At 41.1% G+C, this 269,677-nt stretch overlaps 2 protein-coding genes across 8 annotated transcripts; one reads left to right on the top strand and one right to left on the bottom strand.

Annotated features, from left to right (window-relative positions):
* Nucleotides 1-786: 786 nt before the first annotated feature.
* LOC119916266 (protein shisa-6-like) lies at nt 787-65,883 on the top strand. Of its 7 annotated transcripts, none has more exons than XM_038736222.1 (10): nt 787-865; nt 1,273-2,180; nt 4,042-4,202; nt 10,332-10,433; nt 44,010-44,048; nt 54,845-54,907; nt 56,087-56,107; nt 61,098-61,250; nt 63,477-63,580; nt 63,810-65,883. In XM_038736222.1, exons 2-10 carry the CDS (start codon nt 1,654-1,656, stop codon nt 64,656-64,658), a joined length of 2,019 nt encoding a protein of 672 aa, XP_038592150.1. In that variant the 5' UTR covers nt 787-865; nt 1,273-1,653; the 3' UTR covers nt 64,659-65,883. The 7 variants fall into 7 exon arrangements, with proteins under 7 accessions (XP_038592150.1, XP_038592151.1, XP_038592152.1 ...); XM_038736223.1 differs by having other exon boundaries at nt 63,480-63,580; XM_038736224.1 differs by lacking the exon at nt 56,087-56,107.
* A 10,426-nt stretch (nt 65,884-76,309) lies between these two features.
* Nucleotides 76,310-223,462, bottom strand: LOC119916354 (dynein heavy chain 9, axonemal-like). The gene is made up of 78 exons (XM_038736340.1): nt 222,372-223,462; nt 220,180-220,376; nt 219,931-220,089; nt 217,596-217,726; nt 217,218-217,429; nt 215,715-215,948; nt 212,973-213,140; nt 212,449-212,565; nt 212,172-212,322; nt 208,409-208,523; nt 208,136-208,204; nt 203,805-203,931; nt 203,114-203,260; nt 200,182-200,290; nt 196,677-196,918; nt 196,352-196,487; nt 194,985-195,181; nt 194,585-194,847; nt 194,188-194,349; nt 192,962-193,184; nt 192,572-192,738; nt 190,762-190,905; nt 190,452-190,611; nt 189,620-189,775; nt 188,638-188,770; nt 188,260-188,537; nt 187,795-187,925; nt 187,549-187,675; nt 186,896-187,048; nt 186,297-186,422; nt 184,545-184,784; nt 184,154-184,314; nt 176,928-177,084; nt 175,805-175,909; nt 170,931-171,088; nt 169,897-170,035; nt 167,909-168,196; nt 163,800-164,010; nt 163,575-163,702; nt 163,038-163,146; nt 162,656-162,803; nt 161,918-162,092; nt 160,903-161,076; nt 160,326-160,533; nt 158,802-158,967; nt 157,691-157,793; nt 155,248-155,487; nt 148,015-148,176; nt 146,902-147,098; nt 144,973-145,135; nt 144,522-144,645; nt 142,656-142,798; nt 138,625-138,786; nt 138,130-138,363; nt 130,588-130,668; nt 129,783-129,962; nt 128,981-129,211; nt 127,984-128,178; nt 126,748-126,867; nt 125,157-125,345; nt 124,042-124,277; nt 123,832-123,954; nt 121,755-121,959; nt 115,960-116,124; nt 114,050-114,190; nt 113,301-113,471; nt 113,002-113,124; nt 110,211-110,404; nt 108,563-108,711; nt 106,771-106,898; nt 101,011-101,238; nt 98,175-98,366; nt 97,828-98,019; nt 94,721-94,891; nt 88,376-88,558; nt 79,698-79,951; nt 79,478-79,613; nt 76,310-77,884 (listed from the first exon to the last, which is right to left on the bottom strand). The coding sequence occupies exons 1-78, from the start codon at nt 222,810-222,812 to the stop codon at nt 77,657-77,659; spliced, it is 13,485 nt and encodes a 4,494-aa protein (XP_038592268.1). The 5' UTR covers nt 222,813-223,462; the 3' UTR covers nt 76,310-77,656.
* Between the last annotated feature and the right edge of the window lie 46,215 nt (nt 223,463-269,677).

Consider the following 269,677-nt stretch of genomic DNA (forward strand, 5'->3'; position numbering starts at 1 on the left):
TGTAGCTGCTGATGTAAATACACTCTGGGTTTGTGCAATCAGTGCTCTCCAAGTGTCACCGAGAGCAGTTTTTCACCATAAGCAATCCCTATCTGTGGTGATTTGGTCCTCTTATCTTGTTAAAGGTGTGTTAATTAGTGAAAGTCTTTATTTGGAAAGGCCTAAAATTAAAGATAGATGGGTTTCATTGGTGACTATGGATAGTGATGGCAAGAATAATAGAAGGCATTTTTAACAAGGACAGAGCTGTGTAGGAGTGTGCTGTACAGCTTTGGTTCATTTCAGTGCAGCAGTGTTGAAACACACTTCAGTGGTAATTTAGCCCTATCAGTTCTCCATAATCCCCCAGGTGCCATGGCTTGGCTACAGACCAATGTGAACGACTTTATCTGAAATAATGAGTGTATTAACCGAGAGCACAGCCAATTACTCTTTTATTCCAGAAAACGATGCTTGTTTACAGGCATGTAGCTGCAACATGATAACACCCAGATGTGCAGGAGGTCGAGGAATAGTGAACGCAAATAAACATGCAGAGAGCGTTCTGCGGACAGAGGTCTGTGCAGCCATTTAATTTGGAGGTGTTAATGCCAATAACCAGGCTTGCTTTTTTGCTTGCTTGGAGGATTGGTGCAATTTACCGATACTTGGCTGAGTTCTGACGCCAGCACTGAAGTGATGTAAGACACGGAGGGAGGGAGAAAGCCGAGAAGGAGGAGAGAAGAAGCAGAGAGAGGAGAGAGAAAGAGAGCGAGAGAGAGAGAGAGAGAGAGAGAGAGAGAGACAGGGGTTCAGAGCGCTGATTTTCTCCTCACTTTCGGAGACCCAGACAGAGAGCAACTCCCCAGCGGGTATCCTTACTGAGGTAGGCTGGCTTTTCACACTCCCACCTTTTGAATATACGAAGAAAAATAAAATATATTGCCTTTATCTTTGAATTGTATTTGAAAACATTATCACAGACTGCCCCGTATCCATCTTCAGTTGAGTGCAGCTATGGCAGGGTGCTATTCTTCCCATAAAGAGAACATGTAGGCTACAATGCATTTGGAAGATAACAGTGCTGTGTGGGTGTCATGCTGCCAAGTTGAATGCGTCTGTGCAAACCGCAAGAATGAATGACTTCAAACTGGATTCAATTTTTTTCTGTCTAAAAAGTGTCCAGTTATTTGGACGTGTAGAAGCCTACTAATTAATTAGTGACGTGACTCTGACGTTGAGGATCATGCCTAATGAGCCTAATGAGCCCGTTTGGCTTATTTGTTTCTCCAGCCTAACTTTGACTTGAGCAGAACTGACTGAGTCTCCAGGACACAGCGACGCACCGCGGACCTGACGCGCCGCTTAGCCGAGGGTGAGCGCGCAGAGACCGGGCACCCATCAGCATCCCTCTCGTGCAGGATATGGTGCTCTCCTGCCACCGCTCCCCGACGTGTCGCAATGGGCTTTAGTCTGTCCACTGAATAGTAATAGCCGAGAATGCCCTTGACAACAGTCTACACAGTTGTATTCAGCATGACGGCGGCACAGGAGACTGAGCGAGCAGGGGAAGACTCGGTGGCGAAACTTACACAAGACTAAACCCTCGCATGTTTAACCAGAGTTTAAGTGTCTTTGCCAAAACATAAGATTTGAAGAGTTCTTCACACTACCATGGGGATACGGCACCTTTTGCTGCTGCTAATATACCTGGACCCGCTGAGCGTGCTGTGCGCCGCTACAGGGGGCAAAAAACCCAAGCAGGCACCGAGGAAGGCTCCCAAAGCCACTGCGATCCCCACGGGCGTCCCGCAGAAGACCCCGCAGCCGGCGCCCACCAGCAACCACGACACCTGCCTGGGCTACTACGACGTGAGCGGGCAGTATGACAAACTGTTCGAGTGCAACAACACGGACCACCGGTACTGCTGCGGGACGTGCTACCTGCGCTTCTGCTGCGAGTACAAGAAAGACCGGCTGGACCAGAAAGTCTGCAAGAACTACCAAACGCCGGTGTGGGTGCAGACGGCCGCCCCGTCCCCCATCCCGACCGGTGAAACGTACGATCCGAGCATGGATCAGACCAACACGGCTGTCTACATCACCTGTGGGATCATAGCCTTTATCATCGTGTTGGGAGTGTCGATCAAAGTTGCGTACGACAAAGCTACAGAGCCGCCTCAGGAAATGAATATACACAGGTGAGTGGGCAGAAGACTGTTTGAAATCACATATAATGTGAGAATGACTGTGTAGTTCAAATGTTCTCCCCTTAGTAAGAAAGAAAAAGAAAAACAGTCACATACTAAGAGCTCATCATTTGCATCGTTAGAATAGAATAGATTCCAGAATAGGACAGGACATAGGCCTGCCATAAATCAGACAGACATATTGACTCCTTTGTCAACAGGGGTCAAAGGTCAAGACTCGTGTCACAATAGTTACATCCTACTTTAGTGTTTTTTCCCCCTCTACCAGAAAATTAGTTAACAGATTGTTATATAAAGCCAAACTGATGGACATTTCACATCAGATTTAAAAGTGTAAGCCTAAACTAATTATAGAGGAGCTGAAAGACAGCTAATGAATTAACTAGTTAACTTAAGTGTGTTCATCTTTAATCACCTGTCAAGCCTACTTCCACCTGGTCAACCCATCCTGTCAGCCTCAGTTTTCTCGACCCACCATCCCTTTCCCTCCCCCTCATCCATTTACCTCCTTACCTCATACCCCTCCCTCTGTCCATCCCTATTCACATCCATTCACCCTCTCTTCCCTCCTTGCATCTCCTCTCATTCAATCCCGTGCATGCCCATTCCAGGTACTGTGTAATTGGCTCGGGTGACTCAACTCCAGAGACGGATCCCCCGCGCTGAGTCGCCTCCTCCGTGGCCTTCAATATATCCGTCCCAGAAAAGCCTAAACAGTCAACTCCCTCCCCCTTGTTCATTCCCTTCCTCACGCTCATTCATCCATCCTCAACATCCAATATTTCTCCATTTCATTAAACCTTAAAATATCACACTGTTGTGGCTTGGTCCTTGGCAACCAAGTCAAAGCGACCAGCAGTCAGACATCATTCTTCACAACCTACCTCCAATCCAACCCCCCCTCCACACACACACACACACACACACACACACACACACATTAGCACATGGCTGTCTGGTGTGTTCAGATGGGGATTTGACAAGAATGTTTAGCAGAGATGGGATACCATGGCCTAATCATCTCAGTTCCTCATTTGGCTCCTGCTTCCTCCCGGGGCTTCACCATATGAGAGTTATCATACATGAGTGGACCACATGTTGTAGACTGTACCCACATCACTGAACAAATGCTGACACACTTTATTTCCTCAAGATTGAATAGCTTTTCTTATTGGATGCATTATTCAACACTTGAGTAACCTTAAGACTGTGAATAATGGATAGTGTTAACGTTGGGGCTGTTCAAGGTCGTGTGACATGCATGCACCGCTGCACATTCAATAAGTAACGGGAAGAGGTGTGTGTGTGTGTGTGTGTGGGGGGGCAAAATATTCATTTAAAAGCAAAGGTTACGTTGGTGATACATTTGTCGTGTAAAAGCTTTGAGCTTCTGCATTGCTGCAAAAGTAATTTGATTTCCTTTTTCAAATGTGATGCCAGAAAAGCAAACAAACAGTTTCTGAACTTTCTTTCATCGTGATTGCTTCTCCCTCTCTTCCACTCTCCCCCCTCGAGGGCTCCATCCTTCCATATGCACCTGGTGCGGTCTGAAAAACATTCAAATTCAACCCAATTAGACGAGATACTCATGCATCCAATGTTTCTCTTGCAAATGAACATTCGTCATGTTCCCAGACGTTAAAAAAAAAAAAAAAAAAGACGAAACAGAGCAGCCCTGAATTACCCGTCTTACCACTGTCTTAACAATTAGCAGCCATTTGTGTAGAAAACAGACGCGCTATTACTTCATTTTTAACTCAGTTCAGCTGCACTGAGAGAGGAAAAGTGTACAAGAAGAGAAGCATCTTTTTGCTGCAGCATTAACGGTAGTTCTTGTTGCTTTTTTTTCCAGGGCCCTTGCAGACATCCTGAGGCAGCAGGGGCCCATCCCCATATCACAATATGACTGTGAGAATTTTGCAGCGATGAACGGCTCACCCAAAGACAACACACCAGTCAGAACCTCATCCAAGAACCACTACACCCCTGTTCACACCTCCAAATCCAACCACGGTAAGAGCTCTCCTCTCTCTCCACTCAATACTCAAAGCTTCACAAGCATCCACTAGATTGTGTGTCATGACTTTTATATAGCTTGAAGGCAGATTTCAGGTAGCCCATCACTCTCAGGGCGTCTGTGTAAAGCATTTGCGTTATATTCATTATTTCCGTGGAAAAATCTGTGTGCCCCTCCAAAGAGCACCCACTGTGCTCACCCTTTCAGCAGTGTAATCTCCAATGTTAACATCCAGTAATCATCCGATTTGAGCAAGAGAGTGCGAGGGAGAGGGTGACAGCGAAAAAAGAGGGGCCTGCTAGTGGAGATAATTACACGCTGGCAAGGTAGCGCGGCCCTGCAGTCTCTGACAGGCTGGAAGTGATGACCTCTCAGTCACTCAGTGGGTGAATCACACGCAGCACACACGGCGTGATTTAGCCCCACGATTCAGAGAACAGACAGGGAGCATAAATCGGTTATACGGGCAAAAGCTCTGCAGGAAAAACAGGAGTCCAGGGGAAGCCAGCCAACGCCGGCAGGTTCTTCGGCAAAGCAGGCGTTATCAGATCAAGACAGGCAAAGACACTCAGGGAGCGGGGCACAGATGGGAAATAATGACATATTAGAAACACAATGGAGTCGCTGAGGTGGAAAGAAAAAAGAAAGACGTGGAGCCTCGGTGTACAGGATAAGTAAAGAAATATTAGTCGATGTTGAGGTTTTTTTGACATTGGAATACTTCACACATTAGGTGTTGATTTTGCAGCCCTTAAAAATGATATGTGTGTAGTTAGTCAGCTACCTGACTTTTAGTGACTCCTTACCATACCCTGGTTCCCTGCAAACCCCAGATACCTTCTCGTTGACTGGGGAGACATATCTCCGGGCTCTTAGAAGGCCTCTGCTGATTATGACAGAACTGTAGCTGCATATCTGAAGTTCTGAAAGCCAAACATCACAGCACCTGATCCAATACATGTAGTTGTTACCGGTTGATTTGAGCTACAGGGCAGCACAATTTATTTTGTCTCTAAATAATAGATTGTGCGTACTTCCAGCTTTATTTGGGTTTACCGACTCTTGTGCATGTCATATAAACATGGCCTCTTTCTGCCACATCGCCATCTATCAAATCCTTACTGGGAACATTTTCTTGCAGCTCAGTGTTCATTGCGAGCAGTCTGCGTTCATTCACTTACTCTCCCCCGCTCAGTCGCAGCATCAGCCTATCACTAATGGTCACTAGCCGGCCATGCAGGGGCACGGCTGATACGTAGCTGCACGTGGCAGGCTGCCTTCAGTACGACCTTGCATGTATTTATACTCAGTAAAGGTCGGGCATCACTTTATCTGTCTATCTGACGCTCTGTTTGGCTGTGACTATTTTGCCTGCTTGCGCACAATCACTGCAACTCAGGCTGGCTCAGCTCAGTCTACCCGAGCCAAGCCCCCCCTCATAAGGGACCACAGCAGTCCTGACGGGGTTGGACATGAAAGGCAGTGACAGCCCGGGTGAAAGCGTGGTTAATGTGTGCATATAAATTGGGAGCTCCGCTTGATGCCCTAACAGGCTCCAAGGTGCTGTGGAGAGGGAGCCCTCTCGCTCTCACAGAAAATGCATATTCATGTGCGCCTAAATGGGCATTTGGCAGAGAGTGGGGAGGCAGGCCTCGGCTGGAGTCGTCGCTGCGAAGAATGGCACTTCACTTCCAGAGGCTTTTTGAGACGCTTTTAAATCAGGTGGAGAGGCCTCATAAAGCAAGTGGCTAAAGGGCCCACGAGGATCCTATCAACTTATGTCAAAAGTGGGAATAACTCCTTTGATCCTCAACATGAAATGATGCCCAGTTGCTCCCAGCAGTAATCACTTCCTTAGTGAAGTATATTTTTTCCCCATCCTTATAGTTTTGTTTAGGCTCAAATTCTAAAAATACGTGCTGATTTATTTTTTCACATTGCAGTTGTGTGGCGACACGGTACCCTTGGTGCACTGCAAAACTTCTCTGCATTTTTAGAACAACATATTCCTTTTAAAAAAACAGGGCCTACAGCAAAAACAGTACAGACAGCACAATATGATACCAGCGCATGTGCTACTATATTTATTCACATCCACTCTGCATTGTTATGGGGCTCAGATCCTCTTTTAGGTCGGGGTGTAAAAACAGAGCACCCCACAGCCACAACAAGGAGCAGACCTTGAAAGGGAGACGCAGATACCTTTACAGGAGTTCGCCTTTGGTTAAAGTAAACAATAACCGCTTCTCTGAGTAATGCAGATTGGCCCACAGCTCTCTTCACATGAAGTTGATTTATTTACCGCACACCACAGGCGAAGATTTGCCTCCGTTTTCGTTTTTTGAAAAGTGTTGCTTGGTTTCCTCTCTGACATTTTCTTAATGCGCCGAATGATGAAATATAGTTTTCAGGTAGTGCAGAGAGTAGCTGTTTTGTCTGTCTCAGTTTACTCAACTGAAACCAAAGAAAAAACAATTACTCCTATGTAGCAGTTCTGCAGGGGGAAAAAAAAGAATAGGCTAATTAGATTATGAGCTATGGGTCTATGGTTACTGCAGCAGAAAAATCTGAATAAGTTGAATGAGAAGAACGACTGTAGAGTGTATGCGTATGTGTATGAGGTTGAAAAGCCTTCAGCCAGTATGTTTTGTGTTTGAGCTCCTGTATTTGAGCAGTCAGTTCATTTTGTCTGAGATGAGCAACCTCCCAAACCTAAAGGTCAGCTGCTGTGGACAATGATAGAAGGTCGTGATGATAGAATAACATTTCCAGCCATTTAGCAGCTTTGACATGACCTTCAGACATTTGTGTGTGTGTGTGTGTGTGTGTGTGCGTGTGCTCTCTGAGAGTTACCCAAACAAGGAATTTTGCCTAAATAAAAAAACACTGATATAATTACTCTAATTATTCGCCAAAAGGCGCTTTTATAATCACACTCAGTAAGCCCACCTGCCCCAACCACGCACGCACGCACGCACGCACGCACAAAAAACCTCCCTCTTCTGCCTGAAACCTCCCTCCAATTAATCCTTAAAGTGTGCAGCTATAACATCTCCTCTGTGACCTTGCTGGCCCCCCATTGGTCAGATAATCATCACCCACGTGTTAAAAACAACATTTCTATGCTGACTGCATCAACATGTTTAATAGAAGCTTCCTCCTGAGGGCACCTGTGTTAAACCTCAGCATCCGAGAGACCCCACCTAATTGTCTAATGCCCTACATCTCATTATTGCCCCTTATTATACAGCTGAACCTTTGCCCCCCTGAGTGTATGTGTGTGTGTGTGTGATTGTAAAGAGGTTTCAGGTGTGGAGGCAGGGATCCATCAGCATCTCTTTCCAGTAGCAGTACCAGTTAATTATGGACCAGTGTGGATCAGGACTTACTGCACTGCACCATTAGTTTTGTGAGAGGGCTGGGGCAGGGTTACGAGAAAGGGGGCATGTATTTGCCAAGATGGCCTTTATAAAGCTCCAGCGTGTATCTCTCCACTAAGAGAGCACGAGCGGAACATAAAGATATCAAGATATGCGATGCCGAGCTCCAGCTGAACAACTTTATCGAGATGATGTACACAGCTCCATGTCCACTCCAGCAGTTCGGCATCTGATAGCGTTATAATCAGTATGCCATGTAAATTACCTCTGCCTGGCTGTGTTAAGGCTTAATCGACCTTGGAGGGGGATAACCTCCTCGATGAGAGAGCCACACAGAACCACATCCAGCTCAGTTCGTGATATAATTATCTTATTATTCACATTTTCCACTCTCGGAGGTAATTCAGAGGTGTAGGTGAAGAAGTCTGATTAAAAAAAGTATTACCATATGAATCCTTCACACGCGTCTGCTCCGGCGGCCGTTCATTTCCACGGCACGTCGTTGAGGTGAAAGTCACGATTTTATTTGTATCAAGGACGATAAATTCACAATGCGTAGCCTTCCCCCCTGCAGGCTGTACACGCTACCTCACCTTAATGAGCTGGGAATGGGTTCAAGGGTTGTCGCAGTGGGTCGTGGAGTGGCCTACCAATGACAAAGGTGACAAAGAGAGACAACAATAGCGTGTCTGTGTCACACACAGAATTGCTGGTATGATAGAAAGGGAAAATAACCTCAGCTCTACTCTATCTGCAGCCATGAAAGCAGCACAGGGAGAGGTGTGATTGAGTTCAAAGTGCATTGGTATGTGGGTGGTTGAAACATATTGCTTTTTTTTTTATGAGGATCATCACACTGCGTTTGCTTGTACGGTTCACTTTTCCACCATTTCCCATCTATCTGTGCCTGAGGGTCATTCTCCGTCTGTCATTTCATACCATGATAAAGACACAACTGGGCCCACTGAGAACATGATAGAAAAAAGCCTAAACACTATTTTCTTATCTTCAGCATGGGCCCTGGTGAACTTTATCATTTTATTTTAGCTTATATTGTAGCTGATCCCCCAGCCTTTGTGGCTTGTGACCACTTAAAGGTGAATTCTGGTGATTAGAGCTGAAATGATTAATTGAGAAAGTGATTAGTCAATTGACAATTTTTTGACAATTAGTTGTGAGGATTTGATGCTACTAGAGTAACTATCTTAAAGGTATTGAGGAATACTACTGCGTATGTGAAAAAGGATGTGTCTCCAGAGGGAGCTGTGTGAAATCTGAATTGCATCTGATTGCATCTGATAATTGAAAGTGATGTCGCCTGAGTCAGCATCGGTTGGAGCTGAAGACTGCAAGTTTGAAAATGAAAAGAATCTTTTGATGTGGAGTTAGAAAGAAGTGAGCTTACCAGACCTCTGTAGCCTGCTCCTCGTCTCTGCTGTACTGTAGGCTGGAGGCTACATTAGCCGCTGCTAGCATATTCTCTGAATCTCTGATTTAGCTGTTGCATTGTGGGTAATGGGTAATTCATCATTCGATAAATCAAGAAAATAACCGTGAAAATAATTGTTAGTTGCAGCTGTACAAGTGACTTGGTGTTACACTTCCATAAAGTTGAAAAAGAAAGCCTGAAGTTGTGTAAAACCTGCAAACCCTGCTTGGGCGGCTATTTGTCCTATTGTCCTTGTTACAACAAAGTAATTATTTTCCAGAACTTGATCTGTGTCCATGCAACATTTTTATTATTCAAGTCTCGGTAGCTTGTGAAAGTTAGATCATAGAGATTTGGGAAGCTGAGGACCACACGCTCAGCTTGTCCTCCGTGTTTTTATAATTGAGGTGAAGTTGACAAATGTCAAGGGAATCAAGTCCATCTGGTTTTCTCCAAGCTGCTGCTCCAGCACGTCGGAGGACAATGAAGTTGAACCTATCTCCAGACCACTTCCCCATGTCGCATCGCACCACCTTGAGTCTTGAGGTGCCGCTGTCATTTTCAGGGTTCAATTGACAATGAATGTGACCCTGTTGCATCTCCAATGTTTGACTCTGTATGTGTGATTGGGAGGTTAGTGACTAAAATGGCTCAAGCTCTAAAAGGGGGGATATTAGAATATTTTAGAAGGTGATGATGATGTGTTAGTCATAGTTCCTGGGTTATTTGAGGGTGCGTTTTGGTTGTTTTGAAATGGACTGTAGACTAGAAATGTTAATTAGGATTTTAGAATCTTCTTTTATTTTCATTTCTATTTAAATCACTTTTTTTTTTAAATCTATCTCATCTTTAACCCATTGTTATTGCTGCCTATCATGGCCTGGACCCTATGTAAAATGATCTGACGTTTAGCATAATGCAACATTCCCTGCCTGGTAAACGCTCAAGTCTTTCATCCTCCACATTCCCAGCGTGTAACACATCATTTCTGTTTTTAGCCTTGACGAACAGGCTGAGATAACCCTGATGACATCACTATGGGTTGTTTTTACATTAATCTCGTGACTCCTTGGGAGGGTCTCATCCCCCAGACTGGGAACCACTGTTTTAGCTGTTGCTAATGTTCCTAATGATGGACTGATTAGAATACTAACACTGTGTGTATATGTCTGCCCTGCTGATTGTGTTTGTGTGTATGTGTGTGTGCATGCATCCCCTGTGTGTTTCCACAAAATGTGGATGTATGTGAACGGTTACATGTTCCTGTGTGGTGGCCCTGCATGCCTGCCTCTGTGTGGTTGTGTGTGTGTGAACAGGTCTCCACTATGGAAAGGAGAGTGTCCGGAGCAGTGGAGGGGCTGATGTTCACAACTTCATCTCCTCTGGCTTTGTGACGCTGGGTCGAGGCCATCCGAAAGGTAACGTACCTTTTCTTTCTTTCTTTTCTTCTCTTTTCTTACACAGGAGATTGGATTAACTCCACTTATCTATGAACACCGTTCTGTTTACCTGCTGAATCCTAAAGCGACCCGCGTAATGTTCCACAACACTGGTGATCAACAACAATTCACCGAGGGAGGTGAAATGTTTCCAGATTCAATTTCCCTCTTAAAGCAATTCACGTGAACTTCTGCCTCCGCATTTTGCAATTAAATACAAGCAAACACACACTTACCCTTGCTGATGGGCGACAACTGGGTGGAGAAGGTGATTCCGAGCCCACACACACATCCACAACAGACACATATACATGCAGCCATTAGAGTTTTCCCAGGGGTAATACACTGATTAATATGCAGCCATGTTGGCTGAGCTCTTGTGATTTATTCCCATCTATGGCTCCATAAACTAGACCCTGTGTGTGTGTCTGAGTGTGTGTGTGTGTCTGTGTGTGTGTGTATGTTTGTCACCACACAGGGGTGGCGAGGCAAGCTCCTTTACCTGGTAGTGCCTTCAAATGCTTAAATGAATGTGTTTGTGCCAGAGCGGGACGTCTTGTAATGTTTCATGGTGGCTGACTGCTTTGGTAAAAATCTACATGATTAATTGTAATTTGGTTCCATGCTGCACATGTATTTTCACTCTTCCTCTTTGTTCTAAAAACCTGCTGATTTCTTACTCATCATCGTAATTACAGCAGCTGATGACCTGTCGTTGCTTTATTAATCCCAGTTCAGATTTATGCGTTGCTTGGCAGGCCTGTGTGGTTTTCCCAGCAGAAACTGCTCCTCTTTTACAAAGTATCATGGCTTTGTTTCCAAGTGCACAAAAAAAAACTGCAGGGGTACTGAAAGCTTCTCTCCACTTTCATTTTTAATGGCGATCCATCGTATTCATGTTTACAGGAATTAGCTGTTTTTCTCCTTGCTTTTTGCTTCATTTGTTTTCATCCCCAGAGGGGGTCCATTTCACAATGGTATTCATATGCAGCAAGATGAAAAAAACAAACTCTGCTGATATTATCTGTACCCCCGCCCCCCCTTACCCTGCATCTCTACCAGAGATGAGTGATGAGAAAAAATTAGGTTTTATGAATCCTGATTATTTTAAATAGATTTTTCCCTCTGTACAAATATCACAACAGCATCATTCCGGCACCTCCGGCTATATACTTGTAACAACAGCAGCGTGGGGTTTGGTTTAGCGTTCAGCAGCTGTGTAGTCAGATCTGTGTTTTCCTGCAGCAGGTAGCCTTTGATTCTCCTGCTGAAAAAACAAATGAAACGTGACAGATTGGGATCTTGGAAAGATCTGCTGACAAAAAAATAAATAAAAACAGAATATTGCAAAAAAAAAAACAACAACAAGTATGTGAAGCACATATAAGAACCTCACTTCTTCAACAGTATTCTTCTTTGCAACATCTTTGTTTGACTGTCTTGTGCCCGGAGGCAGGTCTTACTGTGGATTGACTCCTTGAAATCAATGAAATATTGGTCTGAAGTTTGATTTGGGTATTGTTGCTGCTTGGTATTATCTCTAGCATTTCACTAGTGTACAATCACTTCAGGGTGGTGGAGGGAAACGAACAGTTTAACCAAGCCTCCCCCGCTCTCTCATGGCCTTTTTTACAAGCACTCTTGTTATCAACAAAAGCAGAAATGCTTTAGGTACATAATATATCACTTCTCTCCTTGACTGATTGAAAGATATAAATTGCTCCTAACTAAAGTATATTCTGTGTTTTTGACTACACACAGTCATTTCTCTCCAGTTTAATGATTCACAAATAGTCAGTAAATCACTTGATCCCTCACTTGACCCGGCATTGAATTTATCCAAAATCTGTGGATGGATTTTATCATCCAGAGCGGTGAACCTGTGGGCCGATGTGAACTTGCAGTGATGAGATGGAGTCACGTTGAGGTTAACAGCAAGTAAACAGTCGTGCTGAATTTAAATCACACCGAGCTTCATTATTTTTGAAGAGGTTTGCACAGCTTGGTTTGCTCTGGCTGACAGTAACAATGCTGAGAAAAAAAAAATAGAATGCAAACAGAGATTCACTGGTCAGTCAGTGAAAAAGTGAGCGTGGAAACAGATGTTGCCTTTTTAACCACGTCTCAGTTGTTTTTTTAGTAGATATGTTTTTGCCACACTGACAGAACAAGGTGTAGGAGTCATGAGGCAGTCCTCTGGCTTGGGTAAGCATGGCGTCTCTTACGTTGGTTAATTATACAGGCGGAAAGTGTGTTTGGTTGTTAATTATATGCCAAGTTGTGTGTGTGTGTGTGTGTGTGTTGAAGCACAGCCCTTGGGGAGGACATGTGAGGTCAGAGCAGCTGGATGCTTCACATCTGTGAGGTGGTGTAAAAAACAACCCTGTGCTGAACTAAATGAGATCTGCCATGAGTGCAGGGGTGGGAAACCAACATCCAGCCTCTCAGACTGCAGTTCAAGTTAGTTTGTTGTAATCTACCTTTTTTTGTGTACTAACGTGCCCCTCAGCTTGCCCTGTGTAATTCTACTTCAGTTAGTAGTGTCCTTGGTTTCCCAAAATGCCTTTTAGCAACCTCTAGTGAAGGGTCATGAACTTGTTATTGCCATCTCTAGGGTATACAGAGTTTTAATCGTGTTCTAATTTCATAACACGTGCTAATTCTAAACAAGTTTTGAAATTTGAAGTGGTGTGTTTGGAGTGAAAACTTTGGAAATAAAACCAACCTTTTATTGTGAAGCAGCTGTAGGAAATGCAATGTCCATCCGTCCATCGTCAACCGCTTATCCCGCGTACAGGGTCGCGGGGGGCTGCAGCTGACATCGGGCGAAAGGCGGGGTACACCCTGAACACCCTTGCAGGAAATGCAATGTACCTGTCACAAAGAATCAGAACCAGAATCAGAATCAGAAAGAGCTTTATTGCCAAGTAGTATTTTATACGTACGTATTTTACACGTACGGGAATTTGCTGTGGTGATAAGGTGCTACACGCAGACAAACATACAGATGACATGAATAAATGTAGAAATATAAATATGGAATTAACAGAGGCAAGTATTAAAGAAGTAAAATAATACTGGCAGATATTTACATGTGCATTATTCCAGGTTTGTGTTGTGCAGACATATTGCAATGGAAGAGAATATTGTGAACATACATATATAAACTGACAATATAAAAATAAACAACAACAAAAATGAACAATTAACAACAAATATGTGCAATGTGCCAGGTTTGTGCATGATATGAGATGAAATAATATTTACATTTGTATTATTTTAAAGTGGGGAGTGTCAGTGGGGGACCCGGGCCTTGTTAATGAGGCTAGCTGCAGACGGGAAGAAGCTGTTTTTGTGGCAAAAGGTTTTGGTCCTGATTGACCGCAGCCAGAGGGGAGAGTCTAAAACAGTTTGTGTCCGGGTTGGGAGGGGTCAGCTGCAATCTTTCCTGCTCGGCTCTGAGTCCTGGAGTGATGGAAGATTGCAGCCAATCACCTTCTCTGCAGAGCGAATGATACGCTGCAGCCTGCCCTTCTCCCTGGCAGTGGCAGCAGCGTACCAGATGGTGATGGAGGAGGTGAGGATGGAGGAGGTGATGGCGGTGTAGAAGTGCACCATCATTGTCTTTGGCAGGCTGAACTTCTTCAGCTGCCACAGGAAGTACATCCTCTGCTGGGCCTTCTTGGTGAGGGAGGTGATGTTCAGCTCCCACTTGAGGTCCTGGGAGATGATGGTGCCCAGGAAGCGGAAGGAGTCCACAGTGGTGACTGTGGAGTCAGAGAGGATGATGGGGGAGGGTGGGGCTGTGCTCTTTCTAAAATCCACTGCCTCAGCGTTGAGCTCCTGACTGTTCTGGCTGCACCAGGTCACCAGATGGTCAATCTCCCACCTGTGGGTGGTGTCATCCACAAACTTCAGGAGTTTGACAGACTGGTGACTGGAGGTGCAGCTGGGGAGTCCAGGTGCTGGGGGATGTAGTGAAGGGCCATGTTTACTGCATCATCTACAGACCTGTTGGCTCTGTAGGCGAAATGCAGGGGGACCAGGAGTGGGTCTGTGATGGATTTACGGTGGGACAACACAAGGCGTTCAGAAGACTTCATCACCACAGAGGTCAGAGCGACGGGTCTGTAGTCGTTTAATCCTGTTTAGATTAGTGAAGCTTTGTTAGCAGTGTGGGATGACATAAAGAAAGAGAAAGAACAAATGAGTTGGTACATGAAGAGCTGCAGGTCACCTTCTGCACCGACGTACTGTCCCATGGAAAACCATTTGTGCCAGCACGGCTTGAATGGTCACGGTTGCTTGCAGCTTGATTTGCCATTTCAAGCTGCAAGCAACCTATTGAAAACAGCACAAGTATACGTGAGCAGTTATGCTTGATTTTTGAGTGTTGATCTTACAGTGCAATACCTACAGAACAGGAAAAGCTACACATATCTGCAAAACCTTAATGCAGCATCTCACGTCATCAGTATTTACTAAAGTAGTCCACTATATAACGTATCTGCAGTCTTGTCACCAGTGTGGTCCAAAGGACCAGAAAGATTTATTATGCCCTATGGTCAAATTATCCCACAATGCAGCATAAATACAAAGAAAGGTACATTTACATGAGTGAAAGTGACATCAGTGAGTAAAATTATTATGGATCTCTCTATCTCACACAATATATCGTCTCTCTATAGAAAAACTACTGTATACAGTGAGTACTTAATAGTGAATGACATGGTACTACTGGCTGAAACAAATTTCAGATGTTGATAAGACAGACAGGAAGATGCTGAGTAAAAAGAACAAAGAAAGAAATCGTTCTATCTGAAAAAACTTTATGAGACTGCGATGACAATCTGTTACTATACTATATAACTATAACAATGAATTTATATTAGACAGTAAACTTTGTACTAATAAAATGGAGTTACAACACTTGCCTACAGATGTTGTTTTTCTTGTTGAGAAAAAAGTTTCACAATAATAATCTCGTCGCTGGATTGCGTGGTGGTCTTTTGAGGCTGGAGAAAGCTGTCGCGATGAAAAAACATTCTTCTCCAGCAGTAGCTGCTTGTTAAGTTCAGCTGTTCTAAAAGGCTCATGTACTTATCACATGTAAAATACATTGTGTCACATACAAAAACAATACATGTTTTTTCTCATATGGAAAACCATGTCAGGTGTTTAATATGTGATCAAAATAATATGAGAGAGTCTTGAAGAAGGAGTCAACCACAGTAATGGCTGTAAATCAGCAGTCTCTGCTGTTGTAGCTTTCTGAATGAACTATCAGTTTGTGCTACACAGATACGGGTGAAGAGAGCTTCCATTTCATTCACTTGTGCATGGTGTCTTTGTAGTCCACTTCACACCAGCTTACAGACCAATCACGTCCCCTCATATGGAGTAGAGTGGTGTGTGACATTTTTTTTTGTCCCATCTGTCAAACCACCAGCAGACAAGCCCTTTTGTGCAAGAACATTTCTCATTGCTCATTTCGCAGTTTCATGAATCCGGAACCTTCTGCTACTATATGGAGTCAGGTTTAGTGTGATTGTGGGTGGCCATCTGTTCCCTGCATGATCTCCCTTTGCTCAAAGTCCTGGTTTTGTCCTAACACTGAGTGCCAGACGTACTGGCTGCAGATGTGGTTTTGATTTAGGATTTCAAAGTGAGTGCGTTATTTCAGTGTTTTCTTTCTTCTGGGGAAGATTTAATGGCACAAACACATGGGGTCATTTTGTTTGTAACTTTTCAAAATTCCCCCAAATTGTTTAACTCCTGCCTAGAGTTTCCCCAGAGTGACAATCTTTTAGTAATGCTAAACCTTATTTAGCATGCACAGCTGCTTACCTTGGTCCTGTCCCCTCAGCCATCTGTCCAGATCGATGCACCGCCTCACAGATTCCTTTGCTCCTGTGTGTTCTGTTGTCCTCTTGTCCAAAATTAGGAGGCAGCAAGGTTGAGGCTTCTGTCAAACTGAGCCAAACTAATGAGGATGCTCACTGATCTGTTGTGTGTGTGCTGCTGTCAGATGGGACTGCACTGATACACTGCCTTGGGTGTAAAAACTGCAGAACTCAGTTTGAAGCTTCAGAGTCGCCAGTAATTGTATAAAAGTTCTCTGGAAACATAATCTCAGAAGATAGATAAGAGGGAGCCGGAGCAACTTTGCTTTCCCTTGTTTGCCGGCAGTGGTGATGCAACGCTACACCACATCATCGCTTCTAGTCTACGCAGACTGAAGCCCGATCGCGGGCTTATATTAATTGTTCTTGTCACAGAAGAACTGCGGTGTACTTTTCTATTCACTCACTGTCACCGACTAAAACCCTGCACTGTAAATCACTGTCACATTGTCATACCGATTTCCCTGTGCTGGAGTGTGTTTAAGAATACAAAAAGCTCAGTGTGCAGGCGCTTCGGACTGAGAATCCCCGCCATTGATGTAGCTAGATTACAACTCTAACACCTTGATTGATTGGAAAGTTCTGCCTCAGACGGGAGAGTGGATTGACAGCCAGCATGCAAATATGATAGTGTATTAAAAATGCAGCTTGCCAGCTGTTATTGGTTGAATGCGTCCATTTTAATTATTTTTCCATATGTCAGTCTTGTTGATATGAAACGCAGCCAAGCCACAGCATCCGGAGAAGTGATTACTTCAGACAAAGCCTCCATCCTTGACTTAGTGTGTGCCATACTTCATTACCTTGCTAAGCCCAACTTTTAATTCTGCCCTGTGGAGGAAGTCAAATTGGTTTTCATGGCAGTAGGCAATTATTGTTTTTAGGAATATGATGTGTCTGCAATGGTGGATATGGTGATGTAGCAGCAGAATTAGCGGGGGATGTTATCACAGAACTTTTATTTACAGCACAATTTCAGCATATTAACAAGCGCAAGAGCCACTAATTGGTTTGCTCCTGACGTAGCAAGTTGTACTGTACAACAGCACAGTACTAAGAGACCATGGGGACTATCAACTGAAAAGACTTGAGGAAAGAAGGATCTAACAAAGCAAACAGCAATCATTTGGTTCTGCTGTTACTGCTGTTTGCCTCCTATTTGTCATTTTTGTTTACCTTTTGTGAAGATCTTGATGACAGGGTATAAAAAGCCCCTCTCGGAGTTTCAGTGCGTCCCTCTGATTGTGAAACAGTCATCTCCTGTTCTTCCGAATGAATCAGATGCCGTGGAACAACAAGCCCACAGGCAGTATCATCATTTCCAGTCCATGTAATCAGCACTCCAGGCTGATGAGGCAGAAGATGAAAACATCCGCCCGTGAAAACCTTTGGTGGTGTTTGAAGGTGCACAAGGAAAAACAAGCCCAGACGGTAACCGATTCAAACGGTGACCACGAAAAAGCTCCAATGCATTATCAGTACAGAGACGGAAAGTTAGGTCTCTGATGCAAAATGCACATTTCCCAGCAAATCAAGTGGTGTAAAGTCACTGACTCCAACCCTCTATTTATTCTGTCAGCTGCTACTGACTCAGTGATGCTTTGTGCATTTTACCAAGCTCTCTGTGAGGTGTTGTTTCAGTTTTTTAGCTGCATTATAGAGACTTTAAAAGCCTGTTTAACCTATTCTTTAGACTGACAAATATATATGAAGTAAAACCACAGTATACATAATAGTAAGTTGTATCAAAGCTGTTTATTATCTACTGTAACTGCATGCAAGAACATTGAAATGCAGCTACAATAGGGTCATATGAGATGAGTAAGGCTACGTTGTGCTTACTGTCCGCTTAAGGCGAGACACCACAGTCCAAAATTATGATTTTGCTTCAATCTGTCAATTTTAAAATTTATTATTACCATACTTTCTTAAAATGTACAAATCAATCTTCGAACAAAATGTTAATCTTTGTTAGCACTGCCCTTAGTGCCCTAAGTTCGACCGGTCTAAAACTCCCCATAGTGAATCGTACATTGTCTGAAAGGTCGTTTTCTAGAGCATAATCTAGAGTGTTCATGTGACAGTAGTGTCTATGCTAAGTGTGTTTTTATTGCATTAACGGACAGTGCATTATCTTTAACGGACGTTTTCTCAAAATTCCATGTTTCATGTACGCCAAATAATTTCCCTCGCCCTTCAGGGCAGTTAGATCATCATAATATTACACACTGAGTCTTAAGTCTTATAGCAAGACATTTAGAGGGTTTTTCTCTTATCATTCTCATTTTATGTAGCATTTTATCTGTGAACATGTAGAACAAAAGGTTCGTGTCGCACATAATAGTGGTATATTTTGAATAAATTCATGAAAAAACAATATTTTGATAAACCGTTCTGTAAATGTCTGGCCATTTGCTAAATTATCACAATGAAAAAAAAAAAATTCATCTGAGTCTTATCAATGTGCTGGAAAATGGATTTGTGTGAAATGCAAATGAGCACATATTCAACGAGGACATTCTTCATTTGCATATGAAAAATGAAATGAAATGAAAAATTGTAATTCAAAAAATGCTTTTATTTATGTATTCTTTCAGCTTGTTAAGTTTCATTGTGATATAAGTAAAGTTGGGAAATAAGCCTGTTTGACTGTGGTGTCTGGCCTTAAAGTTGCAATAATTAATATTTTTATACTGACAATGGAAAAAAAGAATTGATATGATGTGAAAGGGGTTGCTTGAAGTGACAAACCCACAGAGCCCATCTCTGCTGTTCCCATCAGCTCTGAAGAGGGATTCAGCTCATTGTTTTGGTTTTACAGCCCACTACCTTATATTTTAATTCACTCTCGCCGCTGTCATCTGCCCAGCACCAAACAGCAGAGAGACAAAGTGAGCACCTAGCTGGTGAATGTAGTGGAGCATTTAGCAGCTAAAGAGCCCCAAAATCACCTCAGGTTGAAATAATGAAACACAATTGGCTGTACAAGCTATTATTACACGGTTAGATCATCACTCTCTAAGAGTTTCAGTGTTATTTTATGAATTTTCATAGAAATCATTAAAATGGGCGCAATCACATTGACTGAAAAAGCACGTCTGTTGTCTTTTTACGGCATTGTGTTTGGGCTGTGCCGTCACTATCACATAATCCAGCATCATATTTTGAACAGCGTTGGTGGAACCTTTGTTAGGCCAGCAGCTAAAGACAATTCTGTGATACAGACTAATCTGTCAGCTGATTTATGTGTTGTGCTCTCTAGCAGCGTTGCCGTTACTGCGGTGGCAAATTCAAACACATTCATAACGACAGTGAAGAGAGGGATCTTTGTGTTAATCATAGTCAGTCAGCCATCGCCCCCTCCAACACAGAAATGCACTGTAGCCTCGGGGACTGTGGAAGTTTTCAGAATTCTGCAAATATACAAATGCGCTGCAAATACACACAACGACAACATAAGTGTTTCCAGAGGACACTAAAAAGTCTAAGACTGTGCACGTGAACTTTTGATGAGTGGTTGACCCTTCTGACCAGTTTGTGACTCATGAAGTGGAGTCCGTGTCATCCGTTCGTTGTGCTGTGATTTTGTTTTGTCCTGTTTCTCCACTTTGCACCTGCGCAGTCTAACGATAGTCGTTACAGTCGTTACAGTCGTTAGGGGAGTTTAGTCATTCTGTGTTGCGCTATGAGGAGACAATGAAGTTCTTTGATTTGACATGCTCAGGTCGTACAGCCTCATTTCATGAGTCACAAACTATAGCAACAACAAGCGTGTCCAAGCCATGTTGTGTGTATTTGCAGATTGTTTGAGTATTTGGTTGTGTTGTGTATATTTGCAGTGCTTTTGTGTATTTGGTTGTGTTGTGTATATTAGCAGTGCTTTTGTGTATTTGGTTGTGTTGTGTATATTTGCAGTGCTTTTGAGTATTTGGTTGTGTGTATTTGCAGATCGTTTGTGTATTTGGTAGTGTTGTGTGTATTTGCAGTGCTTTTGAGTATTTGGTTGTGTTGTGTATATTTGCAGTGCTTTTGAGTATTTGGTTGTGTGTATTTGGTTGTGTTGTGTGTATTTGCAGTGCTTTTGAGTATTTGGTTGTGTTGTGTATATTTGCAGTGCTTTTGAGTATTTGGTTGTGTGTATTTGGTTGTGTTGTGTGTATTTGCAGTGCTTTTGTGCATTTGGTTGTGTTGTGTATATTTGCAGTGCTTTTGTGTATTTGGTTGTGTGTATTTGGTTGTGTTGTGTGTATTTGCAGATCGTTTGTGTATTTGGTTGTGTTGTGTATATTTGCAGTGCTTTTGAGTATTTGGTTGTGTGTATTTGGTAGTGTTGTGTGTATTTGCAGTGCTTTTGTGTATTTGGTTGTGTTGTGTATATTTGCAGTGCTTTTGAGTATTTGGTTGTGTGTATTTGGTAGTGTTGTGTGTATTTGCAGTGCTTTTGTGTATTTGGTTGTGTGTATTTGCAGATTGTTTGTGTATTTGGTTGTGTTGTGTGTATTTGCAGATCGTTTGTGTATTTGGTTGTGTTGTGTGTATTTGCAGATCGTTTGTGTATTTGGTTGTGTTGTGTGTATTTGCAGATCGTTTGTGTATTTGGTAGTGTTGTGTGTATTTGCAGATGTTTTGTATTTGGTTGTGTTGTGTGTATTTGCAGTGCTTTTGTGTATTTGGTTGTGTTGTGTATTTGCAGATCGTTGTGTATTTGGTTGTGTTGTGTATATTTGCAGTGCTTTTGAGTATTTGGTTGTGTGTATTTGGTAGTGTTGTGTGTATTTGCAGTGCTTTTGTGTATTTGGTTGTGTGTATTTGCAGATTGTTTGTGTATTTGGTTGTGTTGTGTGTATTTGCAGATCGTTTGTGTATTTGGTTGTGTTGTGTGTATTTGCAGATCGTTTGTGTATTTGGTAGTGTTGTGTGTATTTGCAGATTGTTTGTGTATTTGGTTGTGTTGTGTGTATTTGCAGATCGTTTGTGTATTTGGTTGTGTTGTGTGTATTTGCAGATCGTTTGTGTATTTGGTTGTGTTGTGTGTATTTGCAGTGCTTTTGAGTATTTGGTTGTGTGTATTTGCAGTGTTTGTGTATTTGGTTGTGTTGTGTGTATTTGCAGTGTTTGTGTATTTGGTAGTGTTGTGTGTATTTGGTAGTGTTGTGTGTATTTGCAGTGTTTGTGTGTATTTGGTAGTGTTGTGTGTATTTGGTAGTGTTGTGTGTATTTGGTAGTGTTGTGTGTATTTGCAGTGTTTGTGTGTATTTGGTAGTGTTGTGTGTATTTGGTAGTGTTGTGTGTATTTGGTAGTGTTGTGTGTATTTGCAGTGTTTGTGTGTATTTGGTAGTGTTGTGTGTATTTGCAGTGTTTGTGTGTATTTGCAGTGTTTGTGTGTATTTGCAGTGTTTGTGTGTATTTGGTAGTGTTGTGTGTATTTGCAGTGTTTGTGTGTATTTGCAGTGTTTGTGTGTATTTGCAGTGTTTGTGTGTATTTGGTAGTGTTAGTCCACAGAGATGAAACCTTATGTACAGTAGAACTCCTGGCTTTCAAAGCATGAACAAATAGAGCTAATGTTCTCATGAATATCCATCATGTCACATTTTGTAATCTTTCTTTAGAAACAATCTCAGTTGATACCTTTGCATTGCGGATTGCAAAAACACGGCAGGTTTTCAACAAACCGTACCATATATACAATTTGCTATGATCACAGTAGCAAAATTTTACATTTCAGGGTCAATTGTGTTTCATTTGTTGTTTTGCTTCTGCACTGATTGGTATTTTAAAGTAGTCAAACTAGCAAGGCCACTGAAAAGTAGCCTCTGTTGATCACTTTACAGGTCATACCAGGCCCTCTATTGAAATTAATAATAATACGTCATTGTCTTAAAAGAAATTCTTCTTCTACCAAAGATTTCTTTTCTTCCCTGCTGTCAAAACTTCCTCTTTAAACACTTTGAAACCTGGTCCCACTTCAGGGAACAATCTGTACCCCCAAATCAGTTTAAGGGGCTGAAAATCCAGCCAGGCTGCTCACTTTTCGCTCAGTGCCTGGTTTTGATTGACAGCGTGCTCTTATCGGGCACAAGTGTACCTGCTCATATAAATTGATGGTCAGGTTCAAGGGAGGTGGCACGGCTGACCTGCTGGCTAAGCACTCTGCGGAATCACCAATAAGAAAGTCTTAATAAGGTCCTGGAGAGAGCAGGGCCGGGCCGTGGCACTCATTAGCAGGAAAGAGAGATCAAGACAGATTTCTCTTACGCACAATACGGAGAGATGACTGAACATCTTCATCCTTTGCCCTGTTTCTTGAGCTTCCGCTATTGACTATGCAGGAGATGCCAGGATAAAGACAGAGGTGTGCAAATGTATGTAAAAGCAGAAAAGAAGCTTTTTTTTATTTTTACTCAGGTAGGGGTTAACGGTGTTGGTAGGTAAAGTAAGAGTGTGAGACATGCCTGTTTTATCATTCACTTTGAGCTGAGCAGCAGGAGCAGAGAGCAGTGGAAAAGAAATTGTATAATAAAGAGTGACTAGCTGAACCTTTACAGCCACTCTACCTAATTGCGGTTTTTCTTCACCCTCATTTACACAAATCACTTGCAATCCTTGGTGTCCTTTAGCTGAGGACTGAATTAATGACTATCCCTGGGAATTGAGACATTAACACATGCGACAGACACCTTGTAGCATTTTCCAAAATACCACCAGAACTCAAATAGTTGAGGTCAGTGAATGACAAGCCACCCTACAATTCCTGACAAGACTCACGGGTATCCTGAGGAACAATAGCACTTCCAGATACACTGCAGTCAATTACAGTGATGTGAGATGCGGGGGCAGACAGAGGAAATGACAGTTGGGAGACAGCTCTCTTATCATTGTCCTTCTGTTGTGGCCACTTTGAAACAAGTGGAGCTATTTGTCTGGCAGCGAGGTATGCTGGAGGGAAGAGAAGAAGGCTTTTATCTCGGAGAGAGACGGGAGCAGGGAATATGCAAGAGACGTAGCGCAAACAGAATATCTGAGAGGTAAAAAGTGAGCGAGCTAAACAAGAAAAGGGATTTGGAGAACAGGAGTTTGGCAGGTAAAATGGCAGGAGAAGAGATAGAGAGTCCTCGCAGGCAGGCAGTCAGGGACAATGGGCCGACAAGGCTGCTGTGATGTTTGCTCGGGCACGGCAGCGTACTCTTAATGTGCAGCATCAATCAAGATGCTGCCCACCGCACAGCACGGCAACTTTTATCGCTGCTCATTAAAGTAAGTGCAGATATTTTTGCATCAGTTGGAATGCAAGGACTTTTTCATGCTAATTTCCCTCCTTTAGATTCGTTATTCATCATCTTTGATCAACGGGGTCCTGTGCACAAATAAGTGGAGTGAATCTGGAATCCGCCATGTGCTGAAGCATCACATCTGTGGATTGCTACCGCTGCTTTAGTTTATTTAGCAAGCTCAGGAGTTCTATATATGTTTAATGAAAGCGTATAATATATTAAACCCTCCTCCAGTTGTTTAACAAGGCTTTTCTTTAGAGTTGAATTAAAGAAGTGTGACATTAACTTCTTTTTACAATGGAGTATGTATCATCCTTTCAAGTGGAGAGCAAACGTATTATGGAAACCAAGGTTTGTGTCCTCCAACTGTTCCCCTGGGAGCGATTCCCTGATGAAGAGAACATTTAACAAATTTAAATCCACACCTTCTTTGCCCCCCCTTCACCCCGACTTCTGCAGGTTCCTCCAAGACTGATAAGATGATTTAAAATGGCATGGCCTCCTCTGAAATGAAATGAACTTGCGAACTTTGCCCCAAATATCCACCCTTGTGGACCATTTTGCCTTCCTCGCGAACACGATCGCAGATGAAAGGCGGTTGGCATGAGCACTTCAATTGTGCTTTGGGTCTGGTCCAGTCCTCCAAGCTTCTCTGCTCTGGTTTTTACCCCCCTTCTTCTTCTTCTTCTTCTAAATCACATCGTACGCAGTGGGAATTGAATGCAATGTTTAGTTTTCCTAGATTTTTTATGACCGAACGTGAGCAGTGAACACCGTCTCTCATTAGAGACACGGGCGCAGATCTGAGAGCTGTTAATCCACTGCTAAAAGGAATGTGTCGAGCCTTTGAATCAGACAGGCTTTTTCTTTCAACCTCCCCTGTTTAAGATGCTTCTCAGTCCTGACTGCATTTATTAAATTACTCAGTTTGGATTTTTGTTTCCTCTTAATATCTAACCTGGTAATCAGCTATAGTCCCCCCCCAGCTGAGAATCCAACATAACAAGCATAAAGGCAGAGGAGGGATAATGCGTGTTAAGTGCACAACACCACAGACTTACCAAATATTTAGCAAGAGAAGCACCAAAAAAATAGCGGGTTTATCATACTGAACAGCCATGTCCTTCACAGAGTCACAGCTGTTATGAAGAGTCATGTTAAGGGCGTTTTGAGGATACTTCTCCAAGTGTTTTATAAAGGCCCGGTAAAAGACGGATCTTGGCTCTGCCGCGCTGACCTCAAGCAGCTTTATACCCACCTCCCTGCAAGGCAAACTTCCGCTCTCATCTATAATCTATTATTCATAACGAAGAGGCAGAGACGAAGACTGGGGAAGGCAGATAACTTGGGCGCTTTTTCCTCCATCCACCCCCACCCCCATATTACTATTATCCAGAGGCCATTGTGTGGGAAAACAAATGGAATGATTGCCTTTTGTTGTATAGGAGGGGAGAATTTTGTATTCTGTGCAGAATTTGAATGTAGACTTGCTATTCAGAGCACACATGCTATGACTGCTAGTTGCATTGTGCAAATAATGATGCATGGGAGGGATCAAATTAAAATTTATCAGCCCTGGGTTGGGATCCATCTCCAAATCTATTTCCAGCAGATGAAAAATTGAAAAGGCAAAGAGGAACGCGTGTTTTCGAGTGCGGTGTTAATTTGCTCTGTCATTCTTTCTTTTCTTTTTTTTACAATTCAGACCAAATGTTAAGAGTCTGTAGGGAGTCTGTTAAGCTAGAGATGGTGTGTTTAATGTTGATTCCTTCTCAGCTAAGACATGCACATTTTAAATGCTTTATTTAAATCTATCAAGAGTTACACGTAGCCTAATCCATAACCATACATGCCCTAACCCCAAACTTAACCATGACAGTCTCCTTACCTGACCCAACCTAACCCTAGCCTCTATAGTCCAATATCTAGTACTTTACTTTAGGGGGACGAGCTTTTTTTATGGGAGTGCCCATAATGTAGCTGTTGGAACAGATTTTTATCCCCACAATGTGAGTAATACACATTGCACACATCCACATATTCACGTGTAAAATCACAGACATAGCTTTCAAATGCAAACACAACAACAACCCTGTTAAGCAGCCCTTATTGTAGAGGCTGATAAATGACTCCTGCTGTTGTGATAATCAGTAATCATTATCAATTTACAGTGGGCAATTGTTTACTAAGCACCTAAACAATTGGTTAATTTCGCATTCACAGATGATAAACCATTATGGGACACCTTTTGCTTGGTGCTCTCAGTGAATTAGCGCAGTGATAATCCAATTCACTGAACTGGGCAGACCAAACGTACATTTTTATTACTTCTGCGATATATCCACAACAAGCCAAGTCTCTCTGCCTCCCCATAAAGCAGGTGGTGTTTTCCTTGGCATAATTTTCACACTGTTCTCCACGCAACACGCAAGCTGGAGGGGTGAGGGATCAACGCCATGTTTGGCATTAGGCTCCAATCACGTGAGACATGAGAGACTAGACATGCTGAGAGGGGCTCTGTTGGGCTAATAAAGCTACTCCATGAGCTGTTCATTGAAGAGAGAAAGCGGAGCCATGTCTACATCTCGTAGCTGTCACTGACTCCATTCCCCCACTGCACATTATGCCACAGCATTCCCGGCCCTCTCTGACCAGAGCGGCAAATTGCCTCCACATTGTCAGCGGTGCAGGTTGTGTGAACTTTTCACACGGCGGGGCGCTTGAATTATCGCTTATAGAGGCCACAGGTATTCAATCTACACGCCAGACTGTGGCGTAATAGACAGGAGGGGCTGAGGTATTATAATTGAAAGGCCCTTCAATAGCCATAAATAATGAAGTTTCCCTAGGGGCCATTGGGGGTTGGGGAAGGGAGTGTGTCGGATGGAGGGAGGTGTTCTCACACATATCGAGCTGGCCCGTTAACCCCCCTCTGAGTGAGGCATGGAAGGAATATGATATGGGTGTGAAAACACAGGAGAGGTAGTCACTCACACAGCTTCATTATGAATCAACCGGAACAAGTCTATGACGTAACTATGGTATTACTGTTAGCCGAGGTGTTTACTGACATTATAATTTCAGGTATAAATAGACATGATAACAACATACCAGTGGTTTTGCATGTTAAAGCCCATATACTAGAAATCATATATACTTCACATGCCCACAAACCACTTAGTTGTGGTTAACATGGCTGACATATATTCAAAATTTGATCGTCCTTTTCAAAAAACTGGAATGACTTTTTTTGCAAACATTCCAGACAGCCATTAGTTTCCAAATACTGCGGAATTCATGTCTACTGTAATAGATGACACAAGTCAAGCAAAGTTTCAAAAGCCTGAAAACTCCATGCGGAAATGAATGGAAACCAATGGCTACTGTTCCAGGCAGCCACTGGTTAGGTATCAGACAGAGTGGCCATACTGCTGAACCCTGCTGCAGTTGTGTAATCACAGTGAGCATCAACAATAAATTTGTATCTATCTATCTATCTATCTATCTATCTATCTATCTATCTATCTATCTATCTATCTATCTACTATCTATCTATCTATAAATCTATAAAAAGGTAAATATCTAACTGTAGCTCCTATGTAGTGAACTGGTAATTCAGTGGTTTATGGCAGACAATGATCATCAGCAAGGTGCAAATAAACTTTTCTCTTCCTCCAAACTATTCCACATTCCTGCCATGAGAGTCACATGTCATTGCCTATAGTAGATGCACATAGTAATTGGCACACCCTTGAAGCGCTTTCAAATCAGGCAAAATTAGCAGCATGCTGCCGCTTCTGACAGATATGAGCTTTTCAATCCTCTTCCCAACTGAGTGGAGGAGTTTTCTGTGTCTTAATTACCTCACATTTGGCACAGTGCACTGCAGAGCTAGCGGGAGCCGCAGGGAGATGGGGACTCAGCTGAGACACTCAGACAGCGGTTGGTGACAGAAGCCAGGGGAGGATGCAGTGGAGAAAGGCTCCCAGCTAGCGTGCCTGGGATGACAGGAGAGGTGGTGGAGGGGGCTAGAGATCCCCGAGGAGGAGCAGAAGAAAGGAAGAGCTAGCTCAAGGGAGAATTCCCCTCAGGCACATATAGCAGAATTGAAACATCCATATGTCGGCGTGAAACAGAAGATATTCAGTGTGTCGATGCTCTCGGTCTCTCGCTCTGTCTTCCATTTGAGATATTGTACTGGCTGGTCTGTTTTAGTTTGCACACAACTTCATATCCCCCAGGAATGCTGATAGTAGTAGAGCAAGACAGGGGTGTTTCAGAAGCTCTAGACAGGGAATACAAAGTCATGGTGAGTGCGGTGATGGAGCTATGAAATATAGAACAGTTTTTATATTAAAGCTGCACTGCACTAGCCTTTGCATATAAATATATTCTTGCTGACTTCTTAGGTATTAGGTATTAGATAGGTATTGTGTTTATTTAAGTACTCCGTGACTCCGAGACTCCGTATGTTACATTTCTTAGTGTAAATTGTCACCTGCTGTGAGTTTTGACATTTGTCATCACATATGAAAGAAGCAGCTAACGCTAGATAGACACCCTTCTGTCTATAATTCTGGACAAACAATACTTTGCAGGCATTGGAATAACATACACGGGAAGTATAGTGGTAATCCGTGCTACCATTGGTAAGCTAGGCCGAGTGCGGAACTATGTGGACAATTTGTCGTTTGTAGGCATAGAGTATGACATTTTCCAGTTAGTAGCACACCGCAAAAGTTGACAATGTGTCTTCTAGACCGGCTTTTAGTTATTATCCAGCTGATGGCATGGGAAATGCCCACTGAGACATTTGTGGCTTAGACTCTGTTTCCACATATGTGTGTATGGTAAAGGTTTTACCCTGTCTTGAACGACTGAAAACTTTGCAGCTTTATATTATGCAAAAATAGCTGTAGTACACCATCATGGTTTATATTTTCTAACGTATGGGCAGCAGAAATCCTTTCAGCTTTTGTTGAGACACCAAAAGGCTCCAATCACTTGAGGGCACTTAAGTCTTATTTCAGAGTCTACATCAGTATTTACAATTAAATCATCTAATGGAATACTCCATTAAATTTAATAACTCCATTTAGGTAGAAACTTACAATAAAAGACTAATGTGCACGTCTTACGCCCAAGCAATATCCAGCCAGTGGTTTCTCTGAGTTGGGCGATAGAGAAAAAGCACAAAAGGACCCTGCAGAGAGAATTGGCTCCTGCAGCCATGGGCAATGAACCGCAGAGGCTGACAGCGAAGCACTCGATGCGTTAGTGTAAAAACTGTTCCTGTGCCCATGCTACAACACTCAAGCCCATGTTTGCTTGCTCAGTCTTTCATTATGATCAGCTGATTGTGGATAAACCATGCATGGAGACAGCAGCAACATGACGCTGATGTGAGATGTTGTGACACAGCCAAACATAGTTGTCCACATAAACAACGGACTCGTGGTGGATGTACGGAAGCAGCATCGTAGAGGCTCTTTTTGTTCTCCTGATGAGTCCACTGAGGCTTTATGTTCTTGCCTGTATAGTTTTGTCCATTTTAAACCACACAAAGTAGATCTGCCTCCAGTTCAATAGTGCTCCCTTCACTAAACTGTCTCTATTCCCTTGATGTGGCATTGATCTGTCTACTCAGAGCATTGTCTGTGCCAGCCTGACCAGCGCCATCAATATTGCATCAGTTTCAGTCCAAACAGCTCAGAACTCTTTTGCAGTCCATCTAGGTAGAGGTAATAAAATCATGCCTGTCTTCATTCCCTGGGCGAGGTCACATGACGGCTGATCTCGCCCTATAGCTTTATTTTGTACACCAGAGAACAGAATAATTCAGACACTTTCCTTAGGTGCCAAGAGGTGAGGTTAGGAAATGATACTCTTGGGCCATGCAAAAAGTGACTTTTACATTATTAATCACCTCAAACATTAATTAGTAATCTCCGGTAATTAGTATTTGGTCCTGTCATCACCCAGAATCAGCTGTTCCGAGAAAATTACATGTTTACAAGAGAGTGAGTCAATATTTGCTCGCTGGAAGTTAAATTGAATTATCTAAAAAATTACTTCTGAGCGCTCAAACCCACCTGAGCAGCATGGGGAGTTGATACCGTCCAGCTCTGTCCTCTGGAACACGGTTGGACCAGATTTTGGCCCAAATTTCACCTGACTTTTCATTGTTCCCTTCTCCATCTCCCTCATGACCACGATGGTTTATCTGGCAGACACAGCAGTCTAGGGAAGCATGTAGATATTAAATTAAACCAAGAGGAATCAGCCGCACAGCTGCCACAATGCCTTCTGGAATATAGTAAAACATGGAAAATGTGTCCAAAGTATCTACGGCGCTGGCGGCTCACTGACTTCAAGCCTTTTAGCTAGCTCATTACCCTTTTAGCTATAGCTGATTTTGCGCCCCTGGGGGCTGTATGGTTGTGCTGATGTTTTACTATCTTGCTTTTTAATTAATGGCCTGAAAAGATGTTCTCCGAATCCACAGTGTGTATTGTTGTGACACAGAATGGAATTTAATAGTGATTAATGCACAATTAGGGTCACATGGCAGACTTAATGTCTAAATTGGTTGTTTTGGTCGAGCAAAGGGACCAAGGGCACGGCCTATTTCTGAGGGCGTTGTGGCGGAGCTGGCTAACGACCTTGTCCAATGCAATAACCCAGGGCTGCCATCTTGGGCTCTATTTTAAGAGCACTAATTGAGGAAATGTAATTTTCCCGTCCACTTTAGAGAAGTCAATCCTCAGCCACACATTTGCATGGTTAAAGATCTTACGGATATATTTATTAAAAAAACAGGTCTTATATAAGTGTTCTTTGAAGAAACTTCCCCTAATCATTTAATAGGGCATCACTAATGTACTCTAATTTGTTTAATTGAATATGACTACGTAATTTGACTGTAGCAGATGCATTTGTGCAAAGAAAAACTATTTTACACAGTCATGTCCATCCAGAAATTGTGATAAAAGGAAATTAGAGCTGCAGTATCAGAATAGGTTTCTCTAATTGCACATTTTGTTATGCTGAGTTTGCAATTATGCTGTTTAGTTGAGAAGTTAAATTCCCCTCATTGTACCGTTTTATAATAAGTCACTCTTTATAAAGGGTTTATTAATGGTTAATAAATCTTTTACAAATACTTTAGAAAGCGGTTATGAGCCATTAAAGCCCCTGAAAACTTGGCATCAAGTATTTATTTAGAATAAATAAGCAGCAATCAAAGTTTTTTTTTAATCATTGAGGTATTAATTAAGCATTAATTAATTGTTTCAAGTCACATTCTTCAAACGATAAATCCTGATTAGTGATTAGACGTTCCAACCCACTTCAAACCAGTGAGAATTAAAAAAAAAACAGACAAAAAGAAAAACTTAAAACTCTTACCAAAAATGTTTGACTGACAAACACAGTTGAAGACTCACTGGTGAACATAGTAGAGCATTCAGCAGCTAAAGAGCCAGATATTTCCCTCAGGAGGTGGTGGAGACCAAAAACAGAGCGAAAAGAGGGTGAATATTGGACTGACATTCACCTATATAAATCCATATAAATGATAATGTTGCTTTGTAACTGCTGGGTAAGTAAACAAGCAACTGCAATATTATTAAAGGTGATTATTTGTCAATGTAAACTTGTTTCTGCTGCAGCAAGTGGTCAGAAAACCTCAGTTATTGGAGGTTTAATTAGAAAATGTCCAATAAAATGTCCTTTTGGTTGCCATTTATTTATTACTTTATTAATTACTTGACTGTTTCTGACTCACCAGTAAACCAAAGGTTGTTTTTATTAATAGTTTTAAACTAATTTATAAAGCAATAAGCTAAACTTGATAACCCTTTGTAATAGTTGACTTATTAGAAAGTGGTAGTGCCCAATCTTAAAATGATGCAAACACATAGCTCATGTTCCTTTCTTTTCCAATTACAATGGCTGTTTACATAGCTGACCTGTAGTGATATGTGATAGTTTAGAATTCACAACATCCCTGAGTGTAGAACGGTTATAAAATGCACCATCGCTGGGATTTCTTGCATGACCTAAATTAGGCAGTTGTTGTTTTCTAGCTTACACAAAACGATGAAAGCAAGCCATGCTAAACAATAAATCATGAGACCAAACCTTCTGAGCAGTGTGGAAACATTTATGTATTAAAAAAAAGCATGACTTATGTTGCTGTTATATAAAACAATATAACTGACCAGACAGTAACATTGCCATTAGCAAAAAAAAAAAAACATCTGTTAGCTTGTCACTTAGTGAGGCAGCATGAATGAACTGAAAGTTGGCAGTGTAGTTCCGGATTATGCTACATGGGTGACATGCTAATGACTTGACACTATATATCGTGTGTGTTAAATGTCATTTGTGTAACTTGATTTCTTGAAAAAGTGACAGCCTAAATCTCTTAAACAGGCTGGATGTTGCCTCAGTTAAAGGGTCAAGCTAGCATGTTGTCACTGTTGCTCTCTCTCTCTCCCTCATTGCCTGCAGAGGCTAGTCAAGGTCAGCACAAACATATTCCTCCCAAAATACCTTTGACAGGTAACACAATGACACCGAGGAGACAGAATGTGAGTGATAAGTCCTGCAGCCTCTTTCATAAATAGCACGACTGCTGTCCGTCCTTCATGACTTCCTTCCCCTGGCAGGCTGATTGATGAGAATGCACATAATCCATTATTTTGGTTCATTGATTGAGCCCGGCAATCAGAGATCAGTGTTGTGGCAGAGGTAACCGGACCCTCCTATGAGACCGCTCTGTCGCACAGGCGCAAGCGGAGGTGTCAGCTGCTGGCCTACTAATCACCCTATGCTGTGAGTAATGGCTATGAAAGCAATCACAGCGGAAATGCATCATCTCTACAGACCTCGATCTATCAACCTGACTCGCTCTCATTTGACTGAAACGCATGCCAATGTGAATTATGACGCTTTGTCAAAGGCAGAGGGAGCCCGTTGGCTCCGGAGCTGCAGAATGTAATAATTAAACTCACCCATAAAGACCCATTGTATTTCATCCATTGACATGTACGTGTTGCGCATTTCTGAAGCTGTTTCCCTGGGTAAACATTTCATGCTTGGCTCTGGTGCATAATTACAATGCTTCAACAGTTTATACAGAGTCACAATATACGAACAGTCATTTTCCACTTCAGTCATCTTTCAATTTGTTTCCCCACATGATATCAACAGAGTAATGGTGGAAGAAGAAAGAAATGCCTCGCTTGCACACCATCAAAAAACTACTTGTCAGAGAGTTTGATGTGTTTCGCCCCAAACAAAAGACACAAGCAGGCATCCTCGGCTAACCGATCCTTTTGACGGTTTGGTAACAAATCTGGGATATTTTAAGTTGTTTGTGTTGCAGTTTTGTAATTTCACACAGTGGGGAACATTTCCTCCCCAACCACAGGAGTCCCCGGTCCCATCACCTTGCAATCTGGAGGCTGGCCTCTTTCTGCCCTCTTCTCCAAAGTGCCTCTCCATTATGGAGTATGTTGTTAGTCTCAACAGGTGTGCAAAATATTTGCAAAAGGACCCCAGGATTTGCTAGTTCAGGAATAAACTGAAGTTAGAAGACAACATCAAGGCAGAGTTGGAGTGAAAACTGTAGAGGACACAGGCAGAGAAGCGCTAATGTGCCAATTTAGCAAAGCAAAATAACCAGCAATATCAAACGGGGTCCTTCACCCTAAAACAAATTTATACGATGATTTATGTTTTTGTACATCTAACGAGCACAATATTTGTCATTTTGAAACAAATTGCCCCTGCATCTCTGGAAATGAATTCTATAGATTTTCCTCTCGGCTCATTCTGGTTTTCTCTTAGCGAGGGTTATTACTTAATTAGATAGGGGGAGGGCTCTGTCAGATATCTCCCCTGCCTCAAACTGAGACTCGCCTTTCCTCAGTCACTCACATAGAATACAAAATAATACATGAATTAATTTCCAAAAAACCTGTTTATACCTGTTTTTCCTTGTTGTGGGGTGAGTCACTGTTTTTTTCAACATGGGATGTTTTACTGCTCATTAGAGAATACAGCAAACTTGATTTGAGTTGAACTCATTATAAGCGAAACTAAATATATAAAAGACGGATTCCCACAGCATTTCATGATCATGATGTTAATTCAGATGTGTGCGGACTGCTTTACCAGAACTTTACAGTCTTTATCCCATATAAGTGCTGTCTCTTTGCCACTGAACTGCGACTGGTGAAGGCCAATTTGTTATTGTATATACATAGAAATGTTTTCTGATCTGACGCCCCCTATTAGCAGGATGTCATTTTGGCTGACCCTCCAAATCGCTGTTGAATTTAAAAAAAACTTGTGACAGGTTAAGGTTTGGTTAGGTTTAGGCACAAATACAATTTGGTAATATTTAGAGAAACATGGTGGTCTGGATTGAAATGATTGCTTTGTTAAGGTTAAGAGACCTTTATCTTCATGGTTACAATAATAACTACTTAGTTAGGGAAATGAAATGACAGACTCTGTCCTTATTCTTTCTCGATAGTCTCAAGCTGTCATAGGTCTCTTAGTGTCCTCCCTCACTAGTCTCCTTCTTGCACCCTCACTCAGTTTTTGAGAACGGTCTGCTCTTGGCAGATTTACAGCTGTGCCACACTCTTTCCATTTCCTAATGATTGATTTTACTGGACTCCAAGGGATGTTCAGTGCCTTGGAAGTTTTCTTCTTTCTTTCTCCTGACTTGTGCCTTTCAATCATGAATAGTTTAGAGTGTTCTTAGTATTACTACAATACTACAATAATGCAATACTGTAGCAGAAAAAGCTGGACCTTCTAGCAACATCTCTATTTTTACCATAACAGGTAATCTCCATTTAATTAATGAGGCACCTGTGATGAATCAGGTGTGTTCTATTAAAGGGGCAAATACATATGCAAACATGCATTATGTTCTATTTGTAATATTTTCAGTCACTATGTAGACATAGACATGTTTTCACTTTGATATTGAAGTATATGTATTGATTGATCAGTATCAAACAAGATTCAGAGTCTACGGCCATTCTAGCAGCTAGAGTTTCTTTGAGCTAGATGCTAACATGTGCTCACAGTGACAATGCTAACAAGCTGATGTTATGCAGGTATAATTTTTACCAAGTTCACCATCTTAGTTTTTCACGTTTGCATGCTAACATTTGCTAATTAATCACAAAGTACAGCTGAAGCTGATGAGGATGCCATGCAGGTATTGTGACCTGATGACGGTGCTAGAGGAAAAGTTACGGAATCACCAACATAGTCTGTACCAAATTTTATAGCAAAAAAAATTTCACTCGAAAATATAAATTTGAACCTCGTGGTGGTGCTAGAACAAAGGTCAGGCCATTACTTTTAGTGATTGACATATTTCAGTGCCAACATTGTGGCCAACCGACTAACAGACAGAGAAAATGACATTACCATCCCTTGAGCTTGCTGCTAGTATGACTAAAAAATCACATTAAATCTACGCGGATTCAATGTTGTAAAACAATAAAACATGAAAACTTCAAAACATTTCATAAGCATATTTGTGGTGTGGTATGTCTGAATTGAAAGAGAAAAAAATGGCAAATGGAGAAAAGTATTTACTTCCTTGTGAGATCCAATCATGATGAAATATTAATATTCCAACATATAGACATCATCCCAAGTTACCCCACCACACATAGGTGCCTCCTGTCTGATCAGGCCACAAAATTAATCACAATTGCTGTGATCAGTGCAGCCAATGTGATAGTGGCACTTTTCTGAAATGTTAATAAAGCCATATTGACACTATTCTCGGCAGGAAGTGCGTAGCCTGTGGCTGCTCACTAAATCTCAATGACTTCATTAACTCATTACCATGAGTCACGGCGTGCAGTGCCAACAGCAATTTAAACACGACAGAAAAGAGCAGTGTCCTTGGGCCGCTTTTCTGCTCGCAAGACTGATACACTTTACTAGATTTAGCAGGATGATTGACACATCAATAGGTGCCGAGGTGGATTAAATGGACTCAATCAATATTCAGATTTGTCTCACTCTCACCTCGCTCCTGACGCGAATTGTGCACACCTTGTCAAGTGCTGTCGGCTTTTGTGCCTCAGGCGGTGTGGCAATGCTGCTGTTGAAGCAGCATACATCTTTTCTGTCACATCCTGGAATATGACACGCCTCAGAAGATTTTATTTGAATTTTTAATGCTTTTAAGCTTGTGGTAATTGAAAAATTACCAAAAGCTAAACAAAGTGGAAGTCGGTGAAAAAATCCTGGAAGGCATGAAAGGTCACTAAGATTTTCTCCACTACAAAGAAGACTGGTTAATATTCATCCCATTCTTTTGTCTTTTTATTCCTTATTCAACCAGGGGGCCAGAAGAGATGGAAAAATCGCAACTTTCAATGAATATGTCAGGGCTTTAATTCAACTCTCTCCTCTGTCTTTTGTAGAAACACATTTCTATTCATGAAGCCAATCCTCCGTAGTCATGACACTGCATACTTATGTTTCTTTTGTAAAACTCCAGCAAAATGGTAATTAAATTGCAACTGTGGGCTTCTGTCCCCTATGCAGACTTAAAGAAGCCTTTATCTTAGCAAATGACTGACAGTTGATTATGAAAAACCCAATGTCTCTTTTTTTCCTCCTGCATGAAGGCAGTCCACCCACACCTCCTGCTTTTGTGCGCACTATTGTTATGGCTCCATTGTTAATGAGTTTAGAATTAACTGGCTGTAATGACTGGAGACTGGAGCCCCTGCCGAGCCTGATTGTGCTGTTGAATGGGGAGCTGGAGGAGTAATGTATGGATGGATGTGCACACAGTGTGCAGGTATCTGTGTCTGTGTCGCCGGGAAAAAATACAAGTGCTGCCAGAACCAGGAGGGTCGTTTTTGGGACGGTCACACCTCAATGCTCGTTGCTGCTGTACAACCTGACATCAGGTGTCATCCTGTGGCCATTCATCTAGTTTAGGGGATTGCTTTTATTGTGATTTTTGATATCAGGCAGACATCAGCTGGTAAAGCTGTGGCCCCAGTCTGCTACGGGGCATTAGACTCTACCCAAACGAATCCATTACATTCTGAAATAGTGCTATTAGCTCATTCAGAGACATTTACTTGGCATAAAAACATTGTAGATGTGGGTACATTTCTTAAACAGTAGACTAATGTTTTCTTTCTGTGCCATGCTGGACAGTAACCCGGTAACGCGACTAGAAATCGAATCCACACGTCTACACCCACAAGACAACTCACTTTGAAACGCTGTTGTCATGTAAAAATAATATTTGTTAAAATGTGTGTCAGAAAACTAAAAATGAAATATTGTTGTGCTGCAGAGATGTCTTGACCTAAAAGTCATATTCTACAGACTAAAAAGATCAGATTTGTTTGGGACAGATCCTTGCAAAAATCTCACCATAATTCATTTAAACAGTAAGAGTGAACATTCCCTCCAATTTTGAAAATTAAATCACAATTGCAATATCAGTCAAGATAATTTTTTTTGTACATTCATTCAGCCTTAAGGCTCAACAATTAAAAACAGCAAAATCTGGTGAGCGGTGGGACAGAAACAGCCCGTACTTCTAAGTCTCAGTTCCAATTTAACCTCTACTGCTCTCTGCTATCACCTGCTCTGTGTTTTAATCCAGCCTAACAAAATAATTTAGTGGTTCCATTTAAATGTTTTCCTGTTTCTGTTATCAGGCGTCTGGGTTTGCTGCTCTTTAAACCGCAGTGTCTCCTTTCCTGTTCGTACCTGTGTTTAAATACAGAAGATGTGGCATGTGGGTGTGGTGGATTTCGTCCTAATCACACGTGCAGGGGTACTTTTATAAACTGAGTTTTTCCTCTGTCGTTTAAAAAAAATCTCTGCATACATGAAAACACAAAAACACGTTATTAAGCCGTCAAGAGCATGCCAAACCAACAGGCAGCGATATGACCCTAATCGTAAAGCCACATTGGCCAATTAGAGCCTAATAAAATTGTAAAGAAAGCAGGCAGTGGAGCACAATCTCACATCAAACACAGCAAATAATGGTGCGCACTCTGATGTCGCAAGGCAAAAACTGTGGTTTCACCGTCTACACGACAACACTGCAACCGGAGATTCTTAAAATTCTCACCCTGGCAGGAGTTTTCAAAAATATTCGGTTTCAGTGACCTGATTCTGCGTTTCCGTGTAGACGAACGGCCAAACTACAAACTTACAGTTTTGAAAATACCCGTGTCCGTGTAGAGGGCCTTAGAGTTGTTGGAAGGCAACTCTGATGGACCTGAGCTTAGTAATGAAAAGCAATGAAATGACTAAACGGATTACTGTAACTTACAATGACAAACAACAATGTCCATGTCAAATTATGTTGTATTCAAGGTTGGCCCGCTGCTGGGGCTACATCACTAGGCACTGCCTCAGGGTTGAAGCAGAGGTCACTGTGGCCTATCTATAACAAGTCAAGAAAGGCTAGCTGTCAGTGCTTAGCAAAAATAAATGTATTAAGTACACTGTAGTAGATGAGCAGGTCTTTTTCTATGTGCATCTTCTGTTTCTTCTTCTCTCCCCCACTGTCCCGCAGCATAATTCTTTATAATGAGCTTGTGGACAGGAGATGAGATATGATTCTTGGAATTAAAACAGCATTTTCTACTTTGATCATCCAGCAGTGTGTGAAGCACTGAAATAAGACTCTCCCCTTCTTTATCGAATCTTTGCTCTCACTCTCCCTCTCTTAATCTTTCCCTTGCTCGCTCGCCCTGCTCTATCTGAGCTTGGGGGATTGCTGTATGAGATGAAGAGTTAATGAAGAAAGCTTTTTTTCTCCCCTGCAAGAAGACCGGTAAGCTCTGGCAACTTTGTGCTCTGCTTTTGTTAATCGCGTCACGATCAGCTTTCATGCTTTACAATCCCAACCCCTGAACCAGTTGAGCATAAATATTTAACATAGTTACTTTCACGCCCCTGAGAAAATGTCTTACAGAATTGCATAAGCTGCTGCACAAATGAATCTGAACTATTATTTGCTCCTAAAGTTGGCAGATGAGCTCCCGTCTTTCTCCATGAAAACAATCCCAACGACATCATCCCCTTTTATTTCTTTTCACACCATCTTATTTTACATCACTTACAGGCAAAACAGCAGTCACACAGCTCCTCGCTCTCATGTGCACTCTCAAGTGGCCTTGTCTCTTACACTGCAAGTTAGTTGCAACATTGTCAAAAAGCCATTTAAAATGCTATCATCTAATATGGAGGCTGACGTGGGCTGGTGCTGGCAGCGTGGTTATGTAAGCAGCCTTCTCAGGGACTGATAGCAATCCAACACACCCAGCAGGGGAGCGGTGGTGTGTGTGTGTGTGTGTGTGTTGGGTGGGGGTGGGGTGAAACAAATCACACATTCAGTACGCTACATAATATTGCACCCAGTGTTTTGCCACAGGTATAGAGAGAGGCACTCTTTCGTGCCAATTGATTTGTTAATATGCTAATGCAGCGTGATTAGCGAAGCAAGAAACTGAGCGCGTCTTTGCTCAGTGAGGTGTTGATTGAAAGAAATCAACGACCGGGGTGGCAGATGAGAAGGAAATGCACATTTTGGAAACCAAAACTTTGAACTCTTTATTGTAATTACAGGCCAAAGTAGATACTTAAAGGATAGGTTCAGATTTTCCTTAATACATACACCCACATGTCATATCTAAATTGAAAGAGTATTCTCTATACAGGCCACAAAGGATACCACTATATCAAGGGCATGGAATTAGGAAGGAGATGGACACGTCTGAATACTATGGAATCGTCCCTAGCAGTAAAAAAAAAAAGATTTAAATATAACCGCTGTTGTGTGTCAGTGTCTTGTCAGTGTATTTGGTACAAACGGTTAACAGCCAGCCGCAAATGAGCAAATAACATAGACCAAAGACGCAACTGTAATCTACAAGTAATTTGACTTGTAAAAGGTCTGGGCTGCAGTGTGGCGCCTTTCCTCTGGCCGGTAGCTCTGTGTCACTGCTGTGTCTGCGTCCCTCTCGCTTGGAAACACCTTTGCTCTGTTTGAGAGTGTCTCACTGCTCCAGATGCTTCCCACTCAAGTGACTGTGAGCTGCACTTTATCTGAGGTGCTGAAGTTCACATGGCTGTGGATTTGTGGCAAGATTTCTGCCTGCTCAGAAGTGTTTTCAGTTAGTTTTGGTTTTCAAACTCCGACACTGAGCACTGAGCTTGTCTCATCCTGTCTCATCCTGTACAGTTCCAAATGAAAAAACAAAAAATTATTATAACCCATGATAACCTTCAATGACAATGTTACTTTTAGAGCACTACTTCTTTACTTATTGGCACTCAACGTTGGCATGTGGGGAGTGGAATCACCCAATATGGATGTAATTACTTTCTGACCATGTTCTCAGATCAGCCTGCGATCAGCTTGATTACTACTGAGAGAATTGATGCCCAAAACTATGAAAATAAGACCCAACCTGTAAATAATAATTACAACAGTTTAGGTTTCTTTCCTTTCAGATTGTGTAGCAGTAAAACAGTGAGGTATACTTCCTTCAAAGCTCAGATTTAACACATTTGTGTCTCTTGAAAACGGTTTCAGCTTCCAGGCTCACAAGCTGAATGCATCGGCACCATGAGCAAACATGGCACATTGCACACGCCACATTATGTGTTAATATGAAATGCAAGAGTATGTGAAGTCTTACAGTCATAAAAAAACATTTAGCTTTATTGCAACATACATCAGAGTATGGCAGCAGCTGCCCCTAAAGTCACTATTCCAATCATGTAGCTTTAACATCAATGAAATACCCATTACTATCAATGAACCCCACAGCTATGACTGTTAGATTAGGTTTGAGCCGAAATGTATTTACCTCAATGTATTGTGTAAATTATATACTGTTAAATAAAGACCAGAAATGGCCCAAATACCCTTAAACTGCACATCCAACAGACGAGTGTTGTAGTGAAGTTCTTCGGGCTGAATTTGCTTCTTGAAGACTCATGAAAAAAGTCCTCTTACCTTGGCTCTGAGTATATTGTGAACGCGTTTGTAGCTGAAATTTTAGCGGGCTGAGTCTACTTCATTGATTTCAGGAGCCGGACGGGGTAGGGGTGGCTGAAAATGCAGCGGAGCTCTTGTAGAACGAGTTACCTTGGGCTGAAAATCTGAACAAACATTGTTAAGTGCTGATGGTGGGCATGCTGGCAAGTAGATTTGCCCAGGGAGGGAGGTCTCCTCAGTGCACTGGCTGTTCTGCAGCTTTTCAGTTGCAGTTGTCTTCCCCCTCAGTGGTGCTGCACCGGAAAGTCAGGAATTTCCGACTGTTACAGCCAACATCACGTCTGCTGTCTATATGTTAGTGGAGCAGTTGACTGTAAAACACCGTCCTATTCCAATTAAGGAGCATAACCAGTGCTGTTTACTGTTGAGCTGCCACCTACACTTATGTCATTTGTAGCCCTGCTTATAAAGTCAAATTTTTATGAATTACATCCGACCACTCACTGTGGAAACCTTTTGATTTATCTCCTCTCCCTGCATTTCATGAAAATTATGCATCAAAATAACTGACTGCTTTACATGGTAACGCTGTAAATAAAACAATTGTTAGCTTGTGCAGCGGTGAAGGGAAATGCTGAATCTTCCTGTAGCACTCTTCAACCTTACACGTATCTGTTGACTAAAACACTGCACACATCATAAATATACTGCATAATGCTGAGTCAGGAGAACTGTAACTAATGCTTGGGCATCAAGGTTTCTTGTCACACTTTGGTTCTAAATAACCACGCAGGAACACTGAGACTGGTAAAAGAGTCTGAATCAGTTTGGTCTTCTGTAACTCATAAAGCAGGGTCACAAGCAGATCAATCACCTGCATTACCTCAACCAAAGCAAAGAAAATACATTCTGCAACTACTGAAGCTGAATATTTGATTTCCCTGAGCCCCAAACCTATAGAGTTCATTAAGTCCCACACTATTCCCAGGAATACGTCTGCATCAAACTCATTAACCCCCCTCATAGGGCATCAGATATGGACCAAACAAAGGATGCAAGAGATGACAGTGTGTCCTCCGGGGGAAACACTCCACAACCACCAATACGTCAGCCTTGCATTACATGTCTGATGGATTTATCAAGCCATCAATAAGATATTGACTGGAATAACACTCAAGGTCATCCTGTATAAATCTCCAGTAGCCTGCTTAACATGGTACAGTAAGAGGTTAATGTCACTGGTCTTTCTTGTTCCTCTAAGATGCTATGACTACAGATTGCACTGCCTCTTGAAGTCAAAACACCATAATAAAGCTAAAGGGGGGTTATCAAGAGATACAAATGTAGCCACAAATAGAATTTTATTTGAGATTTGTGTGCTCAAGGTCTATGACATGATAATTAAAATAAATTCCAGTATATTGCACAGTAGTGCCTTACCTCTTCAGCAGTCAATTCTAATGGATGTTTGCTCTAATTAGTTCGTCTATTCTTTACTAATGCAACCTCATTATTTATGTCAGCTACAGCTGTAAGTTGGTGTGTGTTCTTTCTATTCTTTGGTCGCTCACTGATTTCAATACATGTCGAGGATTAGATTTAACAGCCCTTTAATAATAACAAGAACCTTTTTTTGCCTTAGAGATAAAAGTCAGTGAGATAATAAATACTCACATTTGCACATCAAATATTCCACACAAAGTAATTATTTAAATGAATACTATAATTTAAAACATGTTTTTATATGGCAGTGAGGGTAAACGTAAACTTAAAAAAAAAAGAACACTCATTCATTCAGTATTCAGTATAAGCTTCTTTTTTTTTTTTTTTAGATAGAAAGGAGGTTATGTGTGCATTGTAGTTCCTTTAAAATGCTTCTCCAGGTGTTTCTGCCTCTGGATCTGTAGAGTCTGGATCTGTGGTTGCAGGTCACCTACCCCATGTTCCTGCTTGACACACGCTGCTACAATTAATATTATTATTAGTCCTATTATTATAATCATTACTATCTCTATCATTATGAGGACCACCATTACTATTATTTTACATCTCTATGTGGAACTTTCTACTGTGCCCCCCCCCCAGTTGAGGTAGATTTATTGCGAATGCTAATTTGATGCCTAATGTCAGTTACACAACAATATCTATCAAAAGATTGCTAACATTAACCAATATTAGCCATTATAGGTTACTGGTCACACCAAGGAAGGCTGTAGCAGCAAAACCAATGAAGAGTGTACTGAACTGAGTAAGGAGGTGTTTCATTGTTTACGAATTGAACTTTTTAATGGTAACAAAATACTCAAGACCACATGTTCAGGTTCTTAAAGTATTCTTGTTGTGATGGAGGGCTTTGAGGCTCTGAGAAGCAAACAGTGTGCACTACAGTGCAAAGAATATACCAGTGCAATGTTAATCTACACTGTGTGCCCTCACTCTGCTGGTGCTGATGTTATGTGTACACACATTAGTGCTGAGATGTGCTCTCTGCGTGTTTCTCTCACAGGGGATTTCATGTAACCACCCCTCCCTCCCTCACCCCACTGTTATCAGTAGACTGCTGTGGAAATATCATTGTATCTACAGCAGCACTCTTCTTATCATGAATGTGCTGCAAACTATAAAGGTTCATTTGGTCACTGGGTTTAAGGTCAAAGCTGGTGCGTATATCATCAAACCCGGTGCTGGGGAACACATCCCTGTAGCTGTGTGCTGCTGTGTGGGAGGCCGCGGCGATGAGAAGCTGATGGTAAATCGATAGTGATGGATCAAAGTGCCGCATGGCTGGAGCCCTGCGGTGTCAGGGTGCGGGGAACAACGGTGACTTTTTACACCTCCTCCCGTCTTCTCATTATCTTCTTCTCCTCCTTTCCTCCTACCTAGCCCACGATTCTCTCTTTTCATCTTTAAATTCCAACTCCTCTCTGTCTTCCCCCACACTGTGTGTGTGTGTGTATGTCTGTCTGAATGTGTGTGCGTGAGAGAGAGAGAGAGGTGACTTGATGCGTTGTGTCATGGTGTCAGGTGGCATCAGCCAGTAGTTGATGGGAAGATAAAATGTATCACTATCGATATCCGATCACTAAAATTGTTTCCAGCAGCCTTCTGCACTGCGTGTGTCTACAAATCTGTTGCTGTAACATGTGGGCAACATTTGACTCATAAAAGAGATGTTATTCATAAAATGAAGAAATTGGACTGCTTTATTGTCTAATGTTTGAGTTCAACTGGTGTTATGCATGTACAATTCCTGGTTGTTTAATGTGATTGTATTTTTCTTTTATATTACCATGCAAGTAGCACAATCTAATAAATAACCACTTGGTTCTGTTTTCTAGGAGAAAAACATTGGCCGGTCCGCTCCCAGAGTCACCATGGTAGGGATGGATGTTCTTTCTTTAAGGGTCAAAGTTGCCTCTAACCACTTCTTTAGGATTTCTGTATTTGTCTTATAAACTTGATAATGATTAATAGTGGTAATATGAAGTAACATCTGATCAGTGTTTGGAGGCAGCTTATACCTGGAGTGTTAATTGTAGTGCAGTGCCTTCCCATTGGCCGCTCTCTATCTATATGCCTAACCTGTGGATTTTCCCCTTGGCATTTAGCTCTCCTGTCTGTGTGATGACTACATGTGTTCAGTCTGGTCTATGTGTAATGGTTCTAGGGGTCTAACGGTACACAAAATTCAGTTTGGTTAAAAAAATGTCCATTAAGACAAGCGCAGCAGGTTTATGAGTTAGGTGAGACGGTCAATACCACTCTTGTGTGTTAAGTATATACCTGGAACCAGGAGACAATTAGCTTAGCTCAGCATTAAGACTGAAAGCAAGCGGAAACACCAAGCTTTGGCCTGTCTAAGGTTGAAACTGAAACTGAGAACTGAAGTTCACTAATTATATACATTGTACCTCTGTTTGTTTAATCTGTACACAAAGCAAAAATGTACAAATAACATAACGAGGAGTTACATTTAGTTACAATGAAGTAACCAAGCAAGTGCTAGGTGATGAACTGTCAAGAAATCATTACATTACATAACTCCTTCTATTTTTACACTCTTAGGTAGCACTGTGCTACTTTACAGGCACAACAAACTGACTGAAATGCACATGGTGAGGAATATTATGATGGGGCTGAAGCCCTGTAACAAATAACATGGTCTAGCTGATGGACAACAACTGTCTCACTGCCAAACCCTCGATGTGGGTCTCTCGCTATTTGGAATTTATGCAGTGGATGTACTAAAACGCAGCGCAAATTAGACAGTATTAAGATGATAGGGGATGAATACGTGTGCCGTTACACCCCATATCTTTTTTTTGTTCAAATTACTGGTGATGTGGGCTTGCTTCCAAAGAAACATTGTAAAGAGGAGATTTTGATTGCACTCCATTTTTTGTTTTCAACCAAGAAGTCCATTCTATGAGTAGAGTATGAGGGCCTAATTAATGAAAAAACTAACCAAACTAGGGCACACTGTATGTAAATAAGAATGTTCTGTACCTCTTGATGTTTGTTGCAGCTGGCCCACATTGTTTGTTTTTTTCCCATTGTGTTGTGCCTTAAAACCCAACCGGTCCCATTTCACTCTGTTCTAATTCCTGCCCTTTGAAATGTATGTTTTGAACTGTTTAACTGAAGCTTTTTCTATGTGTCGTCCACTTTACTGAAATGAATGTCCTAACCTCTATGGTGTGCGTGGTCTTCGACTCTGTCCGTCTCAGTGGAGAGGAGGGCTGGTCTATAAAGGCATGGATAAAGGCAGTTTTGATGATGTTACTTCTTTTATTTTAAGAAGACATCAGATAAATCTGTGCTTATCCTTGCTTAATATACGGACCCTCCTCTTCCTCCTCTACCTCTTCCTCGCCCTCCGCCTCCTCTCAAAGGAAGTCTGCTTTTCAACAGCCCGCAAATGGAGTCGGTTGGTATGTCAATCAACTGTTGAGAGAGTATTATTCCTACAATGAAAATGCCATGCTGTAACTATGTTTGATTTTCAGGAAAGATTATTACCTTTAAACCCAGTGAGTCACCTCAGCTTTGTAGTGAGAGAACAGAGTGGAACCAGATGGGCTCTGTAGGAACATCATGAAACACTACTTCAATAAAATGGATCTCTTATTGCCTTTTAGCACACAGGGTCACAATAGTCCACATTGGGTTCACTTTCTATCACATTTCAAAATGAACTGGATATGAAGTCCATCTCGACCTCCTGCCCTTCCCTATCCCTGCTGAGACTATCATGTCCCATTTGTCAAGCTGGAGAGGCAGTGACATGTCAAGTAACTACTTGGCCTTTGATGTCTTGGGGGTGATTGTGAGTTACGACATAAAGAGCGATACTTACTGCAATTTGTGGATAAAAACAGCCTGGACTGGGATTTTATTGCACTCGGAAGGACATAGGAACGTTGCAATCTGCAGCTCTGGTGACTCTTATTAATGGAGTTATCTGTGAATGCATAATGATGTCTGAATATTTCAGTGTAGCTATTAATTTCAACCAATTCAAAACACGTGTTAATTACTCGTTAGCACACATGAGATGTAGATTAACAGATAAGCACAGCCATTTAGTAATATACTGTATTTGACTTCAGGTATACAAATGGTTATAGTAGCAATACAAAACCATATAACCAGAATCTGAACTATATTTCTTAAATGTTATGCTCTAATATAGGGGCCTCTATTTTCACAGCTGTAAACCAGCAGATATACTGATATACTAAAGTGATCTGGTGCTATGAATGTCTTTTTTTAGGTTTCAGTACTTGTTGACAGTTCTTTTTCACTGCTTTCCCTTTTCCTGCAGTACTGCTGAATGTAATGCATCTTCTGACGCAGATCACGACACAGAAAAACAACTTTGCGATTAATGTAAAAGGTTTAGTGACTAACCCACAGATAATATTGGACTTATGTTTATCATATCACTAGAAACACAACTTCAAATTAATGGTAATGATGCGTTGTGAGTTTTCATCCAGCTGTTTTTATGCACATTCAAAAAACGTCGAGGTCGTAAAGTTGGTGTATTGATAAAAGCAAAGGAAACAGACTTACATGAAGCATGAGACTTCACTGAAGTTTCCGCTCCACTGGAGAGATGAAACATTTTACTTTGATGTGACAGATGCTCTTTTAATTACGTCATCTCATTGTGTCCTCTTCTTTGGCAATGCTTCAATGGCAACCAACTACAGAATTAGTGCCGCCACCTGCGCATAACTCCTAATATTCGCATAACAATAGTGGATGGAAACATCATTAACACACAGTTTCTTTTGCCAATTTTGCCAGGATCTTGACTCCTGTTTGTTGAATATGTAAACAGGTGTTTACCATGCTGTGTTTGCTAACACGTGCGTCACATCAACTTTATAAGAATATGTCAAACATGCATGATGTTCATGAGTTCCATATAACCAAAAATAAGAGAGAAAGTTTTACATAAGCAGTGATAAAGAGCCAAGTGTTCTTCCTCACAATTCTTTTAGGAGCTTTCAAAAAACATGATTTGCTTGTCTGAGAGCTGATGGATTTGGTGGTGGGGAACTGATATTTTACAGTTAAACTGCGATGAGGTTCTTGATATCAGTAGCTGAGATGGCCGGTGAAGGGACAATTCACATATAATGCGGAAATGACTTGAAAATCCTTTTGGGTCTTTTCAGTCTTGCAGAGGTCTGATGTTGGACCTATGTAGCATGTTTCACAGCACATTCAAATTTAGATTTTAACGTTTGCAGGTATTAACTCTTGAGTAGTATTTCATTTTATAGTATTGACACCTTTGGTACCAAGCAAGTCAATGCTATGCTACGGTAGTTTTGTACTACACTTACATATATTGCTTGTCAAACCAAGCGCTGTTTTTCAAATTAAAGAGTTGAAGACAGTATTGACAAAGCAGGTTGTACAATGTTTACAATGTAAATGCTGTTTCATGTCTGTTCATTAAGTTTAAGTTTCTGTGGTGGTGTTCTGTTTGTTGGTGTGGCAGCTATTGCTAATCATGCTAACCGCCCAGCCATTGCAAAAACTTTTTTGAACTAGCTATAGGTTAAATCATATCAAACCAAACCAGGTATTAATTACATTACTGCACTGCATCTTTTTACATTACAGTTTATTGATTTATCATTACTGTACACCTGCCTACATTTTAACTTCAGCACTATTTTATGTCTTGGATAGTTTTCTTTTTATACATACTATTTGAGCATTGTTGTAGGGAGCCTGAAAACTAAGAATTTAATTGTCAAGGGCTGCTTCAGCGTAATTGTTGTACATATGACAGTAAATAACTTGAAAATCAGACGTACTTAAAGATATAGGTTAAGACTTTTGTCAGTGTAAATCCATGTTTTTAGCGTCCAAACTCTGACTCACAGTAGCCATTCAGTTAAGAATGAGCAGTGGAAGCTAAAATTAGCAGAGCTAGAAGTGCCATAAATATAACTTATAAGCATTATCACCAGTGCTGCAATTGGGTCAGAGTTAAGCCTCCTGCTCTGAGAGTGAAATCAATGAGGAGGTGGGAACTTCTGCCAGGGGGCCTAAACCTTTGTCCCCTACTAACCGAGTGAAGTGGGGCTATTATGGCAGTTAACATTTAGCGATTAAATGTGAACACTCTTTGTCAGTTGTTAAATGTCAAGCCCACAGTGGCTTCCCTTTCCCCTGCTTCCTTTACTGCGAGAGGAGGGCTGGGAGGTGTTTGTAGCACCGGGCTGTCAACAGAGCCAGTAGGACAGAGACATCCGCATTCCTACCTGTCGCACACATTTTGGCACACATGCACACTTGCACTCTGTAACCCCACCACCACCACCTCCCCCTTCACCTCCTCTGGGCCTTTTATAACTCCAGGAGCTCCACTTGGCAGGACTAATGGGATGGCAGAGCTGTTGGTTTTAGAGAGGGATGTCATGAGGAGAGTGGAGCAGAGAGCTGAGGAGGGCTCTCTAATAGAACTGGGGTGGGTTGTGTGGAGTTGGAGAGTGGAGGGGAGGAAGGATTCTTCACTGGCTCATGTTGCTGTTTCTCTCCTCTTTTCATCCCACTGCCCCACCACATCCTCCTTTTTCATATGTTTCCTTCTCTTATCTGCTTTCTGTCTCAGTTTATCCCATGTCCATTGTATTTCTGTCTCCCCAGCACTTTACTTACAGACACAAAGCCTTTAGGGTTTCCATTAAGTTGTGCCTGTCTGTCTGTATTATGAGTGTGTTTTGAAGTCTGGGGGAAACACTCCACAACCACCAAAGTCTATGTCCACCACGATATCTCTACTTACAGTTTGCATTTTCAAAGCAACGAAAGGGTTTCCTGCTTTTATATGCGTAATCACATGCTTCAGGATATCATTTTTCACATCATTCATAAGATGTGAAGGAATGAATTGCCTCATGTTAAAAAGAAACGACACATTGGTGATACATTAAAGATAACGCCAACATAAAGTGTATTTAAAACGAAGTTCTTGTTGGAATGTTGACACTTTGGGCCCAGTTTGCACATTTTCACTTAGGGGTGTACTCATTTTTGTTGCCAGCGCTTTAGACATTAACGGCTGTGTGATGTGTTATTTTGAGGGGACCGCAAATTTACACTGTTATACAAGCTGTACACTCACTACTTTACATTGTAGTAAAGTGTCATCTCTTCAATGTTGTTCCATGAAAAGACATAATCAAATATTTACTAAAATGTGAGGGGTGTACTCACTTTCGTGAGATACTGTATATATACATCATATATACATCAATTGGTAACTATAAAACATTATTGTTATGGCACATAAACTATGGTTCAGGTTAAGAAAGATAGTGGTCATCTTGCATAAAAGTTGGATTCTCTACATATCCACGTACATACAGACACCCAATCCTTACGTCCCACCTTGCTCCATGAAGGGCACACTTTTTCCTGCATTGTATTCTTCAATTTGCCACATGTACATGATGCTTGTATGTGGCCCATTGCATTGATTTTAGGTTACTGCTTGGGTCTGACATTTGGGTGCTCACATCTGGAGGTTGCTAAGTTGTTCAAATACTCCGATGACCTTGTTTGTTTCGGTTCATTTGTTCCTTTTTAGTTCTAACAAAAATGACTGGTACTTATCCCAGAATTACTTCCCTGTTCATGGAAATACATACGATTGTGGCCAAACACACACACACACACACACACACACACACACAAACTCTATCCACAGAGAGCTGACTGGATAACATGACATGGTTGTTCAGTTGTTGGACAGAATGCGAATTCTTAGAAATCAATGTGCTGATGGTTTACAAGATACCTCTGAGCATGTAACCGCAATTTAATGTGTAAATGCTTATTTAACCTTGGCATGGGGTTCAAGGTGTTATGTGGTGGGCTCGGCATGCCTTCTCTTGCCTCCCCTGTGTGCCGTACGTGGATGTGAGATGTTTGGAAGTGTGATTTGAAACAAAATGCCATGCCAAATGTCAGATTACTGAGTCACTTGCGTGCCATCTGGATGCCGTTATGCAAACTCGGCAAGGAGGTATTCTCCGGAGATGGGTTAATATGAGTAATCTTGTCACTGAGGTGAGGGCCACTGTATCCAGAAGAAAGTATGTAAGATCAGGCTCTGCAGCCTATTGATCATAGATATGTGGTTAATTCAGACACCAAATCTGACTGACACCATCTGCCAAACACACAGCTGCGTCATCAACATACTGACAAAGAAACATCCATTTAGCAATTTAGATAGGGACCCTGTTTAACCCAACAATCTGGAGAGCTTGTCAATCATAAATAATCAACCCACTGTATGATTAGACAGCAGCACTGGCTTTGCATCCATTTTAATATGCCAATTTGAGGAGATGAATACTGATGGACAGCAGTGTATCCTGGGGGTCTCACCCTCCACTGTAAGCTCCCTTTATAGTTGACAAATAGTTTTCTGCAGCTGCTTCATGGTAACACATTGTGTGGAGGTTATTTTGCAATGTCAGCTCAAAGAGGTGAGGAGGGCGACGGTGTGAGGGGGTGATAAGCAGTCTCATGGCTCTGAGAGGTTGGGGTTGCTGGTTGTGCTGGGACTCTTCTTAAATACTGTTAATTGGTCTCCAGATTAAGAAGGGATCGCTGAACACGGCCGTGCAGGTTCTTAATGAGCTACAGTCTTTTGCTTCCTCTCAGATCTCTCCGGACTCCTCACTCCAGACTTTGAGTGGAAATCACCTGCTTGAGACGAAACTTCTTAGAGATAAAGAACATTGCATAGCATTGGTGAAAGACAGCGAGCTGTGCCGATTTTCAAGATCAAAATACTTTTTATTGATGAGCTCTGGGAGCATTCACTGGTCAGCGTGGCCAGTTCTGTGAGATTGTTTTTCTACTTGTGAAGGTTGTCTTTCTGTGCTTTCAGGGGAGCTATATGTTGTATTATTAGTGGATCAACTACTACATTTTCAGTGGCATGTCACAATTTGTATATTCTCATAATGTAGGACCTTCTATGTGTTTGATTCCCTTTAAACATAACAAGGTATAGCAGAATTGACTGAACCCACTCATTACTAATGTATTTAGCCCATTCTCATTCCCAATGCGTCAAATAGCTAGTACGCTTTGTCACGTCTTTTGGCGTATGGTACTAACGCACATGGCACCTTTTTGCATCAGAGTTCAACACACTGGGGGAGCACTTCAGCGCCATTGTTCAATACTAAAAGTACTACTATAAACAACATAAAAGTATGAGTAAGGAGGTGGTTGGGTGGGACAAAAAACGGACTTTCACCCAGGAGACGTGTTCGTTTCCCGTGTGAAAAAAACATTGATCCATTTAGTGATGTTACATAACTTACTTAAGTAGCATTACTTAACTTAGGTGCTTTAAGTCAAGTAACTAACGTAGTAATTTTAAGCCAAACCATGATCTTTTCCTAATCCTTACTAAGTACTTCTGGTGCCCAAACCTAATCAAACTGTAACATTTCAAAATTTGCAATGTTAAGTACTAGTTTTTTTCAAAAAGTCTAACCAGATGTTGCAGATTTATTCATACTTACTTGACTGTGGAGCCCTACACATACAAAAACAACGCTAAAAGGTACCCAGGGCGCTAAAAAGTGTCACCAAGGGGTCTTGACAAAGCGTCCATATGTGATGCCCTGGGATGAGAACGGTTTGGTATATACCTGTACATGGCTGGTGATGGACTGATGACACGGACAGGATTGCCTGTCTTTCAGTAAATACTGGCTGGACATGAAGGATAGACATTTTGATTGAATCACAGTGAGTGTTTTCAAAGCACATCAGGAAAAAATAAACCTGTCCAACTGCATTTATATAGAACTAATACGCAATATCAAATACTGTATGTTTTGTAGAAAACATGGTGCTGCCCAAAAATATGTTTCTGTCTGTATAACATAATTAACATTTGTATGGTTCTGTTTAGGCAACTCAAAGCACTTTGGTCAGTTTAGTGAAAGATCCTGGTCTTTGGTAAATGTCAAAAAAGTCAATGCTGACTTGAAACAAGAGATTAACTTTAAACTTTTAATATTTAACCAAACCAATTAGCTTTTTGTTATTAGCTGCAATGTGTTGCTAACATTAACAAAATGTCTTAGTAGCCTCACCCAACAGTAAACAATGTATGGGACACAGGATGGGGTTTAGATGGATGGTTCCATCTGGTGCTTTGTATGGCAAAACACGACTCTGCAGTATGAATGTCACAACTCATATTTCAGAAAAACTGCACCAGCAAACGTAATCCAGATGCAATTACATTTCCTCCAACTACTAGTATACAGTTTCAGAGACAGGGTTGAAAAAAAACTCCTTATGGTATGTTATGTTATGTTGCGTGGTTATGTAGAATCTTCCGACATGGCAGAGTTGTTAAATGAGTAATGACCTTCACAATTAATACAAATTCACAAAGATACTAAATTTTGTGAGAATAGGGTTGTAGTATAACAAAATTTCCAGCACTTTTAGAAATATATATTTTTTCTAATGGTAATGATATTCAATTTTTTTAAATCTGTGGCACCTCCTTTGGGTCGCAGGAACAGCATGTAAAAGATTTTACATCCCGGCTGCAGGTTAAATTACTCTTTTAACACAACAGATAGTAACTAAACAGACATATATTTATATTTGTCCTTGTTCCAGTGGCCCTCCTTGAATCATCTCTTCTGTGAGAATCACTGTTAAGAATTGATATGAAAAAAGAGAAAGCCAGTGGAAGGAACACACAGAAGACACATCCCATCCATCTCCATAGCTCGAGCAAATATTGAAACCCATGATGTGAAAGCGTCGGGCCTCCCTCTCCTCTTTCACTTCGGTGACAGATGTAAATGGACGTTTCAGCAGTTGGCTCTAATGCATTTTTAAACAGGCACAGCGGCAGACGGCAAATGAACGTGTTGCGACGGCAACACTCTACGACAGGGGCTCCATCTATCGCTGCCTCTTTCTCACATAGAAACATACAAACCCACACGTACACACACACACACACACACACACACACACACGGTCCTACACACTGCTGAGAATAGCTGTCATTCATCAACTTTCTCAGTACAATGGGCTCAGTAAAGGTCCCATATTTCAACTAAAGCACCTCCACACAGCGGTGCCCAGCCGAGCACTCTACCACTGCATCACATTCCCTGTCAGCCGCAAAAACTCCTGCACAGTAGGATGTTTGGGAGAAGCTGTAGTTTACTCTCTGAGTTGAAAATTAAAATGGCTGTTCTTTCCCAGATGACGACAAAGAAGACAGTTACTGCTGATTAGACCACACTCACGCACACAGAGAGCCAGAGAGAAAAGGGCAATGACCAGAGTCGGAGGACGAGTGTGTGTGAATGTGACCATGGCTGAGAAAGGACTGCAACTTGTGAAATCACGTATATGGACAAAACACTAGCACAAAACATGTTCACCAATCACATTCAAGCTAAAGAAAACACAATTGAATACAGGCATGCTTTTATACATAACACAATGAATGTGAGTTACATTATGACAATTTATTGAGGGTGTCTCGGCGACTCCATAAACTTGACGACCACACCCGAAATGCCACGGTTGAGCAATTTTAATGATGCTGAAAAATGAGATGGCAATGTTTATTTTAGTTTGACAAAAAAAAAAAAAAAAAAAAAAACTTAACTCAAGGTCAACCAGCTATTTCCTGAGCATTCAAAGCCATCTCACTGTCTTCATCAGCTAATGGAGTCTGCTCAGTCGGTTCAGTTGTCATCAAGGGACCTAAGTATGGAGTGGTCTGTATCTTTTGACTAGCTTCTGGCTTCATCTTCATAGTAATGATGGCAGAGGCTCGTGGGTATTTTAGTATTTAGACCCATCTGCCAAAAAGACATGATTTCTCAGAAATGAAATTGAAATACTTCTGACGGATGGTCATTGGAATCAGAATGCGCTCCTTTGGCCAAGTATGTGTACACTTACAAGGAATTTGTCTTGAATTAGTTATATAAGTAATAATTATAACTTAATGTAATTGCTTCTTTTTTATAAGTATATAAAAGAGAAGCAATTACAGAAAACTTGTGTTCTTGTGTTTGGTTGTTTTGGCATCATAACTTAAACCTAGAGCATTATGTGGGAGAATCTTCCGTGTTTCTATGTTGAGGAACATTGAAGATATGGAAAAAGAAAAAAACTGTTCTACTGTAGCCTCTGACTGTCTGGAGTTTGTTTGATGTAAATATGTTTTACAGGGAAACCCATGAGGTTACAGCAGACTCCACCGACTGTAGTTTCACTCATCCCACAATCTCTCTCATCTCTTTATGTCCATTCTCATAATTTGAGGAAATTAAAGGGATATTTCACCCACTAAATAAGTTTGCCAGCAATTGTAGAATAGTGATGTGCCATCGTATACATTATAAAATTTCATTTAAAATGCACACATTCTCTACATAAATCTGAATTTTGTGAATTAATTATAAAAAGCACATTTCAAAATGTCACAAAAAGACAACTCTAACAGCATTATAGTGAATTATCTCTTTAATTGTCTCTGTCACACTGCTGCCAGTCTTTTTTGGAGCTGATACAGAGCATTCCTCATGGACACTGAACAGGTCTTTCATTGCTTTTGTCATTGCAGGTACCCATCAGCACAACTATAACCATGTGGCTCTAGGTAGCCCTACACGCACACCTAAGAATGGTAAGACAAACTAGCGGGAGAGGGGAATATTCAAGTGAATTCACAGCTCAGTTCAGTGTTTGAGATGAAGCTTGAACCTCGGCATTAACTTGAATATAGTGCTTGAGACGACCCCATTGACATGGTCCTCTTTTCAATTTGCCCCACCACGAATCCATTCTGTTATTGAAAATTTGGCTTTTTTTTGGTGAAGATTGAATCATAGAAGTGTCACATCCCATAGTCATGAACAATTTTCTGTGAGCGGTATTAGGCCACTATCGCTGTCCCTCTCCTTTTTAAAGGGAATACAATTGGCGGAGGATCGACTTAATGTTCTGTCGAGGTCATTCCGCCCTCTGGTTGACAGAGCATGTGAAACCTGCGACGTTCCCTGCTGTTATACCAGGAGCAAAAGTTATCACCTTTAACATCACCATGAATCAGCTTTTATTACGGATTTCGTGCAGCAGTTTGTTCGAAAACTTCCTGCCAGCCGAGGCTGTCCCAGGGTCGCAGACTGGCAGATTATGAGTAGCGGTTGCATAATGACGCCAAGTGGAGGCTGGAGAGAGGAAAGACAGCAGAGATAAAAAGAAAGAAAGGAGGCCATAAGCTGAATATTCTGTGCCTTCTGTATTTATTCAATCACTCTGATCTTTCCATTTGATTAATATTCTGTTTGTTTCAGCCACAAATATAAAAAAAGACTTTGAGATTGCCCCTTCTTTATGGACAAAATTGACCATTTCTCTCTCTGTCTCTCTCCCACACACACACACTGATAAGCAGACTGTAATGCCTTGGAGATCTATGGAGAACATGAAAAATCCATTTCAACAACACAGCTAACTAACACAGAGACTTTGATCACAGGCCCCCAGAAAGGCTTCAAATTTCATCTCGCAGTGTATTTTCTAGATAAAACCCACTGCCATGACCCTCATAGCTGCCCATCACTGAAACAACCAGGAGATACAGCTGCAAATCACAAGCAGAAAATGCACAATCACACACACACACACACACACATGTTCAACACATGCCTCAGGAAGTGAAAGTTGATTTTATTTGAATATTTTTTTGAGGAGGGGATTTTCTGTACTAGTCATGCTGAATATGGAGTAGGCCTTTGTAGGCTCTGTCTTTCTCACCATCGACGTGTTTCTGAAATATTTGTTTTTCACTTGGGTTTGGTAGCTCACCGATCATTGAGACGTGGTAAGTCATACATTCATATGTTTAATTTGGTGTACAATGTCACTCATTACATTCCAGCACATATTTGTGTACACATACACCACAAACCAACCCCTGTGTTTGTGTTGTCCAGTCTTCCACTTAAATTGGTGTGTTTTCAGACCTGATTTAACTAGAAATCTTGATGTTTGTTTGAACCTGCCTTAAAAAGAAAATTGTCATGTGGGTCAGAAATGTCCCAGAATCTTAGTATATGAAAGTCAGTGATTGTTAATGAAGCTGTTGTGATAAAGTGTAATTTGTGTTATTCTATATATTTCTTATTTTTACTGTTGTCAGCAAATCAACAAAAAGACCAAAACCAACCATGTGTTAGGCCCGTTTCTCACTACATTCCCCAGTGGTTCCTACTATAGAGGTTAATCTTTGAAAAGAGGTTACAAATACAAATACAGTTTTTTTTTAAAGCTCAGTAATTTCCTAAAACAGATGAACACTAATTTTTAGCAAACACTACTCACTCAGGAGGAAATGTGCATTTTTGGGGGGCTACTTTTAGCCATGGATTAATTCAAATTTTATGCTCTAGTGAGTATTAATGACACCATGACTGTATCAATTAGCCTGGTTCCAGCCTGAAAAATAGTGACACAAAAATGGCAACAAGCACAGATGAAATATACTAAACAAAATTAAAAAACACGTTTTTGTCCCCATTCATCATGAGCTGAACTCAAAGATCTAAGACTTTCTCTATCTACACAAAAGGTCTATTTCTCTCAGATATTGTTCACAAATCTGTCAAAATCTGTGTTGGTTAGCACTTCTCCTTTGCCGAGATAATCCATCCACCTCACAGGTGTGGCATATCAAGATGCTGATCAGACATGGGTGTTACACAGGTGTGCCTTAGGCTGGCCACAATAAAAGGCCACTCGAAAATGTGCAGTTCCATCACACAGCACAATGCCACAGATGTCGCAAGTTTTGAGGGAGCGTGCAATTGGCATGCTGACTGCAGGAATGTCCACCAGAGCTGTTGTCCATGAATTGAATGTTCATTTTTCTACCATAAGCCGTCTCCAAAGGCGTTTCAGAAAATTTGGCAGTACATTACCCGGCCTCACAACCGCAGACCACGTGTAACCACACCAGCCCAGGACCTCCACATAGAGCATCTTCACCTCCAAGATCGTCTGAGACCAGCCACCCGGACAGCTGCTGCAACAGTCGGTTTGCATAACCAAAGAATTTCTACACAAACTGTCAGGAACCGTCTAAGGGAAGCTCATCTGCATGCTCCTTGTCCTCATCAGGGTCTCGACCTTATTGCAACTTCGCACAGCCATTGAAGAGAAGTGGACCAAAATTCCACAGGCCACAATCAACAACCTGATCAACTCTATGCAAAGGAGATGTGTTGCACTGCGTGAGGCAAATGGTGTTCACACCAGATACTGACTGGTTTCCAGACCCCCCCCGGACCCTCCCAATGCAGTGAAACTGCACATTTTCGAGTGGCCTTTTATTGTGCCAGCCTAAGGCACACCTGTGCAATAACCATGCTGTCTGATCAGCATCTTGATATGCCACACCTGTGAGGTGGACGGATTATCTCGGCAAAAGAGAAGTGCTCACTAACACTGATTTTGACAGATCTGGGAACAATTTTTGAGAGAAATAGGCCTTTTGTGTACATAGAGAAAGTCTTAGATCTTTGAGTTGAGCTCATGATGAATGGGGGCAAAAACAAGTGTTTCGTATATAATTTTGTTCAGTGTATATGCAGCTCTACATGTTATCAACCAAAAGAATAAAAAACTCTCAAATGGACATATTTCTTGTCAAGAAAAACGTGAACTGCATAATGCCAATTGCTATAGATATGTCAATACAAACCAAACTAAACTCCAAAATGTCAATTCAGTCAGGATAAGACAGGATGTGAGAATGACTTGAAAGAAACTATAGTGCCCATGTTCATCTTAATATAGGAAGATGTCACCAAGTACCAGGCTTTCACTAGAGGGGCAACACTCAGTAGGATCAGTTAATTGTTGTTTTTTGTCTTTTTAATGGAATTGTTGGCAATAAGAAAAAGAAAGAAAGAATATCACCAGACTTATCCTTTAAAAACACACCCTAAGATTTGCTAACACTATTTGAGTCAGGTCTGTGTGGTTGTACTGTCCATCGTGATGAAGCACTGAAATGTGTTTGCCATTAAGACAGCTAACAGCATGCCACAGTCTGAGTCGATTCTTCCCTTATTGATGCAGTGTGGCAGCCAGTCCACTCACAGATCGTTCACATCCTTCGAACCCCCTCCCTGCAGCTCCCTGGACCCCCTGCTGTCACTGGGCCCTGCTGCCGCTCTGCTGCTGCCCCTCTGTCCTACTCTCAGTCTTCCCTCCTCATTTTACCCTTTTCTTTCCTTCTTATATTTCAATCTCCTTTTTTACCCCCTTTAGATTCTCTTATCTCCTTCTTTTTTCTTTACTTGCCTTCTCTCCATCCTGCAGCAGTTACTAAAGCCCTATTTTTATCTGTCCATTGGAGGCTGGTCTGGAGCCGCACCCATGCCCACTGCTCTGCACTGCGTGACAGACTCACAGCCCACTGGGGAAAGTGAGATAGAGCAGGAGTGAGAAAGAAAATGAGAGAGAAGGGAATACTGAATGGACAAGAATGAATTAAGGAGCGAAGGAAAGTGGGTGGCAGCATGGTAGGACAGATAAGATTGACAGAGCAAGGAAGACGGCGGTGAATGGGACAGACTGCGGATGTTTGTGTGTGTATGTGTGAGAAAGAGAGATAAAGAGAAAGACGAGTGCGAGAATAAAAGAGAGCTTTGGTCCAGTCCCCCTCCCCCTTCCCGCCCCCGTGCGTATTCCTGGCATCATATCACGTCACATCAACAACAGCCTGTCCAGGCGCTGCTCCCAGCCCCGTCCCAGATCGCATCACAGCCCTGTCACGAGCAGGGTCACTCTCCAGCACACATCTGTTGTTTGGTGTGTTGTCTCGTTTTAATTTTTCTTTTTTGGACCACTGTTTCCTCCCTTCAAACCACCACGTCGTGTGTCAAGTCAGTCCTGTACCACACGCTCACTGAGTGCCTGCTGTGACCGTCTGTACTCCCCCATCACTGCCACCAGCAAGTTGGAGTTTTAGATATGCAACTGTTTCTCAAAGGCTGACGCACTCAGCTCATTGGCTGAGTAAAGCCAAGGCAAAGAAACTGTTTTCTTGAATAAGTGATGTTAAACTTCAAAGGCAAGAGCAAAGAGACTAAGAGACCTAGAGCTTGTGATACAAGCCTTAGACTGTATATGACGGCAACAACCAGCCAAGGGTTTTTAGAAATACTGAGGTCACGAGTCCAAATTCCCTAAGTGCCAAACATATATATATATATATATATATATAGAGAGAGAGAGAGAGAGAGAGAGAGAGAGAGAGAGAGAGATACTAGCAAACAAGTTTGTTAATATTAGCTTTTCACAGGTTATATATTATATATATCACTTTACTGATGAATTACATTTTCTGTAAATTTTTTATCTTTCTGGATTATGTGTCTAAATGCAGTTTCAAAGCCCTTTCCACAATGCCAGGATGTAATTCTGTTGGGGACATACTAAGTCCCTTTTTAATTTAATTTTTGGCCTAAAAACAGTCAAATTGAAGAATTTGACTCTAGGGTTGGATCCTGATAGCTAATTCCATTTTGGATACAGTTCCAGGCTAAAAAATCTCTTATTGAGTCTTTAGTTCTCCTCCTTCTGATTTATTAACAAAACACAGAGTACAAAGCATTCAGGTAGCAGACTTTTTATTTTAGCCAGCACTGACAGCCACTTTTGAATTTCCTATAACCTATTTGCCAAATTAACGCTCTGTTTGTTTCTTGGTTCTTCTGCTGCCTCACTTGACTGACAAGCTAATATTACTGTAAGGCAGTTGTGTCTTAAAAAACCACTGTACCTTACTCCAGAATAGTTCCATATACAGTATGGTGCTAAATCCAAAATGCTGCCTCGCATTCCCTCTCAGGTTGTCATGATTATCCATTCAGCCGCTTGGCTTGCTAGCGGTCTCCATTTTGCCTTAGCAAAAAGAACAGAAATAGCCTAGTTTATTGTATGTAACAAATCAGAGGGACAGTGCATTTTCATAATGCTTACAGCTGGAGTACAAAGCATGGACTGTTGCACTCATACAATGAGATATTTCGATTTGAACAGAATATAAAAATTTTAAATAAAAAGTGACTATCTGCTGTAGCTAATTAACATTAATGATGAAAGTAGCCAATTCCTCAAAAGACCAAAAGACTATTGTTCAGAAAATGAAGCACCACTCTCTAACATCGCTCCATGATTGCTAGTAGACTGTATGTTTTTGTACTTCAACATGATGAACAAAGTGGTGAGTTTACTCCAGTGAAACAATCTAACTGATAGTGTCAATTTCAGGAATCAGCTCCTCCAAATAACATATCAGCTTACTAGTGATGAAATGGAACATACAGTATTTAAAGTAACTTGTTAAAAAATGAAGACTGATAAAGTAAGATGCTATTGAATCATAATCCTAACTGACTGACTGATACCAAAATCAAGCCTTTAACTTGTCTGAAAAAATGACTTATTTACACCTCTCACTTCACAAATTATGTCTCCTGACAGAGCTCTGAATAAATTGAGGTATCAATATTTTTTTAAATTGTACCCCAAATTTACTCGCACAATAAAAACTGTGCTTCTGTACTTTATACCAGTGAGAATAATAAAGCTTTTTCAGAGCACCTCTGCCACCAGGACATATTTGTAAAACTAAAACTCCAGCCTGTCCACCAAGCTCAGTCTTCCCTCAGCAGGTGGTCTTCCGTGATGGTCTGATCCTGGCTAGCTTTTTGGGGGGAGGGGATAGGAGAAGCCAGCCTGCCCATTTTTTTTTTCTCTTCCCTCTTCTGTGTCTGTATATGTATGTATGTATGTGTCTCCAGAAAACAATCGGATAAGCGGCATCCTGACCTCGCAGACGGAGCCCTACGACCTGTCTTTCTCGCGCTCCTTCCAGAGCCTGTCACACCTGCCGCCCTCCTATGAGGTGGCCGTCAAAGCCGACCTCAACCGATTCTCCTCCCTGAAGAAACTCAGTAGGTCCAAGTTCACTGCACTAAAGCAAGAGTAGGCTCCCTGCCCTGATGCCCTGCATGATAAAAATACTGCTTTCCCGAATCCTGACTGGGACTTACTGAGTGGCTCCGAAGTGTTTCAGCTGTGAAAATGATTTGCTTGCTCTAATAAGGACATCAAACAGATTTTTGCAGCTCCCCATTGAGTGAACACTTTCGGTGGATATAGAGGGCCTTGAATCAGGATCAGAAAATACCCATTTCTCAATTCTGATCCTTCGTGAAATCAGCCTAGTCATCTCAAGAAACTATTAGTCATTGAAATTCCATGCTTCCATCTTCTCCACTTAAAGGCTACAGCCACTATTTCTCTTGGAGCGCATAAGTACATTAAGCGGCGTCTTGAGCCTGGCCCGGCCCCGGTATTGATTTAGTGGTGCTACGCTGGATTTCTGCTGCGTAATGAGTTCTCATCTCATGATATTCTCCGAGTGGAACGCAAATATTCCTTAAAGCTTGTGTAATTTCATCATGACTGCCCCACTTCACTGCTGGCTTGCAGTCAAAGTGAAGAATGGCGATCTACAACTCCTCCCGTCAGGGCTGACTCCACACTGGCTCCCATTCGTAGCTGCCAGGCACCAATTTAAACTAAATGGCAATTCGGGTTTGCCGGATGCATTGCTATTTACTGGTAAACAAAAACAAAAAAACATTACCGTCCTCTTGCTTGAAGAATGCTTTTGAGAATTTACATAATAGTTTTTGATAAGCGGTAAAACAAAAACAAATTAATTCTATTAGTCAAAGATAGTAGCTCACAAAAGAGACACAGTCTTAAAATGGAAAAATATCCTTAGGCAGTGTCCTTCAGTCTTCCCAACTTTCATTCTGCTTCCAAAGCAAATTATTTGTCGCAGCAAATAGCCAAAAGGCTCTGCAGTTTGCTTTTTTTGTTTGTTGCTCAACTGGTGTCTGCACACTGATAGATCATGTTGGATTGTGCTGGAAGGAAGATAGAGCAGCGTTTTCATTGTCGGGATAATAAAAGAGAAGAATGCAACTGCTTATTAATGCAAATTGGTATCAAACTGAAGAAAAGCATTTAGCCCATTGCAGCACAGGACAGTATATACATCACGAGTTATTCATTCACTCTATGGTAATATGGTTGATGAGTTTGCAATGCCCTGCCAAGATCTTGAAGGATATTATGCTTGAGAAAGGAGCATCTTGCTTTTATTATCTCTCATAATGAATCGATTTGCAGCGAGCACCCGTGGCTCGAGGCTAAAGAGGATTTTGGCTGAGTGTAATCTTGACAGGTGGTGTGAACACTCCTGCACCCATTATTGAAGGAGACAGTCTTATGCTCCAAGTCGTCTAGGAATTCTCCATAAGGTGGAGAGGTCTGCTCTCCATAATTGATTCCACCATATAAATGACATTAGTGTTCATCTCTGACTTAGTAGTTAAACATTCATGCAGGGGCTCAGAAGGAATGAAGAATTAGCGTATTTGTTAACAATGGACTTAAAAAAGTTTCTGTTTTTGAATGATTTACGCTGCATTTTGTCACTGAAAGTTTTTGTAAATGTGCGTCACTATGTGTGTGGTCATGTACTCAAAGTCTTTATGCATGGGTTTGTGTTGTGTGGCATGACGGTGATGCTGCAATCACTCCTACACTCTACTGTCTCTGGTAATGTATTACTCTCTTTTTGATCTGTTTCTAAATGCATGTTGCAGTTGTTTGTACACTTGAATAAGGATCGAACATCCACAAGGACATTAAAACACCTCTCAACGTGAAGTGATTGTGTAATAATTGTATTAGCTTTCCAGCATGTATATATGAGGTGCCTGCGTGCTTCCCTACACGCCTGTATGATATGACAATGTTTGTTTATAGACATTCACGTGACCTTTGAAAAGTTTGCCCCTACAGCCAGAGCTCTGTAGAATCCCAGATGAAGCCTGGGTGTGTAGATGAATGTGCCTAGCATGTAATACATTCTGATTCCTCTGTCTCTCTCTATTTTCTATTCCCCTCCATGAGCTTGGAAAGGTGAAACACAGACGGGTCCGCCAACACTTCTCTCCATTGTGTGCAATGTTCTCCAATCCCACTTTATCCGATTTCTCCCCTTGCATTCTAACGCCCACCCCTGTTTTCTCTCGCTTTAACTTCCTGTATCTCCTCTTCACCTCTTGCTTCTTCTTTTTTTATTCCCATCTCTTCTGCAGCAGATAAAGAAGTCGAAGACTACTACACTCGTAAGCGCCACCTGCCCGACCTGGCAGCAAGAGGCACTCTTCCCTTGCATGTTCTCAAAATCAGTCAAGACCAGGTGGGTACACAAGTGCTTGGTTTAAGTGTGCAGGCGTCTAAACAAGGTCATGTTCTTTGCTTTTTTATGCATCGATGAGGCAAAGCAATTGTGCTATCTCTGAGTCTCCAGATTTGAATTTGTTTGAAGCTATAGCTGGTGTTTCGCTTCTTTCTGCAGTGGTGGGTGGCTGAGCCTTTTACCCCTCAGCTTGTGAATAAACTCAGCTCATTCATCTTTTGCTCAACAGCACCGGGAACCGCAGCAGCAGCTCCAGAGCCAGCCCCCGCAGTCCTCCATCTCCCAGGCCCCTCCCCAGTCGCAGTCCTCACAGCAGCAGTCTCAGCAAAGGCAGAGGCCCCGTCGTGTCCAGAGGGCCATGTCCCAGGACCGTGTTCTGTCCCCGCAGAGGGCCCCGCAGCAGGAATACAGCACATCTTCTAATGGTATGTCCCCATACGGAGGCAGAATCCTCTCCGACGAACAGCTCCTGTCCGCCGAACGTCTTCGATCCCAGGAGCGCCTTCTCCCACAGGACCGCCACACCTCCCAAGATCGTCTGTACTCGAAGGACCGTATCTACTCCAAGGACAGACTCTTGTCGCAGGAACACCTCTACTCAAAAGACCGCCACTACTCTCAAGACCGCCTGTATTCCCAAGATCGCCTATATTCACAAGACCGCCTACTATCCCAGGATCCTCTGCTCTCGCCGGACAAGCTGATGATGTCGCTGAAGCGCGGCATGGTCAGCAGCATCTCCGGCGGGTTTCGTGGCAGCGATATGTCAATGTCGCGTGCCATCTCGCACACAGACGTGTTCATACCAACCACGCCTCTTATGGATCGCTATAAGATGACCAAAATGCACTCCCATCCCAGTGCCTCTAACAATGGCGGTGGCGGAGCACCGGGAGCGGCAGGCTCCGGGCACTCCAACACTTTAGGCATGAACCAGACAACATCTAAGAGGCAGGCGTTTGCCTCCAGACGGACTCATACTGTGGAACAGCTCCACTACATCCCACAGCACCACCAGCAGCAACAACAACAGCCACAGCACTACCGCACAGGCAGCAAGACTGAGGTGACTGTGTAGCGGCAGCCAGGACTACCTGAACTGCACAGGAGGAAGCACTGTTGTGTGCCAGGGGGGTGGGGTTGATTGACATATGTGGGTACACCGGCCTTCTGTTAGAGTAGGATGGTGGCTATTTCACTCTCTTTGACTGAGGTTGCAAAGTCAGAGATTCCTGGACCAAGAACATCCACTAGCTTACTGTGAGAGACCGGAAAAATGAGCTACACTGTACACTGCATACACGGGCCCAGCGAGATCTGAAGCCAGAGAGGGTCGTGGATGGGGGAGTTGTGATATTATCCAGCTAACTTGCCTACTCTATTATTTCCACTGTCTTGATTACCCTATTCATCCACAGGCTACGGCCTCATTCTGTGTATGTTTTAGTGAGAAAACACTGACTGTGTCTGTTCAAGCCTTTATCGGCCCCCTTTGTCCAACAATTCTATTCTGTGACCTTTTCTGGCAAATCTTAAAGGGCTTTGCATGGTTAAACACATAGACCAATTCCTCTGTGACTTCTGTCACGCAACACAAACACCACCACAGATGATGAACTAGGATGAGCCTGTAATAACTTTATAAATATATAAATAAATGAATAAAACAACCATTTGTACGCCCTGTCCTACTCATAGCTCTAGAGAATCTCAATGAGAGAAACTGAAATGGATGTTATTAGCACTTACATTTGGTGCCTCTGACAGATGTTCCATTTCTAAAAAACAAAGCGGTTTTGTGGGTTACAAAGCACAATCAATTAAAAAAAATATCTGTTCTGTTTTTGATTTTGTTTTTGAGTTTGAATAGTGATGGCTAGCTTGTTTTGTTCTTAAAGCAATGGCAGGTTTTTTTGCTTCCGGTAGACAATTGTAAATACGCTATTCTAGAAGCAGTATAATGGACAAGTCTGTACTGGATGGACTTTGTATTAGACTGTCTGTTTTCAATAGATTCTTAAAAAACAACTATAAATCATCACTGTTTCGTGAGTTCAGAATAGAAACCCACTTAACCAAGTATTTGACAGGATAAATTAATACTATACTGTGTGTGTCTTTGCAAAACTGTTTCTAGGACGAGAAGTGAATGAATGTGTTGTTGATAACAGATATATCACTGTTCATATTTGGATGTAGACTGTGTTCCATTGACATCGGAGGAGCTGAACATCATGGAAATGGATTATAATGCTTGTTACAGTAGGGTCAAATAAACCATCCATATTTTTCTAAACAGTCAATATTGTTCCTTGAGAGATGTTTGTGTGTTTGTTTCAAAAAAATTAAGTCATTCTCTATGGTTTGCAAAACAACACATATGAGTAAGTGTGTCATTGGTAAGATGGAATACACGTCAGCAACCATAGGCAACAAAAACTGCTTGATTAAGGTAAGGGAAACACTGTAATCACTGTTATCAGAAAACGTTCTTTGTAGGAGACAAGTTGATGCGTGTCAGTGGATTTCTAGGAACCACTCATTTGATAATTAGGAGGTAAAAAGTGACAATTTTGATAGTCAATTATTCTATTGATTATTGAAACAAACAATTCAGATTATGAATCACAAAATTACACAATGCTTCTTATTTATCTATCAGCTTTTAAATGAACCTTGAGGTTGTTTTTAGGCATGTGCTAATTAAAAGTCAATACAATCAAATGAATACTGCTTTCAAAAAAATACATCTTTTAATGAACGTTTGTGCTGCAGCAACAAAAAGTTCCACTGAAATCAAGTCCTTTCATGGACCAAACAGGTATATAGTCAGAAATAACAGTGTGTGTGCAGAGCTGTGTGAGGACTGGTCTGAACAGCTGATCTGACGGAGCAGTTTACACTGCGGTACTGCAACACACTGGGACAAAATGACAGTATATTTATACAAAGAAAAGAATAATTTAATGCATTACATTTCCCAAATTTACAAGAGGGGACCAAAAATGACTTTTGTAGTGGACAACATTTCACAAAGTGTATATAGTTTCCCCTAATTCAACAACTCACAAAACCTTTTTTTTAAGGGAGTCTGGGGTGGATTATGCATAGACAGGAGAAGCTGTTATTTTTTCTACATAATTTTTTTTAGGAAGTATGAAATGGTCCAGTGTTGTTTATTCCAGCTGGAATCGTGCCATGAGCGATGCATCGTTTATGATTGTAAAGCGGACACATCTGCAATGTGAACGGGACCGTTGTGTATCATAATTATTTGCTACTCTCAACGCCATTAACTTAAATTAAATGTGTAGAAAGCGTTACAGCTCATAACGTGAAGTAACATGGCTTTAAGGTTAAGCTAGCTTGCCAACATTACGCGCCTCCTCTTCAGATGCTCCAGCACCTGACACGCTCCCAGGCCAGGGAAGGTCAGCTTTGCAAATGCTGCAGTTCACAACCTTTTTGGCCGAGTGAAGAGTCAAACGCTCCCACACTTTAGAGGTTTAAGGTTGTGAAGGTGTTAATAATCGCTTAATTAATTGCTGATGTTTTCTAAAGTTTTATTACCTTTACCGTTCACTTCACTTCACTCCATTAAGCTGAGGATGTCGCAACGGCCCAATGACGTCATCAGCAAATTTATAATTAAATTTGTTGGTAACAAACTTAATAATCAATTATTGTCATCTACATTGATTATTTGTTGCAAGGCTTGGTTAAAACCCGGCTAAATTTGCCTGGTTTGGTTGAAATTAGTGTGATGCTCAAGAAACAATTGATGATATTTCAGTAATGTATTTGTGACCTGCTACACAATGAAATGAAGTACAGGATTACTTCAAGCAGAACTCTGAAGTAGAGCTTGCTTTCGCTGGTGTCAGCTGCTTCATGTAGCTTCACCAGCTGGTTGGCTACCAGCTGACTAGTAAGGCCCAGTTATGAATTATGTTCTATTTGCTGCAGAACTTTAAGCCTTAGTATAATTTCAAAGGGAAATATTAAAATATAGTAAATAGTTTACTGTCATTTGATCACCTGCTACTTAAAACATTTTGTTGCATTGTACAAACGGCACTCTACAAGTTGTCCAGAAGTAGTTTGAATCAGATGTTTCTTTGATTTCATCTAGACCTCTTCAGACAAGCGTATCAGAACATGCTTACTTGGCATGCTCCTTGATGCACCCTAGTTAAAGGGGCAGTCCAGAAATCTTCCATATAAAGCTCTAGTTTGTGTGTAAAATTACTAATCATTAGGAGTAGGGTGGTGCGATATTGACAAATAATGATATGTTATTGTTTTGGATTTTGTCAATAACTATAATTAGACGATATTTTCCATCCCTCAAAAATGGCAGTGGTTAGTTTGTGGTTTTTAACGGCAACCGATTTTCCACATAGCTTGCAGATTGATGTCTTCTGAGGCCCCATCCACACTACTGCGTTTTCGAATTAAAACGGAGACCTTTTGCTACGTTTCCAGACTAAAACGACTAAAACGAAGACCTAAAATGGAGAAGTTTGGAAACGCTGCTGATACCCGTTTTGCGTTTCAAAACTGCGGAGGGCATTTTAGTGAAGACAGGCCAAAACGGAGGACTTTAGAAACAATGATGCAGCCGCTCACGCTCGGCTCTCTGATTGGGTCTTGCAAATCAGAAACACAATGCAACTGACCGGGTCTTTGATATCGTATTTTTATTAAAATATTATGTACCATGCAAATAACACTTATCTGCCTACACTTGGACTGTGCATGTTGCAGTTTCCTTTGCGACAACTCCCAGTCTGTTTTCCGCCGCCACAATCTTGTGTTATATTTAGTAACAGTCCCAGCTCGTTATTGGTGCATGCAAAAAAAATTGGTCTGATGCTTTGTCTGTATTTATTTATTCTTTCGCCAAATCTTCTGTAACTACGGAATAGACCATTAGTGTTGTGTCATTCAAAGAACGATTCGTTCATTTGACCTAATCTTGTATGTGACTCAGGAGGAACGGGTTGTCTCACTGAGTAATTCATTCATTTTCACGCATGCGTGAATAGTCTTGGACTCTTAGGTTCGCTCCTTACACAGCAGCTGCATGGTCAGCACAGGAAACAGAATTGATTAGTTCAGGACTCATAACTGTGGGTCTCTGGGTTTGACACCTCGGCTACTGTGCAGCAGGAATGAACTAATCGTTCAGCGCTCACATGGATCCTCCTCAGAGTCTGTCTTCACTCAGCAGGCTGACTTACTCTCAGCACCAGGGAATGAGAGGCAAGTCTGTTGTCAGGTAACAGTCACTGGACTGACATATATCTAATATCTATTTTGATAATTTTGTGACATTTAATAAAGCATAACGTTATTACAGCGCAGTGATGTTGTGCTGAAGTTATAGTTTGAATACACCGTAACTTTAGTCCTGCTAGTGTTTACAGCTAACAGCTGATGAGAGTTGTTCTGGGTCTGCTTCAGAGCCCTGACAGGGTTCTACCGGGAGCTGAATTACCTCCGAGGTCGTCTCCTCTCCAAAACAAACCGACTCATTAAACCATTAAAACACAGCCACATAGCAGTGTTAGCGTTAGCCCTGTGGTTTGTTTACAGCTAACAGCTGATCCGGTCCGCCAGAGCACGCAACGTAACTTTTACTTTTTATTTATCGACAGAGCCGTGCTGATGTTTCACCGCTCCTCACTGGTGAACAACCTGCAGTGTTTCAGATTAAATTATTGAATTTGTTAAATTTTAATAAGTGTGTTTTATTCATCTAGTGTGTCAAGCTTATTACTTCAATATATTCCCTGTAAATCTGATGTTAATATATAGATTTTACTCCTGGATAGGCGTTAGGCTGCTGTATGAATGAGCACTTTAGAGATATAGGGATAGTAAATATAATTATATATATATGGCTGGTCTGGTAGTATACTCAGGAAAGATTGTGAAAATGGACGGATTTAGCCGGAGCAGTGGCTTAATCAAATATTGACAACATATTTCTGTGTTTTAACATGGTTTGAATTTGGTTGTGGCTCCATGGGGCTTTATAGAACCATGATAGAGAAAGCTATATAGATAGAGCTGAATTTTTGCAAGCAAGCCAGGCAGCCTTCTGTGTTTGAGAACTACGCTGTTTTTTTTTTAAATCGCCCACTAGAGGGCTGCAGCCTAGTTAAAATGAACGAAATGACACAAAAAAAGATCAGTTTTTCATTTTAATGAATGAGATTTGGTGACTCGAGTCTTTGAAAAGAGTGACTTTTCCCATCACTATAGACCATAGTCGTTTTAATGTAGACGGAGATCAACTCCAAAACGCAGGTTTTACTTTTTAGGGACTTAAAGATCCAAGTAATACTAAAGTACAGTCATGCTAGACAGCCAGTAAAAACAAGTGGAATGTTCAAAGTTGTCATGTTGACATTTAAGGTGTGTTGATATAGACACAACGTTGCCGATGGTAGCCTTATGAGCGGCACAGTGAATTAAGTGATTTTTACATAAACTAGTAAAGATGACAAGGTAGAAAAACATCCTTAAATTTTTTGGAACAGCTGAAAAGGTAAAAGGTTACATGATGTACCTGTTAAACAACAATAAAAACTTACTTGACACCAGGCCCACACCAACGCCCACTTCGGGCAAGTTAATGGATTGGATTTTACTTACGTTTCCTCAGAATGCAATGAAATTGTTCAGAACACTACTACACTACTACTTGCGTTCATTCACTAATTACAACCCACTACATCGCCTAGTCTAACACTGCTTAGCTAGATGCCGAACCTGATGAAACTATTCAGAAAGTCAGTCTAACACTTGATCGCGTGGTCAGTAATAGGTGACTAATGTATGTAAACTTGCCACTGTAGGAACGGTGGTTACATAACCTTCGAAATGCATGCACCCACATCATAGGTGCTTTCCGTTAGTTAAAGAAATATCACTTCACCTGTGGTCTGGAGGAACCTTCCAAAGTCTGACAAAATAGCTCCGGATGATATTATCAGGGTTTTTCTCAAATTGGCTACAGAAGCATACCATAAAGCCTGCATTAAAACAGTGGGTATTGCATTTTAAAAGCTTGGACATGGGCAAGGAGGGTCTACAGTATCGAGATGCATAATGAGAGGTGTAGTATTTTTAGAAATTCACCCATAGAGCCTTAAAATCAGGATATCTCTGCCTCCGCTGCTTTGATTTTGACCAGTCACTTTTAGTCTCTCTCGGGTAAGTCCCCCAACTTAATGGAAGTGCAATACTGAATTTAAGATTTCTGTAGCAGCATGAACATGTGATGCTACTTCCTGCTTTGCTGCTGAACAAAAAATAAGATGTCTTAAACAGTTTGAAAAATGTAATGTAATTATGTGTAATTTTTCTATTAAAGATAGCTACTAGTTTTAAATTCAATTACTTCTTCTTAACCTCTGGTTAGCGAGCTTGTGGTGTGTAAAAATTCCTTTTGTCCATGCCCACTGAGGTGTAACGCAGCCAATGAGATTTCTGCCTCCAGAGCAGCTCTGCCTCAGATTTTTTTTTTTTTGTATAATTACAACTCCAGTTTGCCAACTGTAAAGGTTTGCTTTTACAGAGGTGTGTGTCACACCTTATCTGACAGTACACACAGCCAGACCCACATCTTTAACTGACAGTGTCACCATGATGTATGGCACCAGTGTTCACTGGGGCAGTACTTCAGTTTGACATCTGAATTAATATGGTAGACTTGAATGCTGGTCAGTGCAATTTCAGACCTTCTTTAAATTCATGGCAATCCATGGGTGAGAACGACAATTCTCACAGCAAACAACGGCGCCTGCAATTGCCCTCCTCCACAAACACACACACAAAAAAAATCTGAATAAGTATAGGTTTCCAATTTACAGTGATCCTGTAGCCCATCAGCATTTAAATGAAAATATGAGTCTGCAATCAAAAAGAATCTATGGATGGGAGAGCCGCCGAAGCGGTAAGATGGCTACGACAAGCACTGCAACTCAAGAGGAGGGAAGAGGAGGAAACTGGCCAGGAACAGGGCTTTCCATAAAATAATCAGCAGCTTTCCACAGCTCACATGGCACACATTTCTTCAACAATGTATTTCATTACCTGTCTCTTCCACTTTTAATGCAAACATGAAGCGGGGGCAGAGGGCTTATTTTGTTGGTTAAAAATTTAGTTTGCACTCTCTGTACTTCTCCATTCATCCCTCGATTTTGCAGTCTAGGTGGTCTTGTCAGTGAGCTCCGTCAGAGAGATTGTCAGCTCTGGCATTGAAATAGAACGCAATCTTTCAGTTTTGATCCTCAGAAAGTTTGTCAGTCACATTCAGGGGATGTAGTTTTGACAAAGTAAAATGACTTCTCACTTCTAGCCTGCAAACTCCAGAAGGATGAAACGGGTGACAGGTCTGAAACCAAAATCTTTATCGTCGCAAGTTTTTTAATTAAAGCAGTTGTGGAAAGAACAGAACAGTGGCCCTTCAAGAGTTTAGGTGTAGCATTAAATAACAAATCCTGATGAAAATGGTAATCGCGCTTGCTCATTAAGCTAACTGCTTTGCCAGCATGGATGTAACGGAAGGCTGTTTTTGGATTAATGTTACTGCTGCATTTAGTTCATTTTATTGCTGTGGATGCTTAAGGTTTGCTAAATGTAACCACTTTAAAAGCTTAATCTAAAGCAATGCATGATATTCTATAAGATCATCATATGTTTGTAGCGTCATGTCCTGTGACATTTTCGAGCTAATCAAAGGGAGGGTTTAAATAAGTAGATTTAGAAAATATCATCGCCAAATTGGGAGATACATGGAAGGAAGGGTATGAAAAATTGTTATCTGAAAAGTATCTAGTAACTAAAGCTGTCACAAATCTAGTGCATTAAAAAGTACAATATTTACCTCTGAGATGTAGTGGAGTAGAAGTATAAAGTTGCATGAAATGGAAATATTCGAGTAAATTCCAAGTACTTCTTGTAGGTTCTTACGTAAAGCTACTTAGTTACATGTCGTCTATCCATCCATTTTCTACACGCTTATCTGGGTCTGGGTCACGTGGCAGCAGGCTGTAGTCCATACATTACTCTCCCCAGCAACGTTTTCTAGCTCCTTCTTGGGAGCCCAAGTGTAACTAGGAACATCTAGTTCTAACCCACCAGTAAATATTGAGCTTGGGAAGATTGCCTTAAGCACTTTGCACCTTATACATGGCTTCTGGGTTATAAATGAACTTCACACTGACAGTGAAACTTTGAATTTAGATTTTTTTATGGTTGCGTGCAACTGGCTGCTTTTTGTTGTGTGTCTTATCTCTGTTATTCCTGCTTTACTCAGGTCTCTCTTGCAAAAGAGATCTTGATCTCAATCAAGTTATCTGATTAAATAAACCAACATTTCAGGTGACAGCATCCAAAAAGAAGGGTTTACCAAAGTTTCAATTACTAGATGAGTATTCAAATGTGTAATACAGCAAGCAGGCTCTCTCATCAAGTACAGGTGTGTCTGTGATTGGTTCAGGTGAAGTGCTAAGGGAGATGGCCTGACATTTGCTTAAATTTGGATTTCTCAGACCTCATTACCACTTGGTTTAGAAAGAAACGTTTTTGTTTTTTTCTCAGAATAAATCATTTCTATGAAGACAACATGTTCCACAGCGATAGGAACACTCCTGCAAAGGCACGTTTTTTTTAAACAAAACTTTTCAATGCTGTGAGCACCTCAGGGTGACGGAAGAAATCTCAGATACACATGTATCTCTTTTCAAATTCTAAATTGGACAAATATGACAATAACTGCTTCTGTACTAGTCACAAACATTTCAGTGTGTGTTAGTACACAAGTGCCAACTTGAATGTGGATGGAGATAATCATTGCCATTATGAGTCACAGTAAGCTCCTAACATGCACACAGTAGGTGCTGTTGTTGTGACTAGTTTCTGCCTGACTGCTCTAAACGTGCCCCTAATCACTGTCCTCTCCCAGCTTATCTCGCTGCATGCAGGACCCAACCCCAGTTATTTGTGATAATCCACAGATTGTAGGCAGGCAACTAACAGACATTTGTTTTACGACAGATGCCAGATTCAGATAAACATTTAATTAGCAACTCATCAGCTCTGTCAAAGCTAATTACCCCAGTCTCTAGCCCTAGCCAAAAACTGCTCCTCTCACAGTTGGTCTGCACAGCAGCTGACTCTGCTGGCTGCCGTGGGACGCGAGGAGCCAGAGGCAGCGCCGAGCCGAGGCCCTCATCCTGTACCAGGATTGTGAACAGCTAATCCAGCCATTCTGCCACTGCCGACTCTTGTGGGTCAGAGCAGTAAGGAGAATGGTTTACACAGAATTACAGGCTGAGACAACGTTGTGCCATTTATCAGCAATTTACCCGCCTGTTGTGAAAATGACTACTTGCGAGGTGTCCTGGCAGCGCTTTTGGTTGCCACGACAGCACATTTCTCAGCACTCAGAAGGAGTGTGATGTGAATTTTGGGAGGCATGGTGAACACACTGTTTGGTTGACAAGTGATTTCTGGGAGGTGTAGTGCAAAAACAGCACAGAAGCGAGCGCTTAGCAGCAAAGACTCAGCAAAGACAGACAGGAAGAAGTGAGAGCAGTCTGTCTTCCACCAAATGGCCACAGAATAATAAGACTGCTCTCATGTTAGATGAGCACTGTGTAGGTTTATAAGTATGTAGAACATGTGAAGAGTGATATGGTGGCCAGCACACGGAGTCAGAAAACAAAGGTGGGAATTCAAGGCATCATCTCCATGGTAATTATTTTCTGTTGAGCCCTGCATTCACAACACATTTCACTGAAATTAGAAGTCTGCATACTTACATATTATACACACCAAGGCATCTCTAAAGCATTCACATTAGTAGCTTCTCTGCGCTGACCTGTAACCTAGCAACCACCTCTGACGTCTCACACAAGCAGATGATTAAAGGTACCTTCTTTTCCATTCTGAGCATGAACCCTTTGATAGATTTCCCCCCTTTCGACTCGAGCATTCTCTCCTCAGTAGCATGCCAGAACACTCACATTACCTACAAATATGAAACATGAGTCGCCACACTGCTTTATAGCCTTTCGAGACCAAGGGTCTGTTGCTGCCATAGTCTGCAAAGCCCCATCATTAACTGCTCTGGAGAGCTGTTATGCATCTGGCTTTTCATGTCACACCAGGACAGCGCTTTGGTCCACAGAGAAGCTCATATTCTGGTCCTGCAACACTCCATGAGCGTGAATAAACGACACACACGCTAAAGCGTTATATAACTATTTGAAGGACTGTTTGAACGTTGGCACACACATTCAAGTTCAGTTCAGGATTTATTATGATAACTTTGTCATCCTGACTTTCCATCTAGCACATCATCAGGTCTTAATTTTAATTTGTCCCATACCTGCAAAACTTTCAATTCATCAGTCTACTTTGTCTTTAGTGCTATTAACAAATGTTAGGATTCTAACACACTAAAGGTGCGTTCACACAGCCTTATTTTCCGGGATTATTACAGCAATATGCCGGCTCCCTGCGCTGTATGAAAGCTACAGAGCCGGAAAGGGTGGTCAGATTTGATCCACCTCTGAGCCGGGAATGTTGACAGTAACAGAGACAGAATGATGTCTGTGTGCAAAGCCACAGCCACAACAGGTGTGATGTTTCAACGCTGTTGTGTTACAAGTCACTGCCTTTCTTTTTTCACTGTCTAACCCGGAAAGCTGGAGCGCTATGTGGATTTGTGGATTATGCCACAATTTTTTGTTCCGTATGAACGAGTGAACGCTCTGTGTGAAAGCGGCTTCTCGAAGAGCCATGGCTGTAGACTTTTAGTCTTGCTTTACAGTAGGCCTCCAAACACTAGCTATCTACTGCTGATAAAATCTGCTATTGACACACGTCATTTCAGCCAGCCATCGGCCGAAAAGCCTGCTTTTTGTGTAAACTCTCAGACTTATCGTTTTACTAAACATTTTGAGTGGTGAATCTTCCACCGTGTGAATCTTCCACCGTAATCACTGAAAACTGCATATGTGCTAGAACAGAAAATACCTAGCAACAGTAACTAAGGGAGTCAGGTTAAGCAAAGGGTCAATTAGATGAGTTGGTAATACTTCAACACATTAGAACATTTTTGCAGCACCACTGCTGCACTACAGTCCAAACTATTTCTCTTATGCAAAGCCACACTACAGTTGCATGGGTACTGTGCACGTGTGCACAAGCAGAATCTATTTTCATAATGCCACCTAAATTTGTAATTTGGGAGTTATACATAATTTGCCTCACCCTGCATCACTGCTTTCCTCCTCCTACTTCCCCTCATCTGCTCCACCTTGTCACACCTCTCTGTCTCTGAGTGCATTGTTAGGGCTCTCCAATAACCAGATAAAGGAGACTCCGGGGAACCTGGGCTGAGACAGCAAGAGAACGAGGAAGAAAGACAGAGGGAGGGAGAGATTTTTAGTGTGTGCATGCGCATCTACTTGATGTGTTGCACTTTGTGCTTTGGAAAGGGGTGTTTAATCTCAAATGGGTAGGAAGGAAGAAGAAATGAGTGAAGTGCAAGAAGGAGGAGTGAGAGAGGGAGAGAGTTGGTCTAAAGACTTGGAAGAGAAGAGGCAGGACTGGAAACGGGAGATAGGGGAGTGACTGCATATTGGCACAAAAACAGTATATATTGTACAGTATGGGAAAATAAAACCAAATGCACAATCTGGAATGACAAGATAAAGCACCTTTTTTATGGAAGTTTTCTGGAAGAAAGTGAAAATCAATTTAAAATGATTTGCATACTTGATGTGTTATATAAAATGCGTACATAGTGTAGGTAGTTTGATTCAGCTAAAGTGTGTACAAATAGTTAAATTTATTCTAAGATATTCCCCATCCAATTACAGCTTTGTAACACCTCATCATAAAGTGATTCACAGATACATGATATTCCGAGAATGTCTCCTCAAACACATACAGATAATTAGCATTTTAATAACTTAGAAACAGTAGTTCAAAGAAAGTCTACAAACTTATCATGGGTGATTTTAACAGTCTTCAACTACTGTATCGAAGAAAGCTGCATTTAAACGCACTTCACATATTGGGATCCTTGAATGACAAAAAAAACTAATTCTGAAACAGCAGCACCAAGTCAGTACCTACCCAGGGAGAGAAGCAAAAGATCTTATGCTGGTTCTTTCTGTTTCTGAGACTATTTGGATTTTACTCTTGCGATGTGAGATGGCACTTCCTGTGGTTGAGTGGCGAGAGATTTCCTGCCACTGGACACCAGAAATTCATTTTGGCAAACAGAGAAAATCTTCAATATCTGAGGAGATCAGATCAGATCTTTTATAATGCAGAGATGTAGTTTTACCAGATTTTGCCCAGCCTGGCTTTAAAGGAAGACTATGTAATGTAGTAATAACGGCACATTGCATTTCCCTTCATTTTCCAAAGATTCTCTCGAGTCAGGTGGTATAAACACGATCATTAGGCGACCTAACTGAGAGTGGGTGGAATCGGTAGACCTTCCAGGGACCACCACAACCTACAACTGGCGGTAGCAATACTTCTAGCGAGCAAATCAGCTAGCATGTTTAGTTCCAGCTGACTGCTATTACATATCACAGTGGCTGAGTACAGCAATGTCTGTGAACGTTCTCACTAATCCAGGTCATAGTTATCCAAGGAAGGTTAAAGTCAAGGGCAAGTGGACTTGGTTGAAAATACTCAAAGACGTTCCATCCCTCATCCAAGAGACTTCTTCAGAACTGAATGTACTTCAGCAGAAATTGACTACTGAAAATGATATTTGTACTCCAGTGGTACTGAGCTGTGCCCGCTTTGATTTATGTGACATTTATATAGACAGACACTCTGAACAAAGATGGTGGAAGTCTATTGCTGGACAGTTATTTCGCATAACTCAACTTTTCATTACTAATAGGAAGACTGCATTATTTCTTCTTTCAAAAGTTACATTGTCTGGCTTTAAAATATTTGGTACAAATTGAATCTGACCCTTGATCCTGTTGGCACCATCACTTTTATAATACATCACTTGAACTCCTGCTAGATCTGTAGAAGCAAAGCCACTCCAGCTAAAGTCCACTTAGAGGGATTTTCTTTGGTCTTCAGGTTGAAGGTCCATACGTAGGTGGGTCCCCTCTGGCGGGTCTTATAGACAGGACACTGGTACACATTCCTGTTCTCCTGCTTGTCCACAGGAATGGCCCTGATGAAGATGACTGGGATGGTCGGGGTGAGCTCTTTCAGGCGGGCATCTACAATCATGCCGGTCTAAAAAGAGAGAGAGGGGGGGGTGATAAGATAGTCAAGCACAGACAGAAACATTTCACAGAGCTGAGGGAAGTTATACATTTGTTTGAGGTGCAGTGGAAACTTTGTCCAGACACTGCACTTGCCATTGAGACGTCTTTTAATAAATGCTCTTTTGTGGGAGAAACAGAATGGATATTTGACTAATCTTCCAGGTTGCTAAATACAATATTGTGCTACCCTTGAAAAGTGGTGAAAGTCAGCAGAGTTTGAGCTGAAGTCAAGCTGCCCTGCCTTAGAATACACATTCTATAAACACACTGAAACAGAGGGGTCTGTCTCATTAATTAATCCTCCTACACTTAGTGCCTGACAAACAGAAGTTTCACCATGCATGCACAGTGACTTTCAGGGATGAATGTAAATCCTGATGACTTTGAAAGCTCAGAGGACAAAACCCTAATTGCATCTGCATTTGCTGTAAAACTTTAAAGCGGTCTTAAATACCAATAACTTTGGTTTGTTTGGGTAAATACAAATGATGGGTATCTTAAAAGCAGGCTATGTAGGCTCAGTGAGATTCATTATGAATTAGTTTAATGACACTGTAAATACAATGTTACTACGGGTACAGATAAATATTTTTTATCACATAATTGCACGACATATTGAGAGAATAAAAAATGTCTTACAAAGCAAAGGAGTATTCATCACCATTAAGTGGTGTCCATCCATTAACACACAAGCTTCCCCTGTGTGATATCTGCATTTCTACAATATCATTCAGCACACAAGGTGTTTATCATAGACAGTATCTAGCTGTCTTTGAAGTCTGAAACCCCTCTGAATAAAATGTGAGGTTAATTAATATAGATGAGAAGGTTTATCATAAATCTTTGACTTTTATTGCTGCACAGAGCCGTGTCCAGATGGAGTGCTGCTTACTCTCCTATTCACTCTGCTGCTCCCAGCCAGCGGCACAGAACTGGCCTTGGGGCTCAGAGGAGGACACGAAGAAAGGAGGAGGTGGAGAGTGGAGGAATTGGTGAGGAGAAGCCGCCCGGTTCTGTCTGTCCGCCTGTCTATTTGCCTGCGTCTCCAACTTTAATGAAGAAAAAAGGAACCACTCCTCTAAAGGGCGATCTAAGTGTTCAAGTGCACACTCTGCACATTCCCTAATTAAGAAGTCTACAGGGATGCTCCTTGGAAGCTGGGCGCATATACAGTAGCTGTATGTATGTAGATAGATAGAGCCCTGGGAAGCTGAGTGATGCACTGTGCTCTGAAAGCTGAACGCAAGCAGGATGCAAAGCAGAAAAATAAGCCACAAAGGGAATGTTGAAGCCCTTCAGGGGGGAACTATCAAAGTTACTTTACTTGACTCAGTTTAAGATTCATTTTGAGTCAAGCTCACCTTATGTTTGCGTGTTAGTCTATCATCCATCATCAGAAGTGGTGTGTAAAGGAATATTTCTGTATAAGGTGCTTGTAAATCAAAATGTGCTGTTTTTGATTTTATATCTCCACTTCCCTGGAGACTAGATGTCAGAATCAGCTATTAGCTTCCTCAGTGACAGTCAGCAGAAGAAAGACATCAATGAATAACTCATGTACCTGTGTGTCCCAGCGTGCACCCTCCATGTACAGCCCGTGTATGTAGGCCCCTTCACGAGGCGGTAAACTGAAGTCCTCACGGTTCTTCTTGGTGACGTCACACTGCAGACACATGCGATCCAGAGGCCACTCGTTCCTGTCATCCAAACATATTAACTGTCACACCAAGGGGTTTTGATTACATTTTAACCCTTGAAATCTTAATGCAAACCAAACCTACCTTCGAGCCATAGCCTGCATGATGGCTGTGAGGAAGGACTGCGGGTTGAAGAAACCAGCCAGCCACACTGCAGAGGGTAAGGTGAAGTCTGTTGACCAGGCTTCCAGCTCCTTGATCCTGGCCAGCAGATCAGTGAACCACAGGGCCAGGCCAGACATGGAAGGGTAAGCCCTCTTGGTCCAGTTGTCAGGCACCATGTCCAGGAAAACAGCATTCTGAAGGTTCTCCATGTCACTGGTCATGGTTAACTCTCCCTGAATGGTGGGGGCCAGAAGGAACACTGAATGTCCAACCAAAATCATCCACTTTGCAGTCAAACATCATTATAAAAGCAATTTTCATGTTTTTTGCTAATATTTTTAATTAAAAAAATGTTACTTTAAGCCCTGATTACACCGGAAAGTGGTACAATGAATTTCATCCTCGCAAAAAAAACAATGCTAGCAGCTGGCAAAGTAGTGACTACTTGTACAGGGCTAGTTGATTAACTGCTGTACCAGGGGTCTGTACTACAAAGCAGGATTTGATGGTAGTGAGTTAACTTAAACTTAAAAAATTTGTGAACTTCCTCATATTGGAGTGGTGATGGGACAGTGGATAAGACACATGCCTTTGGTGTGAGAGACCTGGGTTCGCATCCACTGTGAAACATCAATGTGTCCCCGAGCAAGGCATTAAACCCCTAGTTGCTCCAGAGGCATGCAACCTCTGACATAAATAGCAAATTGTAAGTTGCTTTGGATAAAAGTGTCAGCAAATGACTAAATGTAAATATTATGTTGTGACAGAAATAGTATTGTATGGTTGGTTATATAGGAATGCACAAGGATTAGTATTGTTACTGAATCTTACTTTTTTATTTTTTTTAAGAGAAACAATGTATACTTGGAAGTTGCTAATTACTAACTGGTTGTCTTTTCATGATGCTCCTACCCATTTGCCTTCCAAAAAAGGACCACAATGGAAATAAGCCGTCTGGCTTTATTGTGTTTTTATCCTTCTGATGGTATCTGTAGCTGGGGCATCTCTTGTTGGAGGCGCCACTTTTATATTTACAATCAATAAAGAAGTTCAATCAATCAATCAATCAAGCAAGCTATCAACTGTTGGTTTAACCCTGGTTTACACAGTTACCCTTTTATGTGAATGCCCTTATGGCTGGATAGGGAAAGATAACTAGTGTTGTGTGACTGCTTAACATGATTTAGTATCTTTAGTAAAGCGAGATAATGAAAAGATATCCTAGATATGTTGAACTTGCTTTGCAGTATAGGCCCCTGGCGAACAACTATAATACAAGCCAGCCATGCAAGCTAGGACAAGGCTATGCTAGGACAAGGCTATGCTAGGACAAGGCTATGCTAGGACAAGGCTAAGCTACAAAAGTTTCTTAGGTCTTAGGTGCATATGGATTGAAACAAATTGTGGCAGTGTGGTATACTGGCAGGAGTGGTATACTGTACTCTGTAATGCCTCATGTATGTCAATAGGAAAAAGACATTATCTAGAAAACTAATGTGGTTTGCAGTCCAAAGTCTCTGACTGTTTTTGTGTTGTGCCATGGCTGCTGTCTGAATAAACATGTTACCCTTCTGGGTACTATTTTGCACATGGGAGAGCACAAGACATGTAATTAAAAAAGATCTGTATGCTGCAGCAGAAAAACAACATTAAACTTTATTTCTGCTATAATTTGAGTTTTCCAGTGTTTGCCATACTTTGATGAACAGGCTGCTTGGGGATATTAGAAAAGTCTGTTGTATAATTTGGCTTTTATCCTCTTTCTGATCATCTGGATAATAGATATTTTAATGATATGAGTTTTCTCAGTAATGACCCATGCTGCTTCTTTTGTCCTAGAAGTTCTTCCTTGGTTTGTGAATTTTAATTACAGGATGGAACCAGGAGTTCGACATGTCACTTCTAAAACGCCAGTAAGTGGACCTTTGAGTTGAGTTGAGACCTCCCGTTCAAGAGAGCTTGGATGCAAAGTTACATTTCCCAAGTTTGAACTCTGAAGGACGGTGTTGGCCTCATGTTTGTAGATAAGAAGACGTGTGTGTGCAGTACAAAAGTCTCTGACTCTTTCTGTGTTGTGTCATGGCTGCTGTCTGTATAAACATGTTACCCTTCTGGGTACTAACATTTTGCTCAAAGGAGAGCACAGAACATGTTCTTGAAAGATCCGTATGAAGTAGCAGAAGAAGAACATGCAGTCTAATTTCAGGCAGATGTAAACTTTATTTCTGCTATAATTTGAGCTTTCCAGTGTTTGCTGGACTTTCACGAACCGGCTGCTTGTTGATATTAGAAAAGTCTGTTGTACAACTTGGCTTTTATCCTCTGTCTGATCAGCTGGATAATAGATCATTTAATGGATGACTCTTCCTGCTGAGACACGCTGCCTCTTTTGTACAAAAAAGTTCTTTGTTGGTTTGTTGCTTCCTGTTTGTCTCAGCAGCAAAATATTGGAGGTGTCACCACCCAGCCACATAAGGTGTTGAGCGGTAACAAGCCCTCAGAAACTACTGATGCATATATAAATAGAGTGCATAGGTCAGGGCCATAAATCCGCACGCCATGACAGATAAGGAAACATGCTGTAAGATAGCCAGGGGTAGATTGGTAGTGAAGAGTAATGAGACAGCATCCAAGTGAAAACAGTGGTGTCCTTCACCTACTGATACCGGAGCTGATGTATTGCTGATGTATAGATACCCATATGTGACAGTCACAACAATTCTTTATTAGGGTGATGTGGTTCAGTAGATTTAGCGACATCTGTGCGTCAACCATAAACCTTTCACTTCCGCAGCATTAAAAATAATCCTGATCCATCAGTTCAGCCACAGCAACACACCATGGCACTATGAAGCTGCACCATCTCACCAAGGCTAACATTCTGATAGTTCCTATTTATTCCACTATAAAGACGAAATATGATTCCATTTGCTGGTACAATAGTACATGGCTTTTAAATCACTGAGCCGATTTATTGAGGCTTGTATTGTCGGGAGATCGAAGACTCATAACTTCTGACAAGCTTTTACACCCCCCCACCCTCCTTTTTCGTTTGTTGTTAACACACGCCTCAGTCAGGCTTGATACACAGAACGCAGACGTCTCATTCCTCTCTGCTTTTCTGTAAGCAAAATATCTGAGTCATTCTTAGGACTGGGCTTCTGACAAACAACAGAGGAAAAAGGTTTAGTTATGCAGCGCAGGAATACTAATGCAGCAACCCATCAACAGCAGCTGAGCCAATGTTGTGTGAATTACAGGTGTTTATAGGTATTTAGCTCTTAGCACCATCCCTGTGGTTCTCAGGATGGGATCTGTGGACACCTGAGGGTGATTTAGGTGGTTCCAGGGAGTCCCCAAACTAATGAGAAATAAGCTCCATTTGGACGGGATTAACATTACGGGGGGAGGTGGGGAACAAAGTATTCACTGTGCTCCTCAGAAATTACAGGATGTTGTACTTGATACTCGACATTAGTGTTGCAAATTACCTAAAACCAAGTGTCATGCAGGAAACCTGCAATGTTTGGGGGCCCCAATGATCTAGGACCCAGGTGTCTTTTACACAGGTATCGAGCTGAGATTAGGAGCACACTCTTAAAGGCAGTGCTCCTAATCACGTTTGTTACCTCTATCAAAGACACCCGTCCACAGAAACAAGCAATCAATCACCATGGCCAAGACCAAAGAGCTGTCCAAGGATGTCAGGGACAAGATTGTAGACCTACACAAAGCTGGAATGGGCTACAAGGCCATCGCCAAGCAGCTTGGTGAGAAGGTGACAACAGTTGCTGCGATAATTTGCAAATGGAAGAAACACAAAAGAACTGTCAGTCTCCCTCGGTCTGGGGCTCCATGCAAGATCTCACCTCGTTGAGTTGCAATGATCAGAAGCACAGTGAGGAATCAGCCCAGAATTACACAGGAGGATCTTGTCAATGATCTCAAGGCAGCTGGGACCATAGTCACAAAGACAACAATCGGTAACACACTACGCCATGAAGGACTGAAAACCTGCAGCGCCCGCAAGGTCCCCCTGCTCAAAAAAGCACAGGTACAAGCCCGTCTGAAGTTTGGCAATGAACATCTGAATGATTCAGAGAACAGGGTGAAAGTGTTGCGGTCAGATCAGACCAAAATCGAGCTCTTTTGCATCAACTCAACTCACCGTGTTTGGAGAAGGCGGAATGCTGCCTATGACCCCAAAAACACCATCCCCACCATCAAACATGGAGGTGGAAACATTATGCTTTGGGGGGGGGTTTCTGCTAAGGGGACAGGACGACTTCACCGTAACAAAGTGACGATGACAAAGGGACGAAGGACGGGGCCATGTACCGTCAAATCTTGGGGGAGAACTTTCTTTGCTCAGCCAGGGCATTGAAACTGGGTCGTGGATGGGAAATCCAGCAGGACAATGATCCAAAACACACGGCCAAGGCAACAAAGGAATGGCTCAAGAAGAAGCACATTAAGGTCCTGGAGTGGCCTAGCCAGTCTCCAGACCTTAATCCCATAGACAATCTGTGGAGGGAGCTGAAGGTTCGAGTTGCAAATGTCAGCCTTGAAACATTAATGACTTGAAGAGAAGATCTGCAAAGAGGAGCGGGACAACATCCCTCCTGAGATGTGTGCAAACCTGGTGGCTAACTACAAAAAACGTCTGACCTCTGTGATTGCCAACAATGGTTTTGCCACCAAGTACTAAGTCATGTTTTCCAGAGGGGTCAAATACTTTTTTCACTCATTAAAATGCAAATTAATTTATAACATTTTTGACATGCGTTTTTCGGGATTTTTGAACCTACCATTAAAATTATAGACTCATCTTTTCTTTGTCAGTGGGCAAACGTACAAACTCAGCAGGGGATCAAATAATTTTTCCCTCACTGTAACTATTATGACCATTGTATAATTTTGTGTAAGAATTTGTTAAAAAACATTAAAATAAAATACAACAATGGCTGAAGGTACATATATGTTTTACTACACATTTTTGTCAAGTTAGAGGTCAAATATTAAAGCTACTGTAATCAAATGTTTATCTTAAGAATGGATCTAATTTCTATGTATAATGTGAAAGGAGCTGCCTATAGTGACGAACACATACAGAATTATCACCTGTATCTGCAGTTCACCTCAGCTCTATGGAGCTCATTGTTTTTGGTTTGATAACCCCACTGTACACCACCTGCCAGGCACCAACCAGCAGACAGACCAAGTTAGCTGCTAGCTGGTGTACAGAGTAGAGCATTTAGTTGCTAAGGAGCGAGACTGTTTTTTATGTTGGTGGAGACCAAAATAGAGCCAAAGGCAAAATCATCAGTCAGACAACGTCTTCTAGTATCTTGAACCAAGTCCGGTTGCCCTTGATTTTAACCTTCCTTGGATAACTATGACTTTGATGACTGACAACCTTCACAGACAGGTCAATGTTGCTTATTTGGGAAATGAAGCAGCGCCTGTCCGACCTGCTTGACTCCTTGGACAGTCTGATGCAATCTTGAAGTAACCAATCGTCTCACCTGTCAGTCAGGCTCTTGTTTGTATCCAAATGCACGTACACCAGGCACCAAGTCTGAATAGGACCTCATTCTGTAAAACACTATGTACTTCACATGTTGGATGTACACAGGGCCGTTAATATGTGTCAGAGATATTGCAACCATAAATGGTCCAGAGTCGCCAGCTGCAGGCATGTGTGCGTTTTGACCAACAATACAATGATAACCCTGTAAGGTCACAGCAACATACGTTTTTATAACCTTAACAACATATCCAGTTTTCAAGTGACAGAGGACAGAATGGATCATCTTTCAGCCTGTTACACAGCCGTATGTATTTATCAAGAGCAGTAGTACACTGGTTAATATTTAACGTGCATCAGAGATGCTGTGAATCAAGGAGACTGTGTTTCACTTGTGCAGACTTGTGAGAGATCAACTTGTGTATCAGAGATCTGTGCATGGCGTGCCAAGGATACAGAACGGCCAAAGACTCCTGAGCTGCACACACAGCTGTTGTGTTCACTGTTGCTGGTTGATATGAACATCCGCATGAAGCAAGAGGACTTCAGTGAACACATCCAGTGTGTTTTGGAACTGGAAAACACTGAATACTAAGGTGAACAAACAGCTGACTTTCAGCTTTTTGAGGATCTGATGACATGTCTGGTCAAATACTGGTGGTATTATTATGAAATACTAATATATATAATACATATTGGTATATTTCATATATTGGATCATATATATTTCCCCTGCACTTGAACCAAGGAAAAAAGGAGAGTGAATATTGGACTTAACGTCAATCAGTGTCAGTGTTGTGTTTACAGCTTGTTCCACTGCCCCCAAATGGCCATAAATAAAATTTGATTTACTACACCTTTAAATACTACAAAAGGTTTTGTATTACTCAACTGAGACTATTCTGTTATCATAAAATCAAAAGCCTCGGTTAATAGAGAAAGTAATTATTATGGTTTTTCTATGGAAGAGCAAACAAAAACTCACACTGAGGTTAAAGAACCTCAACATGATTGTGACTGAGTGTTTTCATGCTCATAATGAGAAAGCAAAAATGATGATTAATGAACTAACTGGCTGTCACAGCTGATGATTGGTTACATAAACTTGTTGTTGTTATGTTCAGCAATGAAATGCCAGGGGTGGAAGAAGTACTCAGATCCTTCACTTAAGTAAATGTACTAATACAACAAGAATACTCCATTTAGTAAAAATCTAGTAAAAAGACAACTTAAGTAAAAGTAAATAAGTATTATCAGCTAAATTTACTATTATTTATTAATGACATTATTACTTATGCATTTTGTTTGTTGTATCTGGTGGAGGTGGAGTAAGATTTAACTACCTTATATAGAGTAGAGCTAGGTGGTTTATTCCAGTGGTTACCAAAAGTGGTTACCATTTCTCTAATCTTGCTTTTTTTTGTTTGAAAAGTTGGGAGAATTGAATCAATATTTGGCCTTGGGCAACATACTGAACCCCGAATTGCTGTTCCGCCAGTGTATGAATGTGTGTGAATGTTAGTTTCTGTTTGAGCACTAAGGCTCAGTGAATAAATGTTAGTTTCTGTTTGAGCACTTAGGCTCAGTGAATGAATGTGTGTGAATGGTGGATGTGTAAAAGTGTTCAAAAAGACTAAATAGGCGCTATACAAACACAGAGCATTTACATTTAAATATGTAGTGTCAAATAATGTAGTGGTACAATAATCCGCTCTGAATTATAGTTGGGGATGGGGATCGATACCCAGTTCTAAAAGGACCCAGTTCCAAAATTTCTTAAAACCCGAAAATCAATGAGGTCCGAGCTCATTGATACTGCTATCAAGACTAGCGGGTCCTATTATGTAACGTTATGTCTCGAGTGTCAAATCTGGTTTAAGTTGAAACACGATGGATAAAGCTGATGTTTTTTATTGATGGCACCGAAACGCGCCCGGGACTGCTCTGCTGCTCTCTGTCGGCTCCTACACACACACACACACACACACACACACACACACAGCGGCCAGCAGAGATTCACCGCGAAGAGTTATGAAGAAGTTAAGTTAGCTCCAAACTACTGGAGTTGCTGACAGCTACACTCGTTACTGTAAGTACGTGCAACAAAACCTTCACGACTAAAAAGACAATACTTTATCAATACTCCTGTCTGTAAGGTAAACACGTAGAAAGGGTTAATTTAAACATCTCTGTCCTCAGTATCTCATTCTGTATGTTTTATACAAGCACAGCTAACGCTAGCTTGGCTATTAGCCAAATGTTAAAAACAAGCTAAATAGAAAGCTGTCTGTCTGGAGCACAGACTGGTCTGTAGACTTAAATATTGGCACATTGTTGTAAACTCCGCTGCTGGCTGAGACAAACCAGCCGCTCCTCCTTCGACCAGGTAACGTTACCTGCAGGCAGTGAATAACAGCAGAGAGGAGGAGGAAGAGGAGGAACTGATACAGACTGAGTTTTTATTCTTTCTAAACGTCACTCAGGATTGTGGTGTCAGGTATGGAGTTTATATATTGTGACTTTGCTGTTGTAATCATTAATGTTGCTGCTCTAGAAACAACAGTGAGCTGTATTTAAAAAAAAAAAAAAAAAGTCTAATCCTTTAATATATTTTTTAAAAAACAGGCAGTTAATATGCATACAATATGTGTTTATTTATCACAAGTCATTTGTCATGTCAATTTTTAACAATGTTATTGCACATTGAATATTTTCCTCATACCGTGCAGGCCTACCTCATTGAGTCTGGCCTTATCAAATAATCAAATCACCAAATAATAGTAAAGTATCGATAGTGGTATCGATAAAGAATCGGATCATTAAGCAGTCTCAATAAGGGTATCAATATCAATAAAAATTAACCATTCCCATCCCTAATTATAGTGGAGAAGAAGTATCAAGTGCCATAAAATGGACTGAAAAAGTGTGCTTAGTTGCAGTCCGCCAGTGTAAAATGTACAGCATACAATTTGACAAAACTGAACAATAATTCATGTATATTTTTAGTCTGCACAGACTAGTTACAGATACAGCATGTAGCACAGAAGGAATTTGTGACTGATGATCACAATTGTCACCCTTATTATTCTGTGGCCTTTGACCCTCTCTGCTAGCATTACAGTCTCCTTACCTTGAGTCCCAGACTGAGCTCGCGGAGTGAGCGTCTGATCTCCTCGGTGAGGAGGTTCATGCGCTCACACTCCTGCAGCGCCACCACCTGGTAGGGAGTCCTCTCCTCCGCCTTCCCAAGCAGCTCGGCCATGTTGAACTCCTCCGGGAGCTTCTCCATGATCTCCTCCAGCGCTGCACGCACCTGATGGTGTGTGAAGGAATGGAGAAGTGTAAAAAATATTGTTTGATCCATCTGTTATAATTAAAGATACTCAGGACAAGAAGCACAAACGGGGAGAGAGTACTTGTTGAAATAAAAGACTAAGACATTGGGGTTCTCTGTGTCAGATAAACTCAGTATTGCTAATGCTGACAGCCTGAGAAACTGTTACAGTTTGAAACAGACAGTTACATAAATATTCATGAAGATATATTTTGCAAGGCAGCTCTTTGTTTTCAATAACAGTCTAACCCCTCCAGAAAATCAATGCTCACATCATATTTTTGTGGGTAAGTGATGAAAGCTAATGCCTGTGTCAACATTTTCCCAAGGCAACCAGCATTAGCGATCAATCAACGGATTAGGTGCCGAACAAAGGATATGAGGTCATCATATCTATGGATTTTTCAGTGTAAATATCTGATCTTGGTTTGGCAGCTACTGAGCACGCTGAATACAAAGTGAGCCTCGTTGGTAAGCTTTGTGTGGAGCTATCATCTCTTAGACAGGAGTGTCCAGGCTTCCGAGCCAGAAAGGTCACGCAACCAAATACATTGAGGAACGGGAACACACACACACACACACACACAGACAACATAAAACATGCATTTTCTAAGATGGTTGATTCTAGGGGGGCATTTAACAAAGTAACATTAAAAGATAAATTAGGCTTACTTCAGCAAATTAGGCTTATATTCAGGATTAGGGAATTTTCATAGGGGCCTTTCAGTTCAAGTCTGACCTAAGTTACCATGGAAATGTTTCCTTCCAGGGTAACTTGGTTTAGTGGCTTTTATGAAAAGGCTGTCTTGAATAAACATAAATAACTGATCCAGGATTAAGCTGTTTCATTAATCTAATCCGGATCTTATGGCTCTGTTCCTTGCTGGGAGCTGGCTCTTTCAGCTTTCAAACGGCTCTTCATTTAGTACCACTTCTGCTGGTCACTGCCTCAGTCTTAGTTGTTACAATAAATAAATAAATACACTGCTCAAAAAAATAAAGGGAACACTAAAATAACACATCCTAGATCTGAATGAATGAAATAATCTCATTAAATACTCCTTTCTTTACATAGTTGAATGTGCTGACAACAAAATTACACAAATATTATCAATGGAAATTTTTTAACCCATGGAGGTCTGGATTTGGAGTCACACTCAAAATCAAAGTGGAAAACCACACTACAGGCCGATCCAACTTTGATGTAATGTCCTTAAAACAAGTCAAAATGAGACTCAGTAGTGTGTGTGGCCTCCACGTGCCTGTATGACCTCCCTACAACGCCTGGGCATGCTCCTGATGAGGTGGCGGATGGTCTCCTGAGGGATCCCCTCACACCTGGACTAAAGCATCCGCCAACTCCTGGACAGTCTGTGGTGCAACGTGGCGTTGGTGGATGGAGCGAGACATGATGTCCCAGATGTGTTCAATTGGATTCAGGTCTGGGGAACGGGCGGGCCGGTCCATAGCATCAATGCCTTCCTCTTCCAGGAACTGCTGACACACTCCAGCCACATGAGGTCTAGCATTGTGTTGCATTAGGAGGAACCCAGGATCAACCGCACCAGCATATGGTCTCACAAGGGGTCTGAGGATCTCATCTCGGTACCTAATGGCAGTCAGGCTACCTCTGGCGAGCACATGGAGGGCTGTGCGGCCCCCCCAAAGAAATGTCACCCCACACCATTACTGACCCACCGCCAAACCGGTCATGCTGGAGGATGTTGCAGGCAGCAGAACGTTCTCCACAGCGTCTCCAGACTCTGTCACGTCTGTCACATGTGCTCAGTGTGAACCTGCTTTCATCTGTGAAGAGCACAGGGCGCCAGTGGTGAATTTGCCAATCTGGGTGTTCTCTGGCAAATGCCAAACGTCCTGCACGGTGTTGGGCTGTAAGCACAACCCCCACCTGTGGACGTCGGGCCCTCATATCACCCTCATGGAGTCTGTTTCTGACCGTTTGAGCAGACACATGCACATTTGTGGCCTGCTGGAGGTCATTTTGCAGGGCTCTGGCAGTGCTCCTCCCGCTCCTCCTTGCACAAAGGCGGAGGTAGCGGTCCTGCTGCTGGGTTGTTGCCCTCCTACGGCCTCCTCCACGTCTCCTGATGTACTGGCCTGTCTCCTGGTAGCGCCTCCGTGCTCTGGACACTACGCTGACAGACACAGCAAACCTTCTTGCCGCAGCTCGCATTGATGTGCCATCCTGGATGAGCTGCACTACCTGAGCCACTTGTGTGGGTTGTAGACTCCGTCTCATGCTACCACTAGAGTGAAAGCACCGCCAGCATTCAAAGGTGACCAAAACATCAGCCAGGAAGCATAGGAACTGAGAAGTGGTCTGTGGTCACCACCTGCAGAACCACTCCTTTATTGGGGTGTCTTGCTAATTACCTATAATTTCCACCTGTTGTCTATTCCATTTGCACACCAGCATGTGAAATTGATTGTCAGTCAGTGTTGCTTCCTAAGTGGACAGTTTGATTTCAGTGTGATTGACTTGGAGTAACATTGTGTTGTTTAAGTGTTCCCTTTATTTTTTAGAGCAGAGCAGAATTCTTCATCTGTAATACATTGAAATCGTCTCTCAGAGAGGAGTTGGCGGCCATCGTTGACACATCACTATTCTCCACGGCAAGAGCTCGGTCCCCCCACGCCTTGAATCATATTCGCAAAGATGCCCCTCCAAAGCTTCGTGGCCCAGGGCACAGTGCCCCAGGCTTCAGAGACAGCTGCAACATCTAACAGTGGGACGAGAGGCTAGTACACCTCAAAGGTTATTCCCTACTGTTTGTCGTCATTCCTCTTTGCCACTCGTCAATATGAGCACCATGACATTGAACATAATGATCCCAAAACTCCGTGTGGAGCCGGGACGTGTTCACACGCATGTTTTGTACCATACGCAGTTGTTGACAAAGGAAGGGGAGGGGGGCATGTTCACAGACATGTTGGCAAAACCTGTGCACAGCTTGTGCACAGCTTGTGCACAGGCAGTGACTGACACTGTCACACTGACACATCTGTCTCATGTACTACTGTCAGGATATAATGACAGTTTTAGCAAATATGCCAAAAGCTTATTTTTGTAAAAGTTGCCCACTGAACCTTTAAAGCAAAAATAGAATTGGCAGCATATGTAATATTTGACACAAACTGAGAATACACAAATGAGTGCTCTTAAATTTATTTGTATCATTGGTACTGAAAGATTTCTAAGCATTAATATTTTCCAGGAAGTTCTCTATCAGTTGGATTCTGCTACTTTGTTTGTACAAGTAACACAACATCCTCCATATGGTGGGAATATTTATTAAAAGCTTAAGATTGGCTATCTGCTCATCTGGTATTTACTGTAAAAGACTCTCTCATTTTACTCTCTCTCTCTTACTACGCCATTGGCAAAAATTGTTTATTGGGGTAAGGCTGCACTTCATCTAAAAGGACTTACGTTGAATCAGGAACGGTGCAGATACTTTAGACTGAAAATGTTAGGAGCTCAGATTTCAACTACACACTAAGTGCAGCAAACTGAATTACGTTCACAATGCAGCAGTACAGAGGAAGGCCTGAAGTGAAGCTAAACCTGAACGGTAGCTTGACCAGGACCAGGCTAGTGTGGAGGGATACATGCCAATGCTAACTTAGGTCAGACTTTAAACCTCCTTTGAACAGATTTTCCCAGAAATAAGGCTCGTTTCATGCTTTGCTTCATCTCAGACTACACCAGTAATACAGTCAATCTGCAAGCGAAACACAGTTTTCTCGCGACAGTTCCTCTTTACTGCTGCACTATGAACAACATATGAACAACAAGTAAATTTGCGGTCCATGTCCAATCATATTTGGACATGGACTACACTTACTGCATACTTAGATCCATAACCATTCTTAAATGGCCGCAGGTGGCTACCTGGACAGGGAAAAAAATGATTGCAGCAGAAAAAAAATTCTTTCATCTAGATGGTTCAGAACAGCTGTACGTGTTGTTAAACGATCCTCTATGTTTGTCAAACATTTCAGGGAATTCATCTTTCAGAGGAACGGATGATTATCACTCTGACTAGAATGTAACACACGAGAGGCTTTATCACCAGCAATTTACACTGCTTTTTCACTAAACAAAATGCAGTCATTTTAATACATGATTAAGAACCACCACATCTCTCACAAGCATAAAAGTAACCATGCACTTATTAAAAAAGAGAAATCAGGCTGATGGTGATAACATAACTCGGATTTTGCTGCTTGTTTCAAGCAACAATAAGCATAAATTACTTTTTAACAAAGCTAACACTTTGACAACCAAGATCCTTATTTATGATATTAAAAAAGTGACACTTAATCCATTGAGGGAGTGTGCAAGGCTGCACTCTCTCTGACAGGATATTTGTTTGAGCTTTTATACTCATATAAGCTTCATTTCAGAGCAGTACTGAACCAGAAAATGCACCAGAAAATGCCATCCCTGTAAAAATCACCCGGGGTGCTGTCAGAGGTCCCAAACAGTTGGCCTGCAATTTATTTTCAATTCAGTGTGCAGCAGCTACAGAAAATGTCACCTGTCGTCATCGTACATTTAAGATTTGGCGCTTTAGTGAGACAGTCGAATTCAAGAAAGGCCTTGGTTTACATTCGTGCTCAGGATATCGCCCATATATGAGGACTTGACTTTTCAAAACAGAATAACATATCAGAATCAACTTAAGTTTAAATGCCACCATTGTAACCCTCCCACCCCCAACCCAGAAATCCCACTGGCCTGCTTGTAGGTTCTGTCATAAGGAAACAAACATTTTAAGAAGCCTGTTCTCTTTCCTTCCATGAATACATGTTATGTAATATTTACACTGAGAATAAGTCACTTTTTATTACACCAGGCAAAAAACAAGAGCCACATGTATGCCTCTGACCTCAGCTTTTCTAAAATCCTACCCAGATCATTTAACATGAATCAAGAGCTGGAACAAGCCAATTCTCTACATGTGATACTGTGAGCCAGTGTGGAATAAGATAAAACAAAACTCAAACCTTAAGGCTGATAAGAAGGGAATAAGACAGGAAAATTGTATGTTAAGGGTCAAAAACCTGTTCAGGTGAAACCAACTAAACTAATCCATTGAATAATGATAGAGCACCAACAGACCACACAATGTGTTGTCAAGATGTCCCACAAAGCTTTGAATTTAGAAAGTTATGTATAAACTGACAAAGTAGAAGATTCATTTCTTAATTAATTAAGATAAATTAAGAGATTAGTCATGATAAAAAAAAACACTCCTGAAACAGCATTCAGATCCTAGAACAGCATAAAGAAAACAAATCAAAAAGTCAAAAAAACATACTGGAATCAGAGAATAACAACAACAAATCAGTTCAAGCCTTTCTAAGAGAACCTGGGTAGAATCAAACATATTTCCTATGGCCAAAAGTATTTCCCTGTTAGAGCTGAGACCATGAATCCATTATTAGTTAGATTAGTTAATTAACAGATAATGAATCAGGACTGGTTGCAGATTCTCAAATGTGAGGATTTCCTTCTTTTCTTTGTCATATGTGATCGTAAAAACTTCATATCTTTCATTGTTAGTTGGATAAAACAACTGACACCTGAATGCATCACCTCAGGCTGTGGGGAATTACAATGAGAATGTTTCACTGTTTTCTGAAATTTAATAGACAAAATGAAGAATTGATTATTTGAGGACATATGGCAGATTAAGTGATAATTAGTATAATAGTATTATAATTAGTAAGTCACAGCCCAATTCTTTGTCCACATACTTTAGTGGTGGTAGTGTTTTCCACTGGTTTTGTAAGGCTCCATAATTCCAACCAAGTGAAATCTTAATCCTAGAGCAGACAATGATATAGCATAGAGTGCATCCAACTCGGTCGCAACAGTTTCCTGTCCAAACATGGCAGTGCCTTTGTGCACAAAGCCAGCTTCATAAACAAATACATTCCCCAGTTTGATGTGGAAAAACTTAACTGGCCTACACAGAGCCCTGACCTGAACCCCATCCAAAACTAGCCCTGGCCGTATCTCCCAACATCAGTGAAGTCTCAGAAAGAGAGGAGGCTGTAACAGTATACATTCCTGCCTTGAACATGCTGTACAAAAGGGGGTTTCTTCTTTACCTTTTCCTCACGCGTTGTCCCACCTCCCTCACCGACTCCTCCGTCCCTGGGCTGCATCTCCAGCAACGTGCGGAAAAGCTTTTCCGAGGTTTGTGTGAGAAAGCCGATCTCAGCGTTGGGATGAAGGCCGTACAGGTAGGGCGACTCGGCAGGTAGGGTGTCGTCAATGTACTGGAGCAGGAGAAATCCATTTCAGAACCGTGTGGAACTCTTGTGACATCAGAAATCTTAACCCAGATTTTAATATTTACAGATTCCCGTTTGAACCTCAAAAGTTTGAAATTCTATGGGGCCCGAGCAAAAAAATTTATTTTTCACCCAAACAGCAAAATGTTTTCACAGTACCCCTAATTTACCCCTTATTTTATATTAACAGCATTAAGATTGGCAACTCCTATTAGTTCCTAACAGAAAACCAATACCAAAGTCTTTTTTTTCTCTCTCTCAGGTGTTTCTTCTAAAGTACTGCTGACAAAGGACAAGAATGGAAGCATATAAATGATGAGATATTTCTGTGGGAGATTCAAACACTCAGGATCAATTGACAGACTGTTAATGACCATAACAAGGGGAAAGAAATGTGGCATTTTCCATCTGCTGGTCCATAATGAATATCAGTATGCTTTTAAGTTTGTGCAGATGAAAGTGGAACCTCAACTGAGTAAGTCTGCTTTTTGTGGGGCACTTACATTAAATAAAAACAGCTCTTCTAATCATAATGTCCTGATGAAAGTTTTGATGGAAAATATATTGGCCTTTAATACAGAAACACTTTGTAGTCCGCTTGTTTGATCTCCTCTGTACTTGCTGGCTAACTTTGGCTGATTGCGTACACCTGCATATTGTTGAAAGAGGAGTAAAACTGCTGAGTCACCTCATCTTTGTGCCTATTCCATCCCTCTCCTCCTCACCCAAATTTACTGTTTGCTCCAGATGGTTGGGAGGGAGGTGATGGCCTAACAGACCCACGGGGACCCACAGGCCTTTACAGCCCCTGTTCTTCAGCCAACCCCTCAGCCCTCGGCTTGGCTGTGTGGTGACAGCCAAACGTAAAACGCTTCAGCCCGTCCCACCGGAGCCACTAAATGAGCCAGGATGTGCCCGTTGTGGAGCACCCAGACTGAGGGGAAATTAAATACAAGTCGTTCTTCCCACTCCTTGTTCCTCCCCAGGGACCTCACAAGGGAAATCTGGACTGGAAGAACACATTTTCTGAAACACTGTCAACATATAAATGTTGGCAGTTTTTCTTAAGGGACACCAGTGACGCTGGTTTCTGTCATAAAAATCCACCCCAAAAAACAACCACTTTATTCCAAACTGAATGGAGCACAATATGCTTGGCCTTTTTTATTTATCAATTTCTGAGAATGCTGAATAATATGTGAGCCTTTATAATGCGCTGCAGCAGTTGGCAAAACCTACCTCATTTCTAGAGTCACCCTGTCAATCAAAGATTGCCTTAAATGATAAATATTATGACAGACAAGGTGAGCTAGAGGTGAAGCAATACCTGACTAGTAGCTAATGTACGGTGTATGTTTATTCAAAGCATTTTAAATGTATAACCAGGGCAGCATGGGGGCTCAAGCTCCCATCAAGCAGGCATTGAGCATCTACAGCATTTATTTACATAAGGCTAAAGTGCTATTTATTCTCTCATTTTAGCTTTGTTGTGTTCTCCATCAACCCCTGAGGAAAATATGCATACCAGCTAGTAGCTTTGTCTGTCTGCTGTTTGGTGCTGTGGGGTTAGTGCACGGTGGGTGTTTCAGAGTTGATTTATTGCTGGAAACAGCTGCCAGGTGTGGCTTTAAACTAAAACATTGAAGTTGCGGCCCATTAAACCATAACAAGGAGCTGAAAGCTGAAACACTACATAAAACTGAAGGAAACTGTAGAGTTGGGTGATAATTGTCTGTGGGTCCATTACTAATAGCCGTGTTTCCATCAGTGTTTCCATGCGCATTTTGAAGTATCACATTAGAAAAAGTTGATGGAGGCGGCAAAATTCAAAAAAACTTCCACAATTTTTCAAAAAAGTTTTTACACTCCCTTTAGGTGTTTTTTTTTGTCTTTTTTGAAAAAGAGCTAATGCGCTTAGTGGGTGATGGAAACACCTTTTCCCATTAAGTTTTTACGTAGCGAATTAGCGATTTACTGATCAGATGTTTCTGCTGTCGGAGTCTTCCTGGATGTTCTTAAAAAGCACAGAGGCATGGCTGGAAGAAACTTGCCCACTTGAAACACATTTCTGAGGACCTCTCTCCATTTTTTCTCAGATCCATGGTCTTGTGAGGTCCATGTGATTGTTTTTGGTTTGCAACCTTATTACATGCTTAACATAAACTTCTGACGTTAATGCTTTGCGTTTATTTGCTTCAAACCGGCTGATGGAAACGTGCCTGATTCACATTTTCTTTGTTTGTCTTTTTTGGGACATTTCAAAAGTTTGCTTAAAATTCACACGACAGTTAGATGGAAACATGGCTTATGACCAAGTCCTTTCACATTTAACACAATTAACTTTTGTTAATGGATGGACGTAAGTACATCGCTGCTAGCACAAAATCTATTCTTTGAACCATTTCGTTGTGCACGTGTATCCATTTATTTGGTGACTCCTCTAGCTCTGACTTTCATGCCTTTCAACTTTCCCTGTTAGATGATTTCTTAATCTCAGTTTGCTAACATTCAAGTTTGCCAGTTAGATTTACTGGCAAACTCTTTCCCCTCACAGAGCAGCTCCACCTCAGAGAAATACTACAATCTGTTATGTCCCAAGGACCCATATGGAAGAATTTTATTGTTATTGATTTAGCATTGAAATGTAGAACTCTACCCACAGTGGAATAGAGATGAAAAAATAGGTTTAATTATGGTGACAGTTTTAGTAATATTAAACCACCATTAATGGCTGGAGGCCATATAGACACCCATGGAGTGTCACTGCTGTAATCTTAATATTTCCATGTATAGTAAATTTGGGTATGGATGAAATCACCCTTTTATCCTGCTTTTTTTCTTTTCTCTTGCATCCTTTTTGTTGCTGGAATTACTTTTATTAACCTAAAAGCTAGGAATGGCCACAGTCTTGTCTGCCTCACCTGATGGTAGCTGTTGTAGTCCATATTTCCTGGTAAGGGGAAGCCAGGCGCCAGGTACAGCTCTCCCTCCATCATTTCTGGCTTGATAAACTCCTCCAGGTAGGTCCGACACAGACGGCGGTCCCAGTCGTCTGTGATGTGACCCCCGTACATGATCTCACCGAACAAGTATCGCAGGTCATCATATGGCACCTTGGAATTAGAGACAGAGGGGATGTTGCTTTGCTAGAAGATGGCCTGTGGTGTTTAGCTAAGGTCACATGTGTTTTGATATCCAATTAAGATTACGAACGGTGGTTTTTGTAATCCTTTGCACAGGAATAAAAGAAAAACAGAAAGATCTCTACCTTAGGATTGGCCTCCAGGTAGTTGTAGAGGACGTTGATAGAAATGGTGAGGTCGCCGGTGTTAAAAGGGTACGATCTATTCCAGCCCTGAGGACCAAACTTCCTCCTCTCTGCCACCACAGCATGGAAGTAGCACAGGGAAAACAAAATGCTCTTAAACTCATTCTCCCGTGCACACATTTCTAGCGTGTCCTGGAAAACACAAACACACACAAAAAAGAGTGACACATTTAAAAGTCAGACACTCACACCCTCCTGAACTGTACGGCTGCATTAACTTAACCACGTTGGTATGTTACAGGTAAAAAGTTGTGTCAGGCAGTCCTGTGATCTGTTTTATTTTGTCAAATCCCTGGTGCTGCAGCAACAGACCGACAATGAGATGACTAGATAGCAATAAACCAGACGATGAGATTCCCTTTTAATTGTCACAACTTGTCAGGCGCTTTCAGCCTCCAACTGTCTCCTGGGCTCATTATTCCAGACAGGCAAATAAAAAACTGGACGTAAATGGCATTGTAATCTCTGGGGGGAGAGACAGTTAAATAAGCATGCCAATAACCCCTATGGAAATAGGAAGGCTAAATTCTCTTTATTCCAGCATGTGTCATGGTGAGTGCTGCGTGAAGGCCCTTTTACTTCCCCTGCTGCAGTGCCCTGGGGAGCTGACTCGTACGATACAGTGAAGCCCTGGCTACCACACACACACACACACACACATCCCCTTTTGGAGATTTAGTTAATATTCTGCACAGTACTCCTCTGCTCAACACAGCTGAAAGAGATGCATAGCCTCCCTATTCATGACCTGTGGACTGGAGAGAAATGACATGCAGTCAGACTGCAGAGAGAAAGACACGTCAACACACACATGCACTGGAAAACACCCCTCAATATACCTGAACAGACAGAGGTCAACAATTAGCAACAACATGATGCTGAATAACCTGAAAAGATAAACAGAATTAATCACTTTCAGCAAACATGGACGTGCAAATCCATGACAGCTTATTTAACAACAAGCGTTATCTCAGTGAAAACCATTTTACCAGACGTTAACTTTAGCCCGCCCAGATACCATCCTACAGGCTTCTGGGGATGGAAATAGGCAGTGGAACTGCACGCATCTCCCAGTGAAAAGGTCAAGACAAAAGAAACTTTTTCTGTCATTTCTCTGGCTTAGCACTGGCTTTAGCCAAGTGGGTGGGCTACTACAGAGAGTTAGCCTAACATTGATTAGTTTTCACTGAGTACACATGACTGGAATATTTTCCACATCTTTACCTCAGCGGATCTTCCTGTGGCTCTGAATAAAGCAGGGCTAACAAGCACGTTGCACTTATCAGCCAGATAGACATCGGCAAACTAAGGATTGTGGAAATGGACTGGGAGGAAGCCGAGCACTTACATAATGGTGCGAATGAAGATACATTGGCAGTGAAGCACTGAGGTAATCTAGGTAGGCTTAAATGAAGAGGAGAACCGCTAAGGTAGAGAAATGCCGGGGGAGGCCATTCCAGTGCACTGATCCATTCCAACTATTAGGGCTACAGAATGGCCAGGGATCATGCTATTGTCTGGCCACTCTCTGATAACAAAGCCAAAAAGTGGCAAATTGACTTTGTTGATCCTCACTTAATACCACTCCCTGCAGGATGTAACCACACAAACTTTTAACGTTAGCATGTGGTATGTTCACATCTGTCCTCCATGGGTCAGAGGCAATTCCAGGGTGAATGAAAGGTGACACTCCCCATCTGCTAGCTCCTACATTTCTGCAAATTGGCAACTTAATGAGAAATCTGGAGTGAAAATTGAAATGTGTTGTCTCAACTGCCGCTCATGGCAAACTGAATGAAAATGAGTCCTTCTGAGGAAGGTAGCACGTATCAACAGCAAGTGTCCCTCAACATCCTGTGAAGTGTGCATCTTCAGTGATGACCTACACAAGTGGGTATATTTCTAAAGATTTAGTTAATTAAATGATTTTACAACTGTCCAGCCTTCCATAACTTTCTATCAAATCTTGATTTCCCACCAAAGATTTCAACAGGAAATACTCACATTAAAGAAGTAATCATATCATTTGTTGGAACCTTCAAAATCAAAAATGCACATTTTATATAATTGGAATATAACAATGAAATATGGATTGATTTTTTGGTGTAATATTAAAGTTGTATCTGGTTGGGTTGAGGCTAGTTTTAGAAAATAGATTTCTTGTCCATGGGGGCAGCAGAGAAAGCTGTTAACACAACACTAATATTTTATCACCATATAAAGTTGTTTTATATTTAAGCAAACTTTTGCTTATTTTTATACATCTAGCAGACAATATTAGCATTCATTTGAAGTTGTACATCTGGCCACCCAATAAACCAATAGTCCAATATTAACTCTACTTGTAGCTCTCTTTTGTTCCCCATTAACTGCTAGGAAAAAGATGTGGCACTTTACTGCTAAAAACGCCAATATGGTCACTCGCTAACTCATTTTGTGCTGGGCAGATAGTGTACAGAGGGTCTATAAAAAGACAAAAGAAAATGCACAAAACAGCTGCATGCCACTGCTGGAAACAAGGTTGATAAAGCAAAACAATGGTCTGAAAGATGCTAAAAAACTGTAAGGGGAGCCTCAGAGTCGGCTGATCGAGTGTTGATATTAGCTTTTATTCATATACAGTAATGTTCAGTAGTTCAGTCCATAATAATGTATTTAGTATAAAATAGAAATACTGAAATAATGTAGCTCAACATAGTATATAAGTAAATGGTTTTAGTAATTTTCCAGTGCTGAAGAGTTTGCTATCATCATAACAGACCTCTGGGTGTATTACCTGGTTGAAGTTGTCCAGGGCCTTGTGCAGGTTGGCATGCATGCCAGTAGGAGGTTCGTTGGTGATCTTGATCGAGTTCTCCAAGATGCCCTGCGGGATGATATGGCCCTCTGGGGTGGAGGAAGACTCAGCACTGACAAACACCCGGAAGTTATCGTGGCTTCCCTCTGCATGCTGCTCCAGAAGTTTCTCTAAAGTACTCAGCCAGCGAGCCACTAAGTGGATATTCTACGGGGAGGGGAACAGGAATCGGGGTCAGCAGGTATAGGGTTGAAAAGACAAGTTGTTAGGCAAAATGAATTCTCCCCTGTGAGGGTAGAGAGTCTAATCTACAACCCAGATAATGTCTGTTGGATATCCGTGAAAGTCTGGGCTTTAATGGATAACACATAACAGCTTAATAAGTTACTTGATGCTGGAATTGCCCGTATAATTTCTGTTTGTAATGACAACTAGCAAAAAGGAGCAATTAAAATATTGCACATTCTCCTCTCTTCGCTTTGACTTTGATGTGGCACCAAATTAAATGGTACATGGCACTTGAAACCCACTTCCAGGTTGCTGACATTAAGCGACCATTCACTGGCCTAACTTCAGCTTGACTTTTCTGCATATTCATCTCACAGTGTGGCGCGGGCAGCGGAGCTGACATGTACTATCACACAAGCATGGATGAGCTCAATTTTCCATCTCAACTGTCCTGACACTTACAGGATATCCTGTGAATGATAAGGAGTCAGCCAAGCTGCCCCCCCCCCACCCCCACATCTCACCATGCAGCACTGCCCATTCCCTAAATCTAATTACAGCACTAATAACTCCAGTCATTAATTCATAAGCCTCTTTACTTTCTCATTTCCCTTTGCTCTCCATATTTAATCTTCCTTATGATGGCTGAAGCTAGCCCTCTTTCAGAATGGCGGGACATGACAGGGAGCGGAACGTCAATTTTTGGGGGAGTCATTGAGAAATAAGAGGAGAGCAAAGTTTTACATTCTGGGAGCGAGGCGTCCGTTGGGAGCTTGAAGCTGAGAAGGGGATAAGTGAGTTTGCCTCCTGATGCCGTAGAGAATAATGAATGGTATACAAATTAAAAGTCTAAATTCGAGCGCTTTTTCATCAAGCCAGAGTACAACCCTTCCTCTTGGCATGTAAATAGTTTGGCAATAAAGGGAGCCAAGAGAAGAAGTGAGAGACTGCCTCAGAACTTGTCACTGTAATGAAACCATTCATCCTCTGGCTGCAGGGGGAGAAGAGGGAGAGGAACAGGGAGAGAGAGAGAGAGAGAGACCAGGAGGCCGACAGACAAACAAACAAGACAGAGGAGCAGCCACTATTTTATGGCTTTTTAATTAACTTTCAGGTGCAACATTTTTTGTTCCCTCAATGTCTTGTTGATAAGGGCCTTCCAGCCCCTGTGATGACTGCGCTGATACTACATCAAAGAGTCACCTATTTACATAATAATATAAAAGTTGAATCTAAAACCCATTAGAAGACACCACTGGCAAGGTCTTTGATGCATTGCTATCAAACACAACCTGAGGGAAAGCACAATGGCACATCGAGCCGCCTGTCATGCACACATACGCTGGGTCGTACACAAGAAAAGATTAACACATGCAGGTGCACGCACACAGTCCCTCTCTTTCACACGTGCAAAAACACATTTGTCAAGGAACAGCGCTGAGGACGGCTGCACAGCTGGGCTCCAGCACTGAGGAGGCGGCCCTGCAGTGGAGACGCGGTCAGACTCCAGTCTGACGCAGGAACACAGCTAACAGGACTGAGGGACTAACAGGACTGCTGACAGACTGCCGAGTCTAAATTTAAAAATGTTCCGATTATATTCACAAATATGCAGGAGGCAGTGTGAGTGGCTTTGAGAATCTAAATTGTTAATTTATCTAGCACGGGGTGGGTTTGAGGCGATGACTGACAGGGGAGCGTCACCAGTCAGATTTATACAGTCACACGTGCCTCTGCCATAGTTGGTCGTAGATCTGGACCTGCATCCGTCCAGCGCAACACACCAGGCTCAGATCAAACTGTCAAAGTAGGTGGTGCTGATCAAATATGAATCAATATTCTGTCACTGCATTGCCTATTTCCAGTTCAAATGTTTTCAGAAAAACATTTTAGTGTACTGTTGGCTTGGGCAGTCTCTGATTTTTCATACCTTCTGACATTTCACCGGGATATACAGTATATGACAGTGTTTGACATTGTCTAGTCCAGTAGCTGTGTTGTTTACAGCTACTGGAAAAGTGAAGGGAGTTGTCGCATTGTGGCATTGAAAATGACGTCAGGCAGTTTCACTCGGCGTCACTTGCCTTACAGCACATCACCTCAACTCAGCATCTCTGTATCACTGTCACAGAAAGGGGTGTGTCTGTATTTGTGGCGGCGTTGAAAGTCATACCGTTGGGATTTCTATACAGTGAAACCTTCATACTGCCCAGAGTGCTCTTTAGCTCTAATTTGAGAATGTTTGTTTTCCTGCTTGAAAATGGCTGTATGGATGCACGCGTCACTCAGCACTATGTCACGCGTTTGCTTGCTCTGATTGGTTGTGGGTCTATCCAATTGCGTCCAAAGGCATTTTGGTTTGCTTAAAAATGCCCCGTTGAAATAGAAAATGAACTGAGAAGTTCCAGACTAATGTGCATTTGAAAATTAGTCTGGCAAAGCTGGGCTAAAATAACTGAGAACAGGACATTAGGAAATACAGTTGCAAAGTCCATTTTCAGCATAAAGATGTTTGATGATTGGCCTTTGGATCTTCTCCAAAGCTGGAATGGAAACTCTGTCATAAGATGTGCCGAGGCAAATGTGTGATTTGTGATATTGTGCATCATATTCATGCAGTTGTACAGTGCAGCCTTTATAACCTCACACTTCTCACTATCACTCTGCTAGTACACTCATGCCGATGCTGTTTGCTGCAGCAGCTGGCTCCACTGCCCTGACCTCCTCCTTATACGATATATTTTTGGTATGGTTTGGAATAGTTGTTTATGTATTTGTTTAAGGGGGATTAGTTCTTCTTCTTCTTAGTCCTTGAGCCTTTTCTACCAAATATAATGCCATAAATGTTTGATATAAATGGTCAGTTTCCTACACAGGTGTCTCTGATTTAACGTGTGTTTTTGGGTTGAGGTACATTGTAGATATCAATACAATAAAACTTTAAAACTGGAAATTACAGCAGGTGGGGAACTACTTTTGGAACCAGCTCCTCCTATTTTGCAACTCTGTTACATAGAGGATCCAAGGACGGTTAAAATCAAGGGCAACTGGGCTTGATAGAAGATACTTCAAGACGTTTCACCTCTCATCCAAGAGGCTTCTTCAGTTCTGACTGACTGGCAGGGAATCCCAGCCATTTAACCTCTGTGGGGTCCTTATTAAGGTAACGGATAGCGCTTGGTTCATTAGTGAGGCCAAATGTAAGTGTTTGTTCACTCTCCTGGGAAGAGTGAAACTCTATATAGTGTACATAAAAGATAATTGATAATAATCTTCACATGAATTACTTAAACAGGGCCACAATACTGATATTTGCAGTGTAACTGAAATTGTTCAGTTTAATACTTGCCATCCTTGTAGGTTAAGGTCATCTCTACATCAATAGTTAAAATGTATCTTGTCCAGCTCTCAATGTAAGGTTTCAAAAAGGGGGAATGCATGAATCATTTATGTTTCAAGACTACCAAAGCTATCTAGCCCTTCAATACAAAGTAAAGTGAATAGAGGACATTGAGGGAGAGCATTTTCATCAAATTGTCTCTCCTGCTTTCTCTTGTATCTGCACTTCATTCTGCCACTGGGTGCAAATAGGCATGGCTATAGCAGTGAACGTGCAAAGAGGATGGCAAGTTAAGGCCACTCGATTCCCACTGCCTGACCGATGTGGGATATTCAACTCCAATCTGCCCGATTGATTGCCTCTCCATCTCCCCCCATCCTCCCTCCCAATGGGCTGCTTTCAAAGTTTCTGCATCTCTGTCTCCCAGGCCCATCTGAGCAGGAGCTGATGTTCTGCAGTATAATTACCCGTCAGCGAAGGGGGAACCTGCCATTGACCTGGCCCTCCGCTGATGGAGCCCGGCTTGGCAGTGGGAGAGTAAAGGTGGACTGTGAGACGAGGGTGGGAGGGAAGGGGGGGCTGGATTGGTAGGTGGATAGCTGAGATGAGAAAGAGAGGAGGGGGCAGAGAGATGGGTTTGTCGAAAAGGTGGGAGGACGTGAGGATTGATAAGAGGGTAGGTGGTGTAAGAAAATGATAAGACTAAAGTATGAAAGCTACGTGGTGGAATGAGAGGGTGGGAAGAGGCGCAGAAGGGACAAGATGGAGAGTTATATCAGGAGAAGATACTGTTGGTAAAAACAGGAGAGACGAGAATATGATACGTCCCCTCCCCTCTGTTTTCCTCAGTGCCACAGGGGTGGCTCTCAGTGGGCACACAAACAGACAGCCGATGATAAAGCGAGTGGGAGGTTTGTTGCCAGGGGGACAAGGCCTTTTTAAGCCTATCGATCGGGATTCTTATGCAAAGGTAATTAAACAACTGCTTGTCTTTGCTATCCTGGGTCTGGAGCAGAGAGTGATGGCATCCCAATGTATTTTTTTTTTTTTTTTTTTTTGAATTTCTACCAGCTGTGTGAATTAAAAGAAATGGGTGTCCTGCAGTGCTCGGTCTGCGGTTCATATCTGTCGATACTTTCCATTAGAATTCCACCAAGGTTTCCACTTAAAATGCAAACGCCAGCCTTGCCCTCCAGATAAGAGGAGAACAGACACAGCAGCTGTAGATATTGTACTGTATAATGCAGCGGCCCTTTCAGTTTGAAAATTTCCAGAGAAAATTAAATTCACTTTTCCATGCAGACAAACCTGGGAGGAAAGCAAACATCCCATTGAGTATGCAATGAAAAACAATGAGATAATGCACCTCGTTCACAACATATAGCGATAAAGGAAATGCCACCTAAAACCACTCCTGAATAGAAAATCTTTGACACAAAATGAGCCTTATGTTCATTTTGCTAAATGCGTTCTAGATATACATGTTTGTTTTCATGAATGTCTGTGGCACTTTTTATTGCAACCTTCTTTTTTTTTGATTTGACACATTTTGTGTGATGTGGATAAGGGTTACCACAATTCAGTGAGAGTCAGACTGCTTTACCAATCGTACTGAAGTGTCATTTTATACATCTCATTTTAGAGTTCAGATACCTTAATCTATAGCTGCCTCTACCCAATATGAGTGTTGGTAGTTTTTTGTGACAACAAATCAGGTGGTGTGCCGGCTCATTATGAAGGTGAATTTATACGGTAATCTTTATAGCCCTAAGCGGCCATCGATTCAAACTTTTTTTTACTTCATTTTCCTGTGATTACGGGATAATTTTCTCGTGATCTCAAGATCAAAACAGTAGTTTAACACAGTGGTTTAATGGTAATTTCACTACGTGTATCAGTGTGACTGGTTAGCTCAGTTGGTAGAGCATAGGATTCATACTCTTGGAATTGTGGGTTTGATTTTTAAAAAAATCTTTTTCATTGTCCTCTTCAATAAAGTTCTTATGAAGAGACTGGCCATTGGTCCACATGAATTATCCCGTTATCACAGGAAAACGGAGTAAAATAAATATTTGAATGAATGGCTGCTTAGGGCTTCCGTAGCTATAATTAATACCACGGTGAGATATATTTTTGTGTGCCTGTAAGGTATGTATGTGTGTATACTGTACCTGTAATATGACCCAATGACCGTTCTTAGCTGCCAAATCGAGGGCTTGTTCAGCTATAACCTCCTGACCCTGACCCAGAGAAACATTGTGGAAGTTCTTGTTGTCAAATGTGTAACCCAGCTTCTTCCCTGAAAGAAAACACATAAAATTTCAAATTGTGTTTAGTTGAACCTATTGAGAGTAGAATGAGAAGATCAGTGCTCTTATTTTACTTAAAAAACCAGCAACATACTTACTACTGAACTGAAAGCTGTTTAAAATATCACCATAATATCATGGTGTTCTGGGTGGTGATGCAATCCCTATGTACTGATTGGAACGTTTATGATATTGACAAAAGTGAACAAGCTAAATATTACTGTACTGAACACATAGAGGTGACAGTGATAATGGTCTTCCCATCCAACTCGTTGTCAAAACATTAAAAAAAGTCACAGTGCGCATTTACCAACAAAATCAGCAGTAGGTCAAAGACTGAGCCTTGCTTGACCACCTTGAGGTTGCACCAATGAGATTTAACTCAAACAATAGAATTAATTCCATCTATTTCATTAAAACTCCAACCTGAAACCAAGCTGATAGTGTGGTTTTGTCTCAGGGATATTAGTCCCCCACCGAGCATACAAAATCACATCATCTATCTAATGAAAATCTAATTGAAGCCTAATTCTAATAGTCACAGCTATAATGGAAACGCACCTATTTGTGGTTCGGTGTAATGCGGCTGCTGCTACCCATCATCACCACAATCTCTCTACAGCAGCTGGTTACTTTAAGCTTTGTGATTGACTACGCTTAAAGTGAGGGTGTTGATAATCAATGATCACATCCCTTAAAGGCAGTTCCACTAAGAGTGCTCCCTCTTATCATATTAGGAGAGGATGGTGAATTTCACATAGGGCCGAAGGTCTGTCTACGGCAGCTCCATGGCTGACTTAACCACCTGCTGCTGCCTGGGATTAAATTCTTTCTAAAAACCAGGCATCTAAAATATTCACAAATACTAAATAAAAATAGATGCATTTGACTGTCATGTTGAAATGAATTACTTGTATGGACTCATTGGTTTAAGAGTTGAAAAAAAAAGACAAAAACTGTGAATTAAGCATGATGACAAATTACTTGAATACAAAAATAATGACATTTGAACATGTATGGAGACTCAGTAATAGCAGAAGCACTGTGGAAATATCTTTGTTCCAGTAAACTGATACAATCCTTGCAATCTGAATATTTCATAGAGCTGACGTCAAATACCCACAGACTGAATTATTTGGCAGCAGATTCAAAAGTGTCAGGCCGTGATGGTGCCCCGTTCCAGGTCAGTACAAAAGCTTTGACTTTCTGCATATTTGTGGTCAGAAATCAAAACAGCGCGTCCTGCTGCCATCCGCATTATTCATACAGGAATGTAAAGTAACTCTAAAAACCAATGACATTTACTTTCTGCTGGCCCTAATACACCAGTGGTGTCGTCTCATATATTCGTGACCTTTAGTATAATCCCTTCAATCTACCCAGAGCCTGTTGTGCATTGGCAGTGATGGCTGATACCACAACAGAGACACATAGCAGATGTGTTGGGGTGAGGGCTGTTCTGGCTGATAATCCTATGCAGTAGGAATCAAAGTGGAAATCATGCATGCAGGTATGCCTGTACCTGAAAATCCTGCATTATTCCCACACCAACAAAGAAATGACAGATAAATTGGCCAAATGCATGTTCTGATAAAAGTCCAGAACCCACTCAGAGTCTGAATTTCATTAAAGATAAAACAAGTGGGAGTATTACCATGTTTCTCCACATCCTTCAAAGGGTCAACTCCAGGAGAGAGGATGAAGAACATGGGCGTAGCCGGGCCCGACTCTTCAAAGGAGACGGCGAAGTCCAGTGATCTGCCAATCACATACTTGCTCCCCAGTTTCTCCTCTACAAAGTCTCTGCGGGGAGAGTATGACTCAGTTCTCCTCAACACATTTTTTATTATCTTTGACCGACAAGCTGAAAAACTTGAAGAGTGGGAATCTTCTGTAGTACAGTGCATTAGATAGACAGCTGCTTATAAAAAAAAAAAAAAAAAATTAACTCCAGTCACGGCTGTGTTGTCAGTGGCTCTTTTCAACCGCTCAGGATTAAATCCATTCGACCTTAAAACATCATGATTTTCTTACTGTTGTTCCAATAGACATGACATATTTTTTACATGTAAATCCTCGCTGGCAGAATATTTCAAGATCCAAAGCTCACATAAATTAAACTTTGATGGATGATTCAAAATTAATGCAATTTAAAACTTGATTTAAAATGCTTTAATGATTTTGTCAGCAATAGTATCAACAAATAGCTTCAGTTTTCTCAGATGCATATTACAAATATACTGGTGAATTACACAGAGGTCTACGTCTGAACTGAGCCAGCTTACTTAAAGCCAATATCTTACTATTTACACTAAGGGCAAAAGGGCTCTTCAGAATTTTGTCATCAAGTTTCCACCTGCTTAACATGTGATCTGACACATAAGACACATAAACATTTACAGCAATAGTGGAACACTACAATGTGCAAGAGGAGAGTCGAAGATGGAGACTGGCCAGAGCATCTTTAGGTTACATTTTGGAAGCCTTGCTAACTAGTAACATCAGCACCTGATTCATGTAAAGGCACCAGTTTAATTAACCAGAACTTCTTCTCAGATAGTCACACACACTTGCACACTGCATCCACCTTTATCTGACAAGTAGGCTGACAATCTCACATTCACACCCACCTCACGCACTTCAGGTGTGGAGGCGAGTAAGTAAGCAAGGCATGAACTTTCTCTCTCAAGCTCTCTTTTTTAAATTCTTACACAACACTTCGTGTTCACAACCTAGTAAAACACTATGAATCCCTTCTAGGAAAGGGTGTCTCAAAATGTCAGATAATTCCAGTCCAATAATTACAATACTCTCCATTTAGCTCCTGGCTCTTTAGCTGCTTAATGTTCCACTATATTTACCAGCTAGTCACTAACTTTGTCTTTTTTGTATGTTTGGTGCTGGGCAGGTAGTGTACAGCGGGTTTATCTATCAGAGCAGTTCAAATATAAAGTAAAATGAATGGGTAGCTCCAGCCATTGCTTTTGCTTTAATATTCAGATAAGATATCTGAGTAGAGATTACATGTTAACACGAGATGTTAATATGAGGTCCAAGTTACGATGTCATTCGTAGACAGCGGTTGAGGGCTTTTTCTACAGCCTTGTTTAATAATGAGGCTCATCGATTGGACCTGCAGAGCTGTGTAATGGCCACAACAGCAACAGTGACCACAAACGCCCTTTCAAATCAAACTGAAAGCCAAAGGTTAAGATGTTTAACTTTTACCCTTTCACCGAACAGCATAGGTCAGTAAGATCCTTTGCAGATCACAAAGAGCAAGCCATGAGTCCACTGCTCACCTGACGGCGTACGTCATGCGATCAGGCCTCAGGGCCCTCATCATGCACAGTCTCTGGAGTGAGCTTTTGTTCTTCCATTCCTGTGGGAATTTCTCTTTTTCTGGACACTCGGACTCCACAAACTTCTTCCAGCGTTTGGCCGAGCCCTCGATGTCTCGGTCCAGATTCCTGAACTCTTCCATGGAGCACAGGGACTGGTGGTCGGAAAAGGAAAAATGATTCATACAGAAATAAAGCTGCTGTATCTTTAAGCGCTACTACCCTGTGATCTGTCATGCACATTAAAGTTTTTGACAACTTCAGAAACGTTTCACAATACACAGCAAAAGCACTAACTTTATTTGCAAAAGTTGGTGGGGTAAAGGGACAAAAAAACAGAGGAGTGCTTATCTTTCCTTACGCCTATATAAATAATATTTATTCAAACGGAAATGCTGAGTAAACATGATCCCTTTCATAAAGGGATGGGGGGCTGGGGAGAACTGAATATGCATCCTTCGCAGAAGCAGCAGGGGCTTCATTGTGAGGCCCCAGCTGACAGACACCCTATCTGTGCTGTGGAGAACAGCACTGTCACGCAGTGCAGCCTCGAGCCGGTACGCTCCCTGATGAGGATACACGCACACACAGACACACACATGCAGTGTGTATGCTGTCTCCCGTACTGTATAAACTACGGGGAGGGTCCTGAGTACAAGGTGTCATAGAAACAAATGTTCATGTTAATCCATAAAATCTGCTTTTCTACAACCGCTCACCCTTGGGTATGAGGGGGTGAGGCAGAGTGAGGAAAAAGTGGCTCAGCACACACTTCCCCTAAGCTCAGTTTGTTTAATTACCACAGCCGGTTGGCAACCTCTCAGCCCTGGTGAGGGGAGAATACACTGGGTCTCATGGGATTCCTGCTAAGCTAATATCATCAAGAGGGCCAAACAATCAGAGGATCTTATCCTCCTTTAAAGCTTTCCAACTGATTACGTTTCCAACTGCGATAAGAAAATCGAGTGACAGAATTTGATTAGCAGGACCTTAAACATCCACAGTAGGTGGAGTGCAGTTGGGGAAAGGCCGTCTCCAACTCTCAGAGGGGTTTAGGTTAAGTTAATATTCCAGGCAGTACAGTTTGAAAAATTCATGAGCACAAGAGGCTAAAAAAACATGCTGCCGTTAGGGTTTAGTGTGCTGCTAAACTGATCTGACAAGAGAGGGAACCTCTGCTGGTTGATGTCCACGGGGCTGCGTTACCAGACGTCTGTTCTTTAAGAGGAACTAGGGGTATGCAGAGTTTGTTCTAGTGCCCTCTCAATGTTAAAACCCACCAGGGTCACAGAGCTAAGCCAGGCCCAAGAGGATCAGACGCTGTCAGAGTGGAGATTTGGGTGAAACAGAGAAAACTGACTTCAATTGCTGCCAACTCTTTAAGTGTGTTTTCACTTTTAATACAACTCCACACAGAGCAGCTAAGTGTTAAAATAACTTGAGGGAAATTGTGGATTCCAGTCATGCCTCGCATACATGACAGGCTGGAGGCAATACTTTTTTTTGTTTTTTTTTACTAGTGGAGACTATTTTTCAATATTTCAACATTGAAGGGCATCCAGGATGGGAGAGCTGATGTACAATTTAACACTCTTCATGCATCATTTTAATACATCTCTATGACTCTCAAGAGGAGAGTTCTGTCTTTATGAAAGGGAATACTATTTTGGGATGGTGTGAACATCTTTCATTGCACTTTTGTACAGATCTTGGCAAGAACGTTTTGTACAGATCTTTTTTGGAATTGGGATTTTACATTTACAGTCACAGCAGCATTTCAGTCAGCCTACTCATATAGAATGGAATATTATGTCAATGTAGAATAGGTGAGGCATTAATATTTCACACCTTGGCTCTGACCTCGTAACTCACCCAAAGGAAGCACAGGCTAGCTAGCATGCAACCAGGCAGCATGGGCTGCAACTGCCAAATCATTATCGATTAATCTAACACTTTTTTTATGGTTAACTGATTCATTTTTTGGTCAAAAAATGTTGAATTGAAAAAAATATCCAATATATATCAATATATATAGCGTCAAATAACTAGGCTTTGTCACTTTTTGTAAAAGCGTTGGCATTGGACCCCCCATTGACTGTTAGCATTTTTCCTTTATATTATCTACACAAAGTTAACTGACTCAATTATCAAAGTTTTTGTTCTTTCAATTGACTGCCAGAAAACTTCAGTTAATAGCTTTTTATACCCTTCAATCATGGTACTCACCCTGTCTACATCTCTCAAATGGGACAGGCCTTTAATTGCTTTACCATGCCGGTAAATCTGAATGAATTATGCCTTGGTGCTCACTGTTTCCATAAAATGAACTACACGTCTGAATTGTGGAGATCTGATGATGTGAAACATGTCCATATTGACAAAAGTTTAAACATTTATATTTGTATGTGTGATCTAAGCAGCTCAATTGGGCGACCCGGTGTGCTTTAAGAGGTTTTATACATCCAAAGATTACTTCTATAAAAACTAGACCAGGCGTCTAATTGAAACTAGACTTTAAATGAACTTTAAGTGAAGGTTTACGGGTATTCAATTAACAGACTAATTGTTTCAGCCCTAGCGCTAGTCACAGTAGCAGTTACCAGCCAGTGTCTAGCATCAGCTACTTTTGGTTTGACCATGACCTGAAAGAAATTTAATCTAGTGGTGCACCTTTGCATTTCACAAGAATTCAGCTCCTCTCCATTGTTATTATATTTGAGGAGATGCAAGAAAACTCTGCCTCTCTCTGTACCTTGATCCCTCCCCAGGAATGGTTGGATAGGAAATCCACTGGCGATGTTACACCTGGTAGGACAGAGTATCTCAGAAGGAAGTCCAGCTCTGCAGAGTTTATTTCTTTATTCATCAACAGGATCTGGGCACACAACAAACAGGAAGGACTTTGAAATGTTGTTCTTTCAGCACAATCCACATTTCCTTTCCACTTGATTAGCTCCAGAAAGGGCCGCTGGTCTCAGGAGCAATTGATTCAATGGCGAGCTTGTTCTCAAAACAAACCATGCAGAAGATGAAACCCGCTCCCCGTCCTACCTGGAAGGCGAGCTGAGCGATGTACGTGAGCTTGTCACACTCAAACAGGCCTCTGGTGGTGTACTGGAAGACGGAGGAGGTGATGCTGTCAATTAGGTTGGACACCCGCTGCTTCAGAGCCTCATCCGGCTCGGCCTTCAGAACCGCTTTCTGGAAGACCACACTGAACGCCTGGGGATGCGCAGGAGCGGGTACAACACTGTCTCAGTATTTGACATCAAGTGTTTTAAGTACCAAAGTAACAGTATTGATAAAAAAAAGTCACACAGATTCAACAAAATATAAACCAATATATCCAATCATATTGATCAGTAATTAGGAAATAAATGTCATTATGGTCTACTCTGTGTGTTCTACTGTCACACTTTGTTCTAATCTTGTGTGAAGAACACGTATTATATTTCATTTCATTCACAAGGTCAAAGGTATATGTACTCTGAATGCGTTTTCATTTGATTATGTTGGGAAATAACTTGGGCCAGGGCAGCTACCTGCAGAGTAGGAAGTGATTGCAAACCATATCTCAGGATGCCTCCTCTCAGCGCTCGCTGGCTGACAATATGAAAGACATTACGCTCTACATAACCACATTAGGGAGCCACAAACACAATAAAAGCAGGGCAAAGAGCATAAAACACCGTGAGCAAATGGAAGAAGGAAAGGAGGAACAGAGGAGTGAGTGTAAAGAGGGGTCTCGCTGAGGGCCCGTGAGGCGGGGAGGAAACACGGAGTGTCAATAGACAGCCTACCTTGAGAGAGAACTGGTACATGGGGTGGATTTTATTGAGGTCGTTCATTATAAAGTACAATAAGGAAGCCCGCGCTGCTGCTGGCCGGTAGTGCTCCCGAGCCTCATTGATTTTGGCCTCTGTCACCTTGGCTTCTTTTACCTACAGTAAAGATAGTGCAAACACAAACAGAATCACACTCACAGACACAAGCATACATCCGCACAGCTAGGCATACACTCAGGATTCATCAATCAGCTAATGATGAAATTGTGCTCCATCCAATAAAACACCCTCCAGTGAAGAGCAGAGCTATTCCAATTTCACGGTTCCAGCCAAAATGTTCTCACGCTGCGTGGAACACGACAATTATGTGCCCCTTTTTTTTTGGCAATTATGATTAAGAACGAACATCTGCAAAGGCAGCGCTCATCTCCGTGCTGACAGAAGGCACACTCTCACATCATCATACAGTACTTTCTAAGAAGTGCCCTGGAGTATCAGAAGCATCAGTAATTCTCTTCTAGCAGTGACAATGCAGTAAGGTGACATGATTTGATGTGCTGACCAAAAAAAGAGAAACAAAGCAAGGGAGGGAGGGAGAGGGGAATACTGCAGTGCTAAGATTACAGCCTGCAAATTACTAATAACCAAAGATATACTTACTGGGTACCTGCACATAGGTACAAGAGAAGGTATTATATGGTAGATGTCAGGGAGAAATGTCAGGTCCTCATTTCGAGGGATTAGAAGTAGTAGTAAATCAGTACCGTTGTATTACAAAGCGTACGGTCTAGACCTGCTCTATATGAAAAGTACCCTGAGTTTACTTTTGTTATGATTTGGCACTATCTAAATAAAATTTTATTGTAATGTGTGTATTCAGAGATTGGCCCATAAACTTAGGTTTGTGTTATTTTTTGCCAGTGAAGGAAAAAAAAGAAACACCAGCAAAACTGGATGTAGCCAAGATGTTAGCCAGGCTTAACTGTCTTCTATCAGAAGGCTCTAACTTTGGTTATAAAGCCACAGATGTTTTGTGAATGAATTATTTTACAACCCTTATACCCAGTCACTGCACTGTAATTACAGTTTATTTTCCCATGTTTTCCTATCTCCTTACCCGGCAATAATATTATTGTAACCCATAAATGTTTTGTAGGTACTCAATAAGGATAAGTCATTACCCCTTAGGGCAGTGGTCGGCAATAGGCCGCCCACGGGCCAATGCTGGCTCTCAGTCATGACAGCGAAAGTTACTCACATAATCACTTCCTCTTAAGTTCCTACAAAATAAAAGTGTAAGAATATCTTTGCATCAGTAGGCTACTTTATGTCATGTTTAATTGAGAGCTTTTGCTTTGAAAAGTTCTGAATGAAATTCAAAACAGTCTCTGGCTTGCTTCAGAAAACGTGAGATCGGATTCCCCTGAATGAGAAACAGTAGTTTCCTCTGCCTGTAGATACTGGGGAAATTAAAATAAGCTTGATGTGGACCAATCGCCGGGAGGCACACAGTCCTGCACATGCTTAATTCTGAACATTTAAAACGATCTCTTCATAATCAATTTGTTGAAAAGGGAGAATAATAATACTAGCAGCAAGGGGCGATGAACACAGAACCCTTCAAACAGGAGTCTTATGCACTACTGGCTGAGCTAAACAGGCACACATGATGGATTATAAATGATAAACTGACTATGTTCTGGCCTGTCATCTAATGACTTGAAATGACCCCCGCCTTAGGGCCTAAATAATTCTTCCCCAGTACTTATATATTTCCTTCAGAATACGTACCCAGCATGTATTATAATAATACCCATTTACTAATACCAATGTACTCAACAGTTACACTGTAATTGTAGGCTGTAATCTAACGTGTCAACAGGATGATAAAATGAAAAAGCTGCAAAGATGAAAAAGAACTGGACCTTTTCTTCAATCTCGGCGGCTGTGCGTTTGGTTGTCTCCAGGTTTTCCACCAGCTCTGTGTCACCCAGGAAGTTTCCTGAAGCTGAGGACAAACGGGACAGCAGGTTGTCCTCCAGGGTCTTCAAAGTGATCTTGAAGCCATTTTGCTGCTTCGTCAGGTCGGACTAATCAACACAGAAACACACAAAATAACCCCCTTCAGTTTGACAATTTGATTCCCACGTGATTTCTCAGATGCACCAGATTCTTGTTGTCAGGCTTTTTTTTCTGGCCACATCATCAAAATCTGAGGCGGTGGGAGATGTTCAAGGTGTGGGTCAATGTGAGGACACGAATACTGAAGGGCACCTCAAAGGCAGAACTAATCAATATGCTTTGCATGGGAGCACACCGGGCTGGATTAGCCAGCTTCCGTCTGGTTGCCGACATCAAACCTCTGCCGAGCGACCTAACCCTCAGTGTGATGAGACCGTCGATTCGAGCAAGAGGGGAAGGAGCTTTGATGGTGAACCACACACACACACACACACACACACACACACACACACACACACATCTTCTATGAATCGTTTACAAGAAATTATGTATTCAATTAAGAACCAATCTGGGAATGTGCACAGTGTCTCCTAATAAAGCTTGAACTCAAACAGTTTTCTGTCTTTGTTCTAGCTGAAAGAACAACAGCGCCTGAGAAAAAGTTTCACTTTCTCAAAGCCTGGCGTTTGAGATGTGTAGAGAGAACAAAGTCGATAGGGCACGGTTACTTCTCTTTATTGTTCCATCCTGTTTTGTCCTTCATTATAGTCTGTTGTAGCTCCTTCTTTCTGCTCAATAATGACTTTGCTTTATTGCATTTCCCCTTAATAGAAGCCTCTGCGACCTTTGAATTGTTTTAATTACAGGAGGGCGGCCTGTCGTGAGATTTGCCTACTCCAGTGTTGTCGGTGACTGATAATAGCTGAGGGTTTCTGAGTGGCGTGATCCCTGACAGACAGTGGTTCTAAATATCTGGCTGTGCTATTTCAGGGAGGCTGCTGGAGGGAGTGGGGGTGGAGCTGTTCCTCCTCCCTGTGCCAGAATGTTCCCATGACAAAAGTCATGCTTAGCTCAGATCACGCCGGGGAAGCAGATAGTTTAAGTGAGCAAACTGCTTAATTGCTCTCTTTAATACAGTTTTTCCTATTGCAGTGATGAGAGATATTTTACACCATTGTTAATACTAATTGAGCCTCTGCCTTGTTAAATCTTACGTGCTCTGAGTTTGACGTTATTACCCACTCTTGAGATGAAAAGTTCTTCTGCTGCCACAACTGCAAAGATGTGATTTGTGGCATTTTAAGGAAAGACCTGACATGCGTGCGCTTCGAGCAGTGAGAAAAAGTACAGAATGGGTTTGAGTGGTGGACATTTAACCCGGGGACATTTGCCTGTGTGAGTCAACTGTGACCTTCTACTTGTCCAGAGTCAGTGCTCTGGAGGGGAAAAGCTATCCACATTAAAACATTCCCAACTGGGTCCAGTAATGAGTCAGTTTTCAACGATTAGCTTTCCTCTAGCACATTGTACTTGTAATTACCCTTGCTTGGGAAAAACAAACAATTAACCAGTCAGCAGAACACCCTAATTGGGATTAAAATGAGATATTACATCTATCATTTTTTTTTTAGGCAAATGATTACTGAGTGCCACGGAGCAGCCCTGTTAAGGTAATTTGGGAAGTGGAGCATTTTAGTTCTCATTAACGGCGAAGGTCTGGGTAAGAATTGGGTCGGAGCAAACACACACAAGGATGTACACATGCACACTCAAACGCGCTGAGAGAGGTCCACAGGAGGTAGTTATTGTGGTAAAAGGTTGCAGACCGATCCCCATGCGCACCTTCCAAAAAGGCAACTTGACATTTTAAGCTCCTTAGCCCATCTTTGGCTCAGTTAAATGAGAGCTCTTTCACCCGGTAGTCATCTTACGGCTCAGTAGCAACGCTAACCTCATTAAAGATATAATGGCACTGAGTCACTCAGAGCATATAAACAGGTACAGCCAATTTGCACTTTGCTATCAGTCTGATGATTGTTATCAGTCCGGGGTTGTTTACTGACAACAAAAAGCCATTCAGCACTTCATTCTATGGGCCGTGTTTTGATAGGAAGGTGCTTGGAGTGTACACAGCAATCCTCCTCACCACCCACCTTCAACTTTCAGTGTTAATTAAAATGATAAGTGAGTTCCAGATCTTGTTTTTTTTTTTCTCTCACCCTCCGATCTCAGAGAAATGCTAATTAAACAAGCTTCATTAAATCACATTTCACTTCTTCTCCACTGGATTTTGCTGAAGGGACATGAGGCTTAAAATAACTGCGGCATTTTGACATTTTTCCCCCCTCTCTCCATTTTTTTAAAAACGCTGATTTGTCCGTGGACGAAAGCCTGCTGGTCTGAGTAAAGCACTTCCTAAAGAGGCCCAACTCAAAACAAGCACACCTCCAGAAAACCATCAAAATGCAAATAGCATTGTGTTAGAGTAAATCTGCCTGGCCCGTTAACAGAGTTCCCACATTATCTTCCGCTCTGATCTCTCAGAGACACCGCCGTCAGACAGACACATTCCGAACGGAGAGGGATTTATGATTTTCCTTTCCCTGCGACTAACTAAGAGTCACATTTAAGGAACAGTGGAAGTGTGTCAATGTGTTGTCTAATTGCTGTGGTACAGTGGCGCCAGTGGCCAATCCATTTGAAACAGCTGACATGAAAAGAGCAGATTGTCGATGAGACCAGCGTGAGGCATCATTAGGCGCTGGAGCTTTGATCAAGGGAATTTTCGCTTAATTACGAACATTTACATTCACACCGTGGAACATACTGTGGATATCGTAACTATATGCTGCTCATTATCCTCCAAAACCTGCTGTAGCGTAGGCTACACAATGTACCAAGCCGCCCATTAACGCTGACCAGCAACGGCAGCTTAAAGCTACAGCTGGTGAGGGCGCCGCTGATCAACAGAGTGGAACAGCGGCTCTCCCCTCCTCTCAGTCAAGGGTCCGGGGTCAACACAACAAAGACGCACAACATTTACATTAAAAAGTGCCTCCTATCTGCCTCTCCTTTGATTTTGGAGAGGCGGATGTGGATGTGTGAACATAAATGAGTTTGCCAAAGTGACAAGAAAAAGATGAAACTCCCTTGAGGATAACATCAAGACACAATTACACAATTCCTGCAGCTTGATGATAAATGGAGGAGTGTTTCAGGGACCGTACCCAGGGTGACTGTGACACAATGGTAAATTGTTAGTGCTTCAAAATGAGATTTTTTTGATTTAGGATTATTGGATTATTGCCTTTATGGGCAATTCTTCATGGATGCTAGTAACAATACATGACATTCGAACATAAATACTTCATCTTTTGCTGTTGTCTGTCATTATTGTTCCAGTTCATGAAAGCCTTTGGATTCTCTATTTAAAGCTCTTTGTTGGGTGGGGACAGTAAGTAACGTGTTTGTAACAAGAGGACAGGTATTTTAATTTTATAATTTTAGGGCTGCCCCCGACCAAGGATTTACATAGTCGAATCAGAATTGTCAGATCATGCCTGTAGTTGACAGATAGTTGAATCATGTGTGTTTATGCGTGGCGATTTCAAGCGGGGGGTGGGGGGATACACACCGCAGCTCCGCTTTGATCTTGAGAAGCTGCAGAGCTGCAGTCTCTATTATTCACTGTAACTCACACTGTACATTTCCAACTAAACGGAGGCTTATTGTTGACCAATTTCTCACTGCTTGCATGCCATTCACCAGCTGCGTGCATGCATGCGGCCGACAACTACACGTCGCAGTTCCTCGCGGTTCTATTTCAAGTACTATTTAAAAACAATAAAATATTTTTTCATCAATGGTGATAAATGATCCGAACGTCCCGCACCGGTGAAGCTGGAGCTCCGTCTCTTCAGCAAGTGTTCCTCTTTTGCTACTACACACACATACACGCTACACCTACACATACGCACTGACACGCCGACTGTGAGATTGACAGTTGAATCAGGCTCCGCCCATCAAAGCATCGAATCTTCGACTGTTCGAGGTCAGCCATACTAAATTTATCTCTAGAGCATTGCGTAGTTAAGCGTGATTTATACTCGACGGCGTAGCCCCGTACCCTACGCAGCATTTTGCTGGTCATTGTTTTGGTTTCTCAGCATGCAACTTGACTGCTTTGTTTCAGTCTTTCTGCTCTTACCAGCATTGTTTCCATCTGCAGGCAGCTGTACACGACCTGCTCAGCACCTAACAGCCGACAGGCAAAGTTAGTGAATAGCTGGTGAACGTACGAGGCGGCTAATACCTACAGTAGTACAGGAGTGAATATTGAATTGTTGCTGTGTTACATTGTATATATATATAAATAATTGCTTAAAAATGAAGACACTATTCATTTGCTTCCAATGGAGCTAAAGACAGTCTGTCAGAGAAAGGTTGACAAACTAAAGGAAAACGATTAAATGTAAATGACAAATGTAGATTATCTGCGATATAGAACGTCTATGACCTTATCCCAGAATATCGGATCAGCCTCACTCGCATGGAGGTGTTTTTGCTTTGAAAAGATGGATGTTGCTTAAATGACGTCGAGCTGCACACTATGTGGAAAATCAGTATGCCGTTAAAGACCCCGAACTAACCGCTGCATGGAATATCAAGAATATGAAAAGCTTGGGGCGTCAGCTGTCCACCAGAGGCCTGAACCAGCCAAGGTACCAGCACAGAAACACACTACGGTTCAGAAACCGAATCAAAGCCATTCCAACAACAGCAGCTCATGGCTATGCTGACAGATGAAATGGTTTACTCATGCACTGTTTGATCACCAAAGGAATAGAGAGAATGTCTTTTAGAAGACTACTGTCCCTCCCTCCAGTAGCGCTCAGAAACATTTGCAAAGCTGATTTTGGATTATTTTAAGTATTTTAAATGAAGAATTGTTTACGTACATGTTTACTAGCTAGTGGTCTTGTTGGTTCATTACCGCACAGCTATGTCTATGTGTGTCCTTACATGTGTGCATGAGAAAAACAATGTGAGATAAACAAACACAAAAGGGTCCCCGCTCATAGAAAAACAGCTCCATAGCATTACCAGAGGTCTAAAAGTCTTCTTTGGAATTTGGACAACAGTTAAGAAATTGTAAAGTGGTGCACAACTATTCAGTAATTGTAATACCAATGTGAATGTACATTTAACTTGTTCCGCGTACACATGCCACGTGAACACACATGCTTCCATGCGCACACAGTGACACACACGCACACACAGCCGTGCAGTGTCCCCTAAGTGAGGGACCCAAAGCCCCATAATTATCACAAGTCCACTTAGTTTGCCGTTAATCAAAGGCGGCAGCTGATTGTTTTGGAATCAAAGAGCCCGGTCCTGCAGCCTCTTGTGATGTTTAAAGACGATGTTTTCTTGCCGACATGCAGCGTTTAAGATGGATAATGACGTGCGAGAGTGCTACGCCCAGCTTCTGGAGGCCCCCGACTCCTCTGACTGTTTCCTTTAATTACACCTGCACAGAAGAGATGTTATGAGAGGAGCTCAAAAGAGTCCAACGTGGAACAGTTTGTTCTCTGATAGCACCTGAAGAGTATGACAGATACTGCTTTCATGTCTGCTCGGGTTCACTTCTACATTCCTGCGACATGAAAAGAGATCTGTCAAAAATTCCTTTTTGTTGTTCAATAGCTGTATCCGGAAGTGTTTCTCTCCGCCTCCACTGATATTCTGACTTCCTCACCTTCAGCTGTTCCAGGTCAGGTCTCTCCATGCTGACCACCGCGGCCAGCAGCTGGTCCTCCAGACCGTCTCTGGTCACTGTGAAATTTATCAAGGTGCACTGGGCCTGCAGCTCCGGCTGGTAATGAGGGCTGGCCAGCTTGGTGTGCAGGATGAGACGGAAAGTGGGGTTGTACTCGCATTCCTTGTCTCCGATCTTTATGTACCTGTTTGGATAAAAGGGGACCGAAAATCTTCTGATCATTAAGAGTCGCTGAATCATGTTACCAAAGCAGACACCAGTTGAGGGGATTCGTTAGTAACAATAACTCTTATATTCGGACAAATAAATTCGATGTCCTATATGTAGTACACTTCACAGTACAAGGCTGGTGTTATTCTATATTATTCTTGTTCTGACTTCCCTAACCTGTCTGTGGCTATGAGACCCAATACCACTGGTGCTTCCCAAAGACAAAACTGCTCAAAAATATATAGTTTCATTTAAAAAAAAAAAGGCTCAGTGATTTCCTATAATAGTTTTTAAGCATAAGTAAAGCACAGGTGGAAATTTTGCTGGGGACGCTTTTTAGTGGTGGATTAATACACATTTGGTGCTCTGATGAGTACTTATGACAGCAGGACAGTGTCTTATCCTTTCATTTTGCAACTCATGTTTTGCAGTACCGTCTCTTTAATTGTTTTTTAACATCTTATTTTGTCTCTATTAAAAGGTTAGTTTTTTTTTCATTACTTGAAGGGAAAAGGTATTTATTGACTTTGTTATAGCTTGGGGTAGTTGCTAATTTACTTTAAAGGGCTATTTCTCCAGCACCTGTATCTGAAATAGATGAAGACAGCTGTTACAACTAGGTTCCAACCTGTATTAGTTTTTGTAAAGTTGATAGTAGTAATAATAATTTTGATTGACGCTGCAATCTTCACATTTTGTGTCAGTTTCTAATGTTTTCTATAAGTTTAAATTTCAGAACATATAAGCTATCAATGTTTTTTTGCTGATAATGTTCCAATATGTACTAATGGAAAGTCAGTATTAGACCATCGTGACAATGAAACTTTTCACTCAAAGTAATGACAGTAATAACATTCTGCATTGCATATTTGTGTGAATGCATTTCGATCAATTATCAGTATTGATAACTTTAGGTCAGACCAAACCTTGGTTTTCTAATGGAGGGCCAATATAAGCACATATTTAACAAAAACTATTTACGTATTTGCTATAAAGTCACTACATGTCTCAGCCATGCAATATACTAGAGGTGGTTGTATAGATGTTTTAGATTACTTTTTATGAAAAAAAAGTGCAATTTAAATCCAGAGGGTTGAAGGTTTATGTAGTCATGCATTAAGCCACTGACCTTACTTTTATAGTCTTTTGTCCCTTAACATTACTTACCACATACTGCACAGTTGGAACGCACTACATACTCAATTAGACATTACACTTGGTATGAACAGTACGTGATTCCGAACACAGCACTAGTGTCTTGCTCTGTTTTCCCTGCTGCGTATTCTCCCGTCATTTCAGGTCCGGCCGCATCCTCCTTTAACCCTTTTCACACCACATCACCTGCTCCTACACACCTGTTTCTACTTTCCTTCTTTAGCCCTGAGGTATATACCATCTATACACCCATTTCCACTCATTCCTTGGCTGATGGTCTATTGTGCTTTTGCCTTAGCTTTCTAGCCTTTCCTCCTGCCTGACGGCTGGACCTCTACCCCTCAGCCTGACCCCAGTTTGGATAGGTTTACCTGTTTTGATCTGCCTTCCTGGTTTTGACTTGTGTGTGTTTTTTGACCATGAGTAAACATGATCCTTTACCTATCCCGCTCGTCACCGAGTCCTGCGTCTGAGTTCAAACCTATTTCTCTACTGAGCCAATTATAACATCACTTGTTCTCTTTTTCTACTGGCTTAATTTGATATTACACTCATAAGAAACTGAACAATGAGACAAGATTAAAAGCCCAGGGACTGCTACTACATAGAGTCAGAAGGTACCAAAAGTATGGTTCAATACCCAGCCCATCAAAATGTTAAGTAGTTTTTAAAAGGCTGAGGTGTTCTTTACCTGCCCTTCTTAATGGTTTCTCTGCCCAGCAAAGGTCCAAGAACAGGATCCAACGTTTCCTCCAGGTTCTCTATCAGAACCACATCACCTTCTGCCAGTGCTCTCTCTATGGCATCCAGGTACCTTTTCAGGGCAAAAGAGCAGAATCCCCGCTGTCAAAGCCTTCTCCAAAGAAAGACCATGTGCACACTTCACTGTAAAGCCTCCTACCCTCTCTGTCCGATGCGGATCACGCGTAGGTCTTCGCCGTATTTGGTTTTGATCCACTTGATGCCTTGCAGCTGGGGGTCCACCATGAGGGGCCAGCGCTGGCAGGAAGTGAGAATGGTGGCATTCTCAGTGGACATCCTGTCAGCGGGCAGCCCCTCGTTCTGCCACGCAGCAACGCCCGCGTCGTCCGTCAGCATGGTCAGAGGGTCCAGGTCAGGGGTCACTGGGATGGGAACCTTACAGATGAAATCATATTTTGTGATGTGGTAAAGTCTTAAAAGTGGAACCTAAAGTTTCTGCTAAGCTTCTGTATGTTATACAGAAGTATGGTTTCTTAATTAACCTTTTTTCTCCAGAAACAAATGGCAGTGTGAAGCTGGATTTATACTTGACACAAGCCGTTGTGGTCAAGTATGATTATGCAAGTGGGTTTTGCATGCTTTAATTGCTGTATCTACCCCACATTTATTGTGTTAACATTAGATCTTGTAAAACTAGCTTCATGTTGTATTCACTCTTAACAATCTCTGCCAGCACCTTGCACTGGCTTAAAGACAAACTGGTATCTTCCAACTTGAATTTTATGAGGTTATAATGGTTATGGTGACACTGTATTTGGAATGACATCACAAAAAAAAAGTTGTAACTGTGCATGTCAGACGATCAGAAATGTTACAAATAAGCTGAGGTAGCTGCACAGCCTAACCATGATTGTACATACCTATATTAGGTCAAAGTTGACCAGGACGCTGGGGATGTAAGCTCATGGATTTATTAAATGAGCTGATTATGGCGCTGCCGATTGTTCCCCAGTGGCCACTATTGGTACTGCAGCCAAAAACTTTTCCACACAGACCACCATTATAAAAGAAACTGTTGGCATGACACCAGTAATTACTTTTGTGAGTACAATGTTGTAATAACCTGCAGAAATGAAAAACAGGTGTTTTCTTTCCCCTCAGTAATCCCCACTGGCTCAGAAACTGAAAAAACACAAGCAGCACCCAGCTGCAGCATGGCCCAACACGTAGTTACATTTTTGAGGAAGGGAAGGTCAGCCATCACGTCTTAACGAACGTAAAGTATAAATTCCATTTTTTTCCAGGGCCACCCACCTCCAGCTGACTGAGATAAGGCCTCCAGGTGTTGTCCATGAGCTGGAGCCTGTAGCGTTTGGTGAAGTATCCCAGGTAGGAGATAAAGGCGGTGATGACGAGGACGTCCCCACACAGAGTCCTCTCCTGTTTCTTGAAGTTTTCTACGGCCTCAGCCCAGCGAACATTCTCTGACGCTAGACCTCCCACCTGAAACACAGGGGCCGAACGAGAGCATGTTGTTTTTTTACACTGAAACTTACATTACTACAGCGAATTCCCCACAGGCATCCTGTAAAATTAAATCTAAATTAATCTTCGGCTGCCTTTATCGATGCACAGCATCATGAATACCAGGAAATCTCCAGAACAACAACGCCTTGCTACTTTTAAGTCCTTTTTTATTAGGTTTTCATATCTTTTATCACCTCTCTGCTCATGTACCAACTCCTCTACTCTTTACAGCAGCAATCATACAATTTCCCTTCAGGGATCAATAAAGTTCACCTTAATATCTTCCAAACTTTGGAGGCCCCATACTTTGATAGACTGTAACTTCTCAACATAGATCACACTTTACACTTCGGCTAGTTGAAAGCATTTGTATTGATATTTGTGATTGACTAGCAGATCTTGTCCTTTTGTTGCTCCTGTCAGGCCTTTTGAAATCTTCCTCTGAATAATTTAGATTATCAGACTAACTGTGTCAACACTCATGGTTTTGTTGTGCTGCTGTCAGCAGGAGATTTACAAACCAGAAGATGATGGAGGGATTTGTGTATGTGTGTGTAAACATATGAATTGAGAACCTAAGAAAGAGACAGTTGTTTTGGGGTATATATGTGTATAAATACATGCTTGTGCATTAAGGGTGTGATGCAATCTGTATTTGATTATGTCACACAAAATATAAATTGTTAGAAGTTGTTAGAAATCACGATTCTGCTTCAGTTTCAATTGTTTCCTGCTTCTATTTATACTCCTCATTTCCATATTTATGTTTAACGGCTTTTCAATCAGTGAAGCATGATTTGAATTCGAACCCCATCTTGAAGAAGTAAACAAGACTAAGAGTCTACAGCCATGCTAGTTTTTTGAGACGGCCTCCCATCTTTCGGCTTGTCATTCTCCATCTAGCGTCAAGTCACGCAAGATGCCAGACGCCAGACGCCAATATCAGATCATGAGGTTTGTATATCAGCGAAGCTTTATCCTGCGCTGCACTATAAATCTGACGAAGACATTTGAAAGGTTACTGAGGATAAACCACGTTGAATGTCTGATTTTTCAAACTTCAAATGATGTACTGTGTTTTTAGCCTACATTTTGACACATTCTTCATGAAAACGTAACGCTGTTTTGGGTGCTAGCAAATCCTGTTTGCACTGTACAGACTCTGAGAAGAAGTGTCAGTTTTCTCTTCGAATCATGTGTTTATATTGGTTTACAGCATCTCAGAGAGAGACAGTCACACTAACAAATGTAGATAAAAGCTTGCGCACATCTGTATCTATGTGAATGAAGGAGCAAGTGGGACAGATGGGCAAGACAGTGAGTTTGTGTGTTAGTGGGTAGCTGGTGCTCTGCGTGACCCTGCTGTTGCCCTCCTCACCAGGCGGTTGGCCAGGGAAATGGTGCGCGCGGTTGATTCTGCTTCCTGCTGGCACTTGAGCTTGTCTGCAGTGGCTTTCTCAAACTTGGCCGTCAGCTTGGCCAGGTTTTCATTCAGGTGCTGATAGGCCACAAACACGCAGACAGACACACACACACACACACAGAGACAGAGAGAAATTGGCACTTGTTAAAATACAGCGTGGTCAGAGAGAATCTTCAAAGACAAAGAACAAAGATTGCTAAAGTCTCTTTATGAAAAAAAAACCTTGTGAAGCGTGTGAAAAGTTGGGTAAAACTTATCATTCCCTTCGCTATGGATTTATTTGGCATATGGAAGCAATTAGCACAAGGACAAACAGGATTAATCGGTGGAGAGGCACACAGGTTCAGTAGATTAGTTTGAGGATTGCTAATTCCCCTTGGCTCCGAACCCACACTCCGCTCAAGCGATCTGATTGAGGGCTGAAAAATGACAGCGAGAAGTCACGCTGGATCTTATTAAGAGTCGTCAGTCTGCACTCCGCAGGGTTTGATGTAAGCAGCCGACGCCGCCGCAGAGTCCCGAGCACTGCGCTCTGCTGGGGCTCTCTGGCGCTCTGATGTGCTGAATGTCAAACGCCACTGAGAAACAATTATTTACAGCAGCTTTTATCAATAGGGTTTTTAGGTTGATGGATTTGGTTTTAGATTAATGAACAGTAAAAGCCTTTAATAGCACTTACACCAGCTTTGTATTGATGAAATGCTGGTGGTATATCATTACTGGCAGAGCTCGTGTGTCAACTGTCACTCAAGCCTTGATAAAATAATTCATATCCTGAATTTTTGCTCCAGCTCATAGCCTCTGGTTGTTGTTGTTTTTATTTTATTTACGTAACATCAAATTCTTATTATACTGCATATCGTCTGGGTTTGATAAAGTTGATGATCCACACTGATGTCTCAGAAATCTTTTATAGCTTGGTGCTGAGATTTTTCAGTCTGTATTTTTTGTACAAAAGCCAGCCCGGCCTCTAAAGTTTTATGACACTCTTTAGTGAGTGCGTTTCTGTGTCAAAGAAAAGACTATAAAATAAAGAAAGGACTTCAAAAACATTAAGTCCTTTCTCTAATAAAATGGTAATACAATTTCATAGATATTATCCTCTGGATTTTAGATACTGAAATTGCCTTCTTTTAAAACAGCAAATAAACTTTTCTTTTCCTGTATCGTCAGTCCAATGCTATGGCTTACATTGATCTTGCTTTTGATGGCGGCGAGCTTCTCCTGTGCAGCAGCCAGCTCTGCGTTGGCCTTGCTCAGAGCCTGACGCTTGGGCTCCACCTCGCAGTAAACCTCATAGAACTTGACAATGTTCAAAACCCAAGAGCACAGGCCAGCTGCCGCGTTCGACTTGGAGGCCACCAGTTCTGGCTGGAACTCTGGATCCTGGAGAAGACCGAAAAGATGGACAAGCAAACAAATGCAAAATAAAACACTGATCAAATGCCATCAGGCCCTGATATCCTGTCATACAATACCAAAATGACCACATTCAGTTTCAGTTGCAAGGCCTATCTAAAGTTCGCCACCATGAGCTACTGGTTATACCATTAAGTGACACTGTAGCAGAAAAAGCCCCGGGTGCTTATGATTTAAACTTTTCATTTGTAAGAGGAGGGTTGTATTTCTTTTTTCAAAAGTTACATAGTCTATATTTAACACTTTTCAAAGGCAGCGTGCAATATTTGCATTTTGTAGGTTCTTACAAGCTCTGTGACAATGTGTTTTTGGCCAAATAACCCCCACCCCAGAAAAAACAAAACACAGTTAAACAGAACCTTAAACACAATGATTAAAGTCACATTATTTAGAAGTTAGAACTGTGGTTGATTAAAGTTCTTTTATAAGAAATATAAAATCACATTCCATTGTAGTCTGGAAACGGCATCTGCGTGATGTAAATTGTGAATTTAGAGTGAATTTCGGCTTTTTCTGCTGCAATACACCCGGTCTCCGCTCCATTGAACTCCATAATCAGGGCGGCTGTTAAATTTGTAATGCTTAATTAACTGGTTGATTTTCTATGGCTGTGTTTTGGACGCTCGGCAGCCATTATGTGCCACTGTCATTGTAGTCATGCCCCTGCTAAATTTCTGACTCATTAGTTGAACTTCCCAAGCGGCAGACATTGCACACTGTGCGCTGTTAGCGTTGACTTTAATGAATAAGGGCTAATTGAAACGCTCACCTGCAGGTAAGGCTGAATGGCTTTTAGGCAAGTGTCTGGGATGTTCTCCTTGTTGAAGTTTATCAGAGAGTCCAGGAACGAGTCCACTTTGGCCATCATCACCTTTGCGGCCTTCCAGCTGCGATCTTTTGGGACTTTGCCGCCGGGTGCCGACAGGACCATGACTGCAGCTGTGACGTTGGTCACCGCCGCCACCGGAGCGCCGAATGATTTCAACTCTGTCAGGTTGTTCTGAAGTAGGAGCGGCAGAGAGAATAATGGATGGGAAATGAAAAAAGAGCTATGATTTAATTGTGTTTGAACAACTGCATATCTCTGTGGTCTGCTGGGGGAAAAGAGAGAGAAAAAGGAAAGGATTAGAGTAAAGGAAGAAGAACCTGTGCTGACTTTGAGAAGACAACAGAGAATTCTAATTAGGGCATCTTTAGAGAGCTCTAAGCAGTGATTGAACTGTCTGTTCTGCTTGTTTGAACAGAGAGCACCTTTTAAACACAGAGGGTGTTTTTGAAAATCCCAGAGGCTGCTCAAAAACCTACACGGGATACGAGGATGAAGTAAAATGCCCACAGAACATAGGAAAGACATTATTTTAGCAAAGACTTGGCTAAATCCTGTGATTCAATAATCTTTTATACAGTTCAAGGCTTGTGTGGACATAACTTATTCCACTGAAGCTGGGCAAACTAAATCAAATAAAGAGAAGAGAACACAACCCCTCTTAAAAAAAGAAGAAAACTAAGAGGGAAGAGTATGACGGAGCAAATCTATAAGGCACAGCAAGGGCAGCAAGAGACTAACTGACCTTATTGAGAGTGTTAAGGGCATCCTGAGCAGCTAGGAGAGCTGGTTCAGCCTTGGCTAAGTCCTCCTCGCAGTCTCTCTGTTTGCCGCTGACGACTACAGCAATGGCCGCCACCTTTTGCTCTTCCTCATCAGCTATTGCTTTCTCTTTGGACACCTTCTCAGTTTCTATCCCAACCACCTGGGGACAGCACACAGAATTTCTTTCTGGATTAATGGTGCAAGTTCAGTTAGTCAGTAAGTGTAAAACATGACCACACAAACACGTCATCGAGTGTTAAGTTTAAAATGAAGACTGGAATTACAAGTGACTAAAATATGCATTGGGCAACTTCAAATGCTGACAAACTCCAAGTGGCAGCAAGTACCCAGAAAAACATTGTAGGGCATACTAATGTTTACCCCTCCGACCTATCTGAGATCGATCTATAACAGAAGATAACAGAAGATGAAAAAGATCAGAGGTTTAAGTCCAGCTCTCTCTGTATTTCTCACGCTGCAGTGAGCACTTTTTACACCCAACACCAGGATTCTATCTGTGGATTATCCAGTAAAGGGGACATTGGTGATGGAAGGACAAGCTGGTGCTAAATTCTTTAGATGCCATTTTTCATTTCTTTGAGTATCGCAAGCAAAATTCCATTCATCCCCATTGTATTGGGGTCACTGCACTTCATCCCGAGAACAGATTTCCCAAAACCTGGGTAAAGAAAATCAAAACTATCTGCTCCACTAGAGGACAGTAAGTGGGAAAATACAAACATTTAAAAATGATATTTTGTGCAGTGTGTCTTAAATGTTCTTGCCTGGATCAGCTTGTCAGCGTCCTCGTTCTTCTGCTTGAGTTCGACTTCTTGCGCAGCAAGCTTGGCCTTGAGGTCATCCACCTATCAGAAGATAAGACAGGGAGACCAAGAGGTCAGGGGGATGTGACTGGCTGATATTGCATTCTGGTCTAGTGAATATGATCTACAGTTCATTCATTCAGATCTCCAGTGTCTCCCAATTCAAATTCGATATATACTGTATGTATATATGTAAGCTTATGAATCTGCCCTCAGTTCAAACGTAAAGGTAACCTGTGGAGTTTTCTAATAAAGAAACAGCAGTAGTGGAAAATAAATTCACTTAAGTAAAATTTATTTTGTATTGTATTTGTATTTGATACAAATTGGGATGCCATTCGCTTAGCATAGAAATAGATTGGAAGCAGAGGGAACCACGTAGCCTGGTTCTGTCTAAACGGAGTCTACGTAACAGCTGTGTGATAGAAATCAGTAGTAGAAACACAACAGGGAGTTTTAAAAGCTGGAAAATACAAGTCAGAATTGCATTGGGCTATAGGTCATCATTGTTCTTTATAAAGTGGATGTAAGGGGAGGACGCCCAGATGAAAATAAAATTGGTCTGAAGTGTTTAGAAGCCGTGCTAGGAGTTTACCTAGTTCTACTTTTTATGCTAAGCTAGGCTAACCACTTCCTGTTACCACAGACTTAGAGGTTTATATCACTCTTCTCATCTCACTCTTGGAAAGAAAGCAATTTAGCACATTTCCCAACATGTTAACTATTCCTAAACGTTAAACAGGAATGCACACAAATCTGACAAACTTTGTCTAGTCTACATAAGATGGGAGGAAGAGAAGAACACATGCACCAATATGAGGGGAGTAGTCAGTAGAGCATAGGGGTGGGATGCTGACAATAATCTATTTTTGTCTCATTAAATAGTATAAGTAGCAATCAGTGTGTATATCATGGGCACTAATGAATCTATCGCTATCATCTAATTGAATCTCTCAGGCGGTTTTGAAGGACTGATCGTTTGTTTTGTTGTTTGTACCCTTGCTGGCTCTTATTAGTAATACAATCGCTGATCGAGCTCGATGGCAATTTAATTGAAACCTAAACATCTTCTCAGTTCTTCAAAGTAATAAAGAGGATTCTGTGGCTTAGGAAAGTCAGAAATATCCCCTTCACAAAGGGACTAAACCTTTGCGGATAACATTTCGTGCCCTGCAGGATTGTGCCACGGACCATGCATGTGACCTTTTAGCCATTACTAGAAAAAAAAACCTTATTCTGTCCAAGAAGATAAAGGGGCAGAAAAAGTGAATGGCATGCATCTCTGGACGAAAAAAGGCTTTGGGATCAAGAGCTGCTATCAGCACACACAAAAAACACACACACACACACACATAAAATGCACAGACCAAGGACGGTCATAAAGAGAAATTAAAGCTGTTACAAACTCCTCATAACTCCCCAACAAATAGGACTCTGCATTACCGTCCGACTCCATCAAAATGTTGCACTGGGGAAATAAAAACAGACTGTTTTTCATCCTTGTCTTTCAGCTAATTAACAAACAGGAACTCAGGCCGGGGGGAAGACGGCCCTTTCAGGTTGTGACGATTCCACGCATAAGATTCGGTCGAACGTTAGACGAGCACCAAGTGAGCTATCAACATGATGAATGGGGGGGGAGGGGGTGGTGGCAGGGAGGGGGGGGAGGGAGGAAGAAGGACAAACTAATTGGTGGGAGACATGGGTAAGATTCAATACATCTGAGCGGCTTCTGTGTTTATCTACTGCAGATGGAAATCCAAGAAAAAATAAAGCCAACAACACATCACTGTTCCTGTCTGTCTTTAGAAAACAACCCACTCCCTGCTTCTGTTAATGTAGATTACAACAATTCTTTCTTAAAGCCAGATTAGAATTGATACCAAAGCAAGAGACTTTACCATTCATCCACGGGTGGGATGGCTTATGGACTCGTGGTGACTAAGTATAGCTTCATTCATGCAACAAAGAGACATCTGGTAGTGTGTGTGTTTGGGAGGGGAGTATAATGTTTCCAGTTATTATCCTTTTAAAGGGAAACTTGTCATTTTTCTTTTTCCCAAAGCAAAGAGCTGTCAGCATGCAACTGATTTTGTTCAGAGATTAGGTTGGAATGATTACATTAACACCACTCTGGTCATTTGAGAAGTAACCTTCTAAATGCTACTACTACTTTAACTACTTGCACTACGACTAGTATCACAGTACTACTAATACTACTATCATTACAACTCCTACTAATATTTTATTTTATAATAATTATTTAACTGCAAGTACTTGTGTAGTGGTTGTAATTATTAGTAACTATGACTACTAGTATTACTGGTACTACTTCTATTACAACTCTATTAGTACAGCTGCTACTAATATTATTACAACTACTATTACTACCATTACTAGTTTTAATAATTACTTTAATATTACTAGTATTACCACTAGTACTACTACTACTGTTACAACTGCTACTACTATTGCTACTTGCCACTATTAAACTTGAAAGAAATAATGATTTGACATTTATCGTGGCAATAATTGATATTGTATGATATACATTTATTTATCGTGATAACATTTTTGGCTTTATCGCCAAGCCCTATGCTACTATTACCATTCCTACAGATACCATTACTGCTGCTGGTCCTAGTACTACTAAAATTAGTATTACAAATACTACTACTACTATTTCTGCGTACTGCTTACTGCAACAACTACTACCAACACTACTAGGCCTATGCTCATTTCTATAACTACTATTACTTTTATTAGTACTACAACTATTACTACTCATACTGCTACAATTACTAAAACTGCTACCACTATAACTACTAGTATTACTACTTGTACTACTGCTAAGTTGACCAAAGGTCTGAGGCACATGTTTCTGAGACAATGAGTGGGCGAGCACTGGAGTGTACTGTATCCACACACACACGACTACTCGAGACGACAGCAGCCACAGGTAGGACACTGTCACCGCAAAATTGAAGAGGAACCCCCCTCCCCCTACACACACACAAACGCATCTGTTGTCCTCCTTGTTTATCATGACCACAGCAGCCTCTGGCGAGCCATGGATTCACTTGCACAGAGTGTGTTAAATAACAGCACTTCTAGTAGAGCGGCCATCAGTGTGGGTGCACTAACAAACACAGGGTGCATTAATGATTTCTTGCTGCTTTAAAGGGTGTGCTCTCTAATTAGAAGATCCCTCAATTACCATACATATGTGTCTGCGTTGGCCTATTCCTTCAGTAAACGGCTGATGGGAAACAAAAGCACAGAACCCTCTGGGGCTTTAAACACATTGATGTCACCTATATGTATAGAGTGTTTATGCATGTGTGTAATTTTGTACAAATCGGTATGTGTGGGCGTTTATGCAAAGCAGTGGAGGAGCACGATATGTAAGTGAAGTTATGTATATATGTGTGTGTGTGTGTGTGTGTGTGTGTGTGTGTGTGTGTGGTTTTACATTCACTTGCACAGTGTAGTAGACACCCTGCTTCACACACACACACACACACATACACACCTTGTCTTGCATTATTCATATAGGTCTCTTCTGCAAAGGTGTGGAGACGGTAAACGTTTGGGCAAATGGATCCAGGTGTCGATATTAAAGATGGAAACATCAAATGATACATATAAACATTTCTCATGATAAGATAAAATAACGGACAAAAGATCAACCGGGTATTTTCTGCTTTATGTATGCATACCATTACCACTAACCACTACCATGATTACTACTACTAATACAACTAATTTACTACTACTTTATTACTAATAATAATACTACTACTACTACACTACAGTGACTATTACTGTTTATTATTCTCTTACAACTATTTCTATTACAGTACTATTACTATTATTATTACTATTCTTCTTATTTTACACCTAATACTAATATCACTACTAATGCTACTACTCTTGCTACTATTACTACTCCACCTACTACTATAATTTATACTACTTCAACTACTATATTACTAATGCTACTACTATTATTTCTACTACAACTACTACTACTACGACTGTAACTACTAATAATAATTTTCAAGTGTTTTCCAGTAAAGGGGAAATACATTACAATAACCTGATACCATAAAAGCAACAGCATAAAAGTAAAAAGACTAAATACAGAGAGATAATTGAGAAAAAAAGAGAATGTTACAATAGTTACGATAACATGGCAGAGGTGTGTTATACAAACAACAAGATCTCTTTTAGTCAGACACGACAGAGATTCTCTAAAAATTTAATTTGAGGGAGGACTTAAAAATAGTGGCAGCAGACTGAATACTTAATGGATGTTTGTTCCAAAGCTTTCGTGGCAGTACAGCAAAAACAAATCACCCCTGTGGAACAGCTAAAAGCTAACTTCACTGATTCACCGATGAAGTCCAGGGACCGGTCATGTAAACCTTTGTATGTAATTTGTGCATTTTTTAAATGGATTGCTAAAGAACCTCACTGCTAGTGCAAAGATGGTGAGACAGGATGATGTGAAGCATTCGGTCTTCATCAGCATCCTGGTTACAGCTCACGTGTTAAGGGAGGGACGCAAGGGATTAAAATAATACAGTAATAATATAATAGTAAAAACAATGTATGATTTTCTTGCTATTAAAGGACAATAATACTTCAATATGTAGAGATGTAGAAACAGCTAATATATATAATCTACATTTTTCATCCCAAAACAAGATGTCAAACATTAGATTACCAGCTGACTCTTACAGTGAAAATTGCAATTATTTTTCATTCTGGGCAAGTAATAGAAACCAATTTACACCTGGGCTGTCAGGTGAAGGGCATTCATTACCTGGTATGATAGGAAACCAGCAGTACTCAGGGTCCCAGCAACCCACTGTGGAACCACTGTGTGACTGAAACCAAGGAAACTTGAGTCTTATTCCCATTATTGTTTGCAATCAACTCCTTTGTTGAGGTTCGGGAAACATGGATGGCAATTACAACTCTAGTGAGTACACATGCTAATTATCAACCCAGAGTTTCACACATGAAAAGAAACTGGTGTGAAGCCAGTTGGGTTTGCCAGCAAGTGGATCCCTGTGCAGTTAGCAAAAATAGACAGGGCTAATGCATGTGTTTACTTTTGGTCAAACTCAAAGACAAGCTTCTGAAATGATTTATGTCAAATTGAAGGTCATTTGGCAAGCTTTAAGCTGCTTGCCCTGATATACGTACATTGTTTCAACGGAACCCCATTCCAAAAATCTCTACAACAGAGGAGGCTAGCGCAGAGTTATTACATATGTTTACAAATTATAAGATAACATTTAGTATTGAGCAAGAACCATCTGTCTGGCCATTTTAAAGGCCGTGTCTTTACCTTGTAGTCAGGAGCCCACATGAAGCCACTTGAAATGTGAAAGTACAATATACTGATTTTTTTTTGTTTCAGATAATTGTAAATTAAGTTTTGGACTTAGCTTTAAGGTTAATATACAATCTCCCTACATGCTCTTGAAAATAGAACATAGGTATGCCATGGTCAAACAATCTGACAAGAGGTCCAACTAGTATCTGTTTTGGAGCATTTTAAGGAACTTTAATTCATATGGGTTAAAAATGTGTAATCACCCTTCAAATATCTATTTCAGCCTCTTAAAGTTGAAATCGGATTTTAACCAGAAAAGCTACTAAATGGACCCTGTTGTCAGATAATAATCTGCTATGTCTGGGGTCATTGTATTTTTAAACCAACACATATGAGAAGTGCTGGAGAAAAAAAAGGAAATCCTACCATTTACAACCCCACTGCAAACTCCAGAGTTGCTACTAAATTAACCTTGTGGTGAGTTCATTTTGTCAACTGCTGTTTCCGGGGTCAAGGAGGAACTTTTAAGACCAGCCCTTCAACAGCTAATGAATGTCATGAGAATAATAAATAAATAAATAAGAAAGAACAATGCAATGGGTTGAGATGTTGTGTATGATAATGTTTTGGGAATGTTTTTGTATGAGACCTAGGGCAAAGAGAAATATATCGTCACCGGGGCTTAACACCCGGCAACCCGCCAAATGCGGGTGGATTTTGGCCGTGGCGGGTAACGCAGTCATTCCCACTAGCCACTTTGGCGTGTTGAAAAATTGTAGTCTTGTCAAAAGGCATATAACAACAAAACAAATTGCAATGTGACACTATGACACTACAACTCCCATGAGTACTACCAGCACATACTGTCTGCTCATTCAGTCAGGAGCACCGGGAGATTTCCCGTCGGACTGAGGGCTGTCTGGGCCTGCCGTTAATTATCAACTTAACCGGCGTCAGCGATGACAAAGTAAGCTTTTTAATAGCAGGAGAATCCACACAACAGGCATCCACTGAAAGACAATATAAAAGTTGAATCTGTCACAGGGCAGCCACAGTCCCTTAGACCTGTAGACCGTCGGCCTCCCGTCTGCCTTTAACCTGATGGTGTGCTCTCTACACCCACACGCGACTGGTGGCATGCACACACACATCAACACAGGGTTCAGTCAGTGAGTGAGTGAGTGTGCGTGGCTGAGCAGTGTGGAGAAAAAATGCACAGGAGAACGACAGAAAGCAAATAGGCAGAGCTGAGGCAGAGAAAAGTCGGTGCTGTAAAATGACAGAGATCTTCATGATTAAGGGACATGGTGGTGTTTATAAATGAAAATAACATAGACTACTAGCAGGGCTGCCCTCAAATTACATCATATCATCATATCACAACTATGTTTCCAGAGTTGGTTCTATGTTTTGATAAATGTTGTCATGCCATGTATGAAAGCAGAAGATGGGTCTGTAAGACCTGAATACTTGTTTTGTACCTCTAGTTACTCAGAGCTACTGCAGAGCTTCATGATGATTAACATAAATCCAGTCAGAGCTCTGAGGAAATGCAGATGCAAAACAAACAATCCAAAAGTGCACAAAAATGATATAGGCCTACATGAAATTTTTAATCCTATTGACTTAATAGTGGATTTTTTAATCTTTGCTCTTTGTTTCTAATGCACATCATTTTTCTACTCTGTGTTACAGTATTTAGCCTACTGCTATTATAAATAAATAGGATTTAAACAATGTTTCTGGTGATTTTCTTTGTTTTTATCTTTTCAATTAATCTTTTACACCCATGAAGCACCTTTATTACATACAATAAGAAGCTTCTCTGATGTGTAGCTGTACCTCTTTACACGAAACCTTTTCAGAGCTAATGATCATATTACTACAACGGACAGTCAGGACTGCAGAAAAGATCATCATCATAGTGAGTTCCAAATCCACCTACCTCAAGTCATAACTCCTGCACAAAATACTTATACTTATTTCTAAGTTACTTATTTCCAGCATCCTTTGCACTATGCTTCATCGCACTGTGTACCTGTGTACATGTGTACATGTATCCACGTATATGTACCTGTATATCACATCCTCCTCCGACTAGTGAGAAAAAAAGCCCTGATCGTCACAGGTTTTAAATGGGTGCTTGTGGTCAGTACCTGAGTGGAGGTGCTGTTGAGCTTCTGCAGGCCGTTCTCCAGCCGCTCCATCTTGGTGGTGAGGTCTTTACTCTTCTGGCCCAGCAGACTGCGATACAGTTTGATCTGCTCCAGGAAGGACTTGGGCGTGGTGTAATTGTAGCGCCGCTCGTTGGCCAGGTACTCCTTGGACGTCTGATTGACACTCATGTGGACGTATGCCATGAATTTACTGACTGACTCCTTCACTTGAGGCTGCGTGATAGCAAATCACAGAACTGGTTACTTCACATTAAAGGAACACGACTGTGCAGTTTTAGCTGGAAAACAACATTTCCTCAGGCTCAAGCTGTGAATTTAATTTTCGGCGTCTCCCGTCTGCTCTTGAAATTAATATCACGTTCGTTGTGTCACGGTGCCTGACATTTGAAATTATATTTTCAGTATGTGAACATCATTTCTGTGGGTGGCTTCATCCCTATGTGTATTGTATATTGAAGTATGAGCTGTTCTCACTTCAATATTCTCCACCTCCTGGAGGAACCTGAAGCTGACCGACTCCAGCGCCTCCTGTGGCCACTCGTGGAACCAGTCGATCGCTGTGCAGTTCACCACTGCTGGGAACTTCCTGCTCCGAACCCTCAGTTTACTACCCACTGGAGAGAAACACAGAGCCACCTGCAGTACAAGCACACACACAGACACACACCAAGGTCAAACAGAAGTGAGTGGGAAGTCTGTTACAGCAGCGAGATCATAGTCATTGTCTTTTTGTCTGAGTACAGCTAGAGTCACAGTCAGACTGAGAAAAGAAAGGCAGGGAATTCCTCCTCCAGCACTTCTTCATGGTCAAGAGCGGGAATGAAGAACTGTGAATTAATTCTTTGTAGCCACATCATTAAGCAAATAAAGCCTCCAGCAAGCATGTGAATTAAAAGAGTGTGTTGGGCTGTGGGCTACGTCAGACTGATTTTCACTGTTGGAGACTAACAGCTGGCTTGTTGAGAAGCTCAGCCAGATGCTCGATACCATTAGACTGAAGAAACAAACATGCAGAAGGCACACCCACAGACACTACTGATGATAATCAACTCTGGAGAAAGAGATAGCTGCATGCATATTTTACATTCCCTGTGACATTTGCTTTACACACTGCTTTCATCCAGAGGAACACTCCATTGAACAAGCCTTTTCTTTGTTTTTAAATTTGTTTTTGAATAAAAATGAGAAAACTCACGCTCACATTTATCGCTGGAATATTTATTAATTTATGACATTTCTCTCTGTACCACTGTCTGTATGATTGTCACGACTTCCTTGCCCTGAGGCCTGCAGTGACACTTGGTATGAGAGTGAGTGAGTTTGTTACTTTTTTCCTTTTGTGTAAAAAGGTGTGCTTGGTGGGTTTTGTTTTTGTTTGTCTGTTTGTGTTCTCTTTCTCTCTGTCTCCCTCTCGCTGTGTCTCTCTCCGTTCCCCTTTAGTGAGGAGCTGTGGGACCCCTAGGCCTGTCTCATTTCTCACTTTGTACCTCCTCAATCCTCTGGGTGCATTTTGAGAATTGAGATGTCCTTCAAGATGGAGTGCTGAGATCAATTTCGGGGTCACAGGAGGAGGATCGAGGAGGTGAGGAGTTACAAATTACTATCTACACTATCTTTGCTGGTTTGGCGCTTTCACTCACCTGCCTTCTCTCTGCAATCTGCACACCTGACCCGCATCCTGTGAGTCAGCTCCAGCTCATAAGCACTGACTTTACAACCAGTTCCAGCCAGATCGTTAAGTCAAACTCAGTATGTCTAGTGTCAACATCCAGCTCTGTGCCTGTTTTGAGAAATGGAATCTTACCGTTTTCCTGTTTGCTCTGTTGCCTGACAGCCCTCTAGCCTCTGCCTCTTCAGGTCTACCTGTAACCAGACGCTAGGGTTGGGCCGATAGACAATGCCATCGTCCATCTGCGATGGCTGATCACGACGTTGAGCCCGCATCGTGATTGTAAAACCCCCGCCCCCCCCCCCCAGCAAAAAAAATCTCAAATTTTCACATTATACCACCCTTTGAAAGCAGGTTTTAATGACCACGTACATTCTTATCATTGTTTTTAAGTAGCCAATGCTTTGCACCTGCCTCGGAATTCTCTTCGTCCCACACTCTGACACACTCACACACACCTACATGTCAGTCTGCTTTTTAGAAAAGAGAGCCCGACCAAATTATCGTTTTGCAGATATTATCGGCAGATATAACCTACTTGCAGATAAATCGGCATCGGCGTTAACAACAGCCGATTTATGACTAATAAAAAAGAAACAGAGAGTGGGATCCTTCCTTTATGTCATGAGTGTTGCGTAGTTTGCCTACCGGAGCTACGAAGAGTAGGGTGTGGTAGCTCTCACACCCAGTGTTCACAATGAGTTGGTCATTTGTCATACCAATTTAACGACTTAAATAATAATAAAAATAGCCCTCATCACTTCTCCTCTCCTGAAAACATTCATGACCAGACTTGCTAACTCTTTCTTTCTAATTCATTACTTCTAAATATTCTTTAAACATCACTTACAGCAGCTAACGCTGCACATTGCTAAATTAGCCACAAAGGTAATTCCATGTTTATCAGTGGAGGAGCGGTAAAATTAATGAGCAGTTAAACTATAATGTTTAACATATTCTAAATATATCTGCAAGCTGCTTCTCTGTAGTTACAGTCGGTGTGTCAGAAATGATTAAACCAGGTAAGGTAACATGTTAATAAACATGAGCTGAACAAGTATCTAACACAGCTTCCTGCCAAACAAAGTTATCTAGCTCCTCTTTCAAATGTGAAACATTAGAGTGAAATATCAAAGTTGCAGGTCGTCCTTGTAGACAGGTATGTAGTATTAAATTAATTCAACAGCAGCGTTTTCTCTGTGTCATAGACGGCATGTTTTAGAGCCAGCTGGTGGTTAGGAAATGGTTTCTCGTAGCTTTGAATAGAATTAACAGTGCTGATAAAGGTGATTAACTAGATGTGAATATACTACATAGTAGAAAGTAGTCATTGTGGCAGATTGATATATAAGGTAATAACTATTGCATGACAACAAATATATATATTTTTTTTTTCCATAGTAGGAGAGGCCTGTTTATCATTATTACTATAGCAATGACATGATATTTGATATATGGTATTATTATTATTATTATGTTAGTAGTAGTAGTACATAGGTATTTTTAATAGTTTCTTTTTTTGCTGGCCCCCACAATACACTAGTTACTTTAATGTTCATTAGTAGTAGTACTCTATAATTTAAAATAAATTAATATTATTTATAGTAATTTTATACACTTGACTTATTTATCAAAACTTTAACATATTTTGCTGTACTTTTGCTCAAAGTACTACTTCTAACAATAAAAATGTTTATTTTTATACTGCATTATGTCATGGTATCTTGGTATGTTCTCAACATAACAAATGTTAGGGGTTATCTTTGTTTATGTTGTGATTTTCTTAAAATAAGGGTAAATATCAGCATATTGGATTTTAAAATCCTCAAATATCGAAATCGGCATAAGACTTAAAAATTCCATACTGGTCACGCTCTAGTAAATGCAGTGTACAGATTCCTGAAAAATACCAATAAGTGGTGAGCAGTCAGAACAGGTTTTAGAGGCCTAAAGATGTGAAACTATGCAGTATTCCATGAGGAAAAAAGCAAAGATCTGAAAATAGTCCAAAAATCTTTTAAATATTTCTTAACCAGTCATTTTGCACTGGTCTAAACCAAATTCTATTCCGATGTCTGATTGTAATAATGATTTGATATTTTGTGTCAGGATTTAAACTGATGCTCAACATGCAGAGTCACATGCAGAGACACACCCTCAGCAAATTTCACGGAAATATTCTGAATCATATTACCAGCATTTTTGGGAAGGTGTCCTCTCCATCCAGACAGACAATTTGAGAAACAGAGAGCTAAATAGTTAGAAATCCACTCTTTACAAGCCCATGCCCATGGGATTGCCTTCCCCATTTATTCACTCTCCAACCCAGGGAGCTGGGAGCGATGCGGTGGTGGGGTGCTGCACACTGTTATAATGACAGGATAAGCAAAACCCTGGAATCCCTCTCTCCCCAGGGGAAACAAAGAGGCTACATGTTGGTGAAATTATCTGCAGCTAAACGGCGGCTTTTCTGCTCATGTTGGTGATTTATAATGACGTCCACTGCCTCTAGAAGCATTCAAGTTCATCTAAAAATGTCAGGAAAGAAAATTGTCTGGGGAAAGGCTTCATCATAAAGCCAGATGTTTATCCAAGTGTGTTTTTTTTCATTTTGGAATGGTAAATTAGAGTGTGAGGCGGCATGCTATTGCTATATTAAGAGATGATGGAGATCAAATACAGACGCAGTTCTATGAGAGAGATTAATGGCAAACTTCCCCCCTAAGGAGAACCACTGAGAACAACTTTTTCTTGATGATTAGCAGTGAAATGCAGAGTTACAAAGAACACAAACAACTCTTTGTCCTGCGCTTGTCTGACTATCTGACTGGTTCACCTTGAGCTGTCTGCGAACCCGGTCGATGAAGAACTTCCAGCAGTTTTCCCTTGTATCCATCACTCCCGAGCCACGGACCTCTGGCCTCAAGCTGCCAATGATGTTCTCCACCTCGTCGTCTGGGAACAGGTCAGGAATCTCTCCTTGAATGAATAAAATCACCCACATTACCACTGGGAAGCTGTCATTCTGTTGTTTTTTTTCTGTAAGAAACCTAAACTTGTACAAGAACTCTCTAGAACTTTCTTATCTTGTCAGGATCAGAACTGACGCTGAGACTCTAATATCAAATCTAGGTGTGTTAACAGAGGTGACGGCAGCAGGAGTTCACACAGAGTTCTGATGCTAATGCAGAGATCTGATTTAAGTCACAGTCTCACAGGGGCAAAGATGAGCAGCGTGAGGAATGTGTATATCGTCACATTTTATATACAGCACCTATATATACATATATATTTACATATATATATATATATACCCTGATTGAATTTCAGATTAAGATTATTTCAAAACCTTTTGAAAAGCATTTGATTGTGTGGCCCAGGTGCTCCAGGGATGTCTGCTCAGCACAAATGCCCCTCTCGTTAGCTCAAGACCTGCTATGGCGTAAAGCAAAAGATTATCATGTAACTGTAACCTAGCCCGATAACCTGACTTAAATGGCATTTTGTTTCACTCTATTATTCAGTCAGACATTTATTGAAGCTAACGTTTTCTTTGGGCAGGGGTGCTATCTGCCCCACCAGCGACACTGATGCTGCTGAAGCAGTTGCTAGGAGCAGTTAACTTAACGCCACAGTTGTGGCCAAATAAATCTTTGCAGTTTATAGTGTAACCAGGCATGACATTTAGCCTACGTGATCATAGCCAAAGCCTGTTTTTGTCGATGGAATATGTGTTTGGTAGGCCTGTGTCTAATATCCTTGTTTATATTTGGAAAACGAAATGAAGACTATAATTAACATGACTTACTGATTAGTTATATATAAAATAAAGACAAGATCTCTTTTGCAGTTATCCTTATGACTCCACATTATTTAACTTGCTGTGTACCAACCAATCCAGTCCTTTTTACCTGTTGAAATACCTTTAAATGGCCAATACAAACCATGTGATGCAGTATTCTACCTGCCAGAAAGTGACATATTGACTGAAAGGTAGATTCTGCCTCAAAATGACTCAGAAGAGTTATATTTGACAGATTATAAAACCAAAGTTGTCCCCCTTTTTTTTCATTTATAATAACATTCTATTTTTTAATGACATACTGTCTACTAAACCAAAAATGTCCGAATGTTTTTCATTTCAGAAATCTGGTTACACAGCAATATCTATAAAGTTTGCTAAAATTAGCCACTATAAGCTACTGGTCATACAACAACCAAGTTAAGCATTAGCAGCAAAACCAGAGTGTATTGAATTCATTAAGTGTACATTTTATTCCTTAAGAATTCAACTTGTTTATTTGTGAGACAAATTTTTAAGTTCATAGTCTTTAAATCTGAAATTGGAAGTTGTTGTTGTTGTTGTTGTTGAGTTGGCATATGCCATGCTTTTTAGTTCCATAGCCTATGACATTACATAGTACATGATTTTATGGCATAGTAACTGCCAAATGATTGCAATGCCAACATTAAATACATTTTATATTCATTGTTGATTGTGCTATAGGTTAGCACCCTTCAAATGTTTAGTATAAATCAAGATGTAAATCTCAGCCTTGCTTGCATTTCTTCACAATGATGTGTTGCAGCTGATGAGTAATGCTGCAGAAATAGCACCACAGTAATTTGTTGCTGTGGCAAAGCAAAGGCATTTCTCTCTTGCAAAACACGACACGCAGTAATTAGCGATGCCTGCTGTTACCCGATGCCAACAGATCGTTGACCAGAACGAGGAACTTCTCGTCTGCCACTTGGGCGTCAGTCATTAGGAGCACGGTGCCAATATTCTTCACGCCAGCTTTGATGTAGAGGGACGCCAGGTCACTCTGGGTGACAGGGAGAGAGAAAGAGATGGAGTGGGAGAGTGACACACATAATGAGATTGGGCTGTGAGAGGGCTAAAGCTTTGTTACTTTTTCAGTGATACATGCCTGAGACTTAAATCAATGTGAGGATACTGAGTGGATTACAAGTATCGTGTTTACATACTGTAGGGATTATGTCCACATTTCACTCAGATACACCTCCGCGTTTAAATTTAAACCTCACCTGGCTGTAAGAAACTTTTATAATACTTAATATGAGACTAATTGAGTTGTTTAGATGGATGTTTTGCAGTGTGGTATGTCTTTGCTGTGTAATCCTCCTCATACCTTGAGGTCAGCGATACTGTAGCCTTTTCTCAAGGTGATCTGGAAAACCTCCAGACTGGAGATGAAGGCAGCTAGTCGGGTCAGACTCTGCTTGCCGCTGCCGCCCACTCCGACCAGCAGCGCATTACCCCTTGGAGACTCCAGGATTCGGTTTATACGGCAGCTACATGTGGAGGTGCAGACAGTCGGGGGAGGGAAAGGTATGAGGGAGGAATCAGCGGAAGGGTGAGATTAAAAGGTAGGGGGAGGCAAGCTGGATAAAGACAATTTCTGACTCATAAGATAAACAGCAAAAGACAAACAAACAGGCAGCTTCTGTCTCCTCTCTCTGTTTTAATACTGTCCGTCAGTGCTCCTGAAACTCTTTATGCCTTCAGTAAAACAAAGGCATAGACGTGGAAATGTGTCTATGTTTCAAAATAATAAATTTCATTTGAATTTTTGTATCTTCATTTGATGTTGTTGCCAAAAGCAAAACACCAACACATTTCAACTGACATTTCAACTGCTGTCACTACCTAAAACTAATACTGAAATTTCATCACACACCTCAGCTTTCTCTAGCATTTCAACTTTCAACTTGAACCTCTTACTCTTCTGATGTCAGTTCACCTTCCTTCATCGCTTACACTCCAACTGACATCAGTCAACTTGGCATTTCAGTTGCTTTCATGGCTTACAAATCAACTGACAGTTCAAATGCTTTCAGCTCTTACTCTTCAAATGACAATTCCATTACTTTCACCACTTACTTTACGTTGCAAACACCTTAAACTTCTCTAGTGAGTCAACTGAAATTTTTGTTGCTTTCATCGTTTACAGTTCAGCTGACATTTCAACTTTCATCTTGCGGTTTAGCAGCAGAAAATTCCCCTGCAGCCCAAAAAGCATTTTCCCCATGGGCCACATTATAAAAGACACATGTGTAAAACTGCTGACAGGACACCACAAATTGCAAACAAGGTCAATTATGAATCCTTCTAATATGAATTTTTGATCCATGGAGGCTTTAAATTTGTAAAACTTTCCTCGAGCCGAGAAAAGCGATTTGAAAATCGGTTACATCATCACATTAAAAAGGCAGGTGAGGCCAGTTTGAGATACTACTGCGCATATATATTTAATGTTTTTCTTTCTTTCTTCATTTTAAAAAAAGGCTTAGTAATTTCCTAAAACACTCGGCAGATTTTAGCCAACATTACTCAGACAGGTTTAACTAGTGTCTTTATTGGGGACTATTTTCAGCTGTGGAATAATACACATTTAGAGCACTACAGCCCAAGACGATGTATGACAAATTGACTAAAAATAAACTACAGTGCAACAGTGTGGCTAACTGATTTGTTTCAGTATCAGTGTGGTCAATTATTTGCGTGTATCCTTCATAAACGTACAGAGATGAGAGGAAAAACTCTGAGCTGAAGACGAACACACAGTCAAAATCCCACAGATATGCTTGATGCTACGGTTGCTAGCTAGCTTAGAGCTAACATCTGTAAAGTGTGTTTTTGGGAGGAATGAACCCAAACCGTCTGAACATACCTTGAATTTTAGGAAACTGTGTCTAAGCTGATGCTTGTCTTGAATTTGAATATTGCACTAAGGTCATTCAACTTTAAACCTACTTAAGGATAATTAAAGAAAGAAACTGGATATTAGGGTTCAATGGGTTTTTTTTACATTTTGAGACTGAAGCAAAACCTAACCTCCCTTTTGCATTTTTGATAGGCTGTCGTGATGTTTGCTGCATGACTTTTTACTGATTTGCTTTTGACAGTCTGTTAAATTGAACTGCAAATCCTAAAATACCTGGGAAGCCAGTTGATTTCCTTGTCAGACAATAAAGGAACTGACAAAAACACTTTCTTTAATCTTACTATACTCCCCCCACACAGTCCCTGAGGTTCCAAAACTTCCAAAACCACTCACATGTGAGCCATGGCGTCCTCAAACAGCACCAAGTTTAGTGTGGCATTGACCTCATTGTAGCTGTCCAGCACCTCCAGCAGGGTTTTATTGAGGCTGCTCCAGGACTCTGCAGCCATGTACCTGGCCTCCCCCAGCCCACGGGCAAAGTGGCAGTAAAGGTTCATCTCCCTGGTCTGCTCCAGAGTCTCCTCCATGTCCTCAGGGAGGGACGCACACACACACACATATATTGCAGTGGTAAACATACAGACCCACACACTGCCCCTGTCAGCATAACATTAGTGTTAAGCTTAAACAGTCTGGACAGGGACACAGCTGAATATCACAGCTGCGCAGAGGGTGACCTAGTTCATTTTCACCCTGGCAACTGTTGGGCCCCCGAATATTTCACTGGAGAGATTTTGTGTGTCTCTTAGGGATGCTTGTTTTCTCTGCTAACTTCCACTGGCATAAAGCTGCAGTAGGTGTGATTTTTTTTTTTCCAAATTCATCTCTATATTTTGTTCCGGTGCACTCTTCATTGTCATAGTATCAAGTGCACTTCCTTACAGTGCAACGGTCTCTAAAGACTTTCTTGTTTGCGTGTAAAAATAGCAAGAAAACATGCTGCATATTGCTCTGTGGCACAGGGGCAAATTGTCCTAAGTTTACAGAGGGTGCCAATTTTCTAATATATTCTGGAGTGGGTGGTATTATTCTCTCTCCTTTCCCTTCTCTTTCTGTGGGTGTGTGTACACATATACTTGTCAGGTTCTTCATTGTGGCATGTCTAGTGTGCATGCGATAGAGCCAGAGAGGGTAGTGAGGGGAGCAGTGGACAGAAAACCATTAAAATGTTTTCCAATTTGCCGGGCTGACATCGCAGACCCTGACAGCCAGACCCCCATACCACACTGATTAATATTCTCTCCAACCCTCTCTTGGCACTTACCCCTCACACCCCGCCCCCAACATTCCTTTTTCTCCTCTCCTCTTTCTCCTCGCTGTGTTGGCCACTGATGTCCAGGTCCAGACACAGAGCAGGCAGGCTAATGATTTCCCCTCACCCCCCTCCCCCAAATCCTCCAGCCTCCTCTTCTTGTCTTCCTCCGCTGAACTTTGTAAAACTCTCACCTCGTAGAACTTTTTCACTGTGTCCGCCTGCAGCCTATCAAAGAACTGGAAGTCCTGCTCCTCCACCAGCTTGTCTCTGTAGACCCGGTTGGACTCGTGCAGGTAGATTTTCAGCAGGTCTGGGGGGGCTTTCAGACACTCGCCAGTGCAAAAGAGAATGCCCTGGGCAGAGAGAAAAGAGGGGAAGGCTTAGAGTTTTATTCCAGAGGCTGATTTGGCCCATTTACACCACAACAAGGAGGGAAATACAGCACAGTCACTGTGGGTAAATCAATAGATATTGAGTGGGCACGCTGTTAGTAGGTGTGTCAGAGAAACTCAGAAAATAATGGCAGTGCTTTTCTTTCATCTCACAGTCTCAGAAGTATTGCTGCATGTGGAGATATGTTCTGTGGGCAGGTGTTGGATGGAAGAATAATGAAAAATCAAGGACAGAGTCTGATGTGACTGTAATGCTTCCAAAGAGTGTTTATTTTCACAAGTCTAAGGATAGGGTTGAAATCCCATCCTATTTACTATACAGTGTATTATATTTGCTGGTGGCTATTTAATTTGAGTGTCTGAATTCTGTACACCCCATTGCTACAATGGAACGGAAAAAGGTGTCCATGCCGTGTACAGTACTTTCTGCTAACGATCCCACAATGCAATGCATTGCATTTCATAGATGCAAAATGTTTACTGCTCACAGAGTAAACTATGGAGTGTAATATAGAGAGTTGTAAATAAGTGAATGAGGGGGTGAATTCGGACCAGACTAAATCTGTTTCTCAAACTGCGTTCATGTCTTTACTTGCGTTCTTGTGGACTTGTGAAACGTCATCAGTCGCATCCAAAGGAATGTTCCAATTCAAAAGTCTGTACTAGCCAAGTACAGTCAAATACCCGGAGGTATTCTCGCTCCACACGTTTTACCGAGCCTGCATCGGTGGTGACTTGTGTGGACTTGAGATAGCCAAGTATCCCAGAATGCATTTCTTGCCAACAAGCGGAAATGGAAGAGGAGCAGACCCAAGTTATAATACTACTGTTATTGTGTCACGGAATGCAGTTTAAGAGATTTGTTTAAACTCCAAATGTGTGTTCGATTTCTCAAGACAGAGCTAATTTGAAAATTTGCTACAACGTTGTCAGAGACTTGAGGTCCCATCCGCTAACAGGTCCGGCCGTCATGAAGTCTACTGCTGTTCTAATTGCTTTATGACGGACTGCGTGCTCCCGTTCCGGGAAGTTTGTACCAAGTCCAAGCTTTAATGTACAGAAGTCTGAACTTGCCAAACTCAGTATTAAGGAACAGCCTAAGAGTCTACAGCCATGCTAGCAGCTCTGTGAGACTGAGCTTAATGCTAATGGGAGCTTGCTAACACCCCAACAATGACTATACTTACATGCTGATGTTCAGCAGGTCTTACAGTGGTCTCAAGCTGGTTCACAATGATCACCATTTTATTTTAGTGTGTTAGCATACTAACAAATTGGCACTGAATACAAACTGAAGCTAACAGGAATGTATATAATGGTCATATACAGCACATGGTCATAAACCGGTGTACTGGAAAAACTGAAATTGTTCAGCGCTAGACAACAATCGACAGTTCACCAAAGTTTGTACAATTCATCCTGAGGGGGACCTGAATGTCTGTACCAAACTTCAATATTAAACTATCAAAATATGAACTTCATGGTGGTGCTAGGGGAAAAGTCAGGTAATCTCCAAGTTAACAGGATTAATCCCCTGGGCATCACGAGTCTATGTACCAAATGTTGTGCCAATTAATTTGGGAGAATACTTTATAAGTGAAAATTTTGACCTGCTGGTAAGGCAAGGGATTAACCAAGTCCTTAAAATTCATCCTCTGGGCACCATGAATGCCTGTACCAAACGTTATGGTAATCTTTTCTTTAGTTGTTGAGACACTTTACCTAAAGGAAAAATGTCACCCTCATGGCGGTGCAAGAGGAAAAGCCAGGGCCGCACCATGGGAATCATTTGCATTCATCCTCTGGGGAACACGAATGTCTTCACAAAATGTCATGGCAATCCAACAGTATTTCAGTCTGGACCAAAGTGGTCCAAACTCCACGGAGCCACAGCTTGCAAATAGAAATGTATTTTCTGTTTGTAATTTATCCTCTGTTTAAAAAAAGTAGAAATTAAAACAGAAAATCATGACAATGAGCAGATGAGTGTTTAGTGGATGATTGATGATTAATGTGTCTCTAGAGGGGTCTGTGTGACGTGTTGGTTTTCCCACTGGGCAACACATGATGCAATCAGGCGGAACAAGGCACAATCTAGATGCCTCACATAACAGGTGCCGTATAGGATGAGGAAGGGGACAAAGTGGCGCCGAGGCACAGTTTGTTCCCCTCTGCGCACTGTCACCCAGGAGGCAGAGGCAAAGGCAAGCAGATGTTGTGTGTTTCCAGCCCCAGAACTTATTCTAATCAACAGAATCATCTCCGGGGGTAAAGCCAGCTGAATCTGATCTGCCTTCATATCTGAGCCCGCTGAATGTGACAATTGGCTGCTAAATCCACTGTGTAATGGTGCAGATGGGAGGTGTGCCTGTGTGTGTGTGAGTGTGTGGATATGTGCGTGGATGTGTGTACTGACGATTCAAACCTGAGCCAGAATTATCGCTGCGGCTCTACAAAAGTCAAGATGTTTTCCACAAATGTGAATGATTTAATCCTTTGACTTTTAATAGATCTGTCTTTTTCTACTGCATTTCATTGCTTAATGGTGTCAATAATGACACCTGCATTTATTGTGTAACATATAGCAACTCTATATGACTTGATTGTTGAAATCGCAGGCTTAGCTGTTGGTTGTATCAATCGAACAAACGGCAAGGTTCAAACTGAGAAGGAGAGAGAACTTTGTTTTCCTTCTATCCAGCCGACTTTGGCAGACTATCTCATCCTCTCTGTCCCTGATCTTTCATCGCTTTGTTCAACTGAGAGGAGAGGGATTAGAGAGTTCTGGGTCTGGGCATGTATCTGTCTGTTGGTCGGTCTGTCGCGCTGTCTGCAGCGGGCGTGCTTTCCTCATAGCCTGACAGCTGCTCTGAGACCCAAACAATGTTTCCCCTGCTAACAGATGCACCCAGCTGACTATCAATGGGATATCATGCAGACATATTGCGCAGTCAGTACAGTTCTCTCTCATGTACTCTCTTTCTTTTCTCTTTCCCTTGTCTCCGTCCTCCTCTTTCGCTCCGTCCATCTTTCTTCCATCTCCTCCCTCGCCTCTTGAGCTTCGAGGAGCTCATTTAGGCTGACGTGGGGAAGACAGGCCCTCGGATATGCCCGCTGGTCATGGCAGAAAACGTACACAGGCAAACAGAGTTCTTTGACAACGCTCCCAGTCGTTTGCCGAACTGTTTGTCTTGCCCTATAATTTGGCTACTGTACTTCAGTTATACCATAGTATGTCTAATTTAGCATCCACAAGGCGTAATGATCGGTCCAGTGGTTGGAGAATTTATTGAGACATGAAGGAGAAAGATTGCTTACTGTAAGAAAGTAAGTGGTAAGGGACAAAGTGGGAGAGGTAGGGAAGAGAAGGAAACTTGCTGGCATTACCTCCTATTTACTCTTCAACAAACAAAAAAACGTAACCTGAGAAGTTTGTCAGCAAATAACAGCGACAATACTCTCATAAAGATGCAACTTCGAGTGTCTGGACCCGCTTCTATTGTCACATTTAAAAACACCTTTGCGAGGAGTGCTGCAAGCTCACACAGAGTCTCTGAGCTCAGTTTTCTGGCTCATTAGAGTTGATCATAATGAGACGGTTGCCTTTGGCTACATCTCCAAGTTCCAAAGTTTTAAAAAAACAAAGTGAATCACAAAGAGACCCCCAATTATTTCAGCTGAGGCAAACATCTGAAACGTCAAGCCAGAAAACACTGAGTGACAACCATTTAGGCCTCATGCTCAAAATCAGAGGAAGCTTTTGTACTGCCTCGCCAAATACCTTCCCACTTCTGAAGGTGCAAAAGCACTGAGGTACGGTGGGGGAATTACAGCTGAGGCAGAGCTGTGAGCTTCTAGGCTGCTCACTTCTTTTCCGGCTGTCCTTCGTTGTTAGAGCCGGGAACTGTATAAGTTAGGCAGAGAAACTTCAAACAAGCTCCATGAGTCTTCTTCTGGCTTTCTTTCTATTTTCTTTATGGGTGGAGACAAAGCTTTGATACTGTTTCCTCTCTGTGGTTATTGGACGTCCAGTCAAGCTGTGCAGACCCCTTAACAAAACAAAGACTTTGACAAAACAGGCAGAATGGCCTCTTGAGATGGTGCGGCTTAACTACTGCTTCAAGGCAGTGATGTGTGTGTGATCAAGGGTTTGGAAGGTACCGTAATTCTTAGTGTCATCAGGGCTTGAGCTTTGGGGTGGTAATTATGCTTAATCTCAAAAGGCTCAGACCTGCTACAAATCATGATGGCTAAAATCCAGTACTCATACAGGAAGCTTAAAAACAACATCCTTCAAAGACACAGTGAAATGGCATCAATAAGGATTCAGAATGCATAAAACAACATCGCGGTCTAAACCCTCCTTCGATGGCAGAAAACGTTTGATATTTGACATTACCGCCTGCATTCTGCAGTGACTGGTCAAGTGTGCTGAGGTGAAAAGTAGACAGTCTGAACTTCTCTCTCATGCTGTCTTTTTTAACATTCTTCAAACAACTACTTCTGTCCCTTTATGTGTGTCCTATAGAGTGCGAATACCTTTAAAACCACAAATGTCAATGTCATGCTGCCGCTACAGGAAAGGTCAGGGGATCACCAAAGCCATTACGATTCAGAATTTGGGGGCCAATTCTTTTGCTTGTTGAGAAATTTCACTGGATAAGAGAAAACTTTGAGGTTTAACCGTAATATCTTAAACAACTGTTGGATGGATGGCAGACATTAATGTCACCGTCAGGATGAATTGGAATGAAGCTCTGGCAAAATTTCAGTCAGGAAGACCATTCTTTTGCATCCTTAGGCGGGTTGAAGAGGTAGAGCAGGTCACCCACTAAACTGAAGGTTGGCGATTAGATCCCTGACTCCTCCAGTCTGCATGTCTAAGTGTCCTCGGGCAAGATAATTAAACCCAAATTGCTCCTGAAGTCTGTGCCATCAGTGTATGCCCGTGTGTGAATGATAAGTTCCTCTCTGATGTGCAGTTGGCACCTTGCATGGCAGCCATCTATTTATCAATGTATGTGGACGGTGTGAATGTGACATGTAGTGTAAAGCGCTTTGAGTGGTCAGAAGACTACAAAGGCACTATACAAGTACAGTCCATTAACCATTTAGGCTGTAGTTTATTTCTCAAACCAGCCTACCATTCACTTCTCACGCATGCTCACTCATATTTCCAGCGACAAACCTTCATTGTTAGCCTGCTGTCTTTTTAAATATGATTTTCTCTCCGCCTTTAGTACGTTCCCGCTGCTAAATGTGCGCCCCGCTACCTTCCCGTTGCCGCCCAGTCATTGGAGATCCATCAGCTTCATCATTCCATCAACCTCTTCAGCCATCTGCCTCAGCAGAGTCATCACTCACTACCACTTGTGTCTGGACTCCATGCGGGAATTTATTCTTGCTGCTGCTCAGGACAGACGCCCCTCCATTACCAAAAGTCTCCCCGTAGAGTCTAAGCGCCAAAGACTTTCTGTCAAGACTTAATCATCGCACATAATCTGTTATGATAAACGTTATCTTTACTTCATTAACTTATCTCTACTGATTGAAATAACTTTGATCCCCACCATCCACTACTGTTACATCAATTACAATTTGGGTGGATCGAGATAAGCAGTTTGTGGTGCTTTTTCTCCAACTGGGTGCCCTTAAACCACTGCAGAAGGAGACACTGTAATGAGATGACGTAAATAAATGAACAAAAACGATTTATGGCATTTGTTTCATGTAGTAATCTGAGGAAGGTTACAGTCTCCTCATCGCTCCACACCGATCTGAAGTTTTTGTCTGCCACCATCTTTTGTGTACGTCATGTATCAATTGCACTTTGTTGTGTCTCGTTTTTATCCATGCACCAACTTTCCTACCTCAGCCAAAAGAAGGTTTTTCGGAGTGCCTTGCACAATGTTTTTTTATGCAAAATTGGAAAATGTGCATAAAAGCAGGTCAATAGAAACACAATTATTCATGCTACCATCAGTGAAACCACTTTAACACCTAAAATGTTACTCTAGCATCATTATTAGCTCAAATTCCAATATTGTTTATTAATATATACTTGTATTCTTATATAATTGTATATATTATACTATATTATAATATAGTAATGTAATATACCATATTATTATAATATTGTATGATCAAATATCTGCTAAATTTATGGATTTGTCATCAGGCTCAGCTGTATTTCATTTTTAGCGCTAATAAGCTAATTTTAGCATGCTAACACACTAAATAAAGACGGTAAACATTAGCATGTTAACACTGCCATCGCGACATTAGTTTAGTTGCATGTTCTGACTGTCTATCTGTGGTCAGTCCCAGCCTGCATATTTGACAAAGCAGTACACACAGTAATTTGATCCGTTGTAATATAAAAACATATTGATTAGTGCAGCTTTAAAATAGTGAATATGAAACAGTATATGACTAAACCTATATATTTTGTACGTCGTGTAATAACAGTATAGTAAGAACTCAGAGCTGCCGTTGGAAACTCCTAGATGGATTTTTGAAATATAGTTCCTATAGCTGAGTGGCTTAAAGCATTAATTATACAATGGAGTGTGTTAAATGAGAGAGCCTGCCCTCCATGAAACCGTGGAGGATTTTGACAGAAATATTGCCCCAAAAGCTTCTCCCTTGACAGCCTTCGCGCTCTGATATTATATTCATTTAAATACATTAAATCATCACTAACACCCGTGGAAGTGCAAATCCATTCTATTTTCTATTACACTTATTTCAGACTTATTTCTGGCTTTCAGACCCAGCTCGGAAATCAATAATAATTTAGATGAGAAATTAGTGACAGAAGCCTGGCTCTTTCCACGTGGGAAGCAGAGCCATAAAAACAGAGAGAATCAAGGCAAAATATATTATAATTTATATAACTCCTATAACGGAAAGGGTGGTGATATGAAAAAGCACACAACTTTTTTGATTTAACTTCTGACTTTCAACTGTGAAAATCTTAACCTGAGGTTGGTTTTCTAAAAGAATGTCAAAGTAGATGAATCCTTCTTTCACCTGAAATATGTTGGAGAGGTCGCGCAGGTTGAAGATGTAGTGGAACTTGACTGCGGTGGGGAGAAAGGTGGTGGCGATGCGCTGGTGCAGGGCCAGGGCTAACTGGACCAGGGTGGGGCAGCTCTTCTGCAGGGCGGCGCTGAAGCCCTCTCCTCTCAGGTGCTGGGACAGGATGGAGGTGTAGATGGTGCTCAAGGCCTCGGCTCCAGGGAATGACAGGGCAAAGACGGAGAAGTGCCGCTGTGGAGGGAGATCCAGCATAAACAAGGCAACGGTAAACATGTTGTTCCTCACTAATGATGCAGTCAATTATCTTCCAGACTAAAAGCAAGGGTCACATTGTGAGTGTTTGCAGCAGTGAGTAGAGAGGGACTGCCGCTCAGTTAAGTGTGCCTTTTAAATTCAAATATGATCATCTCTGAGTTTGACCTACTGTATAATTGTAAGTCACTCTCTTTCGGAATAAGTAGTCCTCCAAGTTAAGTCAAACTTAGATCAGTGAGTGTGTTATACTCCCAGTTATAAGTTGTATCCTGTCTTTGATCACACACTGTACATGTTATAGTTAACAATAATAATCTTATTCCACTCTCTAGAAAATCTACGGGCCCTGACGGGATCAGAAGCAAGACGATTTAGGTGTGTGCTGATCAGGTAACTATCTCTTCTCAGGTTGTTTCAGTGTTCAGTAGATACAGGCAAGAAACCTGACTTGTGGAAAAAATCTTGGGATTGTGACGGCCCCTAAAAGTAACTGATTAGCTGAAATTGCCATCTTATCCCTGACATCTTCTCTCTTAGTCCTTATCACTTTGCATGTCAGGGAGCAAGGTGTGGTTGAAGACGCGCTGCTTCTTGGTGGAATGGGTAGATTTTAACCCCTGTGTGCACCATTGACCAAATGTATTTCTGCTTTTGGATAATAAAGTAGAATTGGATTTGAATTTGATTTGAAAAACATGTCAAAAAATCATGTTTGAGAGTTTCTCTTCCTGTTCCAATATACCTTTATGACACATCTTTAACTTGGGGCTATATACTGTATATAAACGCATCATGTCAAGTGATTGGAATGATTTGTTAGCTTGTGAGTCGCCATACTAGCTGGCAGAGCGAAATTATGCGTCAGAGGTGTGTGTTTAAATATCAGTTGGCAAAACATTTCCAAAGATTTTTCTATCATGGATTTGATTTAACTTTTTCAGCATTTTTTGTGCTATAGTACAGTAGATCTTCTGTGGGATTGGACCAGACGGACAAGTCCCACGCACATCAGTGAGCCGTGGGCGCCCATGACTCTGTCACTGGTTCACTGTTTGTCCTTCCTTGGACCATTTTTGGTAGGTACTAACCGGTGCATTTGGGAAAGATCTTCAGAAAGAACCACTGGACTTATGGCCGAGTGGCATGGTTTGGGATTGAAATTTGTAGACAATAACAAAAATTCAAAGCTATGGCAGCGTTATCCTTTAAAAAGGCAGTTTATTGCCAAAACATAATCAAACCTAATCATGGGAATAGCAAATCACATAACAACACCCTGGCAACAAAGATATTTTTTTTATATATTTAGATATGAGGAGGTATAGAGACATATGCAGCCCATAATCTAATTTGTCATCGTTTTCTTTGTTTTTCTTTAATTTTGTATGGATGTAACACAGTGATCCAAAACCTGCAACAGGTGTTCCCACACTACAACAGCTCGGTTTCTTCTGAAGTAGCCCAGTGAGCTTATTCAGATATCTAAGGGCTCCTTCATGTTTCTGTAACCAAGATATTATACATATATTTAGATGACACGTATTAATCCAAAAACCTGATAATAACCAGGATGTATGTGAATTTAGTAAGTAATGTCTGAGCGATGACTTTGGAACACTGAATGAACACATGAAAAAAATATTGTGGCATCCACCTTTTACCACCGTCTTTTTCTTTCTTTTCTTTTTTCTGCTTAAAGGTTTTGATACATCAGATTGGTCTCAGATTTGGCACAAATACATGAGCAAACAAATAAACAAGCAAATAATGCGCCACCGCCTTCAGGCAAACCGGTCTAATTTCCTAAATGCGGAAACATAATGTTGAGACACGCCATCATTTATTTTCTGTTAAAGTTTCGTCTAAATCCAATCAACTGAGCATGGACGGCCACGCAAATGAATGAACAGGAAAATGAACAAACAAACAGGGGAAAAAAACATGAATGCAAACACGTTTTGCCAAAAAATTATAAAATGAATAAATAAATTAATGTAAAACAGAACATAATGTAACCTAATATTAAAATAGGAGTTAAATATAGAATATAGTTAAAGATAGATATAATAGTCTATGATAACATGTGTGCACATGTAACCCTAGCAGTGTGTTGCATAACCAGTGGAACACAATGCGCTGTGAGGACATGTTGTTTGTGTGTGTGTGGGTGTGTGTGTACCTGCAGTCGTGGATTGATGGTGAAGCTGCCAGCTGTGGGGTTCATGCAGGACACATACTGAACACTGTGGATTTCCTTCAAAAGCAGCTTATTACGGTCATACCTGGGAGTACACATGCACAAAAATGCAGGGAGAAAAAAATCATTATTTAACAGCCTCGCATGCACACAAACACACACACACGCCCTGGCTCTCTCTCGCACACACACATTTCCCCACGTTTTTGCCGATATGGACACCTCAGCTCCCACTTAAGCTGGCATGGCTCGGTAGCATCCTCCCTCCTCTCAATTTCATACCTGAAATCCTCCCAGCATATCTCTAATGGGCCGACCGTGTCTAAGCCAGTCAGCCTGTGTCTGACGCATTGGAACCATGTTCAGAATGGCCTCACTGTGTCAGAGAGATGAGCAACAAAATCCTTTTAAGAGGAATCATACAACCCTGCACTCACATTTGACTTCTGACACTCATAAAAGTTGTAGCACAGCGATACTGAGGCAGGGATCTGTCCGAATACTAAGATGTGTTTAAAGTAGAAAGGCTCTTCATCTGAATTATTATGGTATTACATCTATCAGCTGCTGGCACTCTATTATCTGAATTATCCTTTTCTATGTTAATACATGGAGAAATTCTCTGAAACTGTCCATCATGTAAGCAATTAAAGTGAGGAACGATCCCCTGCTGAGGGAGTATTTCCTGAAAATCACCTAGTGAAATGGTGTAATAACTACACCAAGACTTTTTTTTCACGAAATTTAAAAATGTCAAATTTATATTAAAACATATATCTAAACATTTTCATAAATAAATCATCATACCCAAAATGCACATGTGAGTGTATTGCAATCTCTTGAATATATATTATATATAATAATATTGTGTTCTAATTATGTTGTTCATGCCTTTAATATGGCTATAAAAAGGCTATTTTACGGGGGTTTTAAGGGTGTGGGTGGATTGGAGGTGCATCAATAGGTTTGGGAACCGCTGACTAGAACAACAAACTCTAGGCATAATGTCATCCTCTTTAAACAGCATAGGCATATTTGCTCATCATACATGCAGTATATATTGCATAGCTGCATGTTAATGATAGAGCATTACCAGTGGTTGTAGTCCATGTGTTGGCGTATGAGTGTGTGGGGTTGCACCGTGCCGTACGCATCCACCTCAGGCATATTCATGTCATCTATGAAGTAGATCAGTCTTTTGTTGCCTGGTGGTCCATAGTTGCGCCCTGCTTTCTTCTCAAGGGGCTTCTCCAACACCGCTGTGTAGGAGAGGAATGAGGGGAAATAAGCCTGCTACACAGAAGTTGGTTTATTATATCTTTTTAAGCCTTTAAATATTATGTAAGTGTCTAGGAGGGAAAAATTCACATAGACAAGGGGTCAAAAGTACACGTTTCTTTGTATTAAGGGTTCAGAAGCAAAAAAGCATAATTGAATGCTGTCTGAGGTGTTCCAATATAGAAAAGAATTCACTGCATTATAGTGTAGTTTTTATGGCATTATTCTAACAGCAAAATTGAAAATCTATTTTTCAACTTCTTTGACTAATTTGGAGTCAAATCGTGTTTATTTAAATTGTCCAAAATCAAAAGTTTATCTCAGAGAGCTTTACAGCTTGGTTCCAGACCTCTGACATGCCTTCAGCATCTCTGACATTCAAACTGAATTCTGCCAGTTGGAGAAACAGTCAACAAATTAGAGATTTTTAAGGGTGAATCAAAAATAGAGATATTCTCTTCCAACATTTTTAGCTAGCTATAGACAAACCGGTGAGGAATCTCTGTGTTATCTTTGATCAGGGTATGTTCTTTAACTCCATAACATAAAACAAACTTCATGTTTTTTTTAACCTACGTAACATTGCAAAAATCAGGAATGATTGACAAAAATGATGCAGAAAAACTAGTCCATGCATTTGTTACTTCCAGGCTGGATTATTTCAACTGCCTGAATAATTCCCTTAAGTCTCTCCAGTTGATTCAGAATGCTGCGGGCTGCCTCAGTTAAATACTGAACACTCCCTTAGTTATAGGCCTAGACTGCCGGAAGACTTTCCATGATCCACTCTCTCCTCCTCTTCCTTACATCGGTATTTATTTTCATCACATTAATGCATCTTCTTCCCTCTCCTGTAGTCTTGTGCTTTCTCATCTCTCTCCTTTGTCCTTCTGTTGCTTTTCTGCAGGTGTTTCTGGCTCTGAAGCTGTGGAGTCTGGATCTGTGGTTGCAGGCTTCCTGCTGCCTCCATGTTCCTGTTCGACACCCACTGCTAAAATTTTTATCACGGTCCTAATAATATTATTTTTGCTATCATTGTTATTACTATTATTATTACATTTGATATTTTTATCTCTCTCGACCCAACCGGTTGAGGCAGATAGCTGCCCACGTGGTTTTGCTCGAGCTTTTTGCCTTTTAAAACAAGTTTTTCCTTTTCCTTTCCTTGTCGCCAAGTGCTTGTTCATGGTGGGAACTGTTGGTTCTCTGTAAATAATATTACAAAGAGTACGGTCTAGGCCTGCTCTGTATGAAGAGTGCAATGTGTGAAAAGTGTTGGCAGTGTATTAATAAAATTGAAATGAATATTAAGTCTAACATAGAACTATGTGGTTCCTACCTTGGAGCATAGCAGACGTGGTGTAATAGTTAAACGGGACATTTTTAATCATGCATTTCTCTGCGTCCAACGATCCCAGTTTTTCCCCAACCAGAACAGACTTCCCTGTCCCAGCATTCCCGACCAGCATGACGGGCCGACGATGTTCCAGGAGCCGGTCCATGAAGTAACGAACTCGAATGGTCTCTGTAGTGTGGACCAGACATGCCTGCACATGGGAAAAAGTGGGTTTATTCGAGCTTTTAACTGAAAACCGCTGCCTTCTTCTGCTGGAAATCAGACTGACGAGAGCAGTGAGAGTGGGCCAAAACCAAAACAGTCAGCTGAAAGACGTTTAATAGTTCTGTAGAGCTGATAGGAATTTTCAAGCGTCACTGCAAGCAACTGTAGATTATACTATATGTATTGTAATTTGAGCTCTTGTTAATATAAAAATAGCGAGTAGTGCATCTTTTAACTATTAATCAATGTCAAAATTGTATGTTATCTAATTTAAGAATAAGTCCTGTAGATGAAATCTGTGTAATTCCACCAAAACTTGCGTTTAGCTTGAATACTCTAAAACAAGCCGTTGTACCTGAAGTGGTGTATCTGTATCCATCTCAAACTTGGGCACCATCTTGGACCAGGGTTCAAACTTCTTGCTTTCAGGGTCGATGTAGTAATCAAACACGGTGCCCTGGGATGGGAATTTGATGGTTTTGAACTCGGCCACCCACCACTTGCTGAACTCCACTCTGTAGTCGACCAGCTGCACTCACACAGAGAACACACGCAGAGACACAGAGGTTAGGCGGGCGGTCAATACTCTAAAATGACTTCCTCTCAGATTTTTCTCCCCCCATGCAGTAGCTATGGATCTGTGCGTTTGAATTGTACTGGTGTGAATACAAACCAGAGGACAAATAAATGGCGACAACATAGAGATACGGTCACAGCAGCTGAAGGGTAGAAAATGAGATATGGCAGGCCTATCTATCCATCTGTCCGATTCAGACAGTGAAGTAGCCTCATCACCTGCTGCCTGGCAGTTCCTCGCCTTCCTCTCTGCCTCCCCATCCCTTGGTACCTGTCTCCTCTATTCACTACCAACTCTCCAGTCAATAAAACCACTTAGCATTTAAATGCATCTGTGATGGGAAAATAAAGTGGAGTACATTTGTACCGAGGGGAGAGCAGTTTTATCCCATAACTTAGATGGACGCGCTTACTGTACGGCGCTAACTGGATTGCTTAGCAACTGCTTGCCACGGCTCTCCTGCTGATTTAAATTCAGCCAGCCTGTGTGTTGTTGAGCGGGAATAGAGTTCGCTTCATTTTCAGATGGAGATCTCTCCCTTTTCAAAAACCTGCCATTTCTTCAACTGAAAATAACTTTCAAATGACTTTTTATAAATAGAGACACAAAGTTGAGTTGCATAAGAGCCATCAGGGCTTGAATAGAACCAAGAAATACCCATAATGCAAGTGCAAAAACTCTTCCAGGAAGGAGGAAAAAAAACATTCAGCTGTTTTTGTTGTGTCATACTCTTTTCCGTCTTTATGCAACCACTTAAGTAAGCGTCTCCCATGCCCAGAGGCCCACGCAGTACCTGGTCCTGGAACATGGCTCCCCCAAAGGCCCAGACTGCAGCAAAGACAAAGTAGAGCTCATATAGTTCCTTTGCACAGTCTGGTGGGGTGTTTTCTGGAGTCAGCAGACACTCCAGCAAGTAGCACAGCATCTGGACCATGCTCTGCTCTGGGATAGGGATGATCTTCTTAAACCTGAGCAAAGACGGATAGATCATGTCACTGGATTCAAGCCTTACCACTGTTCTGTGTTTCTCATGTAGCATGTAAAACAACTCTTGTGCTGAAAGAAGAAAATAAGGTGTTAAATTGGGATTTCACCTAATGTAATTTTGAATTATGCCACACATTTTTTAACAGATTTAACCAAAAAAAAATACTTTCTTTTGACAAAACACAATTAATTTACATTTACTGTGAAAGCGGATGACAAATGTATCTATGAATATGTATCTGGCATTGTGCTACTGTACAGTGGTGCATTTTCTGGATTTTTGGCCACGCAATGAGGACATAATAATCCTCCTCTGTGTCTCCCTCCTCTGCTTCCTGTTTTTGTTGTCTGCTCCAGTAGCCGTGGTGATGGAGGTGTTGGAGGAGGCGAGTGGTCCTGCACAATAGAATGCGGGATAGCATCCAGTTCTTCTGAGTCAGTCCCCGTTTGCTTCGGCCCACTTTCGCACTGTCCCTGCCCATGTTATTTCACACCGCAACACCCTGCGTCAACTGGACATGATGTAACAATATCATTTCGTTACCTTGATCTGAGGGCATCCAGGCAAAAGGGGAGATACTTGTCAAACAGGATGGTCAGGTTGGCCTTCTCTGATTGGACCTCCCTCCTGTCGATCCAGCTGGTCACCGAAGGGTTCCAGCCGAGGTCTGCTGGGTTTATGTACAGGATGCCTGAAAAGGCGAAAAGGGAATACAACATATTTATGTCAAAGACGTTGTGGGTCCCCTTTGGATCCATCCCAGCCTGTTTACTGTATGTGCCATTTGAATTATACATGGCTGCACCTATTTAGCAGGTATTATGTTGTACCATGCAAAAGGACTTTTGAAAATAAATTCAAACTACAATACTGTTAATAGTAACTATGTAAAAGGAGGAGACAAAGAAAGGAAAGCAAGGACAACCTGCTCTGGATACAGTAGCAGGGGTAGCAGTGCGAAGGTGGCTGATCTCAAACACCAGCCTCATGGTGGGATTCAGAGGGATCCGTTCATTACTGGCCAGTGTCAGCACCTAACAGAAGGAGACAGCGTATTTACACACATTGTACATAGATAGGAATGAAAAAGACAGTGTATTTTGTGAATTGAATATATAAATATAATATAAATTGAATTGTGCCCTTTACAGAGTCTTAATCTGGATTATGTCACCTGCTTTCCACAGCTCTTTTCACTATTCTTAGCATTAAACACACACACACACACACACACCATTTATTCTCTCATCCTCAGAATACAAACAGTTTAATACTCTCGCATCAGTGATGAGTCAGCCAAATCGTCCTATTCATATCTGAATACTGACTTAGTAAACAACAAGACAGTGAAAATGTGTAACCTTAGTCATTTTGATACTGAATAAAAGACTCAGTCCACACATTTACACACACACACACACACACACACACACACACATACACACAGTGAACTCGCTCACACCTTGTTGTCGTCCATGACTGTGTTGAGTGACTCTATCCACATCGGGTCAATGTCTCCATCTAAAACAATCCACTTAGGTCCGTTGTGACTGATATTGGCCAGTTCACGCATAATATTGGAAAACAGGCCTGTGGGGAGAAGGAGTTGACATGTTGGATGTTTGACTCAGGTCATTCAACACTTTGTACTGATTAAACACTGTTTCTGTAGGACTGCAGTAAGCACCATCTTTCCACTCTCTGGTTGCCGGGTTGATGATGCCAAATAGCTCGTCATTGGTCACAGCCTTTGGATTCAGGTCTGCCCACACAGGTCTGCGCTTCATGTTCTGATAGGTCCGTTGGAGAGACCTCATCACCTGACTCTTTCCGGTGCCTGCGTTCCCGATCACAAACACAGAGTGACGCACCGCCAGCAGCTCCTCCAGCTGCACCACCTACCGCACACATCCAGAATGAAACATTTTTTATTATGCTTTGTTTACATCACATGAAGGACACTGATGACATGGTTTACAAATAAACCCTGACCCTTTTACGGGATAATACAGCATTTCATGGACCACTGCACTGTACCACTCAGGCTACTGCATCTCATAGTTAATATTCTGGTTTATGGTGAATGTAAAGTGATGCAGGAAGACGGGGTAGTGTGATGCACTGCAGTGCAGTGCAGCGCAGCAGTTTAGTACACTGTTCACAGACTACAATAAATGACAGCGGCGGTCTTCTAGAAGGACAGATATCTGCACCCTCATTATTCTCTGTTTGCACACTTAAAAGGCCACGCCACCTATTCTACACACGAAAATCAGATTACTTGTCATGGGTATTAGTAGGTAACAGTCTATGGACAGCAAAAGTGTTGAATATCACATAAATAAAACATACATTATGAAATATATAAATGCATGTAATATAATACAAATAATAAAACAAATGAGACGGCCAAACACATAACTGTCTCAGCCCTGTATGTCTTGATTGACAGACATACTAGTTTTACGCAAATTCTAAGTTGAGTGTGCTGTTGTTGTACACTATTCACCCACAATGCAATACACAAAGGGAATGGAAGGGCTACATACTGTATACCAATGATTGTCAAAGTGGGGTCATGGGTCCTTAAGAGGCTTGTAAGGGGTCCCCAACAAAAAGGGGAATGATTTATTTTCATTATAATTCTATCTATAAATAATACAGTGTCAGAATATATCACTGTTTTGGTCATGAGATACTGTCTGTTATATAACATCTAAAAGCAAAAATGCTATCCTATGGCAAACCCTGGTACATAATCTTATCAAATAGGGGTAAGTGCTCTAATTTGAGTCTGTTTAGGGGTCTTTGGCATAAAAAAGTTTGCTGCTGTAAACAACTAGTACGTAGTAAGGAATTGGGACATTGAGATAAAAACTGGCATTATGAAATAAAGTCAGTTACTGGGAAAATGCTGTTGTGAAATGGAAACATCTTTTGAAAAAAAATAGAATACCATAACATGACATGAAATATAAATGCAATTCTACACTGTAAAACATTATAGACACATTTAGTTTTTTCAACTTACTTCTTCTCTTTAACTCAAATAGCTCTGACAAGTTTCGGATTTTGAACTTTGAAGAAAGTTAAACTTGCATAAATTCATTGTGTTGATTATTTGAGACATTTGCCGTGTTGATTGAACTTGCGGATGTAAGTTATAAGTTGAAAAAAAGTTGAGTGTGTGGGGATGGGAGCTATAGAAAGAAAAATTGCCTAGGTGCTGCGTCTTTTGAGTTTGAGAGAAACATACACATCAACTAACTATTAGGGTTGAGCGAGTATTCAGTTGAAACGAGTTTCCGGTACAGATACTTTTTGTCAGTATGAGTCATCAGAGAAAAATGTGTCAGTATCTTTTGTTATAAACTATAAATTAAGGAACCTTTTTAAAAAAAATCAATTACTATCAACTACTACTACTATCAAAAATATTGCTGTTCTGTAAATAGTTTTCTAATAAATATAGCAACTTCTGATTAACCCACACCAATTTCAGGTTTAAATAACTTCCAGTTAGTCCTGCCCACATCCAGGTTAAGTCCCGCCCATTCCAAGAAGGGATACAGAAGATTTTATTTGTTGAACAGATACAGATAATGGTGTACTTGGATAACTCTACTAATTCACTGCAGATAAGTCATATATTCAAATTACAAGCAAAATATAGACACTTGTGGTCAATAAGACTAGTGCCAGAGTTCCTGATAATGGCCTTAGGGCCAATTTAGAAAGGAGGAGATAGGTGCTGGCTTGATAACTATTTTGAACTTTGACTGCAGTGTGCACAGAAGCTTGCGAAGTTGATGTTGATGTGAAAATTTGAAGAAAAAAATGGTGAGGTAAACTTAACTTGTGAATTTGTTAGTTGAAACAAAGGCAAGTTGAGTTAACTTGCACGTTCAAGGCAGCAGGTGAACTTGCATTTCCAAGTTAAATTAACTTGAAATGTCTTATATAGTTAGTTATCTTTACTTAAAAATGTGAGTTGTAGAATTGTATGTTGTTTGACAAGAGAAAGCAAGTTTCCTTGAATGGGACAATGTAATATAGAGAGTTGTTTTAACTCACAGTATCAAGTTCAAACAATAAATGATTATTAATTATACAAACTGTATGACGTAACATCATGAGTTCAAACAAAGCTTTTCTTTTCTTCTATTCTCACATTTGAACCACCAACAAAGATGACAATATAATATATATATATATATATGTAAATACTTCATAGTGAGTTTAGCTAAGTTTGAAAAACATATTGGATTTGGTTTATTCATACTATGACTCATTATTTATTCCATATTTATCACTTTGGGTCACCATATATTTTTAAGGCTCGAGAAAATAACCCTGATGATGTCATCGTCGTCATTAATTTGAGATTACAAATTTGTAACAGAAAGCCTGTGTTACAAACTGGAGTCTGAAAGACGAGATATCAAAGGACATCTCAGCTTCTACTGCTTCAAGTTTTCTTTTTCTCACCCCATGCTTCTGTAATATATTTATTTTTTATGCAATTGTATTAACCAAGTTTTATATGTTTTGGGTTTAAATACAATAGTGTCTTCTTCTATGAACAGAATTATCTTGAACCAAAACAAAAATATATAAACAGTGTACAAAAATAATGCTTCTTTGAACAGAAATTTTGGGGTGAGCAGTATTTCATGTTGGGGCACGCCCCTCAAAAGTCAAATAACTGTATTATAAATTAACAAACTGTGTAACCTTTTCTTTCAAATCAGAAATGTGAGGTAGCATCCCAGAATAACAGAGAGAAGAATAGCGAGAGAGATTTCCTCCCCACTTCCACACAAACATACAGATGGCGAGCTCAATCAATGCCATCGACTGGGCTCCTGGCGGCTCCTACACCCCATCCATTCAGCTAGAGCGCAGGCGGCTTTACACTCTCAGAGGCCCCGGCTGATTACTGCTTTGATGTGGGAAGGACTAATGCTAACACAGGCTAACGCTAAAGGTATGCAGCCTCTCGCAGCTCGCCTGCACTCCCCCCTCTTTGTCTGAAATCAAAAGGTTGGTCGCACAAACAAAGACAGTGAAAGTTCATGCTCTGGGGGTGGATGGTTGTTATTGACCGCTCCGCCATTCTCTCTCTCTCTCTCTCTCTCTCTCTCTCTCTCTCACGCTTGCTGTGTTTTCCCTCCTCTTTGTTTATTTCTGTGGCTGTCTCTCACAATGTCAGGGTTAAGTGGCATGGTGCAGCGCCAGCCTCCATTGATGGAGTGTTATTTTGTGGTTCCCGTGTTTATTTGACCTGAGGCAGATTGCACTTATTTCCCCTGGTCCTGCGTTCATCTGTCTCTGACATACAACGCCTTCTATAGTGCATGTGTGCATGTGTGTGTGTGTGAGTGTGTGTCTGTATAATGACTAGAATTAGGTCAGCAGCTTGGGCACCTGAACTCTCATCGCAGCCAACCGATGGCTTTCTGCAATATTTGCCCGATTCATCCAGATCCTGCAGACTTGTTTGACACTAATGTGTATTTCCCAGTGGAACATTATAACGGAAGGTAAATCGCTTTTGGGAAGAACGGAGATAAATTTAAATGAAAGTGCTACAACTGTGATATCTGTCTAAATTGGTAAAGATGAAACCCCCTTTGGGGGACTCGTGTTTCTCAGACAACTTGTGATTGTGTTTGCCTTCATCTGTGGCTTAGCAACACTTGTGACAAATTTTTTGAGTTGTAATCAAAACAGAGTCCAATAAACTGTCGCAGACAAACATGTCAGGAGCATACCGAGGAATCAGGTTTACCATACCTTGAGTACAAAATTGTCCTCGGCCTGTAACTTCAAGTCCAGAATGGACTCCTTCACGTGCTTCTCAAAATCCAGGTCTCTCTTCCTGGGGACTTCCAGAGCAGGAAACAGGTCTACTATCAGCCCCATGAACACAGGCATGTCATCTGTCACAATCTTGGGGATGTTAAAGTCTCTCAGAGCTCGCATCAGCACCTGGTCCTCTGCTCGGCTGGGGTCTCCTCTCTTCAGAGAGCCGGCCACCACCAGGACTGACTTGATGGCTCGGAGGCCCCAGTCATAGTGGTCCTTTGGTAAAGGCCAGATAGATGTCAGTAAGCAGGGGAGAATACACAGGCTTCTACTTTCAAAGCAATAAGCGGGCAGTAAGATATTAAAGGCTTGGCTAATTTGAAAATGGCATGCATGTCCTCAACATTGTGAGAGTTTATCTGTAATATTTAATTCACCCTCAGATCCATCAGCTTCCAGAAAAACTAATATTTCCCTCCAGGTGCTGAGAGAAATCTGAGGAGAAACTCCCGCTCCCTCATCTTAAAATACAAGGAAATGTTTCCACGGTGCCGTCTTAGTATCTTTTAAGTGTAAAGTATCAACAAGTACAGGCAGCAAATTAGTTTTCATAGGAGGTCTCCCATCTAGATACTAGCCAAGCTGAATCCTGCTTAACTTTTATCCACCATCTTATTTTATGTCTTCAAAGCTATTACATCCATGTCATGATTTTTACAGAAAGCTCAATATACTTCATATTCATAATGTAATTTACAACATCTACATAATTATCCTAAAGTAAGTTATTTCTCTGTTATGAATACTGCAATCGGCCTAGACATCAAAGTTGCATACTTGCCTGCACATGGAACATGACAATGCTATTGGGGCAGTTGACATATATATATATATATTTAGCTGGTAAATAAATAGCTAATCAGCAGTGAGTTTATGATAAGTTTCTACTACGATGTCAGTTGTATAGGGACTCTCAGTGTGTCTGTCCTGTCCAGTGGCTCTCCAGTTAACAAAGATCAGATGTGTCTGTCACAGGTGCTCGTGCAGTAGTTGAAGCTGAACGTTGTAGGCAGGATATTCATAACACAACCAGCTCAAACTGGAGAACACACACTGCCACAGCGTTACCAACCACCATCCCGCTGCCATGAAACTAGAGGCAACAATGATTTTGACAGCATAAAATATGTTTCACTGTACTCTTCTTAGTATGCTCTGGTGTCTACTCGCTGCGTAGTTGTTCTGCACAGGGCCAGGCAACAGAACCTATAACCTGCAATATTAAATCCACAATTATGAACTACTTGTTTAACTCCAGAAAGTACATCTCTGAATTTGCACTTTCTATTGATTTGCGGTTTGTGAATAACGCTTACAGAAGCAGTCTGTTCTTTATCATTTGACTTAATTGCTACTAAGTTGCTAATGTTGGGAAACTTGCTATGAAACTCTGCCAAACAACTCTGAAGTGTAATTAAGGTGATATTTAAAAAATGTCTGAAGAACTGGAGCTTCATAAAACAGCCATAAAAAGGAAGAAGTGTGCTATGACACTTAAATGGACCTGCGGTCATGGGAAATTCATCCAGAACTGAGGGCTCATTAAAACGCTTACCTAAGTCGAGGAGCTCCACTGTAACTACTAGTCAGCACTGTGGGAGATTTTATTGCTTTTTTAAATAATTAAGATAATGGCATGACATGTAAAACAGGACCAGAATAAAAAAGGATTAAAGAAACATTTTGATGGAATAACATCCAAACTCCCTGCAGCTTCTTATTCATATGCATGTAACACTTCACTCAGACAGTTAAGTTAGAAAGTCAGCTTCTGTGTGGTGCCTCTGAGTCATTCCTTTATCAAAAGCCTCAGATATAAAAAGAACATTGTGTCAGTTGTTCAGCTTTGAAGTGGAAATGGATCTGGCTTTTTCTAACCATATCAGATGTGTAACATCGAAGAAAGCAGATAGCACCTGTTTGGACAACAACTCTTTACAAAGCGTGTAGAGGGTGATAAATTTCCTAGCGAGAACCCGAGCATTAATAAAGCCCTCGGCCACCAGCATGATTTCACAGATCAGCTCGAAGTCTGGCACCACCATGGCACATGGTCTGTGGAAAAATGAGGGAAAAAGTATTAAAAGGAGCTCAGTTGTAGTTTATAATCACAATCCCGGGTAAATTATTGCTTTGTCATCTACAGTACATGCAGTTCATTCAATTTATGTGGCCATATTACCGAATTTGAGGAAGAGCGCACTCTACAGCAGAGCAACATAAGCTTTAATACAACTCGCAATCCATCACAATTAAATACATCACAACGCCCCAAAATGTTTTCAGCTACCTTTATTTAAGGTAGGTCTACCTTTTCAGAGCAGCTATTCACCTAGCATGCTCTCTCTCTCTCTCTACCCACTTGCCTTGGACCCTGCAACCTCGTGGAACCTGTATTAGGTGCAATGTGAATTGTGGCAATAGCTTCTCCTTGATCTACTGTGGCTTGGATTTTGCCTCATTTGTGTGCTACTTTGGAAAAAAACACCTGCCAAATGACTAACACACAACATATAGAAATCACCAGACTTTATGAGAGAAATATATTGTAGATTACCATAAATTACATTGGCTTATTTTCAAAAACAGGAATGTTTTGAGAATAAAATGAAGTTCAGTTAAAGGGAGTTTGGTTTGGTTCACTGAAATTACAAAAAACACACAGATCATTTAGGTTTGTCCAGGTTTTGAGGTTTCTGCCTCCCTCTCTATCCAATGGAGGTGGATGGAATTTTGTTTGTGGTGCTCACAGAATTGAAAATTACATTTAAAACATTGAAAGTTCCTAATATAACAATCCGCAGTTTTCCGTGGAACTAAAAAAGTCTGAAAAAGTCGTCCCTTTAAAAGTTAATTTTGTAATTTGGTATGTGACCTTTTAAGAGATTTAAGCATTTTTGGAATACTGTGGTTGGGAAAATGAAATTAAAAAATATGGAATTTGACCTACCTGAAGAGAGCCTTGAGGTTCTCAGGAAGCTCAGTCCTGCCAGCGTAGCCTGGATTCATTGTGATGAAGATGCCAACAGAGGGGCAAAGATTCACCTCCTCTCCCATAAAGTTAAATCTCTTCTTCTTATCTCGAATGGCATCCTGGATGCTTTTGACCTGCACATACAGAGGACAAAAACACAGTACAGAGTAGAAAGAATTGTCACTGTTAGTACTTGAATACTTTTTGCTACTAATCAAAAAATACAGTCACTTGAGAGTCTACAGTCATACTAGCCGTTCTGAAGGTCTGGACTTATAGGCTTAGTGGTTCTTTAAGTTAAATGATAATGCCAGCATGCTGATATGCGCACAATGACAACACTAACATGCTGGTGATTAGCAGGTATAATGTTTACCGTGTCTACCATCTTGGCATATTTTCTAATTTTCACTAAACAAAAAGTACAGCTGAGGCTGATGGGAATGTCATTAATTTTGCAGATATTAATTTAAAAACCAAAGTATTGGGGAAGGATTTACTTAAAAATGGCGCTAGAAGAAAAGAGATTCAGCATTAACATTGTTGGATTGTTTTTGTTTGTTTTTTAAATTAGAGTAAGAATATATGCTGCAGAACCAGAGAGAACATCTTCTTCCTTGTTAGAATCTGACAACTACATTGCGTTGTGCTAGCGGCTAACATAGCCTCACGCCTCCAGCCTGCAGCGAGGATGAATCCGCACCAACAGACTCTTTTCATTTTCAAACATGTAGTGTTCAGCTCCTTCCGGAGCCACAAAAGGCTTTATACAACATTGTTCGCAGTAATTCTCCCCAACACCTGGAAACAGCCTTTGACGTGTAAAATCAGTGCAGTTCTCCTTTAAGGGATCACCACAGTTGTTATAATTTATCCTGTGTAAACACATTTTGGGCAAATCTACCAGTTAGATGTAGAGATATTTCACAGGATAATGGAAAAGGATTTACCCTGACCATGGATGTCTGCACATAGTTTAATGGCCATCCATCCAATAGTTGTTCAAATATTTCAGTCTGAACTAAAGACATGGACTGACTGCCTTACCATGGCTAAAAATGGTCTTGGAGAAACTAAAGTACTGTATTGAAAAGTTTTAGAACATACCCAGTCCTAATCACTGTCAATTTGCACTCATCAAAGGTTCCTTTGTTAATATCACTAAGCAAAAACCAGAGGCAATTTGTAACATCCTGTCAAATTTTTATGCAGTTTGAATCTTTTTTTTTTAGGGGACGCAATTTCATCAATAATATGAGCATGCCATCAGCCAGGGTTTACTGGCTGGGTGAACTGCCAAGGCTCCGCTTGTCTACATTATGACTGAATGAGATATCAGAAATGAACTTTGTGTGCGTAAAACTCAGCCTGTAAGAGGCTTTATGAATTTAACATGCGTGTGGTAAAAGAGTGCAGTGAGTCGACAGCTGGAAAGAGGAGGAACATCTCTTCATGGATGAGTACTTGGCTACAGATCACTCAGTCATACTAATACAACCGGGAGAGGAGGGGGAAAGAAATGCAAAAACAAACAGTGCAGCTGCAGCACACACAAAAAAAGAACAAAAGTTTTCATGAGAACATCAGTGTGGCTTGTTTTTTATGTGAAATGACAGCGGCCCACCACTGCAAGCCTACAGGGATGCGAAGGGAAGTAAAACACATTTTTAAAAAGTTAGAGAAAAGACTCCGTTCTGAAAGGTGTAATCCAGTGGGGTCTGGCTCCACACTTTGCTGTCTCTTTGAATGTACAGACTGGAGCTAGCAGCTTCAATTTATTCACAGTCCAGGCCTGTGTTGGCTGTAACAGAGGCCGGACTTCACCAATTTATCTCCATGTTGTTATGTCTGGCGGCCTTCTGTTTGTCTCTGCTTTCCTTAATGTGGAACTGGTTGCGCCACCTGTGTTAGTTAGCCGAGTATGTCACTCTGCGATGCTAGCTGCTCCCACTTTAGGAGGATGGATTAGGTGTGTGTGCTATGGTGAGAGATGGCTCTGCATTGGCTCCACTGAAGCAGGCTGAGAGCTGGAGCAAGCTGCCAGCTGTCACAGCAGGAGTTTGACGCTCCTCTGTTCTCAAGGTCTACTTCTCCACGTGTAAGCCACCGTGATTTATTATTCATTACGCCACGCAACACCTATTCATTCTTCAGGCACTTTAATATTCTCTAAGTACTGTAGACCTCCACAGCTTACGGAGGAAGGCTGCTTGACTTTCATTGTTGCTTAAGAGAAAAGGAAGGAAGGGCAGAGGAGTGTCTAGCAATGAATAACGATCCTTTGAGGCGCTCCATTATCAATATGATTATGATCAGTGTCCTTATCAACTGTATACATTTTGCAGTGACAGTGTTGCACATGCAGGACAACATGAAGTATTTGAATACACCAGAGGGAAGAAACCACAGATGGAGGATCTGTTTGATCCGGGATAACAGAAAAAGTATAAGAAATGCTAACATCAGGTGAAACACACAGAATATGGCTGATATCTCATTCTTCAGAAGAGTCCTGTAATCGAACATCCAGCTACTGTAGGTCGCCCGGAGGATACACCACCCAGTGGGTAGACACTAGGAAGTTTTCTCTTTTTAACCTTATGTGTCACTACACATTTAGTGGAGACACTGTCGGACTGATCCATTCAGCTCCAAGATGTGAAATAAATCAAACCGCAGTACGAGTATGAGTTCTAAAACCTAAACAATAAGCTTTCATTTCATTTATTGAACAAATGTAAATGTACTCGAGTTAGACACAGGCAGTCCCTTTGCCCGATGTTATTAAGCATCCTAAAATAATTAACGTTTAAAGTTTAACCCCTTGACGCCGATTGTCATGAATTCGCATCACAACTATTCCTTTCAGACTGCAAGCCAAGATAGTGCATGAATTCCCCCAATGCCTGTTGGCGCATATTCGATACGTACCTAGGAACCTTTTGCAAGCCCTGGTTTCTTGTTTATGCCTGTTGTCGCTAATTTGCATCATACTTACACATACCTGAATTTATATCTTTTCTACGTTCTAAAGACAAATGAACAATCTTCACTTAATTTAACATCAGCTTGAAAGCAAATGAAAACACAAATAATTTTATTTATTTTTTGATCGTAAAAAAATTCAGGCGTTAAGGGGTTAAAGCTGATGAAGATGAAAACGTCTGAGTGACACCTTTCACATTATATAGTCATTTGATCCATTAATAATATGAAATATTGTCAAGTGCAGCTGTACAGGCGTGGTTCACACTAATTACAAACAACATTTTCACACTTGTCTTGGAGCCGGGACTGAAGACAGGTTTGGTTTTATCTGCCCACGTTTTGAGATATCTGTATTGAGATATCTGCCTCCACCCCAATTAGGGTCCGATACGGATATCGGATATCGGCCTGATACTGACTCAAATAGCTGGATCGTGAAGAAGAGGCCAATCTATGGGCCTAACTGTTCAGTTCAGTTACACGCATGCTACATGATGCGTCAGCTGTGCGCAGGTCGACCAATGTTTACGTCACGTCTGATGTTGCCTTACACATACAAGAATGATTTCCAGTATTTTCCTCACAGTGAGGAATACAGCTTATTCATTTTACCGGATCGGTACTCAGCATCGGCTGGTACCCAAAGCCCAGGTATTGGTATCAGGACTGAAAAAGTCGGATCAGCGCATCTCTAACCCCAATTCAAAGCAGAGATGAATTTGGCTCATGTTGCTAACAGGATCAGCTACTATTGCCAGATTTGCTACTTTTATTTGATTGTGCAGGTAACACGGTTTTTGGATGGCTTGTGATAATCTGTGCTCCTTTTTTCCACATTTATTCCCTTTTTTTCCTGCTTTGAACCAAATAAAAATGTATGGGTTACATTTCACTGAATCTGTCCCTTCTCTCATCTAATTAGACTGATTGAGACTGACAGGGCACTGAGCTTGCTTAACATGTAAGACCTGGTAACTGATGACAGACAAATGTCATGTCAGTTTATTGCAACAAAACTGACACTTTTTTTTTTTGTCATAGCTATGTAATTATAGTCAAATAAAAGCAAACTGGATAATGTTTGATGTTGCATTATCCAAAAGACTTTTGTCTTTGCAACCAAGCTGCTTTTGGGTTTGTTGTTTTTTTCATCATAGCCGACTTCAGACAACACAGTTATCTTTTAATACATATCTATGTGGGATGGACAAAAACCCCTATAGTACTTAAAAAAAAAAGTTTGGCCTACTTGGTGCCATGCTCTGATTTGCCTATTAGGTGAAAGGAGAGCTTGCTACTTCACTAAGATGATTAATTTAAAACAAAATAAGTCCAAATTACATACAAATAATTTTTTACATGTTGATATTTGCAAATCAATGATGTACTCTAAGCACCAACGCTGAGCAAATACTAATTCACCCAAATTAGTGCGGCACATCCTTTGAGTACTTGGAGTTTGTCCATTCAGAGTTGTTATAAGTTTTTGTGACCAGCACCACAGGCAAGCAAGGGAGGAGGTTTTCCATCCTAGACTCTCAAATCAGATCAGAGAAGGCTCTAATTATGAAGAAGCTCTGGGGTGCAGAGGTGCCAGCCTTGGTGGATTAGTCTTATAGCTGAAGCAATTTAAGTTTGCGATCGGTGATGAAGAGGCTATTTACTTCTGCAGTGCTGTTTTCAAGGGCTTATTTTCACCACAACTTGATTTAGATAGACCACTTCACAAATAAAATGATAACTCCCACATTCAGCTCTACCCGGCCAGGGTGAAAATACACACAAGTTGCCCTCACAAAGAAGTCTCGACCTAAAGGGGATTTTGGGAATACCTGTGGCAGAGGAACTAGACTTGTTCTTACCTGTACAGCCACCACAGACAGCACCTCCACTGAGATCCTGTTAAATTCGTCAAAGCAGCCCCATGCCCCCGTCTGAGCCAGGCCTTTGTAGATGTTCCCACAGGACTGGTGGACAGAGAGAGAGAGAGACAGATATTCAGATGGACACAGAGGGACAGGAAGTCAGTCATGAAGACTCACAGGTGGACCCCTGTCCGACTGACTCATAAAGCTTGTGGTGAGGGAGACACAGACGTATCGCCAGTTAGACAGAAGATATATGGAAAAACATTCATTGCCGTTATGACAGTGCAGGAACACGGCAGGCTGAGAGTAGGCGAGTAATAACAAGATGATACATAAACAAGGCCTCACACGAATAAAACAAGGCGTTAATGCCAAAAAGAGATAAGGCTAAAAAGGCTACCACCCACGTTTTAGTTTTCCCAACAACAACTAGAGAGCAGGTGAACAGCCCTCTGGAAAGCAGCTGGACCAGGATGAACGGGCAGCTGACTCTTCTCTCCAATTACAGGGCCAAGGAAACCTTCTCTGACGCAAACCGGAGCTGACTAGAGGATTGTGGGTGTGGGTGTGTGTGTGTGTGTGTGTGTGTGCATGGCTGAATATGAGTAACAGTGTCGGGCTCTGAAGCCAGTTTCTAGTGCATGCGTTCCTCCTCCTGGAGTATATTAGCACTTCTCGCTGACACCTTGCTGCGGTGTATATAGCCGGGGGTGCTGTACGCCTCGATACTGTAATGATGCCCCTGTGAAGCCGGATCACAAGATTATGTTTATGTCTCCCTTTGAGCCCTCTGTATGTATAAAATGTGTGTGTAAGAGTATACAAGAGTGCATAATAAAGCAAGGCGGTGGCTGGGCACAGAGAGGGCATTTTGACAAGGTTTAGAAAAGAAATGACAATCAGAGTTTAACACATTGGCTTTTCCTCCAAGAAGGGGGGCAAAGCAGGCAAATGGAAGATGAAAAGAACAATAGAGGAAAAGAGAAGTGCATAAAGGTGGGGTGACAACTTTAATGACAAATAAAAAACCATTTCGCTGACAAAGGCAAAGATGTAAAGAAACAGCTATGTGCGCAGGCTCAAATACAGATATGGATAAGCATGCATGCTTGCTCACCTTGTAGTCCATCTGCTCAGAGCAGTTAAATACGTAGACCATGATGCCGAGGGCTCTGCCCAAGTCTTTGGTAGTCTCAGTCTTCCCTGTGCCTGCGGGCCCTGCTGGAGCTCCACTCATGGTCAGGTGGAGGGACTGGGTCAGGGTGATGTAGCATCTAAATATAGTCAAGGTACACGTACATATGCGTCACTGATGAGCAACAAAAAATTGCTTTTGACTGATTCGACTGACTTTCATTTATTAGATTAGGACAAGGCCACTCCCTTTCATTCATTCACCCACAGTGAGGAGCTTGACAGCACACACTGGCACATTTTTACTTTTAAAAGTTTTAAGCATCTATGGCAACATGTTAGCTCAGCGGTTAGCACTGTAGGTAGGTGCAGTTCCTGGCACTGTCCTTTTTCAGTTTTCTCTTTACTATGGAGTCTAAAATTTATCCCCGGAATAAATGGAACTTTTTCATACAACCAGATAAATTCATTAAAAAAGAATCAAAGAATAATATATTTTTTTCAGTATTATTAAAGGATTGTCAATTTTAAATGAACTAATAACAGTAAAAGTTAAAATAATTTAACATTCATTATATACATCCAATAGTTAGATGAGAGGATCAATACCACCTCCATGTCTGTGTCTAAAGTATGAAGCAGGGAGCCAGTTAGCTTAGGTTAGCATACAAACTGGGAGCGGTTTGAAACAGCTAGCCTGGCTCTGTCAGAAGAAAACACACCTACAGTAACACCTCTAAAGCTCACAAATGAACATGTTGTATTTAGTTTCCTTAATCTTTAATTTTTCTTTTCGTGGCCAAAATAGCTGCAGGGAAATGAGGAGCATTTTAGCATGGAAGTGCCTCTGTGTCTGCACTTTGTCTACTTTATGTACAAAGACGGCTTCTCTAAACCATGCGTAAGTCCAGCTGTGAGGCAAAATATTTTTTAGAGTAAGTACAAATTAAGTTGAGTGCAAAATCTGTTAACACAAACCAGGCAGATGGTTCCATAAAGCTTCTTAATCGCTATATCGCTAAATACTTAAACGCTTGGGCTGACATTCAACAGGTGGAGAATCGATTGCCGAGGGTCGCCATAATGTCAACCAATTGGTCAGGAACAATTCTCCTGTGCCTTACCCACTGAAACTACATGTTGAAATGCAAGGATTTGCAAGTGGAATGAAAATACACTAATAAACAAATGCTCAAACAATTCTGTACGTTTGGCATTGTGGTTTTTCCTTCTTAAAGACAGTGGCCTTCCAAGAGGAATTATTGTTCTACTACTAAACTACCACATCATCAAATACATATGACAAAAACTTTCAATACTGGGGAATGGCTCCAGCAACCTACAAAGCTCTCCATCAAGCTGCCCCATTAAATGATCCAGATTGGCTCTTAATAAGTGCACCCCACAAAAAGGATCCATTTCTACAGCAGCATGACAAAGAATGCACGCAGCTCTAAACAGTACAAATTACAAATCCTGAGTTGACACAGTCGTATAACCAGCACTGACAATGTCTCGGTGTCGGCTCAGCCGTCATCGTACATAACCTCATTATATGATAATATAATCTGCTCCTGTGCTTTGATTATCACACAGGCTGATTAGCGACACCAGTGATTGCTTCTCCCGTAGAACCTGTCAAGACTAACAAACAGTCTGCCCATCTAGTATCAATAAAAAACAGCAGCATCCATGGACATGAACTGATGGAGACAATCAGGACTTTATTGATCAGGGCAATAAACACAACGGTTTGCCTTGAATATCAATACAGCAATGATTTTAATGAGCTGCTGGTTAATAGAAGATGTATATAAGGGGGAAATATTGGAAAGCATACTGAGAGACAGACGCTCGGAGAAGACAAATGATCCCATCTGTATACACTGTATCATCCGGATACCAGTGCCAACAGGCTTTATGGCTCTCCCCTGAAATATGGCCAAAAATCAGTCGTCTAGGAAGCATGATAAGGGTGTCCTGCATGGAATAGGTAAAGCCAGACAGAAGACAAGGGGGTGAAGCTAAACTGGGGGGCTTTGACAGGGTGACTTGTTTTATTAAAGTGTTTTTAAAAGAAACCACTATACAGTATATCAGTCTGTCTGTCTCGCTCATACTTCCTCCATTCCTCTTTCTGTCGGTCTCTGAGAGTGTGTGTGTGTGTGTGTGTGTGTGTGTGTGTGTGTGTGTGCTAGCTGGGTAAAATATTCCTGATGTTTTGCATAATGGTGCAGCTTTGGAGATCCTGTAGTAAGTATTGAGCGAATGCTAACATTGTGCCGATAATAGTCCTGCTGTTATAGATTAGCGAGCGTGATTCTTTTAGCCTAATTATACTGCTGCAGAAGGTGAACAGATCATACTGACTATAGTCAGCTTATGGTAAACAAGCCCATACAGGCCTGTATTCATTATAAATATTTTCACAGCAGCTGCACACATACGGCTTAACATTTCCTAGATTACTGCTGTAATTAAAATCCATTTAGATCATTTTTATGTTTTGACTTCGAACAATTAGATGGTTCACATTAGTGTTCAGGAAGAATTACAACATATTTGAGTATGGAAGTTCATTTACGACTGCTGGGTTCACAGCTTTCAAACACATCATCTTCATAAGCAAATGAAACTTGTTACACCGCAAACTGATAGGAATGCTTTTAGTTTGCAGATTTTTGGTCATAAACCCAAGTAGTAAAATTTTGACCTGATGACGGTGCTAGATGAACAGATATGATAAACCTACATACTAACTACAGTACCTCACAAAAGTGAGTCCACCCCTCACATTTTTGTAAATATTTGATATCTTTTCATGTGACAACACTGAACAAATGACACTTTTGCTACACTTGTATAACAGTGTAAATTTGATGTACCCTCAAAATAACATAACACAGCCATTTATGTATAGTGTAGCCATAAAGTGCAGGCATCAAAAGTGAGTACACCCCCGGTGTTTCCTCTAGGATTTTTTTCAGCAGCTGGGGCAGGACAAACAGCACAAATTTTATTTGTTTTCCAATGAAAAATATGTAATTTCACATCATATTGGGCCATTATTTTCACCATATCTCTGAACAAATAGTTGGAAAAGCTAGAGCAGATAATAAATAAACAACACCCAAAGATCAGCCTACTGGAGGAACCACAACCTTTAGATCTGGAGAAAGTGTTCTGGTTGGTTCTGTTGCTCCACAGTGATTTTACAGTGATGGCACAGCATGTTTTGGGCATCACCCCTAAGCCTTAACGGCAGGAAAACCCTGTTAATATGACTTCAGAATCATTATAGATAGACTGTTCATGTTTGCCTTTTGTGTCTTCATTTTACAGCTTCTGGCATTTATCTGTAGACATTAATATAAAAAATGAGAAACCTCCTCCCTTCTGAATCCAAATCCAAAAATAAATGTCTCCTCATTAGCTTCAAAGGACTAGTTTGCATCACTAATTAGCTTTAGCAGTCTGAAGGGGAGGGTAGATGTTAGCTAACTTAGCGCTAACCGGCTTCACTTTTCCAGCAGGTGGGAAACAACAGACTTTTCTTGGTCTTGAGAAGCTGACACACTGTAACAGACACTGTACATTTACTGCCAGAATATTTTCCTCCGCTCGCGGTCATTTTCTGCCGCTCGGACAATCAAACACTCGCTACGCACATCCTGATTCAGAGTTACACTGCTCTTATAACACCATCTGTCACGCATGTTCTGCATGAAACGGGGAGAGGAAGTGAGCCGAGCATTGAGTGCTGCCGTGCTCGCACAGTGTGCGAGTGAAAACATTTGTAGCACACAGTTTAATGATCGCGGGAAATTTTTGTAGCAGCGGTTGAGATTCAGGAGCGGCGCACCACATATAGGGGAAACACTGCACCCCTAAATGAACTCTCTGAGGATCACATTAATGGCTGTGTGGTGTGTCATTTTAAGGGGACAGCTAATTTACACTAAGACACAAGCTGTACACTCACTGTTCACAGTGAGGTTTGTCTAAATACCACAAGAGTTCTCCCAGTACTAACAGTCAGGGCTCACCTTGAATCCCAAATGTTAAAAACCACAAACCACACAAAGTCTGGGTGTAGTTATGGAATAAATGTTATCCTAGCCACTTACAAAATCCTATCTACTGTCACCTTCAAAATACAGCAAGACTTGCATAATGTCTTAGCAGGACAGCAGGAAAACTACTGTGATGGTGTCTTCACAGGTCTGTCTAAAAAAAATCAATCAGACAGCTGCAGCTGATTCAGAATGCTGCTGCCCGAGTCCTCACCAAGACCAAGAATTTAGATCAATCCAGTTCTCTGATATTTTTGCTGGGTGAACTGACACTTTAAAATCCTATATTCAGACATGCAGTGTCAAACTAAAGACGGGCCTTGTATTTTCAGCTACTCTGATGTTTGGATTGGTTTTCACTTTACAGCATCAAGATTTATTCTTCTCTTTCTGGCTCTATTACAAAAAAAACATGCTTTTAGCTATTTTCTCAAGTTGCGGATTAAAAGATTTGACATCCAGCCCCCTGGTCCATGGTCCATTGTTGAAATGAAAGCCAGTGGCAAACTGTGTGAGTCGCAGCAAGGGCATGCACCATATGGTGAAGTCTTGCTACACGGCCGCTGATCCGCCCATCAAAGCCCATTGTTTCTGTTTGTTCAGGCTTCAAAGGGAATACTGGTCAGTCTGGAAAACCACACAGTCAATCGCTGCAGTTTGCCAAGGGCTCTTGGAGGCAGGTATTCTTCTCTGTGTAGTTAAAACTTTATCAGGAATCCTGCAGAAACATGTGCATGTGTACAAACAAGCTGTTGGCATAGTGCCTGAGCTCTGTTCTAAAAGGTTCTCTTTGCGGTGGGTGTACATAATGATTCAAATGGAGATCATTAGAATGCATCAGATGGTTATTATTAGATAAGAAGCATGTATTGTGCATTTATTCTAGAGAGTATTTCAATTACAAGGGGAAAAAAACTATTTTCATCAACACATATGGATTTTTTAAAATGTAATTATAATCGTTTTTCAATAGGCTTCATGCAAACTGGCATGTTTATAAACCTGTACAGGACTACATGCTAGGTATTCTTGCTTTTCATTTAGCCTTTTTCGGGAGTGAATGAGTTGGTATTCTTTGGCCCATTGACGGTTCCCCAAACTGCAATTTTCCAACCATATCTTAGCAACTGTGGGTGGGCACAGCGGGCCCATCAAGCTTTGGATTTCTCCACCTTCTGAAGCTGTGTGAAAGGGACTACAGTATGAGAGATCCCCACATCCCCCCATTTAATGAGTTTAGAAGGTGCAAGAGCAAAAGTCTAAGTAATGGATTAAAGTGTTTATCTGCTCTAACATAAGATGCAGTCATTAGCATGTCTTACTTACTGTAGTACCATAACCCATTACTTCCAAGGCCAAGGTACACTTTATAAGCTAACTTTTGTTACTTTAAAAAAGCCCCAATCACAAATAAACCATCCACTGTATAGTATTTCTGTGTGGAAGTTGGTCCCATGCTACTACATCCCAGTTTAAGCGAACGTCAGCGGCTCTGTCCTGCTCTGCTTCGGATTTGGAGAAGTTCACACTCTAGCAACACAGCCAAACCCGCTATCCAAGATAGCGTTTCTCTGGCCAAACACATCAATTAGGCTTCATTCTACAAGCATTTTCTCTCTCTCTATCTCTAACAAGAAGTGAAACATACTGCTTGAAGATATAAACAATAAAGCATAAGTCCAAATGTGTCAGCTAAGGAGCCAAACATGGCTACGATAGAATGAAATAAGATACTGACTTTTCATTTCACATACTTTCATACTGATAATACTAGGACTGACCTGCAATACACCAACAATGTTGTTTCTTAATTTACATGTCCTCTGCATCAATTGGTGAGGATGCTAACTTTTAGTCTATTTTTTGACGTATAGCTTTAGCTATAGTCTTGTAGCACAATATCATGTATGTAGCAATCAAGTGCATATTTAAAGAGGTGGTATTAAGAGGTGGTATTATGCTTATGTAGGGGTTATACCAGAACAGGTTTACAAGGTTTAATTTAAAAAAAACAACAACATATTTTTGTCATACTGCTCATTGCTGCAGCTCCTCTTTTCACCCTGTGTTGAAGGCTTCGTTTTAGCTATGGAGTGATGCATCTTGTCTCTAAATGATCTTTGCTGGGAGTTGCATATGCGCAGTTCCTAGTTAAAGACTGCCAGCCAATCAGAAGCAGAGAAGGGCGGGTCAGTGAGAAGCCAGTAAACAGGGCTTCGGTTCAGCTGTACATGATGCTGACCAGCTTGACAACATGGAGTGGAGCAAGAATTCGGTGAGTGCTGAGTTATTAATCTGTAACAACTGTATCTTTCATCCATAAAGTTTTAACTGAGCTCTGTCTCTACATCACAACTTTTTGTACACTGACTGCCTGGAGGGAAGCTAGTGTTTGGAAGGGAGAGGAGGCGTGTGCTGCAGCACAGTGTTTTTCCACCAGTGTTTTTGAGGGCGTGTCGGACTAGTCGCTTAGCGAGCGTTGTATGAGCCGCATTTAGCTTTCATCCCTGTGACGTCACCGAAATGAAAGGGAAACGGCTGGACTACTAACGAGCTGTTTTCAGGCAGTTCAGAGCAGAGCTCAGAGCAGAGCTTTCTGTGGGAGATGGGAACTCCCTTTGGGGTGGACTTTGGTCTTTTTCACTTTGCAAACCTATTACATGCACAAAAAAGATATATAACTCAATAAAGGAGAGGGAAAAAGCCAAAAAGCATAAAACCACCTCTTTAAGACCCAAGTTAGGGAGGGTAAAATGAGTCAGCTGGAAACATTAAAAAGTCATTCATGTTTTCAACCAACAAATTAAGCTACCGTTAGCTTAGTTAGCTAGCTACAGCTGAAAAATATTGAGTAAAATCTTTCAGTAAAATTGAAGGGTGCCAGTTAGAACTGAGAACCCTGCTTTAGTCTACTTCTGTATGAAATCTCAACAACAGTATGCTAACAGTCAACTGAAATAGTTTCATCTATCACTCAGTTGACAAGCAATCATTCAATTCAATTTTATTTATATAGCGGCAATTCATAACAGAAGTCATCTCATTGCACTTTTCATAGAGCAGGTCTGGACCGTACTCAATCATGATGGTTTGTTTCGCAGTCTGAACAAAGACACCAAGAAAGACACGTGCGTACCTGTCTGTTAGAGGAGTGATAACTAATCGTGGCGTGTTGCCCAGGTATTCGTAGGAGTAGAGAAACTGGGCATCACAAATGTTAGCAAAACAATGTTTCTCCTTCTCATCCCAACGGTGTCTGAGCTGGGAGAGCCACACGAAGGCCTGAGAATTCTCCACCTTAAAAAAAAAGAAGAGTTGAACAGAGAGTGCCAAGGTTTGAGGTAAAGCTAGAAATAATCTGTGCTTTTCCACCCTCTAATTATGGTAATGACATACCTTGTTTGAATATATTGAGTGCATTACTCACTGGTAATAGCCTCTCAGAAAATACAGCAGCAACCACGTAGTCTGCATAAAAATTTAAACAGTACAGGTTCTTGGCCTGATTTCCACCGTGCCCCCCTCACCTTCTGAGCGATCATCTTGGCCACCACGTCTCTAGCGTGGACATCGATGGTGCAGATGGTCATCACCTTCTGCCGATCACCCGGTGTAAGCTGACCAATCAGCATGGAGATGAGGGTGTTGAGCTGGGACACCTGTTTCTTGTAGTACTCCTTCATGGCGTTGTCATAGCCCTCCTCCAGACGGGCGAACGCCATGCCGATGTCAGATGTCCACCAGATCTGAGTGCAGGTCAGCGCCACCTGAACCAGAGAAAATGAAAGGAATCACAGATTCTGTAAAAATACATAGTTGATAAGATTTATGTAGGTGGATCTTTGCGTTTGAGATTACTCAGATTCTCTCTGGTTGTTCATTTGTATCCACATTTAAAAAATGTATGAACTGAGCCACCTTAAAATTTGAATATGAATATGTATATGCCCATATGTTTCATGCATAAAACTGGCAAGGCTTTGCCTGTACAACTCCAAGTTTTATAGAAGATTATTCTTTATGTGGGGAAATTTTGATTGGCTGTTTATGCTGACCAGTGTGGAAAGTCAGCTTCAAAGATAAGTAGATGGGCTGAGCAGGTGTTTGTGGTCGGAGCCATTAATGGACATGGAATTTAAAAATCATTGCTGTTAGGCTATTCTTGTTTTTCCTCAGGAGATAAAATCTGAAATTCCTTTTCTACAGTCAAGCTAAATTTCAACTCTAAACAGTGTCCTCTTAATGTCTAGCTGTCATGATCCACGAGAGAAGCTCTGAGTTGAGGAAAACGTTGACAAGTTTATGTACGTGACCTTAATGTATTACTGTGCTCTCATAGCAATAAGCTTCATGAGGACCAGTGAATGCTTTATACATTTTTTTTTGCTTGAAGTGTTTGCTGGGGGTCTATATGACAATTCTCCTCTGAAAAGAAGGCGTGTCAAGCAAATGGATTTGCAAGAGAAACAAGGTAGGCTGTAGTGGGGAAAGATAAATGCATTTAATAAATTCTTGTGTATAACTAAAAATGGAAACATTTGGTGGTGTGGTGGTCAAAGCAAACATTTTGTAATGAAGATCCCTGCGTGATCGTTTATTTCTGAGCTAAGTGATGTGGTGGAGTTATCCTTCACTGGGAGAGTGTGGCCGGAGGGCAGAACCAGGATCAGTCCAGGTGCTGACTGTGTAATGAGCTGCTGCCTTAGTAAATCAGCCGCTGAATACATACTTACGTTTTCAACGCCAGTTTCTTAATAAATCTGGCCCTCAGCAGCAACATCTTTACACTTCTGATTTATAATTGATTCAGTGATGATAAATTACTTTTTTTTATAAATTGTTCATCTACTGTCAATAAAAGAATACTTCGCTTCGCTTTCTAAAAGATTAAACTTGGTCCTCTGTTGGTCACATAGGTTACTCCGTTGGCTGAAACTTTCTACCACTTTTAGACACCGAAATCAGCAATATCAGGCACATATTTTGCCATCAAATACTAACTTTCAGAAAATCATCAGCCTTTCAAAGTAGCGACAACCATTATCACAGACGCGCACAAATAACAGTGCACCGCTGTTCAAAATACTCGACAGAGTCTGGCTGCAAACTCTGTATGTAAAGCATTAGTGAGTGTGTGCACTGGACTGAAATATCCATGAGAGACATAGACATAATTATGGTACTAATCCATAAGATGTTTGAAATGGTGACTAATGGGAAAAATCCCCAAAGTGAGTGTCATTAGTTAAATATATACATTCATCACTGAGCCCGTTTACCTGAGCCGGGTAGTCAAACAGCCACTGCTCTCGGGGTTTGTCCTCATAGGCCATGACTGCCTCGGTCATCTCATATCGAACAGTGGAGCGCATGGTGTCCAGAACCCGGTTCAACCACATCTCCACCTTATACAAGCAAAACAAAGACAGGCCTATGAATACAAATGTAGAAAAACATTGCAATATGTGTCACATGAGCACCAACGGGCTCTCTTATCAATGGACCCTAATGAGGTCATTAATAAGCATTAGAGTGGAAGTGGAGTCAGGAAAATACTATGGGATGTAATGGGAAATTAATGGATTTATGGGCTTTGATATGCAAAACCCCAGGGGCAATGACAGACTCAATTTCATTGCCTCCTTTATTGTGGGTTGTGATATCTATATTTGATATGTATTTTCTTCCATTACAGTAAAGTGCAGGTAAGTGAATTTCTTCATCTATTACATTCATCTACAGACAGTGTTCAGATAGTGCCACTGTCAGCATTAAGTCTAATGATGATAATTAATGTCTTTATCATTCCGCTCGACCTACAGAAGTTATGGTGCCACAATTTCAGAGACATGAATAAAAGATTACGGGCGTATTTTACCTGACCAGTGCAGTCACAGGACTGATTAAAGGGGACATACTCCTCCTCTTTGCTGTACATGCCCAGACCAGTCTTAGAAGGATTCCCCTCTCCATCTGCTTCAAATTGCATCCTAGCCATGTTGTCAAACAGCTTAGACAGATGCTTCTGGACCTGAGCAAATAAACAGACACATTCAGCTCAGGCTCAATTCACACTCAGCTCACGGTCTGACCGGTGTTTTCTTAGCCGCGGCGCAAATAAATAATGTTTCATTACTGTTTTCTAGAATCATTTATAGAAGGGCAGGACCCATGTTCTGCAGAATGCCTGCTAACTTCCTCTTAGAGAGATTTAGTGGCAGGTTGTACTTAACAGTGATTTATTTCTCCAAGGTGGAAATGCATAAGACAATGTCCCGATGATGGAGGTAGGAGCAGGCTGCAAAACTACGAGCGACATTGCCCCTGAGTGGACACTGTGGGTACTGCAAAGTCAACAGCACCCAGCAAAAGAGCTAAATGGTGCAATTGAACAGAAAACTTTTATTAGAAAACTGTTAAAAAGTAACTTGTAGAAAGTGCTATTAATGATGCAAAGCATCTTTTCAGACTCTGAACTGACTGAAGCTTAAAATCCATTGGTGCCCCCATAGGCAAAATTAGTGGATCCACCTGGTGTGGGTTGGTCCCATTAGACAGGATGTCCAGTAGATCAGCTGAGGAGATGAAGTAAAATCTGGGGAAGGCCAGACGCTTGGTGTCCAGGTATTCTGCCAGAGCTTTTTCACATAGAGACAGCCTGTAGAGAAATACACAAAGCCAGTGTGTGTGTGTGCATCCATGTGTAAGAAGCATAAACCCTGCATGAGAGTGCCCCTGATAACAGACATAAGGAGTAGAAACAGAGAGATGTCTCACCTGCACTGGATGTCCTCCAGTTTACCAAACAGGCCTGGTTTATTGGTGGCCTCCACTACGTTGGGCGTTTGATGCACAGTGTTTGCCAGCTCTTTGAAATCACCATCAATCCCATCGAAGCGCCTGGAGTCCTGCAGAAGATTTCGTGAGGGAGCCCGGCCAGGGGATTTAGATTCCCAAAAGAGAGAGGCGAGAATCAGAGGTTTAATAGCAAACATCTGGCTTTAAGCACAGTCGGAACATCGTGGGAGCAATTAAAAAGTTGTGTAATCTCGCTCCTAAACTAGGAGTATGAGCAAATTAACGCATTCTTAATTAACAGTCATGCTATCTGGGTTCACATGGCAATGACAAGGGTGCAGGTTATGGCCTGTGTGCATATGAGCTTGTCAGTGATATATACCTATAGAGCTGTAATTAACTGTGTGTGTGCATGTATGTGATTCCATCTGTCCAGTGTGTAACCTCAGGCAGCTGTGAGCGGATGTCCTCTGAGCCAATAAAGATGCTTTCCAGGTGGGTCCATGTCCGCTGCACCTCGAACCAGATAGAGATGACAGAATCGGCTACAGACAGCTTGCTCTGCCATGACGACACTTCATCCAGGAAGTGGGCGATGTACTTGGACGATATGAGGTTCTGCAGCTGCACCTGGTTGTCTTCCAGCGTCTCGATCAGCTCCTCATCTGTGCGCAGCAGAGGCACCTGGGTCCGGTGGTGGGGCTCGTACTGGAACTGCATGCCTGGACGAGATCAACGCACTCTGTCAATAGTTGGTCAACTCTGGGTGGCAGGATTAGGAGTGCTACCGTTGTAGGACAGTGCGGTGTCCCGTTCCAGTACCTGTCCATGTGGAGTTGAGCTCAGAGAGGACTTTCTCCATTCCCATCTCTTTGACAGCCCTGTCGACAATCCCTCTCACCTCCTCTTCAAAGCAGTGCAGGTTCAGCTGCAGCAGGTCAGCTAGAGTGGTCTCCTGCTCACAGAGAACAACATTAGTACTTTACCCACAATTCATGTGTAAACTATATTATATAATAGTAATACTAATAGTAACATATTACTGTCGAGCACCGGTTGTGATTGCTGGTTTCAGATTAACAAGCACAAACAGTGTCATTAATGAGAAACCTGCCATTATAATCAAAACAGCAGGGCTGCAGTGAGAAAGGGTTCACACCTGCAGTTGCCATCCAACCCGAGTCACCTAAAAGCAGTAGGTACAGTTTTTCAGGAAAATATGTTATTGCATTTTTTTCTGACTAATGTTGCAATTTAAATTGCAATTATTTAATACTTATTAATTAATTATTGCAGCTGCTTTAACTGTCTCTCCCTGTAGTTCTGCTGTTCTTACTTTACTATAGGTGTCACAGGTTGGCAGGTATAAAACTGGCAACTAAACAGCTCTGTACTGTGGCGAATCTGCAACCCGCTAAATGTAAATCACTGACTTTATGTGTACATTGTAAGTTTAGTTATAATGCCAATTTAGTCTCTGTAATACGTTTTTGTACAAACTAAACAGCTGGAGCAGTACAAACAGTACAAACAAGCCCAGTGAGGATGCAAATGGAGCTGGGATCAAAAATAAGAAAATAATTGGAGAAAACTGCCTCGTGTGTATCACCTCTCGATGATCGCCCTTAAAATTATTGGCACGTTAGTAACAGCCCTGCCTGTTTTAGATATAAAAAATAAAAATGAGGGCTAACGTACAACTTGTAAATTCAAACCATAATACTGAAACAATCACCTAAAGAACAGAACTACAGTATATTGGCGTTGGTATTGGTATGTTGCTTATGATTAATAAATTGGAAACCTGGTCCATAGTGAAGCCGACTCCTGTAGCAGCCATCAGCTGATGCCAGTGCCTGGCTCGTATGGCTGGGTTTTGGAGCTCTGCCACGGCCCGGAGGGAGATGAGGAGGTTCTTTACCCTGCTGTCCAAACCTGTGAAAGCCTCCCACGCTCTAACCTATCAGAGACAAAGGCCAGGAATCAGTACAAAGGCCTGACAGAAACGGGGGAGATTGAAGGCGTTTCAGCTGTATTTATCCAAGTGAAGTTGCCATTCATGCATTTACACACATTTAGTGCTTCCCAGCCCTGCTCAAGGGCCTGTAACTCCGAGCTGCAGCTGAGAGTAAAGACAGAGGGAGGTTATTACTCTCCTTTCCCTAACAAACTACTTCCTCACCTTTGAGCACGACACTTAACTACCAGTTCATTCAGCCTCAATAACCGGGGGCAGATCTGAAATTGGCTGCTTAGCTTTTCACATTTAATGTAACAATAGAAAATGATTCTAGGATGAGGAGTACTTGATGTGTTTAGAAAATTACAATCAACTATCTTGGATAATGTTGCTTCTCTTAAAATAACCCCAAAAACTAATCTAGTTAGTTAAGGACACATTCCTATATTTGAAGTAACGCTCCATGCTAGCTTGCCAGACATGCTGCAGATAAACACACTGTTTAATTGATTACAGGTTTCCTGTTGTGTTTTTGGTTATGATGGGAAGATCACTGTTCGGGAGTGGGGTTTAGTGAACAGTCAATTGCAGTTGGAAGTTCCTCAGTCTGTCCTATCCACCTTTTTTCAACTTCCCACACACTCTCAACCTCAACATTAAATATCTATTCCCTCACCTCTTTGTCCAGCCCTCGTATATCTTTGGAGAAGCGTTTGCACTCCAGCTCCATCTCTTCCACATGGATATCTCTCCAGGGAGTCGTCCTCCATGCCGCCATGCTGGACTCCACCAGGGTGATCATGTCCCACAGCTCCTTCAGCAGGCCCACCTCGCGCCTTGGGGATGAAGGAGAGTGGGCAAAGGGAATTAAAGCAGCATGTAAATTGGAACTGTGGACGTGAAAGAGCATCTCTGCTATAACGGCTCATTAGTTTCGAATTTGGCACGGGCTCGTAGTATTTTCTCCTTCCAGCTTTGGGCTTTACCTGCATTGTCGGAGCTGCTTGTAATCGGGGACGGTGACCTCGAACAGGCTGGCAGACTCCACCAGGGAGGCCATCACCGCCTCCCGCTCCTGGATCTGCCTGTGGAACGCATCCAACATCTGGTAGGGGCTCTCGCTGTCAAACCTGGATGAGTCCACACAGGCCCCCGTCAAAACACACACACACACACACACACACACACACACACATTTGTACAAGCCCTGTATAAATCAGGTTGTGTTTAGGTAATGAAAGGCTGCAGTTTTGCCAAGCCTGACTTGGCTGCAGCAAAACCAGACCAGAGTCTCCAGCGCTAACTGCACACTGTGACAATTAACAATGACTTCCGTGACATTTATGAGAAAATAATCACCAGGTTATTAAGAGACCAATTACACACATAACTAATCTGGCAATTAGACATTATGATGAAGCATCTCCACCTATGAATTAATTATCATTATGTTAAGATTCAATTAGCCTTGTCGGATGTGAGAGCCTCGAGATAACACTTCTATTATATCAAGTGAGAAGGCAGAAAGGTGACATTCTTATCTTTTCAAAGGTGCTCACTGAACTCAGTCGCCAAGGAAACCATACAGTGAATTGTGTTGCCTTCACTGACTGACTCAAATCAAATGTTAGCACTTTATTATAACCTCTACCTATTTAGCTTTTATAATACTGCTTATAAATAAACACCTAATTGACACAAACACTCGATAATGTAGTTCTAAGCAGACATAAGGACGTTAAATGTTTATTAATGTTTTTGTCGACAACTATAACTCCTCCTGTGAGGCATTCATATCTGGTGAACTGGTCAATCATTCAGTTTCTGGAAACAAATAATGAATAATGAAAATATGTTTTGATATTATATAATAATTATAATCAATGATTTTTCTGATGAAGGCCATCAGTTGCGGTTTCACAAACTTTGTGAAAGTTATGACGGCGATAGGTTTACTTTACAGAAACATTTTGTAAAAGATTATTTTGTGCATCTCTGAATTCCTGCAGTAATGTACTGTAATACTACTCTCTGATCCTACTGGGACTAGTGTAAAAAAAATGGAGTGGCAGGGAAACCAGATTAAAAAATTAATATGATAATTGTTTAAATTCCATTGCAGTCGGTGTCATGCTAGTAGGCTGCGTTGTGAAACCACCGTTAGGGAAAGATGGTGGTCTTCATTAAATACTGAAAAAAGTGGCTTGACGCACACGAGGTGACCGTTTGTTTACTTATCAACATTTAAACGATGCCACAGTCTTTCCCTAAGCTTATCTGAAGTGCTTTTGTTGCCTGAACCCCTACCCATGTGCAACTCTCAAGTTCCAAATCCCAATTTCTGATGTCATACTCTTATTCTTTTTACCGCCCGACATCCACCCCGACCAACTCCCTACAAGATGCGTGCAATGAAGGAACAGTTTGCTCACTGGGAGTTCATAATCCAGGCAGCATTTATTATTTGTTTTGTTACCCCCAAAACAGATTTGGAAAAACAAAGTCCAAAAAATATTTTTCTTCATGGACATAAATATACTGAATTTGTTTATGTGTGCAATCATATATGAATAATTCTGATTACTTCTGTGTTATACTGTGTAATCAGTTACAGAATGTGTCATTTAAGGAGTTATAGTTGTTGACTAAGTAGCCTTAAATCTGCTTACAACTACACTATAGTGCATAATAAACCATGTTTTAAGTGTTTATATACTGCCTATAAATGATATATGGGGGCGTTAAAGTAAAGTGTTCCCAAAACAAACTCTTAGAGGCAAAAGAGATTTTTTCTACCTGAAAGGTCCGTTTTTGCGAAAGTGCTCCCTAAAAGTGTATTGCTCCACATCGAAAGTGGCACACTTTCGCCGCAGGCTGGCTACCTCGATGGCCTGCAGAGGCGCCACCCGCTGCTTGACCAACACCGCCTTCTTTCTCACATTGTTCCACTTTTCTGGCAACTCCTGCATATAGACAGATAGATAAACAGATAGATATATAGAGGGGGAGATAAAAGCAAGGCGGGAAGGAGTGACAGATGATGAATTGCCAGGAGGAAGAGGACAGAACAGGGATCGGCGATTGGAAGACACAAAGAAAAGTAAGAGAAATGGCTCTGTCTCAGCAGAAAGAAACAGAAGAAAGAATATGTGCTCGTAAAAATAATGTGAAGTGATCAGTCCTTACCTCCAACTGTTTGTAGACCACATCTGGCAGCTCCTGCTCATAGACCTTCAGCAGAGCAATGGTTTGTTGCAGGGGCTCAAACATGGCATCTGTGGTGTTTTGTCTTTCCTTAACAGCCAGCAGGTGACCCATAACCCCCACCAGACCACCATAGTCACCCTCTTCCACCTGCTGGCTCAGGCCATCCTCAGCCACACTGACAAACTCCTCCAAATCTGACAGACTGGGGATAGATGACAGTGATCATTAAAGGGACATTTGATGTGTAAAAGGTCAAGATCAGTAATGCATCATGGGGAGAACACGTTGGCATGTGAAACCAGATGTATGATGTCTTCTGTGGCTCTTGATGAAAATTAATTATGTAAACTAAACCATGATGGTGTCATCATGTGTTGTCTTAGCTTGGGGAGCACAAATGTTTAACATAAAACCGCAATACAAACTGGAGAAGACATTTGTTGTAAAAAATGAATTGCCCAGGCTATTATTTGTTTCACTTACTGAAGTCAGTCTGCATGTATTTGGTTAAGGCCTTTAATTCCTTTTACTCAAAACTCTTGCTCCGCAAAAATACAATCAAAGTGTTTGATTTAAACCAGTGCGATCATTACTTGTATAAAAATGTGGCTATCAAATAACATATCAACCACGCTAGTCAGCCACAAATGCTCTCCAAGCCAGTGGAACAGTTTATTCAAGAGACATGTATTTATACCTTCGACTCCTTTCTCACAACTGTTTACAACCAAGCCACTTCTGTGGAGCAGCTCATACATGTGGTCAACAACCGAAAACCACTTCTCCAAAGTTGAACTCAGCATGAAAGGTTAATGCAGAGTATCCACAGATTGCGGGGCTAGATTGGCGGCTGTTCCGCCAGTGTATGAATGAGTGTGAATGTTAGTTTCCGTTTGAGCACTTAGGCTCAGTGTATGAATGTGTATGACTGGTGAATGCAGATGTAGTGTAAAAGCGCTTTGAGTGGTCGAAAAGACTAGAAAGGTGCTATACAAATACGGAGCATTTACATTTCATTGAAATAAACTACGTTTGCAGTGCAATTCTGCCATTTTAATTGCTGCCGTGGCCAGGCCTGGCCAGTATTATTTAAATGTACACAGCAATATGTATCTAAAGTTTGCTAACATTAGCACAATAAGCGACTAAGTAAGACTAAATAAGGCTGTAGCAGAACCCACTGAGTGTATAAAATTGTACTTCACCTGTTAGTTACATGGTCAATGAGGTGCTGTTTGAACATGAAGCTCCACTTTTTGATGATGTTGAGCAAGGCACTCTTCATGCTACGGCCATCCACCCTCATCCACCCGTGGAACACACGCACCGGCTCCAGACCCTGCACCTCCTCGTAGATCTTCTCATACCTACAGTATGTATAGTAGTGTAAACAGATTTCAGTCAGGTAAAATAAGATAAATCTAACCCTAACGCGTGTGTAAGTGTTCTTTAACCTACACTTAATTTTCACCAAGAAAAAACAAACTGATTCTAAATCCTCAACCATCCCTTTATAGAGGAGGTGACCCTAAAAATAACCACAGATCGACATTTAGGAACACACACAAACATACTCTCACACTCCACTTGACCAATACCCACCCGTCCACCTGTTCTCTAAAGTTATTCAGTGTCGGTGGACTTTCTGAGACGCCGTCATCAGCATAAACCTCCGTGTCCTGGCTGGTGAGAACGTGGCCGTACAGAAGGAACTGGCGCATGAACTCCTTCCTGTCATCCACATACAGGTAGCTGTAGCGCTCCAGAGAGTTGCGAAACTCGCAGCACGTTGCCATGACACCTTGCACGCGTTCCATGAGGAGATGACGCATGTCTGCCAGATCAGCCATGTCCTCCATATCGGCCTGAGGGGAAAGGATCAGAAGCCAATCACAGCGTTGTGATAGTTTTCTTGAACATGTTGATGGGAGTGATCTGCATTTCAGATATTTCAGATGAAACAGAAGTTCTAGATGTTGGGAATGCATCAAATCATCAGTACCTGGTAGTGGGGAAAGGGGCTGTGCTGGGCGAGGCGTGGCACCAGTGAGGAGATTCTGAACACATCATTGATGAGGCTCTCCACCAGCTCAAAGAAACTGTCTCCTGCCCCAAACTCCAGAGATGGAGTGAACACCATGTCAGGAACCTTCAGGTCCAGCTGAGCCTCAAAGAGAGGAGCCACGGCAGCTCTCTGGTCTGGACCCAAAGGAAACAATTTGGAAACAGTTGAATCTGCCGTGTTACCAGGTTCAATTTAAAACTTTGTTCCACAAACGGAAAAAAACATAACACTGTCATCTCTGGAGAATGTCTGCACGTGGTTTATGGAGGGAGATAAAAAAAAAGAAGAATCAGGAGAAAGAGGAGTGGAATAAGAAGGCGGGAAGGGATGCAAATTGCATCTTCTTCTATTGCCTAACCACATTTCCTTGACCTTAATAGAAAATTTCATGAGGTCAAGTAACGATGCAAAGCAGAATCGGAGAATACTGGCTGGTTTGAAAATCTGCAATTCCTTGACAACTGAGCAAACTCCATATGGAGCTTGAACTCCAGATGGTGCGATATGATCAAAACCTCCAGGACAAGAGAATAAGTAAGTAGACAATGACAATTCTATTTTTGTTATCATTTGTTTCAGGGATTTTGTCAATAGATTTGTGCATGAAAACCCCCTTTTTGGACCCTTGCTGGTAATCTAGCATTTCTTTTTTTGAAATAATAATTCATATCAGATGGTTTTATGTTTTTCAGGCTCGACAAAATACACTAAGAAGGAAAGTACTGAAGGTTCATTCCTTAGCCTCTAGAGGATAGCTGTGCTGTTATCATAGCATCCCCTGAGGTGTTTCCAGGTCAGTTCACTCAGTTCAGAACCTTACTAATCATATAAGACAGTTCACATCCACACAAGGCGGAGAGGAAAAAAAGAAGGAAGTAGAAGTGAAAGAATGTGTAGAATAAGGGGGAGGAGACGAGGTGGACAGAGTATCAGTCTGGCAGCAATCCCAGTCCATCTAAACTGGTTGACAAAACTCATGCCAGCAAGCAAGTCCAGACCTACTTAATGTACACAGCCAAAACAGGCGGACACCAAGTTGACATCAAAACCCCTAGGGATTTTTTGCTTTGAAGCTGTCCAAGTCAGAGCTGGCTGGAGGATGATGTTTTTGGTTCGCTGTGGAATCAGGGTAGCAGGGCAGGATTTTGGATATTATATTTAGGATTAGGAGGGCAATATTCTGGCTTTGGGGCAACAATAGTAACACTGCTAACATCACTACAGCGCTATAAGTAGTAAGTGCGTGGGTTGTTTTTTTTTGTGATTACATTTTTATGTGCATCATTTGTCCTTGAAAGTCCTACCAGTGTTATCCAGGAAGAACTTGAGTGAGCGCTCAATGCTGTTGAAGAATCCATCTATGATCATGTCATCAATGTACTCCACGTAGGCCTTCCATTCTGCAGAGGTCTGCTCGGCTCTTAGCAGCTCCAGATTGCTCTAAGACGTTGCAAAGCGTGACAGTGATACTGAACCATCAATTCTACCATATTTGCAAATCACTGGAAACATTTCAAAGCAAATCAGGAACTGCTGACTTCATAATGACCTCGTAGAATGATGAAATGTGAGTGCAACTCAAAGCCAGTTTTGAATACGTCACACAACGAGGAAACCTTTTTTAACCACCTTGAGCAGGAAGTGGATCTTTTCCCCAGAGGACCGTATCAGACCGTAAAACCTGTCCAGCCTCTCAGCCCTGTCCTCCAGACTGAGCAGTGCGTCTTTCTTGCCCTCTTTCCTGTCAAACATGGGGCTGGCCCAGGACCTCATACAGCTCTGGATCTCCTCCACGTTGTCTTTGGCCCTCTGGAGTCGGCTCTCCAGGTCACAGACGGCGTCTCGCACCTCCTGGATACACTGCCAAATATCTAGAGGGTAATGGATAATAGAGGCGGTTAAGAGGTCAAGAGGACAGAAAATAGGTATAACCGGGTATAAATAAATGTTTTAGGTTCCAATATATATTTGATCCTATTTGGATTATTTTTCCATGTATTTTATTTGCAGCGCAAGCTTAGACAACAATATACTTGCATTAAATTAATAATGTGATTTAAATATGTCTGACAAGTGACTACCTCTGCATTAAAACAAACCTAACCTGGCCTGCAGCTATAATATCTTGTATAGTAGTATTTTGTATGGTATCCATATATGGATGGTGGCAGTGTGGATCTGTTGTGGCATGTAGGTTTGGGCAGGATTTAGACAATTTGATAAAGGCAACACTTTAGAGGTGTGGTTCATCTGCAAAATGTTATTGAAACGGTTTGCTGTAGCTCGTATCATGAATCAAAACTGCTGCCGACAGCTTCTTTATTTTTCCACCTATTAATGAACAAGAGAAAGAGTGTACAGCCACGCTGGCAGCTCTGTGGTGGTGCTTTGAGCAAGATTGTAATGTCTGCAAGCAGGGAATATTTATTACGTTCACCATCTTAGTTTAGCATGCTAGCATGCCGACATTTGCTAAGTATTGGAGTCACTGCGATTTGGACCTGAAGATGGTGCCAGTCTGCCAGATGAAGGTTAAGGGATCACTAAAGTGATTACTTTTCCTGAGGGGATCATGGATCCATCCAGTAATCTAGCAGATGAGACATTTTCAGTCAAAACCAATGACTGAAAAGTCAAGGAATCAAAAATGTCATTAGGATTCAACATCTGGGCCGTACATCTGATATTTGTTTAGATATTGCAGGATGGACCAATGTGGTAAAAAGGCAGAGTAAGTGAACTACAGATACACACAGGTCCACATTTCCATCTCTAGAATCCTAAAAATACCCAGACTGGCTCTGGATCCAGTTGACTGGCTAGGGCCATTTTTTCTTGAGCTAGACCAATAAAAGCAGTCAGGCTGATTTATCAGCTGTTATGAGCTTACCACCACACTTACCAAATATATCTGTGTTGCCAAACATGTCTGCTGATAAGTAACGGTGGGAATCACCAGAGGCCCCTAAATATGATATTATCATGATACCTATGTCACGATACGAGATTATTGCCGTAAAATGTCCTGCTCAGTACTTATCTTGATCACAATACCTAACAAAACAAAGGGGTCCTTGTGTTTATGGAAAAATGTTAATACGCGCCAATATATGATCATTAAACTCAGGCCTTATAATCCAATGTTGGTAGGTCTATAACTCTTAATTTAATTTGCATTTCAGGGTGTAGTCACAAAATAGGAGTCAGCGACTGCCAACTGTTTCAGTTGATATGACAACGAGGTGCATCAGCCCACCAAGAGTGTCCCCCTGCAGTCTGACTGCAAACTCCTCTCAGCATCAGATGTTTAGTGCACTATATAATGCAGCATTGAACATCAGGACTGTATAAAGTAAATTGGGTAAATGAATTACAAAAATGAAAAGTGATGTACTAATTAAGTATTAAAGTATTCAATACAAGGAGCACATGGATACAACATGCTTGTGAAAATGTTATTGGTTTTAACATAGAATGAATGCCATGTTTCCCTACACATGGGAAATTCACTTCAAATACATTTTTCACTGAATAATCTAGTGCTGCCAGGGCCAGAAGAAACAGGGCCTCAGAAAAAATGGCCAACATATGCACTTACCAAATAAATCTACAGAAGAAAAATCCTCACTAGCTTTCCAGAAGTCTCCAGAATGCACATATACACACACACACACACACAGGGCACGACATAAACTGCAGAGGGACTGTGAGTTTATCCCCACAGACAGTCGAGTGCATCGGCTTGTACCGTAAACACTCTTCTCATTTCTGCTACGTTCTACTGGGAATTCTGGAGTCGAAGAAACTGACAACATGCCTGCCAGCAGAGTGTCAAGCAAAGCTTATCAATGATTGAACACCTCTCCCACTGTTATTTTATATGTTTTTCAAAATGCAGAGCGTCTCTCTGTCATGTCTCAGAGCAGCATGCTCTGCCCCAGAAGTGACAAGGATGAAGGGAAACACCGTGAAGGAGGAACAAGAGAGGAACATTTTCTATAATAACCTGTCAATTTTCATACAAATAAATATCTGCTCGACTATTTAGTGCTATTTTTCTACATCATATAATCTACGATGATCTGGCAAATATATATACAGTGTATATTTGGATAGCTTTTTCATTTGCTGTTTTTTCCTAAACAAAAATCTCTGGTAAGCAGAGGAAAAGACATCACTTAGCTGGACTGATTCTCTAATTGGCGGCATAGGATTCAAGCTGTCAACAAATTACTTATTCACTCTATTCTGAGTGAGATGAGAAGATTAATATCAATCTCATGTCTGTGTGTTAAAGGATAAATTTTGTATTTTTCATCCTGGACCATGTTGTTGTGTCTATGTGACTAATTGAGACAACATTTGAAATTGGTCCAGTATTGAGCGAGCGCACTGCAGCTGGCAGCAGCTAAACAGGGCTACAACGTTATCCTTACGGGACATTGCGCCCTGTCAGAGTACGTCCACTAAAGTGCTTGTTTTTGCCACCGACAGGCTCAGATTGTCATTATAAATGTCTGAGAACACTGTGGATAGGAGCCCCAGAGAGAGAGACCTTTTTTAAAGATTAAGATCATTTCTGTATCACCAGAAACGTTCCTTCTATCGCTCTGATCAAAGAAACCATACTCCTTCTGTAGCACCTCTAAAGCTTTCACTTTTTTCCCCCCTCTTTTTACAGCCGAGTTTTCCCCTTGTTTCCAGTCCTTATGCTAAGCTGGGCTACGTGTCTGTATTTGACTCACAGGCATGAGATTGATATTGATTTTTTCATCTTACTCTTCATCTAGAAAGAAAGCAAATAAACATATTTCTTGTAATGTTCAACTATTTCTTATGCCCATGTTTTCATGACGAACTATTTCCTCAGAAGTTCCATTGACAACTTAGGTCAGTGTGAAGACACTTTGCTGTAATTTGGTGAGCATCACAAATTAAATTCCATTCATCACCACTGTACTGGGCTGGAGGTAGAAATCTCAGAAACAAATATCTAAAAACCTGGTCACTTAAACTATCTACATGGCTGAATGCCACTAGAGGTACGTGAAATTGAGTTTTTTTGTAATTTGGGCTAAATATGCCATTCCATTCTTCCCTGCTGTATATGGTAGTTATTAGTTTGTGTCCTGACCTTGGCTGTTCCAGTTCAGACTCTCCTCAGCCTTTTTGAGCTGAGCATCAATGTCCCTGAGCTGGCCCCGAACCAGAGGATGCTCCACGTCGAGCACAGAGTGCATCACCTGCCGCCAGACAGTGGGAGAGAGAAAAAAGAAACAGAGAAAGATGTAAGGTGACGTTCAGCTCATATTAAGTGTGTACAGAAATATCGTTTTTAATATGACTCCTGTGTGTCTTTGAAGCCTAGAGCATCAAGATTAAAGTCACTGTTAGCTGGATCGTTCCATGTTGCTGTGTACTTATTGGACTTGAACTTTTAGCTACCTGAAGTAATGAAATGCTGTATTTTTTAAATGCAATCGTCTGATTGAGGTAGCTGTGATACATGTGGTTGAGATTTGTAGGAGCTGTCCTCTGTGAGCTAATTGCATTAGTTATTGCTCTTACATTGTTTTATGCTGCAATATTGAAATTGCCCTTTTGCCCCCATTCCCACTTCCCATTAAGAACAACAATAACATTATGTGTTTGATAGCGTCAGTGGCAAAGAGAAGCATGTTTTATGTACTAATTCTTTCATTTAAGTCATAAAGTGGATGCACATCCCTCATTAGGGTAATTAGAAAATGAAATTCAAATGTTAGTCTTGTTTGTTAGCGCTCTACATGCACAGCAATCACTGTAGTTCACTTGAGTAGAATGCAACCGCTCCATACAGCCACGATAGCAGCTCCACGCGGCTGCAATGCTCTTTAAACGGAAAATGATACTGACGGATAGGAGAATGCTATTTGTCTCAGATTTGTATCAGAAGTGGAGGGAAAATGCAATATGTCCTGAAAGTGGTTAGTCAGTTAGTGTTGTAAGCCTGCCATAATAATTTCAGATATCTTGTATACAAATGTAAAAGTTGAGCTGTTTATTAGAGATATGAGCAAAAAGCTGATAACTCAAAGCAAGATGTCATAGAAAATATAATTTATCTTTTACAGTGTCTTGTTAAGAACCAAGATGTTGGACAATATTAAAACTGTGACATCATGGTTGCACTGGAGGAGACATCAGGCTATCCTCAAAATAATGATTCGTCATCCTCTGGCTACAACCAATGTCCGTACCAGATTTCTTGGTAATCCATCTAATACTTAGTTGGATTGACCAATGTAAGCATAGCTAAAAAGCTCCATACTGACATGCGGTGATGTCAAAAGGGGAGACTTTTGAGGAACTGCTACGACCAGCAACCCGAAGGTCACATAACGGACGGAGACAGCCGAAGACATTAGTTGCAAGCCTGTCTACTTGTTCTGTAAGAATACAATTGCTGATGAAACACAACAAATGTAACAGCTCGTTAATCAACCCGCAGTGATTCTTTATTCTTTCATCTCTATTCAGTTGTTGTGTATCATTATTACACAGATGTGTCCCTCAAATTAAATGTGTGGGTCTGTCGCCCAGCAAAAGACCTCCAGTAATGATGATGCACAGATTGTCTGGCTGGAGAAATATCACATAATGTTCTGACTACTGCTCAAGGACATGGTTGTCAAAATGGAAAAAACTTCATGTTCAATATTTGATTCCTTCTAACTACTACCTACAGTGTCACATTTTTAACAAAATGTTATAGAACAGCACTGTCAAATCCACAGCCAGTGCAGTCTACAGTTGGTGTAGGGGTTAAGTGTCTTGCTCAGGGACACAATGGTGGATGGGTCACAGTGGGGGATTGAACCTGGGACTCTCACACCAAAGGCATAGTATTATCCATTGCACCACTGCCAACCCCTACATTGCTTTAAATTTGTGACACACACATCCACAATTATATGCAGGTCATGTGACGATCTTCCAGTTCTGTCCGTCCTTCACGCTGTACATGCTATTATTAAACTGGTCAGATATTTGCTGAATTACGCACAAGGTGGTCCAGAGCAGCAGATTTCAATCTACACAATGTGACACATTCCTGCTTCTGGTCCAGACAGAATCAACGACAATGACCAAATAACAGCTGGAATTATTTTCTAATACTTAAATGCAGGTCAATATTGAAAATAAAAGATTTTGTTAATCAGTGTTTAACATATAACAAAATCAGGCTTCATATGAGCTGTGTTTCTAGCTGTGCACTGTGTTGCTCATGCACTCCCACGGAGGGGGCCCATTGGGTTGAGAGAGGCTCACTGCTCTGCCTCGCAGGGGGCTTTCAACAAGGCATTCGCTATGGTGAGCCAAGGTCATGATGACATCCACCTTCTCTATGAGTCCAGCACACGCATCAAAAACACTCACTTTATTGCCAGTAATATTTCTAATAGATTGACACATACAGTATGGCACTAAAGCTTTCATTTTTTATATGCTGCAGAGAAAATACACCATTGTTTCCAAGCAGAGGCAGTTTGGGCGAGCTAAGAAAATAATGGTGTCAAAAGTCAAACTGGAAAAATTTAGAAAGGAGGACTTTAAATTACAGACCACACAAAGGTAGAGCGCACGAAGGCATATAAACAAATTTAATTACAGAGCTTGATCAGTTGTTCCCTGGGATCAGCTGGGGTTCACATGTACTGAGTATCTGGATTTAAAATGAACTCATGTTGGATTTAATGGATACAGAGTTTCATTGAAAGGAACTCCACAGTGCATGTGAGGACCTGAGAAATATTGCCCAACCAGGGGTTTCTCAACCATTTAACACTGTAATCAGAGCTTGTGTAACCAATAGTGGTCAACTGACAGTAAACACGCAAGCGGATTAGCTTGCTAGCATTAGCTTGCTGGCATTAGTGTCAGCTCGACAACAGCTATCTGTCACATGACTCGCCTTGGGGGTCACAGCAGTACCTTGAGCATACCACTTGCTATGGTGAATGAGTAAGTGTGTAATTATCCTTTAATCCCGTGTCTTTGCTGCTTTTAGCCTAATCTAAACCAACCTTGTTGTATCGGCCCACAGCGAGCTCCAGGTTGGCGACATACTGCCACAGCTGCCCCCTGGTGGTGTAGATCTGCATTGCAGTTTCAGGGATGGCCACGGTTTGTCGGGCCTCCAAGTACTTCACTTCCCTCAGCACAGACGCCAGCTAGGAAGAGGTCGAAAGGGAAATTAGAGGCAATGTAAAACATGTCAAGACATTCACAACCAGACCATAAAATCAGAGTTTTGGTTTTTATTAGTACAGGCTGCCAGTGGTGTTTGCAAATATACAATATCTTTACAACAGCTTTCCCCAATTTCACAATAACAATATAAAAAACGTGAATATTCCATACTAGAGTTTTCCACTTTCCACTAAATCTCAGATTAATGAGATGTAGGTTAGCAATTCTTCAGAGCAGCATCACCCGCCATTACTGTCTTTAAGTGATGAAATTGAAATACTTTCCCATCTAAATAAAAAGATGAATTTAAAGAGAAAATACAACTTTACTGCATTTAAGGATTTAGACTTTCTTATGCAGCTGCCGGCACGTACATGACACTTACTGGAAGATATTTGATATATCACCAAACTACTAAATCACTCCTGTCCACATTTGTTCAAAGCAGAAGGATTGTAAGCAGTGACACATGTAGCAGCCTGTTTGTGATCAGTTTTTACTAGCATGTGGGCGCAATGTAAAAACCTGCGAGCTGAAGTTGACTGAGATCAGCTGAGTGGCTGGGTCTCTGCTGATTAATGGCAGGCTGAGGTTGTACTGAGAACTCTCGCCCACAGTCTCTGTCCATGTCTCATGCAGGCTGGTGGAGTATCTGGAATATCAAACACAAAGAACACAATCTGCAATCACCAACAAAAGTTATTATCACAGAAAAACAATTTGGACCTTTCCCGCCAGGGTAACATTGTTTCATATTCCTATTAAAACTGCTGAAGCTGTTATTTCACAAGGCCAAAGGCGTGACAATGGCTCACATTATGGAAATCAACTTAAGCAAAAAAAACAAACAAAAAAAACCCAAGCAGCTAAAAGGCATATGATTGAGCCATTTACCAATCCTCTGAGGTTGTAAACAGAATGAGAGGCGTGATTCGCTCAGATATCAAGAAGACAATAAGGGCAGCGGGAGACGGAGCAGTGAAGGAGGGTTAGATGTAGATGTGGGGGGTAATATGAGGATAAACGCTGATTCATCTGGCTGGGAACAGAGAATATGTCAGGGCTCTGTACAGCTATATCAATCTGTAAATAGCCACGATTATGATGAGAACTTCAGCGCACACTGTGTGCTCCTTATTGGATTTCTGCTGTGAGCTTCATTTCCTGATAGTGGCACCGCAGACGCAGAGGCAATCAAATTCCTTGGTCGCGGCCATAAATCACGCTGCATTTTGTCTGTGGGAGTAATGAGTGAGCATGCCCGTCCTGTTCCTGACTGGAATATGTATAATAATGGTGGCGTTCATCGGAGGCAGCGGCAATGATTATTACAGCATAACAAGTGCTCTAATTTCTGATGGGAGTAAATTGAGGGCAAAGAACTGGTGTTCATCATTCCATTACTCTGGGAGGGGGGGGGATAAAGTGAAGGAGTGATATGAATATGTGTGTGAAGCATAAAGAATGGGTGATTGTTGGGGCGTGTGTAACTCTATCTGTGTGTGCACACTGTGATGTGCAGCTCATTCACAAAATAGTTATTCACATACTTTTGGGTAGAGAGCTTTAATACCACTACACTTGTAAGGACACCTTTAGACTTTCACAGCGCATACCCAGTTTAATAATAATCTCTTAATACTAAACTTTAGAAGGAAAAAAAAGGGCTGCAACAAATGATAATTGTTATTATCGTGTAATCTGCCAATTTTCTCAATCAATCGATCGATTGTATGGTACATAAAATGTCTCAAAAAAGTGATGAATGGCCATCACAGTTTCCTCCAATGATTTTTTTCTCCAACTGCATTAACTGCCCAAAACCCATTCAGTGTACTATCATACAAAACACACAAAAGCAAAAAATTCTCATATTCAAGAACCAGAAACTACTGGATCTTTGTTATTTTTGATTGAAAAAACAATGACTCTATCAAAATAGTTTGATTAATTTTCTGTCACTCGACTAATTGATTAATTGACTAATCCTTTGTTATCCTCTATAACATGCTAATCTTATTTTTCTAAAAACAAAAGCATATGCCATCATACACTCGTTTTACACTCATCAAATCAATATTTTTTATATTGGCAATTAATAAAATGACTTTGCAGCTCTGTGAAACCTTTCAGCCTCTTTTTAGTTCCTCTTTTGTTTTTATGGCAGCAAATGTACATCTTAGCCCTACTTTCATTAACCCATGTAGTCAGGTTCAACATAAAGCTATGATAAACTGACTGTTCACAATGCCTAGAAGATTAAATTAGCAGCTAACTAGCTTGTGAAGAAAGTCAAACAGTGTTGTCAAAACAAAGAAATGCCACATATGATTCCATTATTCCATGCAGAGTGCAATCTAATATACATCGTTGTTTTAGCCAGTAATCTGTTGTTTATGGCATTTTTATTGATGAATTAAATAGAAAAAAACTTTGGGTTATGCTGTAGAGGAATGTGACGTGTGTTTAAGGGAGAGTGGAGTACAGTTTGAAAGTAATGTCATTCTTCTGCATTTTTATCTACAGTATAACAATATTTGACGCTAGCCAGTAATGGTTTTAGATTAAATCTGCTGTCATTTGAGATATATTGGCCTCTTGAGTGCAGGTATCTGCGATAGTGATCATCTTAAAAATGCCAGATACCGGGCCGACCGATTATTCACTCTATCACTAAGCCGTACCAACTGTATAAGGCATAATATGTCAGGGATGTGGGTTTGTCCACTTGTGGGGTTCTTCTGCCCCTAGCGCAATTAACGCACATGGTCCTTGTTGCTTGGTGTACTCTGTCTGTCACTGTACATCCGACATTTAGCTACTATTGTCTGTAAGCCACACAGCAAGAAGTGAAACAGAAAGCGGTCAATTAACAACAAACCTACAAATAATTTTCATCCAACTTGGCAGTCTCCCTCAGCTCTACTGAGCTTCAAAGCTTCTTTAACTCATCAGGGTTGTGTCAGGCAGTAGTTAACTACTTTTAGCTACTGCCTGGTGAAGAAGTTGGTGGAAATCAAAAACAGAGCTAAAAAGAGAGTGAATATTGGATTCACCTGGTAGCCAGAAACATGACTCCAAATGAATATAATTGCCACACTGTGTCTGCTGGATGTGTAAATAGCAACTGTTTGCTAACTAGTTAGCCACGTAGTCAACTTCATAAGGTGATAATGTTGTCTTTACAGCTTGTTGTGCCCCAAGTGACCAAAAAATTCAGTAGATCTTTTTTAAGGCAATCATTTTAACTTATCATAGGAGGAAAATAACAGGTGAAACAAATTTCAAAATTAATTCCATTAAGGGTCCCAGTAAGCCATGCCGGGGAGCTTGCATGCAAATAGCCCTGGAACTAGCTCATCTTAACAGAATGCACTCTATAATGTTACCAATTACATTGTTCCTGCTGTGACATGCCAAAATGCCTGCTGAGAAAAGGGTCTATTAATGCAGGTCTAAAGGCCATGTACGCCCACACAATTGTTCTTAAATTTGTGCGGCTGACTGTGCCTCTGCTCATGTGTCACATCTGGAACTACATGATGTCACCGAAATCACTCCCTATTTACTATATAGTGCACTATTCACGTAGTTGCTTGTTTGTTGTGTACACCTAGATTAAACAAATGCATGGTCCTGCAATTAATCCTTCCTTCATGAACGTGTTAATGTTCCATTTAATATCAATAAATAGAGAGGTGTTTCTTTTATTTAGCCTACACTCATTGATATAAATGGGGTCACCTCTCAGTATATCAATATAGTTCAACAGCATCACAAACTACGTCCTCCAAAATAATAATACAGTCGCTCTAAAACAGATTCAACAAAAAATGAAGGAAGGATTTATTGCAGAACTATTACTAGACTGCGTTAGTTTCATTTCTGTGTAACTAATACCTATTCACCTAACCCGGCAACTGAGTACATTTAGCCTATACCATGTTATTTCAGTGTTCAAAATGTGTGACCTATATTATGGGATCAAAAGTTCCTATAATGAAGTAAGTAAAAAGTAGTGCCTTTGGCATGTACAGTACTTATGCTAACAATCCCACAATGCAATGAATCACATTTTATAGATGCAAAAATTACAGTCAAGACTGCGTCTCTCAAGCACAATAAATATGAATAATAAAAAAGATCTGTATAATGATGGAAAATTATGATAATTCAAAAGTGTCCAAAACCTCAATTTACTAGTCATGATTCCTACATAACCCCAAAAATCAAGTTGTAGCCTTGTAGCAAACTGAAAAGAAGTTCATGGTATGGGTTTTTTTCTTGTCATTGCGTGAGGACAAAGTATAGAAATAGAAAATCTCTCTCTCTTTTTCTACATCTCTACAACTCAGTTTAATTCCATACAAACAGGACCCCCCCTCCCCAAAATGGGTTTCATCTTGCTGGTTTTGATGTTAGATGTGGTCTAACAGGCCATTTCTCACTTGGCATCAGTGGCCACTGTCAGTACATATGGGATTATGGGAGCCCTGTGAAATAATAATCTGCAGAGCAGCGCCACAGTAATGACAACATAAATCATGCCCAGAGCTGCATGTCTACATGCTATTCCACCGGGGCTGCTTCATAAATGTTACACACTCGACTAACAAAATCACAACTGTTCAATTTAAAAACAGCGCTGGTGCAAAATTACAGGGAAAAAACATTTCAGAGACTGAGCTAAAATCTGATTCAAGTTGACATGACATTTACAGTCCAATAAGTGGATATTCTTTTCTGTCAGTGTCTACTCTGTTTAACCTTCCTTTCTGTTTATTTTTATTCACTAATAAATACATCTAAATATGATGTCATATAGTGTAATACACTGAGATAAGATCCATACACACCTGTCCAGCAGTTGCATCATCTCCTCATACTTCTGGATGACCCTGGCCCCTTCTGCAGACTCCAGGCACCTGCAGAGAACATGAAATTTTACAGCCCATGCAAAGGTTATATCCAATATCTTTCCAGTGGCCAGTACTCCAAAAGATAACTTTTATGAGGCCTTTAAAACAGCTCACATAGCAATTAATTCACACTGAGGCCACTGGAAATGCATACCCACACCAAAATTAATTTTTTAATCTGCTCTGTTGGAGGCAAGAGAGCAGACTCACGGGTAGGATAGGTGTCTGAATTTGGAGAATGGGGTCTGGATGCGCTGCTGCAGCTCCTGGGCCCATCTCAAGCCGCCAGCTACTGCTGGCATATTCTTATTCACTGGAGTCCAACCTGAGGAGGTCAAGAATCATTTCTTACAGTTAAACAGAGAATTTCCACAAAGTCAGCGAACGATTGAGCTAAGAGCTGCACACATATGTTATTTCACACATAATTCACAAAGTGGGGGTGCACCAGAGTAGTCTACCAAGTCATTTCACAGAGATGCCATAAATATGACATGCAGCATTGCCTAAAACAAATTAGGGTAGGATTTCATGAAATCTTCTGTGTACAGGAAGCAATGGCGCCTCCGGGGGGGGGGGGCACGGCTACCCTAACAAAATGGCAAGGAGTAAATGCATAAAATGCTATATACTGATTATATTATGTAACTCTTGGTTTGAGATAAAAGGTGAATAGCAGCATACAAGTGTTCTCATTTTAGGCTCTGTCACTTTAAAAGGGTAACCTCTGACCCTGAGCTGTGAAAGACTATGATGTTTATTTTAGGAGAGGCCTCCGATTCGTCCATGTAGATGCCTGTCACGTTTTAAAAATTGTGACCGGTTAAGGGGCAGGACTAACAGGCAGAGCAGAGTGGAGTACACCGGTGTTGTGCCGAATGTTTGTGTTTTCTGTGGAGGCAGCAACAAGCTGCAGAAGAAAGAAAAGTCTAATTTAGTTAATGTACAGAGACAGTTAGTAGCCTGGCTAGTTTATAATAAGTTTGTCACACTGCTGCACAGTTTTGTGTATTGTACTGTGTGTGAGAGCTAATAGTCTGCCGATAGCAACAGGTTAGCACCATCGCTAACAGCAAGCTAACGTCGTACGAACACTGGAGGTCTGACAGCATCGTGTGTGACCGGCTGTTAACGTTATGCTTCGAGGGACACCGTCCTGTGCCTGTTTTCATCTACATCTTTCTGAAAGGATTGCAAAACGTGAGAACAGTCATCTGGACGATGCTGTGAAACTGGGCTCAACTTTAATTGCGCGCAACAGGCGCTCCATTGAGCAGCCCAACAAACACTGCGGGGCCACGACGAATCGGCGGACTGTCTGAAAAACTTCAGTTACCCAGAAGATTGCCCAGAGGAAAAAACGCCGTGCCGGCTTTCTCCTCACGTGAGGCCTTAGCTCTGGTGAGTGAAAGCAACTTTTCATCCTGACTCTGCTGCTGGTCCCTGCATGGGCAAAATGTTGTGCTGGATCGGTTGAGACCAGGCTACGGATTATGGTTATTATGATGTTGTCATATAGCCACTTATATACTGCCTTATTAAGATTATTAGGCCAATTTGCTGCTCGCTGCGCTGTATGAAAAGTACATAGCTGGGAATGGGATATATATTGGTGGACATTCTTTCCGTTTGGATTGCAGGATCTCTGTGGAAAGCGGCTATAGAAAGGCTCTGGATCCCTAAAACGTTGTCTGTGCGCGTCATTGACTTCATTGGTGTTAAGCTCACTGCTCTTTGCTTATGGCCCTGTAGGCTCATTTGTTCTGAACTTGGTTATGTCGGCTTAAATATTGCATTCTTAATTTAGGTTTGTGATAGTTGGACTGCAACTTGTGTCAATCCACTCCCCTCTCACTCACTCACTCATGTTAAGTGTTTTGTGGAGCCATGCTGTTTGTTGACATGTTAAAAAACACAGAAGCAAGAGGACAGTATTGTAGTTTTACTGGTATGTATGTTTTGAAATGGCTGAAATGGACCCTGGTCAAATCGGTTGTTAAAAAGTGGGATATTTCAAGAATAACTAATACTACTAACTAATATACTATTTGTAACAAGAATAACACCAAACTTAGTATGTTAACAAATAATTACACAACTCTATGCAGACACATATCGTATATTTCAATTTGAATTTAAAGAAAAATATTTATGCTCCATGATGTCTGTAATCTTGAGTAGGCTTGTTCCCAGTAAATGTTTTGTTCCTCCCCATCAGTGCACTCCTACAAATAAAAGCCGTATTTGTCTTTTTAAGGAAAATGTCAACTTGCCTATTTAAAAAACACATACTGATAACACATCAAACAGGGTTTTTATGGAATGTTAACTGAACTGGTTTTAGTCTACGGACATTAGACAATTTTAACTGTAAAATAAGAAACCAAGTATATCAGTCTCTGATTCCTTAACTCATATTTTTATGTAGTATTCAACTAGTCTATACACTGCATAATAGAACTCCTGAAATTCAGTTATGGCTTTTGGTTTAGTGTGCCACCCCAGGATTTTCAGTGGCCCCATCTGGTAACCCCTAGGAAAATTTTGTGGGAGCGCCCCTGACAGGAAGAGACAGGAAGTTTTGGTGTCACTAATGTACAGTATCCTTTGCTATAAAGCATCACATTATGCTGCATTAGTCAACATTCTATGTGATGGATGATCCACATTGTCTTACTAAATGCCCTGCACACCCGCACAGGTCTAGTCAAGTTGAAGTGGGGTGGAGATGTTTTAGGAATTACGAATGTCAGAAAAGTCAATGTACCAATGAGAACAATAACAGGGTATGTTGCCCCGCCCTCACAGACGCAAAACAACTAAAAGGACAGCGAGGGAGCGGTCTATCAAGTCTAATTACCCACCCACACAGTCCTGACAAGAGGTCTAATTAGACAGTGTTAGAGAAAACACACTGTGTGGGTGGACTATGGATGTGTAGGGGCTTTAAGGGTTTTAAATGACTTAAAAGTCTGCAAAATTTCAAAGATCTCTCTTGTTCTCTCTCGTTTTAAAATTAAGCCCACCCCAAATTTAATCTCTACAACAACCTTTGTGCTATTTCAAAGTGTCCTTGAGGCGTTGCTGCTGGGTATAGACACAGAAAGTCACATTCTCACTCAAACTTATTTCAAAAAGTATCAAAGTATTTGTGGGGGCAGTCTATGCATTTATTGGAGGGCTCACTGTAGAGATGTGACAGGGAATGAGGGGAGAGAGAAATGAGGAATGACATGAAACAAAGGTCCCAAGCTGGACCCAAACCGCAGACATTGTGGTTTGCGTTTAGGAATCTTAAACCACTGGGCCACCAGGCCGGCTCCTCTCACTGAAACTTAAAGGGTTGATTCACCTACTAAACATTTAACTACACCTCTAATTCTATCTAGTCACAAAGATATTTTTTATTTCCCCAGGTTTTAAGATTCAATGGAAGTGAATGGAAACAGCAACAGTAATCAGTTTTCTTTAGAACTACTTTCTACTAAATAAATTATTTGTGTCTGTGCCTGAAATAACTCCCTCGTCCAAAGCAGTAAATTCATCGCAGTAAGCTGAGATGTCAAACATTTGTTTGTTTGTTCATATTACGGGAATTTCTGAGGGCACTATATAGTTTATAAATTTGGCGGACTATAAATACGGTGCACTATAGTCAATAAGGAGTGATTTTGAACAAACCCCTAAGGAGTGGACTGTGTGTTTGTGGATTATTCACTGGGACACTGTTTCTGCAAAGACAGGCTGCTGCTGAATGTTATTAATGTCATTTTTAAGTGTTCAAAGGCACCATCTTAATTGGATTGAGGAGGAGTGATGGCTTTCTCAAAACTCGGACAAACAAAAACCAAAAACTATCTGCAGTGACAAAACATGTTATTAAATTAAATGAAAACATTAAATGAACCTGCAGAAGCTCATATATCTTTCTGTGAAGTGACTAAATAAAAAAAAGTATTGTGTTGACTCTCACCCAGGTGCTCTGCCGTTTGGATGTGCTTGCTGTAAAGGAGTTTACAGCAGTCCAGCTCTTTGTCAAACATGGAGACAAGGAGAGGGTATCTGTCCAGAGCATCAGTGGCCACTAAGGGGCGTTCCAGCAAGCTACCAAACATATCCAGAACCTGCAGACATCAGATAAGTGAACTTTCTATAAATATGTCTGAATGTATGTGTGTGTGTGTGTGTGTGTGAGAGAGAGAGAGAGAGAGAGCGAGAGAGAAACTGAGAGAGAGTTTAAGTTCTCAGACCTTGAAGGCCTGCTCCAGACCAGAGGCGTCGTCAAAGGCCTGACAGAAGATGGCTCCCAGTCGTCGGTCTGTGTCATCCACCTTAAGATTGAACTCCCTAACACCTTCTTCATACTCCTGCAGGGCAGATAGCTCAACTAGACCAACAGCCAAAACACCACACAGCAGTGCAAGCACAGCATATTCCTTTTTCCATCTCACTGACTCAAAGCCATCCAGCACTGTGCACTGACTGGGTCTTTCAAGCAAAGTAAATTGCTTTTCTTGCTATAACTCAGGAACATCTTGGTTAAGCAAGTAGATGGCACTGAAAAAACTACTAGAACTATTTGCTGGAGTGACCAGGCTGTGGTGGTGTATTCACAGGTAGAAATTACAGAGCTTGTACATTGTGTTGTGTATATCATAAAACCCTTGTGAAAATGAAAAGACCTTCAAAGTTGCTCTACAAAATAACAGCCCATTTATCGCAGCAGGCAAGTGAACAAAACGGTCATGCACCCTGTGATCCTGATACTCCATACCCTGTTGTTGAGGTCCAAGCAGTCATAGGGCTTCTCTGTGAAGAATTTGTGAGTGTCCACAAACTCTTGGTGGAGCAACTGGACCTGCTGGCTGAGGGCTCTGCCTCGGATGCCTCCAATCTCCAATTTCTCAAGCTTCAGCAGGTCCACAGCTGTCGACAGGATGTCCTATAGGGAAAAAAGAAATGGAAAATGAAAGACAATCAAGCTTTGCAGTATAAACTATAATATCATTGCAAAGAAAGAGAGTTTAGAGTTTATCAGGCAAATTTTTATTAGGTTTTCCAGTAGATAAACATAATGCAACATATCGACGAAGAACAGGTAAGAAAACAACTGGAACAAAACAAAACAAAACTTGGCACATACTGTATAGTAGTTAACTTAAGACACATCAATTAAATCATATCATCATCATATAATATATATATATATATAGATAAAATACCACATAAGTATATAAGGGCAACATAAAAGAAGTAGCACATTTTCATTATCAAAAGTAATCATGTTTCTTTCTTTATATACATTAAACAGTAAGACCAGATTCCATAAAACTTCCCTGGGCAACTATTAGCCATTGCAATTAAAAATTCAAAAGAGGAAATGTCCGTCATTAATTTGAACCATTCATCAAAAACAGGCTTTGTCAGACTTCCAGTGGAGAGGGAACAATCCTTGAAGCGCCAATAAAGCCTGCCAAACCAAGTCTAAATGGTTGTTCGGATACCTGGTGGTAGGACACACCTGCCTCCTGATAAGCACAACTGAGGAGATTCTGGCAATGGTTTATGAAACCACTGTCCAATAATTCTGTTTCCACTTGTTTCCAGAACAATTCCACAATAAACAAAGAAAAGTGTCTGTTTCTTTTCAACTGTAATTGTCATCCATGAGCCCTTTGAAGTTTAACTAGTGCATAATAATACCTGTGTCTAATTTTGTAGTGGGTACATTTGCCCACTGCATCTCTGACTGACCACCTGTTGCCAGGCAATATTGTTTGGTTCATATATCCCCTTCTATGTTTGAATTATGGTGAACTGCAGGATAGTTTTTTCCCTACATTTGAAGTGATGGATTGTTCCAAACCGAAGAATTTCCTTGCTTGTATTGAGAGAAATGGCAACAGCTTATGAGCTTTTATCCATGTGTCTCTAGAATCTTCCAGAGACACATGGGTTGGTATTAATGCAATTGTGTTTCCATCCATCCATCGTCAACCGCTTATCCTGCGTACAGGGTCGCGCGGGGCTGGAGCCAATCCCAGCTGGCATTGGGCGAAAGGCGGGGTACACCCTGGACAAGTCGCCAGTCCATCACAGGGCCACACGTAGACGAACAACCAGTCACGCTCACACCTAAGGACAATTTAGGGTCACCAATTAACCTCATGTCTTTGGACGGTCACGCAGACACGGGGAGAACATGCAAACTCCACGCAAAAAGATTTGAACCCACAACCTTCTTGCTATGAGGCGACAGGGCTAACCACTGCACCACCGTGCCACCCATATTTGTGTTTCCATCTATCTAAATTTGTTGTAATCTTTTGTTGTAAGTAGCAACATATTCATTTGGATTATGCTGGTGAGATCTGCGATCTGGATAACCCCAAGACACAATATTCCTGTTTGTATCCATCTAAACTGATCTAAACTTCCTGATGACAAGTTCTTGCTCATTCAGACTTCCATTTCTCTGCATATGACACCCAGTTGTATGTCCTGTTAAGGCCTGGTTCTACCGATGTTTTATTTGTATTTTCTGACTCGTCTTTTTTCTGTTAAAAGACATAATATCAGAAAGTATTGTATTTACCCCCATCAGACTAAGCACTAGCTACCTTAATAATCTCCTTTCAGATAACATTCAGAAAGAAGCATGCAACCTTGGTGTCATTTTTGACTCTTGACACTTTGACCAAAGTGGTGCAGTCTGTTTTGTCCAGCTGAGACAGCTAACATAGATTAGAACATTCCTCTCCTCTGCTGACTTAGAGAAGGGCTTCCATGCCTTCATTTCCTCAAGACTCAACTATTGCAATGCTCTGTATTCTGGTATTAGTAAGAGAAAAAGCCATTGACTACATCTCATTCAATATGCTGCAGCCAGGCTTCTTACCCGCACTAAGAGAAGTGACCACATCATACCAATCCTCTCTGCCCCTTGCTGGTTACCTGTGAGTTTTGGAATTGATTTTAAGATTTTACTACTTGTTTCTTGCCTATATCTGTGACTTGATAACTCCATACGAGCCGGACCGATGCCTGAGATCCTCTGGCAGGGCTCTACTAACCAGAGTCTCACCTTGTCATTAAAGTTGATCAGGCATTTGCTGTTTGGGCCCCTCAGCTGTCAAACTTCCTGCCTTGGAGATCTCAGGCAGGCAAATTCAGATCTCTCTTTAAGTCTCACTTCTATCGCATGGTGTTTTTATGAATATTATATTATTGCTGTTATTGTGTAATTTAATGTTGATTTTAAATTTATTTTAATTCATTTATATTAATTAGTATGAATCATGTTTGTTTTAATGTGAAAAGTGCAACACAAATAAAGTTATTATTATTATTATTATTAATACTGGCATTACCTTGCATTGTGCTAATTACTTTTGTAACCTAACATCTAAATCTAATAACATAAGGGCTGAAGAGGAAGCATCTGGCACCTCAATCCACATACAGACATTTCTCAATAATTGGGAACTTTTTGGGTGAATAACGTTTCCATACTCACCTTAATGGTTCTGACTCTGTTAATAAAGCGGTCGAGTCTGGAGAAGACCAACAGCGGGGAAAAGTCCCAAGGCCTCACCAAGCTCCCGTTCCTCTGGTACTGACTCAGATTGGCCCTACGGTCCTCGTAAGTGCTCCTAAAGAGCTGCAGGATCTCCAGGCATGTCTGCACCTTCAGGAGACTCTCTGAAACCTCTCCTGTCAGAACCTCTTCTGGAACTAGATACACCCGGGCCTGGTGATTGAGAGCAGTAGCAAATTAGTTTGAGAGACTTAGACTTTAGAGTCCATTGAAGTGTTAGCGTTTTCATTTTTAAAAACCCAGAGGTTGGCAAAGCCAGTAACTGTCCTGGGGCACCACGGCCTAAAGGTGGGTTCAGACAGTGAGCGGTTAATGCTGTGTCTGCCAGCCTGTGACATTAATGCTCTATATTTTGAATGGGCATCAAGGGTGTAACTTCCTGGTACCATTGGCTACATCCAATACAACTGACAGCCCTTTGTTCCCTCTCATCTCTTCACAAAGAGCTACTTCTTTATTTCTACATCTTCAGCATGGATCATTAACTTGTGTATATGGTAACCTCTTGCCTGGGGCATTTAGCTTTACACTGTATTTTTAGCATGATATGAAACAAACAATTGTCATTATGTTTGTCAGCAAAATGTACGGTCACAAGCTAGAAGCCCAGAGTTTAACAAATGACAGTGGTAGATCTGCCACCGTTATCACTGTAAACTGCAAAGGTGCAGCAACAGTAACTAAGTGGGCTTAGAAAATGGACAATTTAGGGAAATTGGGTAACTGTAAAATTAACTCAGTTAAGCTGCAGCAGCAATCTGAAAGATGTTTAATGATCATTATCTTTAGAACACAAATATGTAAGTAAATTTGTGAGAGCAGTAGCTGTCCTCCCTCTCCTCGCCCCTTTCCGTTTACATTGGAAATAATAGAGGCAACTGTTGACTGCCTGAAAATTTTGTGGCTTTAAAAGCTCCACATTTACTGTCCACGTTTACATTTACATTTTAATTTACTCATTTAGCTGACATATTTATCCAAAGCTGCTTGCCTTTGTTAGTGGTCACTTTGTTGGCTGAAAATTTGTTTGCGAATATGAACCACAATAGCACAATACAAGCTGAAATGATAAGAGCCTTAAGAAAATATACTAATTTGCCTTGAGAGTTAGATGAGAAGATGGATATCACTCACTCAATCGATCCTCTTACCTAACTCTTGGCAAGCAAGCAAATAAGCATTAATATTGCATTTCTACCCAATCATGAGACCATCTGTTTTTATTATTTAATTTAATAATTTTGGTAAGCTATACATTTCTGGCAGCAAAAACAAAGGTTTGGTTCCAAAAGACTGAACACAAAGGAACAATAGAGAATGTGATAGCATAACAGTGAAAACTACCCACAGAGAGTAAAACGTCATCCACAGAAAAAAAAAGGCAGTAATGACTACATAGTAACAAAGATTGTTACTACAAACCTGCTGTATGAGAAGGTTGCAGGTCTCCTGCAGCAGAACGATGAGGCGTGCCGGGGTGTTGTAGTATCTGGAGTTGGCCCACACTAGGCAAACTGTGTGCAACAAAGGGCCGATCTGGCCCTTGACATCAGGAAACTCAGTACTCTCCATGTCCTCAAACAGGCGCTGCAGGGGCCTCAAGTAGGTGCAGATGTCTTTTGCCTCCTCCAAGGCTGGCAAGAGGAGATGAGGTCAAAGTCAGTTCAACCACAAAATACTACATGTGAAATCGCATGTGATATGACAAAATCATCATAAATGTCGCTTTAGCCCTTCTGTCAAGCAGAAAGCAGGCCTCATTTCACCCTCTATGGTGAGGTGTATAGATTGGGTCATTACCTGCAAGGACATCTTGTTGCATGTTAGTAAAAGAAGGTGAATAGCTGCTCTCGACCGCCTCCAACAGCATCGCCATCTTATTCACCTTAGAGGATTTTAACTGGGAGTGGATACAATCCAGATCTGCGTATCTTCAAGGAGAGAAAAAAAACCACAACAAAGGTTTCTGTCACATTTGTAGAAGACCACCGGATTGCTCTGTAAACTCCTTCCTAAGTTCTTAACCACAAGCTATTTTCAAGGATGCCAATTCTCCCACTTTTGGCGTGAGACACCTGCTCTCAGGCTGTCTTACACTCTCACGCTGCCCAAATAAGAGGAAGCCCCGAGGCCACTCCTTCAGGAAAAAATGTAGTTATATAGGTCATATATATATATATATATATATATAATAGGCTTTCTGTGCACACAGGACAAAGTCTGGCCATCAGCCTATTTTCCACATTCAAACATACACAGAGTGCAAAAGACACAGTTTTTAGTTGACTGAGGGACACGCACACAGACCTCTCCAAAATCCCAAAACACCTTTCATGTGTTTTCAGTTATGACTCATTCACAACTTTTTATGCAATTTACATTCTGTGACAGGTTACATTAACGAGGCTGATCTCCTCATGCCACTAATCCGGGTTTTGCCAAAACGTCAATAGTGAAGTTTTGTTTGATGCTAACAGCTGTTTGTAGGATTCTTTCCCCTGAGTTTATTAAATACAGCTGCCGGATCCATACGCGAGAGAGTGTCTGTTTAAGCATGTGGCACAACAGCGGTAACTTAATTAATTATTCATAATTATAAATTTTCCCCATCATAGAGATAGGATTAGTCAGGATCTAACGGCGAATGACACTTCAGACAGGCAATGTGTCACAAATAGATTCCAAGTTGATAGGCTACAGTCAAATGATTTGTTACATAACCGCCATCCTCATGTTGAGGCATGAGCGCCATTCCAGCTGTCAGGACATTTTAATTTTACACTAATTAAAAGTCAGATCTGTTTACTCTGTCATGTTAACTTTACTAATATGGGGATTTTTCTGTTGCTACCGCTTAAATTCAAAGTCTCCCAGTATTTGCAGTGGTGGCATTATTGTGCGCATGTATACGTTACAGGAAACAATCTTTAAAGTAAATAACAAAATCTATCTATCATTGTGCATGGACAGGATATTATAAATGCAAATAATAAGACAGACAGCTTATTTGGGCTGATGTATAATAATTTGAGGTATTACTGTGTTGTGGGACTTGTTCCCTCTCAAATACACCACAGCCTATCTCTTCTATCTGGTCTTTTATCTGTTTAAAGGTTCACCCAAATTACTACTAAAATGACTGTTTTCGCAATAACCTCTAGTGGTAGGCCCTATCTACCAGATCAGGCTGTTCTTACTAGAAAAACGGCAGTATAGGTCAATTATTATATAGCTTATTAAGACCCAAATGGATGTTTTTAGTTAGGCCTCCAGTGCAGAAAAAGTCAGGTGAAGTAGTATAAAGGGTGTATGGATGAAGAGTTCTTTACTCTTCAAACTAACATACACTATTGGCTGCTGATATATACCTATACTATCGCCAGATTCCCAGATTCCTTTAAGCTAATGTTAGTTTTTTCTGTTAGTCTAGTTAGCTGTGCAACATTTCCACCTGGTAGTTACTGGGTAGAAACATTTAGTTACAAGTTACAACCAATCTCAATGTATGAACTAGTATATATGGCGCAACCAGCTTTTATTTAGTAATTAAATTGGAGTAAATCTTCACTTACTAAACAATGCATTTTAGCTAGGCGGAGTTTAAACTTTATCAAGAGCTTGTGCACACTGAATGGATGCACTCTGCATCTGCATATTCAATTAGAAAACAAATGGAGAATATGCAACAGTAATCTGCCTGTGTTTTTAAATCTTCTGTCCTGTTCCTTTCTTTTGTGTATCTGCTATTGCTTTCTGTTCTTGTCAAAAGAAGGGAAAATTATAAAAACTACTGGTCATAAAAAAGAAAACAGATGGAGAACAATTTTGTATCATATTCGTGCAGAGGAAAAACAACTGATAAAATTAGAGGATACTGGCCTCAAAAGATATAATTCTGCTGCGTCAGCACAACAAAGAAATAAAAAGCGAGCACTGGGCTCCAAATTACATTTTTCACTTGATAGCACAGGTGTTCTGAAATTCAAATAATTAGTCGCACCAGCAAAAGCTTCCAAAACAATTCAACTTTGAGGTCCTGTAGGGACGTGTTATTTTCACACAGTCACAACACTGGAACAAGTGCTTCTCAGACATAGCCGGTGGATATTCAGTCTGTAATAACAGAGGTGCCGACCTGTTCTTCCAGAAGAGCAGTTCTGTGTGGGGTGTGGGGTTTTTGCCTTCCAGCAGAACCTCAGAGGAGTCTTTCTTCAGGACAGCGCGGATCTGATGGCTCCACTCAATCACCGCTGACTCCAAGGAGTGGATGATGCTCTTATCCACTATGACCCCCCTGTGAAGTTTCACAAGTAAACCGTTTTTCAATGTAGATGTGGGACAAATGATGTATTGACATGAACCCCTTCGTCTCATGTTTGCTTACATTTTGTCTGACTCCAGAGCAGCTTGCTCGACTCTCTCAGAGTCTACAGGGAGAGGCAGCAGAGTCTTGCCTTGAACTTGGCCCGACACCACAAACACATTGGTCTTGAGGGAGTGGACGTGGTGTCTGACGTCCAGAGACACTACCTGTGGCCATTCAGTGTGGTTCCTACTGTTAGACAGCAATGGGGCCACAACCTGGAAGTGTATAAGGAAATATGAGTTTTCTAAATATGGAAAAAAAAAAAGTTTGCTTTGCAGTAAACATTTGATGCATACAGTGGTGGAAGAACAATTTTTTTCATTCAAAACTGTACTTGAGAAATCCCTTAAGTATTAAAAGTAAAAAATACTCAATATGTAGCAGAATGACCTATGTCAGTATATTCCTATATATCATATTGTATTTTTGGGTTAGCCTAATTAATGTTGGAGCTAAGTTAAACTACTTTGGGTTGGGTTGTTTAATTTTTAACAGTATATGATATTTTATTGCTTATCATATTTTGTATGTAAAACCTTAATTTAAGCAAAGTAAGAGTAGCTGTCAGATAGATACATTCAGGCTGGATAGCTAACCAGGAAAAGTGAGCAACTGCACCAAGGCCCCAGGTCACTGTGTGGTAATAAGCATGTGAGAATGTAATTGTTTGCAAATTTGCTTAATGCACGGTGTGGATGTAGCCCCGGAACCACTATGACCCTAACATAATGCCCTATTGACACCCCACCCACCCCAGCCTTTCTCTCACTCTCTGTAAATTGTGTGCATTCCTTTCTAATTTGCAAAAACTTTAGATAGTGGTGGAGAGTAGCCTACTTTATACTTCACTACATGTTTTTGGCAGCTGTGGCTAACAAGTAGATTGCATTACCCTGACCAGCTGCATCATTTAAATACACCTATATGTACAGTATGCATTAGTAATAATAAAACAAAGTTATTAAATAAACCCTAAAAGTGTTTAAAAGGACTTCAATACATTTGCATTTATGTGGCTCATAATACTTCTGTACTTATTTTTAAGTAAATGTGAAATGCTGCATTTTATTTTGTATTACTGTTTTTTCTGTAACTAAAGATAAGGGAGAGCAGGGTAAGTTGTCTCATGTGTAAGTTGTCACACTGCTCCTAACTCCAACACTAGAGGCTCTATGTGAAAACTCAAAAATAGTCACTTTGTGTGACTTCTTTTTCTATGTTCAACTTCCTGTTCACATGTGGTCATGGTCATTCTAATCTGAGGTGCGCATCATTTTATTATTTTTTGCTTCAAAAGTAAAATATTTGCACTTTACATTTCATGTATTCCAACCTTATTAGTTATGAATGTTCAAAATGATGACTTTGCACAAAGTAGAGGAGACAATAACTGTCTTTCCATACTTCAGCTGAAGTGCTATGTTAAGCTAACCTTGAGATTTAGCCAATATTAGCACACGTCAGTTTGGGGCAAGTTGTTGTTAAACACCACATCTGTTTAGTTAAGAACTTTTACATTTAAGCAAGTTATCTGCAGCATTACATTCAATTACCATAGATCCATTTGCACTCCAGAGAATGTTTGATATGAAAGTTCAAAGAAAGAGGTTGTGCCACTTAATGTGTGCTCTGCCAACATTTTTGTTCTGAATCAAATTATTTATTTTCCAAATTCTCTTGATTGTTGATTGATTTTTTTTTTTAGTTCTGGTTACAATTTGAAATTGAAATATTCACAATGAAGTTTTCTAACTGTTTGATAATCCAGTGTGACAACTTACCTGCCAATGGGGCAAATTGTCACAAGTGCAAACTCTCCATTCAACAGTCTACAGCTCCATAATGAGATAAGATAGGAAGATGTAATGAATACAAAACTTCTGCCCAAGACTTCATTCTTTCAATTGGGATGACATTTGTACCATTGTGATGTCCGGTTCTCAGTAAATATTAGACAGTGTGAAAAGTGTGACAACATACCCTGCTCTCCCCTACTTTGTATTTATTTGTGGATTTCTAAGTTTTATTACTGTTTGTATTTATAGTAGCTAATTACTGGCTGTAATTTTATTAGTATTAACTTTTTTTTTAAGGATTGATCGGCACGAACTTAGTGAAATGCATTGTAGATGAGAGACGAGAATTTTGTCACGTTGACCCAGCCCTCCATGCATCTAACAATAATTAACATTTTCTGCTCTGCCGCTTACCTCCTCAACTAGAGCAGAAAACTGATCCAGTGGAGCGCAAGACAAGTCCCCGTAGACCAAGTTCTCCTTCATGGAGCCTGGACTCAGCGCCGCTTTGTGTCGTTTCACAAAGTACACCGCCTTGTTTTTGGAAGCGGCAGTGAAGGCGGCGGCGGGCTGCAGCAGTCCGGCCGCGGTCACTGACACCACCAGAGTCCTCTGCTCGGCTTTGTCCAGGAACTCCTGCAGCACCTGCCGATTGTCCTCGCTGGACACGCACTTCTGCCATTTGTCCTGTTTCAGCCTCAGGGTCCTCAGCACATAGTCCGCTATGAAGTCCAGTCTCCTGTCCTCTGCGGGTGACTCCTCCATGTCAGCAGGGCGCTCTGCTGTCCCGGGCCAGTCCCGGTGAGTGTATGAACTGATTGTGTCTCGGGCTCCATAGTAACGCAGTGTTTGCATTAATCAGGGCTGTTGCTTAGGGGACATAAGCGACCTGGATCTGACCCAGGACCAGGACATCCCCCTGTGCGTCCACATGCTGATTGACACCCATTGTTCCCCTTCATACCTTTGTTTAAGTTTCAGGGGAAAGTTGTTGTAAAAGTGTGGCACAGTGAAGCTAATAATGGAGCATTACTCAGAGACATGACATTTAAATGAACAATCTGCTATATTGTGTAGGGTGGGTTCAAGTACAGTGGGGCACTTAAACACATGGAGAGCACAGGTGTCATTTACACTGGGGACGCTGGGGACATGTCCCTACCACTTGTTGAAATGGCTGAAATGATTTGTCAGTTTATTGTTAACAACAAGGACAAATAATAAGGAAAGCAGAGCAGAGGTAAGAGGGAAATAATTACTTATCCAAGCAGGAAGGTCAATAGAGTACAAAAGCAAATGGGAAAAAGGCCAAATGTTCAAATCCAAAGTCCAAAAATATGCCATTAAGACTAGAGCATTAGGCAAAACAAGGCCAAACACATGACCTGTTTTTGTTTTAAATCCAACAATATTCCAGCTTTTTAGTTCCATTACTGTCCATTTAATGTACATTTCTCCAACTATGCTGACTTCTTTTGTAATGTAGTTGACAACTGAACAGTGTCAATCAGCTAAAGGAATGTATCTATGCAATTTGGATTAAATACAAATATCTTAATAAATACCAACAAATGTGTCATTTCTTGTCAATATATTGGGTGTCAGTAGCTTGGTTTTCAAAACATTCTACATTTTAATTTCACTGTAGGCATGGTGATGAGGTCCTGAAAAAAACATCACTTTAGTTAAACTATTATTATCCAAAGATTTAAATGAAATCAGTGTGAGTTTGGATCTGCAAGGTGTTTTCACATTCTGCTGAAGATGAAAACATGTTTTCATTATCTAAAAACATCATTATGACCTTCATCATCATCAGCACAATGGGCATGCTTTGATTAGAGAAAAAACCAATTATTAAGTTAAAAGAACAGTTTATTGTTGTTACTGTGTTGTTAACCTTTTATCCCTGGTGGTTTCTATTATTTTGATCTATTTTGTCATTTTGGTTGATTCAGAAACATGTGATTGCCATAGTTGGCCACATGCCGGCACTACAGTACTGATAACGCATCAGGGGGCTGTTTCTCTAGATTGCTTTGTAGAAGAGGTATTTTAATATCAGCACCTGATTCAGATTTGATGGGTTCCTGGTTTAACGCAACAAATTTATTCAGAAGCTCAGTAAACCTGCTTCTTGGAACAGGCCTCATGTCTGATCTGAAACTTTTGACGTCTCTGAGCAGTGATACAAGTCAACTGTTCAGCGTTCAGACTTCAGTGGTAAAGCCCCAGTCAGACCGCTGTGTACGGGCAGAACGTCATCAGACTCACTCAACTTGCGAAAGACAAGTGCAAAATCATAGTAGAGTCCAGAGCATTCCGAGGTATCTTAAAAGTACTGATCGGTGTCCTTTTTTCCTCCTGTGAAAAATTATCAAAGACACCTATAAAGTCTGCATTCAGCCCATAAAGCTGTTTTGTACAATTTGGCTACAGCAAACACGATGTGTGTGTAGTCTGTTCAGTATTCTGATGTGGGATGTGAGACAGGATTATCAGCAAAATGACAACAGTTGTTTTCTTTGATGTCTTCTTTTGTCTCATGGAGGTGCACATCATGGTGGAACTTGATAGACCTCCAGGAAACATGCATGCGCACGCGTGTGTGAATGAATATGCATGTGTGTGTGTGTGTGTTTGTGTGTGCATATCGGAAGTGTGTGAGTCACTCCGATTGTCCAGAAGCAGCAAGTAAGGAGGTTCAGTTCCTCTGAATAACTTTGAAGATTAAGATGACAGACCAAAGAGAACCATCGCAGCCAGACTTTCCATTTTAGAATCAAACAAGCCGCCTGGTCACTGATATGATGGAGCTGCTGGCTCTGTCCAGCTGGGTGGCGGCACAGTGAAATACATAAACCAGGAATGTCTGCCTCACCATGATCTTTAGATCAGCTAGGAGCGTAAAACTGTTAGAGCCCAAGGGTCAGGTGATAACTGGGCAGAGTGGATTTCCTGAAAAAAGTGCATCAATTTGATATTAAATGCATTTTCCCACAGTGTAGGCTTCTTGAAGCAACTTTAAAATTTCACCTGACCTGCTGTAGCAAGAACAAGAGACCTGAAAAGAGATGAATCAGAGTTAAAATGTACTGGAACATGTTTTTTTTATGCTCATCCATTCATAAAGGTATTTTCAGATAAGATTATTTCCACCAACTGATCAATCTATTGTCATTGAAAAGGTCAACACACCACAGGTGTTAACAGGAGTTTGGTAGATACGACTGTAGTTACAGATTTGTTATTACGACACTCTGACATGTACTGAACCCATCAGCACGAACTGTATTTAGTTATAAAGATTTAGGTTACTTTAATAAATGATTATTGAACTCTAACACTGATGATTATTTATTTATTAAACTTCATACACTTCATACAGTCATACACTTGAGATGTGTAAACCTTAACTGACTGACGCCAGTCTATGTTTGAGCTTAGGTTAGGATGATGCAGATGGTTACATTTGCATTACAGTTGCCTTGTAATTGTAACAACTGATTCTTTATTGTTACAATACTCAGTTGCCAATTTATTTATATTACTATAATGAGCTAAAAGCAAAGTTGCTTTTTCCCTTTTAACATGATATATTAAGTCATTAGCTCTCCTCCAGAAGCTTTATTCAAAGTAGAGTTTGGGTGGAAAAGGATACGATAGTTGTGCTATTGTACTTCCTACCTGTCACCAGCAGAGATCAGTAAAGTTCTTAGAGAATTTCATGTTCCTATGAGGCTTGAATAGAGGTAAAAAGTAGTATGATAGTACAGACTTGAAGAAGGTCCTGTTAATATTTTGGTATTTAAAGGTAAAAAACTGATTTTCACTTTAAGGTTTTCAATGTTCTTTCTCTAAGAACAAACAGTTCCACAAACAGTCACCTTGTCCTCAAGTCCTCTGGCACACTTTCATAACATCTGTGTTCAAACTCACAGCATGAATGTGGATTTAAAAGATAAAATTCAGTATAACATTAGAATTTTACATGTACAAAGAATAAATCTCCCTGGAGGTATCTCAAATGCATGGTAATGAGGTGTTCTTTTTTTGTACTTCACTGATTGTCCATCAAACATCATTTCACTGTGTAAAGTTTACCCTTTTTCAGCTTCACATAAAACCTTGTAAACAGGTACAGTATAAAAAGGTATTTATTAACTTGTTAAAATTCTTCATTCACAATCTAGGATTTGCCGGTCCCTCTCTCTTCCTTGTTTTATTGCTTTCAGATGTGTAGCACCAGTATGCGAGTTGAATTGGATTCAGTGCAGGAGGACTAACCGTGTTGGTATTTGTCCTCAACTATCCATCGACACATCCTCATTCCCAAAATAAAGCTAAACTGAGTTCACAGGTTGGAACGTGGCCGAGTGTCAAAAGAGCCAACGTTTACAAAATTGTGAGTCACTTATATATTTCCACGCATGTTAGCTTACTCATACAATATCAACAATCTAGAACTTTGCAGACATTCCTCTATGTCTAACTGAAGTTTCTAAATGACTTGTTGATCCACGTCCAGGTTGTCTGGTTTGGATTCCAGGTTCAACTGGTGATCAAACCTTTCTCCTCGTCTCTCTTTATATTTTCAAATACAGGTAGTAAAGACACAGCGTGTTTTCACAGTCCCTTGAAGAGTTATGTCCTCTTACCTTAACGACAAAATAGGTTGATTGTAAAGTGTCCATGACCGTTTTCCAAAATGACAAATAAGTCCGTTGGAAAGAACGACGACATATATGGCCAAAAAAACATGTGCGAGTATTGATAAGTACCAGTCCACCAATAGGCTTACCGAACCTTCAGTACGTTGTGTAAGTCTTTGACCTAAGTAACTAATGTTGGAAAAAAGGTTATAGTTTGGTTAGGTTTAGGCAACAGATCTACCTGGTTAAGTTTAGCAAAAGATTGTGGTTTGGGTTAAAGTAAGTACATTACATAAGTCAAGTGACGGAAGTTACGTGATTAAAGTCCTCTACAAAATGTTATTTAACTTAAAACATGTCATCTTTGACTTTCTTTCACAGGAGACTCAAACCTTGGTACAGGGAGAAAGTCTTGAGTTTACTTTACACATCCACACACCCCATCACCCTCCACACGCAGACTTTGTTGCTCTTTATATTACGGCACCTGACTTCTGCCACACGATGTCACTAAAACGTACATATTGGTCGTAATAAGCTATGTAATAATTGACCCATAGGGGATAGGGGAGGTGATGGCATAATGGATAAGACACATGCCTTTGGTGACCCGTGTTCGATTCCCACTGTGACTCATCCACCGTTGTGTCAAGCAAGACACTTAACCCCTAGTTGCTCCAGAGGCGTGCGACCTCTGACATGAATAGCAATTGTAAGTCGCATTGGAAAAAAGCGTCAGCTAAATGTAAATATAGTCGTTGTTCTATCGAGGACAGGCTGGGTCTTCTTACAATACACTAGGGAGACCATAAAAATTCGTCCGCCTGCATCTCACCCCACCAATATCACTGATGCTCGGTAGATGGGTACCAATGATCTTCTGAGCGGTTTTAATCACCCACTGTAGAGCCCTCTGGTCATGGGCCATGCACATCCCATGCCAGTTTGTGTTTCCTTAAGAAAATACAGCCATTTATTAGCTTTCTTTACCAGGGTGGAGATGATCATGTCAAGTTCTCTGTCATGCTGAATCTCAGAAACCAAAAACTGTTCACCTGTTCCACCCAAGCAGGAAGCTTCTGGTCTGATACGTGAATCCAATGCGGAAGTCCCTTAAACCTGCATTCTATCGAACAGCCAGCAGGAGGCGACTCTTTTGGTTGCAAAAAGAAGTCTGGCTCCATTAGAAATAATGGTAAAATGACCCTACTTCTCACCTGAGTTATTACCTCAAAACACTTTCCTGATAAGTTTGTGGTCTCAATCACTAGTTTCACTAGCCGACTCGTACCCTTGGCACTGTGTAAATTTTACCAGCGCCGTTGAAAAAGCGTATTAGGAGTTGGCTGTGAGTTTGTTGTTGTTGTTCGCTTGACAAAATTGTCAGCCCTGTTAAAATGACAGTTAACGTGAATTACAGATGTACCTAGCTAAGCAAGCTAGCTTGGTCCGCACATTGCCGTTAGCGCCACCATCTTGTCCAAATATTGTCACGTCCGGTGCCGCTGGTTGCAAAAACTGAAAAACTGGTTGCAGAGTGTCTTACTCAAGCCCAGATTGCTGGTTTTGCCAATCAGTTTGCTAACTTTTAAAATTACAACTGCCTTACAGACTCCTTGCCACAATGTCAACTCTTAAGTCACCTATACCTGTAGACAACCTGTTTGTTTTCTTGTGGACATTTCAGCTGCACTCATTTTCAGTTTAAATATATCTAAACTATTAGCTTGTTTGCTACCTGTGTGAAGGCGTGACAAAGTGTTGTCAAATTTTTTTTTGTGATGGTACTGTCTTCCTGGATCTCAGCAGTTACTATGGCGAGCATAACATAATCCTAACCAATAGAAACATTGGCTGCCAAGTTGCGGGATTTTGCTTTTTTTGTGTCTGTCCTATACTCATTTATCAGATCAGGGTTGTACTCTACAGCTAGATACTTTTCTAATACCATCCTTCATTCATGTGCACATTGGTATTCTGCATGTGACCCACCAGCAATTTCTTTATAGAGTGCAAACACATTCACACACCCACACACGGGTGCTGTAAAAGTACATGAACTTGTGGCTTGCTAGATGATGTGTAAGCCACACTACTAGCACAGTCAATTACAACAGGAGGGGGCTGCAGTACAACACACTGACAGCTCCTTTTGACACACACACACATTCCCTTGCAAAACTTCACACACACATCTGTGAGATAGACAGAAGTTTAATGCCTGTGCGCCTGACAATGACCTCATACATGTGACGATGAGATGCCAAGCAAAACCACCTCTCTCAATGATGACAGTTAAACAGACAGAGCTAACTGGGACTATTAGATTTCAAAGAAAGCAATTTCAATGACCAGACGTCGAGCGCTCGAAAACACCAAAACCACGCGGAGACCACAAGTGGACGTAAAAATTGTGATTCATTTTGCATCCGGTTTCCCTAAGCACACTCCATCTGCAATTTAAATGCACACACTCACATTTGCTTGAGTTGTGTAGCAGGATAGCTTTTATAAACCGATTCCAAGTCATTCCTGGCAAGTCTGGCTAACCGAGAAATGTGACGCAAAGTCTAGTACTGAGGATATGCCACAATTCATAAAGGCAAGCATCTGTTTCAGTAAGAGCCCGCTTCCTGGTGCGTTGCCATTTGCTGCTCAAACCCATCACAGTGCCAAACCTGACGTTCTTAACAATCCTAAACTGACACTGGCAGGACTGAAAGCAGCACCTGACACCTGATGCTGTTTGTGCATGAATGTGTTTGAGGAATCTGCCGAATACCTCAGCCTCTCGGGAATGCTAGTAATCCCGAAAGCTTCTGAATGATGCTTTTCCTTCTTGGTTTGGATGGAGCTTGATTCATTTGTTCACTTCACGTCAACAGCAGCAGCATTAATCATACTTGACTCAGTTTGAGTGAGGGTTACATTTTTGTTTTGTAAAGTCAAAGGAAGACCTACTCATAATGTTTGTTTTTTTCTCGACTCCTAAAACTGTTGTCTTGTATTTGTCAGTTGTGAGGCAATGCTGCTTCTCTTGAGAGAGTGTTTGAACTTCGGTGACAACTTATTTTTATGCAGCACTTGAAGTCCAAGTCCTCCCGTGACTGTCTAATTTACACATTTGGAAGACAGTACAATGAAAGAAATGCATGCTAGTAGCCTCTGGTGTCACAGCCTCACAAAAAGAGAAGGAGAGCACACCCAGAGACAACATGTCAAGCTATTTCTGGATCCAACACTCCAGAGGGATGTGACAAGTTAAGCGAGGAGGGGGTAAAGCGCTGGCCAGCGAGTGTATGAGAAAGCTGATAGCAAGCTGAGAGGAAGCCAATGCTGTTTATCTGGGCTTTCTGCATAACTATAATCGCCAGGCCTCGCGGCTGTTAAATTTTGCGGCCTTACAAATAGCTTGAAACGACCTTGTTCCTCTAGAGGGGAGGGAGGTAAGAGGTTTTGTGGTTGGTGGTGGCGGTGGGCAGAGTTGTGTTCTGCCAGCCAGATCAGGCCTCTGAGCCATGTGGAGGTTTGTCAAAAGGAACACTGATGGCTTTTAAAGAGCTGCAGGCCACGACTGGATGGGTAATTTTCATACTTTCGCGATTTGGTGAGGGGCCAAAAGCAACATGCTGGAGGCTCTCTCTCTCTGAAACAGGATATTGGCTTAGTAATGGCTGTCAAGGGACCAGCAGAATGACATAAACGTAAAGGCTTTTTTCACACATATTGAGAGCTAATAGAAGAACTTAGCTTTGTATGAAACCAACATTAAATAGAATAGTCAGGCACATGTTGGATTAATATTGTGAAAGTGGCCCAAAGTTTAGGTCACATTTAACCTCGCACAACATAAAAATGCTTGTTCCCCAATATGGTGAGAAAGTAAGTAAGTAAGAACCAAATATAACGCCCCTAATTAAGATTTGTGGATTAAAACAGTGAATTAAATGACAGTATGAAAACAATGTGTATTATTTAACTGGCATTTTAAATTTCCAGAAATATGGCAAAAGAAAATGCTAATTAAAGTTATGGGAATAATTTGGAGTTGGGAACATTAAGATAATAGTTTGTAATGCAAATTCTCCAATCGATTCGAATTGAACCATTACAGAAAATGATTAGATGATGTCATTAAAAAGGGGTTGAATATGAATGGCTGAAAGTGACGAACTTACACAGAATCATCACCCTAATTTGCCACTCCTCTCAGCTTTACGGACCTTTACAGTGAGTTCCAGCTCTTTGTTTTGCTGTCTGTCTGATCAACAACTGTACTGTTTTGTTTCACCTTTTTCACTCTTGTAGGCATCTGTCTCCGACAAAAAAGAACACTACCGCTCAGTATCAAATGGCAGACACACACAGTTAGAAGCTAGCTGGTGAGCGCAGTGGAGAATTTAGCAGCTAAAGAGCCAGATATTTATCTCAGGAGTTGCTTGAGGCCAAAACAGAGAGAAATATTGGACCTTAAAATATGACAATGTTGGGTTCACAACGTGCTTCCACTGCACCAAAGTGGCCAAATAATCTGTTAGTGCAGGTTTCAAGAAAACAAATTACAGTTTGAGGTGAGAGGAGAAAGTGACCACTGCCACCTAAATCAAATGTAAATTCAGAGAATTTTATGGTGTGCTGTCAAATAGTTAAATTTCTGCTTTTGCTTCCCTGTTAAAAATCTGTTAAAATAAACACTGGCATGGCTTAAAATAATACTGTCCAGTGTCTTTGCAACAGAGTCATTTCAATGTTATTTTTTAAATTATCCATAGATTTTACAGCAGAGGGATGTGTAAGATTTCAGAAGATAATTCCCCAAACTGTACTAGATGCAAAAGCAAAGAAAGAACATGTATTCATGCTTTCACTAAATAAATGTTAAACATTGAGGTTTATACCAGTCAGTGTTTGTATCTTTTAAATGACATGTGGGATCTTTTTCTAGATAACTGAAATTGCAGAATATTAATTATGATTTATTACTTTGCAAAGAAACCTATTTTGTTATCTTGGAAGGGAACGTTATTCCTTGACCAATTATCAACATTTTTACCATTAGAGAGATTAACCCTAGAGAGGCAAAACTGTGAGTACATTTTTTGAAAGATTTTCAGTTATGAGGACTTGTGAATTTTTAATTGTGGATTGTTGATCATTGTTATTAGTAGTTTATTTGATTTTGAAAGAACTTGAATCTGACATTCTGGGTGTTACTGGATGGAGGTTTTGATTTGTGTCCAGGTGCTGTGATCTCTTCTGATTTTGACATGTTTAAGTTGAGGTAGGACCTATGCATAATAAAGCAAACAAGAAAGGGTTAAAAAAAGAGCCTACTGTGTTACAGACTACCGTTCTACAGCATGAGGTAGTTTTCAATAACCACCCTGTAATCCTTTAAGAACATTAGTAACATTATTATTATTATGTGATTATTCTTCTTTGTCTGCTTTTAAATTGCATAAAATTGTACTCAGGAATAGCAGTAATATAATAGCCTCAATTTGGACTCTAACTGAGGGCCCAGTGGGCTTTAGCCCTGTGGTGACACCTTACCTGGGCTTCATAACAGTATCTGGCAGCGGTGTTAACCCCACCACGGGGCTCGGCCCGGCTGGGTTTGGAGAATTCTACCTAATAGCTTTGTAATCAAGCCCAATTAGAGGTAGGGTTTCACCTATGAGGTCAGCACACATATTGGCCCTGCATGCTCACCAGCGTATGGTTTTATAAATCATTTCTGGGCTTATAATAAGCATGCGCTTGAGGAATAGTAGAAATGATTATCTACTTTTTTCTCCAGTTGAACTAAAACACAGAGGTCGAGCTGGCAGACAAGCATGCTGGAAAATGGTGATACTATGTCCTACAGCACTCTTTGAGGTACAGACGTGTTATAAATCAGACAGGCTAGGTATAGACTGTTGAGTGAATCAGTTTGTGTTTCTTGTTACGTCATGCAACAGCTACAAATCAGCACAAAGGCCACCAAGGTTTTCTTATAGGCTAACAGAAAGGCTGCGCTGTTGATGAAAAGACATGACATGACATTAAAAGATACTGTCTCTGGCATGGCTGGTGAGTGTCCTTTACCTCACAGATTCCTGTGATACGGCTAAAGTAAATTTGGGCCTTGTTGTATATGCCTTACAGAAGTATACTGTTTATTTAACATCTCCAGTGTGTTGAGTTATGACTAGTAATGATTACTCAAATGCCCTGTGTTTGGGCTATTGTACCAGGAGTGCCTCCAAACAGGCCCACTGGTGTTTATTTGAATTTTCCATTTTATATTGCCACGTGTCATTAGGCTGTTTAGAGTTTACTCTGAGTGATGGATAATTTCCTTCACCCCTCTCCACTCACTAAAAACATGCTGGATGGCGCGTGCTTGTCGTAAAGGTGGAGAATATGTACATGGCTAGAGATAATGGCACCCAGAGTGCATGACAGATGTCTTTTTTCATTACAATACAACAGCAATACAATCTGTGCTGTCTGGCCCAGAAATAAACAAAAGCCAAACCTTTAAGTGCCTTTTCCAACCATATTTCTACAGCAGGTGAACAATAACATGAACATATGTACAGTGTGACACAACTTAATACGACAGCCCTGCAATACATACTAGCACCACTCTCTGCTGTCTCAGAAGAGACAACGTTTGTGCTCTGTCAGCCACCGTAGCTGTCCTACGCTCTTTGAAAGGCTAGGGGGCAGTGGTAGACTGGAAGGTTGGTTACAATTCACAACCTCACCACTAAATCTTACACACCGAACCTTTAATGTGTTGGCTAATGTTTAATGCTAGTTTAAGAAACCCCTACAACTTCACTAAAAATACAAAGTCAGTATTTTTTCACGCAAGAACAGAAGATCATCACTGTTAGTTCATCTAATCTCCAAGTGGCAATTTTTGAAAATTATTGTTCAGTTAAGACCTGCCAAGGTCTACCACATTTACCTCAAAATTATGTGAATTATTGCATGCCGACACTGACGAATAAATAAATGTAAAAAAAAAAGTATTTTCATGTTGACAGTGGATGAAATGACTATGATAAATGTTAGATAATTAGTTATTTTTACTTATTATCCTTTCAGAAATATCTTGTGTCTAATAAATACTACAAAAGACATTACAATTAATGACAGGCATCAAACAACACGGTGCTCCGTAGTGTCAGGAGGTACATAAGGTATGCACGTAGTCACGAATAGAGTTCACATGAACTAAGGCATGAATCGAGTCAAAAGAGGTAGATGGGTTGCAGTACACTGGACTGGTTGGTCTTATCAGACGTATATATCAGACATTTATTTATCCAGTATTTTGAAAGTCTAACCGGACTTTGCATATTTATTGTTGTTTCCCGTTGCTAACTTGACTGCAGAGCCCTAAATGTCAAAAAACAGCGCTAAAGGGGTAGTCAGGGCATTAAAAAGCAACGCCAAGGGGTCTTGACCAAGCTTCCATATGTGACCAGTTGGAGTGAGAAAGTGTTGGCGTTTGAGAAAATGCTATGAAAAGGGTGGTGGAATACTGCGACAGGCTGAGCGAGTGTATGGGCGTGTCCTTGTACTTCGTGGGTGTGTTGTGTCTGGAGCAGAGCATGAGCTGACGACAGTATAAGGACATCCGTGCCGATGTGACATCAGCTCAGCAAGAAAGTAGAAAAAAGTGCTGCAACCCTAGTATTCAGAGCAGCCTGAAGCCTGAGCTTTTTGCTCACAGGGATTACTTTTACTTACGTTTACCTTATTATTTGAAACTTTGTCCACATTTAGTATGAACATCTGACATTGTAACATTATATATATGACAGAAAATATGGAAAAGCATAATACGTCCCCTTTAAGTAAATAGTAAAAGAACACTAACTGCAATTACCTGCTGGCTGAAGCATCAGGGGCTTTGCAGTGTTTCTCTTCAGCCCTGAAACTACAGAGTCAGATGAGAAAGGACCCATAAATTAGTTTCCCCTGTAATCTCTACACCCTGGCCGACTGTCCCAAGATGTCCTCCTAGATTTAAAAGCAACAGTGTAATGTTTATGTTGGCTGAAAAAGAATATGCATCAAACTTCATTTGATGTATTAAAGACACTGCTGAATGTTGTTTACACACGCAGGTGAAAGCTTGGTGGATAAAATCCTATTTTCTCTCTGTTTGATGTCAGTGCCTTGAAGGCAAAAATCAATCTTGAATCAAGATAAGAGTCTGATAGCATGTGTATGAGTTCATAACATTTTGTCCTTTGATTTCCCATGGAGCCCTGCATCTACTCTACATTAATTTCCTGAGTGTAAAAAAGAATGGTATAAAACAGACCAACTTACTGTAGCTCTTGAATTCTCAGCAAAACAAGGTTTAATTATATAATAAATTTGATCAAGACTCATATTATCAGGGACATTCAAATGAGTAATGCAGAAAGTCTTTCACAGCACTGTGTTTGAGGTGTTCAAGCCCCCGAACCCCTGTTTCATGGGAAGTGGGAGCATGCTTATTTTGAAAGTCATGCCTGATATAAGTAGCACACTATGCCTCCTCTGTTTCATGTGCGACTCAAGTCATGAAGTGTGATGAAATCCGTTCGGAATGCTCATTGTACAAGTCGGGTCATGAAATATTCATGTCATTAATGGAACGTGTGAATGATATGTTTGCTATTGTTCTAAAAATAATAGATCTTTCTCCTTTTCCTGAAATTTCCCCAAAAGAGCTAAAGAATCTTGAAATGAAACAGCTTGAAATGTGCACAGGTTGTAGAAAGAAATATTCCTACTATAAACATGGTCTCACTGTACATGTTAACATTGAATTCTTTCATGCTATTCAAAGTGTGAAATTCTGTAATCGTGAACCACGAAAACAACAATAATGTTTGACAGAGCAAAACCTCAGATGTTGAATATCGTAGATGTTGAAAATGCATTGATTCCCCCAATCATAAATCTAATTTCACACATCATACAGTTCGTCTATGGCACTGGCTATAACCTTGAAATATGCTTTTCATTATCGGATACATCGCCTGAACATTCAAGTCCAGCGTGGATGAGAGGAATTTTTATAATGCTGTATCATTATGCATTAACAAACAATGAGCTACTTACTATGTGCTCTCGTCACATAATAAGCACATTTTGAAAGAACAAAGAAGAGCAGACAACTGCTGATAATGATGCCTACATTCATTGATGCATGCATGCATTATTTTGACATGGAAAGAGTTGGGTTTCTCAGGAAGCTCTGTCTTTAGAGCCGTCCTCAGTATACAAGCACTGGTGTTAGTCCCTGCTAAAGATATTACACACTTTGGAGAGACTCTGGCATCAGTATTTAGTTAGTGGGTTTGGGTTGAGTTTGTGGGAGGCAGCATGGTTCAGTCAGTGTAAGAAGGATAATTCAGATTTATTACAGCTTCAGTCTTATTTAAATAGTTTTGGTCATCATTTCTATCGGTTATGATAACAGTGTACTGCTGAGATCTGGTAATGCCGCGACAACGTTACAGCACAGTCCAACAGGGCAAACATAAGCAGTCAAGACATGTAAACAATTTAGCCAGATTATCCATCCATCCATCCATTGTCAACCGCTTATCCTGCATACAGGGTCGCGGGGGGCTGGAGCCAATCCCAGCTGACATCGGGCGAGAGGCGGGGTACAACCTGGACATTGCAGTAGCCAGATTATAGAAACACTTCATTTATTCTCATTGCACAGGAAAGATGTGTGCTCCATAAATACCCATGTAAGTAGGGTAGGTCAATGTTAAAGCAGGAAGTCGATCTGTAATCAGTGATGGATAGTTTTTCTTTAAAAAACAGCTGTCCTCTGTGTCTGCAAAAACAAGGTAGTTAACCTAATGTGCAGGTTGAGACTGAACCACAACTTACGTACAACCTAAACAATGAGCTGAAAGATGCTAAAATGCTGCATGGTGCTGATGTGAACTAAAATGTTGGGATATAATTCTCTGTGTGTTTGTCACTTCCCTCTCACATTACACAGTCATTTGATCCATCGTTAATGTAAAAATATTGATTACAGCAGCTTTAACCAGCATGATATGTACAGTATCTTTTTCAAAGATGCATCTTCTACTTTGCAACTGAAGATTTCTTTGCTAAGTTATTGTGTGACAAATTAATATTTTGTATTTTTAACTACTTTTTTGCCATAGTAAATGTGAACAACTGCTCTTGACTTTGAGTATATGGATGTATGTATCCTTTGATTACAGCTACAACAAGTTCACATCATACCCCAGGCTCAACAAAGGTGTATGTCATCATCACTTCTTTCTTTCTACTCTTACATCAACCTGCAGCTCAGGACATGACCTCAATGCACTGCTCTTTATTCACAACAACATGAACATTTGTCAAAATGCAAATAAAGACATACGAGTGAAAGAGAGGCTCTGAGGAAACCCAGACCACCTGGCTCCTCTGGCCCTCTTTACCTCCCTGCGTGAGCAGGCTCGCACTAACATGAGCATGTTTTCAGTTTGCAGCAGTGGGAATAATATATCTGGATGTGAACAATTGTGCTTGTTTTGCCATTACACTCCAGGCTGGGCTCAGTTCAACATTACAATTGTTGCTATTACAACTGGATGACAGCAGCCTCTCTGCCCAGTCTTCAAGCACACCGCACTCACTCAGAGCTCCATGGCTGAGGTAATGCCTGGGTCGCAGGCCAGCATGCTCAGAACAGGGATACGGAATCAGATCTAAATTTAGAGGATTGTTAAGTAGTCTCTGTAACAATTCCATCAATCAAACAGGCTGACTTCTCCCTCTCATGTTTTACAAAAGAGGATTTTCTACATTTTACTGCTATGTATCATGGATTACGTCACGGCTGTGGCTCATAAGCTATTTTAGATGTCTAACTTCAATGTCGCTTAGGCATCTAGGTTTTACCCCCCAAATTGTGAGTTTTCTTTGTACTCCACATGACCAATAACTGAACTCCTCGTTGTTAAGTAAAAGAGCCTTATCCTCGGAAGATCGCTGAGAAGTAGGTTCACTGCTCATCCTCAGAATGTTTTGATACTTTGGTCTTGATTTGAGGTGAACGATACAAGCTTCTGGTAAATACCAAGCTGACTGTAAAATATTAGCCCTTCTCTTACAGGGTATCACATGAGCCTGCCTCGGGGCATTGCTGAAAGCTCTTAATGCTTTCCACCCTGCTGCAATGTCTTGCTTTTCCCAGGAGCTGGACTGTCTGTCAAACTTGTTTCTTTGAAAGAAAAATCATAAAACTGCATAACAGAACAAGTTGTGACACTATAGGAACTTTGCTAAATGTCTGAATTATACATTTATCCCAAGCAAACTCATTAAAATAAATAGACAGATAGACATATAAATATATTACTTTATTAATCACATTGGGGCATTCTCATAATCTCTCATAGTCTCATAAATCACAAGGAAATTCAAGGAGGAAGCAGGTTTACCTTTGAGGATACTAAAGTTTTTAGCAATCTTAGGGCAGTTTTTCTACTGTTAAAGAAATACACATTTTTTTAGCAGATGCCAGTCATTATACACTCTATTTTACCTGTAGGATTGAGTAGTGTGGAGACGACATTTAGACATTCATGATGGGGAAAAGTTTTATTTCTAGTTATTCCTAATAGTTTCCTAGGAAGTTTCTTGGAAGGAACCATAAGGAAGTGTAGGGAAAACAGAGACAAAGTTTGGCCTTCAGTTATTTGCATTGGTGTAATTGTAAAGTAAAGATGCAAACAAAGCTAAAAAAAAATATTGAACTCAAATTATAATGTACTATAAACATACACTGAGTTGTCCAAGCCAAGATGATAATGTTGTGTGTTTGGTAGATGTTTAATTATGTATGGTATTACTACTAAAATTTAAAGCTACACTAATGTATATTTTTATATGAACAATGAATAATTTCTGTGAATAGTGAAAGGGGTTGCTTGTTGTGACAAAGACCTATCACCAAACTCTACAGTTTCCCTCAGCTCTTTGTTTTGGCTTTAGGGCCTGTAATTTTGCAGTTTTGGTTCAGTCTCAACAAACAACAAGGTTTGCAACTACCTGTTTACATAATGAAGCATAAGCAGCTGAAGAGCAAGATATTTCCCTCAGGAGTTGGTGGAAACCAAATCAGGGCAAAAATGAAAGTAAATATTGGACTTTCACCATTTCTGGTGAACAGAAAACTCCAAACGAATGCTAGTGTTCCTCCATGTTTGCTGTACGGAGCGGCCCTCCATTCAAACATTTTAATACTCTGTTTTCCTGTGATAACAGGATAATTATCTTGAGATCTTGAGATAACTAATGTTGTTTTCCCGTGATGAGGGGATAAGTACCTCATGATCTCGAGAGAAGAAACCAACCTTGTTTTGTGTGTTTTTTATTATCCTCTTCAACAAAGTTGTTTCAGAGGAATCCAATCACAGATCTCCTGATGGCTATTTCGAAGATTCCGAAATAGCCGACAGGAAATGTGTAACGTTAAATGATTTCCCAGAATGAGAAGCACAGGAATTTCCTCTGCCTGGGAATGATGATGGGGAAATGAGAAGTCCATAGGTTGATGGATATGGACCAATCACCGGGAGGCACACAGTCCAGCACATGATTTATTGTGAGCACATGAAACAGTCTCTTCATAAGAACTTTATAGAGGATTTTATAGAGGATTATAAAAAATGATGAAAAAGAAAAAAGAAAATTGGTCTGAGAATCAAGCACACAATCCTTTGACAATGAGTCCTGTGCTCTACCAACTAAGGTAATCAGTGATATTGAAAAAAGGTCTGAAATTATCATTAATAAACGCTCCTGCCGACACGTGTTAAACTAAAGATGACAGAAACCGAATATTTCTCACTAGTGAGTGCATTTTCCCCAACTGTGAGCCTGAGGTACTGTGGATGGGTGAACAAACACTCAATCAAGACAAAATAAATGAAGGAATGGTTAAGCCTGCCTGAATGATTACCAAGACATTGCGCCACTGGAACTCAACAATTCCCAATCGCTCAGTCGTTTTTCAGAAATTACTCTTATCCATGACCTCACTACTCTAACAAATAACTCAGAGATAAGCGAGTGTAGGTAACAACCCAGTCTGCAAACAAAAACCTCGATTATAAATAGCTTTAAAGAGTGCTTCAGACTGCTGGGAGGAGAGAACACACAAATACACACACACACACAGTTAGAGTTGTACATGTGGAACAGAAGCAGGGCCGGGTGAGGACACCCCCTCGCTGGATCAGGATTACCCCGCTGCTGTATCAAGCCTCCACCGACGAGTCAGAGTGAGTTATGCAATATATCTTCTCTCATCTTCCTTGTCAGGAGCAGACTGAAGCTAATTTTTAACAGAATTGGAATACTGTATGTATTTGGCTTCTTTTTATTCAGAACTAGTTTTATAAAGTGAAGCAATCTGGAATAGCAAAGCTAAAACATAAATAACAGTGAAATAATATTGTGCTGTGTCATTCATAAAGGATTGCAAAGCTCGCCTGTCCTCTGCTTGACTTGTCTAATTTCAAGTTCTTTAACAGTTTTTTGTGCTTCACTCCTACTTAGTGATCAAAGTGTGGTAGAAAAGGATGAATATATTACACTAAAGTATGCATTGTGATACTGGCTTCAAAGGCAGGCAGTATTAAGATTCATAACTTCAGGCTTTGGATAGGTAACTTCAGAAGATGAAAATAGCCTGAGCAGACATTTGGGGTGATAATGCAAAAGGTGAACTTGTTTATCTAACTCAAGGGGAGAGGTGGCGATTAGCCTATGTGTAGAGGAGAGAAAGGTAACAGTGGAAGTGAAGGAACTGGGAGAAATGAAAGAAAATGGTGCTACAGAGTAAGTGAGCGTGAAAAGTAAGTGAGAAGAGTGAGAATGAGGGAAAGAAGAACAAGAGGAAAGTCTCATGGTGAGTTAATACAGAAATGGCAGCACTTGAGCACCACTCTGTTAAAGATGACGGCTGTATTACCCAGTTATGGAGCAGCATTTCTGCATTCCGGCTCTAACATACTGCTAGTTACATCTGCTACAACAGTGGTTCTCAACCTTTTCTGGGCCAGTGCCCTTCTACTATCCATTATTCAGGTCCCTTACCATTTTATATTATGATGTTTCTTTGAAAGTTATTCTGAGCCCTGCACTGGTGGTTCTCTACCAGGTTCTTCTCTCCAGGTTGAAGAGGAGTTAGCCATAGTGGGCCTGAGGCCTTCAATTACAAATAATTGTGGTCCTTGGACCGCATGGAGAACTTGGCTGAATCCCCACTTAACAAGATATGTAAGAAGAAGCAGCGTGGTGGTCTCCCAGAGAGCCCGGTATTGCTGGGCATATTTGATCCACATGCTGCCCCAGCCAGAGTTGTGTGAAGTAGCCTAGGCTTTGTCGTCACACTGGATGTCTACATATGCTCTTGGGTAACTGGCTTGCATTCGGTCACATCCGCCTGGAAGGCTGCACCAACCAGATAGGAGCATTGAGGTTCAAGAGGTCCCTGAAGCAGATCTCTATGGCACCCCTAAACATTCTCAGGTGGTTGGTGTAAATTAGGAGGAATCATCTATAAGTTCCTGAGACACCTGCAATAAGTATAATGAGCAAATTGCTTTCAGTAGGGCTGTTGCGGTGAAGGAATTTTTCCTGCAGTTTAGTGCACTTTAGTTTGGCTCAACAGTGCAGCATATGCAGTGGTGTAGTCTAGTTTTTTGTAGTGAGTTTATTGTGATTTTTCCCTTCCCAGCCTCATACTCACCTGTCCCAGAGCGACGCCCCTTAAGCACCACTACACTCACTCATACAGTATGCATGTATATGTGAGAATTCTGAAAGACTGCCTATGTGTTATCAACACTGCAGAGTCTTCAACTGCCAAGGGCAATTACACTGAATTTCTACTGTTTAGTGTGAATTACCATCTAAATCAGACAGTTAATAGTTACTTTTAGCCATAGATGTCATATGGATATGCTACCTGGCACTTGTCAATTCATATTTAAGAGTGCAAGTTGCAACTATTATTAATAATACTAATAATGGAAAGCTGAGGCTTATCAGTAGCAGTATTAACAATGAATATTTCTATCACCAACAATAGTTCATTACAGAATATTATGAACTATTATGAACACACTTATTATCCAACACTATTGTGTTATGCTATGTACTGTATCAGCCTAAGACCCCATCCACACCACTACGTTTTAGTTTAAAAACAGAGTTTTAAAATGAATACGATCTCCGTCCACATTATAGTGCCCATTTGCACTAAAACGCTCTTCGGAGTTTTTATACGAAAAATGGGGTCGGCAGCGTTTCCAAACTTCTCCGATTTAGGTCTTCGTTTTCGCCATTTTAGTCTGGACAAGAGGTGCAAACGTTGCAAAAGGTCTCCATTTTAAAACTAAAACGCAGCAGTGTGGATGGGGCCTAAATGCATGAAAAAGCATCCAGGAACTGATACTTGAACATATTGGTTTTCGTAACAATGTTCCTGGCTGTGGGGAGGGTTTGACAGATGACAAGGTTACATAGCTCTTGCTTGACAGCAGATGTGTAAACTCTGCAGGTTTCAAGGCTGCGTTCACAGACAGCGATGTCTTGGTGTCGCTGGTCACACTTGAAGACTCTGTCCACCATTTTCTGTTTGGTGCCCCATCTCATAATGCAGCCCTTCAGTATATTTGCCGTTAAAATACTGAACGGAGATTAGTTTACTTTTGTCGTTAACAACATATTCGTAACCTTTAAAAACGAGAACCATGATCTGAGAGACCTTCTCTATATGAAAAGGCACAATGAGATAACTACAGTTGAATTGGTGCTATATAAATATAAATCAATTAAATTGAATTTATTTCTATTTTAATACAAAGTCTGATTCTAGGTGTTACAGTATCATTTACCACCCAAATATTTCTCCTCTGCAGAAATTTATGTAGCTTCTTCCTTTTGCACTAAAAGGTATCTCATTTCAGTAACATTATGTCTGCCAGTAATGTTAGCTAATGTTAAGACTGAAAAAAAAAACTGATTTATGAACTAAATCTCACTGAAAATTAGACAAGAAGCAGCAAGAACAGCTGAGACAAACCCAGAAAACAGGAAGACCAACATTTGACATTTACAAAAACGTAAACTAACTTTACATTATTGTGACGCTTACATAACATTATTACATTAGCGCTTTGGATGTGGAGGTAAAGTTAACATTACTTTCAGTAGGCTTTCTTTTGTGGTGCTATCAATAAGAGGGTTCATGTAGGCTGTCAACCATGAAATCTTGTAGATGTTTGCTTAATGAGATCATTCTGAAATCAATAGAGCTTTTAAATGATCTGCTAAGTGAGCTACAAAACACTACAAAAATCTAATGACAAATGATAAAATGTGACTAAAACAAAGTCGGGTGCCAAAATAAACACTGATGTGAGGTAAAATGGTTTTAATTGTGAAGATTTCTTTGTCATTTACAAGTATTCCAAATATGATTATTATTACTCAGAAGTGCAGCAGGCAGCGAGGCCATGTAGACTTCTTGGTGTAGACAAGTGTCGGGGGCCAAGTGAGGCCCCAGTCAGCTCAAGAACCAGAGGAGGGCTGTTTATAGAAGCAGAGACGTTCAGGAGGAACGTATCTTCTGGGCTGATCCCAGGAGCCGGACCTAATTAGAAACAACTGGTCGAAATTCACTTCAATGGCTACACAGATCTCTCTTTTTATGTTGCTTGGCTGGTCCTGCGCATTCATCAGCAGCACCTCAAGGCTCATCTCCATCTCTTAAGACTCCCCTGGCTGCGCAGTGTTTGTGGATTTCATGGATGGTAAAAAGAAATTTGAAGCCCGCCACCTAACTCCCCAGCGTTATCTCTCCTCTCTTGCACACATGCGCGTAAACACAGGTCTTGTCTTGAAACAACAGGCTACAATCACACTTGTCAGGTCAAATCTGTTTTCAATTGGCCCCGGGCTTTCATGTGTTTAGACCTCACCCTGTTGCTTTTGAGAAACATTACATCATGGACCTGGTTTACTGTAGCTGCACTGTAGGTACCTCGCAGCATTTTAATCTCTCACCCTGCTCATGTTTGGAGTTGAGTCAGTTATCATTAGCGATGAGATCACATAGGGATCACGCTTTAGAGTAAGAAGTGCCACTGCCGAGTTGTTTGAATCCAACTACGCAATGTTGACCTGGTGCACAGCATGATTTCTACCACAATGCAACCTCCATACAGTGATTACATGTCTGGCAATATTGGGTTTTGGCACACATGAACCCAAACGCGAACCCCTCCAAGCTTTCAAGTCAGTCTAATCCTGTCATCAGACGATCTCATGAGAGAGTTCCTCATTCAGTTGGCATTCGCATGTTCTCTTTCAGACGAGTTCTGGCAGAGCCAGTCGTTCATATTTGAACCAGGTGATGGAGTTTCACTTCAATATTTATCATAATATAGACTAAATAATCACGGGGCGCACTTATCGTTGATTTTTCGGCACAATTTCTACACTACGGATGGTGTTACTGCTAAAAAATACACTTTATTTTCTCACCTGACACTTTTAATGGGGAGATGTCTGTGGAAATATACTGATAGAGAGAATGAGAAAACTTGAGAAAGGGCTGTTGTGAAATTGATGTGGAGATGTATAGCGTGAAGGATGAGATTGGGTAAGAACATATACAGCACATAACAGAGCAGGCCTGTGCAGATCCTCAGGCCAGACACTTGCTGGTTATTTGACTCATGAAAGAAAACAAATCAAGCCTCGGCTGAAAATAAACCTTTGGCTATTGACTACTGAACTGATTTGACACTGTTGTAATCATAATCCCCAGAATTCAACCCACATGCCAACCCTATCTCCAACAAAATCCATTTTTATAGGAGGCTAGTAATTTCATTTAGAGGAAACATCCTTGCTGTCTGCATTACCTTCATGGACAACACTTGTCCAGTCCAAGACGTGTGACATTAGTCAGGTCGTGATAGATGCTAGTTTTGGCATATACAGTATACACGTTTTGCTGAAATATTCACTGGTTTGATAAAAAGGAATTAAACATGGCTACTCATTAATGTAGAATATGTGTGATATAATAATAAGTGATCAGTTCCGTGGCAACAATAGTTTTGATTTGGTCTGCCTGGAACTTGCCATTTTCGCAAAGCTAATTTCTAGATTGAAAAGTTATATCGGCCAGGGGCATACAGCGCCCTACTTCCTACCTTATCCCCCACTACGTCCGACGATCTTCCTTGTAAAACACCCATCTTTGAACTCTGCCTTCATTTTGATCCCAACTACACACACACACACAAACAGACAGACACACAAGGTGAAAACAATACCAGCTGTGACAGTAAAAGCTCAGATAAGCAGGCATTAAAGTACCTGCCCGGCACCAAACAGCAGACAGGCAAAGTTAGTGACTCGCTGGTGAACAGTGAAGAGTTGGTGGAGATCAAAGATAAAGTTGAATAGTGTGAGTATTGGGCTTACATTCTTCAGGTGGCCAGAAATATTGTTTAAAATGAATGCCAAACTGTTTGCTAGCATGTTAGCCATGACAACCTGTGAAAATGTCTTAAACCCTCACACGCAAACGCATATTTATATATATATAACAATATATACATATGCATTTCTGATTTAATAACAATTAAGAGGAAAACATATTCAGCTGGTCCCATGACAAGATGTTCTAAAATCAAGTGACAGGTTAAGAAATACAAAAACAAATGACAACAAAAGCAACATGCTGCGTCTTGAGTTCAACAAAGCTTGTTTTGCCAGGTGTAGCTCTAAGCTCTAGGCCTAGAGAAAGATTGTAATTTCAGTTAAACATTGAATGAGGTGATGCTTCAAGTCAGCATTGACGTTTTTAATACTGAACCAGCCCGGGTCCTCCTAACCTCAACAAAATACTTTGAGCGGCATTATGTTTACCTGAATTGTATGTGAACATCATTTTCAGACACAGGGTGTCTATGATTTGGTTTCAATCTGAACTGCCAGTGCTTAGAATGCCAATGTCTTTTTTTCGGCAGCACTTGCAGTTCTGTTGTTGTACTCTCCATACACACACGTCACAGTCAGCCTATGTTGTGGGCTAATATCCTGCATGGTGGTTTTAGTCTGTTTTTGTAAAGCACACATTCCTCTGTCTGTGTTTGGGACAGAAAAAGGTTCTAGGAAGTTGTTATAGCTGCGAGGCTTTTAAAGGCAAGTCAACCTAAACAGGAGTCCCTTTAAGTACAGTACATCAGTTGTATGTGGACCAGAGAGGGAGTGTGTGTAGGGGGGTGAACGGGGTGGCCAGGGGGAGGCTGAAGAGGCTACACTCAGTCAGTTTAAGGAGAATGAGTAATATATTCACGTTCACAATGATTCATTGCTCTCCATCTCCAACTGGACTGCACAAAAAGAATCACAGTGAAAAATGATATAATTCGTGACCTTCATCATAATCACGTAACACATTGAGGGCTTTGCTGTAAGCTTAAACCCTGTGTTCCAGGCCGAGGGGAGCTTTCCCACACAAATGGTATCAATTTGCTTCCAGTAATTAGAGCACATTGTTGACTGGGATGACATACTGTAGAGCCAAGCTAGCTGGGACCCCTGCCTTAAATCAAATGACCAGCTTCCCCACAATAGGATGTCCTCGGCCTTTGCCACTGGAAGAAAATACTCATTTCAGACTGGGAGTTTAATGGTTTAGACAACTGTGGGTAGTTTGCAGGGATGATTGTAAAGGTTCCGGCTGCTCCCTTCTTTTTTTTTTTTTTTCTTCTTCTTCCAGATTTCCCCTCCACTTTTAAGGGGGAAAGAATGAAAAACAAAACAAACAACTCATTTGCTCCCTTCCTCCCTCACTAGCATGCACACCCCCAGAGAGAGCACACCAGAGGCGTCCAACAGAAACACCAAACAGAAATAGAGCTGCTATTTCGGTCTGAACTGGCTGTTATTTTTAGAAAAAGTGACATGCTCTACGCTGAATTACAACATCATAAGGTCACTCTATACCCCGCTTTTTTAAGCGTTCTAGCCTCTAGCCTATGACTCACTACAAAGTATGTAATGACGTTACCCCCATAGCCTATTATCCACCCCCAAGTTCTGATAAAAAATTTGATATTCCATTCATTGACCTGATTCAATCAAAGGGGTGAAATCTTACTATCCACAAAAATCTGCTTCTTGTTTAAACAGATGGTTTGATATCGTACAGGTAAAACCGAGCAGTCTGATCAGTATGCTTAATATGTTTAGTTCAGACTGGTTTGTTTTATGTTTGCCCATCATGGACCAGCTCCATGACTTTCCCCCCTGCTTTTGACAGCACATCATTAACATTTGTGTGCAGCATGTGAATGAAATACAGTGCAAACATGTAACAGGATAATGCGGCTGTTGGTATGCCAGCCTGAGACTAACAGAACATGCCAAAAACACATGCTTCCAATTTCTTACTCACTTCAGTGTTTCATCCAACCAGTGATGTAGTTTGAAATGAAAAGGTGGGTAATCTCCCAGCCTTGGTCAGTGATCACCACAAGGCAAAGTATCGCTAATAAACAACAGGACGACCAAGAGTCATGACCGTGTTCATTAGGGAATAAAGCACATCTCTAAAATCCTATTGTACAAAATGTTTTCAGAGGAAATCATAAAACTGTGCAAATAAGAAAGACGAATAAAAAGCAGGGATTTAAAGGAGATCAAATATATATATGTTTTCAAAAATATGGTAAAAGACATTAGAATCACAGGCAAGACTATAAAAATGTGTTTGAAGAAGGCCATAAAAGATGATCATGAATTCCCCACTTGAAGTTCCTCTGGCAGCAACTTCTAAAGTCTACAGGCCTTCATTCTTCTGTCTGGGGTAAAGAAAACTAAGAGATCTGAAATATATCTAGAGACAGAAGTGCTTGTCAAACCTTTAGCTTTGCTAGCGGCATGGCTCTATGGATGGAAATATTGGGCGGTCTGCTACTTTGGTCCAGACTGAAATATCTCTTACTTGTGACTTTATCATCTCAAACAGTCTTCATAACATTCAGTGTTAGTCAGATGTGCTTGTTGTCTGTGTCACATTCTAAATGTTCCTCGTAAGCAAACAAACTAGGAACCACAACCCTACTGTTACACTAATTACCAAATGTTAGCATTCTATCATGTTAAAACTAAGGTTAACATGTGAACATTTTAGCATTGTCACTGTTAGCATGCTTATGTTAGCATTTAGTTCAAAGCACCACAGTGCCTAAATACTGCCTCATATACTGTAGCTGCTAGCGTAATTGTAGATTCTTAGTCTTGTTTCGGTTGTAGCCTATGTGGGAACCAAAAGTAAGAGATGGTCATTTGAGGGATATATAGGTGGTTGTTGTTTTTTTTTGCAAATGATATTAATTGAACACACAGCAATAACAGTGGTACAGGTTTTAAGGTGCATCTCATATTTTTACCATTTTATGGAAAACAAAAGCAGAACAAAACAAATCCCTCTCAAGAACCACAACAAAAGAAAAAAACACACAGACATACCTTGACCATACCCTGGCCATTGTAACACGCATGTGCTCGCATCCAAACAGACATTGAATTAGTCAGGTAGAGTCTGCAGTTCAGTGAGATAGATAGATATTGAAAGATGCTGGATTATCTGGAGCCCCCAAAAAAGCAATAATGCAGAGGGTTCTATAGTTGTTTTAAGAGTGGCAGATATACAAAAAAATATCCAGAAATGTATCAATTTGGGGCAAAGACAGAACATGTATCATAAATGACAGGGTGAGTGGTTACATCTGTCATATCTATCTATACACCCGGAAGGATTCCAGAAAGTCTGGATTTTGAAAAATGAACCCTGTGCAAGACCCATGCGGTTTTAGTTTTGGTAACTGAATAATCACCAAATGACAGAATAAGAATAGATAGATAGAATAGATTTCTGAAATAACACCTTTCAGACGAGTCCGTTGGGTAAATCTTTCTTTCCAGGGTAGTTTGGGAGGTAAAGAAAGGAAAGATGGAAAACATTTGGAAACAAAATCCTAAATCTGAAAGTAACAAAAAGAAAAAATTGTGGGTATACCATATGCTGATGACAGATGAATTACAAAAGGATTTAATACCTTTAATACCTTTGCCATACCTGTTATGTACCACTGGTTGTCCGTATAATGTAGGATTTTGACAAGTAGAGAGGAATAATCTAGAGCAGATAAAGGAGATGGCCTGCATAACATTGATTCCAGTTGACACCAGGATAAACCAGTATATTCAAACCAAACATTTATTTTCTGTATGTGTGAAGCCCAAAGTATGAAAGGACATTGAGAAATAACGGGATTGATTGGAATAAATATAGGAATTCTGGCAAAACATTATTTTTTACTAGAAGAGGTGTGGAGACAAAGGGCAACCCTATCTGCACCTACGTTCCAACCTAAAGTAATCAGAGCGATCATTATTTGTGCAAACATTTGTGTTTGTAGTGAAGAGTTAAGAAGACTAATCCATGAAATAAATGTGTCTCCAAAACCAAAACTCCAAAACTATAAATAAACACCTCCACTGGACTCGATCGAATACTTTTTCAGCATCAAGAGATAATACTAGTTCAGTGATTTCTGATGATTGTGTGGCATAAATTAGTATGAGTTAGAAAATAAATTATGCCCGTATATGAAACCATTTTGTTTCTGGGAGATAATGGGAGGCAACACATCCTCCAACCGCAGTGAAATGGCTTTTGCCAGAATTTTAATATCCGCCTTCAGCAATGACAGTGGTATAAAGGAGCTACACGCTGTGTGGTCCTTATCTTTCTTTAGAAGAAGAGCTATGGATGCTTGGGTTAGAGTAGACCATAGAGTGGAGCAATGGTTATAGCAATTTGCCAAAATTAAAAATTCTATTGGAAAACTATCCAGGCCAGGCAATTTGTTAGACTGCACTGTGTTGACTGAGCATGTTATCTTTTCCAAGGATAGTGGACTATCCAAATTTGGTGTGCTAACAAGCAACCAGCCATGTCACCATGTTGGGTTTGCAGCAACAAACACTCTGCATCCTTGGTGGTAATAACGTTGATCTAAAATTGAAAGTAAATTGAGACGTTCTTTAAAAATGTCTTTAATGCATAGCATTGATCATTGTAATTTCTTGCTTATATGAGTTCTCTATGTCTAACTTTGCATTCTTTATCAATATCCAAAATCCAAATAACATATAATCTCAACAAAGATATGAGCTCTGAATGACTCCCACTCTAGTGAACAGGAAGTGGAATCATTTTGATTAAACAGTGACAGCAACATGATCGGATATCATTATGCTGGAATAGTCACAAAACACAACACAAGGGTTGAGATTATAATCCACAAAAAAAGAATAAGTTTTGTGAATACTGATGGTGCATATAAGGAAAAAACAAATAATTTTTTTGCAAATGGATAACAATGTCTCCAGGAGTCAACCAAACTATTCTGGGTAAAAAAGTCAAAGGTTTTTGACCTATCTGATTGAGACAAATTACGGTGGTTGGAGTATTCTAAAGCAGTGTAGATGACACAATTGAAATCTCACTCAAATTTTATCAAGTGCGGATTTAAAAATGGAATATTACTCAATAGTTTGTTGGGAAACTCAACAACATCAAAATTAGGAGCATAACCACTCACATTCATTTGACCAGGAGTGTGTCTCCTGTAGAAATATCACTTCAGTGTTAAGCAGTTTCCTACTGCAGGAGTTCCAGCTAAGAAATGTGATTAACAAGCCTGTTCTCATATTTGAGTTAACATTTCGGTTAGTCATTTATAAATGTGGATGGCACACAGTCAGAGTATGCACACACACACAGTGTTCCGGAGAGATATCTAAGCATAGAAAATTTAACAGAACTCCTATGACTTCAAACCAAGTAGACAGAATAGTACGATACATGTAAACAAATGACCAACGTGGAACGAGATATGTTACTACACTGCTCAAAAAAATAAAGGTAACACTAAAATAACACATCCTAGATCTGAATGAATGAAATAATATCATTAAATACTCCTTTCTTTACATAGTTGAATGTGCTGACAACAAAATCACACAAAAATTATCAGTGGAAATCAAATTTATCAACCCATGGAGGTCTGGATTTGGAGTCACACTCAAAATCAAAGTGGAAAACCACACTACAGGCCGATCCAACTTTGATGTAACGTCCTTAAAACAAGTCAAAATGAGGCTCAGTAGTGTGTGTGGCCTCCACGTGCCTGTATGACCTCCCTACAACGCCTGGGCATGCTCCTGATGAGGTGGCGGATGGTCTCCTGAGGATCTCCTCCCAGGATCTCCTCCCAGATTTGACTCCTGGACAGTCTGTGGTGCAACGTGGCGTTGGTGGATGGAGCGAGACATGATGTCCCAGATGTGCTCAATTGGATTCAGGTCTAGGGAACGGGCGGGCCGATCCATAGCATCAATGACTTCCTCTTGCAGGAACTGCTGACACACTCCAGCCACATGAGGTCTAGCATTGTGTTGCATTAGGAGGAACCCAGGGCCAACCGCACCAGCATATGGTCTCACAAGGGGTCTGAGGATCTCATCTCGGTACCTAATGGCAGTCAGGCTACCTCTGGCGAGCACATGGAGGACTGTGCGGCCCCCCAAAGAAATGTCACCCCACACCATTACTGACCCACCGCCAAACCGGTCATGCTGGAGGATGTTGCAGGCAGCAGAACGTTCTCCACGGCGTCTCCAGACTCTGTCACGTCTGTCACATGTGCTCAGTGTGAACCGATTTTCATCTGTGAAGAGCACAAAGGCGGAGGTAGCGGTCCAGCTGCTGGGTTGTTGCCCTCCTACGGCCTCCTCCACGTCTCCTGATTTACTGGCCTGTCTCCTGGTAGCGCCTCCGTGCTCTGGACACTACGCTGACAGACACAGCAAACCTTCTTGCCACAGCTCGCATTGATGTGCCATCCTGGATGAGCTGCACTACCTGAGCCACTTGTGTGGGTTGTAGACTCCGTCTCACGCTACCACTAGAGTGAAAGCACCGCCAGCATTCAAAAGTGACCAAAACATCAGCCAGGAAGCATAGGAACTGAGAAGTGGTCTGTGGTCACCACCTGCAGAACCATTCCTTTATTGGGGGGGTCTTGATAATTGCCTATAATTTCCACCTGTTGTCTATTCCATTTGCACACCAGCATGTGAAACTGATTGTCAGTTAGTGTTGCTTCCTAAGTGGACAGTTCATTTCACAGGAGTGTGATTGACTCTGAGTTACATTGTGTTGTTTAAGTGTTCCCTTTATTTTTTTGAGCAGTGTATAATATTGCTAAATATTTACACAGTAAAGTGGTATTGGTAACATTTAGCCTAATCACAGTAGTAGTGCAATAGTGCAATATAGGCCTAACATCACCTTCTGAAACAAAACTTTCTATAATTCTATGATAAATGAATAGAACTTCAAAAGCATGTTAGTAAATTGTTTTGTAAACATACAATAATCATGCATACCCATAGGCCAAGTATAGAACGGAAACAGTTAGCAGAATTAAACTTGTAAACATGTAGGCTAGGCTACTGAAACCAATATGAGAGCATTTGATCCGTAATACGCCCCTCTTAACTGAGCTACATGGCCTAAGACTTTACTTGCTGGGGTAAAGGGGATCCAGAGTCGAGCTGGATGGAAAAAGCCACAGCGCACTCCCCTGATGCCCTTAAGTTGCTTCCTGACCTCGTCAAAATCCACACAAGCCCACACCATCAGGGTGGATTGAAATGGAGTGAAGTGGAATGGTCAACCTTAATCTGATGTTGTTTCCTGGCTCAATGTAAAATGTCTGCACATTCACTGTGATAGTGAAATCTGTTCACAATCGATCTATGTTGTTCTCCTGAACTGGGCTTCAAACGCTTCTTTCAGCATTTCAGCTTCTACCACGACAGAGTTAGTAGTGGATCCTTCCGGGACCCCTGTTATTCAGATGTTAATGCAATGCAATTTAGGTTCCAAGTCTTTGCATTTATGCTCCCACAAATGCTAGACCAATTGTAAGAAGAATTTGACTTCACATCCCTGTAATATCATCTGTACAGGCAGATAGTGAGTGTTCACTCTCCCCAACAGAACCTTGCATGGCTTCCGATGTAGTTTTATCACTCACCAGCTGTGTTTTAACAGCCTGGAGCTCAAATTTTATAATTTAAAGATCGTCCTCAAGTACAGTTTCCTCAGAGATGGATGCGGAAGGCAGGGAAGATGAATCATCTGGGGTCACGGTTGCCATTCCTGTAGAAGGCCTCTGTTGTTGTGGCACATTTTTCGATTTCAATCAATTTAATCAGCATTTGAAAACTTGATGTTAAGGCCCTTAGCCCATGTGTGTGTCTGTGTACTGCTGCTTGTCTGTCCTCTGCAGCTCCTGCCCTTCCCCCCCTCTGCATGTTGCAGTTAGGAGGCTAGTGTGGAGGCCAGGTAGCAATTGCGGTGAAGATGGCTGTGTTTAGTTTAGAGGAGTTTGTAGCTAATCCTACACTAGAGCAGCTGGATGGATGTAAGAAAGCCCGATCTGTTTGCTATTGCTAAACATTATAGTTTTTCTGTGTCTAGTTCTCTGGTTAAAGCTGAGTTGCGGGCCGCTGTGACCGACTGGTTAGTGCAGAGCGGTGTCTTGAGTTTGACAGATTTGCCCGCTGGGGCAGCAGCGAAGCTGTCTGCTTCTGTGGTAGAGGAAGTGGCCACGCCACCTGCTGCAGCGGATACACTCGGTGTGAAGCTGGGCAAGGGTAAGCAGTTCACCCTGCCGAGATATTATCCATTGTCCGTGGAGTCCTCCTCTACCTCTAGAGAGGACGGGCGGCTGAAGGTTCGCTTGGCTTGGCTCCATTTGGAGCGGGAGGAAAAGGGGTAGGCTAGGCTTGCATTGATTTTGCTAGAGAACAAGGGATTTTGTTTGATCGGTGGTGTGCTCCTTGTAAGGCCGATGATTTCTCCTCAGTTCGCGAGCTGATGCTGTTGGAAGCATTCAAAAACTGTGTGTCGGGAAAAACTTGTTTATCTCAACCAACAGAAAGTAACCACGCTGCAGCAGGCTGCTATGCTTGCTGATGAGTTTGCTTTGACACACAAGAACACGTCTGTCAGACATTACTCGTCCACTTATGATGATGCTGTAAAGAAGCCCAGTACCACTCAGACAGAGTTACTCGTGTTGGCTCAGGGGCACAGGTGGACAAGCGTTGTTTTTTTGCTCTCTTCAATGTGAGATCACTTTCAATTAAGACTTTTATCTTAAATGATTTTATCTTGTCTGCAAATCTAGATTTTATGTTTTTAACTGAATCCTGGTTGCAAATGAATGACTATAGCCGGCTAGCTGAACTGTGTCCGCCTCAATATGATTGTTTTAGTCAACCGAGGGTCAGTGGTCATGGTGGTGGACTAGTGAGAGTGTATAGGGAAAATTTTAAATGTCATCAAGTACGCTGTGATGAATTTAACTCCTTTGAAGTTCTCACTCTTAAAGTTGGAGGGTTGCAACCTATCATATTTGTTATAATTTATCGCCCCCCAAAACCGCCTGGAGGATTTTTATCAGAACTTCCTGAATTTTTATCTACTCTGGTTTTAAATTCATGTTGATGACCCCACCAATGTTAATGCAACTGACTTTTTAATATGGCCACTTCTTTTAACTTCAAACAACATGTCAAAGGGCAAACACATAACCGTGGTCATACACTGGACTTGGTTTTTACCCTGGGTGTCAGCATTTCCTCTGTGGAATTAGTGACATGACCATATCTGACCACAGGTGTATTGTTTTTAGCTGCGATTCGCCTGTTACTCATGCCGCCTCACCAAGCTCCGTGTGTTCTCGCTTCTTCAATGAACAAAGTGTTTCAAAGTTTTGCGCATTCTTTCAGAGCCAAAGCCAACACCTGTCTGATTCCAACACCAACAATCTGGTCGATCACTTCAATCATATCTGCTTGTCGTCACTAAATATTACTGCTCCTCTAAAGGTTAGGCCTACGTCTAAAGCTAGTAAGCAACCCTGGATAAATGACAGTATTCGCAGCCTAAAAATCCCTTTTTAGGCAGGAAAGCAGAGCGCAGATGGAAAAAATCCAGTCTCCAAGTCCATTACCTCAGTCTGAAGATTTATTAATTAAATACAATAACTTGGTTAAGGATGCGAGAACACACTATTTTTCTGAACTCATTACTACACATAAACACAATCCCAGGTTTCTGTTTAAGACTGTGGATCAGCTGGTAAACCCAACCCCTCCTTGTGCCTCAGCTGGAAGTAATGATGATTGTGAATTGTTTTTATCTTATTTTACCAATAAGGTGGTGTCAATCAGAGCCTCTATTACCCCCGTGGCCTCTTACTCAGAGGTCCCTCACCAGCAACAAGAGAGTTTTAACCAGTTTTATCCCATCGACTTGTCTGAGCTTTTAAAAACAGTATCACAAATGAGAGTGTCCTCCAGCCCACTTGACATAATACCTACAAGGTTTTTACTGAAAGTAATAGATTTTGTTGGGCCCCATTTGATCTCTGTTTTCAACAGCTCCCTATCTACTGGTTGTCTCCCTGATTATTTTAAAACGGCTTGCGTGAACCCACTTTTAAAGAAAGCTGGTTTAGATCCCTCCCTCCCACATAATTTTAGACCAATTTCAAAACTGCCTTTTATTGCAAAGATTCTAGAAAGAATTGTGTCCAAACAGCTGCTCACTGTACTGGAAAATAACAAAATATTTGAAAAGTTTCAGTCTGGTTTTAGGAAGTACCACAGCACTGAGACTGCCCTGCTTAAAGTCACCAATGACCTTTTAATGTCTGCTGATGAAGGCATGTGCTCAGTCCTAGTACTCCTGGACCTTAGCGCTGCTTTTGACACCATTGATCACAACATCATGTTAGACAGACTGAGGCACTGGGTGGGGATCTCTGGTACGGCCCTAGAATGGTTTTCATCCTACCTGTCAAATAGGAAGTTTTGCGTGTCTATAAACAACTATGTCTCCTCATTCTGTCCAGTTAAATATGGTGTGCCTCAGGGGTCGGTCTTAGGACCCATTTTGTTTTCCTTGTATCTGCTTCCCCTTGGACATATTATCCATAAACATGGCATTTCTTTTCATATTTATGCTGATGACACACAAATATACATGCCCTACAGATCCACAGACCCTGGAATGCTGAGTTCACTTAACAACTGCCTTTGTGAAGTTAAAAAATGGATGTAAAATAATTTCCTCCAGCTGAACTCAGACAAAACAGAAATCCTGGTCATCGGGTCCCAGCAGATGGCAAAACAAATACTGCCATCTGCTGGTTCCCTAGTAAATCACATTAAGCCTGTGGCAAAGAACCTTGGTGTTTGGTTTGATAGTAATTTAAATTTCGAGCAGCACACCACAAAGCTTGTTCAATCATGTTTTTATCAACTTAGAAATATAGCAAAAATTTGATCTATGTTAACTTTTAAGGACACCGAGACCATTTTACACGCCTTCATCTCATCACGCCTGGATTATTGCAACAGCCTTTTCACCTGTTTAACCCAAAAATCTATTGATCGACTCCAGACTGTCCAGAACTCAGCTGCCAGGCTTTTAACCAGAACAAGAAATATGACCACATTACTCCTATTTTAGCTTCATTACACTGGATCCCAGTATGTTTTAGAATTGACTTTAAAATTCTATTGATCACTTTTAAAGCTCTTCATGGCCTCTCGCCTTGTTATATTTCTGACCTTTTAGTCCCATACACACCAGCACGCACCTTGAGATCCTCGGGCAGAGGTCTGCTATCTGTTCCAGAGTCTCGACTGAAAACTAAAGGGGACAGAGCGTTTGCTGTCAGGGCCCCGAGGCTCTGGAACAGCCTGCCCAAGGAAATCAGGTCGGCTGAGTCAGTGAACTCTTAAAACATACTTTTGTAGGAGAGCCTTTCCCAATCTTATTTGACTTTATTTTATCCCTTTTATTTTATTGTATTTTACTAATTTTATATTTATCTGTATTTTAGTCTTTTCAATGTTTTCATGCTTTTATCTTGTATTGTTTTTGTATTATTGTCTCTTGGGTATTATTGTCTTTACACTTGTTAAAGCACTTTGTAACTTGTTTTTCAAAAGTGCTCTACAAATAAAGATTATTATTATTATTATTATCTTATTGCAGAGTGTGCTCTGTATAAACGAAAGCCCCAGCCACCAGTAGCTCCACCATCAGAAGGAATGGGGTTGATTAAGACCGTGACTCCCTGTGGTAGTCAGCTGTCTTTAAAAGAACCTGATGAATGCTTCAGGCCATTTATTTCCAAGGGACTGGTATCCCTCACAGGTAACCCTGAGGATCAGCGTCCAGTCACGGTGCTGAGAGACACGGGTGGCTTGCGCTCGTTCATACTCGCTAGTGTACTACCATTGAAAGCTCAACCTGCCTGTGATGTGGGCACTGTAGTTCGCGGTATCGGGATGAGCTGTTTGCCTGCCCCTTTACATTCCATCCACGTGCAGTCCAAGATGGTATCTGGTTTCTTTCCTGTAGCTGTTCGGTCCCATTTTCCTGTTGATGGTGTACATTTTATCCTGGGAAATGACATTGCTGGCAGAAAGGTTTTTCCGGACCCAGAGGTGGTGGATACTCTTATCCCTGAGCTGAACCTGATGTGTTGGTTCAGAAACCCCCTGAAGTGGGTTCTGTTGGTGGGGCCATCATGACTTACTTGAGTAAGCAGGTTGGCCATAGCCAGGTCTGTCCTGTTGACGCCAAGGTTTCTGCTGTGTTAGCTTACCCAGGTTGCAGCCGGGAGAGCCAACATAGGGGAGCTGACAACATACTATTAGCAAATTGTGACTGTGAATTAGTCAAACCCCTAGTTTGATTTTTATGGGGGGGTGGGCAGTGTTACAGCCTTTAGCCCGTGTGTGTGTCGGTGTACTGCTGCTTGTCTGTCCTCTGCAGGTCCTGCCCTTCCCCCCCCCTGCATGTTGCAGTTAGGAGGCTAGTGTGCACACCTGTCCCCTGTTTAGCAATCAGCGAGAGAGGCCAAACGGTGAATTCAACAAGTTGATCTTACACTTCCATGAAAATTATGACTGAATGCACAGACAAAACATATTAAATCAGAGTCTGCAGGTGACTGCAAAAAGCACATCTCACTCCATCACTTGCTCGACAGCGCCTCTGTGGTAGACATTTTAACATGTGAGACCCAATCCAACAATACCACACAGAGCTCAGTCACTGCCTCCCCAGTTCAAAAGAAAAACACAAAGTCAAGAAAAACTCTTTAATCTCTCTCTCATGGTCTTGCTTGGTTGATGGAGTTAGAACTGTTGCTGAGAAAGACTGCGAGTTGCAGAAAAAGTTAGTGCGTGGAGATTGGGATTGTTTATTTAGCGTTGATCTACTCTATCCAAAAACAAAACTTTCTTTATTCTATAATAAATTAATTCACAAATAGATCTTGTTCTCAGCGTGAGCTCAGACAAAATTGCCAGAACCAAATGAAAAAGATGCCCCCATCCACACAACTCCTTCCCAGAGGTATATATAAAATTTTGTACACTACGTTTACTGAAATCACATTTTGATATCACGTGGAACACGCTTGGGATGGATGATACATTTTGTGTCAATGTTCAGAAACTGCACAAATATGAAAGATGAAAAAAAATTAAAGAGTGAAAATATATTTAATTTAAAATGAGACAAAACACAAGGATGAAGACAATGCATACATATAGCTGCTATTTTGTTGGGACACTGACACAAATACAACTTCACATTTCAAGATTTTTGACAGCACTTGAAGGGAGCATATATTATGTCTCATTCCAGGGGCATTATGTGTTTTCCAATGAAACCACTAGTCACAAGGGTAAACAACAGCAAAAGAATTGACTTTTTATAGTAATGTTTTTCACAAGATAAAAGGCCATTAAGTGTCTAAGTTGGATGAGGCGCCGTCCTCCGTGTTGGTATTGCTATTGAGTGTGTGGGCGAGAAGCTGATCAAAGCGGTTCAGAGCTTGATCTTGATTTCAGCTGCACCAGTTTCTTCTCTAAAATCCCATCATTTCTTAAAAGGCTGCAATTCAGAAGGGGGATCATGGACCATGTGTTATGTAGGAAAGTTGGGAAACTGGTGTGAACTTTCCACATTTTCACATATTGATGCATGGTCAAGACCCCTTGGCGTCAGTTTGTAACACTCTGGGGAGCCTCTTAGCATCATAGTTCAACGCTAAAGAGAAGCGTGGGATATTTAACAGAAAAGTCAGAGTAAGGAGGTGGTTAGGGTGGACAGTGGGCCAGAAATCGGACATTCACTCGGGGATCATTGTTCGTCTCACGTGTGAAACAAAAAGTCAACATTGAATGTTTTTTTCTAAGCACTAGGCACTGCATCATGCTGTCTGTAGATAAGCCCATACAGTGCATTTCATTTAAGGAGCGAAAACCAACACATTCTCACTCCCAACTTGTCACATATGGACGCTTGGTCAAGACCCCTTTGCATCGCATTTTAACGCCCTTCGTACCCCTTTTGCATAGTTTTTGGACGTGTTGGGTTCCGTAGTCAAGTTAGCAACAATAAACAGGCAGTGTTGTGAAATGGCACATTGTCAACTTTCTTAAATGTTGCATTTGGTTACGTTAGGCAACAATACAAATTGGTTACGGTTTGGTAACAGAAGTACTTTACGGTTACGTTTAGGAATAAATCATGATTTGATTTACTTGCTTAATTTATGCAACCTAGTTAAGTTAAATATTTAATGATTTCTGACAACACTTGAAGGGAGCATGTATCATTCCAGGGTCATTATCTGTTTTCCAATGAAACCACTGGTCACAAGGGTAAACAAGAGCAAAATATTACTTTTTATAGTAATGTTATTCACAACATAAAGTTGGACAAAGCGCTGTCCTCCATGTTGGTATTGCTGTTATGTGTGTGGGCGAGAACCTGATAAAAGGCGTTCAGAACTTAATCTTGATGTCAGTTGCACTGTTCCCGTTTCTTCAGTGAAATCACATCATCTCTTAAAGGCTGAGATTCAAAAGAGGGATCATGGACTGTGTTTACAGTAGGAAAGTTAGGGAAAGTGGGGTGAAGTTTCCCTCCTTAAATTAAATGCACTGTAGGGCTTACAGTGTTTAAGCACTGTTGCACAGTTCTTATGGAACTTGGTTAAACTAATCACATTCATAACGTTCAGTCAATCCTTTTGTTACCTCCTCTGAGTTCCGCTCCTACAGCAGACTGTGACTGCACTGTGGTGCCTACAAACTAAAAGCTCTTTTCAGATATTTCTGCAGCTTCAAGGACAACTCAGAGAAACACCCCAGATGGAGCTGATCGTTAGGGCAAGTGTTTGTTGAGGCTCTGCAGCAGTAAAGCAAGAGAGTCAGAACTGCTCAACACAGGTAGATTTTAAATCACTTCACAGATAAAGTTTAACAGATGTGCTGCTTCAATGCACCCGTGATAAAGTCAGTTAACGGACTCTGTGTTCAATGTTATTCTTTAGTACAGTGCTGCCTTCAAGCCGTCGTCCTAGCAGTCAAAAATATGACTTGATGGGCGTTGACGTGATTTTTCTGTGGGCCTGGTGACAAAACTTTATACAGGGCATAAAAATGATATATTGCAGCATGCCTGTGAGTTTTATTTGAACTGATTCGTTAGAAAACTGCCACAGAACATCCAAACATAGATAAAAACAATATAAATGCTAGTAATAGAATTGAATTAAGCCCATGTACTCAAGAACCGTGCTTACTTTATGAGATATTTTATTTGTGTATTTCCATTTTGTGCTACTTTATACTGCATCTACACTATGTTGCAGAGGAAAATATTGTACCTTTTACTCCTACACTGGATAGCTACAGTTACTAGTTACTTTACAGATAAACATTTTATACACAAAACATATAATTATAGGTTTAATTACCCGATAATTTATTAAGTAGTTCAAATGAGCTCATCCTTGACCAACTGCAACATCAAAATGCTACTAATACATAAATGCATTATTAGTGATAATCTAACAAGAAAATACATAAAAATATAAAATATCTGGGTGACATAATAAATAAAGCTAATAAAGCATGCAATTTACTACTCAATTTCCCACACTCATCATGTGCCACAATACATATTGCAACTGAATGGAGCGTGTGCTATGTTTCATCCCAGGGGCATCACGTGTTTTCCAATGAAACGACTGGGTAAACAACAGCAAAAGAATTGACTTTTTATAGTAATGTTATTTGTCAGATAAAGGCTGATCAGTGTCAGAGCTGGATGAAGCAATGTCCCCCATGTTGGTAGTGTGTGTGTGTGTGTGTGTGTGTGTGTGTGTGTGTGTGTGCGTGTGGGAGTGTGGGAGCTGATCAAAGCGGTTGTTCAGAATTTGATCTTGATTTCAGTTGCACTCATCCTGTTTCTTCTCTGACATCAAATCATCTGTTAAAGGCTGCAATTCAAAAGAGGGATCATGGACCGTGATTAAAGTAGGAATGGTGGGGAGAACTTTCCCCGTTTTCACTCCTTAAATGAAAGGCTTATTTTCAGACAGCATGATGTAATGGCAAAGTGGTTAGCACTTTTGCGGTATCAGAATTTCTTAATAAACTTGGTTAAACTAATCACATTTATCATGTTCAGTCAGTCCTTTTGTTACCTCTTTTGAGCACCGCTCCTACAGCAGAATGTGACTTCACTATCGTGGCTACAGCCTAAAAGCTCTTTTCAGATATTTCAGTTAAGCAGCCGCTGCAGCTTCACAGACAGCTCAGAGAAACATCCCAGATGGAGCTGATAGGTTCGTTATGACAAGGGTTTCTTTAGACTCTGCGGCAGTAAAGCAAGAGGTACTGGTAGATTTGATCATGACTTGATGGATGTTTTATTTTTAATTGACTTGTTAGAAAACTGGCACAGAACGTCCAAACATAGAAAAAACATAATAAATGCCAGTAATATAATGTAATTAAGTCCATGTTCTCAAGAACAGTGCTTAACTTATGAGGTACTTTTTTTGTGTATTCGTGTATTTCCCTTTTGTGCTACTTCATACTGCTACTACACTATGCTGCAGAGGGAAGTATTATACTTTTTCCTCCTGTATTGGACAGCTATAGCTGTTACAAGTTACTTTACACACAAAACATATCCTTTTATGAAATATAGTGGCATGGCTCTATGGATGGAAATATCGGTTGGCCCACTACTTTAGTCCCAACTGCGGTCAATTTAGGAATAATAAATATGCAACGTAACCTTACATAGGGTTAGGTCTAACCTATGTAAGCTACTTAAACTACATAAATTATGCCTCCTGTGTGAAAAACTGGTTTCTGGCATGTTCAGTAGACATATTCACGATGGAAAATAGGCTAATACATAATAATAAAGTTTCCCTGCAAGTCTGCAAGGCAGCAGCTATTAATAAACCATGAACCTACCTTGCTGCAGTCACGCTGTCTGTTATCGCCTACTAAAGTGGCCTTACCTAGTGCAAGGTTTGAGGTAACATCAGTGCATACAGTATGTTCACATGTACGAGAGAGAAACGAGTCTCTTCTGGGTCATTGCGCTGCTCAAGATTTTGCAATTACAAGATTTCCTAATTTCTTTTACTCTCCATTGCCGCGCCTTCATATATCCAAATACTTGTGGACAAGAAATGTACAGGAAATGAGGCACAGATAGGTAGTTATGTGTCCAGTAGTTATTAAAAAAATGTTTCTGTGTTACCTCATTTAACTACAACCCCAATTCCAATGATCTTGGGACATTATGTAAAACGTAAATACAAACAGAATACGTTGATTTGCAAATCCTTTTCAACATATGTTCAATTGAATACACCACAAAGACAAGATACTTAATGTTCAAACTGATAAACTTTATTGTTATTTGCAAATATTCCCTCACTTTGAATTTGATGCCTGCAACACGTTCCAAAAAAGCTGGGACAGGGGCATGTTTACCACTGTGTTACATCACCTTTCCTTTTAACAACGCTTAATAAGCGTTTGGGAACTGAGGACACTAATTGTTGAAGCTTTGTAGGTGGAAATCTTTCCCATTCTTGCTTGATGTACAACTTCAGTTGCTCAACAGTGGGAGACAGGTCTGGACTGCAGGCAGGCCAATTCTAGTACCCACACTCTTTTACTACGAAGCCACGCTGTTGTAACACATGGCTTGGCATTGTCTTGCTGAAATAGACAGGGACGTCCCTGAAAATGACGTTGCTTGGATGGCAACATATGTTGCTCCAAAAACTGTATGTACCTTTCATCATTAATGGTGCCTTCACAGATGTGCAAGTTACCCATGCCATGAGCACCAACACACCCCCATACCATCACACATGCTGGCTTTTGAACTTTGCGCTGATAACAATCCCTATGGTCTATTTCCTCTTTGGTCCGGAGGACTCGACGTCCATAATTTCCAAATACAATTTGAAATGTAGACTCGTCAGACCACAGCACACTTTTCCACTTTTGCGTCAGTCCATCTCAGATGAGCTCGGTCAGAGATTTCTCCAGATTCTCTGAATCGTTTGATGATATTATGGACCGTAGATGATGAAATCCCTAAATTCCTTGCAATTGTACGTTGAGAAACGTTGTTCTTAAACTGTTGGGCTATTTGCTCACACAGTTGTTCACAAAGTGGTGAACCTCGCCCCATCCTTGCTTGTGAATGACTGCGCCTTTCGGGTATGCTCCTTTTTTACCCAATGATGACACTCACCTGTTTCCAATGAACCTGTTCACCTGTGGAATGTTCCAAACAGGTGTTTTTCCCAGTCTTTTGTTGCCCCTGTCCCAGCTTTTTTGGAAAACGTTGCAGGCATCAAATTCAAAGTGTATAAAGTTATATAAAGTTAGAGATTCATGCATGCAACAGACTAAATAAAATCTGGGACAGAGTTAAAATAAAATTGAAAAGTGCACAGACTATTCAAGTAACACTTGTTTGGAAGACTCCACAATAAGCAGGCTGATTGGTAACATGTGAGGTGTCATGATTGGCTATAAAAGTAGCTCAGTCTTTGCAAGTAAGGAGAGGTCGTGGCTCACCCCTTTGTGCCACAATTTGTGAGAAAATTGTTAGTCAGTTCAAAGGGAACATTTCTGAATGATGACTGCAGAGAATTTAGGTCTTTGAAAAGATTCAGGAAAGTTGAAGACATCTCAGTGTGTAAAGGGCATGACCTTCAAGTAGAGATGCTCACAAGTCTCTGAGCTAGAGTCCAAGTCAAGTCTCATGTCTCTCGTGGTTATTACAAATGTTGTATCACCTGCTGCGTTCAATCCAAGCTGCTTATAAAACTGCATAGCTATGAGGAATTCTGTAACTGTAACCTGTTTTTCACAGAGCACAACCATGTAATGTGCAATGCAATTAATGACAGCTTATAAACTACTGTAAGTCAACACATATCATTTCAATTCAATTCAAAAAGCATAAAGTAATCAAAGCGTATGTATAATATATAAACAACAGTAAGCGTGTGTGTGTGTGTGTGTGTGTTTGTTAAAAAAATATTAAAAATAAAATAAATAAACAAAACAGTAAGAGTGTGTGTGTGTGTGTGTGTTAAAAAAATATATTAAAAATAAAATAAATAAACAAAACAGTAAGCGTGTGTGTGTGTGTGTGTGTGTGTGTGTGTGTGTGTGTGTGTGTTAAAAAAATATATAAAAAATAAAATAAATAAACAAAACAGTAAGCGTGTGTGTGTGTGTGTTAAAAAAATATATTAAAATAAAATAAATAAACAAAACAGTAAGCGCGTGTGTGTGTGGGTGTTAAAAAAATATATTAAAAATAAAATAAATAAACAAAACAGTAAGCGTGTGTGTGTGTGTGTGTGTTTGTGTTAAAAAAATATATTAAAAATGAAATAAATAAACAAAACAGTAAGCGTGTGCGTGTGTGTGTTTGTGTTAAAAAATAAAAATATATTAAAAATAAAAAAAATTAATGAAACAGTAACGTGTGTGTGTGTGTGTGTATATATTAATAGACAAAAAAAACCAAAACCTTTTTTTAAAGAATAAATTATTTAAAAGAACATATCCCAGACTCTCAAACCAGTGTAACATTAACTAAATAAAACTGTAATGTTACATAATCAACAATTTACATTTACATTTATTCATTTAGCTGACGATTTTATTGAAAGCGACTTACGTCAGAGGTCGCACGCCTCTGGAGCAACGAGGGGTTAAGTGTCTTGCTCAGGGATACAATGGTGGATGGGTCACAGTGGGGGATTTAACCCGGGTCTCTCACACCAAAGGCAGGCATCCTAAACAATAAACCTGTAACCTGTTTGCAGCCAACATTAAAAATTAACGTGATGGCAGCCAGCGGGACGTAAATTATTACGTTAATCGACTAGGCTTCCACAAGTTTGGCAAGTAAACAAACGTTCATTCATCTTTTCATAACGAACGACAGTCGGAGTAAACCTCCCGTAGGTCGTAGCTGAAGCAAGAATCTATTTTGCGTTTAGCGCTTCTTTGTTTGGGTCTTGTTGTATGAAGTTTTAAAGCCAAAGTTTATGATGAATTTTATGAGCAGCTGCCAGTGTTTGTTGTCCTCTCTGATACTATGTGTTACGTAGGCAGGTTATAGGTAACGGAGGGAGGGGAATAACAGCAAGCTCATCAGACATTTCCTAAAAATAAACATTGTTCACGAGTCCCACACCTCAAGTCCGAGTACGAGTCTCAAGTCGAATCTCAAGTCTCTATGTGTCTCAAACTCAAGTCCCCATCTCTGCCATCGAGCCCCCAGGCAACCCAGCCTAAGAAACCATCATGTTTCTGGGGCAAATATGGGCTCGGGTGGACATCGGAAAACCATTGTCACTTAACAAAGTCAACTGCTGCAGCCTGAAACTTTATTAAGCAAGGAGCAATCAATTGTATGCAGAATCTCCGACGAGTTGTCTGGCCCCGAGGTCATCTCAGATGGACCGAAAGACAGTGGACCTGTGTGCTTTGAGTTCTCTGTGCCGAAAAGATGAAAAAGACCAGGGCCCATAGTTTCAAGCTTCTCGGATTTACTCATAAGAACACTGCTAAGAATTGATGTAAAAGTGAAAAAATTCTTGGCTCAAAGCTTAAAAGTTAGTTATCAAGCATCATAGACCTAATTTGAGTGAAATGTAGGACTAAATCTTAGGTGTCAGTCTTAGTGCTGATTCACGACACTTTGCTGTGCTGCAAATAGGATTTTGGATGACGATGTAGCCAAGGACCAATCACTGAATAGATTTCCTTATTTAAGAATATTTTCAGATAAAATCACATTGAATAGTGAAATTCCTCAGGAGTTTACGTTCAACAGACATTTGACAATTAAGAATTTTTAAGAGAATACATTATGTATAGGCTACATACACATTGGAAATGAAATTTGTTCTTTACATGAGCCATCAGTAAACGCCATCAATTGCACCTACTACTCCTGGGAAGCTGGCTATTTGCATGAATTGAGTTTGCTTCTGTCGGATTACAGGGGGTGTTGTTTGGAAGGCAATGAAAAGCGTGACAATGTGTGGAGCGCCATAATTGTTTCCATGACAATTTGACTTATTGATAGCAGTGACGGGCCAAAATCATCAGCATTCCTGTGGCAAATTAACAAAGCATCCTCACAACCTTCAGTTCAGCTGAAAACGTATTTCTGCGTAAAGTCAGCTGTGAGATGACGTCCCTCACCAACTGGCTGACAAAGATTATGCCTGCGCTGTGCAAATAATTCAGAAACATTCTTCCTCTCCTGAAATATTTGTGCATGTCTCTGTCTCTACAGTGTCATCACAAGCCCCTACTGGCAACTGGTAACCACTTGAGAGACCTCAGCTGTCCTAAATAACTGGGACAGTAAAAGTAGGAGTAAATTTCATGAATTCTCAGCACTTAAGACTAAAATGGCACTTTGAGAATCTTGATAAATACCAGGCCAGGGCTCATATTTATCAAGCTTCTCAGAATTACTCATAAGAACACTACTAAGAACTGACTTTTGAGTAAAAAAAATCTTGGCTCAAAGCTGTGATTAAAAGTTAGTTATCAAGCATCATAGTCCTAATTTGAGTGAAGTTTAGGACTAAATCTTATTTCAGCAGGACAATGCCAGGCCTCATTATGCACGGGCCACAACATCGTGGCTTCTTAGTCACAGAGTGTGTGTGCTTGACTGGCCTATTGCCACACCAGATCTGTCTCCTAATGAAATGAATGGATGAATGAATGTTGCATCATGAAGAGGAGAATTATACAACGGCGACCACAGACTGTTGGGCTGAAGTTTTATATCAAGCAAAAATGGACAAAACACTTTACAATTAGAACCTCATCCCAAACGATTAGAAAGTGTTGTAACACAGTGGTAAACATAGATCTGTCCCAACTTTTGTTGAATGTGTTGCAAACATAAAACATTGTTTGTTTTTACAAAATTAAATTATGCTGGTCAGTTAAACTATTGAAAATCTTTTCTTTGTACTTTTGTCAGTTCATTCATACAACAATATTAAACTGTTCCACAAGTTACATTATAAATTGCAGGAAGTTACACAGTACATTGGGAGCTGGATTATTCAGTGTTACAATATTATTATATTTACACATTATAATTATATTTTGCTTAATACTATACTCCTTTTTACATTCAGGAAACCATCTGAGTACTTTGTCCACAACTGGTGAATACAGGGGCTTCCACAGGGCTGAATATTTTGATGAGAATGTAAATGATGCAAATCATATGCTATGGCCTTCACAGGATCTCAACCCAGCTGAACACTATGCAAAATTGTGGAGTGAATAACTTGTTCATTTTAGCTGACGCTTTTATCCAAAGCGAATCACAATGAAGTGCATCCTTTAAGGTTAACAGATGACATACCTTGCTCTCTTTTCACTACATTTCCCTATTTGAAAACTCCCAGTTTCCTAATAATGCAACTAATAATAAATATGGTGTTTTTGAATAAACATCATTCCAGTGGCATTAAGCGTTTTCCTGTGAAACCACTGGTCACTTGGGTCATCAACAGCAACAGAAATGACTGTTTATAGTAAACTCACTTGAGCCACCCACATCAGCTAGGTCACATGCAAATGTTTTCAATATATTCTTCCCACCATATACCCCTCAAAACTTCCAGCCTGAAGCAGGGTTTGTTAGCTTCACCGTGGGCCTCTATTATGAAATTGCCAGTAATACTTTAGGTAAAAGATGAGAATAAACATAGGATGCGCTGTTCAGAAGGAGAATACTTGAGGCCAACAGTCTTGTAAGCACACATTATTCTTGCTGAACATGTTTATCTATTTTGAGGAGTGCTCTTTTCTAAAAGAAGAAGAAAAAAAGTCCAATGAGAGTTTTAACAAGCCTTGGTATCCAGGTTATGATCAGGTTTTTTTGGAGTAAACGTCCTTATTCTGGTTTCAGAAACCCTAGAAAAGGCCTAATCCTGGTTTTCAGAGACCAAATATGCTGGAACCAGATCATAGTGGCACGTAACATGTCCAGGTTTCTGATCACTACCTGGTGCCTTTTGACCTCGAGGTATCTAGAAAAATAGCAAAAGTAACGTGGACGCTAAATTGTATCATCGCTCTGCTCTTCTGTTACTACTTCTATTGATGATTAGATTAGAGTAGTGAATACAGCAGTGTTCAGGCACTCGCAACAGCTAACATGTAGCCCATTTACACTATAGCCAATTTTTATAGATTTTTATAGCTATCTGATATTTAAAGAGGTAAGTGTAAATGCAACCGAGAAGCACTGGGGACAGACTAAGCTCTGAAGTATTCAAGCAAGACATTAAAAGGTGTAAACAAGCTGTCTCTCCAAGACGCATACATCAGTTCATGCTAAAAAGATCCAATACCCACAAGATTAAGCTAGTACAGAAAGTCCCAGACTTCAACTAAACTTTTGAAGTCATTTTGAAACAGAACAAGGTCTGTGGATTTTAACCCCCATCCCTTCCACTGAAATTGTTTTTAAGTAAGGACAGGAGGATTAATTGCAGCGACCAGCAACCTTTTAAATTTATGTATGGGCATACAGTGTAAGTTTTGTATTAAAACAGACTTAAAGAAATGGAAACCTATCCTTTAACCATTCCTGTAAAATTCAAGCAAAGGGCCTATTCAAGGCATATCCAAAGTAAATTGAATGTAGTTCTTGAACCATGTGGCGTTAATGCACGGGCTTCTCTGAAAGATAAGAGGTTAACCTGAATGTTAAGAGGACAGTGAAATTACTCATTATATTTCTTTTAGTCACATTAAAGCGTCAGGAAAGAAAATATCTCCAGTCATTCCAACACTTGCAGGCAAGGTAGTGGTTTGAGAAGAAAGACAAAATAAAACCCTTGTGTCTTGGTCATAGTCCGTCAATGCAACTCATCCATGTGTTAGTGTTAGTTGATGGATAATTGTTAGCTAGCTAGCTGTTATTGTTGGATTTAAAGTTGTGCATTATGATCACCACTGACCTTCTGGTCACAGCGATCATCAATCACAGTAAAATACAGAATAGTCTCATATTCAGTAATAAAACATGCAGACCGTCCTGCAGTTGCTTGTATCACAAAGTGATTAAACTATGTACAGCCTGATCATGTGTGATACATCTGTTCAGCGTTGCTCTAGTTGGCGGACAAGAAAATCGTTGACCCCTTCCATCAAGTATAAATCAAACTTAAAAGGCTAAACTGTACAAATTATTCTTCTTCTAGCGTTTTTGGCAGTTATCAAACAGCCTCAGGTGCATTTCCACCCCCCTGGACTAGAGCCCACCCTGATTTGACTTTAGCCCAGTAAAAAAGGCTGATACAATTAGACGAGTCAACTGGCTAATGGAATGGCATATAAGTAGTAACCAAAAGT

This window comes from Micropterus salmoides, unplaced genomic scaffold, assembly GCF_014851395.1.
Source record: "Micropterus salmoides isolate LMB-PRFRI ecotype aquatic unplaced genomic scaffold, ASM1485139v1 Ms_hic_scaffold_21, whole genome shotgun sequence".
Classification (NCBI taxonomy): Eukaryota; Metazoa; Chordata; class Actinopteri; order Centrarchiformes; family Centrarchidae; genus Micropterus; species Micropterus salmoides.

Excerpts from the sequence above, each read along its gene's own strand:
- LOC119916266 (XM_038736222.1), top strand. The coding sequence starts at position 1,654 with ATGGGGATACGGCACCTTTTGCTGCTGCTAATATACCTGGACCCGCTG. Across the intron at positions 10,434-44,009 it reads GGGTCGAGGCCATCCGAAAG|GAGAAAAACATTGGCCGGTC; the intron begins GTAACGTACCTT and ends TCTGTTTTCTAG. Across the intron at positions 56,108-61,097 it reads TCACCGATCATTGAGACGTG|AAAACAATCGGATAAGCGGC; the intron begins GTAAGTCATACA and ends ATGTGTCTCCAG.
- LOC119916354 (XM_038736340.1), bottom strand. The coding sequence starts at position 222,812 with ATGCAAACACTGCGTTACTATGGAGCCCGAGACACAATCAGTTCATAC. Across the intron at positions 145,136-146,901 it reads GAGGACGCCATGGCTCACAT|CTGCCGTATAAACCGAATCC; the intron begins GTGAGTGGTTTT and ends CTCCACATGTAG. Across the intron at positions 79,952-88,375 it reads AGCTCAGTCTGGGACTCAAG|GGAGAGTTAACCATGACCAG; the intron begins GTAAGGAGACTG and ends CCCACCATTCAG.